The sequence below is a fragment of the Danio aesculapii genome, chromosome 11, assembly GCF_903798145.1.
Source record: "Danio aesculapii chromosome 11, fDanAes4.1, whole genome shotgun sequence".
Taxonomy (NCBI): Eukaryota; Metazoa; Chordata; class Actinopteri; order Cypriniformes; family Danionidae; genus Danio; species Danio aesculapii.
The window spans coordinates 33,724,562-33,977,590 of NC_079445.1; the positions used below are offsets into that span (position 1 = coordinate 33,724,562).

A 253,029-nucleotide genomic window follows, 5' to 3' on the forward strand; every position below is an offset into this window, starting at 1 on the left:
TATCTCTGGTTACGCAACAAACTGCAACTGTAATTTCATGCAGTAAAATTGTGGTGCACACAATGATTGCCAGTTTAAATAATGTGTATTTGAACACCATTTCCACCCTCACAATCCCTCTATTATGTACCGCGGGTTAACAGCTGGTGTGGAGACGGAATTCGTTTAACTTTACATAACCTTTGCTTGCCATGGGTCTTCAGTTTCCTGTAGGGTAAAAGTAAGTGTGAACTTCTCAAGGCTCTGTAGAATGAACTGAAGGGCACCAGGCAAGACAAGCATCCCAGGGGACTCTGGGGGTAATTCAGAGTAAATGAAGAGAAATGAAGCGTACCCTTTAAGCTGCAAACAATCTCTCCTCTCCTTTATTTTTTAGCATAATCTGCCTTCTCATCTCCACTGCCCTTCACTCAATTGCGGACATGGGAATCATTTCCAGTGATGAGGAAATGCCAGAACTCATTTTTTTTAAAGACCCAACACGTTATATATAAGGCAAGTGCAGTTTTATGATGATTTGCATCATTGTCATTTTTTCATATGAACTTTTATGCACATGCATGCATACGTTTATATGTGGAAACTGTACGTTGAATACTATTCAAAACTTTTTTATTGTAAAGAAATTTTTATTTTAGTCTCTTAGTCCATAAATAAATATATAAATAAATATATAAATAAATGAATGAATGAATGAATGAATGAATGAATGAAAGAATATCCCATAAAATAATTAAGCTGTTAATTAAACTGTTTTCAACATTGATAACAGTAAGACATTTTTCTTTAATACCAAAATGGGTGTGTTATTAATATATATATATATATATATATATATATATATATATACACACCAGCCACTTTATTAGGTACACCTTAATACCGGGTTGGACCCCCTTTTTGTTCCATATTGACATAATAGTGGCTGCAGATTTGTTGGCTGCACATCCATGATGCAAATCTCCCGTTCCACCACATCCCAAAGGTGCTCTATTGGATTGAGTTCTGGTGACTGTGGAGGCCATTTAAGTACAGTGAACTCATTGTTATGTTCAAGAAACCAGTCTGAGAAGATTCACGCAATATCCTGCTGAAAGTAGCCATCAGAAGATGGGCCCACTGTGGTCATAAAGGGATGGACATGATCAGCAACAATACTCAGGTAGGCTGTGGCGATGCTCAATTTATCTCTTAAACAACTTCGTTGGAGGCCATTTTCCAGGACTGCCATGCAAAGATTCAGGCTCAAAGAAGGCTTTTCACAAATGAATTGACCATCAATTGACCTGAACCCCTTCAAATGTCTTTGAGATGTGCATGTGCACTCTTTAGAGAGTGGTTTTCCTCAGGGTCAGCATATTTAGCATAGTTTTGACAACCATAGACAATGTCAGAAAGCTTATTACGCTCAAAAGTCACATTCATTTGTGTCTGATATCTTTATTGATATCTGATGCATCCACTGTGCACTCCAGCACATCTCAAAGACTTTCAGTGGGATTCAGGTTAATTGGTGGTTAATTCATATGTGAAAAAAGAAGCTTTCATTCACAGTTTGAGCATGATGAATTTTGCCATTATTATTCTAACACCTTATTTTGCTTGTCCATTTGAATATTAGTAGTTGTCTGCTTAATATCTGTTGATACTGCTGCTTCAACAGACATTTAACTGACTAGAAGAAACTTTGCAAGTACATGTCAACTTACACTAACCCTAACCCCAATCCTAACCCCAACCTAACAGTCTACTTACAATCTAATGAGATTTAGATGGCATGTAGATGCACCGTAACTTAAATTCAACAAACAGACCATCAAAATAAAGTGTGACCTTATTCTACAATGAGAATGATCCACAGAGACATATTGTTTAAGAAAGAAAAGAGCTTGCACTCTATTGGCTAGAGTTAAAATTGCCAAACACATAACAAGCCAGAAACAAAGTAATCACTGCCATAAAGTATTTGTTTACTTAAATCCAAACAGTGACTTTTTGTTGGCTGGACAGTGTATTTTATAATGTACATTGCATTTCAATATGCAATTGTTATGCAAAAATTCATACACTGCAATCAAGTTTGAAGTTTCATCAATTGTATGAATCAATCAACATTAAGTCAAACCATGATGTTTTAGTGTTCACATATTTGTTTACTCCGAACAGAGCTTATAAAACAGGAGTCAAAGAGGACTGCAGTATTGCTACAGTGTTCAAATGCCTACGTAATACAGTAAAGTAAATCGAATAAAGTGCAAAAACAGATTTGAGATATATTGGGGTGAAGAAAGTAGGGCAGAAAATATAACATCTATATATATATATATAATCATATAAATACACATTTATTACTTATAGTATATTGTGTGATAGGAAGCAATAGATTATGTTACACTCTGTCTCATATAAGCGATGGCATTGATGCATTGCTAGATGCTATAGAAGCAAAGGGTCAAGGTTTGGATGGTCATCCTGATGCTCTTTAGCCTCTGCTAGTAATTACTGTAACTAGACTGTCTGCTTCTATAAAAAGCATTTTTGTCAATTTATGGCCTTTTCATTTTTTAATGTTTCAGTGTAAATAACATATATAGGATACAAAGGTGGAAAGAGATTTTCAAGGACAAATAATACAGTTTCAAAACACACACACAAACACTTTCTGGGTGTTACAGTTTTTCTCAGTCGCTTTGGTGCATTTCTCACAACGCTATTTACATTTGCACGACAGTTAATGCATTTCTCTAAACAATTAGTACAAACTGCAAAACCTAGTTGATAACCTGCAAAAGTGTGTCACTTGATCAAAATGGATAGCTCATTCCTCAAAAGCAAGTATTCATGTCAATGAAAGTGTCAGTGTCATCAAGATGAAAAGTCCTGACACCCAGAGCCGATGGGTCCATAGAGGCGACCTAGGCGACAGAATAGAGAGGGTGGCGTCCGCGACGCTTTAAATTGTGTTTCTCACCATAATTTGTCCTGTTTTATTGTATCTTCATCTAAGCAAAAACACCATTTTTACAGCTGACACTCACTAAAATATCATTCAGTGTCATTTATGCTCAGGCAGTGAGTAAAATCACTGTATTTCTGCTCTACACCAAAGGCCCAACATTGCTACATTACAACATTTCCCTAAAATGTCCTAAAACTTAAAATAGAAAACATTTATTTCTGCATTATAGGCCTCTAACGACATCTAAAAGGCAGTTTTTTCTTTCTTTCTGAATTTGGGTTTTTCGAGGTTAAATTACCTGGAAATGCTTTCAGATTAGTAACTTCTGTTAATTTAGAAGTCATCATCAGTGTCAGAAGATTAGAAATAATTTAATATGCTTATTTAAGAATTTGTATTGCTTTTATTTTTGAAAACAGTTGCCGTATGCTACATGTTTCTTTTATAACCAGGGATATAATTGCACTTTTTAAATAACTTAAATTGAATATTGTTTCAGCCTATTCTAATTACTAAAATTATTACTGTAGCGAGTGGGGCGGGACCGAGAGCCGTGAGCGTGCGAGGCATGGTGGCGTGAGTGCTAACTGCTGACAACTGGAACTGCTGCAAACCTGTCTCGAGTCATTGCTCGAGTCTCACAGAGGAGCTCTGGATGATAAAAGGAGGAGAGACGGCAGTGGAAAAAGAGAGAGGACCAGGACTGGACAGTTAAGTTTTACTTTTGCTTTCAGTTTGACGGCAGTTTGTTTTAGTTTTTCATTATTAAAATCAAGTTAGTTTTCCGCCTCCATCTTCTCGATTGCAAAATGTGCAGTGCAAAAAAAAAATCATTGACAGAATCATAGAAACCACTATAAAGTGGAATTAGCTAAACAATACTTTAAATTGATTATTTGTTTCCCATGTCTAATGCTCCATTTGCTTTTGTTCTGTCATGTGAGTCCTTTATTCTGTTTTCCCGCCATTCGTTAGTGTTTATTAGCTCCACCTGTTTCACCCCTGTTTGTAATCAGTTGGATTATATCTTGTGTACCCGAGTTTTGTTCGTTTTTGTATTGTATTCTCATCATCCTTGTTCTTCCTCCTGAGTTCCTATGTTCCTGTTTATAGATGTGAGTGTCCTTAAATGATATAAATGGACAATGTATTTGTGATATGCTACTGTGACACACACACACACACACACACACACACACACACACACACACACATATATATATATATACATATATATATATATATATATATATATATATATATATATATATATGTATATATATATATATATATATATATATATATATATATGTATATATATATACATACACAGTATTTGTTTTGTGTAGCTGTGTAAATTTAATTTACCATATGTATTCAGAGACACACAACACTCATTTTGAGCATATGCCATATTTTAATTAGTAAAGAATCACATTCATTTCTAGAGCAGACCTCAATTACTTCAGATTTTTACCATTTTTGTGTCAAAAACTTATCTTCTTAAGTACACAATTAAACTCAGGCATCTTAACAAATCATCCAAAAAAACTGTACAAAACTGGGTAAATTGTTATTTTTTTTTAAATAAATATTTTCAATAATTGTTCATGTTTACTTTTTAACTGAAAGAAAATGGAATTTGAGGGGAAAAACAGAGGCTCATTGTGGACATGTACCCCAATCTACCTTACTGGAGAGCACGAATTATGTAGCAAGAGGTACGTATAGCTGCATGTCATCTGTAAAATGCACGCTATTGGGGTGGTATGATGCTGACAGCTGCTGACAGCTTCTGTTCCTTTTTAAGCACTACTGGCTGACTGCCTTCCTCCTTATGGAGGTGTTACCAGTTTGCCCAGTAGTTCACTGTGTAGCCAATGGACTTGGGACCTGAGTTGACTGCAGTGACGGGGTTCGATTCCGGTGAAGAATGGTTATAGAAACCAGGTAAAGCAAAAAACAACAACAAAAAAACTGCTATTATTATTAGGTGACACTTGATTAATAAAAGGGACTAAGCTGAAAATAAAATTAATGAATGAATGATTATTGTTTGTAATAATTTAGAAGCTCTATTTCTAGTAATATTTTATTGTAAAATCACTACTATCTAATAGTACTGACAATAGTTGACCGTGATAGTACAATTACAATGTAAAAAAAATAAAATGATAAAGATCTCAGATGCAAAAACCTCTAAATGAAGATCTCCATAGAAAATGAACATTTTCCTCAGCCTCCTTTGTTTTATGGTGAGATATTTCCCTTTAAAGAACATAAAAGGGACTTATTTGCCATAAAAATAATATTACTGAACCTACATACAGAAAACTGATAAAAATGCTAATTGTGGAAGATAATTTCAGACGGAATTTACAAGTTTTTGCATCTGAATCCTTCATATATATACTCCGCCTCGTTTAGAGCATCATTATGGAGGTTTCACGTTATAACTAATGTGGTTCAAACGATGGCTCTGTGACAGAGAAACCACTGCTTTGGGGAAGCACTCATCACTATATCGTTCATTTCCCAAACGATGCATTGTACTATGATAGTTCAACTACTAGTCATGTTGTTGTTTGGTAAACGCACCTCTGGTCGGCTGAAGTGTATATTGCACCCTCTAGTGGATTAATGCAAAAAGAGAACGCGCAGAGAATTTTGAGATCATCAAAAAGCTTACATAATGGCCTATGATGGATTCGCAAAAATAAAAACTGCAAGCACACGTACCTCTAGTTACATATATTGCTGTCCCTAGAAATGTAGACCTGGGTACGTATCCGTAATGAGCCTGGATTGAAAAAATGAAAGTTCCTAAAAATTGCATTTTAGTTTATGAATTAAATTAACTAGACATACTGGCAACTCCTGTTTGCAGTTTTTAAAAGATTGAAAATTAAAATGATTCATTGTTAATGATTAATCAATTATTAATGAATTGGTAATTTCATCAGTGTCACAAGATCCAGTAGAAATCATATTAATATGCGTATCTTGTATGAATCATTTCTTTTCACAACCAAGGATATAATTACTCTTTTTAAACTAATCTTTCCTTGAATATTGTTCCAGTCATTTCTACTTTTTATCTAAACCGCATAACTTCCTCATGGCTTATTTACAGAATGCGTATATTTTCTGTAGTCATGTTGGAAGAGCTGCCATCAACTCTGTGACATCTTAAATGCGTCTCTTTGATGTGATGTGCCTTTGATCTCCTCTCTGCTTTCTTCTTTGAATTGCAGGATATTCACTTTTGATTAGACGCAATACACGAGTTATAGCAAGAGTGCATATGGATTGAAAGGTCACACAGTTGCATATTTATAGACTAAATCATTGTAATTCAATGCTTACTTATTCATAAACCCTTCTAAAGAGCCTGCCAACGCAAGCTGTCAGCCAAAGCAAACTTCTTCATTAGCAGATCCTACAGCAGTTTTCATTTGTATGTCTATTGTTGAATTGGTTTATGCTGGAAAATAGGTATTGACTTCTTACTATGAGTGTTTTTTTTTTCTTGCGATATGCTTTAGAGGTGAACAGACTGTCTGAAGCAGTGAGTATATTCAGCAGGTGAAAAGTGGTCAGTTTAAACAGCAATATAAACAAAAGATAGGCATATAATAAAGACATGAAACAAGCCTTTCATGTGTCATCAGATTTTATCTGCTTCATTTCCTCACTTCGGTTTCTGCAATATTGAAGAGAATTGAACTCCAGCATGGAGTGGATGTCTCATGGCATTTCTCCCACACAGTGAAATCGCCCTCTACTCAAGCTCCACAGCGGGAGATCAGTAGGTCAGAGCCGTTTTAATGAGACGCACAGACAGGTCTATACGCATGTGAGGGAAAAGAAAGAGCGGCAGTGTATTAGAAAGTCATGTTCACATCCTCGTCGCTCTTTATTCTGGAAAGGATCAAACAAACATGTCCTTCAGATATTTACTCGGTCTGAAGCTCGTGTTTTCTCATGACACACACAGGAAATAGTCCCTTGGTTGAGCAAAGTGAATTCAATTCACTTTCAATATCACTCCACGATTCTAGCAACACCTGTTCAACAACAGCAGTGATGTGATATACGTATATGACAAACGAATTAAGAGAGTACTTGAAACTCTTCAATTTATCTGCACTTACTGGATTTAGCTATTGGTTTGAGTACAATGTTATTATTAGTTTAATTATATGATGGTCTGGTTCCATTTTTCTTCCAAATGAAAATATGGTCATGTACATCATTTATTAGTTATTTATAAATGACTGCATATTATGGTTTTATATATATATATATATATATATATATATATATATATATATATATATATATATATATATATATATATATATATATAATATACACACACATACAGATTGATAGATCTGTGCTCGGCATAGAGTACACTCCATTGTGAAAATGAATGTTTTTATCCATTTTTCTGTGAATAAAGGCAATGTATTTTGGTGCATTTGAACAAAACTGATTAATTAAACCGATATTTATTAATTATATTAGTCACCAAACACATTTAGAAACTGAAAGATAAAACAATAAAATTCAAGCAAAATATTGCAAAAAAAATTACAACCTACAAAATTTCAACACTTTTTTCAATTTTAATATTAATTTAATACTTTTTTTCTTATTAATATAATATTAAACAATTTATATTTTTCTATATCATATACATTTGGGTGTACTAGCTTTTGGGCTGTTATTGTAAGTTATTTTGTTAGACAAGCTTCAGATGTGGCTTCAGTACTGACTAATCTAATGTATATGAGAGAGAGAGAGAGAGAGAGAGGAAGCTACACAATATTATATATATATATATATATATATATATATATATATATATATATATATATATATATATATATATATATATATAAATTGAACATAGATAGATTTTTAAGTGGTCACACTCTTTGTCCATATAGTCCTTGTAAGGGGACTTCAGTAATGTTTAAATCTAACATCCGATTTATGATTGATTGCCCTTTAAGTCTAAGGATGCAAGCAAATGTAACCGTTATTAATGATTGTCACAGGTGTCTTTGTTAGGAAAGTTTTGATTGCCTAACATCATCATCCTGGATATGGTCCAGCTTCAGTTTAAGTACTGATCTCAGTAAACCCAAGTAAAATCCACAGGAAATTAGACTACACTTACACTCAGGCCTATGTAAATGAATATAAATCCCATAAAAGGTTTGTATATTGTGATTGAGGTAACATCTTGGGCTAATAAAAATTTAGCTACTGTTTCAAAAAACTGTTTATTTGATTAACTGATATGATGTCATTTTCCAACAATGACTAACCTTGATTTGATAAGATTACTAATTTCAAGAACTTCTTTAATCATAAAGCAATAACCACAAAATTCTTCACTGGGGTGGGGTGCATTGGCAATGATGCCAATATTATGACTTATGTAGACCTAGACCTTTAAATTTTAAATGATTTGTTGTTAATTAATCAATAAATAATGAATTGGTAATTTCGTCAGTGTCACAAGATCCATTAGAAATCATGTTAATATGCTACCTTTACTGATGAAAACAGTTTCTGCATGAAACATTTCTTTTCATAACCAGGGTATATTTGCACTTTTTAAAATAATCTCTCCTTGAATATTGTTCCAGTCATTTTTACTGTTTATTTAAACTGCATAACTTCCTCATGGCTTATTTACAGAATATGCACCTGTACTCATCAATGAGATCTTTAAACTTCTTTGATAATATGGCATATTAAAAATAAAACAATAACCACAAAACTATTTACTGGGGTGGGGTGCATTGGCAATGATGCCAATATATAACGCCTTATGAAGGCTTAGACCAGTAGGTGGCGATAAACGAGTGTCGTTACCAACAAGTCACCGTCAGATTTAGTGGCGGCATCCCAAAACTTCAAAATTCTGCCTTCAAAGAATGCATTTCATTCAAAGTAGGATGACATCAAAGCATATACTAATTTAGTTCTTCTAATCTAGGTTCTTCACTTTAAGTCTGAGATGCCTTAATCTGATCTGTTTTTGAAGGCAGAGCTGCATGTGGTGGTTATTTTGTGCATTTTGAAGTTAGTACTTTAATATTCCCCAAAGCTCTCTCTGTTTTGCTGTACATGATGAATCGTTTAGCTTTTCTGCTGGCATAATCATGCGTAAACGCTGCATCCAATGTTATTGTGGCTAATAGGGAAACCTACGGTGGCCGAGAAATCTTAACGTATTGCAGTTTAAGAAAACGTGCAATTACAAAAAAACGGCAGCAAATTAAAAAAAGATCTTCATTCATTTGACCGCTGAATTTTCATACAACACAAATTAATAAAATGCACTGCATTTTCTCACAATACAAACAATTTACGAAAACGCATTGCATTTTCTGTATTTTTTTATGTATTCCTATGTATAAAAGCCTAAATCAACTTAAATGTGATGATAATTGACGACAAGGACGAGATTTAAAGCAGTCCCCGCTGACGCTGTACTTCACCATTTTTTTTCAACATCTTGAACATGTTATCCAAATATTACAGTTTTTTTCAATAATGCATTTTGTGGACATCCTATTACTTGCTAGCTACTTTTTTTTTTTTTTGAATTTTATTTAACATCCAGACGTGCCATAAGATCAGTGCTCAGACTGCAAATTGAGGCTAATGTTACCGGTCTCATCTTAGAAAAGTTAAGACATTGTTTATGGGAGTTTCAAAACATGGACCCCTAAGCAGATCTAAACGAAAGATTGTCTACATTCCCAGGTCGATTTTTCTCTAAACCTTTCCATAAACGTCCTATACCACTCCCTTGCGGCTTCTTGCGCTGAAAAATAACCCTGGTTCAGGTTATCTGCCTTAACAAGACAGAAAGAAATGCTCAGCTAGACAATATCCTTCATTTGTGGTGCTCTCCGTGGTCCTGAAATCGAGTGTGCGCCACTTATGTCCTCAAGCACATATAGTATCCAAAGAGCGAGTGACTGAGATCAGTTCTGACCCACAGAGAGAGAGAGAGAGAGAGAGAGAGAGAGAGAGAGAGAGAGAGAGAGAGAGAGAGAGAGTCAGAGCCGCAGAAAGAGAGAGCGCGCGCAAGTGTTGGATCAGTCCTTCAGAGGGATCTGAGGAAACGGCGGGAGGCGCGCGCTCATTTGTGGCTGCACCTCATTGTGGCGGGAGTCTCAACGCTTCCTGCACGAGACTAAACGGCTTTTAATCTAACGGTTTTAACGGTCGGAGGTTCCTCAGAAGTGTGAAGCGGAGTACTTTTCCCAAACATGAAATTCCGGAGCAGCATCGGAATGTTCGTCCTCACGACGCTGAGCGCATTAACTTCTGTTTTATCGGCGAGTAACTGTAAGTCCATTTGTTTATATTGTAAAATACCACTGTTAAGCAAAATATCAATCAATTCAACTATAGCTATCTAATGAGGTTTAATAATGAGAGCTGCCCAGTCATGCTGCTCACAGAATTAAGGATCCAGATTGTAAGCCGTCAATAGCTGATCAGAAATGCTGTTTTATAGATGTATTAGTTGTAAATTCCATGTCCACTTTAAATGTTTTCCTTATAACTTAAGACTATTAACAGTTATTATAGAAAATAGTGGATTTTTAATGCGTTTTAGTGCATCCAGTGAAATCTGTCATCAACTGAAATCTGTTATTAACAAGTTAAAATTGTGTATAATTTGTATAGTATAGCTTTTAAAGTTGTTAATGTGTGAGGCAATATTAGTTGAATGTTGTACATATGATATATTTCACATTGTTGTAGTTGTCAGCCTACACCCCCTCGAGAGACTTCAAGTTTGTTTTTCAATAGCCTAAAGAAATTACCACGTCAAAAGAAAAAGAGATACAACTCTTCTGAGAACCTAAAACAAATTCAAAGCGCGTTATAGATGTCATCTTTCATCTTTTGAGTTCTTTCGCGCGCTCCCATTTATATACACGAAGGCGTGCGCGAGCAGAAAAACACTGCTTGAAAAGTCTCGCTCTCATTTACCATGTCATTTCATCTGTTTGGATGCGAGCGCGCGCGATGGGAGGAGTAGCCTACTACTACAAAATAAATAAATAAATAAATAAATAACCATGCTAGCGTTGCTCACGGAGATCTGCCATGATCAAACTGCTTCATATACTTGCATTAAAGGACGCAGTGTTTGTGTCTGGGTCATGAGTTTTCCACAGGAGACTGGATGCGCATACTAAGACGAAACATATTGTCTGAGTAAAAACGCAGAAAGATGTGCATCTGTGGGACATTTCTGGCAGCAGTATAACAGAAGTATGTGCAGCAGTTTTGCTATAGAAATCTTCTAAAATAATGTATACCTGGGCTTGTCATTCTTAGACTAAAAACTTTATTATTATTATTATTAATATTATTCAAAAAATGTCACTAATATCAACAGGTTTGAGTGAAAGAGTTATGCATAGGGTTATGTTGAATATCCTTCATCTCAAATGAGCAAAATGAAAACTAGAGAGTGTTCTAATGTTATCGTTTGGTTTGTGAAAGAGAGATAAGAACTAAAGCAAAACTTTTCATTCCAGGAATTGTAAATCATTTTGATAAGCATGTTAAATGATTTAAGGTATAAAGACATATATCTTTGTGTGAGTAAAGGCATAAAATGTATACACATGAAGGGTCAGGATGCAAACACTTCTAAATGTCATCTTAAATTTTCTTCTAAAATGAGCATTTTTATCAGGCTTCTGTGTGTAGGTTCTGTAATATTATTTTTGGGGCAAATAACAAGTCTTTTATTGTCTTTTAAAGGGGAATATCTCAACATAAACAAAGGAGGCTGAGAAAAAATTTCATTTTCGATGGAAATTTCAGATAGCACTTAGAGGTTTTTTCATCTGAGCTCATTATAATTTGTTTTTATAGTTTTTACATTGTAATTGTACTGCACTATCAACTATCAAGTATTGTCAGTACTATTAGATGTATTTCAGATTGATTTGTGTAGTGATTCTACTAATAACATATGTTTTGAAATAGAAATATTGTATATTTACAGACAATAATAATTGTAAATGATTAAATTTGTTAATTATTACAAATAATAATCGTTCATTTTATTTTATTTTCGGCTTAGCCCCTTTTATTAATCAAGTGTCACCACCTGATTATGCCTCTCCTAAACACAAGGTCATTTTATAAAGGGATATTTTTATATGAAATAATTACAAAGACATACATGTAGATCATATAAATAAAATGCATAAATTAACAGTCGAAGACTAATATGTAGAGAAAATGTACTTTTAAAAAAGGTTTTTTTGCAAGAAATAAGTGAATAACTTTGACAAAATTGCCTTATATGCAATGATGCAAATAAATTGATTTTATTACTAGCATTTTATTTTAACAAAAAGTACAAGTGCTCACAATTTGTCTGTTATAATATCGTATTCCACAGCCAAATCACTCTGCAGCCCATGGCCGGTTACTCACTGAAGCTAAGCAGGGCTGAGCCTGGTCAGTACCTGGATGTAAGACCACATGGGAAAACTAGGTTGCTGTTGGGAGTGGTGTTAGTGAGACTATGTGAGTCCTCATGCCCCAGTAAAAGTGAAGGGGACACTATACTGTCAGTGAGCGGCATCTTTCAGATGAGACGTTAAACCAAGGTCCTGATTCTCTGTGGTCATTAAAAATCCTATTTCTCGTAAAGAGTAGAGGTGTAACCCTGGTGTCCTGGCCCAATTCCCTCCATCGGCTCTTAACCATCATGGCCTCCTAATCATCCTCATCCATCGAATTGGCCGTTTCACTGTCTCTCCACTCCACCAATAGCTGGTATGTGGTGAGCGCACTGGCGCCTTTGTACTGTGGCTGCTGTCTCATCATCCAATTGGATGCTGCACACTGGTGAAGGAGTGGAGACCACGTGCTTCACATGACTGTGAAGTGCTTTGGGTGTATGGCCATACATGATAAATGCGCTATATAAATACACATTACATTACATAAATGAGTTCTTTAGATTATATTCCTCTGAATTGTTCCTCTGGGTTTTGGTGGTGCACTATGCAATGATACCCCTGCAATGAACTGTTCGAGTTTGTTATGGTGCAGTAGAGGTATTGGTCTGATTGCAGAGTGTTTTGGTGTTCAGCCAAGTGTGTGAGTGGGATATTTGGTGTGCAGTAATAGTGGCGCTAGTGTGTGTTGAGGTTTCGTGAAAGACTGCTGTCTATGAGCAATCAGCACCGCCCATGTCAGGCAGAGGTGCTGCAGCTTCTGTAAGACAGAGAAGTGGCGTTTAACTCGCTCCCTGCTGAGAACAAAAGCCCTCTGCGGTTTTCAATCTGTCTCTCACAGACTTCAGCGCCCACGAACAGGTGTGTGAGTGATTGAACTCATGGACTCTCGCCAGGAGAAAATAACTTTCCTTTAAATAAGTTACGCTTTGGAAATAGTGCTCTGAAACAGACAGCGACTGAGAGATCATGATGAAGAACTTTAGACAAACCCCTGGCATAAACACTGCTGATTATACAGGGAGAATAATGCTTTAAACAAAATATCAGACTTTAAATGGCTGACAGAAATGGATTTATTTATTATTGTTTTGGCACATTTTCCTTTTTTAACAGTCTAAATGAAAACGCTATTTTTATATGCAACACTTTTACTTTGTATTGTGACTTTGTTCTTCTGGCATCATAACACAGGAAATCAAACTTCAGTCAATTGCAAGTGACATTGAACCTAAAGGTGTTTGCATACATTTCATTAGGGCCTTGGTGATGTGGAAAGCACAGGCAGAATTATGGAAACCAGTCATAACAATCTATCAGAAAGATTCAGAGGGAAGGTTTACATGGCATTACTATTGATTCTATAAATAAAGAACAGATGGTTGTGAGGTACAGTAATTCATGACTAGTTTATGGAAACCTTTTTTTGGTCTATAGTCAAAATACAGGCCTGGAGATTTGGCTGTTCCTGCCAGAAGATGAAGAGGTGGCTGGAACACCAAACATGGTAGTGATGGTGGGGATGATGTAGGGGAAAGTCTGCATCATCAACTGCAAACACAAAAGCGAAAGATCAGTAATTATCAACATAGGCTCATTCTGAAAACGTACCCCTATATACATTTCTGGAGATCGTGAGTTAAGTAGCTAGAGGAACATATGACTGCGTTTTTTTCTTTTAAATGAATGCTATGGGGAGGTATGATGTTGTTCCTTTTCTCGCTCACCAGCTCACCACTTACCTCTGTATGTCAATCTGTGCTTTTAAAAACAGTGTCTGTTGGGTTTAGGGAAGGAGGAGGGTGGGCCAGTTGATCAGTCGGCCAGTCGACAGCAACCTCTGGTGGATTTGCATGAGAAGAGCAGGCACGAATGGCACTCACAAGCGGTATTTGACATCTCAAAGGCCATACACAGTGGCCTCTGGCAGATTCGCAAAAAAATAAAAATAAATTAGCTCCTGGGACTTATTTTGCTCTCTTGAGAAATGTATGTAGGGGTATGTAATCAGAATGAGCCTGGGTTGGTAATTATATACTCCAGGTATCAGGCGGTAATTGGCCAGTCTTAGCAAGGAGTTAGGTATGAATGAATGATGTGCCATTAGAGCAGAGATGCCGAAACTAGGGTCTGCGGGCAAAAGTTGGCCCTTAGTAACCTTAGATTTGGCCTGCTATCCCATCTTAGAAAAAAGGTAATTTTTTGTGTAGTTTGTTTTATTATTGAGCTATAAAAAAGCTAACTGAAACTAAATGTTGTAAACGAATGAGATAAAAAATACACTGCCACATAGAAGAAAGATGCAGAAGACATCGGCAGAGGCAGGTAAAGGCAGGCTTTTCTAGTGTATTTGGCATTGGTTTCCATTGTGTTAAAGGAATGATGTTTTTATTGTAGTAAGTTAATTATAAAATGTAAAAAAAATATGTTCTGTTTTGTTAAATCCACTTAATTTTCCACCATTGTGTTAACTTTGGTATATTTACCTTTGGCCTATAGCCCTCAATCAAGTTTAGATTTTAGCCCTTCATAGGAAAAAGTTTGGACACCCCGGCGATAGAGTCTTACTTGTAGAACTTGGGCTACAGCTCTCATTTTCCACGGAATTTAGACAATTTTGTATGGATAATTAGATCTGATCAAATTGTTTGTCTGTTTACAATATCGGTCAACATTTGTCTCAGATTCTGAGAGACCAGGGGGAGGGGGTGAGAAAATGGGGTTAAGGGGGTTTACATGACAAAAAAAAAGTAGAGAAGATTGGGTGGATTTGTGGAGTTTAGGGTGATGTGAGTTGTGGTGTCAGTCAGGGTGCTTTTAAACCTGTGGATCGATTCTCTTGTTCTGAAACGGGGATTAAAATTGTTATATTGTTGCACTCTGTTCTTGGTGTGGTTCGCTTTCACACGGCAATGTTTCTAAACGGACCAAAAGAGCTAAAATAAGCCACGTGCGAGTAAACTCTCCTCACATTGGTCAGTTTCAACTGTTTATTTTGCAGAGTCCCACTCAGCTGTCATGCGACCTTATTTTAATTTATGACAATGAGCAATAAGACATCATAAGTGAAAAGCTGCACTTTCATTTTGAATGGTGACACCCACAGACATCGTCACCAAATATAAATCAGAAGTAAGACTTTCTCATACATAGCCGCGTTGGCTTATGCATTATAGGCTTTATAGAGAGAAGTAACAGATAAACCAAGACTGCAGTTTGATCAATTTTCCTCGTTAATAGTTTAGCGTGGTTTCACTTTCGTATTTGATCAGGATTTTTGCAGCCGATACCATGTACAGATTCCTTGTCATGGTGATCAGCCGATACTGAGTACCGATTCTAATGCTTCAAGCTTTATAATGCATTAAGCACATTTTGCTTCTAAATATGTACCTCAAGAGAAAATCGCATCGTACCTAAGAGAATAAATTATGGATGTTGCATATAAAACACGTCTCTTATAAACATTTAGATGTGAACATATTACTTCGGCTTAGTCCCTTATTTAGGGGTTGCCACAGTGAAATGAACCACCACAGAAAATAATATAACACAGATATCAAAATTGCTAAGAAAAATTACAAATAATGCAATTTGTAAACATTGCAAATAATGAAAGGAGAATTCAACATGTCTCAATCAAGAAAAAAGTCCTTTAAATCTAATACTACTTTACTAAAAGGAACTAGTCCTATAAATTACGGTATATTACAATGAGTATATTAGTAATATGTATATATTATATTATAGTAAGTTATATTACTGAATATTCATGTTAAGAAATGTTACGTTTTATATATTTAATAATTCCAGCCAGCTTTAAGTGAACTTGCAATATTGTTAAAAACACAGAACTTTTCTGTTGTTATATGTGAAAAGGCCTAAATACACACTAGACCATTCAAATATTTTGCTCCTTTTCAACTATTGACAGCAGATCTCTCAATGAGAGAGATGGATTTGCACTTGCGATATCTTTACCGCTCTGTTCATTTAACCTAAGAAATGTAATGCTTAGAACATCACTGTGCCTCCCATGATTTGTTTTCTTGCTCGTCACCATGATTTCCAGATATTTTAACTAGAGCTGGGCGATTTGGCCTAAAACCAAAATCTTGATTCATTTTAACTCGATTACGATTAATGAACGATTATTTTATTTATTACATTTTTTTGCCCTCATAGTTCACTGACAAGTTTTGTACTGTAAATATGGTCACATATTACAAGTGAGAGATTTCTGAATGAAGGGTGCAATACTTGACTTTAAAATAACTGAAGGAAACCTACACTATCTACTATCTATGATTATTTATTAACATCAACGTTGAACAACTGAAATAAAACACACATTGCCTAAAACCAATAGTCACTTCTCTCTTATAAAAAAGTGAAAGTAAATAACTTCTATTTTGAAAACAAAATATTTTTTTTCTGTGTTTTTCATATTAAAAGTAGAAAATTGGCAGCATCTCTTTTAAACAAAATAACTTCTGCATATGCTGTAAAGCTTTAAACAGTGCACTTCTTGCATCTTCTGTAAACAAATAATTTAATGTAAATAAATTTATTGTAATGGAAAATATGCTGTCTCAAGGCATCTCTGGTGCAGCTCCCAATCATCATCATTATCAATATCATCAATAATAGTCCAAAATAAGGCTCAAGAATGGGTCCATCACCCTACTTGACCAGAGATTAGCTGTGGCTGCAAAGTGTGGCTAACAGAGCAGAGTCATGTGACTCCACACATGGTAGGGAAAGTAATTGAAAAAATTGACCTGGAAAGATTAGATCAATTATAGGTTCTGAATGTCATTTTCGGTTACTTTTCGATTAATTACCCAGCCCTAATTTAAATTCACTGAGCCAAATGAATATGTTGCAGTCTTACGGAGCATCCAGTAGAAGTCATAAGGTTGAATGAGACACTAGATAGGGGCGATCGCTCGTGCGAGTCGCACCAATAGACTGTAAACAGGTTACCGCATCTCTATGTATTTTAGCTGTTGTGATGTGTGTTGTGGCTCCTGTAGGCTATGCATAATGTACAGGAGGACACATTCCTTCCTCTGCTCGTAAACTCATAAACAAACACCCACGATTGTTCATGAGATTGGTCAGATTGGTGAGTACACTCTAAAAAACGTTGGGTTATTTACTTAACCCAATGGTTGAGTTAAAAATATTTGGTGCTTTGTTGGGTTATTTTAAACCTTTATTGGGTTATTTATTTAATAACTCAACCAGTTGGGTTACAATTTTTGAATTTCAACAGTCAACTGATTGAACTGACACAGAACCGCTGAATCAATATGCGTACGTGATGTTGCTCTTGCGGTATAAAGTTTATGCAAGCTCTAATGCAGTAAATTAGAGCAGAAATGCAGCAAATTGCCTCTTCGTGTCATGTTTTTTATATCTGTTTCACCTGGACTCTTAATTATTGATGATACAAGCGTGCGCGCTTCATAGCCGATCTACATGCGGATAAAAACGCTTTCTCTACCTCCTCGTTCATCTCTACAGTTGTTTTGGAGGAAAGACACACGTATTTGAGATATTCCGCCGTCATTTTTGTCTTTAGGACCCAGCAGAGACATCAAACCGGAGTCGCGTCCAGTCTTGTTGAAGGTATGTTATGTTGTCTTAAAAAACACTGTCCTTTCGCTAGGAAACCATATTGTAACAACTAAATGCTAATATAGACACATTTATGTGCTACATTTTGTTCAGGAAGTTGCTGGTTTTCCCAAGAAGTACGGAATCCGACCATTATATTATTATTGGTTATTATTCGCCGCTAGAGGGCGCTGAATGGATCGCAACGTGAGGACGTTATCCTCCTGAACAAGAGCAGAGCAGAAGCTTGCTACACCATCTTTTACCAGAAGAAGATTCATTATCCATTTTAAGGTACTTGATTATTAACTATTGAAAGGTAAATGTTGTTATTATTAGTATTTGTGTGTACTTTATTGAAGGCCCTGAAAATTGCAGTTTCCCTACATCTTATACTAACCTACATTGATGAAACCACAAGCCTGATAATGTTAGATGCTAATATAAATGTTTAATCGGTTATATATGTCATACAACAATTAAATATAAGCCTAAAAATTATATATATATATATATATATATATATATATATATATATATATATATATATAAGAATTGTAACATCTGCTAGCTTTGTATAATAATAGTAGTAATATATGCTTATAATACAAAGCCCTTAAACATACATGTCCTTGCCCAGTTTTCAATTCAGGTGAGATTTTAGTGATGCTGTAACCACTCAACTGATAAATGTTGACTGTCAGCTCATGTTAATTTGTTGTTTATTTATTTTTTTGTTTGTTTGTTCACTGTAGGTTGCGCTGGATAGAGCGAGTTTTAATCCTCCTTGATAATCTTGTTGATAAAGGTGAGAAAACAACAGCTCTGTATTTTGTAATATGTACATGATGTACAAATGCACAGATACACACACTTCAGCAGTATCATATACTGTAAAAGTGTCTTTACATCACGATATGTCTTAAAATCAAATTATACATTTGTAATTCTTCTGTAAATGCATTTATACTTTTTTGAACAGCACTGGTAGTGTGTAATAACACAAATGCCTCTTTCAAAGGCGTTTCTGTGGCTTATTTGAGTGTGAATTTGGTATTAGACTCTGTATCAGGCATGAGGCCACAGGTGAGTACAGATGACTGATAGAGTCTAAGCACAGTTCAGAACTTCACTCCTGGAACATTTGACCAAGTAAATTGCGATATTACAGACATTAACCTATTTATATTAATTATTGCATTATGAAAATTTACTGACAGGTTCCAGCTATTTCAGTAGAAAATGTTATCAGGAGTTTGACTCTTTTGCAAGTTTCTGAGCATGAGAATTAAGCACACTGATAAACATCAGTGCACAGTTGACCATGTAAAATGGACCTAATTTGCCCACCAAATTTGCAAATGTGATGCACCTTAACAACTTGCATAAAAGACTAATCCTGCAGCTAAAAGTGCACATTTTCATATTTTTTTTTTCTCTTTATCTGTTTAAGGTACCCCTGGAGATGCCCACTTGCAGCCTTCCAGTTATCTTTTCTTCGTTGCTAAACTGGGTAAACACATGATTTTAGTTTTTATTTGGTCCGGCATACATGTACAAATTTAATTTCTGTTTTAAGGTTGGAGCGAACATCATTTGGTATATGGAGGAGGAGGTAACTAAACCATTCTTGGTGTGAAAGTCCATAGCATTTTCTCCTCTGTTCAGTGGGGACTATGAAGTTTTTGATTTGCTTTGTCCTTTAAGTTATCATTTGTGCTCAGCAGAAAAAATAAATAAATCAACAACTTGAGGGTGAGTAAATGATGAATACACCCAAAAATCGGTGAAACACCCATACACTCATTCAGCAGCAGAGGCGAATCCATCATGTCCTGGAGCTGGGTCAGAGGAGCATGTCTCTCACAGTCCAAACGCATGCAGTATAGGTAAATTTAATTAACTAAATTGGCCGTAGTGTATGGGTGTTTCACTGATTTTTGGGTGTATTCATCATTTACTCACCCTCAAGTTGTTGATTTGTTTTTTTATTTATTTCTGCTGACCACAATTGATAACTTTAAAGGACAAAGCAAATCAAAAACTTAATAGTCCCCACTGACTTCAACCGAAGACAAAAATGCTATGGAATTTCACTGTGGACCAAGAATGGTTTAGCTACATGTATTGTTCAAAATATCATGTTTTGTGTTTATCTGAGGAGAGATTTAGAACAAGCGGAGGGTGAATTATTGATGACAGAATTTCCATTTTTGTGTAAAATATCCCTTTAATAAATCCAGTGTACTCTTTGCATGGCGTGGATTTAAGTGCTGTTTTTGTTTATTTTTAGTTTGCTCAGGACGGGTATTTTATACCCACACACCAAAGAAACTTTTTGAGGTTTGGGGAGATGCATCATTGCGGATCCTCTCGTATTGCAAAAAAAGAGAAGAGAGCCTTGGATCTATCAGTTCAAGCAAACATTTCATCTGGTGAGACAATCCTGCATAACAGCTCTGTTTTATTCCCTATTTGTAGCATTTCACCTGTGATATGAGGTTAATTATTATTATTTTTATTTTTTTTTGTTTGATATAAAGACAGCCTTGGAGATCCCACTTTGGAGATGGGGCTTTAACAACTCTGCCAGCTATCCTTTCTCCACTGCCATACAGATTGTGCAGCAAGATGGTTCGGCCCTCATACCAGGAGGCAAAACAAGAATTTGTTGATTTTGCGAATTCTAGGTGCATTATTTATGACAATAAATGTTGGACATTTATTTAATTCATGTATGTATACTTGTATTTCGTTCAGTACTTAAAGGAGGAGCAACAGAGACAGAACCCTCTTGTCCTGCTGCTTGGGGATGAACTAAACTGCTCTCAGGCGTTTGTTATTGTGAAAGGAGTGGTACTAAATTCATGGATTTAAATAAAGCATTGCCAATGTAATAAAAGCGGTGTATTTTTTTATTTACATATAAAGATTACTACTATAATAATAATTTATTACTATATAGTGGTTAAGCCACTTTTTGGCAAAATAACCCAACAAATTAGTTATTTTTTAACCCAAATTGTTGGGTTAACCTTATCAACCCAATGGATTGGGTTAAAATAACCCAACAGAAGGTCGGTGCCAAATTGACCCATCTATGGGTTACCTGTTGGGTTATTATTAACCCAACTGTTTTAAGTGAGTACTGATTGAGTCATGAAGTGTGATTATCGGCCGATATATCGATCGGAGCATCCCTAATTGTAATTGTACAATAATAAATCCAGTAAGTTTTATATTCATTCATTTATTTTCCTTTGGGTTATTCCATGATTTATCAGCGGTCACCACAGAGAATTGAACCACCAACTGTAAGTTTCATAATCACAGATAATTACATTTTTCTGAGGACTATGAAATAGAGTTGACAAAATCTAAACAAATATATGTATTTCATAGAGCTTTAGCAGATACCTCTTACCATTTACACATGTTGGAAGTATAGTCTGAACAGAATGTGCTTCCATATTGTACGCAGACCAATTGCTTTACGAAACAGAAAACATGCTTACATGGGTTTACAGCTGCTGATGTAGATTAAGGAATTTAGCAGCCAAGTGAGGCTGATTTATGCTCTGTCTGTGCGCTTCTGAGTCATGTTTACAGTCTTTCTAGTGAGAGTTGCGTTGCCTTGTGGGTGTTTATTTATGGAGCTGTTGGTTTTCAATACATTCATGAAATGCTGGAGGGACAACTTGCTATATTTATAATCAGTTTTGGGCTCACTCCAAATATTGAAGCTAGATTTTAAATCATGGAGCTTTTCAGCAGTGAAGCTATTTTATTGATTAAGAAGCAGAGTAGAGATGACAAACTGTAGAGCTTTACAGTCCTTTGACAGTATTCAAGAAATCAAGTGCTGTTTTTCTGTTGGCTGTTCAGAGGGGTCTGATGAATGAAAATCGCAAGACCAAGAAGTTCTCAATTTCCGAAGAACATTTTTATTTTTCTTAAAAAATAACAGTCTTTAATGTTATCTGATTGTATGCTGGTTTTGTCTAAGACTTGCTGATCAACCCAGTGAAAAACACCTTAAGGTCATCTTTTTGCACTGCCTGCTGATTGCACATGTACGTGTGTAGACTAATTTTGTTGCGATTTGGTTTTGACAGATATTCAGCTCTCTGCCTCATGTTTTTCTTTACTGTGCAATTTCTGAAAAAAATGGTGGTGTATATTAAAAATGAAATCTATGTTTGAATATTTTTGTAGCAAGTCTGCAATCTGCAAAATGCACACGCAAATAGAAAAACGCACTGCTATCGGTCCAGATTTAAAAGATTTCAAGGCGATGAACTGAAAGAAGTGACTGACCCGTCTGGGATTTGCTTATTGAGTAGTGACTTGCTCAGTAGTTATGTGGGCGCAAATGCCTTGTTGATGCCAGAGGTCAGAGGAGAATGGTCAAACTGTTTTGAGCTCGTTACAATCACATATGCAATAGAGCATCTCTGAATGCACAACATGTCAAACCTTGAGGCTGATGAGCTACAGCAGCAGAAGACCACACTGGGTGCCACTCCTGTCAACTAAGAACAGGAAACTGAGGCTACAATTCGCACAGGCTCACCAAAATTGAACAATAGAAGATTGGAAAAACATTGCCTGGTTTGAGTCAGAATTTGGCGTCAACAACATGAAAGCATGGATCCATCCTGCCTTGTTTTAATAGTTCAGGTTGGTGGTGGTGGTGTAATGGTGTGAGGGATATTTTCTTGGCACACTTTGGGACCATTTGTACCTATTGAGCATTGTGTCAACGCCACAACTTACCTGAGTATTGTTGCTGACCATGTCCATCCCTTCATAACCACAGTGTACCCATCTTCTGATGGCTACTTAGAATAACGCCATGTCATAAAGCGTGAATCATCTCAGACTGGTTTCTTGAACATAATAATGAGTTCACTGTACTCAAATGGCCTCCAGAGTCACCAGATATCAATCCACTAGAGCACCTTTGGGATGTGGTGGAATGACATAGATGTCCGGCCAACAAATCTGCAGCAACTGTGTGATGCCATCACATCAATATGGAGCAAAATCTCTGAGGAATATTTCCATTACCTTGTTGAATCTATTCCACGAAGGATAAAGACAGTTCTGAAGGCAAAAGGGGTCCAACCCGGTACTAATTAAACAGTGACTATTACTCCGTGAAGTTGTAGGTGACAACTTTTTTTTTTTTTTGGTTTATTTTAACACCCTGATTAAACGATTCCTTTGTCTCTTGCATATTATTAGCCTAAATAAATTGAAGTTTAACTGTGAATCATTATTAACTAAGTAAATAGAAGTTCAAGGTTAATGAAAATAAATGCACAGTGCTTCATTGTTAAAATGAGGACAAAATAAATCACAGATAAAATATTAGGCATATTAATTTTCAAATAGTACATATTCATACTTAAAGGCTTCAAATCGGTTCCTCAAAGGAATATATTAGTACCTAAATATTTTAAGAGGTACACTTTTGTACTTGTGGTATTAATAAGGACCCATTAGTAATACCATTAGTACTGGTATTTAGTGGGCAGATTTTCTGCAGATTTTTATCCCATCATTAATTCTGTTTATTTACTTGAGTAAATGTGTGTAAATCTATATTTATTCAGTTTTTAAATGAATTACAGTAATATTTACTAATATAAAAATGTACATAAATCAGATGAACAGTGTAGTTTGTACAGTAATATTTTCTGTCTTTTATTAGATTACATGAGAGACTTGCTTTGATTACCAAATAAAGTACATCTAATTGGATTTGCATTTTAAACATTAAATATAAGTTAAAAAGATATTATTTTTGATTTCAAATATTAAGGTTTTAGTTATGATACTGGCAAAAAAAAACGTCTGCAGATTCTGCCTGGCCCTACCCGTTAGTTACAAATGTAAACCTTTTGAAAGTACTGTACCACACCAGTGATAGCTCTTGTACCTTTATTTCTGATAGTGTAGCTATAATGTTTTCATAATAGTTTTTGTAAATTCATCTCAAGTATTAGTGATGCTTGATTCTTGACCGAATCACTCTTTTGATTCAGGTCTTTACAGTGAACAAGTCAAACTGCTTTGGTTTGCAATATTTAGACAGTTCACTCACCCTCTGAATAGCAGTTTCTCACTCAGTAAAATCTGATTGTAAAATATGAGCATATGCCATAAAGTGATTTAAGTGAACACACACACAGATACAGCCATCTATGAATCCCTTGAGACCGTGCAGAGGTTCTACTCTCCTAATCCTCTATAAGGTATTCAATTAAAAAATGGCTTTCATCGTTAATTCCAGGGCCTGTTTTTTATCCCTTAACAGATCCAGTGTTATGAGCGCATCTGAGAAGTCAGAGCAGAGCTAAAACACACTGGTTCAAATCACTATAGGTTTGAAATACTATCAGAAGTAAAATGTCATGCATGATTTATGACATATTTGTGAGTGGCACAGACATCTATAATAATAAAAATTCAGCTTGCCAGTGTGAGATCAGTGTGATTGTTTTCTGCTGACCCTAATGCTGTGGGTCCAATCAGCACTGAAAATAAAAATTCAAAGATGATTCCATTTACTTAATTTAAAGGTTTTGTTGGTTACACAATTTATGTGGGCTAAATTTTAAACAAACAAATTAAGTTGAACATTACTAAATTTAATGTGTTTGTTTAAATTCAATCCATATAAATAGTTTGCAACAATTTAAAATGTTGTTTTAGTGAGTGTTATTTGCACTCCAGAGGCTTGCTGCTCAAATCTACAATAGAATTGTGGGAAAACTAAATAAACCGGATATAATTTATGTTTTTTTTTATTTTATTTTATTTATTTATTTATTTATTTTTTAACGGCATTCTTTTTTTTAACCATTTACTTTGTTTAATTCAGCTGCTAAGCAAGTAAATAAAAGCGTATATTGTAAATATTAAGTACACTCTCAAAAAATGCTTGGTTGTTTAAGCTCAAATTTGTGTAAAGTATCTTGCATCAGGGTTAAGCTGCGGTCACACTGGGCTTTTCCTCCCATAGACTTCCATTCAAACGCACGTGAATGCGTCAGAACGGAAACGCAGGGTCATGCGTCAAGTTTCGCAAGTTGCTGCGGTGCAAAGTTCAAGCTTGGTGAACTCTGACTTGCAAAATTGCATCACTTGACTGCGTGAGACCAATCGAGGATCAAAACAGGGCCTCTCTGGTCAGAAATTTATAGCATGGAGCAATCGCTCGCTTTTTTTAATCTCTAATCATCTTGTTTAATCCCGCCCCTTTTCGCAGCGCTGTACGACAAAATTTCGCACACACAAAGCCCGGTGTGACCGTAGCTTTAGAAAGTAATATTTTAAATGACATGCAATGCTTGCCCATGAAATTATTCACCTTTTAAAGGGGCTTTTTTATTAACACTTTAATTATGCCTGTGATAACTGTCTTCAATAACAAATAAATTTAACCAGTTATTGCAGTGAGTCATAATACTATACCGATAACTGTTACTAATAACAAACTAAAGCATAAACTTTAGTAAAAGGATATTTTTATTACAGGCGATGCAGTGGCGCAGTAGGTAGTGCTGTTGCCTCACAGCAAGAAGGTCGCTGGGTCAGTTGGCATTTCTGCGTGGAGTTTGCATGTTTCCCTGCGTTCGCGTGGGTTTCCTCCGGGTGCTCCGGTTTCCCCTACAGTCCAAAGACATGCGGTATAGGTGAATTGGATAGGCTAAATTGTCCGACGTGAATTGGTGTGAATGAGTGTGGATGGATGTTTCCCAGAGATGGGTTGCAGCTGGAAGGGCATCCGTTGCATAAAACATGTGCTGGATAAATTGGCGGTTCATTCCACTCTGGTGATCCCGGATTAATAAAGGGACTAAGCCGAAAAGAAAATGAATGAATGAATGAATGTATAAATTTTTATTACAAGGTAGAGCAGGATTATTATGATAAATATGCATATTACATATATGCATATTACAGCTAAGTCATGATATGCCATTAATAATTACTACAAAGGCAAAGCATGACAATAGTAAAGAAAATGCAAAAACTCTGATTGTAAACACTGAATGTGCATGAAAAATATCTTCTTTATATTGTTTGAGCATTATGTTGTCCATATTAGTTTTTTAATGGTGAGGGTAATCTAAACTTCTAGTAATTGCATTCATAAACTAAACATAAACAGTTAAGATGTGCATAATAGGTATACTGCTCAGCTCTGCAAAAATAAAACATTTAATAAATAAAATATTTTAATAGGTTTTAATAGAAATCACTACTTAATTGCTTGTTGCAAATAATATGACTGATGAATCTTGAGAATGACTCTACTGTAGCTACACTAGTTTTCATCAGTAGGAAAATCTCTCTTTTTATTTATTTATTTTATTTTTATAATTTTTTTTAGGACAGGCATGCATCATTTTGAACAGATCAGATTTCTAAAAGCCTATTTTACCCAAATGTGGTGGTGTTCTGTTGCTGTATATTTATTGTAAAATGTTCTGCTTGCGTTCATCCATATTATAGCAGTGAATATTGACCAACTTTAAGCTTTTTAAAAAAATGATGAATAATTATCACAGCGTGGTCCTATGTAATACATGCTGTGTGTTCTGGGTATAAAATAGGAAAAACAAACCTAAATTGAGTGTATTTAATGAAAATTAAGATCTTGGTTGTTGGTTTTCTGTGCTCAACTGAGACTTTTTACACAAGTGCACCATTTTGATACATGAGCAATTCCATGCAAATGTTACCCTTGCCATGAAAAGAATAAGGTTTTCACCTAACAAGCAAAACCCTTTCTAAGTTATTTGTGTAGGCTTGTATTTTACAGTACTGTAAAAAAATACTCCAAAATATCTCTGTCAACGTTAATAATCAATATTATTTAATTTTCCAAAGTCACATAAGAGGGAGATAATGGAGAGATGTCACATCCATAACAAAGCCTTTTCCACATGAATGCAAACATGTCAAATAAAATTAATATTTTTGTTCTATAGAGAGACAAATGTTATCCTTTTTTATTAGTTATTTCTTTTGGGTTGTGCAGTTTAATTCACAAAGCTTCTACGAAGTATTTAATATACTGTAAACTCACATCATTTGATCTCATCTATAACACACGTTTATTTCCCTCATTTAAAATATAAAACATTTACAGATTGATAATTATCTGATCCCTTAACTTTTGTGCTTACTATTTTTGATAAATATAAACAGATATGGGGAGGCATGGTGGCTCAGTGGTTAGCACTGTCGCCTCACAGCAAGAAAGTCACTGGTTCAAGTCCTGACTGGGTCAGTTTGTATTTCTGTGTGGAGTTTGCATGTTCTCCCTGTGTTGGCGCGGGTTTCCTCCGGGTGCTCTGGTTTACCCCAAAAGCCCAAATACATGCGCTATAGGAATTGAATAAATTAAATTGGCCGTAGTGTGTGAATGTGACAGTATATGGGTGTTTCCCAGTACTGGGTTGTAGCTGGAAATGCATCCGCTGTGTAAAACGTATGCTGGATATGTTGGTGGTTCATTCCGCCGTGGAGACCCTTAATGAATAAAGAGACTAAGCTGAAGGAAAATGAATGAATGAATGAACAGATGTTTCAACATACAGTACTGTTAACATATGCTTTCTTTAGGAATTTTATTTTCAATTGGCTTCTGCGAATGTCATATTCATAACATTGCAGATCTAGAATAAGAAAAAAAAAGATCCAGCATTGGAACAACAGCTGGGTGAATAAATATGACTTAAGGTTTATTTTGAGCTGAGCTTTCCTTTTAAGAGTTAATGTAAGTAAGTGAGACAGCCTTGCTAACTAGGGCTTACTCCTTCTTCTTGATGGCTGGATTACCTCTTGATTTCAGTGAAAGTAGCTCAGCCACAGACTGCATATGACAGACTCGCCTCATTCTGTTAGAATGTCAGGATTACTCAAAATGATGGTACAGATTTTCTCAAACTTTTACTCCCAGTAATGCACTAAAGGATAACAGAGTTCTGCTAAAAATTTAATTTTTATAATTAAATCATAAGATAAACATGCATTTGAAGGTGAAACCCATTTGTGTGTTTGTGTGCGTGCATTTCATAGCCTACATTACATGAATAGAGTCAGCATAAACTCCTCACAGTTTGCTCATAAGTTCCCAGTGTATACATATTATCGGTTATTATTTTCTCAAAATACCCTCCAAAATAGGTACAGGAATCTTGTTTTTTCTGAATAAACTCAACTGCCTTCCTTCATAGTGGCTTAAATTGCACTTCACTGTCAATAATATCAGAGCTATGTAGTCTGTGTTTCCCTAATATCCACAGAGTGTTTGTGAACTTTCAGAGGATCAGAAAAGCAAGGTGGTTTGCTGACTGCATATAGAGATGTTTGCTGTCATACTCCTCTCCAGAAATTGCTGATGTTTATTTAAATGCAGTATGGATCCTTCCAGGCTTTTTAGATACTCTGTGTAGTGTCTTTTATAAAAGGTTGCAACACTGTATTTCAGATGCAGTATATGAATGTTCTCACTGTTTTACTGCATCTCAGGATTCATATAATATTTATAACCCTCATAATCTGAATCTATAATCTATTTCTGTTATAATCTACAGTCGTGTGAAAAAGTGTTTGCTCCTCACTGATTTATAATTTTTTTGCATTTTAATGTTTCAAATCATCTAACAAATTTAAATATTGATTAAAGATAACACAAGTAAACCAATCATGCGGCTTTGAAATTAAGGTTTTTATTATTAAGGGAAAACAAAATCAAAGACTACACAGTACGCTTTGAAAAACTGTTTACCCCTAAAACTAATTAATGGTTGGGCCACCCCAAATATCGGCCCACTCATCTTTGCAGAATTGTTGTAATTCAGCCACATTGGAGGGTTTTCAAGCCTGAACCACCTTTTTAAGCTCATGCCACAACATCTTAATTGGGTTCAGGTCAGGACTTTAACTAGGCCACTTTAACGTCTTAATTTAGTTTTTTTTTTCAGAAGTGGACTTACTAGTGTGCTTTGGATCATTGTCCTGCTACAGAACCCAAGTTTACTTCAACTTGAGGTCACTAACAGATGCTTCTCCTTCAGGATATTTTGGTACACAGCAGAATTCATGGTTCTATTAATCACAGCAAGTCTTCCAGGCTGCAAAACAGCCCAAGACCATTACACCACCACCATCACATTTTACTGTTGGTATGGTGTTCTTATGATATGTGGTGTTACTTTTGCTTCACAGATAATGGGGGACACACCTTCTAAAAAGCTCAACTTTTCTCATGAGGTGAGGAGGGGCAAACAGTTTTTCACACAGGGCTATGTAGTTTTGGATTTTGTTTTGGATTAATAATAAATACCTTCATTTTAAAACTGTATGATGCGTGTTTACCAAGTTTGATCTGAAACTTTAAAGTATGATAAAACATACAAAATTAAGAAATCAGTAAGCACTTTTTCACACCACAGTAAATATGTACTCTTCTAACATTCTGCATCCATTTGGGTCTAGAGAATCATTATTTTATGAAACCTTATAAAATACCTATTTGGCTTATAAAATACTTACCTTATTGTTGGACAACAGAATGTGGTTCTTAGTTATTTTTTTTTCTTTCCTAAATTGTATTGCATCAGATAAACAACTTCTCAATAATGACATTTTTAGAATTTACATTTTAGTGCTGATGGAAATATCTATTGAATAAATCAGTATAGGGCAGCACAGTGATGCAGTGGGTGGCACAATCGCCTCACAGCAAGAAGGTTGCTGGTTCGAGGTCGCTCCGGATGGTACGGTTTCCCCCACAAGTCAAAAACATGTAATATAGGTGAATTGGGTAAGCTAAATTGTCCGTAGTGTATGTGTGTGAAGGAGTGTGAATGGATGTTTCCTAGTTATGGGTTGCAGCTGGAAGGGCATATGCTCAAATTTGGCGGTTAATTCCGCTGTGGCGACCCTAGATTAATAAAGGGACTAAGCCAAAAAGAAAATAAATGAATAAATTCGTATATGACATTTGTAAAAAGAAACAATCCTAGAATTATTAACCCCATGAGAATCGATGGAATTTATTTACTTTTGATGAATTTATAATTGATTGCTCATAAACAGTCTACATTTATAAAAATCTACTTATTTATTTAGAACAGGACAACATCAAAAAAACATGAATACAATATTAATTTGAAATGTTTTCTTACTAAGTTAATTAGGCTTGAAGCATTCAGATAAAAAAAGTTATCTATCTTTCATGCACAAGTGGTTTGTCAATAGGCGTACATAACATATTCAAGTTTATTAACAAAAATTGGAAGACATGGGTAAATTATACAAAATATTTTGCATCATGTAAAATTATAGATATTTTGGTTCTCTTTACAAAAGAATTGTTTTAGGAATTTTTCAGTCAAAACAGACTCAAATGCATACTGTACATTATGTAGTGTTCCCACAGTATGGTCCCAATACAGTAGCTTAGTGTCTCATTGATTTTTTTTTCTTTTTTTTTTAATAGGCTATTTTCTTATTATTATTTTCTATTTTTTTTTCTCCATGTTAATAATTTAGCATATTGCTGGGCATATGCAGTTCTTAGTACTACGAGAGTTTTAATGTTGGACAAAACCTTTGAAAGTCCTTGTTACTTGGCATAAACCATCACTGCACCCTAGACCACATATGCTGAGGTTAGAATGAGGTTTATATTAGGACATCATGCTATAGTTTCTATCTCTTGAATTCTTTTGTACATTTATAGGTTGTATGTTCAGGTTACTTGTAGCATAAAATTAACACTGTTCTGTCTGTGGTAAACATTATCACATCCTCACATTTTTATCCTTACCCTATCCAGGATTTTTCACCATTTCTCCCTCGATTTCTTTGAATTTGGAGATTGGAGGTTGCAGACCACTGTGCAATGTTTAATGTTTGTTTATCTTACAACGCTTTGACATCACTTTCTTCACTAAACATCACTATCCTAGTCCACAATTACTATACAGAGAGCTGAATGAGGTTCTTATGAGGACATCGTCTTATACACTCAAAAAAATAATACTTTTTTTTGCTCGTTCAAACTACTTATTTAAAATGAGCTGGAATAACTTCAATTATTGAGATTTAATTGGGACACCTTAATTTTTTGTTCAATCCACATAAATATAAGTGTTTAAGTTAACTTAATCAATTTGTGTTGGGATAACATGGATAAATTGTGTGGAACCCTGCATTTTTTACTGTGTTCACTAAATTATTGTGCACTTACATATGTAGTAGTTCCTATTGTACTTGGTTAGTCACTTTTCTGAAGTTCTCCTATGCAAAAGACATTCCTATAACTGAAATCCTGTTTTCTGTACTGCAAACATATCATGAAAACTTTTGCTTGTGGTTCTTGGAAGTAAGAAGCAATCCTCTATTGCTGACGCCTCTTTGATATTTCTCAATCTCTGTACTGATTATTTATGAAAATTATGGATCAGTTATTATAGGGAAGTGTTCGTGTTTGGGATATTTTGAGAGGACCCTTGTAGTCACACACAAATGGCAAGAGGATCCACCCAGTCACACACAAATGAAGATCAAAGAAGGCAGGCAGGGATTTACAGAGATTAAAGCAAAGTGAAGGACAAACAAAATCCTCCTGAGTTTTGATGAGGGGGAAATTAAGGCCACGGCTGAGCGTCAGATGAATACAAACAAACAGGCGCCTGCCAAATGACGCATTTCAAACAGGAAAATAAATAAATAAATAAATAAATAAATAAATAAATAAATGCACTTACAAATAACATGTTTTTGGTTTCTGTAAGTTTACAGGATGCTGCCTGACAATTTTTTTTTTCAAGGCCAGGAGCTTCATTTGGCTTTTTTTTTCAAGGCAAGGAAGCTTTCTTACTGTATATTAATAATGTATACACACTCACCGGCCACTTTATTAGGTACACCTTACTAATACCGAGTTGGACCCCCTTTTGCCTCAGAACTGTCTTAATCCTTTGTGGCATAGATTTAACAAGGTATCAAAAATGTTCTTCAGAGATTTTGGTCCATATTGACATGATAGCATCACGCAGTTGCTGCAGATTTGTCTGCTGCACATCCATGATGCAAATCTCCTGTTCCACCACATCGCAATGTGGCTCTATTGTATTGAGTCTGGTGACTGTGGAGGCCATTTGAGTACAGTGAACTTATTGTCATGTTCAAGAAACCAGTCTGAGATGATTCATGCTTTATGACATGGCGTGTTATCCTGCTGGAAGTAGCCATCAGAAGATGGGTACACTGTGCTCATAAAGGGATGGACATGGTCAGCAACAATATTCGGGTAGGCTGTGGCGTTGACACGATGCTCAATTGGTACTAATGAGCCCAAAGTGTGTCAAGAAAATATTCCCCCTACACCATTACTCCCCCACCACCAGCCTGAACCGTTGATACAAGGCAGGATGGATCTATGCTTTCATGTTGTTGGTGCCAAGTTCTGACCCTACCATCTGAATGTTGCAACAGAAATCGAGACTCATCAGAGCAGGCAACGGTTTTCCAATCTTCTATTGTCCAATTTTGGTGAGCCTGTGCCAGTTGTAGCCATAGTTTCCTGCTCTTAGCTGACAAGAGTGGCAACTGGTGTGGTCTTTTGCTGCTTCTTATGGTTGGACGTGTTGTGCATTCGTAGATGCTCTTCTGCATACCTTGATTGTAAAGAGTGTACACTCGCGTGTAACGAGTTACCGTTGCCTCCCTATCAGCTCGAACCAGTCTGGCTCAGACCAGACCATCTGACACCAACAACCATGTACGTTTAAAGTCATTTAAATCACCTTTCTTGCCCATTATGATGCTCGGTTTGATCTGCAGCAGATAATTTTGACCATGTGTACATGTACATTGAGTTGCTGCTATGTGATTGGCTGATTTAGAAGTTTGCATTAACGAGCAGTTGTACAGGTATACCTAATAAAGTGGCCAGTGAGTGTACATTAAACATTTCCCAAAATATCATTTTTATGCTGCAATTTTTCATAATTTTGATAAAGATGAAAATTCATGTCCATGTTTTGGATAAATTCACACTAATTTAAAAAATAAAAATAATTTAAAACCAAAGGAAAATGTGTTATTATATCAGATAGTCATAAAAAAGCTGCTCTGATTTACTGTCCTGGTGTGATATGCCAAATTGCATTATAATTATTGTGCACTTTCATTGACATAATTGAGGCTCGGTGAAATGTTTGTACTTTTAAAAAGCCATTTGTGTCACTGCAGGACCGTTAAATTGAACTAGAGTTTGAAAATGAGATTAAAAGTGTTAAAATTGTAATGCTTAAAGTTCATGTCTACACGCCCGCTGCAGTTTTTTAGAAAGAAAATTCAGTCCCTTTTAGTTTGAATCTCTGAGAATTTAATTATAACCAAATCCAAAGGACCAAACAGCGTAATTTATCAGGCAATCTTATCAAAGCTTCTATTTACACTGCAAGTACTGCTGTCATTCTGCTGGGAGATGATTTAAACAATGCCTGGCGGAAACACTCTGGAAACCCGTTAATCTGCCATTAATCTCCTACCTTAATCAGCGCTATCGTGGCGGCCCATCAGATGGGTGATCGATCCCGCAAGCTATAAATAGCTTGGAGCAATGTGCGCTAAACAACTCTTTGACGTGATGTACGTTCATTAGAACTGGATGCTTGAACTGTTTAGCACATCCTGTCCTCTGATAATCATAATCACTTCCTCCTTCATTTTAAACTTTTACTCTTCTTAAAAAAAACTTTGAGCTTTGCAACCTGTTTCACAGAAATTACCTTGTCAGCCTCCAAATTAAGCACAAGATTTACTCACAGCATGTGCAAGTGAAAAGTCATTTTTAGAGTACTACTGCCAGCATTTAAATTTGCAGAAAAACTGTTTTTCTTTTTTTGGCTATTCTTGTTGCATATTTATAATATCTTGTAAAGCACAAAATTGATGGGAGGTGTGCATTTTAGAAGGATCATGAAACAATATTGATGTTTGCTGTAGTCAATTAATTGGTTTTAATGCCTTTATGATTGTTATTTAACACCCATACCAACACTTTATGGTATTTAACAACCATAAAGATTGTCTTATTCAGTGTTTGTTGTTGTTTGACATGCTGTGATAGATAGGAACGCAGAGGGGAAACATTTTATTCCTTTGTGTTCATTCATTATCACATTTTTTTTTTTTTTTTGCATTGCTTTTGGCCGATTGTTTTGGTCATTATGGAAATGAACTGCTTTGCCTGTGTTCTTTTATTTTCACATTGTCAGTAGAATCACCCACAGAACTTTACACATCATACTCATTGAAAATCTAGAGCTAAGTATATAGAATTCAATGCAACATGCTGCGAACCCAAAAGAATTGTGAACAACTTAAATAGTAGAAATATGCACTGCAAACTGCAACAAAAAAACTTCTCTTAAAGGTGCAGTATGTAAGTTTAATACCCATTGGTTGAACTAGATATTGCATCCCTGGTTCAAAACACAGACAAGAACAGGCTGCCAGATTAACAACACCAACAAAGGCTGATTTAAATTGTGTTCTAAATAAAAGCAACGGCACGTTATATAAGGAATATTTTCCATATTAAAAGGAGTTTTTTGTCAAAAACCAACACCTGAAATTTCTATTTTAGAAATGGCTTCTATTTCTTGCATCTGAACAACAGAAAACTATATGACAATGACAACTTCAGGTACACCTCATATGCTTTATTCAATGTTAAATGCTAATGATATATGTTTGAATGAGAATTTATTTGGCATTTATTGACATATACTGAAAGCAGCAGCAGATAGTTCACCTCAGATCTTGAAAATAAAATAAACCATTTGAAATTGAACTTTAGAACTGTGACTCAAAGCCAACACTTATCAGTGATTCAGCGTGTACATTTAATAATGTTAAAGAGGTTTTGATATGTAGTAAATATATTGTAATCCTTACCATTTCATTGGAGTGCAGTAAGTGCACTGTTCAGTGCTTCTGAATGACTATATTTAAGTTTCTGTCATGTTCCGTCTGGTGCAAACAGCCCAATTGCTTATCACTGCAAATCGTAACATGTTGTTAGTATACTGTTACAATGTAACCTGCTCACCTAATGTTTAAGTTCATAATATTTTTTTTTTTTTGCTAATTAATAACCTCATGTGGAACTCTGAATCTGCGTCTCATTTCAGAGGCTGTTACTCTCTACCAGAGGTCGCATTTTCTTTTGCGGACGCATGCTTTGAGTGCCTTCATGACTGAATGAATCACACCAAGGCAACCCGTGGAGCTGAAATATAATTGGATAAACTGGCATTGAGTAGGTTACCGACCAAAACAAAGACAGCGTTCCAGCATGTAATGCACATTTTCAAAGCAGAATATCTGACTTCAGCACTGTTTTTCAGATAAACAAATATGTTCACTTAGCATGTTTCTGAAATATCTGCAAACATATTATGGTATTTATATTCTTTAGAAGAGTCAAAAACTTGCATACAGCACCTTTTAAGCTTCTGAGCCATTTGTTACTTCCCTAAAGTATTTTTTTATGTATTAAATAAAAATTCACATGCTATTACTATTTGACAAGTGGAGAGTTCTGTAAGTTAAGAGACTGACAGCTCTATTCTGTAACTGAATTAACTCTTAAAAAATAGACATGGTGGCAAGGACTTTTTCTGCAAGTATTGGCAGTGTGTAGAGAACCAGACTGAACAACTAGTTGTTTGTGACATATATATGTGTCTCACAGTTGTATCTCTCTTCTTTATGTGCAGTGCAAGAAATCACAGAGAACCGTACTCTCGTTTGTGTTACTAGATGTTCCTATACAAAAAAAAAAAAAAACAGAACAAAAAAGCTTAATATATTGAATGGCTCTAAATGCTTTGTATTGAAAGATGGACTGAAATATTGCATCTTAAACTTACTTAATTAAATAAATCCATAAATTAAATGAATCAAAGTCAAACAACAATCCCAAATATTCTTGCTGTCTGTGTATGTGACAAGTGCAAAGCAATACAAGTAAAGAGAATGCCTCGGTTGATTGTGTTTCAGTAAAAATTGCAAAATATAACAGGCTTTTGGTTCAGGCTCTTTGTATCATTATTTTTGGTCCAAAATAGCAGACACCAAACAAGCAGCTGAATGACGGCTAGAATGTTGCTGTGGTTACCATAGTGATGATCATCATCGTTTTTAGGGGTGAGTCCATACACATACTGAATGAAAATTTAGAGCATTCGCTGCTGTATTTAAGTACAGTTTTCTCTCATGAAATTTGACAATGCATACACATCTATTCACACCTATTCAAAGATTTCAGATAGACTTTTTTATGTAGATGTATACTGCAGTTTAAATTCCTTTATGGAAAATAGGCACTGTAATAGTAACACTATACACTACCTAACACAAGTCTTGTCTCATATCCAAGTTTTAGGAACAACAAATAATAACTTAACTTCTAGTTGGTCATTTGGTACCAGAAGTGGCTTATATAAAAGGCAAAGTCCTCTAGATTATGCTTACTTTACCAAAGTAAAATATGATCATGCCTTGACTTTAAATTATTTAATTAGGACAGTAAGGTTTGACTTTGCTTAGACAAAAATTGTCACTTAACAGAAACAATGTACAGTATAGAATATTAAGTCATGGTACAGTGGAACAATAATTAATATTGTGAATGACTCCCATGAGCTTGGAGAACTGCATCCACACATCTCTGCAATGATAACTTGCAAATGCAAATGATAACTCTCAAATAACTTAATAAAGTCATCTGGAATGGCAAAGAAAGCGTTCTTGCAGGACTTCCAGAGTTTATCGAGATTCTTTAGATTCATCTTCAATGCCTCCTCCATCATCTTACCCCAGACATACTCAATAATGTTCATATCTGGTCACTGGGCTGGCCAATCCTGGAGCACCTTGACCTTCTTTGCTTTCAGACATTTGCTTCAGCTATCCTGCTGAAGATTTTGCCCTCTCCTGTGGTTTGTAATGTAATGGGCAGCACAAATGTCTTGAAACCTCAGGCTGTTGATGTTGCCATCCACTCTGCAGATCTCTTACATGCTCCCATACTGAATGTAACCCCAAACCATGATTTTTCTTCACCAAGCTTGACTAATGTCAATGAGAATCTTTGGTCCATGCGGATTCCAATAGATCTTCTGCAGTATTTGTGATGATTTTTCTAACAAATCATCTACATTCTGCCACTATGATTCAAAATGATCAACTAAAAGTCAAGTTATTATTTGTTGCTCTTACAACTGGGATAAACAACATGTATGGAAAAATATAATCTTTTTATTTATTTATTTTTTTTTTTTTTACAATTTATTATTTAATATGCAAAAAACACAACCCAGGCTCATTCCAAAAACGTAGTCCCGAGGACGTTTCTGGAGACCGCGAAATACGTCCCGGGAGGTACGTATTTTTTAAGTTTTTGGTTTTCGCGAATCCGCGAGAGGCCGCTGTGTGCGCTTTTTGGCTTCTCGGACGTCTCCTGCGAGTGCCGTTCGCGCCTGCGCTGTTCTCCCGTGAACCCACCAGAGGCCGCTGTTGAGCGAATGTCTGTCTGTCCGACTGGCTGAATGATTGACTGGGCGACCGGCCAATCAGCCGGCCGACCCACCCTCCTCCTTCCCCGAACCCAACCAATTTTATGGATTGACCCGCCCGCACTGAACCCAACCAACGATTTACAAAAGCCGTCCGGAAAAAGAAAAGCCCTCGTCCGATTTTTTTATTTTTATTTTTTTTTTACCATGTTTTCGGATTTTACCACATTCTCACCCTGTTATGAACCTCTTCGCTTTATTTCTTGGATTCTGTTTTTGTCTTACCTGATTTCTGGAACCGCTCTTCCCCGGAATCGAACCCGGTCATCGTCGTCAGCTCCTCTCTGCGTATCGTGAGTCCGCCGACGCACAGGACGAGCTAACCGGACAAACTAATTGCACGTTAAAAGGAACGGCGTCATACCGCCCTGCAGCATTCGCTTAAAAAACGAAATGCAGCTATACGTACCTCCGGCTACATAATTCGCGGTCTCCAGAAACATCCTCGGAGCTACATTTTCGGAATGAGCCTGGGTTGAAAAAACAAGTCTAAAATGCGTCTTTACACTATACCATTACTATGGACGCACTGTAAAAAAATCAAATTAACTTTGTCATCTTAATATTTTTGTCAGTTTAACTGATATACTTTAAATTAAACTTTGTATAACTTAAAAGAAATAGTTACAAAAACATTTGTTGTCATGACTTTTTTTCATATAATTTTTTTACAGTGTGCAAGTAAAACCGCGCAGCCCACAGGACAGCAGATCTGTTTCTGGTTTGCGCTGTCTGTGGATTGTGCAAGTAAATGGAATGCATCTCTGCGCTGTTCAGTGGGCCGTGCAAGTAAACAGATCTGCTCTCCAGTGATTTGCTCTGCATGGTTCAGCTTGGCAGTTCAGTTTCGTCCCACTTTTGGAGCGTTTGGCTTCCTGTGCTGCTTTATAACTCAATAAAACAGTCTGTGAGATTAGAAAGAAGCATTGCTGAAAGATTCATGCAGATATGATTGACTTCGGCATTTCTAAAATAAACAACGAAATAAAATTATATGCACAATATTCCTCACTTATCGCTTGCATGCCGATGATTACATCTCCAACTCTACATTTTGTTTTTGTTTTTTTACTCTTTCTTCCCAGCCTCATTTCGTCTCATTTCTCATTGCCAATCTCCGTCTTTTTTATTTCCCTTTGACCATATGATTAAAGCACTCCTGTTCAGGCTACAGTGAGGCAGCACAGCAATAATGCCTGACCTTTTTGAACAATGGCCACGTGGATGCACTCTCAGGCAGGTCAGAATAAAGAGTCGGACCTGCATGCAACGTCACTGACTCAAGCCCACCTTTCTTAGTCCTACAACGCCACATAATGTCTGTCATTCAGTACTTCAAAATGCTGCTGCTCCAGGGGTTATTTTGTGTTGGAAAAATACAATTATGTGCCTGTTGCTAGGCAAACACTTTACTCTGCTGGCTCTGTGGTCTCTGTCATCATTATGTTGGGGTGTGAGAGTTTGTGCATTTGTGTGTGTCTGTACCGTAGGGACCAAATGTCCCCACAAGTATAGCAATATCAGTACATTTTGACCTTGTATTAACTTTTTTTAGTCCCCATGAGGAAATGACTCACACAGAATGAAGTATTTTGAAAATGTAAAAATGCAGAATGTTTCTTGTGAGCTTTGGGTTTAGGTGTAGGGTTTGGTAGGGGTATATAATCTCATTGCATCTACCAGAAGTCCCCATAAAGATAGCTATGTGTGTCTACTAATTTTGGAAGTTTATAATGACAGTTTTTTTTTGTTTTTTTGTATAATAACATGGTTATGATATATTGTACTTTATTAAGGTGGTTTATGAGGACATGCCGTATGTACTTGTAATTCAAAATGCTTAAATCATATTAATGGGGTCTACAATGGGGCTTAACAATTTTCATGTGAGGGTTGGGTTTAGGAGTGGGGTTGGGTAGGGGTATATAATATCATTACATCTATTGGAAGTCTCCATAAAGATAGGTGTGTGTGTGTGTGTGTGTGTGTGTGCGTGCGTGCGTGCGTGCGTGCGTCCTGGTTTTGGTGGTTTACAAGGACAGTTTTCTTTCTGTCTTTTTTTGTATAATAACATGGTTATGATTTTTATACTCTATTTGGACTTGTGGAGCTGCGCATCGATGGATTTTCTCTTTAGTGTTTGGACGCTCAGCAGTGAAAATTAAACCATACTGAACTAAACTGAACTGAAACTCTGAAAACTGGACTGGCACAGTTTTAATTTACTATAATCTTCCATGTTAAGCTGCTTTGACACAATCTACATTGTAAAAGCGCTATAGAAAAAAAATGAATTGAATTGAATATTATGATGGTTTACGAGGACATGACAGATGTCATGTAATTTAAAACACTTCAATATCATATTAACGGGGTCTACAAAGGGACTTAACAAGTTTCCTGTGAGGGTTGGGTATAGGTGGAGGGTTGCTTAGAAGTAAATAATATTATTACATTTATTTGTAGGTCCTACAAAGATAGGTGTGTGTGTGTGTACTGGTTTTGGTGGTTTACAAGGACATTTTTTTTTTGGTATAATAACATAGTTATAACATTTGTGCTCTTACAGTGGTTTACGAGGACATGTCTGATGTCCTTGTGATTCAAAACCCTTCAAAATCATATTATTGGAGTCTACAATGAGGCTTAGCAAGTTTCCTGTGAGGGAAAACAGCGTTTTTTTTTTTCTGTGTAAAATACATTTATGCCTTTGGAGAGTCCCTGTAAGCCACCAATACCAATATGTGTGTGTGTATGTGTATGCATGTAGTCTGTATATGACCAGAAGAGTGTTGAATGAAGTGAAACTGCAAATGTGGTGAATTTTAAAACTGTTGAAAGGTCAATGAGATGCTCTGGCTGTGGGTGAAGAGGATTGAAGAGAGATGCTTTTGTTGCTTTAGCCATGAAGGGCCATAAACCATCTTTTCTGAAAGCTAAAAAGCGCTCATTTTGATTGGGTGATGAGGTGAAAGGGGTCCAGCTGAGGGTACTTATGAAACCACCAACAAAGGTGGACTTACAAAAGTGCATGTGAAGAATATTTCATTGTTCTTTTCAGTATAGCAAGCAGTGTAGAATTGCATGAATTGATGTCACTTAAACCAAATCCATTTAATGTCCTGTTGTCAGATTATCTGTAATGACTGTTGAGGCTATTTTTTAGCCAGGTGGGTCATTAGGTGCATCCCAAATCGCATACTTATACTATTTATACTACAAAATGGAGTTGAATAGTGCATAAGTAGTACCTTCACACTGAAAACTTCTCCTTCGAGAGTGATTATGAATGTGGTTATACTTATGGCAGGTATTATTTGTTACAGTAGTTTTGGTCATTTATTTCACTAATTTGGCAATCGTCAAAAGTCATCAGGGAAACGGTTTAAGTTTCTGCTCAGTAAAAAAAATGTTGTTCCATTTGGGACAATACTACGTTCATATACTATGCTTTTTAGTGTGTAAGTGCATAAGTACATGATGCATAAGTGCATAGTGTACCATTTGGGACGCAGCTATTGTTATCTGTGCTAAACCCACACTGTAAAAATATTAAATGATCAGTTTTCATTATTTTGATATTCATGATTTGATTTTTCCCTGTTTATGATTTTGCATTATGAGACATTGATCTTTCTTTCAACAACTTTTTAACCAAGAAAAGTAAAAAAAGGTGGCTTTTATTAACATTTTTAATAGTTTAAATTAATATATCATCTGTGTTGTTGTTGTATATTACAATGTAAAACGTTGTAATAAACTCCCAGTATTTGTTTCTTGTTTTACAGACCTATTTCTCTAAAAATTGTTTATTATGAATTATATTATTTCAAACTACTAAAATATCAATAAAAGTCACTTTTAAACTGTAGAGTTGACTTTTTCAACATTAAAAGTTGACAGAGTAGAAATCAAGCTCCGATAATGCAATTCAAAACAGTAAAATAAATGTAAAAAAATCAGTAAATCACAAAATATGGAAATATATTTTTCACAATGCAGTCTTGTTCATCTATACCAGCGATGCCCAAAGTAGGGCCTGCAGGCCACATTTGACTCATTGTAACCTTTGATTTGGCCCACCATCCCATCTGAGAGGAGAGTGAATGATGGAGAGGGTTGAGGAGAATGCTTTTAACACAGAGTTCAGAGATCATCACATTTGTTTATTTGTTTTATTTCAATTAAATGTTATAAATGAATCTGAGCAAATCAAGGCAAAAACTATAGCAATTCCGTTATAAATTAATTAGTTTGTTTTAACTGTAATAAGTACATTATAAAATGTTAAAAATACTGTATTAGTTAACATGAAGCCATATTTTCTAGTCATTTTTAAACATTATTAAATAAATTAAGAAATTACCCATGGCAACCATATTTACCTACGGCCCACCAGCCTTGATCAAGTTGGTTTTTGGCCCTTCATAAGAAAAAAGTTTGGGCACCCCTGATCTATACAATCCTCCAATCTTCAGCTCCAAACCTGATAAATTACACACAAATATAATTTACTGTAGCACTTACAGGCAGGTGTGTTCAAGCAGGGTTTGGATTCAAAAGGATGTAGCTTTACAGTGTAAAATAAAAACCATTCAGTTTATATTATACATAGTTGTTACATAAATGTTCTAAAGTCAAAATGAAATTGAAGTCTTACATTGCAGCAGACCTTTCATCCATACTGTGACCATCATCAATAGTATAATTAATTCATTTTCCTTCGGCTTAGTCCCATATTTATCAGGGGTCACCACAGCAGAATGAACCGCCAACTATTCCGGCATATTTTTTACCAAGCAGATGGTCTTCCAATGGCAACCCATTAATTAGAAACAACCATGCCATCTCGCATTCTCTCACACACACACATACTATGGCCAACTTAGTACCAAATTTAGCTATATTGCATGTCTTTGGACTTTGGGGGAACCCGTAGCACCTGGAGGAAACCCCTGCGAACATGGGGAGGGCATGCAAACTCCACTCAAAAATGCCAACTGGCCCAGTTGGGACTTTAACCAGGTGACAGTGCTAACCATTGAGCCACCATGCTGCAATAATAGTATACTGTAATAAAGATAACTTATTATTTAAATGCTCCTGGGTGAAATTTGTTAGAACCAAACAATTAACATGTCAAACACTCAGTAAACAAGGGAACATTTCACTAATTAATGCATCTCTCAGCACTGCCCAATTGATAGCTTGGGATGGAGAAATGAATTCATTTTCATTACCTAAACAGTAACATCATGTTGACTAAGAGTTGTTGAAACACGTGAAATATCCTGCCCACGTTTGCTCCGAGGTTATCTGTCAATACAATGTCTATGAATAGGATTCTGTTTATATAATGTTACATCTTTCTGCTGTACTTGTCCATCTGCATGGTGATAACTGTAGTTAATACCTTCCTTGGAAAGAAAAACAGTACTAACAAGAAAAGTCTGCTTTATAAACGTCAATAATAAAGCACTGTAATCATTGTCTATGGAGATAACAGCCATGTTTTGAAATAAAAATGCAGATCATTTTAAAGGAGTTGCTTGAATGAGGTTAATGTAGAATTAAATATACAGGATATGACAGGATCTGTAAAATATGTATAGAATTTCAACCAATTTTCCTTTTTGAATTCAAGAGGACGTAGCTTTACCATGTAAATTAAAAACTTTTCAGTTTTTTTTACGCATAATTGTTGCATAATTGTCCTAAAGTCAAAATGAAATGGAAGCATTACATTGCAGCAGACCTTTGCGCCATATTGTGACCATCATCTGAGTAAAATGAAAAAAAGGTAAATAATACTATCATTCATTCATTCATTCATTCATTCATTTTCCTTCAACTTTGGCCCTTATTTATATGAATCGCCAACAGCCACAACCCATTACTGGGAAACACCCATACCTTTTAGCATTCACACACTACAGCCATTTTAGTTTACCCAATTCACCTATAGCTATAGTATTGTATCTCTTAGCACTGCCCAATTAATAGCTTTGGATGCAGAAATAAATTCATTTTCATCACCAAAAACAGTAACATCATGTCGACAAAGTTGTTGAAACACGTGACATAGGTTATCGCTGAGGGTATCTATCAATACAATGTCTATGAATAGGATTCTGTTTATATAATGTTACATCTTTCTGCTGTACTTGTCCATCGGCATGGTGATAACTGTATTTGATACCTTCCTTGGAAAGAAAAACAGTACTGACAAGAAAAGTCAGCTTTATTCACATAAACAACTATAATAAAGCACTGTGATCATTGTCTCTGCAGATAACAGCCATGTTTTGAAATATAAAGGCAGATAGTTTTAAAGGAGTTGCTTGAATGAGGTTAATGTAGAATTAAATATACAGGATATGACAGGATCTGTAAAATATGTATAGAATTTCAAACAATATTCCATTTTGAATTCAAGAGGACGTAGCTTTACCATGTAAATTAAAATCTTTTCCGTTTTTATTACACATAATTGTTGCATAATTGTCCTAAAGTCAAAATAAACTGGAAGTATTACATGGCAGCAGATCTTTCCGCCATATTGAAACCATCATCTGAGAAAATTGAAAAAAAAAGGGTAAATAATAGTATCATTCATTCATTCATTCATTCATTTTCCTTCAACTTAGGCCCTTATTTATATGAATCGCCAACAGCCACAACCCATTACTGGGAAACACCCATACCTTTTAGCATTCACACACTACAGCCATTTTAGTTTACCCAATTCACCTATAGCTATAGTATTGTATCTCTTAGCACTGCCCAATTAATAGCTTTGGATGCAGAAATAAATTCATTTTCATCACCAAAAACAGTGACATCATGTCGACAAAGTTGTTGAAACACGTGACATAGGTTATCGCTGAGGGTATCTATCAATACAATGTCTATGAATAGGATTCTGTTTATATAATGTTACATCTTTCTGCTGTACTTGTCCATCTGCATGGTAATAACTGTATTTGATACCTTCCTTGGAAAGAAAAAACAGTACTGACAAGAAAAGTCTGCTTTATTCACATACACAACTATAATAAAGCACTGTGATCATTGTCTCTGGAGAGAACAGCCATGTTTTGAAATATAAAGGCAGATAGTTTTAAAGGAGTTGCTTGAATGAGGTTAATGTAGAATTGAATTTGACAGGATCTGTAAAATATGTATAGAATTTTAAACAATATTCCTTTTCTCAGCTTTTGATTGTAAGTATCTCTCAAAATGGGTCAACAAGCAACTGAAGAAAGACAGCAGGATCGGTTTTCTCGATGTATCATGTCCTATTCTTAGCCCTTGTTGACTCCGCATGTAGCGTTTCAGAATCTTGAGTGGGATTATTAGTCAGTATAAGTCCATCCCTTGTCTGTGCTTATGGTAATTAAACATTAGTCCAATTTTATGTGCCCTTATCATCCATAACATCTTCAGGTCTAGACACTCCATTGGGAAATTAACTTTGTTTAATGAAAAAAATCCTGTTAGAAATATTGCTTTAGTCAACAAGACTTCCAGTGTGTGTGTAAAATCCTGACACGGCCCGTTTATTAATTTTCCCACACAAGAAAGGGCTTGATTAGTTTTCAGGACACGCGGAAGTTTAAAAATATGCGCTTCGGGGAAATGTATGCATGAATTCGGACATGAAATATTCTGTTGTCCCCCATCAAATGATGTCATACCCTTGAGGGTGTCTCATAAACGTCAGGTAGCCCGTTTCCAATCTGCGAGGTTGTATTTCCAGCGCAAACAAATCAACCTCGGATGAACTTTTAGTAGGACACTTTATCACTTTCTCTGAAAAACTTTCTTAAAACGCTACTTATAACTGTAGGAGTGAATCTGATGGGGGGTGCTGTGTGTCATTCGCTCAGCTGAGAGTTAAAGGACGACGCTGCAGCTGTTCTCTCTGATGCAGCGGAGAGCAATGCTGACTCAGATTATGGCTCCCTTATGGTGACAATAACGCATGCGAGCCCCCTCACAATGGCCAGACTTCTTTCTTTTCTCATTAAGTTCAAGAGAAAGTGGGTGGGAGTGCATGTGTGAGATGGAGAGAAATGAGGAAGAGGAGTAGAAACAGAAGATTTAGGAGGAGAGGATAAAAGAGATGGAGAGACGGCTATAGGGAGCGTCAAAGCATGGGAGTCGGCAATTCAATGTCAAATGAGTGATTGTCAGGGAAAATGTTGCCACAAATGCAAAGGCTCTCTAAATAAGGATATATTTTTACCCTGGTCCATGGAGAGTGGCGCAAAGTGCTTACGCTGCTGAAACAGGAGAGAGCTTTAAAATGCTCCCTGGACACAGCTAATGGCTCCCTAACCTGCTGTTCATTGTTTTGTTATTCTGACGATACGTGCATATTTTGGAGGCTCGAGACTAATGTGTTTGGGCTGTCGAGCTGCGGTTCATTAGGGTTCTTTTGATCTGTGCGTTTCCATGGAAAAGGCCATTGAAAGATGGAAGAAAGCGCATTATGCTATGTCATTTTCCTTTAAAATACATACAATCATCTGGTGTGGTCTTAGGTGACCGTGTTTGTAGGGCTGCACGATATTGGAAAAATCTGACAATGCGATATTCTGCGATATACATTGCAATATAAATACAGTTTAACCAGTTGACTTGAATATCCAGCGCTATCTCACGGCAATTCGTAACTTTTTGATTTAGTGGCTAATTCGTATGAATTTGTATGATCTCATTTATACAATTTGGTACAATTTGCTTATCCCCCAATGACGGTAGGGTTGGGTGCCATGCCTCTTTTTTAAAATTGTACATTTTCGTATGATTAAAATCGTACAAATTTGTACGAATTAGCCTCTAAATGGACAAAACGTAAAATAGTTATGTTTCTGAGATCAGGCTGGAATTTCTGGGGCAGCACGGTGGCTGAGTGGTTAGCACCATCACCTCACAGTAAGAAGGTTGCTGGTTCGAGTTCTGGCTGGGACAGTTGACATTTCTCTGTAGAGTTTGCATTTTCTCTACGTCTTTGTGTGGGTTTCCTCTGGGTCCAAAGAAGTGCGGTATACAGTAAAGGAATTGGGTAAACAAAATTGGCCAGAGTGTATGAGTGTGTGTGAATGTGAGCGTGGATATGGGTGTTTTCCAGTACTGGGCTGCGGCTGTAAGGACATCCACTGCATAAAACATGTCAGAATATTTGGTGGTAGGGCTGTGCGATTTAATCGAATTGCAGTCGCAATTTGAAATGTTGTGATAGCTAATCGCAAAAGGCTGCGATATGAAATGTATATGTATTATTTCATTTCTCCCGCCAAAAGGAAATGCATGACTGCTGTCTGTGTGTTATTACCATCGTGCTGTTTTTCTTTTATATTATTTCATCTGTTAGTCTGATTGCTATGTGGAACACCCGCAATAAAAAAAAAAAAAATGGAAAGCGCAGATGAGTGAGATGATGGCATCTGCCGATTCAGATGCATTAACAGACAAATTAATATCAATGAAAAACAGCATGATGGTAATGGGAATATTTTGGTTTCAAAATCACAGACACTGAAAAAAAAACTGTTAATTTGTAAGAGCTGTTGCAGAATTGTTGCCACATTGCGGCTATATGAGTGTCTTGCTAAAAAGTCAACTGACAGTATTGCCAGTGACACTCAATCTAGTAAATGTTTGAGTAAATTAATATCTTTTCAGTTGTTTTTTTTTTTTTACTAACACTGCAGTAAGAAGCTATGATATACAGATTATTGAGCTGAATTTTGACTATAAAATTAAATCGCAAATCTGTCAAAAAAAAAAAAATCACAATTCAATGTTTTCCCCATATCGCACAGCCCTAGTTAGTGGTTCATTCCGCTGTGGCAACCCCTGAAAAATAAGGAACTAAGCTGAAGAAAATGAATAAATTAATTAATTGTATATCTCCGGACAAGCCCCCATATATTACACCTTACGGGAGACGACACAGTGCAATAAAGTTAAACATAATATTTATTCTAAGACAATTGAAAATAACAATCAAAACATGAGTATCAGTAGGTTCAATCAGTGTGACAGGCAAATAAATGGAGGCAGTATGTGTTGTCAGTGCTGGTACATGGATGCAAAACAAAACAATGCCACAAATTGGAGCGCAGCTCTGGCCAACTGCTCAAACAATGAAGGAACAGTGGCCCCGACAAACTCTCGCACTGCGTTTAAAGTAGGAGTGATGACGATCATCAGGTGCACTAAATTCACACCCCAACCTACAACAGACAAAAAGATACAAACACACAAACCAAAACAACTCAGTCTTAACAAAAGCACAATTGCATAAAATATAATAAACAATGACCAGGCATAGATAAATGCAATAAAGTCAAAGATGCAAATAAAATAAACAAGTGTTTTAGTGTTTCCAGAGTATTCGAACAGTATTTGGAAACAGTGATTTTGGACTATGAAGTATTATTTTACATTTCATTAATCAATTAAACAAAAAGTGCTCAGGGGTAGCTTAAATAGTGTCTGTGCACTTTGGGTAAGGGATTCATCAGAATAAACAGCAAAAATCAGTCCAAGGCACTCGAAAATGTGGAAAAAAATATATTAAAAACATAAATTTAATTTTTTCCACATTTTTCGAGTGACTTGGGCTGATTTTTGCTGTTTATTCTGATGAATCCCTATGGAATACTCCATAGTCTTTTGTTTATAATTAATTCAATACAGCTGCAAGGTGGCTCAGTGGTTATCATTGTCACCTCACAGCAAGAAGGGCACTGTTTCGAGTCCCGGCTGTGCCAGTTGGCAAGAGTATTCACAATGATTTCCACCAGGTGCTCCGGTTTTTCCCCACAGTACAAAGATATGCGGTATAAGTGAAACTAATATTGGGTAAATGTAATTGGCCGTAGTGTATGACTGTGTGTGAGATTGTGTATTGGCGTTTTCAATTGTGTATTGGCGTTGGAAAAACATATGCTGGAATAGTTGGCGGTTCATTCCACTGTGGTGACCTTTGATAAATCAGAGACTAAGCCAAGGGAAAATCAATTAATTAATTCAATACAATTAATAGCTATTATAGTAACAAATGGCACATATTCTTATGCCTGGAGGCTTTTAAAATTCTCATACAGTCAAAGGCCTCAAAAACACACATGCAAATGATCCATTATAATCCAGACCCAATATTGCATATCCTGCAATGTGATGATTGCGAATGATCACATTGATGAAACGATATATTGCGCAGTAGTTCTTTGCATTCACTCTTTGTTTTTGCACAAGGTTGCATGCTTTAGCATTTTTACACGATGATACTGTATTTGAAAAGGCAGTTTGTAATTGATTGTAGATGCCGTGCTTTACAGAGTGAAAACCCCAGAAATGCTTTTTCAGTCTTTTTCATCCAAATGGAAAAAAGCCTTGACCTTTAGTAAATGAATATTCTTGTCAAGTACACAGAGGAAAAACTCAAAAGGCTGAAATTACCACTGCTTTGATGAACTGACAAGATTTTGAATGAGCAGTCTGATTCAGCTGGTGCTCTGCCAATATCAGAATTTCTCTCATCTGAACCTTACTTTTTCCAGCTTCGGATCTGACTCCTATTATAATTCTCGATATCTGGGATGAGTATGAAACTCCTGACACTTTCAAAGATGAAACATGCTGAAGTGAATTCTTTAAAAAACAGACTGGGGTCAATGACAGAATGGAACTGACAATGCTGGCAGATGAAAGGCCTACTGTACTGTACGTGTGACAGCTTGCAAGGCTCAAGACTTCAATTAACTCTCACAAACTGGCCGTCTTTACGGAGAGCAGATGTCTTTACATTACATTCTGCACAATACGATTGCATCACTGTAATGAAGAGAGGGTTGTTTTGTTTCAGAATCTCGTTTGATCGCCATTAATGAGCTGGAATTCTCATTTCAGTAAATTGCCTTTCCTAAAAAGATGTCCATGATGATCAGCAGCATAAAGTTTTCAAGCATCAAAACAATAGTAAAATAAATTAGTTTTTTTTTTCTCCTGTACATTAGAATGTGTTGTTTATCATAATTTTTTTTAAACCTAAAAAACATTTTATACATTTTAAGCATGATTTACAGCAGTCTCTCTAATGTTGTTCACTGTAACACACGTGTATACTCCAAATTTAAGAGTACCAAGTTGGAAGTCTTTAGATCTAGAATTATTTGATGACATATTATAATACTGTTTTAAGGCCCATGGTACAGCCCCCAAATACTCACTAGTTGTTGTTAAAAATTATATTTTATTGTGAAAATGATTATATTATATTATATAATTATATTATATAATATAATGATTATATTATAAGTACCAATTAACACATTGTTAATGTGTCTTATTTGTACATAGTAAATATATATATATATATATATATATATATATATATATATATATATATATATATATATATATATATATACAGTATATATATATACAGTATATATATATATACAGTATATATATATATATATATATATATATATATATATATATATATATATATATATATATATATATATATATATATATATATATATATATATATATATTATTCGAAATTAATTTAAATGACAAAGGAATATTATTTCACCCATATTATAACATTTTATTTTCATTTAGTAAATTATGTGAGAGAATCAAATAGATACTTTGCTTGCTTTAAAATGTGATTGTGTATATAAAATCAAATGTACTTTTACACTGCAAAAATGCCTTTTATACTTTTATACTGTATAATTTTTGTTGTCTTGTTTTTAGTCCAAATTTCTACAAATTCATAAACAAAGAAGCATTTTCCAGACAAGCAAAAACAAAGGATCTTCATTCATTTTCTTTTTAGCTTAGTTCCTTTTATTGCCTTCCAGCTGCAACCCATCACTGGGAAAAACACTCACTTACAATTTAGCTTACCCAATTCACCTATACCACATGTTTTTGGACTTGTCGGGGAAACCGGAGAAAACCCACGTGAACACTGGGAGAACATGTAAACTCATGTAAACGGTGACATTCTTGCTGTGAGGCAATTGTGCTACCCACTGGGCCACCGTGCTGCCAACATATGATCTAGTTTTCAAAAATAATATGCCAAAACTAAGTGAGCTTTTCCTTAAAACAAGCAAGAAAATCAGCCAATGGGGTAAGCGAAGTAATCTTGTATTTCCTTTTGAGATAAGATTATTTTTCTAACTCCATTGGCAGATTATTAAGCTTGTTTTAAAGGGCACCTATTTTACCCACTTTTCAATATTTAAGATAAGTCTTTTGTGTCTCCAGAATGTGTCTGTAAAGTTTCAGCATAAAACACTAGAGGTGTGAACCTATACTGGTCTCACGGTTCGGTTCGGTTACGATTATCATGCCTTCGATTCAATTCGATATTCCGGTGCATCACGGTGCATTGATGATGCTTTCCATACACAGTGTTGTACTTTGGGGGGTGGCTATAACAAGCTGTCTGTATAAGCACACATACACACACACACACACACATGGACACAACACCACACTGTCTCTCATTCACACACATACACAAACATAGACAGCACCAAACAAACACGCACACACGCGCACTCACACACACAAACCACGCGTGGTTGCTTGCTCGCTCGCTTGGGAGCGATATTGTGAGACCGCCCACTCCTGTTAAAATTACACCAGAGTTACCGACCGCTCCTGCACTTTATTAGGAAATTTATTCCTGCGCCGCATGAATGCATACATCCGAGAGGAAAAGAGGGGGGAGAAAGTCACGCCAGCAGCCGAGAGGAAGTCACGCCAGTAGGTAAAATGGGCCACAGTGAGAGAGAGAAATGGAGTTCACTTTCATTCCCTCAATCGCAGAGAATTAGGGGCTTCTGCTGTAAGTGCCAGTGAAAGGCTTTTCAGAAAACACACACAAAGTGAATTTTTTAAGTAGTTGGCGCCTGCAGTGTTGTAAATACCCGCACTCGCCTCCCTCGCGACAGAGCGCATATGAGATAAATGACGTCAGTACATAATAACCGGTTATGATTATTTCTGAACCGATACCAAATTGTCCGCGTCTGCATCGCGGTGCACCGAAGAAACAATTAATTTTGACACCCCTACAAAACACCCATCAGATTATTTATTAGACCTTTCAGAATATTGGGATTTTCTACTCTGAACACAGAGTGCCTAATGCTAGTTCTCCCCGCCTACTGTTCCCACGTGCCTATCAGAGTGTGCCTCAAACACAACCTCAGCTGCATCAGCTAAACAGCACAGTGACAGACATGAAGGAAACTGATCTCACATAATGTATTTGAGAAATACTACAGTAAGAACTTCACAACAAATACATCAAAAATTTTTGGGGGGAGTTAATACACACACACACACACACACACACACACACACACAGCACGTGCATTCAACTTTACACTGTTTTTGCACAGCAAATGTGACAGGATACATGTTAATATCCACCGCTGTATGGATATTCGTTATGTTAGTGTACAAAATAAACCTGATTAACTTCCACAAACCAGGATTGAAGTGTCTTCTTTTATAATTGTACTTTTTGATTTAAGAATTTGTAGAATTTGGACTATAAACTAGACAAAAAAATCTAAGAAAAGCAGTTTGTGCAGTGTATAAATTGTATTTTATGCAAACGGGATGTATCATCTTCGACCCTAATTCAATTTATAATTACTTAGTAATAATTACAAATTAAACCATAGCTATTTTTCCTTTTAAATAACAGAACTAAATCACAAACTACAACTAAAGTTGTTAATTAGTTTTGAACCGTTTTTCATTCCATTTTTGTCCAGATTACTGTGAAGAGCCGCTGTTGACATCACTACCCACATCTTCCTTCAAGAACTCATCAAAATACTCTGACAGAAGGTCACCGCACTACGCTAAACTCAACAGGAGAGATGGTATGTGTTCTTGTCTTGTCGTTCTCTGGTTATCAACTGCAATCCAGTTGTCTGTGTTTATGTAACTAGAGATTTAAGCATGAGGGAAATTTGTCCTTGTCAGAAAAAGTGTTGACGCTAAGATTTTTTATTAACACCTAACGTAATGTGATTTAGCTTCCACAAACACTGCAAATTAAGTGCTTGAAGACTTTACACTTTCAGAGGAGGACTATAACAGTATGCTGGTGTCCATGAGCAGTACTGAGGGGAAAAGCTCTGGTGATTAGATGTGCCCGAAGCAAGATTTTAAGATTTTAAAAGTCATTTCTCAAGTGTGACAAGACATAGACAAACATAAATCTCTAATGGCGATATGCAATATGTATAACTTCTTGGAATGCTAATCTGGACTCAAAGGAAAGTAATGTACTGAAAAATATTTTAGAAACACGCTCTTCTGGTTATCAGATGTAATTTGTCATGGGTATTTTTCCTCCCCTAACTCTTGGTATCAATGAATATTCAAATCCATTTGAATAAATTCTTGTTTTTTAAATAAGGGCTTTCAGATTTTTTCAACAGCTATGATTTTTGTTCAGGGCTGCATTTTCCAAAAGCATTGGAAGTCTAAAGTAAATTGTAATGCTTCCACCTGTGGTCTCTTACTTGGGCTTAGGATGCTTTTGGGAGGAACAGCTTCTATTAGTTTTTTGTTTGTTTGTTTGTTTGTTTGTTTGTTTGTTTGTGTCCTAATATGTGACCCTAAACCACAAATCCAATCATAAGTGTATTTTTATTGATATTTATACATCACCTAAAAGCTTAATAAGTAAGATTTCTATTTATGCATGGTTTGGTAAGACAGGACAGTGTCAGGCCAAGATACAGCAATTTCAAATACTAGGGCTCTATTTTAACGATCTAGGCGCAAAAAAGTCTAAAGTGCATGGCGCAAAATCATTAAGGGCGCGTCTGAATCCACTTTTGCTATTTTAAGGACAGAAAAATACGGTTTGAACTGCGGCGCATGGTCTAACAGAGTTGTATTTATTCTCTTAATGAGTTATGGGTATGTTATGAAAATAATGTCCTTAAACCAATCAGAGTCTCATCTCTCATTCCCTTTGAGAGCCAGCTGTTTGGCGCCATGGCGCATTTGCTATTTACATGACAGACTTTGTAAGTGGAAAAACTGAATGCTTCACTATTGAGAAAACAGTTAAACAGACCATCTGCAGTGCGATGATAAAGAACGAGCCTCCTCCGTTCAACCTCCTTTACTTTCCCTTTCCCTTTACTATTACTCTTTACTCCTTTACTTTCGTGGAGTAAGGAAATGGTGTTGTACGCACTGACGACATCCATTAGCCTACATAATTAATTTATATAATAAATTAATTTATAAATAATAAATTAATTTTGTTTGTTAAGCGCAAAAATAAGTTTCAAAACTATTTCTAAATTCAGTTTTAAACTCCAGCAAATGAATAAATGAACAAGAGTTACGAAGTGTGGTCAAGAAACTGAGTTCTATCCAAACACACATCGTATTCTTATGCCCTATATGGTCCAAAACCCGACAGGTGGACAAATCTAAACTTGTGTTTTTAAAATAAATATATAGAAATGCATATAATGAATACTACTACTAATAATAATATTAACATTATACAAATGCAAATTGTCATGAATAAACTGAAAAAAAGCAAAACTGAAAACCGAAACTGAAACACCCCCCACAAAATTTTTTTATTTTTTTGTAATATTTTAATCCTTTAATTATTTTTTTAACTGTAAAGGTATTTGTGTACTGCTGTACATCCTGTGTGTATTAAGCAATGTGTAGGCTGGTCTTTCAGGCGTTCAGCTGGTCTATTGCGCAGTCTATTTTAGTTCCTTAAAATAACAATGCGCCTTAACACGCCTCTTTTCTAGACCAGAACATCCATGAGTCCACAAAGCGGCACAAATGGATTTGCTATTTAAACAATGTGGCGCAAAGCATGAAAATTAGTGTTGCGTTGGTTTGAAAATAGCAACAAATCGGGCCAAACACGTCTTGTGTCTTATTGCGTATAAAAATTATAATATTGAGAAAATTGCCATTTTAAAATGTTTTTTTTTCATGCATCACTCTGCAGTCTTCATAGACAATCTAAATAAATATCATAAACACAAATTAATCTTCCATGTTAATTTATTTGACTAGTAACTTGGTATTCTCATGTGATGACACATTTTTTTTAACATTCAAAACTTCAAGGCATGTTTTTGCACCTGTAAACTTTAACATTATACAGTTGAAGTCAATTTTTGGCCCTGTTAATTTAAAAAAATATTTCCCAATTGATCTTTAACAAACTAAGGACATTTTCACAGTATTTCCTATAAAACAAAATAATAATAATTATTAGTATTATTCTGGAGTCATAATAAGTATTTTAAGTATAAGTATATATAAAAGTTCATATATATATATATATATATATATATATATATATATATACATAAAAGTAGATGTAAAGGATAAGTAGGAAACGTACTATATTTCCTCATGAATCAAGTTCTATACGTAATATCTAATGATTTTATTGGGCATGAAAGAAAAATCAATAAGTTTGACCCACACAACACATTTTTTCCATTGGCAAAAATATACCTAGCTTTTTTGTGATACAGGGTCAAAAATTAATAAAAAGGGAAGTTTACCCAAATTAAAAATATTTGGTTTTCATTTATTCACCCTCAGTGACTACTTTTTTCAGGTGTGAAACATAAAAGATCAGAAATAAAAATCAATGATCACCATAAATGTTTGGTTACAAACATACTTCAAAATATCAGTTTTGTTCTGCAGTCATACAGGCTTAAAACAGCATCAAGTTACGAGATGAAGACATACATTTTTAGAAAACATCACGTTAAATCAGAAATGGCATGTTTTGGGAGCAAATCTGCTGCAAAAACCATCAGGAATCAAACCCAGAAAGAGTATAATGGCTGCTCTTGATTTGCCTAATGATCCTAACACTCACCGACTAAGTATTGTGCCAGACATTGGCAAAGCGTGGGGTATAACAAGAGGACTGTATAAATTATGACTAAGCAAACGTGTTGTGGTTTTTACTTAGGGGAGGTGGGAGAGCAGTTTGATTAATGCAACCTTACAATCAGCAGCTGATTACAGTCTGTAGAAGCACTTGAGAAAACTCCCCAGCCAATTAAGCAGTTAAGCATAGACATGCTATAAATACCAGCTTATGCCAAGGTCCTGTGAGAGCGTCGTTTTGTGCATTGTAAGATGTTTGACCTCGTGGCACAAACGCAGTCCAAGAAATTCCGTATGATGCTTGGTGGTGCTTGCAAACGATCATAATAGCGAATTTGTAGTGTAACTTTTTGGATTAACAGTGCGTTCCAGCAGTAATGAGTGCAACTATGATATGTCGTCTTGCTCCTGTCACCCCCAAGGCACTTCTTTTTTCTGTCATGCCTCTTACTTAGTAACAGCAGGAGGATTTTATTGACTGTGAGAAATGGACAGGCAGCCCATTCCCAGACATTGTCAGACTGTATCAAATTTGATGTGATTTTATTTTGTGCATGTTTACTTTTATGATTACAAAATGCTTACAAATAGAATTTTAAAGTAGATTTACTTTGCACATATATAAAGCTCAGATGTTTGAAGAAGTTAACTAATATATATTAGTTCAGCTAACAATAAGTTCAGCCAAATAAAAATTTGATATATAAGATATGTCAACACATTCAATCCAGATAAGTTAACTTAACTTAAAATGTTATGTTGTAATAACTAATTGGCGCAATTATTATTATTATTATTATTTTTACAGTGTAACGGTTAAGTTGATTAAAATTTTTTATAATTATAAACATAATTCATTTACATAATGATTGTAGGGCAGTAGGTTTACTCACTTTTCAAAGGGCACCTGGGTTACCCCTTTTTTTCAGATTTAATATGAGTCTTTTGTGTCTCCAGAATGTGTCTGTAAAGTTTCAGCTCAAAACACCATCAGCTTTTTTTTTTTTACACATTTTATTAAATTCTATTTCATAAATTTTTGCACCAGGTAGCAGTTTTGGTGTACTGCGCCTTTAAGGCTAGTCCTCCCCGCCCACCGTTTCTATGTGCCTTTCAGCGTGACTTAATCTCCTCCCTCGGCTGCGTCAGATAACAGACAGACATAAAGGAAGCAGATCTCATGTAGCGTTTGTGAGAAATACTACAGTAAGAACTTTACCAATGAGTATTTGTTGTAGAGTTGCTACAATGAGTCACACACAATGTCATTACAAAGTCACAGACACAGCGCGGACACGACACGCGCGCACACACACACAGACACAGCGCGGACACAGTGCGGACACAGTGCGGACACGACACGCACAGACACAGACAGTGCGCGCGTTTCGCTTTGCACTCTTTTTGCATGCAAATGTGACAGGCTGCAGGTTAATCTCCACTGCTGTATGGATATCTGTTATGTTAATGTACAAAATAAACCTGATTTAACATCCACAAACCGAGATTGAAGCATCTTCCTTTATAATTGTTCTAACACGCGGCTGTAGTGATGAAGTAAAGCTAAATTAAATCGCTGTAATTCATTACACACATGCACTGTTGTAAAACATGTTAAACTTGTAAAACTCACTCTTGAACACATTTGATGATGATTGATGATCCTAGCGAACTGAACAGACTTTTATTCCCAGTTGCTTTGCGCACGTCCTCTCTTGTTGATATGATTATACACGTGACTACCGGGACATGTTAATTCACAGCTGTCAATCAATTTGGTGGGTTTTTATGTTGTTAAATTGAAAAAAAAGGACTGGGTATGTTTATATCACCCCAATATGACAGTCTATACACTATACCTACACATATGTCTGTCCAAACAGCTTGAAAAGTAGATTTTTCACCATAGGTGCCCTTTAAGTAAAAACTATTCCTAGAAGTAGCAGCTAAAAAGAGGGCCGTTAAGGGCCAATCCCAACTCTATTTTTGTACCCCTACCCCTTCCCCTTGGCCCTTACAACCGAGGGTTAAGGGGAAGGGCTTCAAAATTCACCCCTAAGAAATGGGACAGCACTACAGCACCTGCACACGTCATCATATGTCCTCACGATTCTTATGCTTCATGTGAGATCAGACAATCGCGACTGCTGTAGTTATTCCAGTAATCTAATGTGGCAATAAGATCGTAACTATACTGTGTATTTACACAGTGGCCATATTCATCTGTGTAAACACTCAAAAAACAACATTAACATTATAGCAGACACCGTAAAAAGCTTATTCTCAGCCACTAGATATTACTGACAGGGTATTCGGGTCATCGAGTGTCAGAATGTTGTGGGACTGCTATACAGGAGTTATTATTATGGATTATAGATTGCGAAATTTAGCTGGGTTTTTTTTTTTTTTTAAAGCATGACGGTAAAACATGAACACGGTTATGAATATATTAAAACATATGTTTGTTTGGCATAAAAATTCGTAATAATGACAAAATATACTAATTTGTGGATCTCCTTCCGGGTTCAGCAATGCTGGCGCTGTGGCTGGTGTATTCTGGGAAATTTTCTTACCCGTTGGTTTCGAGTGTGGTTCTGAAAAATCTTCGTTCTAAGGGCTGTTCACCCCTTCTCCTTAGTCCTATGCCTTCAAGCTAAAGAGAATTGGGACACCATTACCCCTTGGCGTGCAAAACGAGGGGTAAGGGGAAGGGCTAAGGGGTAGAATTGGGATTGGGCTTAAGTCTGTTTGTGAAACTGCAGAAAAAGCCACAAGATGGCTATGGATTAAAAAGGGCTGATCTGTGGGTGATTGCTACTGGGATGAAAACTGCAGTCTAATCAACCTCAGATGGGTCACCTGGGCCCTAACCCTAACACCCAGTGACCCCAGGATACATCACTGACGATACATGCAAGTGTATATCTTTTGTGAGTTCATTATTTGAGATGTAGAACGCATAAAAATTGGCCACATAAGCGGACACTGCAGAGCTGCTGAAGATTGTCGGTGCTTACAGCGATTTGACTGATAAAAATGAATTTGTAGCTAAATTGTTAGCTGTGCCTAACAGTATTTCCCATTGTTTACATCCTTGTTTACATCCTCGCTACAACACACCATTAACGCTAGAAACTGTGCATGTAGTTGATCAATTTTTAACAAATAAAAATACTTGCAGGTTATGGCTCACAATCCACAGCTTCGTCGGTTGGTGGAGTTTTTAGGTGAATCCAGCACTGAACTGGGAGAGATTCTGGAAGCTGTGCTTTGTCAAATGTTATATATATATTTTTATAATTCTCTAGAACATAATTGACATTAAATTGTAAGCAATTCTTTCTTTGTGTTGTGTCCTTTGGAAGCCCAAATACAGAAACAGAAGAAGCTCTGTGGTTATAGCAGCGCTTGGACGGCATTTTAGCTTTCTCTACTATAACATTACAGCACTTCTGGCCACGTCTTGTTGCGGTGCACGGTGTATGTGTGTGGTGAATGCGCGTAACCGAAAGCCCCTGTGATCTCATGAACCTCGATGTATTTTTTTGTATTCCCCAAACTTTGTTCGCTGTAGGCTTTGCTAAGCTAACTCTGTAAAAGCCAATGTCTGCCTTTGTATTGAACTTTGAGAGAATTACATTCAGAGATTCAGTTGTTTATGTTTTCACAGCTACATTACGCATCAACTAAAGTTTAAAATATGATATCGTAGTGGACCACCCTTTTAAGTAACGTCAAGTAATTGCTTAAAAAGCAATAGATTTGCTCATTTAAGCAAAATAATTGTTTGTACTTTTAATGTACTTTTTATATGTATGTGAAGCGCTATAAAAAAAGGTTCACACTCACTCACTCACTACAGTTTAGTCCCTGCTTTATCAGGGGTCGCCACAGCGGAATGAACTGCTAATTACTCTGGCATATGTTTTTATGTGGCAGACCCAATCCAGAGTGTACACTAACTTATAATAAAGTTTATTAGTATTATCATTAAAAGTGTAGAGACATTAAATATTTAGACATCAAACTTCAAACTCATCTGATCCACTGTAATGGTCATTACAGTGTAAGATCTCCATGTTGTAAATGTCGGAGTCTGTTATTTATATCAGTTTTAAATCGATTTGGTGAATTAAATAACATTCTTGTGCTAAAAATATATTATCTGGATGCATTTATTATATGTGAATGTCTTCTCAGCCTTTCATGGAGACTGCAGTAGAATCTAACAAGCCTGTTCATCCTAACCTTTGGTAAAAACCTTCACACATGATATGCACCCAGTCACTGAACTGCACTGATGAAGCATTTATTACCTGACCGGCTTGTTCTGACTTGCCCCGAGGCAACATTGTCCCACATGACCTTGGGGGTTTCCTTTATGTTCACCCTAGCAGTATGTCATTTTTAAAAGCGGCTTTAAATTGATTTAGGGGTGTGTGGAGGAAATAGATAATAATGACAATAATTTGCTCTTTTTTTTATATTTTAGTCATTTTAGCAGACGCTTTTGTCCAAAACGACTTACAATAGAGGAGGTATTCAGCGATTCAACACGACTAAACACACAAGAAGTGCTAGTTATACAAAGTAACTTGTTTGTGCTCAGAGAATTTAGTGCTAGAGTAGGAGTTTTTTTTTTTTTTGAAGTGGGTTTTTAGTTGTCATTTGAAGGATGACAGTGAATCTGCAGGCCGTGTGGGAACGGGAAGATCATTCCACCAGCATGGAACATTGAGTGAAAAGGTTTTGGAAAGTGACATATGGCCTCGCTGTGATGACAACACAAGTTTGGTGCTCACTCCCCGACCGGAGGCTCCTGGAGGGGATGTAGACCTTCAGGAGCAGGTGGAGGTAAGTGGGTGCAGTGCCAGTGGTTGTACTGTAAGCGAACATCAGTGATTTAAACTTGATCCAAGGTTCAACCGGTAACCAATCCAGGGGTTACATGGGCTCTCCTTGGCTCATTGAAGACCAGATGAGCTGCAGCATTCTGGATCATCTGTAGAGACTTGAGAGTGCATGATAGGGGGTTTGATGCCTTTGACAGCTGATTCTTGAAGGTTTTCATATCCCTTATATTATGTGCAACAGTTAGGTGAAAAGAAACAGAAGAAACAGAAATAAACTATTAAAATAATTTCCCCTTTGTCTGGTTTTCAGAGAGTTTTACCTTTTTAAAATGGTAATTTGACATTTTTTTTCCTCTAAATATATATAATTCCACAAATCATGACAACAGATGTTTTTAGGTGTACCTACATCATAGTCACTACACTATATATTATTTTTAATCAAAGGAGACATAGGTGTTACATGTACATGTATTAATGCTAATTACACTTGAGATCAGTTACAAAATAAGAGCTTCTGGCAGGATATATTACACTACTTTTTTGTAAAATATTCCTTGATATGTGGGAGTTTTTGTGAAATTGAAGTTCTATTAAATGTATTTCCAGTTTGCAATTTTATAATTGTGCAGTTTAACCATCGGGTAGTCTAAGGTCATTTTAAACTGAAAAAGTTTGGCTTTTGAATTTAAATAAAATAAAAAATGACAGAATCAACGGAATAGTGTAAAACCTTTTGACTTTGTTGACATTGATATGTGAGGCGATGTGGAACCATGGTTGTAAAAAAATAGTCACACTTGTGGTCTTTACGATCATAGGAAATGTTCACGGCCATAGGAAATAAATGAGAAATAAGCAGATTCAGAAAATATATTGTTTGCAAAAATACAAATCCAACATGATGCTGAAAAAAAGTGCACATCAGTAAAGGGGTGACACTTTAAATCACATGTTTTAGTTTTAAAATGCGTAACTTTGCTACAGTTAGGCCTTCTGTCCACACTACCCGGTAGTTTTTGAGCCCCGAAAATAGAGCGTTTTAAAAACGCTGAAGATGCCATTTTCTTTTTAAAACGTTGCTGCTCTGTGTCAGTGTGGATGGGGGAAAACTGAGACAACCGAGACATCTTAACAATAAAATGAAGACATAAGGAACTGCCTATTTTCATTTTGATATTAACAACTTAACAAATGTTAAAAAATTGTTAAGACATTGTTTAGCTACATAATTATATGACCATCATCTTGACTATGCATTTTTATAACAAAATGAAGCCTATAACATAACTGCCTTTCATTTTGATTGATAAACACGAAACATATCCTGTCTCATTTGCTGAAGATCAGTTTTATAATCAATAATGGCAATCAATAATACAATGTTTATACAACATAGCAAATAAAGGCAAGCAATCAGTCAATTGTGCAGAATCAGTGTACGTGGTTACGCAAATATATTAACTTCTTTGCGCTCAGCCAAAACACATTACCTGAGAACACGTAATAGAATCAAAAGTCTGAATAGTCGTTAGATAAAGACTAGATTAATTAAATATCACGTTTAACAACAATAATGAGATTCAGCCGTAGATCTTTGATGAACTGTCCGACATGTGCTGCTCTCATCTGGGGAGCTGTGCTTAAAGCACCTACTGACTGCCTGGGGCTCAGACATCCACATACATTGCAATGCATGCCATGTGTGTGTGGTCACATGATGTGCGTTTTCAGCGGTGTAGTGTGGACGGAGAGCTTTTCAAAAATGCTAGGTGGAACACCAGTGTGGACATGGATCATTTTCATTCTAAAATGCCATTTTAAAACTAAAACGTATTCGTTTAAACAGGGCCCAAATATATGCATTCACGAGCAAAGCACTGTTACAATGTGTGTAGAACACACAGATGTACTGTAGGACAAACACCATGCATGGTGGAAATTGGCTTAGTGCTTGAAATTGCTTTTTAATTGCATATACAAAACTCTATATCAAGCAATGACTGTACACTCTCAAGGTGTTTGTGGTTTTTGCAAAAGTGATTGACTCAACATTAGATTACACACTGTTAATACAGTAATTACAGTATTTTCATAGAAAAAGTATACTGAACACCCATAATGTGAGGCTCTTTCTTAAACAGTTTGAGACTGTCACATGCAGATACGTTCGCTCCAGCAATTATTTTACAAACCCCAAGCTAATAATGTGGCCAGCAATTTTTTTTATTGTTGTTCCAAGTTGTATTGCATTTCTCTGCTATCCTGCCACTTGCAGAAATCAAACTCTGCTCCTTTAATATACCGCTTGCTCGATTTATAGATCGTCCTCTCTGCCAGCATAATCCTTCCTGCAGGTACCGTTTGCTGGATTCTGGCGAAAAATAAAAAGAGAAGGAGGTGGGTACACAGTAGGTCTGTGTGGGTGGACAAATATTTCCAAGAATTCTGTGAAGTTTTTCTGTGCGTGTGAGTCCTGCTTTTATTTTTACTCCATTCTGAACTAGAGATGCAGGAATCCGTGCAACTAGAAAATACAGTAAGACATACAAGTGTAGAACTGTGCCGCGTAATTTACAAATTGCCTTTTTAATATTATACTACCTTGAGGCCTGTTTGCTGTCCTCTAGAGATGGTTTAGTGATTTCTATCCCAAAAAGAGAGAGGCAAAAGAGAGAGGCTGAGCCACAAAACTGCTGGAACAAGTTTTATTCTTTTTTTTTCCCCTCCTCTCTCTCTGACCGCTAAGCTTCAGTCCTGTCAGCATGATGAACAGGAGTATGAAATCTTAGCGAGTGCCTGAATTGTGAAGAGAATTACCCCCTGAATTCTGTTTCATTCCTCTGCAGTTTTTAAAGCACTGCCTCTTAATCTGTCCCTCTAGGAGGTGGGGGGTGGTCTCCGAGTGGAGAAGACCAGCAACCTTGGCTTCAGCTGGACCTACGAGACAGGTTGAAGGTCACATCCATTGCCACCCAGGGTCGCTGGGGCAGCTCTGACTGGGTGGCCCGATACCAGCTACACTACAGTGACTCTGGACGGACCTGGAGACCGTATAGACAAGAGGACGTGATTTGGGTGAGTCTTATGAATCTGGCTGGAATATATCCATCTTGAGAGACTGCCTAGATGTTTTTAGGCACCGTTTGAATAATGGCACACAAACGGTTAGAAACAGCACAAGTGGGAAATGAAAACCATAGCAACAATTGGAAGAGAACATAACTAAATGGAAGAGACTTACAGATAAATCTTCTGAATTGTACTGTAAATGCTGTTGTAACAGGCTAGTTGGCACTACAGAGAATGCTATGAAATCTGTAGAGCAGTTTTAGGACATCAGAATTGACTTCAAGGGCATCTTTAAGAGTTCTTCCTTCAACGTTTAACTTCTGATATCAAGTAAAGTTTTTTTTTACAGGATCTTTACAGTATTTTCAATGTTACAGTGTAACAACTGCCTCTGAAGCTACATAAAAATTGGAAGTACCACAAAATAACTTTCAGTGGGTCATGTGTATTTAAAAGTGCATATGTCAACAAGGAATAAATAATTCTGAAACACAAGGAATATGACATGACCAGCAGAGTTAACTCATTAAAGATCACTCATCAATAGATATGAGCGCTTGAAAACAGTCTAGCCAAATTAAACCTTTAGAGCAAGCAAAAACAGATACAATCAGTTTCAAGTGAAACACTGAAACATCTGTTTCAGCAAAACAGTTTATCAAGGGATGGCCATGGAATCAGATGAGAAGTGGATGAAAGAGTCTGTAGATATGAAGATGGACTGTCCCTTTTTGTCCAGGTCTTGCTTTGGGGTCTTAAAGTGCATAATACAAAAGCCCTCTGCATATAAACAAACATACAATTAGGGATGGCTGATGTGAAACTGACGTTTCGACACAGTATCGAGATCCCGAAGTGTTTCGAAACACTGCACCGCAGCATAATCCGAAACCAGGTCACGTGACTAAAGTGTTTCGAAACACCAGGTCACGTGACTGAAGCGATTCTAAGCAGCCGTCATTTCTCAAGCGTTTTGAGGTGAATCTGCCTTTGACTGACATGGTCACAAAATACTCTCTCTTGTAGCCTAGTGGACTGTGCATGTGCACAGAGTCACTGTGCTGCAAATGACCTGAGTTCGAATCCCAAATTGTACAAATATTCTAAAATTATGACTTGATGTATTTTAACCATGTTACTTTTTATGACCAAAACAAGACATATTTACTCACAAACTGTTCATTCGGATGTCAGACCACTGTTAAAACAAAACACTTTGCAAGAATAGAGCACTTGAAAACCAATATCTGTAACTGCATCACCCCGGATTCGAACCAATTATCTCTGCATGATAGTCAGGAACTCTCACCTCTCCACTAAATCATCTGACACCTCAACTCTACAACGTGCTTAACTGTTTCTCTACTGAAGCCATTGCAGAGTAATACACAAAAAATGACCACTAGGTCACACTGTGGAGATGGGTTTTGAAACGAAGCTTTGACACATTTACTTTAACCGTTTCAGTGTTTTATGAAGCATCAATCAACACCTTGCTAACCCTGAATAAAACAAAAATATAAAACCAAAATATATACAAATGACAGGCCTACTTTTCAGTATAAGAACAAAATGTTCCTCAAATGAGGGCACCAACAAAGGACAGCAAAGTGAAGAAGCCATTCCATAGGCTGAGCACAATACTTCCGGTCTACTCCTACTTCTCTACCTTCTTTTAATCAGGTTAAAGACTCAATACATATAGCGCCCCCCTGATGGTTGAGCTAGCTACTACAGGTGGAAACTTGTGCAAATTGTGACTGAAAAAACGGTTACAACAGTACAACAGATTAGCAAGACATCACAAAAAATGCTTGTTTTAGTAGTTTTTCATATTTTTTCTTGTGTTATAATCAGTAAGACTATTAAGACAAACATTTTAGAGACTAAGTTATATTGAACAATTCCTAATTACAATTTTATTACCAAAACTACTGGCCTAACAAATGTAAAGTTAAAACAAGGCAAGTGAAAAGTTGCAAATAACCAAATTACAAACAATAGCACAAACAAGTATAGTAAAACAAAAATATAAACAAAAATAAACAGTGCACTACGTTTTCACATTTGTATGGTTTTACAATTACATTGCATAGTTCTCACCATATAAATCAAATATAGATTAATATGTTAGAGTTCCAGCTTACCGACCCTACAGTAGTACACTGGGCCGTTAGTTACAGGAATGTCTAGGGTTTTACACTTGTTAAAGCTACAAAAGTTAATCCTTCAAGAGCAATAATTGATTTTTGAGAGTACTCTCCAATACGACATAATTTAGTATGTATTTTTATATGCATCAAGAGTCCTTCTTTCAATGACTCACTCCTGAGGCTGAGTCAGGTTCTTTTTGTGTTTGTACAGTATGTTTGCAAGAAAGCTTAACATTACAGTGGAGTAGAAAGACACAAAAATGAACTCTTAAAAGAGAGTGCTTTATATCAAAAGAAATGCAAAGTATATCTTATACTGTTTAATACTAGCAGAAGTCAATTTTAAGTATTATTTTTACTGGCCGAGCTGGACCAGTGGTTTGGATTTTTACTTGCCCTGGCAACATTTTCACTGGCTTGGCAACAACAACAACGAACTTGCATTCTAATCAGAATGTTTATTATGACACAGAAATTTTAGATACCAAGTTAATCTCTATTACTAAGCTTATTAAAAAAAAGGTAAACACTATCCAATACAAGTTACTAAAAAGCAAAGAAAAACTGAAAACCCAATTACAGGCAATAGCAAAAATAAAAACAATAAGATTAAATTCAATTTATTTTTCAGAGCTTGAAATTGCGACCGTTTTGGTTACATGCGGCTAAAATTTAATCTATGTGACCTCCATAAAATATATGGGAGCATTTGTGCGACTGCATATAATGGTAGTGCGACCTGTTTTGTGCTTAATCACTCTTCCTTGCCATATAGATCTCAATTGGGTTTATATTAGTTGCCAGTCACTCAATGCTTTCTGCTGTCAGATGACGGAGCTAGCTGTAAATTAGTATGTGGTCAATACACTGATCCAACATAATGACACACATCTGATATTTTTCTCTGCTGTTTACACTCGCCAAGATGACATCACTGTGTATGTGTTTGTCTATTAATGAGCACTCGAGCAAACTAGGTTTGTGTGCTGTCTCAGACGAGGCTGTCTGTGCTTGTACTTTGTGTAAAACTATTCTGAATTGAGTTCTTTAAAGTCATTTTAATTACAAGGATCTGAATGGCGTATGTGGCATTGATGCAATATTCAGCCAAGCACAAGGCGTTATGATGAACTGCGTTCAGTGATGGAATTTTGTTTGGAATATGTTGATAAATTATTCTCCCTGTCTGAGATCAATAAAACACACTTCGGGTCACTTAAGACCTGTCAGTGCATGCGGCACATACAAATGATTCATTAGACTATGTTAATTAATCCTGCAGCTCTCTAGTGGCTTGTTTCGGTGAAGTGATTTTCCTCTGTGAGAAGAGCACACAGAAGATTTAAATGGATCTTCATCTAGTGTACACTTGCATCATCTTATTTTGTGTACATTTCATTTTCCTTCACACTAAAATACGAAGGACAGACTTAAATTTAGTAGAAATGTCAGTCAATCCGATTCTGAGGTCTGTCCTGTATAAAGTAGCGTTAAACCATTCTTTTCTGCCATATAAACTGATGGGAAGCAATATCAATTATGAATGAGTTCTTAAGCATTCAGAGTCCACTGTGACAGTGCCGGTGAAACACCGACTGTAGGATTAATTATCCTGAAGGGCATCTTGCTTATGTGCTTAATTATTTTAGATTATTAATTAATAAGATGGATATTTGTCTACTGGGATGAACTGATAGTTAATTTGAGCAAGAGAATTTGTGCTTTAAGCAAACCCCATAGAGATATGTGCACGTGATGGCGGGTTTTATTTCACTTCAGCAACCTGCTTGACCAAAATTCAGCATAGACATATAAAAAGAATCTGTTCAGCCTCCAGTCTAACCAGCAGGTTTCTTTTCACCTTGAAATAGCATGTCTGTCACCAACTGAGATGGTGTGTCCAAAAGGATGCATGCGAAAGCAGAAACTGAGCTTCTTCTTTCTGTTGGTCGCACACTGGCAGTAGGACCTTGAATTTCACTTGTTTACCCATTCAGAGTAGGAAACCTTCTCACAGAGGTGCCAGTCTGTGCCAAGGTGAGTTGCCACGCCAGCTGGAGCAGATGCCAGTGAGTCAGACAGCCAGACAGACTGAATCCTATGCCATCTGTTTAACGCCAGAATACAGTCACCCTCTTTAGCTAAACCAAAACACGCTGCCCATAGGATAAGGGTCGTCTCATCGCTATTGCCCACCAGCTATTGCTAGCCAACCATCATTGTAAACATGTGAGTCAGTTTAAGTCCATACAGCATTAGGATTATTTATGAAGCCATTCTGAGTGTATATTTGTATGTTATTGCTTTGTTTTGTTTATATATCAGTATTTTTGTGTGAATAGGGTTGGAAATTAACTAGGAATTGAGTCAAAAATACCAGCAGAATGAACACAATCTTTTACTGTATGGTTGTCACAATTAGAAATGTGTGTCTTTAGTTCTGCATTAAACATTGCTATCAATCACACACATTTCTGCTTAGCTTTTGAATGCAGTGGTCAATCAGAGGCTTTTATATTGGTCTAGTTTTTGTTTTGTTTTGTTTTGTTTTGTTTTGTTTTGTTTTGTTTTGTTTTGTTTTGTTTTATTTTTTTGTTTTGTTTTGTTTTGTTTTGTTGAGTGTTTGCCAAGCACACAATTGGTTTCTTTGTGTCACAGTAATTAACAATAATAATTATTGATGTTGGGATGCTCTGAACAGGATTTTTGCAGCCGATACGTTGTCATGGTTACCGGCTGGTACTGAGTACCAGTTTCGATGCTCTAAGCTTTATTTAACTTTATATAGCACGTTTTCCCTCACACCCCTACACATAATTGCAACATAGGTTCATTCTGAAAATGTAGCCCTATATACATTTCTGGAGATACATATATTCTACATATCTACATATATCTACATATATTTTGCAGCCAGTTTAGACCAGTCATTTCATCCTCTTATAGTAAAGTTTTTCTGAGTCATTTAGAAATGAAAAAAGTTTTTCTCACTGTGTGTGCAGTCAGCTGTGAAGCTAAGCGAAAGTAGGCTTAAGTAAAAAGGTAATGCAAAAATGTATATGAGTTTTAGAAATCGAAAGCAAAAACCGAATCATGGACATTTTATGAAATTTAGAACCCAAACTCCCCCCCCCCCCCCCCCCCCCCAAAAAAAAAAAACGTGTCACTAAATATACTTGGGTGGCCGTTAATATGGGTGGCCCGCCCAAGTCTATGTGTGAGAAGGACTGACATGTATCTATAAACAATTGATAAACAGTGTTTATTATTTTTGTGTTCATTTTTTCTGCCCTGAGAACTGTTCAATTTATAGGATTAAATCAAGGAAAAAGGAAAATATAATGTCATTCTGTAAAGAGAGAAAGAAAAAAAAGTCATGGTTCAGTTTTTTTCAGAAAATGCTGCTGAACTTTTCCATCACCATTTATTTTTTGTGACACGGATAGATCCCTCTCTCTCTTTCCCACCATCTGTGTGAGAGCTTTTTGGGGCCTGGAGTACAGCTGAGGTATTATTCCTGCTGGCACAAAGCATTTTATTCTCACCACAGCATGAAGGTGGTACGCTTTGACAATTAAATCCTACATTAGCCACCATCCACTCCACCTGCCTCTCCCCATTCTTTTCAGTGTCTGCACAGGACCTTTCACTCCTTTCCTTTGCTTTAATCTTTATCTATACCTCGACTTTTGGCTCCTGTGTACATGTCAGAGAGAAGAAAGGAGCTGAGAACCATTAGAGATACTACAAACGAAGCATGGGCATAAATGGATTTCAACAGTGTGTGTGTGTGTGTGTATATATATATATATATATATATATATATATATATATATATATATATATATATATATATATATATATATATATATATATATTTTTTTTTTTTTTTTTTTTTTTTTTTTTTTTTTTTTTTTCAAAACTTTTTAATTTACACATACAGTATAATTTTATTCTTAACCTAACTTATAAATTTACTGGTTTGTTTTGTGTGAAGCAGTTGTTACTAATACATAATATTATGTAATATACAAATGCATAATACACACACTGCATAATACACACACACACACACACACACACAACATAAATATGTTGTGTGTTTATTTCTCATACAGCCAAATAAAAGCCATGCAAACCGTTCTTCTCTTTTCATCTTTTTTCAAAATAATGATTATTATATTCAATATGTAACTACTGGTAGGCTCAGAAAGCTGTTATCATCCATCCACATGGTTAATCAGCTATACTAATAGAGAAGGCTACAGATGCAGATCTGTTTTTACTGTAACACCAGCTGTTTGGTTGACAGTTGGGTTTAGGGTAGGGGTCGACATTAGTAAAATACAATTAATACATTAGTAAAATACAATTAATGGCTTCTTCGAACTGTGAACACGGCGGTTTGCTGCCGAGTGTGACGCGGCTGGGTTGAGAATCAGCACCTCCAAGTCCGAGTGCCATGGTGCTCCATCGGAAAAAGGTGGTTTGCCATCTCCAGGTTGGAGGAAAGTCCTCACCCCAGTTCCCTTTAGTCACATTTAAATGCTTATTATACTGGTGTTTGTGCGGTGCAAGAAATCTAAAGCAGCAAACAAAAAGGCCATACTAAACTTAACCCTAATTGCTTTATCTTATAAATAAAATAAATAAATATACCAACATATCATGACCTGCACCTCTTACTTCATTATCTCCATAAACTGTATCACTTAAGCTTAAAAAACACTTAATAAGTAGGCATGGCAACACACAACGTAGCAGCCTTGCAATCTAGACAATACACGACTCCTGAGATAATGATTATTTCAAATCACCAACTATAATGAGTTCTTGGACAATGATAGTATTTATAGCATGAAATGCCAGAACTTTGCTATGGTTACCACAGTTGTCAGTCATCCCATAATACCCAGCTTTCGCTACTTAAACATCATGTATATGGGCGTATTGTGTACTAATTTAATGATTACTTCAATAATCATTGTATATATAAAGTTGAAGTCAGAATTATTAGCTCTCCTGCATTATTAGCCAGTCTGTATATTTTTCCCCCTGAATTTGTTTAATAGAAAGTTTTTTTCAACATTTAAATTTTTTTTTTTCATATTTATAAACAATAGTTTTAATAAATAATTTCTTATAACTGATTTCTTTTATCTTTGGCATGATGACAGTACATAATATTTTACTAGATATTTTTTTAAGATGCTAGTATTCAGCTTAAAATGACATTTTAATGGCTTAGGTGGTCGATCACACCGAATGTGCTTTTCCATTCCAAAAACAGGAGGCGCACCACATAGACTTTTTTTGTTTATAAGATAAAAAGAGTGGTGCACTTTTTTTATATCACTATGCAATGACTGAATCAGCTGTGTATTGTGCGAGAGTGTTGCTATTGATATTTTTATAATTGTAATGTTAAATGTTAAAATACTGTGAGATTAATGTTAAAATATTGTGAGATTGAAGATATGTAAAGTCATTCAGCTCTGGATAACTTGAAACAATGACCGCTGGTCTCTCCTCCATCTTTAAAAGTTTCCTTAGTCATCTTGACAACACTAACACTGCTGTCACCTTGACGGAAACCCCGCCTCTGCTTTCATTTGATTGGAGAAAGAAAAAGAATCAGCAGAGGTAGCATGATTTAATTCCACTCAGGGTTGACTTTTTTCAACTGCGAGCACACAGCGCACAATGACAAAAACTAAGGTGCAGCAGGCGGTTAAAATGCGAAGACCGCAAGGTGCATACACTGTAAAAAATGAAGGGTTCCACACAATTCATTCATGTTGTCCCAACACAAGTTAAATTAACTTAACACTTTTAACAAATTTATTTTGATTGAACTTAAAAAAATAGGTTGTCCCAATGAAATCTCAAGAGTTGTTGTTTCAGCTTATTTTAAATAAGTAGTTTGAACAAGCAAAAAAAGTATTTTTTGAGTGTAAGAAGCACGCAAAATGCTCTTGGCCGTTAGTAAACCATTTAAAAGATGCGTCAAAATAGCATGTTTCTTGTGATAGGCCCCTTAATTAGTTTAATTAGCCAAGTTAGAGTAATTAGGCAAGTCATTGTATGACAACAGTGGTTTGTTCTGTAGAGAATTGAAAAAATTGCTAATAATAATGAATTTAAAATGTTTTTTATTATTATTATTATTATTATTATTATTATTATTATTATTATTATTATTATTATTATTATTATTATTATTATTATTATTTTAAAACTGCTTTTATTCTAGCCAAAATGAAGCAAATAAGATTTTTTCCAGAAGAAAAAAGTACTATCGAACATAATCCAAAATTCCTTGCTCCGTTAAACATCATTTGAGATATATAAAAAAAAATAAATAAACAACACTTGCTCATTCTGTAAACATGTATTCGTGGAGACTGCGAAATATGTAGCCAGAAATACGTATGGATGCATTTCGTCTTTAAAACAAATGCTACGGGACAGTATGACGTCATTCCTGTTCGCACTTACCAGCTGATCACTTACCTCCATGTAGACGGCTTTCCCGCTGTTACCAGTTTGTCCAGTTAGCCAGTTAGTTGGCGGACTTGAGACGCAGAGAGGAGATGACCACGACGATGGGGTTTAAGTCCAGTAAAGAACGGTTCCAGAAAACGGGTAAAACGAAGACAGAAGCCAAAAAATAAAATAAGTAAATAACAGGGTGAGAATGTGGTAAAATCTGAAAATGGAGTAAAAATCAGACAAGGGCTTTTCTTTTTCTGTATTGCTTTTTAAATTTGTTGGTTGAGTTTAGCGAAGTGGGTGGGTGGGCGGGTCAATTGGTGCTTTTGAAACTGCTATTGGTTTAGTGAAGGAGGAGGGTGGGTTAGTCGACAGTGGCCTCTGGTGGATTTCCACAAGAAGAGCAAGTGCGAATGGCACTCGCGAAATAAATTTTAGATCTCAAAAAGCATACGCAGCAGCCTCTGATGGATTCGCAAAAACAAAAACTGCAAAATCATAGCTCCTGGGACGTATTTGGTGCTCTCCAGAAATGTATATAGTGGTATGTTTTCAGAATGGTCCTGGGTGTAAAATTAAATAAATCTGATCTGAATAAATCTAATATTTCTGACTTCCACTGTATATATTATAAAATAATCCGTTTCCAAGGCAACCATGAGTATTGCATACATTTGTGTAATAAATGTAGAATAAAAAGTGTGTTAAAGTTTGCTGGCAAGTTTAAACACAAATACATCCCCAGTTAGTGAAAGATAATGATGACAGAATGTGGAAAACTCTCAAGGACGTACGTGCATGTGTGAGTGTGTGTGCTTTATAACACGCCGCTGATATCTTTGCCAGTGCTGTAGTGTCAGTGTAATGAGGCATGATGTGAAGCAGCGTGACAATACAGGAAAGCACATTCCACTCCATATCTATATTCAATGTCCTCCTCATTCCTTAAGTGCACACACAAAGACACACACACTACATGAGACAGCGGCCGAGATATTACACGCCAGATTCTTCCTGCACTAATGGTCATGTTCAGGCAGGAGAGACTGAAGTGACTGTTTGATGGCCATATCCTGTGCACAGCTGCAGCTGGAGAAGTAAACAGCGCTCTGCTTGGTACACTGTATGTTTGGGCACGCAAGATAAAATGTTTCAGTCCAATGCAGAGGCAACACCTGATGTGTTCCAGTCCAGTATTGTTGAATACAATTTACCGCCTCATTGTTCCAGTGCATGCAGATTTAGTTTGGTTGTTTTTTGCTTTCGTTTTTCTTGGCAAGGTGACACTACATATGTTTGCAGGCTGATATGAATGGTTTCAGATTCAACTACAGGCCTTTGTCTCACAAATGCAATCATTTTGGCATACAACCTTTTTTTTTTCAAACCAGGCTCATTCTGATTATGTACCCTTATATACATTTCTGGAGAGCACCAAATCCGTCCCAGGAGCTACGTTTTTTGCAGTTTTTGTTTTCCCAAATCCGGGAACGTTGTGTACGTTTTTTGAGATCTGAACTTTTTTAATGCTATTCGCGCCTGCTCTTCTCGCACAAATCCACCAGAGGCCGCTGCCGAATGACTAACTGAATGACTGATCGACTGACCCAACCTCCTCCTTTCCTAAACCCAACCAATAGTGTTTTCAAAAGCACAGACTCAGTTTCTTCTTCTTTTTCTTCTACTCTACAAAGAATCGCAATTTTTGAGGGTGTAAACATGCCTGAAAATTCACAAAACTTTGCACACACACCAGAAGTGGTGAAAATTTACGTTTGTTATAGGTTTTGGACGTGGATGTAGTAAAATGACTCGACAGCGCCACCTGTGCACATTTGACAGACTGGTCCCCTAGCTATGATTCGTGCACATGTACGAAAATTGGCACACACATACAGTAAAACATGCCAAAACCAACAAAAAAGTCTCTTGGAGTGAAATCTCAAACCCAACAGGAAGTCAGATATTTTTAACTTCCTCTGCCGAAAATGTGCAGTTTTTGCCATTAGCTTGAGCCCGGGTGCGAGGTCCCTTTCAATTAATTTATTTAATTTTTTGGCTTTTGTTTTTGTCTTACCTCCTTTCTGGAACCGTTCTTCGCCAGACTCAAACCTCGTTGTCACTGTCAACTCCTCTCTGCGTTTCAAGTCTGCCAACGTATGCGGCGAGCCACTGGACAAACTGGTAATAGTGGGAAAGCCATCCATACAGAGTTAAACAATCAGCTGGTAAGCGCGAAAAAGGAACTGTGTCATACCGCCCCGTAGCATTCCTTTTAAAGATGAAACGCAGCCATACGGAATATTTGCTACATAATTCGTAGTCTCCAGAAATGTATATTGGTCATTGTTTTCAGAATGTTTTTTCCTGCTTTCTGTGGATAAAAACATTGGCATAAATATATAGATCACAGATGGGTGTTTATCATGTTCTGGTGGATAAATGACCAGTAGCGTTTAGCTCCATCCCTAATCTATACCTCTAGCTCCATGCCTAAACACACCTGGAAGTCTTCAGAATTGCTTGACATTTACAGACAGGTGTGTTGGATTAGAGACGGAGCTGATGTGCACTTCAAGTGGACTCTGAAATATTGTAATTATGGAATTTGAGCACCTGAATGATCACATTTATAGCTCTGAATTATAGATTATACACAGGTTGTGATGTACTGTTATAAGCCGCATGTCAATGGACCCTTTTTACAGACTGTTTCTGCAGTTATTAACATTGTAAATCTTGCTAAGTTTTTCATGGTTTCTTTTAAAGTTTTTTTTTTTTAAGTTCTACATTTCTAAATGTGCTTTATGACTTGTGAAAGTACAGAAACTGGTTCATTCTGCTCAATGAGTGTTATATAGGCAACAGTTTGAGGGTTGGTTGATCCAAAAATGTATGTTATGTCATCATTTATTCACCTTCATGTCTTTCCAAATACAGACTTTTTTTTCATCTTCAGACCACAAATTAATTTTGATGAAACCCCATTAAAAGTGTTTAGAGATTTAAAATGCTCAGAAAAGCAACATAAAAGAGTCCACTGGTTTAATTCTCACTTTATAAATTGAAATGAATGCTATGTACGCTACGTGACAAAAGTCTTGTCGTTCATCCCAGTTGTAAGAGCAACAAATAACTTGACTTTTAGTTGGAAAAGGAAAAACATAAAAAACAAAAATAAAAAAATGAAATAATTAAATTAAAGCATCATGTTTTATTTTGGTAAAATAAACATAATCTAGATGCATTTGCCTTTAATATAAGCCACTATAAGCCATATAATCTGCTTGTATGTGAAGTTTATTTATAAGCTAATTTCGAGAGGATCACATGCTTATGATTGCTTGCGGCTGGACTCGCTTTATCCAATTTACAATGCACAAATTAGGCTGCGGTCACACTTGACTTTTCTTCCCATAGACTTCCATTCATACGCACGCGAATGCGTCAGACCGGAAACGCTAGGTCATGCGTCAAGTTTCGCATGTTGTTGCGGTGCAAAGTTCAAGCTTGGTGAACTCTGACCTGCGAAATCACATCACTTGACTGCGTGAGACCAATCGAGGATCAAAACACGACCTCTCTGGACAGAAATTTAAAACATGGAGCAAATCGCTCGCTTTTTTAATGTCTAATCATTTTGTTTAACCCCTCCCCTTTTTGCAGCGCTGTACAAATTTCGCACACACAAAGCCCGGTGTGACCGTAGCTTCAGACGATTCCTAAGTTACTATAAATTTACATTTACATTTAGTCATTTTGCAGACGCTTTTATCCAAAGCGACTTACAAATGAGGACAAGGAAGCAATTTACACAACTATAAGAGCAGCAGTGAATAAGTGCTTTAGACAAGTTTCAGGTGAGTAAAGTCTAAGAAGCAAAGCATTAGTAAATTATTATTTTTTTTTTTTTTTGAGAGAGAGTACGGTTAGTGGTATAGCCAGAGAGGCAGTTAAGATTAGGAAGCAAAGTGGAGACTAAACAGTTGAGTTTTTAGTCGTTTCTTGAAGACAGCAAGTGACTCTGCTGTTCTGATGTAGTTAGGGAGTTCATTTCACCAACTGGGCAGATTGAATGTGAGAGTTACATTCAATACCCTAGATACCCTAGATTACGCATCTATCTTCGTTTTGAAGAATCCCCCCTTCCATCCCTACTCCCCCTTCTTCCTAGATGGGTGGCACGGTGGCCTATTGCTTAGCACTGTTGCCTCACAACAAGAATGTCTCTGGTTCTAGTCTTTACTAAGCTAGGCAACGTTTCTGTGCAGAGTTTACACCTTCTTCCCGTGCTCACATGTGTTTCCCCCGGGTCCCCCTGTTTCCTCCTAGCGTCCAAAAACATGCTACTTAAGTTTATTGACTAATCCAAATCAACATCATAGACATGCTCGTATCAAGTACTTATCTCTTTAAAAGGGCAATTACTATCTGCTCCTCAGCCACTATGAGAGGGCAGTTCTCGAGATCTACCTGAGCTCAAACTCCCCTCTCGCCTTGCAACGGGAGGGAGCCCTGGATTCGAGGATCTTATGCCCCTCCTGGGACAGCATGCCAAACTAGCTTTATAATCAATCATCAGCTAAGTGTGAACTCTTGAAATGAGATAAATGAGGGTAAATAACTATAAATATACATATTTTTTATGGCAATATTCATGATATTGTTTTGGTGCTATAGCCTGAATTTGTGACATGCCATAACAAATGGTCAACTGTCAAAGCAAACGTTTGCTAACCTTTTGATAATACGAGCATACGCCGTTAATCTAAGGGACGTTGGCTGCTGTCTAAACAAATGAAAATTCTCTAAAAATGTCAGTATATCACTAAGAAGTGGTACAGAATGTATATTTATTGTAATTTCTTTGTATTGGTATACTGTTTCTCCCACTGTTCCAATAAAAAATGCAGCTTTGAGACATATTACCGGTGGCAGTGTTTTTACTAGTCTAAATGGAAAGGTTTTCTTTTGGATCAGCTTCTCTGGGGTACAGAGATGGGATGATTATAACAAATTGACTGCTTGATTGGGGTTAACCGCTGATGGAGATCACCCACACATGTAGAGATTTTTAATAAACAAAAACACTCACCGGCCACTTTATTAGGTACACCTGTCCAACTGCTCGTTAACGCAAATTTCTAATCAGCCAATCACATGGCAGAAACCGAGCATCAGAATGGGGAAGAAAGGTGATTTAAGTGACTTTGAACATGGCATTGATGTTGGTGCCAGACTGGCTGGTCTGAGTATTTCAGAAACTGCTTATCTATTTGGATTTTTACACACAACCATCTCTAGGGTTTACAGAGAATGGTCAGAAAAGAATAAAATATCCAGTGAGCGGCAGTTCTGTGGGCGTAAATGCCTTGTTGATGCCAGAGGTCCGAGGAGAATGGCCAAACTGGTTCGAGCTGATGGCCAGACTGCCTTTGAGAAAAGCAACATTAACTCAAATAAACCACTTGTTACAATTGAGGTATGCAGAAGAGCATCTCTGAATGTACAACACGTCCAATCTTGAGGTGGATGGGGTACAGCAGCAGAAGACCACAACGGGTGCCACTCCTGTCAGCTAAGAACAGAAAACTGAGGATGCAATTCGCACAGGTTCACCAAAATTAGACAATAAAAGATTGGAAAAACTTTGCCTGGTCTGATGAGTCTTTGTTTCTGCTGCGACATTTGGATGGTAGGGTCAGAATTTGGCATCAATAAAATGAAAGCATGGATTCATCCTGCCTTGAATCAACAGTCTAGGCTGGTGGTGGTGGTGTAATGTTGTGGGGCGCTTTTTCTTGACACTTTGGGCCCATTAGTACCAATTGAGCATCGTGTCAAAGCCACAGCCTACCTGAGTATTGTTGGTTACTTTACTACAGTGCACTCATCTTCTGATGGCTACTTCCAGCAGGACAACGCGCTATGTCATAAAGCACGAATCATTCAGACTGGTTTCTTGAACATGACAATAAGTAAATGGCCTCCTCACCAGATCTCAATCCAATCTAGCACCTTTGGGATGTGGTGAAACGGGAGATTCGCCTCATGGAGGGGCAGCCGACAAATCTGCAGCAACTGCGTGATGCTCTCATGTCAATATGCACCGAAATATCTGAGGAATATTTCCAGTACCTTGTTGAATCTATGCTACAAAGGATTAAGGCAGTTCTGAAGGCAAAATGAGTCCAACCTGGTACTAGTAAGGTGTAACTAATAAAGTGGTTGGTGAGTGTATTTCCAGATATTAAAGCAGCAGTGTTTTATCAACATTTTTAGAAACATTGACCTTTTATGAAATTAGCTTCTCAGTTAAAATAGCTAAAATTAACTTAATTTAGAATTTTAGGGAAAAGGTTCTGAAGGTATTTTCTTTGCAAAAATGAGCCATTAACATTCAAAAACACTAGAATTATACATGCATACATTTACTGATTTATTAACACAATCACACTCATCTGCATTTTACCAAATATTCTTTTATTTTCTGAAATTATTAAACATGCCAATAATTATTGGTAAATCACTTCACTTCAAAGTCTTGCAGGCATTTTTATAACAGTTGATTTTGAAGATTTTTTTTTTTTCCAGTGAAGAATTTTTAGCTTCTCAAATAACCTTTCAGTTGGTATTTCTTAAAATAACCATTTATTTCTTAGTGTGAGGAACATTTTGTTGAACTAAGAACCTTTTCCACTTTATTGAACCTTTTGTGGAATGAAAAGCTCCAATAGATTTTAAAGGCTCTTAAGCACAACCTGTTATATTTAAGACTTTAAAAAAGATCTTTAGAGCTGTTAAACAAGATACATATTCAAAGTGATTTTAAGGTTTACAATATGTATTTTATGCACAAATTGTGGTTCTCATACACACACACACACACACACACACACACACACACACACACACACACACACACACACACACAAACCCACTATTTTCACAAGTTTTTTTTTTATTATTTCATGTCTGGCACCTCAGACCTTTTTCAATCTGATTTCATTATACCAGGAAATGGTTCCACCAGAAAGGAGTTTAACTACAGTCTTAATGGTTTATATTACAGTTATTTGGACTAAATTGCAGGCTAATCATAAAGCATGTTGGAGAAAGTTAAAGCAGGGAGGCATAAAAGAAGCTGTTTATTTCCTGCTGAATGATTGTGTGTTGATTTATGACCAGTTGATGTGGCTCCTGCTCCTTGGGGTTGTGCATTATTTAGAAATACATCAAATGAAAAAGATTTGCTAGTTCATTATTAAATGAAATGCTTTATGTAAAACTGATTTCTCCCCCCAAGAGGAATACGGAGGTCACCTTGTTGTCATTTCATAGAAAATGCAAAACCTGTAATTTATGAAATGTCAAATGATAGAAATTACAGCTGAGAATTGCTAAAACCCGCATTCATACTCTAACGATCTCTATAATTTAGCACCCTTCTTCAGTTCCTCAAATGTAAGGTGAAATGCAAACCAAGAGCGTTTCTTAGTAAAGTGTTTCAGAAATCTCACTTGTCATAATCAAGAAAATATATTAACTAATATATTAAACTCACAGTAGTACTATTGGTGGCATGGTGGCTCAAAGATTAGCACTGTTAGAAGGTCACTGGTTCGAGTCCCGGTTGGGCCAGTTGGCATTTTTGTATGGAGTTTGAATGTTCTTCCCCTGTTCACAGTCCAAAGACAAGCTCTATAGGTGAATTGAATGAAGTAAATTGGTCGTAGTGACTGAGTGTGTATAGGTGTTCCCCAATACTGGGTTGCGGCTGGAAGGGCATCCTCTGTGTATAACAAATGCTGGAATAGTTGGCAATTCGTTCTGCTGTGGCGATCCCTGGTAAATAATGGATTAAGCTAACGGAAAAATGAATGAATAATGTTGCAGACAGCATTCAGATCAAAACAGCACTATATTCTAACAAAATTCATATAAATAAAAAAATTCAATATAAAACCATGATCAGCAATTTGCTTTATAAATTGTAATTAAACCCTGATAAAACTAAAGGGCATATTTATTTTTTGTTAACATTTTAATATGTTTTTATTTTCACTTTTTTTGAGAATACACTAATTATTAATTAAAGCTTTTGTTATTTTGTTAGTCATTTTATGTTTGTGCTTTTAAAAACAGATTATTATTATACTTAATCAGTTATTAAGGCACAAAGTATGTGCTTGTTTGTGTAATTTTTTTTAATGATTTAAAAATAGATATTTATTTATATTCCAAAATGCGAAGCTTTCAAGAATAAAATTTAAAATTGCAGCGCTCACTGCTCACAACTAATGTGTGTATGTCTGAACTCACAGTAAGCCTAAAAGAGTAGTCAAAAATCTAACCAGATTACCTACAACTTCAAGCAAGATACTGAAGATGAAGCTTTGGAGCTAATTCTGGGGCAGCTCTTTGGTTGTCTGTTGTTCCTATATAAAGAATTAAATAAACAAAATGTTGATCTGATGTACACTATACTATCCAATGAGGCCAAATCAGAGGATTTATGAATATCCAACACAATCTTGCACCAATTCGTAACTTTTTGTTTTTGCTTTAGTGGCTAATTCGCATGTATTTGTATGATCTCATTCGATTTGCTCATCCCCCAATGACGGTTGGGTTTAAGAGTGGGGTTGGGTGCCCGCCTCCTTTTTTTATATTTGTACATTTTCATACAACTAAACAGGAATTTGTTTGAATTAGGCACTAAACTGACAAAACGTAAATACTTTAGTTTCCTTGTGAGACCAGGCTGGAATGGCAATATTTGGAAGATCATGTAACACTAACACCATGATGATATATTCACCCGCTTCGAATGTTATCACTCGATTGAATGGGCGTTATCAGTGGTTATCAGCTGATAGATATGGGCCTTACTGGTAGGCTCAGAAGACTGTTTTCATCCATCTACATGGTTAATCAGCTATACTATAAGAGAAGACTCCAGATCTGTTTTTACATTACTGTAATGGTTGGGTTTAGGGTTTGGGTAGCGGTGGACGTTAATAAAATACAATTAAAAGGAAATTTAATAAATAATATAAATAATTCTCGTTAACTTCCAACCGCAGCCATATGTGATCTATAGCTGATTAACCATGTGGATGGATGATAAAAGCCTTCTGAGCCTTCCCCTACTGGCCCATATCTATCAGCTGATAACCACTTTTAACACCCATTCAATCAAGAGAAATCAATAGAATAGGCTGATATATAATGACTATATTTCATCAATGCTACATTCATTCATTTTTTTTTTCAGAGAAAGTCCAAAAAATTGCTAAATAAAAGTAAATAGCTACTCAAGAAAATATGCAATTTTAGTCAAATTAACATCCAGAAAAAAAACTTGCTGAAGTAGTGATGCACAGCAAAGTAATCAGTGTAGCTAACAGCTTATGTTGATGAAAATAATCATTACATGATTTATCTGGTAATCATGTTGATCTGCTATTATGCATTGTATTTGCACGCTGTTTTGAACATGGTGTGATGCAGACTTACCAGAGACAAATCCATTTGTGAAATAACACCCAAAACCAGGGTTTAAACAAGGAATGAGTACATTTGATTCATGTTTTGGAGTTTGCGTTTTCAGAACCCTAAAATCTGCTGGTGACAGATCTCGTTCATTATGGGCAAAACACTCTCTGCAGAGTTATTGGTTGAATTACTACAGTGCCTCCCGTTGACTCTAGTTGTCTCTTGTTTAGTTTAGGCTTATTGTGGCATCTCTGAAATCGATTTCTCAGTCTCTCTCCTCCGCCGATTTGTGTTCACGTGATCCAGCAGGTGTAAAACCCTAGACGTGCAGTTGTGCACAAACCCACACATGTTCGCATCCACAAAAAATCAATATATTTCGTTTTAGAACTATTCTTATCTGCTCCTCAGTGCTCGGATTGGTAAAGCAGATTAACCCAGACTGGTCTGTCAAAATATGAAAGTTCCTTATCTTGTATCATGAAAATCGTCTGTCAGTTTCACATAAACACATCGCTTGATGTCCAGGTTGAGCTTCCATGGTTGAGCTACGAAAATGCTTGTTTGAGTTTGGAAAAAGGTATTAATATTGATGAAATATTTGCTTGATGCATGTTGAATCATTTGTGGTGGTGATGGTGGTGATTAATTTATTAATGGATCTAATTTTTGGGATTGTTTTTCCCCCTCACAATTAAGAGCAGATCTTGATGTTTGGATTGCAAATGTAATCATCAGCCTCATGAAAAGGTCAGAGGAGCTGTGTTGTGTTCTGTGCTTTGTCACTGATCTCCGAGGCTTTTCATAATGTTTCTTTTTTTCATTAAGAGCTTTGATGCCTTTGCTCTGCAAACCGCCCACTTTCAATCCCACATAACAAGATTTTTGTGTCCATTTGAAATCAATGGCAATGACTGGGAGGAGCTTTAGCGTAAGCGGCTAATGTGGTATGGAGGATTCATCACGTTGTGACAGATTCTATTAAACCACTTTAAAAAGGTCAATCAGTTCAGAAACGTGTTTATAGATATTTTCGCCTGGCCTTTCTCTTATGCTACTCTGTCTCTGTCTGGCTCTAAAGTTGTTTGGCTACTGATCAGGTGTGGCCCAACATGTCATTCCAAAGAGCTGAAGGTGACCATGGAAAATATTGATTATGTTGATCTAAAGCTGCTAAAGGATTAATCAGATCATCTTGAGAAATCTGCTCATTGAAAAGGCTGCTGCTTTTCATGTTTTCCCTTTTTTATATATACCCCAGAACTAGAAGTGTTTCTGAAGCATTCAGTGGAAAGTGATGAAGTCTGAATCGACCAGAATCACACACAAAAACAATATACTGTAAACCCAGAAGCGAGACAAGAATTTATAGCTCATACTGCAACTTTCATACCTCGGCTTTCAAACAGGGTTCGATAGATCAGAGTTAATTGACCTCCCGATTGAACTTTAGAAGCTGACCAAATGTCAGCGCTACCTTTAAAATGCAAAATAATAATGATTATAATTTCAAAATCGATACTTGCCGTCTGTGTATTGATTCTATATCGGGATGAAAGAGTGTCACAGTGTTATACTATATTGATTAGCGTCCCCCCTACTTTAGTTCAAAGCATTCAAATGCCATCGCACTGGATAAATAAAGAAACAAGGAAGTCAATAATGCAGTTCTAACATTAACGTCTACAAAAAAAGTTGTATGATCATTTTTGTTTAACTTGCATATAGACTGATTAAAATGATTCTTCGATGAATTCAATACAAAAAAAGATTGAATTTTTACTTTAGATAATTTAGTTTAGGGAAGAATAAAAATAAAAGTAATTATTTTTTTAAAATTAGTATTAGTAAAAATAAAGAATTAATTATTAGTAATTCATTTATTTATTAGTTTTCCCTTTAATCAACAGGGGTTGCCACAGCGGAATGAACTGCCAACTTATCCGGCATATGTTTTACACAGCGTATGCCCTTCCATCTGCAACCCAGTACTGGGAAACATCCATACACTCATTCGTACACATACACTATGGCCAATTTAGTTTATTCAATTCACCTAGCGCATGTCCTTGGAAACGCGGAGGAAACGCACACAAACACAGGGAGAATATGCAAACTCCACACAGAAATGCCAACTGACCCAGCCGGGACTCGAACCAGCGACCCTGTTAGTAATTCAAAAAAATATTCAAATTTTAAGTAAAAGTAAAAAGTATTAATTAAAAAGTAAACCTACTCACATTTATGACACTAGTATAATCATTACATGGTGACAAATACATTAAGTTTATTTTTAAGCTCACATAATTAACCCTCTGGGGTCGAAGACCGCGAACACACGGTTTGAGGTGTCTTCTCCTGATAACGCCAAAAAGAACTTAAATTACACTTTGGATCATACAGATAAGAGCAATATATAAGTCTAATCTGGCGTCTACTTTATTTGTGTACACTCACATTAACATCAAAAGTGTGTGCTTTTGCAAAATAAGAAGAATAAACAGTGTAATGTGTAGACAGGTCATTTCATTTTCAGTAATAAGTTAACGTTACGGGACCACCGTGATCTTATGCTGCTTTATTCAAACTGTGATGCATGTTATAGTGTTATTTATTTTATTTTTATTTATTTTACTGTAGTTGAACAAGTCAAAGTTTGGAAAGAGTTAACTAAGGCTGCAATTATAAACTAGTTGAGTAAATAAAAGCAACTTTCATTTAAAGATAAATTTGCTTGGTTTGAAGTGTGCAAACTTATTGCATTCATTCAATTAAGTAATTTTTAACCTTATTGTATTTAACTTTATTGCATTACGGGGACTCAAAAGGTTGCTGGTTCGAGTCCCAGCAGGTCCAGTTGGCGTTTCTATGCAGAGTTTGCTTGTTCTCTCTGTGTTTGTGTGGGTTTCCTCCAAGTTCTCCAATTTCCCCCCACAGTCCACAGATATGCCCTCTAAGTGAATTGAATAAACTAAGTTGGTCATAGTGTATTAATGTGAGAGAAAATTTGTGTATGGGTGTTTCCCAGTGCTGGGTTGCGGCTGGAAGGGCATCCGCTGCCTAAAACATATGTTGGAATAGTTGGCGGTTCATTCCTCTGTGGTGACCCCTGATAAATAAGGGACTAAGCCGAAGGAAAATTAATGAACTTTATTGTATTAAGAATGAGCGGCATGGTGGTGGCTCAGTGGTTAGTACTGTCGCCTCACAGCAAGAAGGTCACTGATTCGAGTCCCTTCTGGGCCAGTTGGCGTTTCTTTGTGGAGATTGCATGTTCTCCCCGTGTTCATGTGGGTTTCCTCTGGGTGCTCCGGTTTCCCCCACAGTCCAAAGACAAGCTTTATATGTGAATTGAATAAACTAAATTGGCTGTAGTGTATGAGTGTGTGTGTGGATGGGTGTTTCCCATACTGGGTTGTGGCCTGAAGGGCATCCGCTGTGTAAAACAAATGCTGGAATAGTTGCAGGTTCATTCCACTGTGGTGACCCCTGATAAATAATGGACTAAACCGAAGGAAAATGAATGTATTTTTTACTAATATATTACAAATATTCCACGCTTAAATTGAGTCTCATTTACTTAGACAATTTAAGATTTGTTGACTTAACTGGACCTGTAATCTGAGTTAATAGAGTTTACAATTTAACTTTTACAGAAACCTTTATAAATCCCAACATAACACAACTAAAGTCTAAATTATGTCTCCCTATGTTAATCATGTTAAAAAACACACAATAACAATTCAATTGTTTGCATCTATTTTCCAGTCTGACACATGCTAAAAATCTGCATGGATATGTTAACTAATTCTGAGTTCACGTAATTTGTTTCTATTAAGTTCAATGAACTTTTAATAAACATGTAAGTTAAAAGAACTCAATTCATTTAATTAACTACAGTGCACTGTAATTAATGAAATGAAATAAGTTCTTTCACATTTAAAAAAACATGTATGCACTAAAAGAACATACATGTATGCACTTGGGCATTTAGTGTTTTTCACAGTTTTCCAGTTGTATTTACACTCTAAAGTAACTTGCTGTTATGCAATCAAGCTGCATAGTTTTATAATATATTCAAATCAGTTTGCAAAGCCTGCATAAAACAAAAAGAGGGTTGATTTGATTTTCCTTTATACCAACTTGAATGTATTTAATATCCAAAAACCAGCATCGAGTAGATTCAAGTATGCAGACTCTTTGTTGCATGTTAAACGAAGTACCATCATCTTTTTTAATAGCTTAACTCAAGGCTTAAGAATTTAATTTAAATTTCTTGGAGTGATTTTTACAGTGTGTTGCTTTCGTTCTTCCAGCTTTGTGTATCTCACTAACAGATGTCTTTGAAAAGCTATTGTACTTTTCTCTCTCTCTTTCTTTTTTCCTCTTGCTTTACCTACCCTGAATGAATGCATAAAAGCTAAACCTATTGTTCGGTATAGGGATTAAACACCTAGGTCTTCATCCTTGGGTTGAAAAGGTGAATCACTTGTAAATGAAGTTTTCCCGTCATTGTCCATTGGGATGTTGGGGGGAAGTTCAAAAAAGCATTGTATTACTCACTTTTTCTCTGCATTAAACATACATGGAGCATTGCTGAATTATGGATAAAACTTTCACTTTGCACCAGTTTTTTTTTTTTTCATGCTTAGTCTTCCATGTAAATGTGTGAGTACAATGGAGATGAAACTATGGAAGTCATTTGGGAAATATCTACAACTAAATGCATATCCAGTAGCTTATTCAAACACAGTCTTTCAGCATGTAAAATTACAGTAGGGGAAATAAGTATTGAACATGTCACGTTTTTTCTTGGAAATAATATTTCTTAAGAAGCTGTTTACATGGAATTGAACCAAATTTAGGCACAAAAAAAACTATACAGACAAAAATAAAACAAAAAAATCAGATGTTATATGTACTACTGAAATGTATTTAATACTTTATATAAAAGGCTTTTTCTTTGGTGACGGCAGCTTAAAGACGCCTCTCATGTTGAGAACGAAGTCACATGCATTGCTTAGGTGTGAGTTTTCAAAGACTTTAACAGTGTATAAAAATCTTGATGGTTCTGTGGGTCTCGTCTGTCAAATCTGATCTATTAGATTTTCTATTGCATTCAAGTCAGGTGATTGGCTGGGCCATTCTAAAGCTTGGTTTTCTTTCTCTGAAAGCATTTGAGAGATTCCTTGGCTGCGTTTTGGATCATTGTCTTGCTGAAATGTCCACCCTGGTTACATCATCATCCTGATAATGTAGATGTTGGAATGAAGCAGCTAAATTCATTTACAATGAAGGAGGATAGAGGGTTGCTGAAAACTGTAGAGAGATTTCAGCTGCTGTCTGGGCTTTCACTGCCTTTCTACACCTCTCTTTCTTCATGTGTTAAATACTTTTTACCTGTGCTATTTTATTTTATTACACACTGTAAATCCTGCTGTTGTCATTACTAAAGATATTCAGTTAATATAAATTGACATTACTTAAAATACCAAGTTTTGACATCAAAACTTAAACAGTAGTGTTTAACTTACTTATTAGTTGCCCTTGAAATTGTGCCTTGACAACTGCTCTGATTGGTCGATCAATGTTATATGACACAAGGTGGTCATTTTGCTTGTGATGCTGAATTTTGCTGAAGCACAGCAGGACAGAGGTACTTCCTGAACCCATCTGACAAAAGAGAAAAGTTAAGAAAGAAAATTGTTTGCTGTTTATTTAAAAATAGCTAAAGCAACACAATTCTTGAGTTTTTTTTTTGTGTGTGTGAACAACTTAATTGTATTATGTACAATTTACTTGTGTTTGTAAAAACAAATAAGCTAACTTAATTACTACTTGTTGTCCCAACACAAATTGTTTGCGTGGAATCCAGGACTGTCTTTTTCAGAAGCTATTATGAAAAGGTCAAATTTAAGAAAATCACAATAGAAATTTAATGTAGGATTTGAAGAAAATAAATAAGAATTCTTAATAATGCTCTCGTGTGATGATGTCTGGGAGTGATTGTTGGCCGTAATAATGCTGAGAATGGTTGTGCTGTTACATATAAATCATTCCATCTTAGCTTATTTCCCATTTCCTCTTTGTATTCAATGCATTGTGAAGTTTTTGTCCTTGGTTGTTTTCTCATTAAATGAATTATTAATGTCAAGTCCAACAGCCTCAAAGACACCAGACCACAAAGAGATTCAAATCAGTCACATTGTACTTCTAATTAAGTGTTAGAAATATCAAATAAATAAATATATGAGCTATGCTGACTTCACTTTTTTAAGTTACGGCATTATTTATTTTATTTCAGTAATTAAAACTTAATCATTGAATAAGGCCATTCACACTTTTTCTTAATATCCTGCTCTTTTACAACACATTTCACTTGCTCTGGATGATTTTCAACCATTATTAAGAGGTTTATTCATGTTCACAGTTTATATGCAAAAGTCTAAATCTCACTTGCCAATGAGCAAACATTTCAGTCACCCTCTCCTAAGAAAAAAAGGAGACTTCTCCCTCTAAGTTTTTTTCATAGTTTCCAATTGTTTCATCACACCCTTGATCTTTCATCAACTTTAATGATGTAGACAAGATGAAGGAAATGAGTTTATTCTGGTTTGTATGCTGTCGGCATGCGTTAGCTTAGTGAAAGACAAACAGAGCGGTCGCCATATTCCAAAAAATCATTTGGCAACTTCCCCTCGACAAGCTCCAGGAGTGATTTATTTTCAAGAATCCTTTAATAAAAATGACAAAACAAAACAGCCTAGCAGAGATGAATCAGCACACAGTTGAAAGAGCGAGAAGGTCAGAACTCATCAGAAAATCATTTAGTCTCATTTCATCATCGCTGGGGAGCAAAGAAACCAGCTTAGAGAGGGTAATTTGTGGTAATATAATGTTTGCAGCGTACAGAGCGTTGAATGCTAAATGGTGTCTGCAGGGCCTTTTTAGCATGGCAGCTGTTCTTGAAGAGCCTCTAATAAACTTTCATTGAACCATGTTAAAAACACATGTATTTTGCCCAGCATTTTGTTGACAACTTTGTTGGTCAGATAGCGTAATTGAAATTTAGGTTGTAAATTTAGGTTGTAATTGAAACACTATGTTGATGGTCCGTTTCGTTGAATTTAATTTACAATGCATCTACATTCCAACTAATTCTCATTAGATTATAAGTAGACTCTTAGGTTGGGGTTAGGGTTAGTGTAAGATGACAAGTACCTGCGAAGTTTCTTCTTGTCAGTTTAATGTCTGTTGAAGGAGCAGTATCAACAGATTTTAAGCAGACAGTCTACTAATACTCAAAAGGACCATCAAAATAAAGTGTTACCGAAATTTATTGTGGTTCAATCTTCTCCTATACTGTATGGAGGGAAATTAGCAAATTAGTTGTTTGTCAATGAGGGGTGGCACAGTGGCTCAGTGGTTAGCACTGTCAATAATGTAAAATTATTAAGTATGAAGTAAAAATGTTTACTTAATTGAAGTGTGCAAACTTATTGACTTAATTTAAGTAATTTTAACTTTATTGTATTAAGAATGGTGGCATGGTGGCTCAGTGGTTAGCACTGTTGCCTCACAGCAAGAAGGTTGCTAGTTTGAGTCCCAGCTGGGCCAGTTGGCATTTCTGGATGGATGTTTTCCAGTGCTGGGTTGCGGCTGGAAGGGCATCCATTGCGTAAAAACATGTGCTGTATAAGTTGGCTGTTCATTCCGCTGTGGCGACCCCGGATTAATAAAGGAATAAGCTGAAAAGAAAGGCAATGAATGAATGATACAAATGATTTATAAATTAAAATGTCTATGTAACGAAATTGTTTTGTATAGTTTGTTCCTATGTATGTGTGTCTATCACATATACAAAATAAATATATAATACACACAACTATATTTATTTTGGATGCAGTTAATCTTTGGCCAGCACTAATGATAATAATTTTTTTTATAATGTAACAAAATAGTTTAAAAACACGTTCAAATAAGTTTTGAAATATGTTCCTGAATGTCAATTTAGTGCTGTTCATTAAAAGTTCTTTGAATCAAAGAATAAAAAATAAATAAAGCACAGTAATAATTATACTTTTTTTTTTCTTACACACAAAAGAAGAATATAAGATTGATTCCTGAGGTATCGTGTGACATTACTGGGAGTGTTGGCTTCAAAAATGTTAGCATGTATTATATTTTAATTAAATAAATGTGACTCTTAAAAATATATATATTTTTTTTGGCCCACATCTTGTATTGAATAATAAACTGACACAACTCTGATAAATAGTAAAAAGCAATTAAAGTAATAATGATAACCTATGAATAAAAGGTCAACCAGGTGGTTATGATGCCTGTTAAAGGGTTAAAAAAGATTTTAAAATTTCTTACTGACCCCAAACCTAAAATATATCATTTAAGGCCTGTCTGACCAAAATTGTTGTGTGTGTATATTTACAGACATTTACAGGAAACAGTGACACAGACACAGTGGTCCAACACAAACTCCCTCACTCAATCAGAACTCGATATATGCGTCTTCTGCCTATAGAGGGAAGCCCGAGAGGAGGAATGGGTCTACGGCTAGAGGTCTATGGCTGTACATATAGTAAGTGATGTATTGCATTTGAATTTTTTTATTTATATTTTTCTGCTGCTTCTTTTTTTCTGAGCCAGTGTTTCGCTTTGTTTTTATCACATACCTACCGTACATGAACCAAATTGTCAAACATTTTTCCATGCGCTTAAATATTTCAAAGAGATACTTTTACTCAAGCCTCATGCCAGATGTGGGTTGTTTTTTCTTCAGTAAAATATTAAGTATTATGATTTTTCTTAAAAAACATTGTTTTTGGGGGGATTCACCAACAACTACCAGATATTTAAGTAAAAAAGAATATGTTTATTGAAAAAATAAGAATACTCATGGCTCTAGATGATACACTGATGAGCATTACTTTACTGTAAAATCCAAAAAGTTAAGGTAACTCAAACCATTTGAGGAAACTGATTGCAACAAACCATTTAAGTTCAAAAATGAATCCAAATGCGTACTGTGAACTTAATGCATTTGAGTAAAAGATGCAATTTTAACATAGTAAAACCCAATAAATGAAGAGAACTCAAACCTACTGAGTACTGTAAAACTCAATAATTTAAGGCAACTTAAACTGTTTGAGGAAACCAATTGCCACAACCATTTGAGTTAAAAAACTAATCTATATGAGTACTGTGAACTTTTCAAATGAGTAGTTTTTTTACTTTTAGTAAATTTTGAGTTAACTACACTCACTTCATTTGATAAAGTTGACTGTTAGGTTTTAAAGTGAATGTGCGTTCTCAATTGAGAAGACTGACCTAACAGATTTTCAACATTTGATGTCAATAATTCTGCAAAAGGAGGTTTGCTCTCCAGATTGTTGTGAACATTCTCAGAACAGTTTACCAAAATGTGGATTAAAAGTAATAACAGTGTAAATAGTATTAATATTATTGTTAATATTATATTTCTTGCATATATTAATTGTGTTGCTTCATTAGAACTCCTTCTATCTTCAGGAGCCTCAGGTATTAATGCCATTTTGCAAATTTAAGTTTTGATATGACTTCGGTTAATTCAGCTAAACTATTCTTTAATGTTCTGCAGAAGAAAAAAGGATTTATCTATGTCTTGGATTGCCTGAGGTTTTTAATTTTTGGTGAACTACCCCCTTAAGACGTTATGTTGTGTGTTTTTAGTTGTTGTTTTTTTTTATCCTTAACAATATGTGTAAAAAATTGGACGCAGACAAACACCATTTCCGGAATCATATCAAAAATGTATGATCCATTAGTTTGTATTAGGATATTGTATAACATATTTGGATTGATTGTTCACCCATAAATTAAAATTGTCTGATCATTTACTCTCCCTCATGTGATTTTAAACCTTTATACATTTCTTTCTTCTAGTGAACGATAAAGATATTTTGAAAAATGCTGGTTGCTTTCAAAGTAGGTAGAAATACTATGGAAGTCAATGGGCTAGCAGCAAACTCAAATTGGTCTTGAACAAACTAAGGATTTGTAAATAAATACAGAATTTTTGTTTTTGTGTGAACTATCCCTTTAAGATTTGAAGAAGTTAGCTGCCTTTAAATATTCAGCTCCGCTTAATTTTTAAGTCAACAGGAAGTACCAGAGCAGACAGATGTGGGAAGGTCAGAGAAAGTGCACAGAGCGGAGGGTCCTCTCACATTCTCTTTGATCATCTTTCTGTCCTCCTCAGAGTCCGACGTGGCAGACTTTGACGGTCGCAGTGCCTTACTCTACCGGTTCAACCAGAAGTCCACCAGCACAGTGAAAGACGTGATATCCCTGAGATTCAGGAGTCATCAGGCAGAAGGCGTTCTGGTTCATGGAGAGGGACAGAGAGGAGATTTTGTGACTCTGGAGCTTCAGAGAGGAAGACTCATTTTGCATCTCAATTTAGGTGAGTGGAAGAGAAGGGCAGGACATTAGAGAAGCAAGAATAAGAATGAAGTGGATTTATTTTCCCTCCCCCAAGGAGTAGGAAATTCCTCAAGAGTCTCATCTTGTATTATTCGAAATGACCTTTTATCCTTTTATTCATCCTCCTGCACAAATGGATATAGATAGATAGATGTGAAGGCAGTTATGTGTATTAATGGGTGGATGGATGGAAGTACAGTTAGAGGGATGGACAGATATATGGATAGTTTGATCATTAGGTAGATGAATTAACAGAGACTATGATGGATGGATGGATGAACAGATGGATGGATGGATGGATGGATGGATGGATGGATGGATGGATGGATGGATAAATGGATGGATGGATGGAGGGAAGGATGGATGGATGGATGGATGGATAAACAGACAGTTAGAGTGATGGACAATTGAATTATATGGATACTTCAGTATATAGATACTTCAATTGATAGATGGATGAATGGTCAGATAGTGATGAACAAAGGTATGGATGGATGGATGGATGGATAAACAGACAGTTAGAGTGATGGACAATTGAATTATATGGATACTTCAGTATATAGATACTTCAATTGATAGATGGATGAATGGTCAGATAGTGATGAACAAAGGGATGGATGGATGGATGGATGGATGGATGGATGGATGGATGGATAATTAGAGTGATGGACAGATATATGAATACTTCAATTGACAGATGGATGAATGATTGAACAGATAGACAGTGTTGGACAAAGGTAGGTATGGAAGGATGGATGGATTGGTGGAAGGATGGATGGACAGACAGACAGACAGACGGATAGATGGATGGATGGATGGAAGGAAGGATGGACAGATAGACAGTGATTGACTAAGGTATGGATGGATAAATGGAAATGTGGATGGATTAGTGGAAGGATGGATGGATGGACGGACAGACGAACGAACAGATGGAAGTATGGATGAATGGAAGAGTGAATGGACAGATAGACCGTTATGGACTAAGGTATGGATGGATGGATGGACATACAGAGGGATGGACAGGAATGGATGGATTAGTGGATGAATGGATGAATATATGGATGGATGAATGGATGGATGGACAGACAGACAAACAAATGAATGGATAGACAAATGGATGGATGGAAGGATGGATGGATGGATGGACGGATGGACAGACAAATTAACAAACAGACAGATGGATGGATGGATGGATGGATAGGCAGTTTGATGGATGGATGGATGGATGGGCAGATGAATGGATAGTTAGTGATGGACATATATGTGTATTCTTCAATTGATAAATGTATGAATGGACAGATAGACAATGATGGACAAAGGTATGGATGGATGGATGGACAGACGGACAGAGTGATGGACAGATATATGAATACTTCATTTGATAATTGGATGAATAAATGGACAGATAGACAGTGATGGACAAAGATATGGATGGATGGATGGATGGATGGATGGATGGATGGATGGATGGATGGACGGATGGACGGACGGACAGTAAGAGTGATGGACAGATATATGGATACTTAATTTGATAGATGGTGGACAAAGGTATGGATGGATGGATGGATGGACAGACGGACAGAGTGATGGACAGATATATGAATACTTCATTTGATAGATGGATGAATAAATGGACAGATAGACAGTGATGGACAAAGATGTGGATGGATGGATGGATGGATGGATGGATGGATGGATGGATGGATGGATGGATGGATGGATGGATGGATGGATGGATGGATGGACGGACAGTAAGAGTGATGGACAGATATATGGATACTTAATTTGATAGATAGTGGACAAAGGTGTAGATGGATAGATGGACAGATGAAGGAATAGACAGGACAGGATATATGATGCAAATGTCTGCCTTTGCTAAACTGCTTGGCTGTTCTCCAGTCTATGTTTCTAGTGTCTTTCTCTGTACAGATGATGCCAAGCCCCAGTCTGGTGGTCGCTCATCATCTGTCATGTTAGGAAGCCTCCTGGATGACCACCACTGGCACTCTGTTCAGATTGAGCGCTTTAACAAACACGTCAACTTTACCGTAGATGGACACACTCAACACTTCCGTAGTCTAGGACAAGAGGACACCCTGGAGATAGACTATGAGGTGAGATCTGTGTATACATTTCTGTAAATCTGAGTTCGTAATTAATTAGTTTCCATCCCTAAGTTATGTATGTTATTGGTTTAGATAATAGAAAGTATGACTACAAAGAAATGTTTAAAAAGAAATCCTTGTCAAAACAATAAGAAAAAAGAACAAGATCTATTACTGTGACATGCATAAATATATCCCACTCCCTTGTTATCTGAAACCAAGTTTCAAAACATTTTATTCAATCACTGTCACTGCAAACTTATGAAAGCCTGAAACAAAGTACCACAGAGAACAAAGTCAATGATTCCTGTCATCTCATCAACCGTATTGATGTAAACTATAGAAACACACAAAGGCATCAGAAGTTTGTTGGAATCTATAAGGTATTTTTTTTTTGTTGTTTTGTGGTTTTGTTTTTAAAATACATCTCTTATGCTAACAAATTCTGCATTTATTAAATCAAAAACACTGCAAAATCAGCATTACTATTTAAAACAACTGTTTTCTAATAGGGTTGTAGTGATACCAATAATTAATCTTATGATACAGCTAAAGTATGATCCCAGGTAGTATTGCGATACTGTAATTCCTAAGTCAAATTATAAAGAAATTGTCAGAAACTATATTTGTTATAATAAGCCTACTTGAATTTAATTCATAATTCCCTTAAGGCCAAAAAGTATTATTTGCACCTCAGTTTACCTAAAATTTATTCATTCTTTTTGTTTATTTTGTAGATAACTGACTAACAAAAAATACATTCAAATAAAACCGAACAAGAAGAGAACCGATTCAGATGTGCATTCGAACTGCAGTATTTGAAAACATGCAATAGGCTACCATAAAAGACACAAATTCTACACAGTTTGCAACAGAGGGCTCCACAGACTATTCGAATAAAATAATCTATTGTTGCACAAACGTGTGAGCGTTTTAGTGACTTTTTCTACATGCAACATTTTGTATTGTAGATAAACCATTAATGACGATATTACAGTTTACAAACTACAGTGGCACAGCCTGTAAATTTGAGCCATAGTATCGCAATACTACCGTAGTACCCATAAACTGTGCAACCCTATTTTGTAATATATTATAAGATGTACTTTATTGCTGTGATTCAAAGCTGAATTTTCAGCAGGAATTACTCCAGTGCTTCAACGTCACGTAATATTCTCACAATGTTTTTATAAACTAGTCTAAAATGTTTTTTTTTTTGCATATTTATTGTTATCAATGTTAAAGTTATTTTTTGTTCTGTAATGCATATTTTAGAACAAATTTTGAGGAAAAAAATTCAACATTTTTCTTTCATTTAAAAAATAAATCATTTTAATGCAGTATTGTTTATAGGCCTTTCCCAGAGATGGGTTGCGGCTGGAAGGGCATGCGCTGCGTAAAACGTGCTGGATAAGTTGGCGGTTCATTCCACTGTGGTGACCCCGGATTAATAAAGGGACTAAGCCGAAAAGAAAATGAATGAATGAATGAATGAATGTTTATAGGCCTGTCACAATAATCAATATATCGAATTATTACACAACACATGGCCATGACCTCAATCATTTTTGGTGTTGCAATACATATCATCCATACAAAAAAAATGGTTAAAAAACACTATAGTATTTATTATAATTTACTGTAGTATATTTTCATGCCAGATCTGTTACTTTTTTCAGTTGTTTTTACGTTTTACTTTTTGGTTAACATTATTATTTTTATTGGTTTAGTAGATACATTTTCACATTCTGATTCCAATGCCTAATTAAATTGTTAAAATGACTATAATTAAATGTTTTTGAGAATAAAAGATTATATGTTCTTTGGAAGTGTACTTGCATTATTATGCTATTAACGCAATACATTTTGGTGCAATCTATTGTACGACATAAAATAGATATATCGTGACTGGTCTAATTGTTTGTTTTTAAAAATAGATTCATAGACGCATTCACTAACAGTCCAAACACTTTTTTTGTCTAATTTTCTTACAAAACCCTCGTAACCCATTTTTCTTTCTCTTTTCACCTTCAGTTCTTTATTTCTTTAACCTCCACTATTCCCCCATTTATTCGTTTGTGTGTATAAGTGATTATTTCAAACATGAGAATGCACATCCTCTGTTCTTTTTGGTCTTTTTACTCATTCCCGCTTAAATGATTAATGGCTTCAATACTCAAGGAAAATTGATACCATTTATTATAGATTAACCTCTTTGCAAACAGCTGAAATATTTACCACTTCTCTTCCTTTCCTTTTTTCTATCCCTTGTTTTTTTTTTTTTTTTTTTTTTTAATCTTCCAATCTTGACAAGGGCAGCAAAATATACAATTTTCTCATGGAGATTGTGAGTGCCCATTTGATACTTTGTACCATTAGTGTCTGGGTGCAGCACTCAAAATAACTAGGGAAAGTGCACCAATATCACTATTAAAACTCGGATAGACAATTGCTTCAAATGCTCTCAGTATTTACACAATAAATAGTTGTAATTCATGAATAAAAACAGGTCAAAGTAGTCTCTTGTCTGCTATACAAACAGTATTGTTACTGATCTCTGGGATATGTGTTTGCTTTGTGTGTTTGTTTGCGTGTGTGTGTGTTTCTGTGTTTGCATGGCCTTATTCAAGCTCAGTTTCGGGGGAATACCTTTGCCTGGCAAACCTGGGACTTTTCTTCATGAAAATTTCCATGGCTGCATAGAGAACCTCAACTACAACGGCGTCAATGTCATCGACATGGCAAAGAGACGAAAGCCACAGATTTATACCGTGGTAAGTTAGAAGAACAATCACAATCGCAATTACAAGTGAAACCGTAAATAACACTTTTCAACATGCCCGTCTATTGTAAGAATCAAACGGCACCTTAGCTTGTTTGTTTAAAGACCATCAAATCCCACTCACTGTCAAAGTTGTGATTTGAAATCTTGCTTTTCACAAGTCAATGTGAGACCACGCTTTGTTGACGTTTTTGTAGTGTTGCCACTTAAACAACTTCATTCGCACAACATGCATTTATATCCGGTGCAATTTACAACCATGTCACTTGGCAAATTACAGTAGCTCAGTGTGTATTGCAGTTGTGTGAAGTTGTGTGCATCGCACCATAAAAGAGCTCTCTTTCTCTAATTAACAGGCTGTGAAGTCTCTCGTCTTGTCCATTTCTCTCGCGCGCTCTCCGGGTGGTTTAATACACTTATCACAGACAGGAAAATAAGGAAGAGCAATGTCACATAGTGATCTTCATTTTGTTTTTCCCTCCCTCTTGTCAGAGGCATTTTAAGATAAAGATCCTCTTTTCTCTACAGCACATGCTGAATAAGAAGCTCCACATGTTACCGAATGAATGATGTTCATGGGGAGCTGGAGCTACTTTTTATTGAATGAATTGTTGCAGAACAATGTAATTTAAGCCTGCAGGACTCCCTTGATATTATAATCATCATTGTTAATTCTAATTAACAGACTGCAGATTAAAATACATGTTTTTTTGTGCAGCAACTATAAGCTATTTTATTGTAGGTTACACTTTTAAAACATCACACTGGTCAACAAAACAGCACACCTTCATTTGTGCCAACAATCGGCTTTAATGCTTGTGTTAGAAATAGGAAATGTACATGTATCAGACAACATAGGCTCATTTTGAAAATGTAGCCCTATATACATTTCTGTAGATTGTGAATTATGTAGCCAGGTGTACGTATGGCAGCATTTTATTTTAAAACTAATACTACAGTGCGGTAGAACTCAGTTCCCTTTCGCGCTTACCAGCTTCGCGCTTACCTCCCTATGGACTGCTTTCTCGCTGTTACCAGTTAGTCCAGTTAGCTCGCCATGTATGTTGGCAAATTTGAGATGCAGACAGGAGTTGACCATGATGATGGGGTTCGAGTCTGGTGAAGAACAGTTCCAGAAAGCGGGTAAAACAAAAACAGAAGCCAAATATAAATAAACAAGTAAATAGCAGGGTGAGAATGTGGTAAAATCTGAAAATGTGGTAAAAATCAGGCGAAGGCTTTTCCTTTTCTGGATTGCTTTTTTAAAACTGTCAGTTGGATTTAGGGAAGTGGGTGGGTGGGTCAATCATGCTTTTGAAAACAGTATTGGTTAAGATTAGGGAAGGAGGAGGGTGGGTCAGTCAGTTGGTAGACACCGGCCTCTGGTGGATTTACGCAGGAAGAGCATCCGCGAATGGCGAGATCTGAATGAGATCTGAAAAAGCTTAAACAGCGGCCTCTGGTGGATTCGCGAAAACAAAAACTGAACTTAGTTCCTGGGTCGTATTTGCCACTTTCCAGAAATGTATATAGCGGTATGTTTTCAGAATTAGTCTGGGTTGGTATCAGCACTAAAATTGAGAGGTATTGATTTATACTTGGATGTTGTAAAATCGTGGATCTTTTAGATCCGTTTAAAGCACTTGAAGGTCACGAAAGTAGCGAATATTTTAAATAATACAAGCTGAACTTCTTGTTATAAAAGGTTTTCAATTTGGACAGAAACTTAATGCTGCTTAATTTTTTTTTCACCTTATGTAAAAAAAATTTGTTTTGGATTATTATTGGTATTCTGGTTATACAGTAAACTGGCATTGGTATCAGACTTATTTTTCACAACTATGAAGACCAGATTAACATTTTTCAAGTTCAATATAGACTAGTTTTGGTACAATATTCTGTTATTTTCAAATATAATACTTATTAACATATACTTGTTATACACTAATACATTTAAATATAATCTAGCTTTAATGAATTATTTGTAAAAATGAGTTTTAAACTCGCATTTAATTGTTTTTTAGATAAATGTTTCTGTATGAGTAAAATAGTCTGAGATTGGAACAGAGGGACGATGACATTGGAGTTGGGGATCCACATGCAATTTATTAAACAGAAAATGGTCTATAAACGGGTACATACAAGGAAATCCAGAAGCGTAGTCAGGTCACAGGCAATGGGTTGATACAGGTGGCAGACAACCTAAACAAGAAAACAGGGCAAAGGTCAAACACGGAGAGACTAAACCAGGAAAATGCTTTGCAATGTTTCATGGTATGACCCAAACAGACTCAGCAATGTGTGTGACAATGTGATCAGTCAAAGTCTGAGTAATATTTCCTTGAGCAGCTCCCAGCTGTGTGTGTGTGCACAATCAATGAAGAACTGGAACAGGTGTGTGTGTAGTGCCTGAAGGGAGTTGTAGTTCATATGGTGTCAGAATTATAGCCCGAGTGATAATGCATGTTTTCCAGTGATCTGCAAAGCCTGAATCATTGGTGATAGTGACAGAAATAAATTACATGATTTTTTTTTCTTGTGTGGACATTTGTACCTGGCTTAACTATTTCAAAACATGTTCTCAAAACAGCTTCTAAGGCATGGTCTAAGGGTGTTAAATTTCTTTATTAAAGAAAAATGCTTACAGAACCTTACAGAGCCTCTGGAAAATTGGTTTATTGTCTGCAGTTTTATTTAATTTTTTTAAATGACGTTTTTGTTAACGATTTCTTTGGCAAAAACCATTTGAGACACCTTCAGGGGTCTACAGTCCCCAGTTTGAGAAATGCTGAATTTATATAGTGTAAGCTAAGGTAAAAGCTATTACTCCACCAGCTATTACTTCAATAATTCACTTACTGTGTTCATCTTTTTTTCCTCAGTTTTGCTTTTCATTGTCCTTTCATTTTTCAATTCTGCACTCCAAGACACTCTTTTATTGTTTCCTTCCCTCTCTTTTCTTTATTAAGGGCAACGTGACGTTCTCCTGCTCGGAGTCCTCCTCAGTCGCAGTGACGTTCCTCAGTTCCACAGACAGTTTCCTGGCGCTCCCTGCAGATTACAGTACAGAGAGTCTTTCTGTTCGCCTTCAGTTTCGCACATGGAATCAGGAAGGGCTGCTGTTTTCAGTCGCGCTCTCACATGACCCAGACCCCATTAACCTGCTCCTGCGGCTCAGCCAGGCCCGGCTGCTCCTCTTGCTCTCTGGAGGACCACAAAACTCTGCTCAGGTTTACAGCGGTGAGATTTGTAGGAGCTATAGCATTTCATTCGTGAATACATTTTTGGATATGTACATTGATTAAGTGTCAGTGTAGATAAATAAAGGGGCTATATGTAAGACTTTTCATTCATTTCTTTTTTTATAGCCAAAGCTTTAAGACCTTTGCCAAAAAACCTTTACTGAATTCCTTGTGAAAGTATGTGGACTGATTTTTATATGAAGGACTCTGGCCTGTTTTTGATGTACATGATGTCTTTTAAAGGTTTAGTTATTAATTAAGGCTGTTCTGTTGCTTTTGATTGGTTCTATTGGTTGAATTAGCACAAAAGGACACATAATAGAACATGTTTTTGTTCTTTTTATTAGGCTTTATGCAGGCTGTGAATTATACATTGACTATCAGGGGGTTCAACTTTTTCGTAATGTTATTTGGTGTAATACAAGTTACAGTTAATCAGTTAATCAAATTAAATAACATTAATTTATCAATGCAACATATTTACCGTAGGTACAGACTATGCATCGCATTTTACTTTACTTTTAGGCTATATGTAGAAACAAAGAAGAAAAGTGAACAGTAACACTTTATTTTGATGGTCCATTTGAGTATTAGTAGACTGTCTGGTTCATATCTGTTGATACTGCTCCTTCAACAGACATTTAAATGACTACAAGAAACTTTACAAGCACATGTCAACTTACACTAACCCTAACCCCAACCTAACAGTCTACTTATAATTCAATGTGAATTAGTTGGCATGTAGATGCATTGTAACTTAATTCAACAAACGGACCATCAAAGTAAAGTGTGACCAAGTGTAATGTCTATCAGCTTAGATTAATTGACGCGATTATGCATTCACAATGGTACAATCTATTACAGGGGTGGTTGTGTATATTCATATTAGCTATTATATAATGAGTAATATTAGTATTTAGGATGCAGATCAGAGCAAACTATTTCTTACTATTTGGAGTACTGACTGTTTTTCTGAGGGATTATAAGATGCCAGTGTTATTTTCTTGTCATAGCTCTGCAAATATTCTATTTCAAAAACAGTATCTTATCTATTCAATTAATTGTTCAGAACACTCAGAACTATATCTCAAAGTGAAAAGACATGCTAAAGTCGGGTTTTGTGGTGGCTGTTCTTTAAAATTAAATGATCATAACTGTAAATTAAGTGAGAAAATGTTTTGAAAGCCTGGCAGTAGCCTGTGTTCAGTTCTACTGTAAGGTTTCTAATGAAAATAATTATCAGTTTAAAACATTTGTGAGAGATAAATCAACAAGTGATCAATTGTAATCAGTTACATTACTTAATGAAGTCAATTTAAGTAGGGTAACTTGTAATCTGTAACCTATATTTAAAGTAACCTACCCAATGAGTTCATTTACATGGACACCAACAGTGATCTAAAGTAACAAATTCGTTTTTGTTAAAAAGTACTCAAATTACTGTAATTTTTCTCAGAAATGTTAATTTACTAAGTAGTTTTAAAAATATGTACTTTTACTTTCCCTTAAGTACATTTTTAGTGCTGTACTGGTACTTTTACTCCATTACGTTCCTTCAACCTGCAGTCACTACTTTTATTTTTTCTTGTCTATGGGGATTATAAAAATCAGTCCTGTGATTCCTGTCCAATCAAATCCACATAGAAAGGTAAATCGAGTCAGTGCAATAGCCTAGTGGTTAGCGCACTGACACATGGTGCAGTAGCACTTCAGGGCGTCCCAAGTTCGAATCCCGGCTTGTGGACATTTCCCGTCCCTACCCCCTCTCTCTCTCTCACTTCGCTTCCTGTCTGTAAAACTGTACTATCCGCTTAATAAAGGCAAAAAGACCAAAAATAAAAATCTAAAAAAAAAAAAAAGAAAGGTAAATCGCATAATAATTAACTACCTTAAGACATGGACGATTTATAATTGCAGCAAACTGTTCTGAAGCATTGAAAGGATCCAAGAAAATCCAATATAATCCAAAATATTTACACGCAATGACTAAGAGACTGTTCAGATGCATGTTACTGATGAGAAGATGACTAATGTTTACTGTGTGATTATCAAAATGGCATCATGACGTCAGATTGGCGTTGTACCCCAAAGTCGTCATTTTATTTGGAAATGAAAATTGGGTTGACATCAGAACCCAACGTAAGGCCAACCTCAATGTCTAACATCCAACCTAAAATCAACCAAATATCAACATCTAATGATGTTACAGCTTGACGTTGTGTGGACGTTACCACTATGACATCTATCAGATGTTGGATTTTGGTTGCCATACAGAATAAACGTCAGTATTTGATGTCAATATAACGTTGGTTTAAGATGTTGGCTCAATGTTGGATTTTGGTCACTTTCCAACACAACCTAAAATTAACCAAATATCAACATCGTTTGATGTTGCTATTAGACAGAAAAAAAATGTCAATGAAGGACTACAGACACCTACATCGTGAAATGCAGAGGGTTTTTTTTTGCCCATATGGGGTGCGATATCAAATTCATTAAAACAACACTTTTCCAGCAGTTCGTACTCGCATCCAATACCTCGTTTGTCACGGCGGGCATGTATGAAATGTTATTAAATGAAAGTGAAAGTGCCAAACTGCAGTAAAAATTAAACACCTGAAATTACATGAAACTCCAGAGGAAACGTGGATAGAGTGGTGACACAATGACGTTAATCGGAGTATGTGCTATAACTTGTAAAACGGGATCATGAAAGGAATATTCAAAAAGCATCTCATGTAAACACCTTAATCATATTATACTCATTCAGATTAAGGCAAATAATTTGATTACTTATTGTGTATCAGTTATAATCAGTGTATTATCAGTGTATAACTTGTTTTCAAATAAATGAAAATTAACTTAACATGAGTCTCTTGTACATTACATAGACATGAACAGTACATTGCTAACTACTAATTCACTTAGTGGCCTCTGGTGTCACTGCTAAAGTGCAATAACTCCCCTTAGCCCTACAACTTCAAGCTAAAGAGTGTTGGGACACCCCTACCCCTTCACGTGAACGCGCAAAACGAGGGGTAAGGCTAAGGGGTAGAATTGAGTTTGGGCCTAAGTAATATATTTACTTTCATTAAACCTTATACACCCTGACTCTTTGTGTTACAGGTCAGACTTTAAATGATGGACAGTGGCACTCCATATCGGTTGAGGTCAAAGGTGAGAAGGTGTCTTTAACAGTCAACAACCAAAAGCCTGTCACCATGGAACTCACTGGACGTAGCCAAACCCCACAGAGAACAACCATCTACATTGGAGGTACAGCATTAGAAATGCAAAAAGACAGTTTATTCTTACTAGCTGTATTCAAACTCAGGGATAGTAACTTATTTTGATCTATTATCTACAAAGCTCAGTTCTGAACTAGCCTAATAGCTGCGGGCAAAGAGCAGTTATTATCCGAAACATTTTCCTGAATGCAAGGGACAATTTTCTTCTACATTATTAACTCTAACCTCCATCAACCAAACGTTCCTCATATTCCTGAGTAAAATACAGGCTTGACAAGCTGAGAGCATTCTTAGAGTCTATTCATTTCACACGTACAGCTGTTATTCCCAAATGCCCTTCTTTTTTCTGGCTTTTTTAGTTCATTCTGGCAGCTTTAACCACATTCAATTACTGTAGAGGATAAATGCGTTTTCTTTAAAGCTGTTGCTGAAATCTCCGACTCAAAACTTCCAATGTCTTAACTAAGACCACTAAATCTCTCATTTTGCTTGCTTCTGGGACAATGCTGAGTCCTGCTGAGATTTTATAAGCTGCTTTGCATGAATTCCTCAGAACAGAGATTTGTCTTTGTGCGACTTGGTATTAGTTGTGGATGTTGTTTTTGATTTAAAAGACAGTAAGTTGGAATTTTCCATTATTTTAGGCTGCCCTTTATTCCAGAGCAATTTCAACTGTGAGAACCCCAGCAGAGGATACCAAGGCTGCTTTCGTCTCCTTTTCATCAACAACCATCCGGTCAACTTCCTTCAGATCCAACAGGAAAACATGGGCAACTTTAGCCAGATTAGCTTTGATGTTTGCAACATACAAGACAGGTGAGTTTCCCTGTTCATTGCTTGTGATTTGTATTTTTTTCCTGTGTTTTTTAAATGTGAATAATTCTGAATGAAATGTGCAGCTCTGTTTCTGTTAGGGCTCTGTGAAATTAACAAAATTGTACACTTGCCGGCCACTTTATTAGGTACATCTAATTAGGTACATCTGTCCAACTGCTCTTTAACGCAATTTCTAATCAGCCAATAACATGGCAGCAACTCTATGCATTTAGGCATGTAGACATGGTCAAGATGATCTGCTGCAGTTCAAACCAAGCATCAGTATGGGGAAGAAAGGGGATTTAAGTGACTTTGAATGTGGCATGGTTGTTGGTGCCAGACGGGCTGGTCTGAGTATTTCAGAAACTGCTGATCAACTGGGATTTTTACACACAACCATCACTAGGGTTTACAGAGAATGGTCCAAACAAAGGAAAATATCCAGTGAGCGGCAGTTCTGTGGCCGTAAATGCCTTGTTGATGTCAGAGGTCAGAGGAGAATGGCCAGACTGGTTAGAGCTGATAGAAAGGCAACAGTAACTCAAATAGTTATTCGTTACAACTGAGGTATGCAAAAGAGCATCTCTGAATGCACAACACGTCTAACCTTGAAGAGGATGTGCTACAGCAGCAGAAGACCACACCGGGTGCCCCTCCTGTCAGCTAAAAACTGGAAACTGAGGCTACAATTCACACAGGCTCACCAGAATTGACAAAAGAAGATTGGAAAAATGTTGCCTGATCTGATGAGTCTTGATTTCTGCTACGATATTCAGATGGTAGGGTCAGAATTTGGTGTCAACAACATGGATCCATCCTGCCTTGTATTAACAGTTCATGGTGGTGGTGGTGGTGGTGTAATGGTTTGGGGGATATTTCCATCCCTTTATGAGCACAGTGTACCCATCTTCTGATGGCTACTTCCAGTGTGATAATGTGACATGTCATGAAGCTTGAGTCATCTCAGACTGGTTTCTTGAACATGACAATGAGTTCACTGTACTCAAATGGCCTCCACAGTCACCAGAGCTCAATCCAATAGAGCACTATTGGGATGTGGGGAAACGGGAGCAGCAACTGTGGGATAGGAATTTGCCGCAACTGTGTGATGCTATAATGTCAATGTGGACCAACATCTCTGAGGAATATTTCCAGTACCTTGTTAAATCTATGCCACAAAGGACTAAAGCAGTTCTAAAGGCAAATTGGGCTCCAACCCGGTACTAGTAAGGTATACCTAATAAAGTGAGTGTGAGTGTATATTTATGCTTTAGACAGGTATTTTTCACCTAATTATATATATTTTTAATAATTTGATGTGTTTTTGTGCTGGTACCTTAGAATAAATGACACTAAAACCACCAATACAAGTCACTAAAACAAAAACACATACATGGATATTTATTATTATTAAAATGATTAAATTAAGGCCATTCTAACTGCGTCATGTAGTGAATTCTTAAGTTTTTTTTTTTTTTTTTTTAAATGAGAATGAGAAATGAGAAACAAATAATATCACCTTATCATATATTATCAATATTATCATAAATGATCATTATTGCACACTCCTTCTATTATAAAAAGTTGAGATGAGTTTGAGCAATAATAGATAATAATAATTATAATAATACTACTAATAATAATAATAATAATAATAATAATAATAATAATAATAATAATAATAATAATAATAATAATGTGTAATGTTCTTCAACTTTAAATGACCGTGTTCAACCCAACAGGTGTTTGCCCAATCTGTGTGAACATGGTGGTCAATGCATCCAGTCTTGGGACCAGTTTGACTGTAACTGTTCTGGAACAGGATACACAGGAGCCACCTGCCATAACTGTGAGTTATGCAAAACAGCCTAGGTCTGCTCGATTACTCAGATGCAGGCTGCTGATAATGTACAGTATGTGCTATTCAGCTAACACCCATGCAGTGTCAGATTTATTATTTCATTGAAAAGCTTAATTATAAACATGTAAATTAACTATAAACAATCACAACGTGTGCAGACGTTTTAATTGTGATTTACAGGTGCCACATCGTGTGGGAGAAAGTAGCCTATTAAATTTTACAATCAGATCTCAAATTAACTTTAGCTTTAATTAATTGGGTATTAAATTTCAGTTAATTTGGAGAGGTCTGACTTTGTTTTATTATTTCCTTTTTGTTGCTCATATAAAATGCATTTGTTTACTAAACAAAATTCATTACAATGGGCAAATACTGATTACATTGTATCTTTAAATACTGATTCCATTTTATCACTAACATAAATTATGGTATGCACAATGCATCACTTGATAACTGCAAGTGTGCAATCTTAATGATGGTGGATGTAATTAAGTTGGCATCTGTGTCTATGATAGTATATACTATATTTAGAATTGAATAAGATGGAATTATTTAATTATTTATACCATATATAAATATATATATATAAATATATATATATATATATATATATATATATATATATATATATATATATATATATATATATATATATATATATATCCTTTATTTATTTATTATCAAATTTGTTGAATCAATATGTTCTAATCTGCCGCCACATGCACCGCTTCATCATACACTCCTGACTGTATGTGTTCTCTGGAGGAGAGATGCTCCACAATGCCATCTGTTAGATTTACCGCATTAAAAGACCAAGAAAAATGAGATTTCCTTTTTTTTTTTTTTTTTACAAGACCTGCTGTGTGAGATTCACCATCAGCAAAACAACACGTGCAACAAATTAGCTCACTCTAGCGCACCGACGACTTCTCCGTCATGACGAACAGGTCCCAAGTAAACAATAATTACCTCTGCTTGTTAAATGAACTGTACGAATTGTGCTATTTGGTTATGTCATTGTTAGGAAAGTTAATTTAATAGAAGTGAAAGAAGGCTTGTTTGCATGTAAACACTAATTTAACTGCTATCTGCACTTTTTTGGCAAAGCAGAGCGCTCTGGCTTGAATGATTGCGAAAGTTGACACATGTAATTGTTCTTATATAATTACACCTTAAACCGTCAGGCAGGTTCTTGATCTCACTTTTGTGTTTTTACTTCCCACAGGCTCAGTATCCCATGCTGATGCGCCAAAAATCCAAGCATTCTGTAATTAAGCACGACATAAAAACAGCAGCAGATTTATTTCCGTCATTTCTATGATTCATCATTTTCAGCAATATATGAGCGATCCTGCGAGGCCTTCAGGAAAACAGGAAGCCAGTCGAGTGTGTTTACAATCGACCTTGATGGGAGCGGACTTCTAGACCACGCTCAAGTCAACTGCACCGTGGCAGGTGACTGACCTAATTATGCATAGTCAGCTTCGCACAGTTCTAGACGCATTATACACTGATGTTCATCATCTTTCACATTATTGAATGATGGAGCTCAGAGCTCAGCAGTTCTCATTTACAAACCTGATTCAGTTTATGGACAGGTGTGACCTCAGCATGTGTGGGAGACTGCCTAGAGAAATCACACATCTCATTAAGTGAGTTCAGCATCTCATGCGGCTGTCTAGTTCAGCAGGTTGGATCAGGGTTGGCCAACCTTCCTCCCAGGGAGCCTCCAGTGAGGCAGATTTTTCGCTCAAGCACCACACAAACAGCCCTGATTCAGCTAGACTGGATCCAACGAAGCAGTTGATGAGTGTTACCAAGACATCAAGGTGGCATAATATTGCTGAAGTTCAGGCTGTGAAGGAAATCACTCATTTGCGCACACTGATCATAATTATTTCCACTGGTATATATAACTGATTATAACTTTAGCATAATTTCAGCAATCACTACATCCAATGTTGATAGAAAAGTGCTTTTTGCTGGTTTGTTGGTGGTTAGTGAGGACCGCACTGGAATACAGATTGCAGGAGGGCTGCAAATGTTTAATGAACTTGACCCTACAGTGTGTGTGCTACTTTTTTTGGAACACTAAAAAATATATCATTTGGTCGAATGCATTTGAACAGCAACAAAACAGCACCTACCCTCTGCCTACAGACCTAAAAGGTGAAAAAGTGCACTAAAACAAGTTGTTCACTGCGAGAACAAGAAAGCACAGGGATTACGATCGGAATCCAAGTTACAGTTTGCAGGCTAGTCACTTGCTTTCCCACTCATGTAGCAAAGGATCGTTGATTCAGATTGTTGATTCATAGGATTGTTGATTCAGAAGTACTCATAGGTTAAACTAATGTCTCCCGAAAAATGTATGTAAAAGATGTCAAAATGAGAGGAAATGGTCACACAAGCAATCACAAGACACTGATTTGAAAGCATATTTAAAATCACTTAAACATTCTGTTAATAGGTGGAAATTTAGGCTATATTGAAGTCTTCTTGTAAATGAGCTCAGTCCTCCTTGTTCCTAGCCTTATAAGAGATTCAAAGATGAAATCCTATTGTAATTATTAGGATTTTTTAAATATCCTTATGCTTCCCTAAATTAAGTTAATTTGTAAACTAATTTTGAGAGGATTACATGTTTATGATTGATCACGACTGGTCCCGCATTAGCTAACACATAATTCACCAATTGGATGATTCTTAACTCACTGTAAATAGCCAGAGTTTCTTCCCTCAGTTATCTTAGTCTTGAAGAATCCCCCCTTCCACCCCTACTCCTCCCTTTTTCTTGATAGGGCAGCACAGTGGCCCAGTGGTTAGCACTGTTGTCTCACAGCTAGAATATCACTGGTTCAAGTCCTTACCAGGCCAGTTGACGTTTCTGTGTGGAGTGTTCTGTGTACATTCCGTGGGTTTTCCCCGGTTTCCTCCCACCATCCAAAGACATGCGATTTAAGTTAATTGACTAATCCAAATTAGCACCATAGATGTGCTCCTAGTCATCAGTTATCTCTTCATAGCAAATCCTATTTGGTCATTAGCACAAATTAGTAGGGGGAGTTCGAGACCTACCTGACCTCAAACTCCCAGTGCCCTGCAAACAGGAAGGAGCCCCGAGCTCAAGGATTCTATGAGCTCATGGCTCACTCTCGGGACAACATGCCAAACACACTTTAAAAATCAATCATCAGCAGAATGTGAACTCTTGAAAAGTGATCAGGCAGACCAAACTGTAAGTCATAGAGAACGGTAGTACACATGCACCCCCATCTAAACCATCAAAATGATTGGACTGATGGTGATGCAAGTGTTCAAAAACATAACATTTGCATTTAATTCCTAACCTGCACACCGTAGACTTGTTTATGTGTAATTTTCAAGTATCTTGTGTTTATCAAAAATCCACTTTTGCCAACTAGTCTTCAGTTCTACTGTTTGTGACAGGGCACCAAAACATTAAAAAGGGCAAATTTTACTAACCTACTTTATAACTCTTAAAGGGTACGAGACATCAAAATTAAAACCTGTACAGTCAGAAAAAAATGTAGTCTGTAGTAAACTAAGAAATTAGCATCTTAGTGGCTAAATTGAGTCTTGTGCCTCAAGTAGTGTTTCACACAAACAATACATATATTTTACACTATAAATCTCCTTATTCTGAACCACTTTCCCTCAACAATCACAGCTGTAAATCAAAACATACTTTTGCTATTATTTATAAAAACTGCTTTTGCAAAGTCAAACTTTATTATTATTTTTATTTTTATTTTTGCTGAAACCCAACAAAATCATTGTTGTCTAATTTTTAAGAACATTTAAAAAGCTGAACAAAACAGATTTGGACAGCAAGCATTTTTTTGTTTTTTAAAGATGTCTAAAAAATGTCTAATAAACATCTAAACATAGTTGTCTTGGCCAAAACAAGACTAAATTTGGGCTGTCAGTGAATCTAATAGATGTATAGGAATATGCCAAAACTAGACTAGTCATCAAATAAACCGAAATGAATGACTACACATAAAATTGGTCTAATATCTCTATTTGACGACTAGTCTAGTTTTGGGCTATTCTTAGATGTCTATTAGATGTTCACTGACAGCCCAAGTTTAGCTTGATTTTAGCCAGACTACATTTAGATGTCTATTAGACATCTATTAAACAAAAAAATTGTTTCCTGGGGTGCTTATTCTGATTAGGATATAACAAGATATGGAAAAACCGGCACCTCACCAGTACATGTTGGGGCAAGCAGGTGCATCCCCTGCCACAGAGAATGATGTGTTTTCTCACGTCTCCTGTCAGGTTTCATCACCAATTTCGCCGACCTTGGTTTTTGGCCTCTAACATTACTCTTCGCTGCATCAGATGCTAGGCTGATTTGTCTCTGTGATAAGACTGTAATACATTATATCATCATGCAGGGAAATTCAAGCCCCATTATGTCAGCAGCGGGGAGGAGCGCAGGTGAAAGAAGGAAAAGTCAAGGAGCATGTCTGCCTGCAGAGACCGGCAGCACGGGCAAGCTAAGACTGATAGCTTCATTTTTCTTAGTTTCATAGGCAACAGGCTTTGGCTCTGAGGTTATTGGAGCTGCAAGCCGAGCTGAGAAAAGTAAGCACCGGGAAGCTGTCATACGCTGTGACCACCAGCTGCACATTGGCACAGCTAAGCTGGCTTTCATTTATACAAAGTTAGCTTTCATTGAGCTTTAGTCAGATTGCAAAGTTAGCTTTGCCACGCTGAATGCATTAAAAGATCTCGAGTTCCAATACAAATAGACCTTTTTCTCTGAGGCGACGCCAACAAGCACTGGCAAGAAAATCGTTCAAAACTGACCTCAATTACAGGAGCTATTAGCCATGCTAATTCAGCAAGACACCGCAAACTGGCACCTTTAGACATCACACAGAGCAGTTTCAATTTGCATAGGGAAAGGTGCTAGTGTAGACTAGCGTACTCTCATCATTTCACACCCTCCTGAATGACTGACCTTCTGTTCTCTGCTTAATATTCATCAGGTATTTGCATACGACTCCATCACTTCGTTAATCTCCCATTTTCATTCACGAGCACATGCAGTCGATTGAGAGCAGACTTGAGAGGGTTCATACATGATGGGAGTCAATGGGGATTTCAGTCTGCACTAGTTTTTCAAGCATACTGTGTGTGTGTGTGTGTGTGTTTTCTGCAACAGAAGATAAAGTTTGGACGGTGGTGGGCCACGATCACATGAGACCCATTGACATTCGAGGATCCACTCCACGCAGCCCTTTCGTTCTCATCTTCAACTACACCATCTCTCCGTACCATCTCCGCTCGCTCGTCACCTCCTCTGAACACTGCCAACAGGAAGTGATATATCGCTGCAGGAAGTCTCGGCTTTTCGACACTTGGGGTTGGTCTTGCTTTTTTTACTCATACTATTTTTGTGTACTGTAGCACAGAAATGTTGTCGTTCTAATTAACTTTGTGATTTATGTTACCTCAGGAATTGTAATCCTCTAAATTCGGCTAATATGTTCTAAAGGAACAAAAAAGCACCTCACAGCTAAAAGATTCACAACAGCAGGTTATTACCACAGATATTAAAGGGGCTCAAGTGTGACATGACGACGATGCACGGTGAATGATGATGTTCACTTAAAAAGTGGTTAGAATGTAATTCTTGTCATGCAGGGGTGGTTATGGGACGTGATGAGAGCATTTGAATCGCAAAGGCATGCATAAAGCCTTAAAACGATTAGGAGCTAAATTATTCCATATGTTTTTTTTTTCATGCTAACTGCTTTAATACTGTCGACTTTGCAGGGTTGCTCTGCTCAGGAGTTGGAGTTAACTTATCCTCAAACACTTTTTGAAATCGTTTTGATTCGCCGGTATGAGATCCAATGTAGCCTTTAAGCAAAAGATCAACCTTTGATCAGGCGGTGAACCTCCAGCACTAGACATCCTGCATATCTGATTGCCATTTGTCATTGGATAAGCTCTCGGCCAGATCTCTGCACCGCTGTGATAGCAGATGTCTGGTCACGCACATTGTAATGCTACTATAACAGCTACTTGACTGACAGGAGCCTCAGAGGCTATTACTGACCAGCAGGGGCAGGAGACCAGATGCCATCACGCATGACTAAATTACATTAGACTCCAAACAGCGTTGTGATTATTTGCATAATTATTTACTGGCCGAAAAGTCAAAATATGCTTTTCCTTGGGGCATTTTGTCCATTTTTCAGATGGAACTCCTCTGTCGTGGTGGCTGGATAGAGATGGAGTGAAGCGAACATATTGGGGTGGATTTCTGCCTGGGGTCCAGCAGTGCTCTTGTAGCTTGGATGGCAACTGCAGGGATATGAATTATTTCTGCAACTGTGATGCAGACCAAGACACCTGGTAAATAGTCTTTTTCAGTTATTCATGGTTTACAGATAAGCATGATTGTCCATATTTTGATCATCTTTGATGGCTGGCTGGAGAATATGGGGCAAACAAAACAATTCTGTCATTTCACATGCTACTTATCATACTATGCTCAGGTGTTAATTTTTTCTAATGACATTTGCTTTTAGTTAGTTAAGTGAGGCATCTGTGATTGACTCAAGTACATTTTGGCTTCATTTTTTCAAATATCTGAAATTTGGCATAAGTATAGGTAGGGATGTAACGATTCACCTGACTCACGATTTGATACGATTCACGATATTAATCTCATGATTGACGATTTAGTCACATTTTTTAAACACAATTATTTTTAAACAAATTTAAGGTGATTTTATTTATTTTTTTATTTTTTTATTTTTTTAATTGCTGCACATTTTTTAAAAAATGTATACATTTTCTGCCAAAACCAAATTGCTATGTTAAAAACCAAAATTAATAATACAAACTCATCAATATCAATATAAATTGTCATCAATATAAATGAACTAAAACTGTGGCTGTGCTGGGATTTACATTTTTAAAAAGAAATATCAGCATATCTATGTTTTCTGTCCTATGGTGGGTACATTTACATTATCCCCTGCTGAAAAACTCTTTCATTGGGGATTGAGATGACGGTGATGAGGTAAGCCTTTCCTAAACCAGAGAGCAATGTCTATAGAGGTGGTCAATAGGCCAGGGGACTGGCCACTGGCATAAAAAACTGATTATAAAATTACTAATTATATAGTAATATAGAGACAGGAGCTGAAAATGATTATGAAGGTGAATAATTAATATTACTTTAATGATTAATTAGTATAAGTATCAGTGTGATACAGGGCATCACGTGGCACAGTGGGTAGCACGATCGGCTCACAGCAAGAAGGTTGCTGGTTCGAGCCTCAGCTGAGTCAGTTGGCGTTTCTGTGTGGAGTTTGCATGTTCTCCCCGTGTTCATGTGGGTTCCTCTGGGTGCTCCAGTTTCCCCCACAAGTCCAAAAGAACATGTGGTTTAGCTAAATTGGGTAGACTAAATCGTCCGTAGTGTGTGTGAATGAGTGTGTATGGATGTTTCCCAGTAATGGGTTGCAGCTGGAAGGGCATCCACTGCATGAAACATATGCTGGATAAGTTGGTGGTTCATTCCGCTGTGGCGACCCCAGATTAATGAAGGGACTAAGCCGAAAAGAAAAATCAGTGTGATACACTTAAGAAGAGATAATCTTGAACATTTTTAAATATTCATTAATAATAATAAGCTAATTATCAAGATATGCATAAACTAATTTGAAAAGGAGAGGGTAAAAATGATCTAATATCTGGTTCTGTAACGGACCAACTTTCTCTTTCAATCTGAAAAACATCTTCACACTTTCGCTATGAAAACACTGATGTAAGCGAAGCTACGAGGTTTGGCTTATTAATATATATATTTTTTTTTGCATATAGACGTCTGTGACAGTAGTTTTTCACGGTGCTGATGGTTTATGTGCATCATATCTGTTGTTATGTTAGTGTAAATAAGCGTCTTTTTGCAGTATTTGCACACAGTTTGTGTTTGTTTGGGGCACCTCATCGCTGTCATTTTACTCTGCTGCCCCACCTCTTGCTCACTGCTGATGTGCAGGTAAAGCGAGCTTGCTCCTGTAAACCCAGTCATCATTTCTGATGTGTTCTGATTTGCTCATCTTTTCTACCAGTTTGAATCGTCACATATTTAAATAGATTTTCAACCAGCTCATGGTAAATCGTTTCATCTCTAAGTATAGGTATAAAGTTATGCGCTGTACACAATTTAAACTTAAACATCACTATTTACAGTAGTACACTCTATAAATGAAATTAAGAAAGTATTTACAAAGTTTCTAACAAATTTTTAGACTGTAGTTAGTTATTATACAGTAAATGAGCTTAAAAGGCTCCCAATAAGTTTTCCTCCCTAACAAAACTTATCATCTTTCACAGTTGTATTGTTGGTAGAATATAAAATATTTCAATATAATCATTTCTTTCAAATATAATATATGCAGTATGTCAAACCTTTAACCCTCAATAAAAAGATCCCCCTACATCAGTTAAAAGTAGCCCCACTTGGCAGCCCTGCGGTGAACGAGCCGTATTTTCCTGTTCTGTGAGATAATAGGATTGCTATTTTTCATAGAGCCAAAGAAATCTGAGGTAGACTGGAGAGTTTTAGTCAATTAAAATGCTATATTGGAACAGCATTTTAAAACCCTTCATTAGTTTCTCCTGTTAAAGTGACCGAGACAATATAGCAAAGCTTAATGCTCGCTATAGGGCAAGTATTACCGTTTTTTTAAGCAACAAGTGAAGCATATACACTCCTCGGAGGGCAATCGTCTACCTCAGAGAGAGATTAAAAAGACTTTCTCCCAGCCTCTCGCTCATTACTTCTCCTCTTGCACATTCTCTCATTCACTTTCTCCTCCTGCAGGGCAAATGATACTGGTGTGCTGTCTTACAAAGACCATTTACCCCTCAGTGAGATCGCCATTGGAGACACAAACCGGACAAACTCACAGGCCGAGCTCAAAATTGGACCGCTGCGTTGTTATGGCAACCGTGGGTGTTTTGTTTATCAAATTTAAAAGGGGAATGGGGGGGTAATATGACTCTCTGCTGAATACATTTTCATATTTCAAAATGCAGAAGAGAAGGACTTTTTTTTATTCAATCCAGGGCACAAATTGTTTCCCAACACACAGTGTGCTTTCTTCACTGTCCCTCTGCTGCAGGATTTTTCTGGAACTCTGCATCTTTTTACCAGGAGTCCTCCTATCTGCATTTCCCAACCCTCCAAGCCGAACTGAGCATCGATATTTCACTCTTTTTCAAAACCAGCGCTTTCTCTGGAGTATTCTTGGAGAATCTGGGTGTCAGAGACTTCGTAAGGCTGGAACTTAGTTGTGAGTTCTTAATCAAATATATATATATTTTTTTTACAATTTTCCTACAATATATAAAAATTATTGATACATTTACAAAAATGCAGAAGAAAGATAACATTTTATAGTTCCTCCAGGATTTTTAAGGACATTTTTTTATTAAAATACCTAAAATGATTTTGCAACAATATTTGAAACCTTTTTTGTGTTGTAATATGTCATAAAATATGTTGACCACAAGAACCATTGGACTCTCTATATATAACGGAAACTCTGAGAGAAGCAAAGAGAGGTAAGTTTTTACCTCCTAACCCTATAAAGCCTACTATATCCTGCACATATACTGTAGGACTGTAAATGGACAAAAGAAACAAGATTTAGCTGAAAAATCTTCTACTAAAAGCCTGCTAAAATATCCAATTATAAATTAGCAAATACCTGAATTTGTTTATGCAGAGCTTTCATCACTTAAGTGGCATCTTACTAAAGGCAGATTATTAGGAGATTTAGAGCATTATATGTAGCCTGCTATACTTTTGTGGCCATAAATAACAACTGCACCAAATTTCCCACTGAGTCTCTAAGTCAAACTAATGCTGAGTTCAGACTGCATGATTTTAGCCCAGATTTTGACTCACCGACAGGTTTTAGAAATCATCAACAAATGTCTGAAATCACAAGCAAATCTTTGCTCGTTCACATGAATAACAATCACACAGTGTGAACTATTAAAGATGCGATCTGACAGAATCGTCGATAAACCCTCGTTAAATCATGCTAATTTTCTGGACTTGTCGGCTTGAAATGGGTTCTGACTGAAAAAAACATCAGCGATTACTTTCAGCCAATGAGAGGACAGCATCCAGGCCAGCGGGAAGTTGGGGAAGGAGTTACGAAGCTATTGACCACAATATCAACAAGCATGGCTTTTTTGGTCTATTTAGACCCCAGAAATGGCTGAAAAAATATTGTAAATTTGGTAGGAGCACCCGTGTCTGTTTGACGTGTCATTTGAGCAATACCACAACCGGATCAAAAAAGAAAAAGATACATAGAAATTGCTCATTTCTACCCCATGTACATTTTCTACTCCACTAAAAGCATCTTTCTCATTATGTCGTTCATAACAAAAAACTTAGACATAGTTTGCGGACCAAAACAAAGTTGTCAGCGATTCTTATTATTGTGAAGTAATTTAGTGTCGCTGATCCATCTTGCAGTGTGAACACATCAGTGACGGAATGCTACCACAGATAGTCATGCAGTGTGAAAACTGTGTGACTCAATGAAAATCGTGCATTCTGAACTTGGCATAAACTGTTATTTTTTTCTTTTGTATTCTCACTATATTGGTATCAACATGGGCCATTGAATGCCTGATGTGTCAACTGGTATAATAAAGTATGATTAATTTAACCCACATAACATACTTCAAGTGGGCTTTGGCTGAATGCAAATTGCATCTATGGCTGCCCAAAATTGGCAGAAATTTAAAAAAAGGGCAAAGTCTCTCTTTGTATTTTGCATAATGTCCTCAATTTTGGTTTAACTCTGTTAAAGCAGAATTACAAAATCCTGGAGAGACAGATTTTCAGGCATAATGTTATTCAGTATGTTTCTCTTAAATTTCCTCTTCTAATTTTAAAAGAAAAAGCACTTCTTTGAAAAAAGATCAACTGCACTGTGGTAATTTCGACACTTTTCTGTGTGATTCTCAGCTCCCTCTACCATGAACTTCACCTTTGACCTAGGAGATGGACCAGTGACTATTACTGTTCGGTCACCTGTAGCCTTGAATGACCGTCAGTGGCATTATATCCGTGCTGAGAGAAATGTGAAAGAAGCTTCTTTACAGGTCGACTCGCTGCCGCTGGAACTAACAGAAGCGCCGCCTGAAAGACCCTACCGGCTTCAGCTCAGCAGTCAACTCTTTGTAGGTGCGCAGACATGCAATCAAGCAAATGACACTTATAATGTTTAAATAAAATTGAGTTTACTTTAACTGTGGCTAAGAATAATCATGTGACCAGAGAAGATTGAGTTAATTTCATTAAAAGGAATCTGTGATCATATTTACAAGTCAGTAATCATAACATGTTTAAATGCTTTAGGTTTGAATATCAATGTGAAGTGTGATGGTTTCAGTCATATTTGTGTTTAAAATTAGATATGTGTGAACTATAGAAAGAGATCTTTAGTAATGGAAAGCTAATTGTTAATACCACCTAGCTTTTGATCTCCTTCATCTTCAGTGAAAAGCTAGAGTAATAGAGACATGTTGGGCTCTATTTTAGCAATCTAGGTGCAAAGTTTAAAGCGCATGGCGCAAAAGCATTAAGGGCGTGTCCGAATCCACATTTGCTATTTTAAGGACAGTTTGCACCCTGGAGCATGGTCTAACAGGGTGTGTTTATTCTCTTAATGAGTTATGGATGTGTTTTGAGCATAACGTGCATTAAACCAATCAGAGTCTCATCTGCTATTCTCGTTAAGAGTCAGTTTCATTGTGCCATGGCGCATTCACTGCTTACATGGAGGACTTTGTAAGTGGAAAAGCTGAACGAGAAAACGGCTAGCGAGAAAACAGTTAAAGAAACCATTTGCAGCGAGGATAAAGAATGAGCCTCCTCCATTCTACCTCTTTACTTTCCCTTTACTTTACTTTTACTCTTTATTTTACTCCTTTACTTTCACGGAGTAGGGAAACGGTGGAAACTTACTCCATTGAAGACATCCATTAGCCTGCATATTTAATTGTGTTTAAACGCAAAGATTTGTTTCAAAACTATTTCCAAATTCAGTTCTAATTTCCAACAAACGAATAAATAAATAATAATAATTTAAGCAATAATATTAAGCAATGTATAAGCATTTTAAACAGCATAGGCGCATAACTAATACTGTACTTTAGTCGAGCTTTTAGTTGGTCAATGGCATGAAATGGTCTATTTCAGTTCCTCAAAATAGCAATGTGCCAACAATGCGCCTTAACACGCCTCCTTTTCAAACCAGCACACCCATGAGTCCACAAAGTGGCGCAAATGGATTTGCTATTTAAACAATGTGCCGCAAAATGTTAAAATTACTGTTGCTCTGATCTGAAAATAGCAACAAATCGCGCCAAACATGTCTTGTGCCTCAATGTGCCAGCTGTATGATAGGGCCCTTTAAGTTTTGGTGTATTTGAGGATTGTTGATAATTAATGCTTCTGTATGCTGAAAATTGTCATGGATATTATTTTGTTTAATCAGTAAACTGCATATGACATTGAATTTGAATAAAAATTGTTGCATGATTATTAACGAATCAATGAGAAATTATGTAATTTGCTCCAAGAAAACAATGCGTTCTTAAGTCACAAAAAGCTAACAATTATTTCAAAAGTTTAACAGAACAGTTTAAATACTAATATGATAAAAAAAAATTATTCATTGGATTTACAAAATTTGTAACAATTTTTAATGGGCTGAATTTAAACAAACAATTAAATTAAGTTAAATTCAACTTAAATTTTCTTGTTTAAATTCAGGCCAAATAATTAGTTTGCAACCACTTACCTTTGAAAAAAAGTAAATCCAATGAACCATTTTTAGTATACAGTATGTTAATGTAAATAAAAGCAACATGACAAATACCTATATAACTTGTAAAAGTATAACAGTGACAAATAGTAAAATGTAAATCAGTTAACATTAGCCAGAATTTTAATAAAACATTTCCCTCTAATTTATCCTTTACTGTTTACTCTAAACTGTCAAATAATGTCAAAAGTTGGTTAATTATGTCAGTAGATTGGGCACACATAGCACACAAATGGCATCGTTTCCTGAGAATGACACTATTATCGACTTCTAAGGGCTCGGCTTTGTAAATTGCCAAGACAATTAATCATTGTAATCTCCCCATTAGGAGGAACAGCTTCAAGGCAGAGGGGCTTTGTGGGCTGCTTACGCGCTCTCACCATTAATGGGGTTACCCTTGACCTTTTCGAGCGTGCAAAGACCACCCCGGGGGTGAATTCAGGCTGCCCGGGTCACTGCACCAGTGACAGCGTCTGCCATAACGGGGGACGATGTGTTGAAGAGCGCAGCAGTTATGCCTGTGACTGCACACAAACAGCCTTCGATGGGCCACACTGCAGAAAAGGTGAGGTTACAAAGGCTTCTGGGCAAATTTGGCTTTCTTAGGCCTTAATGCACCAATTAAAATAAGCTGAATGAGATCACTATGGATTAAAGCATGACTGTTTCTTAATTCCAAGAACGCAGAGAATGGACTCACGTTCTCACAGTCTTGCCAAGTTACCTCGGAAGAACAAACTCGGGGGCTAATCATGTTAACTTCAACTGTATATATACAGTAACTTGCACAAAATCCTTACAAATATACTTTGCACAATACAAATATGTCTACTCTTACTGTGTTTATGACTGTAAGATTTTCATGCTAATGTTTACTTTCACCATCTAATTTAGGCAAACTCTTGAGCTAAGTTATATCTCTAAACTCTAATAATAAACAGGTATGCCGTGCTTCCCACCTCATTTAGCCACAATGACTTTTGGGAGTACCGCACTCAATCTTGCATCGATGCGTCCATTATATCAAGAACACATCCGGGTCCTTTCATGTGTTCTCCGTTCTTGTAGTCTTGAGTTTTGGAACTGAACTTTGGCGGTTGATGATAACGTTACATGAGAACACAAGGACGCAAGATCGCTTACAGTAATATTGAGAAACAGCCTATTGCTGCATCCGAAATCGCATACTTCCCTACTATATAGTACGTTAAACAGTATGCAAGCTGAGTAGTATGTCCAAATTAATAGAATTCGAAAAACAGTATGCGAGAATTACCCAGATGACCTACTACTTCCGGCGAGATTCTGAAGTGAGTGAATGAACGTGACCACATGCAGTGCTGCAGTACTGCGTGGCACAGCACAAAATGGTCTAACATAAGAAAGACATGAGCAGCAGCAGGCAGTTATGTAACATAGTGAACATACTGAACTGATGCACTGTAGCAGCCAGAGCATGTGAGCGGAGCTGAGTGGTGTGATGCTTCGCTAAGCATTCAGGTCCATGGTTGTGCGCTCTATTGTCGCCAACTGGCCAAAGTAAGCGCATTAACCTTCTACTCACGCTTGCCAGTAAAACAATACCATTCAGATCCTGCTCCGAATTCCGAATACAAATTCGCTTCACGACCACGCATTATCATTATTACGGTCGTGTAGTAAATTTAAATGTAGTACCTACTGAGTAGTAGGCAATTTCAGACACAGCCCATGTTTTAGATGCTTGAAGTTGTCAAACGCTGGCATTCTTGATGCCAGAAATGCTTTTATAGCATTTACACTGTAAAATCACACAATTAGATCAAAGCCCACAAAGAGAAATTAAATCAGGACTCTATAGGACATGATTTAATATATGTTTAACCCAGGGCTTGTGGTGAACTGTTGGATATGGTGTGATTCTCACAAGAAATGTGCATGAAAGTCACTCACTATTGAAATATGGATCACAAATTCAACTTTTTTTTTAGACAACGTTTTCCATTAGTGTCCAGGAGTGTCGGCCTACCGGTGAATGAGAATGCGCCCTTGATGGCGTGTTCACCTTGAATTCATTGAGGCTGGGCTGACAGGCTTTGGCAGAAAAGCTTTAACTGACAAATGGAATTTAATTACAGCGTCCATCCCTCTGCCTCAAACCCATCCAGGAGCCTGTCAGTCAGATTACCGATGTAATGGCTTTGTTTCTTTACAATGTGATGTCACAACGTCTGCTCCAGCCACGGTGGGTTACTGCTAACTAGAATAGATGACCAGAAAATGAGAAGAGACAGAGAAAATCAGGAGGACAGCGGTCTCAGCTGTGGCTGGGGTGGAAGTAATGCTAATGTTGTTTTTTTTATAGCTCTAATAATGAAAAATGAGATGTTAGAGTTCATTGGTGTGCTAAATTTGCATAGAGATTATGATGATGATGATGTTTGCAGTGGAGTTCACCAAGGATTGCTTTGTCTCTCAATGTCCATCACAGCTCTAGCAGCTTCTTTTGAAAGTGGGTCTTCAGTCCTGTATACTCTCCAGGAGCCATTTTCTGGGATACTAAACGAAGAAGCCAGAAGATCCCCGGCTGGTTTCCATGATGCAGAAGTTGCCAAGTCTCAAGAGAAAGTGTCATTTGGGTTCTTGACGCGTCACGTGCCAGCCTTGATCCTGACGGCTCACACTTTGGACCAGCACTACATGGCTGTTATGCTCACAACAAACGGTACTAAATCAATAGTTATTAAAAAACTAATAAACCAATAAAAAAAGCAAAATCAAAGAACCGTCACAATAGAGATTTTTCACTGTATGATTATACGGCTTGAAGAATTCACGGTAACAGCCAGTGTTAGCTAAGTTACTTCAAGTAATAGAAAACAAGTTACTGATTACTACCCTGTGCGCACCGTTCCCAATATGAGTGTGCAAGCTGCACGCCTCCATTGGAAATAACAAACTTGTATGCACTAAAGACATGATATGTGAAAGGCCCCATAAGCAGCTATGCTTTTCTTCGCATTTTCAGATGTTACCTTCACTCCCGATCCTGCAAAAAAATCCAGTTTAGTCTGTGTAGGCTGAGTTGGGCTGCTGTGTTTTTGGCCACCGGTTAGGGTTAAGCACCTCCTTGGTGCCGAGTATTGTCTTAGAATGCTTTCTGTTCAGGTTGCTAGTCAAGTTCTTTAGTTAAAAGTTCTTTGGAGACTTTAGTAACTGTAATCAAATTACACAAGTATTACTGCGTTCCCCAAAAATGTAATTAGAATACAGTACGTGTTGTTGTGGAAGGCGTTCCACCCAACTCTGGTAACAACATAATGCAACAATTTTGCTCTATAAATAGTGGCACAAATTTTTATTTTCTTTGCTTTTTTTATATTATGGTTTTTGCAATACCAATAAATTGTGATGACGCAAATTAACGTGATAAACTAATTAACTCAATATTCAAATTTACCATTATGAATTCTAAATAGGTCATTATAATGATCCATTTAGATCTGGTGAGCTTTTTGAAGATTAGAGTGAAATTAGTAGACTGTTAAAAAATGATCTGACAACAAGTCATGACTACAAATGTTTAATTTTGTTTTTTAATTTGTTAATTGTTACTTTAATTTAAATAAGTTAATCAGGTGGGTGTCACGGTGGCGCAGTGGGTAGCATGATCGCCTCACAGCAAGAAGGTCGCTGGTTCGAGCCCCGGCTGGGTCAGTTGGCATTTCTGTGTGGAGTTTGCATGTTCTTCCTGTGTTGGCATTGGTTTCTCTGGGTGCTCCAGTCCAAAGACATGAGGTATAGGTGAATTGAATAAATTAAATTGGCCATAGTGTATATTTGTGAATGAAAGAGTGTATGGGTATTTCCCAGTGTTGGGTTGCAGCTGGAAGGGCATCTGCTGCATAAAACAAGTTGGCGGTGTGGCGACACCTTATTAATAAAGGGACTAAGCCGAAAAGAAAATGAATGAATAAAGTTAATTACGTATAAACTGGATTTTTAAAATTTAAATTAACTTAATGTTTTTAGTCCGTTTGATTGATGTAAGTTAAAGTAACTAGGAAAGTTAATTTGATTAAACTAAAAAAAAATAAGGCACCAATAATTCTTTACAGCATACTTACAGTATCTTTCATATTACTAGATATAAACTATAGTGTTATTCTGGCAATGTTTATGTAATATGTGCAGATTTAATACACAGTCATCTCATTAGTTGATATGAACATTTAATGTAGGATGTGTATGCCTTTTGAATGTTTGCTTCAGTTATGTTAAGGTTTAGTAAAAACACTTTAATGCATAAAAATTTGGCATTTCAGTAACTGACTAATAACCTTTTCATTGCCAAGTTTTTAATTAAAGTAAAAATACTGAACCTAAACATAAGAGCCTTTAAAAATGCCTAATAAAACAAAAAATTGTGAAATAGACAGAGGTGAAGGATTTACTTTGAATTTAAATCTTTTGTAACATTGTCTTGAATGCTACATTTAAAACTTTTAATACATTCTTGCTGGAAAAAATATATATTAATTTACTTAATCCAGTCCATAGCTTTTACTAAGAAGCCAAAGATCAACATCTTTCTATTAGTTGTAAAAGTAATCAAGGAAAGAAGCTGTTTTTAATTCACACCCTGCACTGTTCTTACTGCCATAAAGCCTTATAACCTGCCACCTTTTGAAATTCAAACATACTCATTAAATACACATGCATGCAGGCTTTTTTCTCTCTCATTGCACCTTTACCTAAGAATTACATGGCATCTTAATTAAAGACTCTTGCAACAATTATCTCTAATTACAATTTACAGAACTTTCACGCCTCTTTTTTTTTTTCAGTTAACAAAAAATAAAATTTCTCAACATTTAATTTGACTTGCATGTCTTCCACAGCTGATAATGGTGCACATCAAGCAAAAGAGGGAGAAAAAAGTGGTAAAAGAAGCAGAAGGCGGATATGCAATACCGAACAATGGCAGTCTGCTTAAGAAAAAGACCGAACACGCAAATCAGTGAATTAAAGACGGACGCAAGCAAGAGCTATATTTAATGAGAGTTAGTGGATGGAGTTAGTCATGTTACACCTACAAGGGGAATGATGATTCACATGAGAACTTTTCAAGTGCAGAGGTGATCTCAAGACTTGCTTGGTCCTGTTATCCCAAATGACTGTTAAGCATGTTCAAGCATTCTGCATTCACAAATTGCTAATTGCAGTGAAATGACAATTAATTAACTTACAAAGAATAGTCTGTTTATTTGTCTATTTTTGAAAATGCAGGTGCACTCAGTAGGGATTTAATGGCACACACCAATGACAGTTCGGTAATTTTAATGTCTTACAGCAGAGGTACAAAATGCTTAAAAAATAAACAAATATTTTCTGAACAAACTATGGCTTTGTCTTCTAATGAATCCAATTAAATATATATAAAAAATAAAAAATTTTAGCTAATGTTGTAATCTACACTCACCGGCCACTTTATTAGGTACACATGTCTAACTGCTTGTTAACGCAAGTTTCTTATCAGCCAATCACATGGCAGCAACCCAATGTATTTAGGCATGTAGACATGGTCAAGATGCAGTTCAAACTGAGCATCAGAATGGGGAAGAAAGGTGATTTAATTGACTTTGAATGTGGCATGGTTGTTGGTGCCAGACAGGCTGGTCTGAGTATTTCAGAAACTGCTGATCTACTGGGATTTTCACACACAACCATCTCTAGGGTTTATAGTGAATGGTCCGAAAAAGAGAAAATGGTAACACTTTATTTTGATGGTTCATTTGAGTATTAGTAAACTGTCTACTTAATATCTGTTGATACTGCTCCTTCAACAGACATTTAGCTGACTACAAGTACATGTCAAGTACATGTAAACTTACACTAACCCCAACCTAACCATCTACTTATAATCTAATGAGAATTAGTTGGCATGTAGATGCAATGTAACTTAAATTCAAAAACGGACCATCAAAATAAAGTGTGATCGAGAAAATATCAAGTGAGCATCATAGACAGCCGACAAATCTGCAGCAACTGCCTGATATCATGTCAATATGTGCCACGATAGATTAAGGCAGTTCTGAAGGCAAAAGGGCGTCCAACCTGGTACTAGTAAGGTGTACCTAATAAAGTGGCCAGTGAGTGTATTGAAAGACCCGTACTGTTTGTGCATCACTATGATATTACAGGTAATAGTTTACAGGTAATAACAGACCATTGACTATTACAATAAAATGCTATTAAAGATATAGAACCCCAAATCATAATAAGTTGGGACAGCATGGAAAATGCAAATAAAAAAAGAATGTAATGATTTATAAATTTACTTTGACTTGTCTTTCATTGCAGATAATACAACAAACATTATTTAATTATGTTCCTCGTGATTTTTATTTTTCAATTTTCGATTGTTTTACAAAATATAAATATCAAAAATAATATAAATATTAAAATTTTAGTTCTTGCTACACATTTCAAAAAAGTTGGAAGAGTAAAACATTTACCACTTTGTAATTTTGGAAACACTTAAAATATGTTTAGGGATTAAAGACACTAAGTGATAAAGTATTTTAGGTTTAATTTTATGCCATTCTTTATGCAAACAAGTCTTAAGGTGGGCAAAACACCCATTTCTCCCAAAAAATACCTTAAAATACAGATTCATCTGACCACGGTACACATTTCCACTGTGTGATAGTCCATCCCAGATGCCTCCATGCCCAGAGAAGTCGATGGCACTGTCGATGGACACTGTTAACATAGGGCTGCAATGTCAAGTCAAAGTAAAAATAGAATCACTACTTTCCTTTTTTTATTTGCGTTTTCCATAATGTCCCAACTTTTTTGATTTGTGGTTGTAATAGTAAACGGTCACACTTTATTTTGATGGTCCATTTGTTGAATTTAAGTTACATTGCATCTACATGCCAACTAATTCTCATTAGATTATAAGTAGACTGTTAGGTTGGGGTTGGGGTTAGTGTAACGTGACATGTACTTGACGTACTTATAGTCAGTTAAATATCTGTTGAAGGAGCAGTATCAACCGATATTAAGCAGACAGTTTTCTAATACTCAAATGAGACATCAAAATTAAGTGCTATCTTATAAGCGCTCAAAACAAAAAGCTAAACACAGTCTGTGCATTGAGTGGATCCTTGTCTCAATTTTGTGCATTTAAGTCATTTGATACCCATAAATAATTGCTACGATTTAGCCATGCAAAAGGATCTCATTATCACAAAAGCCTTAACGTAGAAACAAAAACACTTTACATGAGGGTCCTGTTGGAGCTTGAAATGCAAAACATTAGTTCATGCCATGTCGCATTCATCGTATCAAACACATATCTTATTTAAAGTCAATAACTTTTCTCTGATTTCCCAGGCAGCCTGCAAATACGATACTTGATGAATAAAGAAAAAAGGACTGAGATGTTCAGCCCAAAGTCAGGCAGTCTAGCAGACGGACGCTTCCACTGGGTTAAAATCAATCGAAAAGGACAGGAGCTCCTTGTTCAGGTGAGCCTTTCTCTCCATAGCAACAGATGTTAACACAATGGCCAGTATCTGATTTCTAAAGGGCTTTAAAGTACTTTACTTTCCACATGCTCATCTGATAACTTACCTGAGATTTTAAAGGTCTTGTAATATATAAATAATGCTCATATAAAAGCATGTTATAGTAATTTGAGATGTACAGTATTTGCCATGATTCAATTGAAAGGTTGGTATCAGTTTTTTTTTTTCCGAAGTTATCTGTCATATCTAAAGCAGTTTTCAGTGACTGCTGATACTTGATTTCTACAAGCTTATCTGATAACTTATCTGAGATTTTAAAGGTGTTGTCACATAAATGAGGCTCCTAAATCCATGTCATAGTTACCAGGGATGCATTTTCCATGCCTGATTCCAATTTGTATGTTTCCAAGTTATCTGTCATCATATCTAAAGGGGTTTTGAAATATCTCCAATACTTGACTATTAACTTAATAACTTATCTTAGGTTTTAGTTGTAATATACAAATAATGTTTCTAAAATCATGTCATAGTGACCCGAGATGTATTTTCTATGGGTGATTCAATATTGGTATCACTTTTTTCTAAGTTATCTGCCATTATACTGTATCAAAAGGTTGTCAGTGACTACCGATACTTGACTTTCTACAAGCTTGTTCGATAGCTTATCTGAAGCTTCAAATGTCTTGATGCTCCTAATGTCATAGTGACCTTATATGTCATGCATGCCTCATTCAAATGCAATATTTGTATCAGTTTTTGTAAGTTACCTGCCATTATATCAAAAGGAGCTCCGACTCTTGACTTTCTGCATGCTTTTCCAATATCATATTTGAGATTTTAAAGGTCTTGTAGCATTAATGATGCTGCTAAATCCATGTTATAGTAAGCTGAGATGTATCTTTTTGTATTAAGATGTCTTTTCCAAGTTATCTGCCATTATATAGAAAGGGGTTTTAAGTTAGCTCCAATACATGGCTTTCTGCACAAATGTCCAACAAATCTGAGATTTTAAAGGTCTTGTAACACAAAAGATGCTCCTAAAAGCAATGTCATACTGACCCGAAATCCATTTTCCATGCTGGATTCAAATACTATATTTAAATTGACAACACAATAAACCAACAGTACAGCCTGTCTTGTATCAAAAGTGGTTTTGAGTTACCCCCAATACATGGCTTTCTGCACAAATGTCCAACAAATCTGAGATTTTAAAGGTCTTGTAACTTACAAATGATGCTTCTAGAATCATGTCGTAGTTAGCTGAGATGTATTTACCATGGATGATTCAAACACAATATTGGTATACATTTTTATACCTAGTTATCTGCCATAATTATACTGTATCTAAAGGGGATTTCAGCCAATACTTGACTTTGTACACACTGTTAAATTTTCTGAGATTCTAAAGGTCTTGTAACACAAAAGATGCTCCTAAAAGCAATGTCATACTGACCCGAAGGTCTTGTAACATACAAATTATGTTTCTGGAATCATTTTATGGTAAGCTTAGATATTCTACATGGTTGATTTAAATGCAATATTGGTATAAGTTTTTTATATCTAGTTATCTGCCATAATACTGTGTCTAAAGGGAGTTTCAGTGACAATATTTAACTTTGTACACACTTGTCTGATAACTTTTATTTTTAATCCCTGATTCAAATACAATCTTGCTGTCAGTATTTTCGGAGTAATCTGCCATCAAATCTGTGCTCTTGTAGATTGAAAACACAATAACCCAGTAGTACAGTATAATCTTGTCAGTATAGTCTTGTATCAAAAGGCGTTTTGAGTTACCTCCAATACATGACTGCATGCATGTCCAGTAACATATCTGAGATTTTAAAGGTCTTGTAACTTACAAATGATGCTTCTATAATCATATCATAAAAGCTGAGATTTATTTCCAATGGCTGATTGAAATGCAATATTGGTATCTGCCATTAGGTGAAGTTTATTTATAAACTAATTTCGAGAGGATCACATGCTTATCATTGACCACAGCTGGTCCCAAATTAGCAACGCATGATTCACCAATCGGATGATTTTTAACTCACTATAAATAACCAGAGTTTCCACTCCTACTCCCCCTCCTTTTTGTCACTGGTTCAAGTCCTTACTTGGCCAGTAGACGTTTCTGTGCCGAATTTACATTTTCTCCACGTTCTCGCATTGGTTTCCCCTGGTTCCCAGGTTTTCTCCCACAGTCCAAAGACATGCGAACTAGGTGAATTGACTAAACCAAATTGGCATCATTGATGAGCTCTTAATTAGCATCCCTAATTGCCTCTAGCTATAAATAAACGGGGGAGTTCTCGAGACCTACCTGAGCTCAAACTCCCCTCTCGCCCTGCAAACGGGAGGAAGCCTGGGGCTTGAGGATCTTATGAGCTCAGGCTCTCTAACGGGACAGAATGCCAAACACGCTCTATAATCAATCATCAGCAAAGTGTGAACTCTTGAAACTATATTTATAGGGGTTTTACTTGACTTAATACATATTTGTCTGAAAACTTTTTATTTTTGAAGGCCTCCTAAAAGCATGTCATATTGACCCGAGACCCATTTTGCAAGCCTGATTCAAATGCAATATTGGCGTCAGTATTTTCCGAGTAATCTGCCATCATTTCTGTGCTCTTGTAGATTGACAACACAATAACCCAGCAGTACAGCCTGTCTCCTGGCTCTGCTCTCAGCCCGGTGAGGTCGGTGATTTTGGGAAGAATCCAAGGTGAGTTTCTGACAGGCTTTTGAAGAGGACTCTATTCCTTCATGTTCCTTGTGTGCCGTTTCACACATTTCTATTTCATTGATGTGGCGTCAGGTGTTTGAATTTAGGCAGGTTAAGATGAGGGGGGGTTGGTTGTCTGGGTTTGGGAGGAAGAGGTACATTGTACAGACTTTTGACAGCACCGTCACAGGTGAATTGCCAAGTGAAAGCCAAATGCAATTTCTCAGTGTTGCCTGGGAGACTGTTTCTTTTTTACCTGGTAAGAAATGAGGAGGGTTTATAAGTGGCACGAAGTTCAGTGCTTTGATTGAGGGGAGAGAACATTTAAGACAAATTAGCAATAAAGCACTCTGCACAACTTGCAACAACGCCTTTTAAGCTCATTAGTCATTACGGACGCCTAGTAGAAAAGGAACCAGCACTGAATGTGTTTGATTTATTCAGTTTAAGAAAGGCTTTTAGACACTCAATGCTAGACTTGTGAAATATAATAATGAAGTTTGTTAAAAGGTTATTAAGGAGATTAGAGGTTACTTGTGTGATTCTGTCTGGGTTTTTTTTTTTTTTTTTGGTTTTATAAACAGTCTAACGGTTGACTTTGAATTCAGTAAAGGTGAAATAATTGAATTTATATGCCTCTGACATCACTAAATGTAATTGCTACAAAAATAAAAGACTCTCCGTGTCTCCTATTAAAAGCAGATTTATACTTCTGTGGCGCAGCACTTCACGTGGTTGCACAGCCCTTTCCGTGGCTGTCACGGACGCTGACGCGCACCTCTCAAAAAATGTAACTACATGTCGCAACTATGCGTAGCGCAAACTCTGCCATTGGTCGGCTTGGTAGTGCTGACGAGTGTAGGCGGGACCGAGAGCCCTGCAAACCCATTGAAGTGAGTGTTTACAAATGTCGAGTTGCGTGAAGTAGCTCTAGATGTTTTGATGTTTTGGCTTCACCTTATGATTAAAGTTGTTGCACGTTCCGCCGGTGCTCGCTTCAAAATGAGCAAGTTTGAGCCACTTGTACAATAAGGTAGCCTTCAGAAAAAACAAAACACTAGCAAAGAAACTCGTCACAGAGGAACAACAAAAACTTTACTGCCAGCTAGTGTTTCAGAAGTGTTATTGCAGAGCAACACAAACAGCGTGCAGAAGTATAAATGCACAGCAACGCACAAGGCATCCGCCATGGATTACGCTTTTCACTCTACACAGAAGTATAAACCAGGCTTAAGGCTGATTTATACTTCTGCGTCAAGCGCACGTGTATGGTCCAGCACAGCCTTCGCGTGGTCGCATAGCCCTCACCATGGCTGAAGCGCACCTTTTGAAAAATGTAACTACACGTCGCAACGATGCGTAGCGCAAGCTCTGTGATTGATCAGCTTGGTAACTGTGATGAGTGAGGGTGGTGCTGATAACCTTGAGCCCGATAGAGTGAGCGTTTACAAGTGTCGAGTCACATAAAGGAGCTCTTGATGGAAACTTTTGTTTTGTGTTTACCTGTTTACCTGATTAAAGTTGTTGCACGTCCCCTGGTTCCCACCTCTGAATGAGTGAGTTTTAGTTACTTGTTCATTAAGGTAGCGTTCAGAAAGAACAAAACACCCGTGAAGAAACTTTACACAGAGAAACAGTACATAACCTACAGCCAGCTAGCGTTTCGAAAGTGTTATTGCAGAGCAACAAAAACAGCGTATAAATGCACAGCTACACGCAAGGCAGGCGCCGTGGGTCACGCCGATCACTCGATGCAGAAGTATAAACCAGCCTTTAGTCAGACGAAGAGTTCCAGAGTTTTTTAGCTACAGTTTTTCATGAGAAGCAACCAAGAAATGGCTTAATAATACACTTTCATTACAGAGTTTGGGATCAGTTAGTTGTTGTTGTTGGTGGTGGTGTTATTCATTCTTTTATTCAACAGGGACTTGTTAACTTAAACACAAGTTTTCCACTGCATACAAATCTGTTTGTTTGTTTTTACTTTTTATTCATCCTAAGAGTCCTAAACCAAATATACTAAAACATGAAAAACCTTTTGAACCCTTATATATATTTAGATAAAATTAATATGTAGATAACAAAACTGTTGACAGTAACCATTGCCCATTAAAGATAGTGGTTGCCGTCATCAGACTAGTTCCCCTTCGGATGGGGAACTCCAATGCTATGTGGAAACTTCCACTATGGGGATTTCGTCAGAATCCAATCATCTGAAAGAGTATAAAAACGGGCCAATGAAATGCCAATGAGTTGGCAGCGTCAGCGTGCACAGCTGGCGTCAATGACAATCAGTCATGCTATAAAGACGCAGCCAGTGCCATGCTCGACATCCTTTCGCTTTCAGAGCCTTTCACGAAGCTTCTGAGAGAGTCTTTGAGGGTATCTCCAACCTGTGTCTACAGAGAGAGATCGAGAAGCAGCTTCTCCCGGTCCAGAGCGCGTATACGCAGTGGCAGATGGTCGAGCTGGGTATTTCTCCCTTGCCTGGCGTCCTTTGGGTCCGGTCCTCCAAGAGCGGTTTGTATATAGGAAAAAAGCTTTCCTAAAAGAGCAACACGGTCGTGCAGCGCGTCTTTTTCAAGACGTCACTCCGACCGTGCGTTTCTGGATGCGGTGGTTTCCTATCCCCGGATGATGGGCACGAGCACAGCGTTTCATGTCTGGGGGTCCAGCATGTTAATGCGGTGCTCGCGGGCAGTGCATGCCATCACTGATGTCATGTCTGTTGCGCAGTTAAGATCGCGGCTCGCTCTTGCAAAAGAGCCACCCACCCCAGTTGTCCCCCGCACTGCGGTTGGCACTCGGGCAGATCTGAGGGTTTCAGTGAGAGTAAATCCGCCGCCCCCGGGCCGTGGACCTCTCGCTCCTCCACGCGCTCCATCCAAGCTTCAGGTGAAGAGAAGCGCTCCGTCCTTGGATGGTCGCTCTCTCACCTGATGACACCGGGGGTCAGATGTCCATCGCTGCATCGGAGGATGGGCTGTCATTGTCTGATGAGGATGCGAGCCCGCTCGCTCCCTCCCTCCGGGGTGGAGAGCGCGGCGTTAGCATCTAAAAAGCAGACATGATGGCCGTGCTTTCTCGGGCTGCTTCGGCCGTGGGTCTGGTGATGGTTTATCCCCCAGCCCCGCGGCCGGACCGACTAGATGGGTGTATGTGGAGGATATAAGGAGGCAAGACCTTCAAAGCCTCCCGTCCCCTTCTTCCCGGAAGTGCACAGTAAAATCACGCTGTCCTGAGGGCACTTTTTTCTGCCCGATCTGCGTGCGCTTCCATCCTCACCATCCTTGGAGGTTGGGCTGTCAAGGTCTGACGAGGATTCGAACCCGCTCGCTCCCTCCGGGACTTTGAGCGCGGCGTCGAATCCAGAAGCAGACTTTGCGGCTGTGCTTCCCCAGGCTGCTTCGGCCGTGGCTCTGGAGATGGTTTATCCCCCAGCTCCGCGGCCGGACCGATTAGAGGGGTGTGATGTGGAGGATGAAGGCGAGACCTTCTAAGCCTCCCCATCCCCTTCTTCCTGGTTGGGCACAGTAGGCTCACGCAGTGTGCTGCGTGCGCCTTCCCCCTCACCATGCACGCTATGGCCACCTACCAGCGCTACCAAGCGCAGGCGCTGGCCCGGCTGCGCGAGGATGGTTCTGACCCAGGACTGAGCATGCGCTCCGCACCGCAACCGACTATGCTCTTACAAAAAAAAAAAAAAAAAAAAAGTCGGCTGTGTGTGCCCTGGGAAGGACGATGATCACATCCGTGATCCAGGAATGCCACCTCAGGCTAAACCTGGTGATGTGCGTGACGTTGACAAAGTTCGCTTTCTTAACTCACCCATTTCCCAGGCTGGCCTGTTCGGCGACACTGGCAGTGAATTCGCCCAGGAATTCACGCCGGTGAAAGAGCAGTCGGAGGCGATGGGCGAGGTCTCTATCGGCGGGATTGTATGACCGCTCCCCCCCGCCGAGCCATCCACATCCGCTGCTTTTTCGCCGAGGACGCCCACCCGCAGCTTTGCTTCGCCGCCCCGCCTGCACCTCCGGCCACGCGGCTGCGCCGAGCATCGCGCAGGCAACCAGCGTCCCCCGCCCAGGGCGCCGCTAAGTTCGGTAAAACGGACCGCGAAGCGTCCCTGAGGCGGGCCATCTGGGGAGGAGGGAATTTGCTCTTTCCCCGCTGGAGGGCGGGGCACGTTATTTAAAGGCGTAAAAAAAAAAAAAAAAAAAACGCCATCAAAATCCTCAGTGAAAGAGCACTTTTCCCCTCCTCCGGATGTGACAGCCCGAACACTGCCAGTCTGGGACGCTATGCCTGCCAGCTCGCAGGATCGGTGCATTTCGCCAATGGCTCATGGAGCACGAGAGAACGGTCTCCTTTCTCTCCACTCCCAGCCCCTCTCCTGGAGTTTGAGTGCGAGACGAGAACATCTCCTCTCCTGCTCTCCTGTGGGACCCCAGCGCTCCCCGGATGAGCCCACTCACTCCACGCTGCCCCGCCGCTGGCACGTCAGCGATCGTGCGGATGGGACCATTTGCGGGGGCTCTGCCTGCCTGGTTAGCGCGGGCCAGCCCATCGCAATGGCTCATCCATACGACCAGACTCGGCTATGCGATTCAGTTCGCTAAACGGCCTCCCAGGTTCACGGGCGACCAGGGTCAGTCCTGCGTCCGCCCCTGTCTTGCGAGAGGAGATTGCTGTCCTCCTGGCGAAGGATGCAATCGAGCCGGCCCTCCAGCCGAGATGGAGCGCGGGTTTTACAGCCCGCACTTCATCGTGCCCCCCCAAAAAAAAAAAAAAAAAAAAAAAAGCGGTGGGCTATGGCCAATCCTATATCTGCACATTTTGAACCGCTGCCTTCACTGGCTGCGCTCCGAAATGCTTACGCAGATGCGCATCACGCGATGCGTTCGTCCTCAGGATTGGTTTGCAGCAATAGATCTGAAGGACGCGTATTTTCATATCTCCACACTTCCACGCCACCGGCAGTTTCTGCGGTTTGCGTTTGAAGGTCGAGCGTGGCAATACAAGGTCCTCCCCTTCGGGCTCTCTCTGTCTCCGCGAGTTTTCACCAAGCTCGCGAAGGGTGCCCTCGCGCCCCTTCGGCTCGCCGGCATCCGCACGCTCAATTATTTCGATGACTGGTTGATTTTTAGCCCACTCTCGGGAGCAATTGATTATGCACAGAGACAAGGTGCTCCGGCACCTCCGCCCGTTGGGGTTTCAGGTCAACCGAGAAAAGAGCAAGCTCGCCTCCGTGCAGAGCATCTCCTTTCTCTGGTTGGAGCTGGACTCGATCACTGTGGAGGCGCGCCTCTCACGAGAGCGCGCCGAGGTAATGCTGAACTGTCTGAGAGAGTTTGACAGGAAAAAAAAGTGGTCCCCCTGAAATTATTTCAGAGGCTCCTGGGGCATATGGCATCCGTAGCCGCGGCCACGCCGCTCGGATTGCTCCATATGAGACCACTACAGCATTGGCTTCACGATCGGGTCCCCAGAGGCGCATGGCACGCGGGCACACACCGAGTGACTGTCACTGCGCTGTGTCACCGCACCCGCACCCCCTGGAAAGGACCCCTTCTTCCTACGGGCCAGTGTGTCCCTAGGTCAGGCGTCCAGGCAGGCTGTCGTTTCGGCAGATGCCTCCAGTATGGGGTGGGGGGCCGTGTGTAGCGGGCATGCTGCTGCGGACCTGTGGAGGGGAACCCAGCTGCATTGGCATATCAACTGCCTAGAGCTGTTGGCAATGTTTCTCGCTCTGCGCCGCTTTTTACCGGTGCTGAGGGAGCAACACGTGCTGGTCAGGACGGACAGCACGGCCGCGGTAGCGTGTTCCATCCGGATGGGGGTATACGCTCCCGCTGCATGTCTCAGCTCGCTCGCCGTCTGCTCCTCTGGAGTCATACGCGGCTGAAGTCGCTGCTTGCTATTCACACCCCGGATGGGCTCAACCGTGCGGCCAACAGGCTCTCACGGCAGCTCCTTCCCCGGGAGAATGGCGACTCCACCCCGAGTCATGCGTAAGTATGCACTCCCCCCAGTGAGCCTACTCGCGCAGTTTCTGTGCAAGGTCAGGGAGGACGAGGGGCAGGTCTTGCTAGTTGCGCCCTTGGCCCAACCGGACCTGGATATCAGAACTCTCCCTCCTCGCGACGCCCCCCCTGGCGAGTCCCTTTGAGAGAGAACCTACTCTCTCAGGGACAGGGCACCATCTGGCACCCTCGCTTAGTTCTGTGGAACCTCCACGTGGGGTCCATAAGACGCGACGAGGAAGACTTAGGTAACCTACCGGTGGCGGTGGTTAATACCATCACTCAGGCTAGTGCACCCTCTACGAGGCATGCCTACGCCCTGGAGTGGAGTCTATTCACTGAGTGGTGCGCTTCTCGCCGAGAAGACCCCCGATCTTGCCAGATCAGTGTTGTGCTTTCTTTCCTTCAGGACAGGTGGAGCGAAGGCTGTCGCGCTCCACACTGAGGGTTTACGTGGCCGCCATCTCCGCTCATCATGATGCGTGGATGGCGGCACCGTGGGGAGGCATAACCTCATCATCCAGTTCCTCAGAGGTGCTAGGCGGATGTTTCCACCCCGCCCCCCCTCTCATACCCTCTTGAGATCTCGCGGTAGTGCTACGAGCCTACGTGGGGATCCCTTCGAACCACTCGACTCAGTATCCTTGAGATTTCTGTCCTTGAAGACAGCTCTGCTGGTCGTGTTGGCATCGGTTAAGAGGGTTAGGTACCTGGAGGCATTTTCGGTCAGTGACTCGTGCCTAGAATTCGGGCCGGCCTACTCTCACGTTGTCCTGAGACCCCGGCCCGGCTATGTGCCCAAGGTTCCTACCACGCCGTTTAACAATCAGGTAGTGAGCCTGCAAGCGCTGCCCGCGGAGGAGGCAGACCCAGCCCTTTCATTGTTGTGTCCTGATTCGCGCTTGCAAATATATGGGGACCACACTCAGAGCCTTAGATCCTCTGACCAGCTCTTTGTCCATTACAGTGGTCGGCAGATGGGAAGTGCCGTATCTAAACAGAGGTTGGCCCACTGGATAGTGGATGCCATCTCCCTCGCCTTTGGGCCAGGGTGAGCCGTGTCCCCCGGGGGTGAGAGCGCACTCCACTACGAAGCATCGAATCCTCCTGTGCGTTAGCACGCGGCGCCTCTCTGACAGACATTTGTAGAGCTACGGGTTGGGTGACACCCAATACATTTGCAATTTTACAATCTGCGAGTGGAGCCGGTTTCCTCAAGGGTATTAGGCAACCCTTGGTGATTGAGGAAACGATTCGGTTGAGGTGTCGAAACACGCTTGCTGCGCCACTCTCCCTAACCCGGAGATACGTGCGCTTTTTCAGCTTTGTCAGTTTAGTTCCCCATTTCTTTGGCGAACCCTGCAGAGTTCCTCCGAGGCCCCCAGCACCTGACTCAGCGGAGGAGTCAGGTGTTGGCCCGTTACGTTGTCGGCATGCCCGCTGGTCAGCCCGCGTTCTGGGTATAGGTGCCTGCTATGTGTGATCCCCGCTGGCGATCCCATACGTTCACTCAGCCACGGTATAGTCCCCCCTTCTAGGGCAGGCTCGTGTCTTCCCTCCCCGCTAACCATCCTTATGCAAGGACTCCCCATCTCTGGGCTAGTCCATAGGTTGTCACCAGGTCTCCCCTCTGGGTAACAGGTGAGCTCCGCAGCGTCCTCCCTATCGGGACTGAACGCTTTCCCAACGTACTGTCGTATCAAAACCTATTTTACTGGGTTATTGCGACTCCCCGAAAAACATAACTGTTCTGAACAGGTAAGTGAGGGCCAGGGGACACGTTGGAAGACTGTGTCTCGGGGCGTTGTAGGTGCGCTCGCTCTACTGCGTGGCACACCCTTCGCCAGGGACGCAGTAAGGTTCTTTCGTTGTGGCGTTTTCCATAGATTTCCCCATAGTGGAAGTTTCCACATAGCATTGGAGTTCCCCATCCGAAGGGGAACGCTACGGTTACTAAAGTAACCCTTCGTTCCCCGAGGGGGGGAACGGAAATGCTATGTTCCTTCGCCACAACGATTGTCCCTTAGCTGTTGAGCGTGAAAGTCTCTTCAGCTAGAAAAGGATGTCGAGCATGGCACTGGCTGCGTCTTTATAGCATGACTGATTGTCATTGACGCCAGCTGTGCACGCTGACGCTGACAACTCATTGGCATTTCATTGGCCCGTTTTTATACTCTTTCAGATGATTGGATTCTGACGAAATCCCCATAGTGGAAGTTTCCACATAGCATTTCCGTTCCCCCCCTCGGGGAACGAAGGGTTACTTTAGTAACCGTAGCGTTAACAACATTCTTCAGATTATCTTCTTTTGTGAAAAAATAAGAATGTTATAATTACAAATTTGGGCGACACGATGGTTCAGTGGTTAGCACTGTTGCCTCACACAAAGAAGATAGCTGGTTCAAGTCTTGGCTGGGCCAGTTAGCATTTCTGTGTGAAGTTTGCATGTTTTTGTTTGGTGGGTTTCCCCCACAGTCCAAAGATATGCACTTTAGGTGAATTGAATAAACTAAATTTGCAAGTAATTTTGTAATACTTTAAATTTGACTCGGTAACTTAAATTTTAAAACTTAAAAGATTTTAAAAACACAAGCCAGTGAACAAGTTTTTGCACGGCATTTTACCAGCGTTACCCTGACAGCTCAGTAGTTCAATTGCAAGAAGCAAGACCACGCATGCTACATACAAATGTTATGTCAGCGTGTTATTTGAGCGAACTTTGTTTTCAGATGACCATGTTCAGTTCATGTTTAGATATGTACATATATGTGTACATAAGCAAAATATCCACAGGGAAGCATATAGAGCTACCTTGAAATTTGACCATGCCGTGCCTGCAGGCTAGTCAACAGCACACTTGCTCTTTGGCAAAAAAAAAAAAAAAAAAAAAAAAACGCACTTGCGTTGCTCAAGCTATTAAAATTAATGGGTTTCACATCACAGTAATTTCCGGTATGAAATCAGCTTTGCAGTTTATAATTTCGCCAACCTGATTTCGCCAACAGTTTATAATTTCACCAACCTGATTTCACCAAGTAGGACATTTTTCTGGATTAACATCTATGTTGATTCAGGAACAACATTCCAATCAGCCAATCAGAATTAAGGTATATGTTTACCATTTATGTTAAGGTTAGGCTTACAGTTTATGCACTTCTACATGATTGTTATCCAACTGTTATTCCTCTTTGACTTTGGGAATAATTTACAGTTATGGTTGAGCTTAGGGGTAGGGAATAGCTATGGATTATGTTTTCGAACAAAAACGATGTTCCAGGATCAGCATAGATGTTAATCCAGGATCGCATCATACTTGGCAAAATCATGCCAAATTTCTCTTTCAGACAGAAACAAAATGGCATTTTTGGACCAAGTATTTTTGCCACCTGAACATTTGATGCATCCCTGGGTTTAACATGTATTTCACTTATCAGATCAGTTGCTTACATATTTTTTCATGTTTCAGGTAGTGACATCACTGATAAGGAACTGGTCCATGCTGGATTGAGAGGGTTTATTGGCTGCTTGTCCTCTGTTCAGTTTAATCAGGCAACCCCTCTGAAGGCAGCCCTGCAAAACAGCCCTTTAGTTACTGTTATCGGCCGTCTGGAGGCATCAAGTTGTGGAACGATATCCAGCCCAAACACTTTGAGCAATACACACATACGCTCAGGTAAATCATCCTTTAAAGTTTCCACTCTGTAAAAAGACTAACGGATAAAGACAGCATAGATTCATCTGGCTGAGAAGAATCACAAAAGCAGTTCATTGTCTTCCTCTTGTTCTCTTTTCTGCTTACAGATGACTCTGCAAAATCCGACAGAGGCAAAGACCCACTGAAAAAGGCAGATCAGAATGACTTGGCACTAATCGGAGGTATAGATCCCCATGATAATGTGCTCTGGGAAAAACTTTTCAAAACAATACTCAGATCTGACAAGTAATAGAGCATCCTCGGAGATGAAACTGTACAGCCTCATACATCTTTAGCGTTTATGTCAGAAGGTTTATTTCATGCTGTTTCTGCTGCATTGTAAAGCAGTCACTATTTTAATACATCTTCCATTTATTCTCAAGATAGATTCATGCAGGGCCTAAAACTAACATTTTGCCAAACTTGCAGTGGTCGATGACTTGAGAAAATGTACCGCCATGAAACTGTACGTGCATTTAAAGGGCACCTATTTTACCCATTTTTCAAAATTTAAGCTAAGTATTTTGTGTCTCCAGAATGTGTCTGTAAAGTTTCAGCCAAAACACACATTAGATAATTTATTAGACCTTTCAGAATATTAGAATTTTCTGCTCTGAAGACAAGGTAGCTGTTTTTGTTGCTAGTTCTCCCTGCCCACCGTTCCCACGTGCCTGCCAGAGTGTGCCTCAATCTTCACCTCAGTTGCGTCAGATAAACAGCACAGTGACTGACATGAAGGAAGCAGATTTCATGTAACATTTGTGAGAAATACTACAGTAAGAACTTTCCCGATGATTATTCGATGTATTTGTTGTAGAGTTAATTCAAGCCTTTCGATGAATCACACAAAATGTCGTTACAAAGTTCACGCACACACACAAACACAGCATGTGCGTTTAACTTTACACAGTTTTTGCGCTGCAAATGTGACAGGATACACGTTAATATCCACTGCTGTATGGATATCTGTTATGTTAATGTACAAAATAAACGTGATTTAATGTCCACAAACCGGGATTGAAGCGTCTTTTATAATTGTACTGACACGCGGCTGTGGTGATAAAGCAAAGACGGTAAAATTGCTGTAATTCACTGTTTGAAAAACGTTTTAAACTTCTAAAACTCATTCTTGATCACATATGATAATGATTGATGATCACAGCGAGCTGAACAGATCTTTTAATCCCAGTTGCTTTACCACACATGCTGTTTTGTTGATATGATTATACGTGTTAATATGGAGATATTAATTTGCAGCTGTCTATCTATTCGGTGTGCGGGGAAACCGCACTATTACATCTGTTGCGGTGGGCCTCAAAATGGGAGGGATTTGGATCCTATTTTAACGTGAGGAAATTTAAAAAACAAGACATATTGTCTTTATTTCACTCCAGTGGGACTGTGGACTCACTATACCTACACACAGTTCTGTCCAAACAGCTTACAAAAGATGATTTTCATCATAGGTGCCCTTTAAATTAAAAATAAGCATTTTTGGGGAAATCCGTTTAATTACAGTTTGTATTATTATTATTATTATTATTAGTAGTAGTAGTAGTAGTAGTGTCTAATCAAATAAAAAACTTAAATTAGAAAATATGCATTCTTAAATTCATTTACTTTTAAACAGTGTTCTCAAAGACACTGAAAATACTTTTCACATGAGCTGCTCATGTGGAAAAAAAAATCCTTATTCCCTAGCAAGCACAGGATGTCACCATGACGTCAGATTGACGTTCTACCCCAAAGTCATAGAACGTTGCATTTTGTTTGGAAATAAAAATTGGGTTGACGTCAATGTTCAATTTCAAACAGATGTTGCATTTTGGTTGCTTTGCAACGCAACCTAAAAATAACAAAATATCAACATCTAATGATGTTACAGCTTGACGTTGTGTGGACGTTACCAATATGACATCAATCAGACGTCTATCAAATTTTGGTTGCCAAACCTGACGAATAAATGTCAGTATTTTATGTCAATAATGATGTTGGTTAAAGATTTTGGCTCGACGCTGCATTTTGGTCACTTTCCAACACAACCTAAAATCAACAAAATATCAGCGTCATTTCACGTCATTATTGGACGTAAAAATCACATTGTCCTTAGATGCTAGTGACCTAAATCTAACCTGATATTAATGTCTTATGACGTTGTGCATCTGGTGGGACTGCACATACGATTACATATTTATATAAGTACAGCCAAGTATTTGCATTATAAAAATTGCAATATATCATACAGGATTCTAGGGCATTAGAATTAATAAAAAAGCAACCATCTGACTGATGAATAACAGTTTCATATGCAGTTTCCAACAGCCGTCAATTTTAGATGCTGTATTCATGATATACAAATCCACACCATTTCATCCAAACCACATTTTAAGAAAATAATCTGTATGTGTATTTTTTATATAGCATGCTTTGATTTTAAAGGAATCACGTGCCGCACTAATTTCCACATCTTGATCTATTTAATAACCAGGAGTAGTGGCCGCAGTGGTGTTCATCACACTCTGTGCACTGGCCTTCATCATCCGCTTCCTTTACCGACACAGACGGACTCCAGCACCTTCCGGGATCACCGGAAAGACGCATCGGCCCAGCATTGAGCCTCCACCTTATCGAGCTGCACTGGACCTGCACAAACCCCACCACGACAGCAAAGAATACTACATCTGACCTCTCCATGTCGAGCTTGGCCTTTAATCGAGCAGCCTGTCGCCAGTGTACATGCTAACAACCCCACCGCACTGTATTACCTACACTGCAGGCTGAGCAGCCAATCAGAGGCCGGCAATGACTCCACGGTCTGGGGCACAGGAAACTACAACTCGAGACGTTTTGTTTATTTGCTTATTTTCTACAAAGAGGGTAAAGCTTACATGAAAGTTCTGTGTGCCAGGCATCTGGAAGATGACAGAGCTGTATATTGTTATTTTACGGGCATAATAATAGGTTATACATGCACAGCACACACACTTTCCAGGCAAACAACGCAGCAGGAGGCCTGAAGCATCACTGAATTGTCTTTATCCAGTGTGCCTGCTCAAACCTGTCTGTCTCAGAGCCCGGGCTTAAGCTAATGGACTGAAACCCCAGCGGATTGGATTCTGAGAGAATGCTTTTTGTGGCAGGGCGGTGGACCTTCCCAGACATTGTTTTTAAAGGATCGATCATCGCTCAACATGTCCACAAAAACAAAAGATTAAAGACATCCGCATCCGACAGCCTCACATTTGATGTTGAAACTATTGACTGGTGCAGAGGCTGGGATTAATCACCAAAGGACCATAAGAATATATCAGCAGCGGCTGAGGGATTGAATATGAGTCATTTGTGTGTATCCAGATTCCCATGGGCCGGCCAGATTCAGGCAGTTTAATTCTCTTTCCCATCGTAATCGAGCCGGTCTCGCAACTGGAGCGAAATCTGTCCTTACTGAAGTGCATTATATCTCGTGACTAGATCAACAACAAACTTGCTTTCTATTGAGAATGAATTGTATGGCTGTTTTTCTTTTCTATATGAATACTGTAAATGAACGGTGTACATACATTTCATAATTATATTTAATAAATGGAGCTTTCTCAGAGCTTATGAGTGCAGATGACCTATAAACTGGTTTTGGCATATTTAATGGCAATGTATGGAATCTTCTCACAACTTTAAGAAAATCTCAGTGTTTATTTAAGGTGGTTATGCAGGTGGGATGTGCACTCTACATTGTGCTCCAGTCTGATTGACCTTCAATTTCCTGTGTGTCAGATACACTGCTAGTAATATAAGCCAAGATGGAGAAGGAGGAAGAGAGAGGCAATCGATTGAGAACCCTTAGGATACAGCGGTAATGAAACAACTTCTCTTGGCCATCTGCTGTAACAGGTATGCTGTAGACAAAGCCAAACAACACCTCTCATGGCAGGATGCACCTGAGTGTCTGACAATCCCATTGATCACACCTTCAAAACAACTTCTGTTATAGGCGGCTTCATACAGTATGTGTAGACACGCTTGGCTGAATTTAGACACTGTTGAGTGGTTTTGGATTCCTCATGATCTTAATGACCCTTTGGATGTACTGGCTAACTACAGTCTCTGCTGCCATCACTTCGCCTAAGAGGTCAAACTTCCCCTGCAGAAAACACCTCCCAAGCCATGACACTGCACCTGCACCTTTCATTGACTACACTTTAGGTTTAATCTTTCCTCAGTTTGACAACAAACATAATGATCCGACCCAAATTAAACTGGCTTTCATCATTAAAGTGAACTTTGGACCAGGTCTCTGTCCATACAACATGCTCCTCTGCAATCGACATTCGATTCGTTTGGTCTCTGCAGGGGAATATGCAGAGATATAGATCCTTACGCCCCTTTTGCACAGGGCATTGATGCTAAGGCTTAACACAGGGCGTGTATGAAGCTTTACTTTTATGTGATCATAATAGAGATAACAGCCAATCACATGCAGCTTGGAACACGACACAAAAAAGGCACAGAATTACGGCTGATTTATACTACTGCTTCAAGCGTATGCGTCAAGCATAAGCACAGCCTTCATGTGGTTGCATAGCCTTCTTCGTAAATGTAACTACACATCGCAACCACGTGTAGCGCAAGCTTTGTGATTGGTCTGTTTAATAGCGTTGACTAGCGCAGGTGGTGCTGAGAGCCGCAAGCTTGATTGAGTACTTTTTTACAAGAGTTAAGTCCCGTAAAGGGACACACACCCCCCAATTTGGCCAATTTCACTCACATGCCATGTGTGCGCAATAAGCCTGAGCCATAGCATACTTGCTATCGATGTATGTACATACGGAAAATGTTGCTTCGCAAAGCCAAGATCGCAGAGCCCTGACAGTGTGGTTGAGTCGAACACTGAGTACATATACTTGGGACACTATTACTTTAATAGATTGTAATACAATTAAGACCGAACTCTGAGTCTAGCATGTAAACAGTGATTTTTTTATTACCTTAATCCGGCTAAAGTCATAACTGAACTAAACAGCCATTAAAGCCATTACAGAAATTAAGTTAAGATGTGGAGTATGCATATATTAGTGGCATTATTGAAGTAAACATTGAAATCATACTATTACCATCATGTAGGACTTTTCGCCATATTTTTCAACAAGATCCACAGATGCGGCAGTTTGTAAAGGACCGCAGACACGCACATCATGCAATACAGAAGTTTTTCTTTACATTCGACGTGCGGTATTAAATTTCATTAAAACATCACTCTTCAACCAGTCCGTCCTTCTTATTTGCATCCAATACCTCAGTTTGTTACGGGGGCATGAATGAAATGTTCATGAGTGAAACTTGGCGAACTGCAAAGTCACCCAAAATTACGTGAAACTCTGCAGGAAATAACTAGATTACTGATGTCCATGTAAACGTAGTCAGTAGTGTCTTCAAAGTAAGTGAAAGATCCAGAAGGGCATCCTACTGATTTGATTCAGAAGGGCACTTTTTTTGTCAGACGGCTCACCGGTTTTACTTTTTCATCATCATTCATTTTAAAAAGCACCGGGTCCTTTTTTTCTGTATATATTTTACTCTAGGAACGCATTAACTCTGCACATGCTTGACAGTTAGATGTGGAGCTAACAATAATTATATTCACTCTAGTGAACACATAAAAATCGCCTCAAATTCTCGCGCCCCCCTTAATAGGTGCTGCCCCCCCTGGTGGTGGTGCGCCACACAGTTTGAAAACCCCTGCCGTAAAGGAGCTCCAGATGGAAAGTTTTGTTTTGTGTTTACCTTATGATTAAAGTTGTTGCACATCTACTGCTTCCCGCCTCTGATTTAGAGATGCAGAAGTATAAATGAACACTACACGCAAGGCTTCCGAGGCCGAGGAGTCATGCCAATTACTCAACACTCGATTTATTGAGAGGTATATATCAGCCTTTAGTAGTAGTAGTTGTGTATAAAGATGTATATCAAGACTGATATAAAGCCCTGGTTGATTACTAACTGTGATAAGCTTTTTCCCTATTTTGACATACTGCTACTTTCTGGCTTCTTCAGCATCTGCAGTAGTATTTGATTAAAGCAATCTGATTTGACACTTGCGTTGGTGCCTGAAAGTTGATAGTTTGTCAACTTCTGCTATGAGAAATTGAGCCAATGTGTCTCAACGGACCCACGATTTAGTTCAGCAACTCTTGACGTCACTCCATTAAAAGGAAACGATTATCATTGTCATTTTCACACATTAAAAAATTTGTTCAACCTTAAGTTGTTAATCGCATTTATACACTGCCTCCAAAACTCGTGTCTGTCATATAATTCTAATTGGGTTAAAAATAATAATAATTGTTTGCGTCCTTAGCAAGCATTTTGAGAGATGTATTGACATTTCATTGCCACCATACAAGTAAAAGCTGAAGTCTGGATGTTTCTAGAAGGAACACCGCTGCAGAAGGAAGTTAACGAGAATCATGTATATTATTTATTAAATTACCCATTAATTGTAGTTTATTAACGTCGACCTCTATCCCAAACCTCACAGTGCTGTAAAAAAACAATCATTACTGTTGTGCAGTGGCGCACAACGATTATGCTATACTTATGTATCCGCAGCTGTATCCCATCTAGAGTTCACCCCAAAGTCTAGAATGGTGTCTGATAAATGAACCCACTTCATCATGCAACACAGAGCACATTATGACAAAGTGCTGAATATAAGACATATTGTGTATAATATTGTGTAGCTATAGCCTACTGTATACTGTATGTGTGTGTGTTTCCATACTGTTGACATAATGCCAATCTTTGTTCAGAATTCATTCAATTCAATAGACACTGTCTTTTCTGAAGAGGGAGGAGAACACAAGCATCCCTGCGTGAAGATTACTTTTTGTATTGTTTTTTTTTCAGCAATAGATTCATTAATATGTATTGAACTCAGTGTACAAGGTTTATGAGCATGACTAATTTTTAGGGGGATTAAAATGAAAAAACATGAAAAATTCAGACTACTGTAAGTGTGCAAATACTTTTACTGTGCTTCAGAATATATATAACTCATGAAATATGGATACCGTCAAACAGAACTAGGTAGTGACTTCAAATTTTAGGAAATTGTAGGCTGCTCCGCTGTATGTGTGAATATGTTTTATATGCAAATGTAAACTGTGCCTTTATGGCCACACTCACAGTGGTCTGTCTTGTATCTGAACCATTCACATGGTTACATTTTTGATAAGTATGAAACTTGAGTTGCTGCCATTTTTAGTAATTTTCCAGAATATGTCACTTTTGGAATCTAAAACATGCTAGAATATGCACTCACCGGCCACTTTATTAGGTACTCCTTACTAGTACCGGGTTGGACCCCCTTTTGCCTTCACAACTGCCTCAATCCTTCGTGGCATAGATTCAACAAGGTACTGGAAATATTCCTCAGAGATTTTTGTCCATATTGACATGATAGCATCACGCAGTTGCTGCAGATTTGCCGGCTGCACATTCATGATACGAATCTCCCGATCCACCACATCCCAAAGGTACTCTATTGAATTATGATCTAGTGACTGTGGAGGCCATTTGAGTACAGTGAACTCATTGTCATGTTCAAGAAACCAGATTGAGATGGTTCACGCTTTATGACATGGTGCGTTATCCTTCTGAGAGTAGCCATCAGAAGATGAGTACACTGTGGTCATAAAGGGATGGACATGGTCTGCAACAATACTCAGGTATAGGCTGTGGCGTTGACACGATGGTCAATTGGTACTAATGAAGAAAATATACCTACTACACCATTACACCACCACCACCACCATCCTGAACCATTGATAGAAGGCAGAATGGATCCATGCTTTCTTGTTGTTGATGCCAGATTCTGACCCTACCATCCAAATGCCGCAGCAGAAATCGAGACTCATTAGACCTGGCAACGTTTTCCAATCTTCTATTGTTCAATTTCGGTAAGCCTGTGCGAATTGTAGCCTCAGTTTTCTGTTTTTAGCTGACAGGAGTGGCACCCTGTGTGGTCTTCAGCTGCTGTAGCACATCCGCTTTAAGGTTGGACGTATTGTGCATTCAGAGGCGCTCTTCTGCATACCTCAGTTGTAACAAGTGGTTATTTGAGTTACTGTTGTCTTTCTATCAGCTGGAACCAGTCTGGCCATTCTCCTCTGGCATCACCAAGGCATTTGTGTCCACAGAACTGCCGTTTACTGGATATTTTCTCTTTTTCGGACCATTCTCTGTAAACCCCAGAGATGGTTGTGTGTGAAAATCCCAGTAGATCAGCAGTTTCTGAAATACTCAGACCAGCCTGTCTAGCACCAACACCCTTGACATGTTTAAAGTCTTAAATCACCTTTCTTCCCCATTCTGATGCTCGAATCAACTGCAGCAGATCATCTCGATCATGTCTACATGCCCGAATGCATTGAGTTGGTGATTGGCTGATTAGAATTTTGCATTTACGAGCAGTTGGACAGGTGTACCTAATAAAGTGGCCGCTGAGTGTATGATAATGCGAAGTGAGTAAAGCTAAATGTTTACAAATTTTTTGTTTTTTGTGCTACCAATAGCCTGTTTTACATTACTTCTGAGTATTTCTCTCAACAATGTGTTTTTAATACTTTGCATAAAATACGATTGAATTAATCACATAAGCATGTAGGGACAAAAGAAAAATGTGTGGACAAAGCATCTCTACAGAGGCTAATGTTTCGAATGAGTAACTTACAATTTTCACTGAGCCATAATAAAAAAGGAAAAAAGAAAACAACACAAAGATTGAATTGTCAATGAGCCCAAATTCAATTCTCCCTAAAATACGAGTAAATATTTTGAGAAAAGTCTGAATCTGAAAATGCAGCATGCAAAAAAATGCACCTAAGAAGTGGGGTTTTTTTTTCAGCCTTTTTTTTAAATCAACGAGTTCCCTTAAAGCAGAAAGAAAAGGGGAAAAGATAGTCAAAGGGAGATAAAGCAAAATAAATTGCTCCCTCTCTCTCATCTCTGCATGTTTTTTTAGCTTGAAAAGAAGCTGCGAGATAGACAGAATACCTAAACCTAAATGAATTTCTACTAGAGAACCAATAAAGCAGTTCAATTGTGTGTCATATTCATTTTCATGCATTCACGATTGCATTGTGCCAAAAGTACAATCTAGCCATTATAGGTAAGGTGGATGAAAGCTTTGGGCAAGTCTCAGTCTGTTGACCGAATATCTGTGAACCTCCCAATTACTATAAAATACAATTATAGTCTGCATTGATTTTAATTGGATGCGCAGTGGACAGTCGAACGCCAGAAGCAGAGACTAAATCACTGGTGGTGACTAAATCTTTTTTACTTAATGCCTTGATTAAACCCATCACCCTCTGCACTTAACAAAAGCAAAACAATTTTGATAGCGTCGATCAGCCTCTGGGGAGGCCAGAGAAGCCAATTAACCTTGGCTGCCATTTACTTTGGGATGAGATCTGAGGGAACTCTCACCCGGTGTGTCATCTGTTATCTGCTACGTGATCTCACGGGGGGAAAAAGCTGGCATAAACCTCGTAATTAATTTTTTCGTGGAGCTGGCAGCGTTTTTAAAAAAGTCAGCTGGACCGCTGGACTGTCGGATGGCTGCTATGAGTTCTGGCCGGCAGGTCACGAAGCTCAGGAACTTCAAGCATACTTGTGTGTGTTTTAACTAGATTAATTGGTGGAGTTGGCGGCTTCGTCTGCATCGCTTTGGAAGAGTGGTCCAAGTGAAGCTTTAATGACATTGCAGGATCACATCACTCACATATGGGGTGAAGAAAGTTAAGTGCAAACTCCAGAAATTGGATAAAGTCTGTATGAAATATCTACATAGAGGAAATTCTGGGGTGAATAGATTGAAAGTTTTCCAGACATTTATTTGGTCTTTTGAGTTTTGTTTTGATATAATATCTGCACAACATAATACATTTCTTACTGTATATGTTGTTAAACATTAAATAGTATTATGAATTTGTAAGAGTGCAAATTATCATATGCATTTGTTTATATGGCAAAACATGTCTTCTTCATATGGGGGGGGGGTTACGATGTGGTCACATGTTGATTGGTCAGTTTGTATGTCTCAGTATTTGGACTTAGGTCACATGGACAAGAAAGATACAAAATAACTGGTAAACTTTGCTCTGTCTTTTTCCTGTTCTGCTCCTCTCCTGCTCTGGAGTCTATCTTCTCTGGCTTTACTGCTATCAGGCTTTCTTTGAGGCTTACTCTCTGGTCTTTGTCTCTCTCTCCATCCCTCTGTCTCTTTCCCACTCTCTTTCTCTCTGGTAACATTAATTACATAAGCTGGGTACAATTAATATTATATGTTTTTACGTTTCATGTTTTATCCGTTTAAAGTTATTTTGTAACTAATTCAGTTATTGTCAATAACTCATTTCATTTCCAAGTATTTGTGCATTACTTTTGATTTAACAAACACTTTGGTCCATATTGCAATACAATAATCACATAATAACAATGCTCTCCCACATTTTTAGCTATTAATGCTGCCCTTAAGCCTCCTTTCCACTGCACACGACAAGCGACAGACCAGAAGTCATTCATTTCCAATGGAGAGTAGTCCGGGAGCTGCGTGGAGTTCCAGCCTGATCTCACGAGAAAACGTAAGTATTTTACGTTTTGACAGTTTAGTGGCTAATTCGTTCAGAATTACGAAATGGTACGATTTTAAAAAGGAGGCGTGGCACTTAACCCCACCCCTAAACCCAACCGTCATTGGAGGATGAGCAAATCGTACTAAATTGTACGAATTAGATCGTACGAATTCGTATGAATTAGCCACTAAAAAAAAAGTTACGAATTGCCGTGAGATTGTGTTGGGAGTTCCGATCATCTCCTTATGCGGAAAATTCGCATACGAACTGAGTTGCGATCCGTTGAAATATTTGAACTCCTGCGACTAGACCGTATGCGACCGGCCGATCGGATGTGATGTATTCCAGTGTTGTACAAGCAGGTCCGTGCGTGCAAGATGAGAAATACAATTTTTTTGGTTATTTTTTTTTTATTAGAAAAAGTCTATATTAACAAAAAAAACACTTCTGTTCATAAATGTAAGTAATAAAAATATATTTTTTTAATGTTGTCTATTCTGCTGAACACACACAAAAAAAACGGTATTTTGAAGAAAGCTGAAAAACTGCGTCCATTAATATCCACAGTAGGAAAAACAAATATTACTTTATGGAACAAATGATTCCAGGATTCCAGCATTCTTCAAAATACCTTCTTCTGTTTGAGTACTAATGCCCTAGTATAGTGAAGGGGACACTGTCAGTAATCTGCGTTTTTTGGATGAGACGTTAAACTGAGGTCCTGACTCTTTGTGGTCATTAAAAATCCCATGGCACTTCTTGTAAAGAGTAGGGGTGTAACCCCAGTGTCCTAGCCAAATTCCCTCCATCGGCCCTTACCATCAGGGCCTCCCAGTCATCCCCACCCACCGAATTGGCTTTATCACTGTCTCTTCACTCCACCTATAGCTGGTGTGTGGTGAGCACACTGGCGCTGTTGTCCTGTGGCTGCCGTTGCATCATCCAAGTGAATGCTGCACACTGGTGGTGGTGTGGAAAAACCCCCTTCATGATTGTGAAGCTCTTTGGGTGTATGGCCATACATGATAAATGCGCTATATACTTACACATAACATTACATTCTCTCTATAAGTTTTCTCCGATTTTTGGGTCAGTACGACTTAATTTTTATAAGGATCATTTGACATTGACAGCTGGTGTAAATGGTGCTGAAAATACATTTGCCAATGTATATAAATATGAGATTATGATTATATTGTAGCAATATTTGTTAATAGTTCTGTTTATTTTTTTCTGGCATGAATGTCGTCTTCAGTAATTCTACTGAGCTATTCTTTTGTTGTTAATGTGTCTACATTAATTGAATAGGACCCAATGAGTCTCCAGCACCACATGATCACATGTGCGTTTGTTTGAACTCATGACAGTGTTTGGTATTCTCAAGGCTGCTAGTAAATCTCAAATTGCAGCAATATTACCTGAGCCTCTGTTCGCTTCAATCTGCGAACTTGGCAGGGTTTGGGAAATGAGCTCCACTGTAGCGCAGAGGGGTACAGTCACACCTGTTCACACACACACACACACACACACTTTACATCTGGCGGCCATCTCTTTCTTTCTGCCAGCCATGAGAGTCATTGATTACTCATGCAGGATAATTGTGTAAATTTACTGCAAAATTGCCTCTTCCTGTGCAGTTGAGTTACTGGAGCTTGCTGTATTTTTTTAACATTGTTGCTGACAAGCTATAAGCTCATCTCTGAAACGGCTGGATGTGCCGGGCAACATCTTTTCCCATCAGGCATTCCTGCTGATCAGCCCCGCAGGCGTACATAGATGAACCCATCCGCAATGTGTTTTTTCCAGCATCGCTGTGCGGGGAAGCGTATTTATCATTCACGTTCCTGAGCGCAGACTTTTGGGTGTAAATATTCATGATCTGCAATATCACAGTGTTGCTGAGAGCAAGCCGCCATCAGGGAGGTCAAATGCGTTCTGCCGTTGTGGAGTTTGTTGTTGTTTGTGCCAATGCTTCAGGTTCAGGTTAAGCATAATCGACAGTATTTGGTGCACATTTTCAAATACCGCAGAAAAATAACTTCTGTTTTGACCTTTTAAAGCCTGACATATGTTCAGGTCTTATATAAGAGAGTTTTCTCCTTCTACAGTTGATCTGGAGAGCTTTCTATATTGCTTTAAACTTTGGGATATCTTCACTCTAAACCACACTTTTGACCGTAGATAAAGGCATAGTTCATTATGAAATGGCATATATAATGGCTCATTATGAAAACGTACCGCTATGTACATTTCTGGAGAGCGCCACATACGTCCCAGGAGCTACATTTTTTTTGCTGTTTTTGTGAATCCACCAGAGGCCTCTGTACACTTTTTAAGATCTCAAATTTCTCTCGCGAGTGCTAATCGCGCCTGCTAATCTCACGTAAATCCACCAGAGGCAGCTGTGAACTGACTGATTGAATGACTGACAGATCGACTGACCTACCTTTATCCTTCCCTAAACCCAAGCACGGATTGACTCGCCCACCCACTTCTCTTAACCCAACCGACAGTTTTAAAGAACTGATTTTTACCACGTTTTCAGATTTAAAAACATTTTCACCCTGTTAATTACTTTTCCATTTAATTTTTTTGCTTCTGTTTTTGTGCTTTCTGGAACCATTCTTCACTGGACTTGAACCCCGTCAATGTGGTCAACTCCTCTCTTTTCAAATACCGCAGAAAATAACTTCTATTTTGACCTCTTAAAGCCTGACATATGTTCAGGTCTTGTATAAGAGTTTTCTCCTTCTACAGTTGATCTGGAGAGCTTTCTACATTGCTCTAAACTTTGAGATATCTTCACTCTAAACCACACTTTTGACCGTAGATAAAGGAATAGTTCATACAAAATTCAACCCAGGCTCATTATGAAAATGTACCACTTTATACATTTCTGGAGAGCACCAAATCTGTCCCAGGAGCTACGTTTTTTTTTTTGTTTGTTTTTTTTTTTTGCTGCTGCTGCTTTTGTTTTTACGAATCCACCAGAGGCCTCTGTACACTTTTTAAGATCTCAAATTTCTCTCGCGAGTGCCATTCGCGCCTGCTGTTCTCATGTAAATCCACCAGAGGCAGCTGTGAACTGACTGACTGAATGACTGACCGATCGACTGACCTACCTTCCTCCTTCCCTTTCTGGAACCGTTCTTAGCTGGACTCAAACCCTGTTGATGAGGTAAATTCTTTTTGCATCTCAAGTTCGCCGGCGTACATGGCAAGCCACTGGACAAACTGGTAACAGCGAGAAAGCCGTCCTTATGGTAAGAAGCGGCATCCTACCGTCCCATAACGTTTGTATTAAAGACGAAATGCAGCCATACGTACTTCTGGCTACATAATTCACAATGTCCAGAAGTGTTTATAGGGCTACGTTTTCAGAATGAGCCTATATGTTTACTAAATTAGTGGGTTATCACCTTTTTTTCCATTTCTCTCATTGCTGTTAAATATATACTGATAAATTCAGTGTCATACGGTTACAGCTTAGTCAATTAAAATTATAAGTAGGCTTGCGAATTGATTACCATTTTTAATCAAGTTGTTTAGACTATATGGCAATTAATGAATCAAATTAGTTGCAGATTAACTGCATTTTGCTAGGGCAATACACTCCAGGCTTTTTTTATGCAGTTGTCAATTTTGAGATCATTATTATTGGCTTTTTATGAAGTGTCTTCTAGGCTAATGTAAAGATGATATCCAAAATATACTTTTAAGTGTTTTATATATAGCACTTCATCAATTTCATTCAGTCATACATTCTTTAGGCTTAGTCCCTTTAATCGTCAGGGGTCGCCACAGCGGAAGGACCTGCTAACTTATCCAGCATATGTTTTACACAGCAGATGCCCTTGCAGCCGCAACCCAGTACTGGGAAACACCCATACACACGCAGTCACACACATACACTATGGACAATTTAGTTTATTCAGTTCACCTAGTGCATGTCTTTTGACTGTGGGGGAAACCCACACGAACAAAGGGAGAACATGCAAACTCCACACAGAAATGCCAACTGACCCAGCTGGGACTCGAACCAGCGATCTTCTTGCTGTGAGGCGACAGTGCTTACCACTGAGCCACCGTGTCGCCCCCTTAATTTATTTGTATCTGTAGATTTCAATTACAATACACAGAAAGGTTGCTTTCTCAGAAATTTTTCCAGCAATGAGCCATAAATCACCAGTTCAGCAGAACTTAAATACACCAAACTTCACAGTGGTGTTCATATTTATATTATGAAGGTGTAGAGGATATGTTTGTGCATAATTTACAGTAATTATACAGTATACAGCGTTTTATAAAAATAAGTTGTGCATTAACTGTTAAAAATGTTAATGCAGTATGTTTTTTATAACTGAATTAAAGTGCTTTTGCACCTCATACAGTTAACAGCAAAAGCAGTGCTGACCCTGCTATGGTGCTGGGTTTTTAATAGAAATAACCCAGGCTTATGGAGCACATTCTCAAGAAAATGTACTGCAGTTTCTGAAATTATGTAAATGTATGGACTTTATTCATAAGCACTTCATTTAGATTAGTTGACATGTTAAATGGAGTTTTGGAGCAGAAATATCAGCAACCAATGTATTTCCGTGCAAGTGCTTTGACTTGCATTCAATTTAACGTTCATCATGTCCATCAGAACTGCAACTTGGCCAAACTAAACATATATTCTGCCTTAACATACAATGCAATACGTCTTTATTTATGCTACATTAAAAAAACAACTGGTGTCGACCAAAGTGCTTAACAGAAACACATAAAGGCAGCTTGACAGAAAAGATAAAACAGTAGAAGAGGAAAAAAAGAGACATATCATCACTCTTCAAAGGCAAATAAATGTGTGTCATCAGCATACAAATGATAAGAAACACCATGCCTATTTAAAACAGCAGACAAGGACAACATAGAAAGATTAAATAATATCGGACCAAGAACAGATCCCTGAGGGACACCAGAACTTAAACGAATAACAGAAGAGGATTGAAGGATAGCAGAATAGCTCCTATTGGTCAAATACGAGTGAAACCATTTTAGTTGCCCCGATAACCAACACAAGCTTCTAGCTGAGAAAAAAAAACACATATATATTGTGATCAATCAATCCAAATCCAGAGCTAAGGTCTAACTCATTCAAAATGCAGATTCTGTACTATAGCGAGCTTTAACATTCACCGTTAGAGTTTGTTGTCTTCAGGTTCTATTTTCTGCTGAGCTTTAGTTTCCAAAACTTGACATTCTGCAGAAGTTTCTAGTTTAAAACAGAAGGTCTAGAAAATTCCTTTAACTGTAAGGCAGTGTAAACTTCCACTATGATACACAGTCGTTCAAAAGTTTACAACAAGATTTTAAAAAAAATAAATACATTAATTTAACACTAAAACTAAAGTGACTGTAGTAACATTTCTAATATCACATGTTTTTATATGTTTCAAATCTGTTTTAAACTTTAAGAGTCCTGATAATATGTCTCACTTTCCACAAGAAATATTAAGAAGCACAACTGTGTGTGTAAAAATAAATGTTTCTTGAGCAGAAAATCAGCATATTAGAATGATTTCTGAATGATCATGTGACGCTGATGACTAGAAAAGTGACTGTTCTTCCAGAAAGACCAGGGAGATAAATATGAGGTAACACTTTATTTTGATGGTATATTTGAGTATTAGTAGATGTCTGCTTAACATCTGCTGATGCTGCTCTTTCAACAGACGTTTAACTGAATATAAGAAACTTTGCAAGTACATGTCAACTTATACTAACCCCAACCCTAACAGTCTACTTATAATCTAATGAGAATTAGTTGGCATGTAGATGTAATGTAACTTAAACTCCACCAACAGACCATCAAAAGAAAGTGTGACCAATAGGATATTAAATTACATTTATTTGACAGAAGTATCATTTAACAAAACAGAATTTCATTGCCACGGAGGCCCCGTCCGTAGCTTGAATTGGAAGCTTTTAGATCCAGCTCTGACTGCCGAAGATGAAGGCAGGGGCGTATAGACCAAATGAATGAATGGACAGCTTCTGTCTCTTGGCTATTGGTTGGAACTGATTTGTGATGAGTGACATGACATTAGGTAATCCTTGTGTCTCGTGGCTATTGGTTGGAACTGACTGTGATGAGCGACGTGACATTAGGGCTGTTTCTCAATATGTGTTTTTCAGCGATCTTGTGTTCTTGTGTAATATCATCGTCAACCGCCAAATTCAGTTCCAAAAGTCATTCCAGAAGTCATTGCGACTGGAAGTGGGAAGCGCAGCATTTTATATAGATTTCGTATTTAAGGTTTAAGCTACGGTCACACTGGGCTTTGTGTGTGCGAAATTCTGTCGTACGGCGCTGCGAAAAGGGGCGGGATTAAACATGATGATTAGACATTTAAAAAAGCCAGCCATCGGTCCATGTTTTAAATTTCTGTCCAGAGAGGTGCTGTTTTGATCCTCGATTGGTCTCACGCAGTCAAGTGGCGAGATTTCGCAGGTCAGAGTTCACCAAGCTTGAACTTTGCACTGCTGCAACCTGCGAAACTCGACGCATGACCCTGCGTTTCCGGTCTGACGCATTCGCGTGCGTATGAATGGAAGTCTATGGAAGGAAAAGTCAAGTGTGACCGCACCTTTAGAGATAAAAACCAGCCTGATCTCACTAGAAAACGTGAGTATTTTACGTTTTGTCAGTTTAGTGGCTAATTCGTACGAATTTGTACGATTTTTAAAAGGAGGCGGGGCACCTAACCCCACCCCTAACCGTCATTGGGGGATGAGCAAATCGTACGAATTAGATCGTACGAATTCATACGAAAAAAGCTGCTGTCACACTGGGCTTTGTGTGTGCGAAATTCTGTCGTACGGCGCTGCAAAAAGGGGCGGCATTAAACCAGATGTTTAAACATCTTGTAAAGCCAGCGATTTGCTCCATGTTTTAAATTTCTGTCCAGAGAGGTCCTGTTTTAATCCTCGATTGGTCTCACGCAGTCAAGTGATGCGATTTTGCAGGTCAGAGTTCACCAAGCTTGAACTTTGCACCGCAGCGAACTGCGAAACTTAACGCATGACCCTGCGTTTCGGGTCTGACGCATTCGCTTGCATATGAATGGAAGTTTATGAGAGGAAAAGCCCAGTGTGGCCGCAGCTAAAGCCCAGTGTGACCGCAGCTTTAAGGTGCGGTCACATTTGACTTTTCCTTCCATAGAATTTCGCACACACAAAGCCTGGTGTGACCGTAGCTTAAGCCACTAAATCAAAAAGTTACGAATTGCCACGAGATTGTCTTAGGAGTTTCCCTAAATGAGACGGTGAAAGTAAACATTACCATGGATATCTTAATTAACACATTAAGGGTGTTTATTTGCTTAAATTCGTAACAAAATCTGTTTTATTTGTATTGTGCAATGTATATTTGTTAGGCTTTTATGCATTGTATATATTGAGAAAAGGGGATAAACAACAAATTGTTGTATGAATGCTGTAACGTTTAAATAATTTTCCATTATAAACACATGAAGGTCATGTGACCACCAGGAAGAACCAGGAAAGAATCTCATTCCTCACAGGACAAGTTCTCTATTCTCGTGGTCACCTGAGTTCGTTCTTCCAAGGTAACTTGGCAAGACCGGTCTCCACAAAAATGCAAGTCCTTTCTCAGTGTTCTTGGAATTGAGAAACAGCCGAAGTCTTCCTGGTAGAACTAGAACTAAAATTTACATTGACATTTCAGCTTTGCATAACAGGAATAAATAGCATTTTAAACCCAGCCTTGGTGAATATAAAAGTCTTTTTAAACACCAACCCCAAACCTTTAAACAGAGGTGTTTGTGATAAGAAGCAAACTTTTGAACGAGGACACTCTGATTAATTTCTTTCAACACAGCAGAATCTGCTTAACGCACACCTGATTTTATCCTATTAATTGAAACACCTGACTCCATTTACCTCTTTAAATGAAGTGCTAATCTAGAAAGGAGAGAACTGTTTGGTCTTTTGCTGATCCAAAACAACATTCAAACAACCTCCAGCTCCCAAGTCCTGTGTGAAAGTCACTAAGTTTAATATTATGACTTCGTTTGGCCTTGGCATCATGCTAAAATTGAAAGATTGGATTAAAGTTTGATAAGGTTAGTGAAAGATTGTTTCATTCTTATCATGGTAACATATATTTATACTTTGTGGCCATATTCAGGTTTAGTTAAAAGGGTGGTTTGTCCAAAAATTAAATTTGTTCCCCATTTACTCACCTTCAAGTATAAAAAAAATCCACAGTATGAAAAACTACAATGGAAGTCAATGTTGCTAGTCACCAACATTCCTCAAAATATCTTCTTTTGTGTTCAACAGAAACTCAACTTGGTTTAAAACAATAGGAGCAAATGATGACAATTTTTATTTTTGCGTGAACTATCCCTTTAAGGTGTATGTAGCAAAATGCTAGTTGGTTATTTAAGATTTAAAGCTTTATTTATTCAAACTGCTACATTTATTGTTTCAAAATCAAACCAGTGGCGAGGTTTTTATTTTTTTTGGAGGCTCAGTCCTGTTAGAAGTGAAAAAATATACACTTCATAGTCCATTTAACAAAGGCATCAGCGGGAGGTCTAATATTGCTTTCACACAGAATCGCGTTTCCAGACGCTTCTCAGCTGGAGGTGTTCCCAGAATGCACTGCCAGCATCATTCTTTATTGTAAAAAGCCAAAAACAAAGCAGGACCATAATAGAACATGTATTGAGTGGCGTGACAATTATAGGTATTTTGAAACCAATTTGATGTGGAAAAATGTAGTACACCTACACCTTTGGAGTGGATTTCTCTTGGAAGTAATTGGGTGCAAATCCAAACTGGTTTTGCTGTTGGAAGATATTATATTTTGAATTATTTTTGTGGATGAAAATTCAATAAGATTAGTAAATGATTGTTTCATTCTCATCATGGTGACATACTGTACATATTTATTCTTTTTGTGACCATATTAAGGTTTAGTTAAAGGTGGTTCGCTCACCCTCAAGTATTAAAAACATTCCATAGTATGAAAAAATACAGTAAGTCAATGCTGCCAATCACCAAGTGTTCATTTGACCAAAAATACAGAAATACCTACAAATGTTTTTAACAATTTACAATGACTCTTTTCTATGTTAATATTTTCTAAAATGTCATTTATTAATGTGCTGAAAAAAAATTATTATTATTATTATTATTATTATTATCATCATCATCATCATCATCAACATGAGTATATTATAGTAACATTTGTCTGTCCACTTGATCTTTCAATCGTATTATTATTATTATTATTATTATTATTATTATTATTATTATTATTATTATTATTATTATTATCATCATCATCATCATCAACATGAGTATATTATAGTAACATTTGTCTGTCCACTTCTTGATCTTTCAATCATTATTATAATAATAATAATTCATTATTATTATTAGTAGTAGTAGTATTGTAAGGTTTTTTTTCTTGTTGTTCTCATTAATATTATTTTTACTTTGTCTTATTTGTATTCTATCATTATTATTGTAATGTTTTTTTCTTGTTGTTATTGTCTGCTGCACCTTCTTTTCTTCTTTTTCTCCTTTTTTTTTTCTCCATCTATTTTTTTCCTGTTTGTCTTCCCTTATTCTATTTCTTCTTCTACTTATTATTATTATTATTATTATTATTATTATTGTCATCATTATTATCATCATTATTTGTCCTCTTCCTGATTTCCCAACCTCCCCTCCTCACTATTATCATTAATATTATTACTTCTACTTTTGTTATCATTATTATTTTTACTGTTCTGAATTGTCCTCCTGTTATCTCATTATTAGTAGTAGTATTTCTGCCATTGGTTGTTGTTGTTGTAGACGTAGTTGTGAATGTTGAAGTAGTAGTTGTTGTTGTTGTAGTAGTAGTAGTATCAGTTGTAGTAGTCGTAGTGCTAAAAAAAATAAATAAATAATTTCTTTAGCAGCCAAACAATCATTCAATATTCATTACATTTATTTGTGACTCTGAATATGTTTCATATTTGAAATTCATATCATATTTCATACTGAAACAATGCAAAAAAATCTTACTTTTTTTGTCTTGTTTCTAGTCTAAATTTCTAACAGTTCTTAAAATTGAGCATTTTTATCTAGACAAGTAAAAATTTGTCTTGTTTTCAGAAATCATAAAGTAAAAACTGAGTTTTTTGTTTTGTTCTTTCCCCAAGCAAACAAAATCCAACCCAGACTCATTCTGAAACCTACCACTATATACATTTCTATAGTGTCCTAAATACGTCCCAGGAGCTAGAGTTTTGTTTTTTTGTTTTTTTTTTTAGAGCTTTTGTTTTCACCTATCCACCAGAGGCCGCTGTGTATGCTTTGAGATCTCAAACTTCTTTCACGAGTGCCATTCACACCTGCTTTTCTCGCGTAAATCCACCAGAGGCTGCTGTTGACTGACTGACTGACCGATCGACTGACCCACCCTCCTCCTTCCCCAAACCCAACAAATAGTGTTTTCAAAAGCACCGATTGACCTGCCCATCCACTTCCCTAATCCCAATTTTCAAAAGCAATCCAGAAAAAGAAAAGCCCTTGTCTGATTTTTACCACGTTTTCAGATTTTACCACAATCTCACCCTGTTATTTACTTGTTTATTTTATTTTTTGCTTCTGTTTTTGTCTTACCTGCTTCTGGAACTGTTCTTTGTCAGACTTGAACCCCCGTCATCGTGGTCAGCTCCTCTCTGCCACTCAAGTCCACGACATACATGGCGAGCTACTGGACAAACTGGTAACAGCAGGAAAGCTACCTACACCGAGGTAAGCAGTCAGCTGGTAAACGTGAAAACGAACAGCCTCATACCACCCTGTGGCATTCGTTTAAAAGACGAGATGCAGCCATACGTACTTCTTGCTACATGATTCGCGATCTGCAGAAATGTATATAGGGCTATGTATTCAGAATGAGCCTAGGTTGACAATCTGTCAATGAGGTAACTAAATTAATCTTATTTCTGGTCAAACAGGATTATTTTACTTAGACCATTTGCTGATTATTTTGCTTGTTTTAAGAGAACTTTTTTCTGAGAATAAGACAATATTTTTTTGTTAGTCTAGAAAATTCTTGATTTAAGAACTTTTATATATTTGGACCAGAAACGTGGCACTTTTTGATTATAATATATAATCATTTGTAACAATAATTTAACAATTTTTGTTTGACGTTAAGTAAATTTATGGAAACCGTGGCACTTTTTGCTATAATATATAAAAATTTGTATAATCAACCATTATTGGTCGACATGTTGAGTAATTTTTTTTTACTTTAGTGCTATGGAACACAAACTTCTGCATATATAAACTTTATTAACTACACTAACTCGCTCTGCCGCAAAAGTAAAAGTGCAGCTCTGATTTTGATCACTCTGTTCCCTTGATCAAAGACTCATGAAAATATAATGGCTGAGGTGCAGAGAGAAACGTCTGAGAGATAGACCATGCAGGCTCTGGTATTAGAGACATTTATGCATTTACATTTATTAATTTAGCAGAGGCTTTTATGCATGTGTCAAGAGCAGACAGTTCCTTCAGGAAATTTCACATTGTATGTATTAAACTTTAGCGGTGTGTGACTCTGCTTGAGCTACAGACGTGATACTGTAACTCATATTGTGGAGTGGATGTGTGTATTTTTAGAAGTAGTAAAGCTTGTGAACTGAACATATATGGAAGGCAATAACGGACAAATGTGTAAAATTGTCAACATGCGAATGTTGCTTTAGTATGCGCAGTATAACCATGTTGTGAGGAGTTTTTATGTAAGGTGATAATATCAGGACGTGTATGTCATATCATTACGACATCCATTATGAATAACATGACATCTGTTGTCATATATCATGTATCCCAATTTACCATCACATTAAATATGCAAATGTTATTCCAAATACAGCAATTTCATTAGCCAGTGTGGTTACAAAATAATAATACCTGATGCATATGTATATGCTAGTATGCTTACAGTAGTATACACTTCACAAGGAAATCTTGATTGCTATATATGTAACAGAAGTTCGACAATAAAACTGAAACGCCTAATTTTAGACCACAATTATTCATTAGTATGGCGTAGGGCAGGGGTCACCAATCTCTTACCTGGAGGTCCGGTGCCCTGCAGGGTTTAGCTCCAACTTGCCTCAACACACCTGCTTGGGTGTTTCAAGTATACCTAGTAAGACCTTGATTAGCTTGTTCAGGTGTGTTTGATTAGAGTTGGAGCTAAAATCTGCAGGACACCGGCCCTCCAGGAGTTTGGTGATCCCTGGTGTGGGGCATCCTTTTGCGGCCAATACAGCATCAATTCATCATGGAAATGACAGATACAAGTCCTGCACCTTGGCCAGAGGGATTTTGGGCCATTCTTATTGCAGAATATAGACCAAGTCCACTCTTAAGTGGCTCAATAATATTTAGGTCTGGTGACTGTGTTGGCCATGGGAGATGTTCAACTTTCATGTTTATCAAACCACTCTGTCACCAGTCTTGCTGTGTGTATTAATGCATTATCATCTTGATACACGACACCACCTTAAGGATAAAATGTTTGAACCACTGGGTGCACATGGTTCTTCAGAATGATTTGGTAGTCCTTAGCAGTGATGTGCATATCTAGTACAAGTATTGGGCTTAGGGAATGCTATGATATTTCAGCCTAAACCATCACTGATTCACCTCCATGCTTCACTCTGAGCATGCAACAGTATGGGTGGTATGCTTCTTTGGGGTTTCTCCACACCGTAACTCTCCAGGATGTGGGAAAGACAGTGAAGGTGGACTAGTCAGAGAACAATACATGTTTCACATTGCCCACAGGGTTGGCATACAGCAGTATTTGTTTAAAGACTGTTTGGCCCTCAGCCTTCCATTCTAGCATGCACAAAAATCTGAAGTTTTTGTTAGGCTTGCGTTAGACTAGCATTGAAAATTAGTATGCAAACACCAAAACAGCAAGAAGACTTTTTTTTTTTTTTTTAATTTACAAAAGAATTAATAAAAGGATAATAAATATAGTTATAATTTTCAACAAAAACAAAAAAAGCATTTTAAATTGACAATTAAAGCATTACCAAATGTCTTTTCTCCACTGAAAGCATAAGCAGGTACAAAGTGTGTTTCTTTTCTTAATCGTCAGTAAAAGCTGAATGGACCACATAAAAAAAACAACTTATAATTACAACTCAAAGTTAATACTTGTCAGAATTGCTCAAAATCAGCCACTTAGTCTTTTTGATGGGGTCTCCACATCTCTGTAAACTGCTGATTGGCTGTCTCTACGGCTTGTGCTTGACATAATGGGTTTCTGGGAATTTAGGCCATTTCAAAAGCTTGGTTATGCCTCTGGGGAAATAGAATCAATACCGAATTAAAGTATTACAGGAAATGAAAACTCAAAGTGTTCTTTAAACCTGAAGCTGCAAGATTTAATATTATTTTATTTTTTAAATGTCCAGGAACGTGTGGTTTTGGCAGGTTATGTATATGTCACTCGCCTTGTCCTGGTTAACACCATCACTTCACCATCTACAGTACCTCTTAGTATAACAGGGGCATTAAATGTTAAATTAATGTTAACTTACAAATACAAAACTTTTTTTATAGTTGTAGTAGCAGTAACTCAAACAGTAGAAAGGTGTGTGTGCACTGTCAAGATAATGTGTTTAATTGCCAAGAAAAGCATGACATCATTTCTATCCAACTAAAATTGCTATACAAGATTAATGCAACTAAAGTCACTTTGGATTATTTTTATTTTGCTAAATGCATAACTGGAAATGCATTATCAAATGTTTGTTTACTTTATAGTCTTGAATGCCTTTAAATACATTTCTGTCTGTTGTACCAAGACAAATAATTCCCTCTGTAGCTTTTGTCACATTGAAGCTTGATTATGCTACCAACTTATTTACCAATTAGTGAATACATATTTTACATTATTGATTTGATTAAAGGTGCAGTAGGTGACCTGCCAAAATGCTAGCATTAGCTTTGTAAACACAGTCCCTCCCCTGCCCTGAAATCACAAATGCGCATCTTGAAGATGACAGTAGACAACCCACTAGATCATGTCATTCGCCAGTGAGAAAACTTTATAGTACTACAATTCTGGAGGAAAAACTGTATTATATCAAGTACATTTTTAGTTGTGTAGCAAGCAAAACTTGTCATAAGGTGCAATATTTCATGTATTCGAGGATCGCTGGTCTCAACCTCTCTCATAAGCTGTGTCCTAAAGTGATTCTGCTTGGTGCTTGTCTAGCAGGGTGCAGGAATTACACTTATTATTAAGCCATATTTACATGCTATTTCAGAGCGAATATTCAAAGTAGCACGGTGAACAATATAGGGGCCGCGTCACAGGTTGTCATTGTTCAAAAATTAACCAATGTGAATATAAAACCAACTTATTACTGTTTACTAATGTTTTGTTATTAAACTAAATAAAAATCGAGATTATTGATGCTGCAAAAGGTCCCTTATGAAATTGAAAATAGTCACATCAGTCTTTAGTTGGAAAACTTCAGTGGCTGAACAACACTTCCATGCATATAACCCATTCATAAAACACAGACAGCTTTGCATGACTAAAAGAGCTTTAAAACCTAACATTACCTGTCTAAAAAACATTCTTCAGCCACGGTGTCATCCTTCCTCCAGGATGCAAAAGTAACTTTAATATTGATTCAGGATTCTCAAAAGTTTTGATTCAACATTTGTTTCTACCGCAGTCACTCTCTCATGTGCATGTGCAAATGGCAGATCTGCTTGAACAGCTGTGCAGGTGCACAAATCTACATTTCGTTACCTTGGAATTATAAGGTTCTATCTGCGTTCTGAATGATTTTGAGATATTGAGCTTCAAATTTTTGCATTATATAGCAGACGTGTTTAACATTTATTTATTTATTTTTAAATAAAAAGTCCAAAAATGTAAACAACTTATAAAAAAAAATCCCATAATGTAAATAAGTTAAATAAGAATATGAAATGTAAGATTGAATAAGATTGAATAAATAATTTTTAATAGGAATATGTCTAACTCAGTTTTGACAAAAAAAAATGTGAGATAGAACTTTACTATAGAACCTTAAATAATTCTAAGGTGACAATTTGTTGACAGACAGTTTGGACTACTTATAAATTATAGGAATTGTCGGCCAGTCAAATTGTAATTGGATGAACATTTTTTTTAGTCTTATGCCTCATCCAGAATATAAAAATACATATAAATACATTTAGATCATTTACTTTAATTAGTACTATTGAATGTGAAGAGAACCAGCACAACAACAAAAAAATGTGTATGAAGACAATCACCTACTGCACGTTTAATTTACATGTATTGCTCTACAACTCAACAGAATCTCTCTTATGTGATGTGAGTGAGTGATTATGCTGCCTCTTATTGGTGAATATTGTACTCTTGACTATTGGGAAGTTTGGTCAGTTATTTCACTAATTTGGCAACTGTTAAATGTCATCTGGAAAACGATTTGATTTTCCTCTTAATAAAAAACGCTAGTGCTCCATTTGGGAGGACACTAAACTCATACACTACACGGTTGAGTGTGTATAAGTGTAAAGTGTGCCATTTAGGATGTAACTTTTGACTTTTTTCACAATAAAAAAAGTATGTCTAAAATATTCTTGGAAAAAAAAACTAATTTCAGTGTTCAAAGTAAGACAAAAAGTCCCAAAAGTTTGTAACGACACAAGAGCAAGGAAATAAATAATGAGCAAATTTTCATTTGAGGTGAACATCTTTGTTTTCAATGAGGATGCCATTCCTTTTCACACATGATTGTTGCTTTAAATCTGCTATAGGAACAGATGCTACTCGTATAAGAGCTATTTTATTAAAGATCTAGTCATTTAATGCCCATTCAGCTTAAATATAGCTCTTCGTCTGATGTGCTGTTTGTGTGAGTGAACGTGTGTAGCATGAAGACAAACTAGCCACCCTCCACTACCTGAAACGCCTGTAACCTCTCATCACGACACCATTAAACCTTCAATCAACACTTTCAAATAACCTTCAACCTCTTCTATGGAAACGCGCTCTGTAGAGTATTGTGCTACTGCTGCTGCAAATGCTCCATGCACAACGAGCTCATTTCCGGTAAACATTTTTCTAAATGGCTATGGTTTAATAGCCAGTTCACAGGTCACACAGATTTGGGACTGAACCTCAAAACATTTGTGTGATCGTTCTGGATATTACAGCCATTGTGCAACTAGCGCATCCACTAATGTGCAAATTATCATAAGACAGAAGAATCATAGCTAAATATGTTTAACCTTTAGAAAGGGCAAGCAGAATTTGTAGATACTCAGATTTTGTAAACACTCACCAAAGTGACTTTGGTAGGAAACAATGACTAATTAAATCACATTAGATTAATGACAATTCCCTAGATGGAGAGTCAAATGCCAGAGAGACGCATACATTTCTTTGATAACAAACCGAAGTATAAACACACATTAAAAGGATAATTCAGCCAAAACGTAACATTTGTTGATCCTTTACTCACAGTTCACTTGTTCCAAACTGTTTTTTTTCTTCTGTTGAACACAAAAGGAGATATTTTGAATAATGTTGGTAACCATTAGGAGTGTTTTCATCCACCTGTCGCATAAAACCATGCTTATGGAAAGTGTGCATGACAAAACCAACCCAGGCTAATTCTAAAAACGTAGCTCTATATACATTTCTGTAAACCATGAAATATGTCCCAGGAGGTACGTTTTTAGTAGTTTTTGTTTTCACAAATCCACCAGAGGCTGCTGTGTATGCTTTTTGAGATCTCAAATTTCTTTTAAGAGTGCCATTTGCGTCTGCTGTTCTCGCGTAAACCCACCAGAGGCCGCTGTTGACTGACTGTTGGAATGACTCACTGACTGACCGATCGACTGACCCACCCTCCTCCTTTCCTAAACCCAACCAACCTTATGTATTGACCCAGCTACCCACTTCCCTAAACCCAACCAACAATTTTCAAAAGCAATCCAGAAAAAGAAAATCCCTTGTTGGATTTTTACCACGTTTTCAGATTTATCTCACCCTGTTATTTACTCGTTTATTTTAGTTTTCGGATTTTGTTTTTGTCTTAACCGCTTTCTGAAACCGTTCTTCACTGGACTAGAACCCCGTCATTGTGGTCAACTCCTCTCTGCGTCTCAAGTCTGCCAACGTACATGGCGAGCTAACGGGACAAACCGGTAGCAGCAGGAAAACCGCCCATATGGAGGAAAGTGGTCAGCTGTTAAGCACGTAAAGGAACGTTTTCATTTTAAAAATGAAGAGCTGCCATACGTTCCTCTGGCCACATAATTCGCAATCTCCAGAAACGTATATAGGGCTATGTTTTCAGAATGAGCATATGCTGAAAAAAACATAAGCGCACAACGGAGCATAATTTTATTTTATTTAAAAAAAAAAGCACATAACCTACAATGAAAACGCTTTTAGTGAATAAATTCCAGCATGTAGATCAAATGCTAGTGATGGGATGGCAATAATTAATTCAGCAGACCACAACATCTGAATACTGAAAAAAAAATGCTTTTCATAATAGTTTCAAATCTTCTAGACCAAATATCTAAAAATACTTAAATCAAGAAGCATTGACTAGACAAGCAAAATTATTGCCTTGTTTTCAGAATAAAAAAAAAATCCTTTTAAAACAAGCTTAATAATCTGTCTTTGGGGTAAGCAAAATAGTCTTATGTCAAAAGGGAAAAACAAGATTATTTTGCTTATTTTAAGGAAAAACGCATAATTTTGGCATATTTCTTAACTAGAATATTGTTGTTGTTGTTTTTTTTTTTTGTTGTTTTTTTTTCTATTTTGTTTTGCACAGTTTTAGTTATTCTAAAATGCCTAAGCCAAAGTCTGTCATCAAAAAAAATCATTATTATTATTATTATTATTATTATTATTATTATTATTGTATTACCTCCCAGAACTGTCTTGTGAAAGTGTCTGTGTTCTCAAAGAGTGTCTTTCGTGTGTTCATTGCATTTCGTTTTCATCTTCTGAGGTGCAAGTAATTTATTATATAAGAAATTTTGCCCACTGTGTCTCCTACCGTAGCAAATTCCATTCTTCTTTTTGGTATTTGGCACCAGTTTTATTGGCTCCTTAGATTGCAATTTGCAAATGTTGTATGTGACATTTTTGTATGTGCCTAGAATCGCTGCCAATTTATAGCATTCTTCAAAACAACTGTTGTGAACATAAATGTTTGGAATCATTTAAGGGAGAGTAAATTTCCATATCTGTGTGAACTATCCCTTTAACTCTACTTTAAATTGTGTAGTTAGTAGTTTTAAAAGTTTCCCAACACTGACCAAAGCAAATCAGCCAGTAACATTCTTTAAATAATCAATTACAAGAAGCAGAGTTATCTGAAGACCGCTAAAGGCTCTTTAAAAAGTCAGATGTGTTGATTTTATAAGGGAGAAGAAAAAAAAAGAATTACGAATTAGCCGTGTAAGTTTGGGCCGAGAGTTAGATGTACTTCTGAAGACATTTACTTTAGAAATAAGCAGCACGTCTATTAACTTCTCCAGCTAATTAGCAGGAAATTAAGTGACAGCCCAGAGGCAATATGGGTGTAAACACGTCTTTGTTCAGAGCGAGTCAAACTATAAATGGCCAAAGTTTTCAAAGGTTCTTCTAATGAGGACATTCTTACAAATTTTTTGTCTTTACAACCTATGCATAGGTATGCATAGTATAATTACTTAAATACTGTATGTATTCATGTCCCCACACATGTATATATACACACACACACACACATGCACACACATCTAAAAGAAAGTCAATATATTTGTGCATTTCTTTGTGGAGTTTGCATGTTCTCCCAGTGTTTGCGTGGGTTTCCTCCAGGTGCTCTAGTTTCCCTCACAGTCCAAAGACATGCACTATAGGTAAATTGAATAAACTAAATTGGAAGTAGTGTATGCGTGTGAACGAAAGAGTACAGGGGCGCTGCAGGCTAGTGCTGGCCCTAGGACAACATTTTGATGGTGTCGCGGTGGAAAGTAAAGAGCGGGGGAAGGAGGGGTTTTTTGTCGCAGACATAAGTGAAGAGCAAAGGGATGGCGGGGGGGGTGCAATGTTGATTATGTTAAGAACGATATTGAATGGGGGGGAGGGGGTTGGTGGTTGATGTGTCGTGGGCGAAAGTGAAGAGTGGGGGTGGGGGGAGAAACAGTGTGTATATGTGTCGCGGACGAAATTGAAGAGCTGGGAGTAGATTTGTTGATGTGTGATGTCGCAGACAAAATTGAAGGGGGGTGGGGGTATTGGAGGGTTGGGCGGGTAGGTGGGGGGGCCTCAGCGGCACCACTGCAAGAGTGTATGGGTGTTTCCCAGTAATGGGTTGCGGCTGGAAGGGCATCTACTGTGTAAAACCTATACTGGATAAGTTGGCGGTTTATTTCACTGTGATCACCCCTGATTAATAAAGGGACTAAGCCGAAGGAAAATGAATGACTGAATGCATTTAAGTGGATTTAACATAAAACAATTTAATTGTCCCCTTAAATTTCAAGAATTGTTGAGCTCAGTAGTTTGAACAAGCAGCTAAAATCATGTTTGAGTGTATCAATCATATTTTCACATTTGTGTTTTTACATTTTCATTCTTGGCTTTTATTTTTATCATAAGCCATGTTTTCCACATGGGTTCTGTTGGCTTGATCTGTCAATGCTGATGATTTCAGATTTTAATATTATTGTGGCGACATTTGTTCCCCAAAACAAGGCAAAAACCAGACCCAAACATGCACTCTTGCTGATTATTTTGGCTGCGTTCTCTGTGAAATTCATTTGAAAATGATCAAAGCATCCAAACACAGGAAATAAAGGCCAAATATCCTGGACTGGTTTAAATATAGCTCTTATTACCCAGCCTTTGGGTTAACTAAAATGCCTTGTATTGGCTGAGGCCAGAAGGGAGCGGGATCTCATTTGGTATTCTCGTCGATTCCCCTGTATATTTGTCTGGAACAATCAGGTGATTACGGCAGCAGAGCTGGATGGCAAATCAATAGCATGCCTTTCTCTGTTGTTTCTTTTCTCAACATCTCATCATGAAGGCCAGAGTCAGTTCAGACACACCGAACATACAATGCTGCGTGCGAAAGGTTAACGGAGCACAGGTCAACATTAATCAGATTGTTTGAAAATGTCAGCAGAGGGCAGATAGTTAAAACTGCAGAAGCGCATTACTCATCCAAAAATGACAATTATGTCATTCACTCGACCATTGTAGTGATTTATAAAAACAGTAGATCTAAATAGAGTTGCCCAGATCGATTTTCAATCTTTTGAAGCAGGGTATAGATCATGTTGTGTGAAAAAACAGACTAAAAAAAGTGTGCTGAGAAAATAAAACCGAAGTTCTAATGGTTTCTTCTACAAATACCATTTAAAAACAACACGAACCATCATTTTCTACTGTGACCCATTCCATTAGGATTTCACATACCACCATTAGAAGGCAAAACTGACCAGTAGACACCGAAAAGTCCATTAAAGTTTCAGTTGTGACCATTGAAATTATTACAAATTCTGCTTTTTTTTAACTCTCTCAACAGTTTAGTCCATTGCAGTTCAAATACGACACCTGACAGTTAACATTTGTTAGGTTGGAGAGCTCCTAAATGCCCTATCTTTCTCCAATATTTTATAATGTGTTCATTTTACCTGTTTTCATTGTGTATCTCTCCCTGCTGTTGAATATGACATAGCAAATGAGTTTTCAATGATATGACTGTTAAAAATGTGAGTTTGCAGCTTATAATGGACGTGATGCATTAAAAGAGTGTTTACCACAAACAAAGGTAAAAGCATATTTACAGTAAATTGAGCTGTCCTTATTGTATACACCCAAAAGCAACTGGTGACTGGTGGTGTTATTACCAAAGGACTAGAATAATCCTAATAAATAAAATATTATAGGAATGAGCATTATATTGTGTATATATATTTACAACTCTTCATTAATAAATTACACTACATAATGTAGTATCATTAGTAACTACCAGGAACTAATAGTAATTAATAATTAATACTAATAGTAGAGGTCATGGGCCGAAAGCTGGTCTAAAGTCCAGTGCAGAGCACGTTAGTTGTGCACCTTAAACGCCTACACATTGCTTAATACACAAAGGATGTAGAGCAATACACAAATATCTTTACAAATGAAAAAGATTTAAAGGATTAAAATATTACAAAAATGATTTTTTTTCTACATCAATATAAAAACCACTACCTCCTTCACCTCGGGGGGCTTTTTATCAGTTTATTTATGACAACTTGTACTTGTATAATGTTGTTGTTATTATTGCTAGTATTAGTATTATTATTAGTATTATTAGCAGTATTTATTATATGCATATTTATACTTGTTTTAATAAAAACAAGTTTAGATTTGTCCACCATTTGGGTTTTGGACCGTATGGGGCATTAGAAAAGGATGTGTGTGTTTGGATGGAACTCATTTTTTTTCACCACACTTATTATTGTCATTATTGATCATTTATTCATTTGCTGAAAATTAGGACTGAATTTAGAAATGGTTTTGAAACAAATCTGTGCGCTTAACAAACTAATTAAATATGTAGGCTGGTGATTGTCTTCAGTGGAGTGTGTACAACACTGTTTCCTTATCCATGAAAGTGAAGAAGAGTAAAAGTGAAGAGAAAGAGGTTGAATGGAGGAGGCTCGTTCTTTATCCTCATGCTGCAGATGGTCTGTTTAACCATTTTCTCGCTAGTGAAGCTTTTTTCCACTTACAAAGTCTGCCATGTAAATAGCAAATGCGCCATGGCGCAACACAGCTGACTCTTAAAGGGAATGGGAGATAAGTCTCTATTGGTTTAATGCATGCAATTCTTAAAACACAATCATAACGCATTAAGAGAATAAGCACAACCCTGTTTGACCATGTGCCAGGGTGCAAACCTTATTTTTCCATCCTTAAAATAGCAAAAGTGGATTTGGACACTTACGCCATGCTCTTTAGACTTTGCGCCTAGATCGTTAAAATAGAGCCCCATGTGTTAATTGGGGTAGCCGAGCTCCCACTAGCTCCTCTATAGTGTACATGTCTATATACTGCATGGACATTTCCTTTTTTTGGATTTCGATATTAGCTGGAAATGGGGTTTTGTCTAGTAAATGCATTTGAATGGGCTCTTTAAAAAAAGGCGAGGGTCTGTATACGTTCAACTTCGTTTTTCACTTCAAAGCCATAACCTAACGCCTGCTAATATACCAAGACATTACGTAAATGGCAGACTAGAGATGTTTAATAACTTCATCTGAATACAGCGAGCCAGGGAGTCTTCAATCAGCAGGCCAGCGCTGACATTTAAACAGGCACCTGAGCAAATTAAACCCGGAGAAGGTTAAGCTCTGTTAACACCATCGCAATGTCAAAAAATCCCGCATAAAGTTACTTTCCCATGCCTCCTTTATTTGAGGTGGGATTGAGTGTGATGGCTCCCAAAGCCAGGAGAGCTCTCATACTGTGCTCTGTCTGAAACGAATTATCTACTTTTAGCTTAGCTGGATTTGTAGACAGAGAGAACAGCAAGAGAAATGGGATACTGTCAGCGTGACCCCTTGGGGAGGGTTGTGAATTTGGTGCACTGTCGTCCCTTTATGTTCCTCAGAAGGCCTGGATGCGATGAAGACTTTACTTTATAGGCGTTTCTGACAAGGTAATGGTGCAGGAAAGTTATCCCATCTAGATGGCGTGAAGTTATAGGTTGTTTTAGCTAGAGCACCGCTGTCAGGTCTTTTCTAAGCAAAGCGTTCACATGTGAAATTGATAATTCCGGGTTATCATTTTTAACCCTGGGTTATCTTGTTCCTTGCACATTTTAGGGATCTGGCAAATGCATTAAGGTGGCTTCAGGCTATTTTGTTCTTCCTCTGAAATCAAACCAAAGTTGAGTTTTGTTGTTGGTGACACAAGCTACCAGTTGAGCTGTGTGCATGTCCATATATGGTCCATACTTGGGTTATTAATCCTGGTTTTGAAATGTCATGTTGATAGGCTTAGCATTTATATTTGCTTTGCATATTGACTATATTTATAGTTTTGATTTTACAAATACAGCACAACACAAGCATGCAATTTGTGTAAATAACTCCATCTGTGTTGCCACAAAAATACAACATTATCTGCTTTTTATTTATTTATTTATTTATTTAAATAAAATAATATCATTGTCATTATTGTTTATCATAAACGTTAAACTTTTTTTGTGAAGATTTAAAAAAAAAAATTCACAGAAAGACTTGTTGTTTCATATATTAATAAAAGGAATTGGTGTGCAATATTCAAAGACACCTTTTTGCTAAATTAAAGGAAATCTAAATAATTGTGTTACTGGTATTTTACTCAGATGTCAAAAACTAAAACGACACATTACGAGTTAATACATTATTTGTTGTTTGGTATCCAGGAAATGAGTGTGTTGTCTTCAATTCAACTACTCATATAGTGGTTTTTACAATGCATGTTGTGTCAAAGCAGCAATTCTAGTAAATTAAATATGCAGATAATCAAAGTATAATTGAATGCAATGTTTGTTTGTTTTTCTTTTTGTTTTTAGAAATAATGTATAACCTTTATAACATTCTGGAAATGAATGTTTCCATACTGTCTTGCAAAAGCCTTATAAGTGTGAAATGTTACATAACCCATGGCTTCAATTCTGGGATGAAAAGTGCAACTATCAAAGTGCACCATTCACTGAAAACTGTGAGGCCATGCTCATTTAGATTACATGTTCAGTCTATAGCAGGGGTGCGCCAACTTTTTCCTATAAAGGGCCAAAAACCAAACTTGGCTGTGGGCCAACTATATACCAAACCGTATTACATTAAATTTACTAAGGGGAATTTCTTCATTTATTCAAATATACTATTTAATAAAACGCTAGAAAATGTTGCTTTTAAAACATATTTAATATCTAATACAGTACCATTTGTAACATTTTTAAAATGAACTTATTACAGTAAAAGTATAAACAATTCCATCTATACCACAATAGAGTTCAATGTTGAATACACCAGTGGAGATGCACCTGCCTCTACTTTGATATGCTTGCAGATGTCAAATGTACGTCAGGTGACAGTATTTACATTTTAAATGTCTGATTCATTTACAACATTTAATCGAATAATTTAATTTCAGTTGCCTTTTTTGTAGCTCAGCAATAAAACTAAGAAACAAAAGATTACGTTAAATTCAAAATTCATATTGATTAATTCTGTCAAAGGCATTAGCACCAGCCACCAACATTCTCCATCTCTTGCTAAATAAGATGGCAGGTCAAATCAAAGGTTACCGTGAGCCAACTTTGGGCATCTCTGATCCATAGAGATGCACAAGTACTTGACACCCAAAACAATAATGCCAGACTAGAAGACAGCATGTTGTGTGCTTTCCATCCTAATGTGTAGTGAATCTCTTCAGTGAAAGGTTTGTTGCCATCAAGTTGTTAGAGCAGCTGACTAGGGTATTGGTAGGCTGGTAACAAACAGTAAGCAATGCAAACATAGTCACGTGGGTGTTTATATATGATATATGAGCAATATCAAATGAGTAGCAGTGCGAGTATAAAATAGAAAATCAAACACAGAGTCTAAAAACCCTTATGTATTAGAAACTACTTCCACCATTCCTTCACAACTGCAGCTGACGTCAAAACCGCAGAAGCGCTTACAAATTCACCAACGTCACTTTAGCGCTAGTATGTGAATGATTCTCTAGCGTAATGTCTAATGTGATGAAAAAACTGCTGATTTTGCTGACATTTTAAGATTATAAGGCTGAACGGTATGAAATGCCATCCGTCTACAGAGGTATCTCCTTACAGTCTATTACAATCTACAGTATTTCTCGGTTGCAATCAACATATCACAATAATTAACCCCAAAAAAGCAACGCAATAACTACCAGATTGATGTTGTGTTTGCCATAAGGAAACACGCTAAACGGATGCAGCCATTTCTTCTTTCTTTTTGCCAACACAACACCCATTCCTGATATTCGAGTCCCATCTCACAATACTCTGTCACCATCTTGTTGATGGACAACATCAACTGTCTTTGCTTAGCATGACAGAGAGGGGTCTGGATGCAGACCTCATGCAGTGCAATCTGTGCTGCATCTAATGCTTTTGAACGGGCTCAACTAACCCCACCCCTAACCCTACCCCTCACAGTGGCGTCACTCGCTCCATTGAGTGCATTGTGTCTGACATTGCATCGCTGAGTGATGCAATCTCAGCTTGCATCATAAAGGCTGGCCTCTCAGAAATTGTAAATGTTTAAAATAGGCACATATATCCTCCTGAGACCCAAAGAAAATGTTTTTTTTTTTGGATTTCCTACATCCTCTGGGATAAAAAAAGAATTCTACAATTTAGATTTTACATTTTGTTTTTAATTTTACAGCATCTCCACTGTAGTGGACCACAGGACTATTTTAGTTCAAAACGACCGCCACTCAAGATGACAAAACTGTACAGGATAGGGCTGTAAAGGAATATTAATCCAATATTAATGTAGCAAAAGCTAAAGCCATTTTTTTCCTTTTGTATTGAAATTCCTGAAAGAGAAAGAGTCTGAAAGCGAGTCGAACTCAAAAAAAAATGTTTATCCATAAGAAATTTAACATAAAAGCGATTTTTAAAACTAATTGTCATTCTCTAATTGTCTCTAATTCTCTAATTGTCTGATTGTCAGACTCTAAATCAGAGTCTCCCTCAATTATCTTATAAAGAATCCTCTCTGCTTCAGTTCTGCCCCCTACAACATGCAGTCATTAATTACATTAAGATGGTCCTGGTGTCCACTATAGTGGACATTTTAAAAAAGGATGATATTTGGAAACACAAACAAGTTAACAGCTTTGAAAGCTAAATGTATTGTTCCTGACACTTTAATAAACAAATATATGTAGAAATAATAATGGTAAAAAAAAAACATTTAAAAAGCAAAATTCTACATGCCACTATCCATCCCATAAAATTTGCTTTTTTTTGTATGTCGGCCATTTTGGATGCAGTGTAAGAAGTGGTTCCTAGCATGCCAGCCAATCAAATGACATATCACTAGAAAGCCCAGGATGCACAGTACAACAGGACTTGACAGAGTAGCTCAAATTCAAAGAAAATTCATGAAAACACTGTGCACTACAGAGGACACCAGTCAATGGGCGGGGTCTCATGAGGATATTATCCTTATAAATAAAAACTGCATAGTTGCAATATAACATTTTCGACTAAAAAAAATCCCCAAAAGTACAGTATGTAGCCCAACAGCTGCAATATTTGTCAAACGGTAGAGTGTCCTATGCTTGTTGCTGTATGTGGGCGGAGTAATACACAAGGGTGAAGGGTTAAGAGGCGGTACAAGGGCTGTTACTGGCAAAATATTGCACGGTTATCAACCAGACAGAACTGTTGTAAAAGATAATATAACAGTTTATTTTGCAAATGCATTTCCATCTGCCATTTGCACAACTATTTAAAAATTTGTGATTTCTAACAGTCGTTTCTCATGCGTTTTTTTTTTTTTTTTTTTTTTTTTTTTTGTAAATGCCCATTAACACAGATTGGATAGGATACCCAGCTATAGTGTTGTTTTACAGGATGCTTTCTGCAGGAATTTTTGTCATTTGTACACAATGTATTCAGTGTATCAATGTTGTGTAAATGTACACAATTAACCCTCAGATGACTCAGTGGTATAAGAAACTGCTGGTTGAAAATTGAAAAGACAGAGAAAAATATATTAAGCAACATAATTTCCTTTTGTGTCCACAAAACTGATGCATTACCACAGAAACATAAACGTAATTTGCCCAAAACTGAGCAAAACGTATACTGTCACGCTGATGAATGATGCAATTAAACATTGGCATCTCAAACTCACAACATCCAATTCACCCCCTGCATCTCAGAGGTTCATTACATGCTGTAGATTTAATGCCATTCTTAACTAAGATATCCACGCAAGCATTTTCTTCCGGCCGTGTTCTTAAATCGTAAGAAAATGAGCCAGAAAAATCAATAGGTGAAGTAATTTCACTTTAGTGACTTCCAATCAAACACCAACCCAAACAAAAACACTCAAGCACACACCCCCAACCCACGAGCCATGATATCACTTGTCTCCTGAATAAAACATGCGTCCCATTTAGATTCACTTGGCTTCATCTCGGGGAGAGGGAAATCAGGCCCGGTGGGACAGAGAAAAGCAGCGACGTCTAGAAATAGTGTTGGCACAAAGAATTGACTTATTCGTGGATAATTATGTCAATTATACATCACTGCTTCCTCTTTAGCTCAATAGCTGGCGATGAAGACGTCGGGGCTGAATCCGAAAGTCTCCACTTGAGAAAGTTAAGTTCAGACTCACGAACCACAGCACCTGCCATGACGGCACTCCTCTCAATATGCTAATTAAGGAGACAAAAAGTTCAGATTTGACAAGTAGAGCACTTCTCGGTCACATATGCTGGAGGATATATAGAAGAGACTATTAATGCAAGCACACACATCCTGGCTGTACTTGCCCAGACGTGTCCCTCTCTCTAAACTTTTAGAGAAGCAACTTTGATATCAGCCGTGTTTATATCGGGTGAGTGGGCTACCGTAATTTTCCTGGCCGGATCAATAATATTAATCAAAAAAAATGAAGCGGGCTATGTTTGGACAACCAGAAACCCGATAAGCACGGCTGCACCTGTGTTTCCGCACACAGATCCTTGGCTCTGCGCTTGTCGCTTTCCTTTATCCACCCGGAAGGTTTTCTGTGTGTGACGCGTATTGACGTTTCCCCATGCATACTGTCACCATGATAGATTTTCAGTCCTTTGCCATAACTCCCCGCAGTCTTGAACCTCCCTGTTTCCATCAGTCCGTCTTTCTTTCTTTCACACACACACATGGATTGATCCGACACGTGTAAGAGTAGCGAATGTCTACGGTAGTCAATCAATGCATCCTATCATTGAATAACAAAGTCTAGCAAGTACGACTATTCCCACTCAGCATGAATAATTAATAATGGCTACTCTTATGGACACAAGCTTTATATTTTCTTTCTTTATACTATATTCGCAGTAGGATCGGCCCCTGGGCACAGCAGGATTTTTTTTTAACACACACCGCCATCAACAAACCAAATGCACTACAGGCTCCAGAACAAATATCTTGTTTGATGTAAATCCTTAATTAGCAGACACTATACAGTTCTTGCTTCCAGCTAGCTGTATCACAGGCTATATTTCAAAAAAGCTGTTAAGGTTTTTTTATTATGCTGCTTTCATAAAGGCACAGTATTATCAATGAGTAGAGAGCGTATCGGCCCAATGCATCTAGAAGAAATTGAAGATGCTTATTTAAAGGTTGCTCAGTGAAGGGAAACGCTCCTTCAGAGTTATGCAAGTATGTGGCCACAATCATAATTGAAGGGGATCTAACGTAAATATTTGGGTAATGTGAAATCAAAATTAATACAAATACGTTAATGCGTTAATAAATTAGGGATGCTATGATCGATTGGCCGAAGATCGGTTTTGGCCGATAATCACATTTCATGACTGGATCAGTACTCATGATCTCAGGAACCGATCGCAGGTGTTTGTTTGAGTTTACAAGCACATGCAGTCCCGTTTATTATATATGGCCCACAGCAGCCACAACACGTGAGGAGGTAAATGATGCGTGGGGGCATGAGCAATCGATGCGCTCGCGTCACAACAGCTAAAATATATACAGACACTGTGTGACCTGTTTATACAGTCTATTGGCGTGTCTCGCGTGAGTGATGGTCTTGCAGCCAATGCATATCCAGTGTTTTGAGCTGCTGTGACAGAAGCAGAGCGGATTGCCCCTGTCTAGTGTCTCATCCGTAAGTCTCGCGCATATTCATACCAGCTCTGTGATCCCCAAAAATTTGTTAAAATACCTGGAAATCAAGGCAACGAGAGTGAATGAGCAAGATAACAGATCGCAATGAAGCATTAGAATCGGTACTCTGGACGATCACCAGGGCAAGGAATCGGTGCTCCATATCGGCTGCAAAGATCCTGATTGGAGCATCCCTAATGCAGTAACTAAACAGCCGATCGCATGGCAGCAACTTTAGGCATGTGGTCATGGTCAAGAATCTGAGCATTAGAATGGGGAAGAAAGGTGATTTTGAACATGGTTCAGTTGTTGGATGTTTGAACGTGGCTGTGTTCCTGTATTTATATGTACAGTAGCTAATAATTTCCAAGAATGCATTGTACAGCAGTGGTCCCCATCGTTTTTAACACCGCGGACCGGTTAACACTTGACAATTTTACTGCGAGCCGGCAGAAGGGGGTGGGTATACGTAATTGTATTGCTGCAACTCTGATACAAGTTTTATTTATGAAGAAATTCACAAAGCACAGCAGTGTTTGGGTGTTTTGTGTTTGTCTGATATAATTAGTCTATCAACGTGTATATTTCATACAAGGTATGAAGCTGATCGGTCAGTTCTTGTCACATGACTTGCGGTGCCCTCGTGGCAATTGAGATGTTTTCAACTGGGTGTGTGCTCCCAATATGTGTGCAAACTTCTTGCCTCTCTATTGGATATAACAAAGTTGCGCATATAAAAGTCGCAAAATGTGAACAGCCCCTCAGGCTGCCGTCAACTGCGATCTCCAGCAGTTGGATTCACCTGATTTGTTGACAAATGGGTTGCAAATCCATTTCTTGGCAGTTCTTGTGTCTTTCACTGAGCCTTTTCCCCTTCACAAAGATGTCAGTTTCTTACTCATTTTGCTGCTTGTGGGTTAAATTTTGATGGTCAAGTGTCCGGGATGTAACTGAGAGAATACAGTATTTTTTCTAAATAAAAGATTATTCAGACTCGAATAATAAACAAAACGGAAATAATTATTTATTGTGCGGCCTGGTACCAATTGATCCACAGACTTTTCTTGGGGGTTAAGGACCACTGTTGTACGGTAAATGGTAAAATACAGCAAACTGTAACAGTAAATACCCAGTACAGAATTTTTTGAATGTACTGTAATAATACAGTGACCATGAAGAGACATCATATCAATCAAAGGTACACTTTGGGTTACCACAAGGCTCAGTTCTTGGTCCCTTGCTTTTTACATTTACAGTACATATGCTACTGCTAGAGGGAGTTAGTTTCCACTTATGCCAATGATATACAACTCTATCTTCTCACAACTTGATAATTTGCACATTCACAAAACTAACAGATTGTATAGCTTATCTTAAAAAGTGGATGACTAATAACTTTCTATTACCCAAGTCAGAAAAAAAAGAATTTACAGGAATAAAATAACTCTTGCAAAATTTCAAGATGGCAAACTCTGTCCATCCCTGGCCTAACCTTTTAATAGATGTTTTTTTAAGCCCTCATCATCAGTCAACAATTTTAGGTGAAATTTAATATCAACCTGTCATTTGAATGCCACATTTTAAGCAGCTGAAAATATGTACAGTAGGGTAACATATTGTATGCAGATTATACAGCATGAAAGTTCTGCTAAAGAGCATCTCACAAGAACACTAAATGCATCAAGCCTTCAAGTAAATGAGCTAGAGTAGCAGAAATGGCTACTCCTACAGTCTAATTACAGAAAACTGAGGCAACATTTTACTCGTGCTCACCAACACTGTACATTAAAAGACTTGAAACCGCCTTCCCAGTCTGATGAGTCTCAAATCGAATGCTATATGGTCAGAATTTGGTGTAAAATGTGAAAGCATGGATCCATTCTTTGTTGTATCAGTAGTTCAAGCTGAATTGGGGATGTTTTGCTGTGTGAAGGATATTTTCTTGGCTCACTTTGGGCCCATAGTGCAGCTGAGCATTATTAAACAATTTTACTGTTGCAGAATTGCACTGCTGCTGACCATGTCCATCTCTTTATGAGCACAGTCACAGTGTACTCTTCTTGTGAAGGCTACTTCCAGCAGGATAACACAGCATGCCACAAATCTCAAATCATCTCAAACTTTCTTCCTGAGCATGACAGCGAGTTCACTAAACTTTAGTGGCCTACACAGTTACCAGATCTCAATACGACAGTACCTTTCGTATGTAATGGAATGGGAGAGTCACATGATGGATATGCAGCCCAAAAACTTAATCAGCATTAAAGTGTAAGTTCACCCGAAAAAAAAAAATTGTTATTACCAGTCCTTCTGTCATTCCAAACCCCTGAGACCTGCATTAATATTCAGAGCACAAACCAAGATCTTTCAGGTTAAATCTGAGAGCTCCCTCATCCTTCATAGACCGTAAATTTCCAGACTTGTTCAAAGTACCAAAAAAATCATCACAAAAAAAATAACTTTATTCACAGTGTCTTCTCCTGTGATTAGTATAGGGTCTGTATACGCTTGGCCGCACCAGTGCTTTGTTTCAAACAGAAGATATTGTATGTGAGCAACCGGGGTATACATCAGTGCACAGTGCTCATGGATATGCACCCTATACTGACACTGGGAAGAAAAAAAAACTGTTTAAAGTCATTATTCTCATTTGTAGCTTGATAATATTTCAATTGAGCCAATGAAGACATCTTGGTCTGTTTCGAAGATGCTTTGCTGTCTTTTACACCTAAAATTCCTTAATGTATGCTCCTAGACGGGGTTTTGAACAAGAGGGTGATTAATTAATAACAGAATTTTCATTTTTGGCTTTAAAGGCACCTATTTTACCCCTTTTTCAAGATTTAGGACAAGTCTTTTGTGTCTCCAGAATGTGTCTGTAAAGTTCTAAACACCCATCAAATTATTTATTATACTTTTTAAGAAGTTTATAATTTTCAGCTGACCATCTTGTAGCTGTTTTTGTTGCCTGTGCCTTTAATGCTGGTTCTTCCCGCTCACCGTTCCCATGTGTCTGTCAGAGAGTGTCGTCTCCTGCATCAGATAAACAGCACAGTGACAGACATGAGGAAGCAGAGCTCGCATAACGTTTCTGAGAAATACTACAGTAAGAACTTTCCCAATTATTATTTGATTAATTTGTTGTGGAGTTAATTCAAGCCTTTCTGCAATGAGTCACACACAATGTCGTTGCAAAGTTCACGCACATGCACAGACACACACACACAGCGGACACACAAACACAGCAGGCGCAATTAACTGTGCACTGTTTTTGCATGGCAAATGTGACAGGATACATGTTAATATACACCGCTGTATTGATATCCGTTATGTTAATGTACAAAATAAACCTGATTTAACGTCCACAAACCAGGATTGAAGTGTCTTCTTTCCTAATTGTACTGACATGCGGCTGTGATGATAAAGAGGGTGAAATCGCTGTAATTTATTCCAAACATGCACTGTTTTAAATGTTTTAAACTTGTAAAACTCATTGATCACATTTGATGATGACTGACACAGCGAACTGAATAAGTCTTTTATGTATTTTATGATATGATTATGCACGTTACTAAGGAGACATGTTAATACGTGGCTGTCAATCAATTCAGCGGGGGGGAAACCACACTCCTACGTTACGTTGCGGTGTGCCGAAAATGGGAGAGATTTGGACAGGGTCGTGCAAGGGGGTGCCCCGGCCCTTCCAAGTCTTCACTTCGCGCTCTCCATCACAAACCCCACCCCCCCCCCCCCCCCCCCTTCTTTTTCGTGGGTCACTTTAGCATGATTCCCATGACTGTCACAACCCCCTAGGGCTGGACAATAATTCGATATCAATATATATCGCGGTAGATTTATTTATATATTTTTTCAATAACGGTGATATAAGTTTTAAACCCATTTCCGGTATTTCGATATAAATTTCCATATATACAGGGCTCGAAATCGCCCCTATTTTGGTTGCATATGCGACCAAAACGTGTTGAATCGGTCTTCCCTGCCGCTATATTGGTTAATAATATTAGCTGTCAATCACTCAAGGCTTTCCGCGGTCAGATGACAGGGAGCTTTTCTGACTGCGGGAAATGCAAACGCCTGAAGAGTGAGGAGTACACAGGTTTACAAACCCCACCTAAAGTTACAAATAATGGTGCAGATGAGAGCAATCATGACGTGGTGAATGTTGATCCGCCAGCTGAGATCGAGTGTTTTCGGAGAAGGTGCCTGAATCTTGATACGTTGCATTCACTGCGTGTTCAGCCCAAATGTCCACTTAATGTAAAATCTAATACTGTACACATCATTGCCAAAGAAGCTCGCCTTTACTAAGTTTACACTGAAACTGCGGCTCATAACAAAGAGCGGTATTGCGCCGGTGGTCTTCACGAGAATCCTGCTCTGTCTGCTCATAAATTAATGCGGCTGACTCGCCTGCTTTCCACAAACACCGAAAAATGAAGATAAGCTCGTCACGAGACTGAGCCTTTAAAATGAGACGGACCGAAATAAAAACTTTTAAAGAGTGAAAGTGAGACTTTACTTTCTTTTGTCCGTTCTTTCTTGATGTATATTATTTTTCTATTTAGTTACTGATGACTGTTTTGCAGCTTTCAGCATTGAATTGAATGATTTATTATAGTCTTTTGTTTGTTTTGTAGCAGAAATATTATTTATTAAATTAACATGCATATAAAAATAGGGCAAAATAAATTTCTTACTGCAATGCTTCATTTTTGTTTGATGCAAACCATACATTTATTTTTCATGAAGTAACAGACTTTTTATAGCTGATAACTTGCATTCAAGGCAGCATCCTAATGAGAAATGTAATTCATTGTTACTATTATTGTCATTTTCATCATCATTAATATTCTGTAATTATTAGACATAGATTTTGGAATTATTGCACACAAATATCAATGTCATCTCAGCATTAGTTAGATAGTAGTTTCTGGTTTTTGTTAGTCCTAATTGATGTTGTTTTAAAATACAATAAATCCCTTAAAATACAATTTGCAATGTTGCTCATTCATTTCTGGTGGGTGCTCCTAAATTTGTTCTAGTGCTCCTAATTTATTTTTGGTGCTGCTAAATATTTGTAGTTGTGAGCACCGTTGCTACCAAGTAAAAAAGTTAATTTCGAGCCCTGATATATATATATATATATATATATATATATATATATATATATATATATATATATATATATATATATATATATATATATATATATATATATATATATATATATATATATATATATTTGTATAATAACATATATTATCATTTGTTGCTAAATGACGTTCAGTGCTCAGTCGTCAGAAAGAGCGAGATGTACATCACAGACACGCGCTGCCAACGCTCAGTAGTTGGTTAAGCTCCATAGCAGAAAGTTTTAGCTACAAAATTAGTGCCCTGAATACAAATGTGAATGAACAAGCCTCCACAAGTAAGAATGCAGACGAAATAGTTGATGAGTGAGAAAAGACTAATGCAATGGTGTGGAAGTGGTTCGGCTTTTTAAGTTCCGATAAATGTTTTGTTTCGGTGCTCTGCAAAATGTGCCGGAGAGTAATATATACATCTCGATCCTTGCATAAACACCCAAATTAACACTTACATTATACACAAACTCGCTGCATGCTGGCATATAGCACTCGCCCAAACGTACAAAATAAAATTCACAAACATGTCATGAATCAGGTTATTGTAAAGCTTATGAAATAGAAAGAATGTGATGAATAGAGGTATTAAATCTGTTAAATGTGTTATATAAAATATTAGTCTATATATATAAATACAAATAAAAAGTAAACATACATTTTTTGTACTGTTTTTATATTTTTAAAAAATCAGTTTGCAGACATTTGTGGGTACAGACATCCATTGTGCGCGGTCTTGCAAGTTTTTCCTGGCTTTTTAATATTGTCCATATCGATATCGAAATTAGGCCTATCGTATCTACCGAAATTGAGAAATATATCGTGATATAAATTTTTGCCATATCTTCCAGCCCTACAACAGCCATTACATCCTTTCCAATGAAGAACTGAATCAGTTCTGAAGACGAAGGTGGTCCAACCTGGTTTGTGAAAGATGGCTATTGAACGTAAAAAGTGGCATACAGAGGGGACATTAATGACCCACAAAAAGCTCACATGAAACACGTTGACAACAATCAGTTATTAATATTTAACTGGTTCTCCCTTGTATTTAATTAGCAGCCATCCCCGTGGGCATATAAATGTACAATTAGCAATTGAAAACTTACCGGTTGAATTTGCGGCGTAGGAGGATCGAGTCTAGTGAGGTTACGGCCCCGCAGTGACGTCAAGCTTTGTTGAAGGATTTCTCCGAGGATTCTAGTCAAATCCAGCCTCCTCAGCTGCTCTTTGAGAACTTTCTGAATGCGTCTTATTGTTCTCTGTCATTTCCTTCGCTGGTTTCATTTTGAAAAGACTCCACACAGAGGAAGAGCAGCTCGCGGTGAAATGACGAATTGCCGCGGCCCTCGAGAGCACAGAAATTAGCGGCGCTGAATGTAAATTACCGCCATTGTAAATGATGACAGAGGCGAGGCGACACCCAGATAATATTTTTCTACTGTTCTCACTTCAGCTATTGAGACGAAATAATGGAATCAGAGGTATTGTTTCGCTGGTGCTTAGAAGCACAGCTTTAGTCTGTTCATCAGCTCAGTGATATTGAGAACTTGTTTGTTCAATCCACCTCAGAGGAGTGTGTTACTTCTCTTTTCTTTTCCAACTCTTTTGAATGAAACAATAAGGCCTATCCACGTTGCAGCTCAAAGTTATTCTGAGGAATACTAGTGAATTGAAAACGTTTCAGTTGGATGTATGTATAGTCTCTCTTCTGCAAATGAAAAGCATTTTTCATTGACGTTCAGCTGTGAGATTCTGTCCTATGCAACAGCGCCACCTGGTGGCATTTTATATTTTGCTTATTAAAGCGTCGCCTTTTTCCCCTCCTATAATGTCATTTCAAACCATTATGAATGATGTATCGGACAGATTTATTTGAAATTTTGTATTGCATACGTGCTTTTTCCAGGTAATAGGCCTACATAGTTTGCTCCGTACAGGGACGGGTTTAGTGATTTGCAATTCCAATTCCATCGGGCTCGTATGTTCTAAAATGCACTTTTTGTACTTTGATTTATTTAGCTGTTTTATTCTTGCATAACTCAATCTCCTTTTCTACATTTGGTCTTAATCCAAAATAATAATAACAGCATGTAGAGCATCTTGTAAAACGTTTTAAATGATTTGTTTTCTTAAAATGGATTCACAACTAAAAGTGATATATATTAACTATTTCGTTTTTAAAACTAAATCTTTATCCAATTTGACTGCTCCATGATTGAGGGTGTGGGACACATTTGCGATGTAATAAACATTAAACTCGTTTTTTTAGACCCTCATAATACAAAATATGATAGACAATGATGTTATATATAATGTAAAGGTATAATTTATACTTCTAGGTATTTATTTATCATTGATTCTGTTTATTTACTTGTGTAAATGTGTGTAAATTTATATTTATTCAATTTTTAAATTACAGTAATATTGACTAACATGAATATATCCGTATGATTTATTTACAATACAGTTTGTAAAGTAATATTTTCTGTCTTTTAGCAGGTATATTATATGAGAGACTTGCTTTATTTACCAAATAAAGTGGATCTAATTAGATTTGCATTGTAAACATTAAATAAAAGTTAAATAGGTATTTTTTTTATTTAATTCAAATATTAAGTTTTTAGTTATGATGCTCCCAAAATAATTCTGCATAAATTTAACAAAATTCTGCGCAGAAATAGCAAACAATGTCAGCAGAGTCCATCTGGCCCTAATTCGTCCCTGACTCACACACACACACACACACACACACACGCACACACACGCACACACACACACACACACACACACACACACACACACACACACACACACACACACTCTCTCTCACACTCTCTCACTCTCTCTCACTCTCTCTCTCTCCTTATAAATATATATATATATATATATATATATATATATATATATATATATATATATATATATATATATATATATATATATATATATATATATATATATATATATATATATATATAAAAAAAGCCTTTTATGGTTAATTCTAGAAGATACAGCTGTGGATAGGGGAGAGTGGGGACGGTTGCAGCAATAAGCTAGAGTGGTGCTATTCATACTACATATTCTTAGTTAGACTCTTCTTCATTCTGGGAGAAATCAGCCATATGTGACCATTCCTTTAGTATAAAACTCATTTTTAGGTAAAGCTATCAAGTGTAACCGCTATTGTATCTCCCTAGCATAGGCAGTTAAATTAGGGTTGACCGAGTTTTGCAAATTCATTTGAAAGGTTGCCATATTAACGTATATGTATATGATGTATAATTTAAATTAAATTAATAAACAATATAAATGATTCTTGTTATAATTACCGTTTTTACATTACTGAGGGTTGGGTTTAGCCAGAGTTGAAATAGATGTTAATAAAATACAATTAATTGGTAATTTAATAAATCATATAAATATCTCATTAACTTCCAGCTGCAGATGTTTCCTTTTAGCAATAACCACTTTTTACCTAATTTGAATGTCAAACTTAGTAAAGGTTTTAGCAATTCCAAATAAATAAATTTAAATAAGGTCCTTAGGGGGGAACAAAGTAAAAAATGACTACTTTGGGTGAAAAAATCTTTTCTAATAAGCTTAAAAAAAAAAAAAAAACATTTGTATTTTAACACCCAAGTCAGAAATTAAGGGCTCTATTTTAACGATCTAGGTGCAAAGTCTAAAGCGCAAAAGCATTAAGGGCGTGTCCGAATCCACCTTTGCTATTTTAAGGATGAATAATACACTGCGCCCTGGTGCATGGTCTAACTGGGTTTTGCTTAATCTCTTAATGAGTTATGGATGTGTTTTGAGCATTAAACCAATCAGAGTATCATCTCCTATTCCCTTTAAGAGTCAGTTGCGTCGCGCCATGGCACATTTGCTATTTACATGATAGACTTTGTAAGTGGAAAAACTGAATGCTTCTGGCAAAAAAAAAAAAAACAGTTAAACAGACCATCTGCATGAGGCTAAAGAACGAGCCTCCTCCATTCAGCCGCTTTACTTTCTCTTTACTTTTACTCTATACTTTACTCCTTTACTTTCGTGGAGTAAAGAAACAGTGCTTAGTTAAGCACAAAGATTAGTTTCAAACAATTTTTCAGTTCAGTTCTAATTCCCAGCAAACGGATAAATGAACAATAATAATGTAGCGTGGTCAAAGTTATATCCAAACACACGTCCTATTCTTATGCCGCATATGGCGATGCATACGTCTCCAAAACCCGACAGGTGGACAAATGTAAATTTGGTGTTCATATAACAATATTTGTGTGTTGCTGTACATCTCGTGTGTATTAGGTAATGTGTGAGTAGGCGCATAACTAAAGCACTCTGCGCTGAACTTTAGACAAGCTTTCAGTTGGTCAATAGCACGGTCTATTTCAAATCCTCAAAATAGCAACGTGCCAACAATGCACCTTAACACACCTCCTTTATAGACAAGCACACCCATGAGTCCACACAGTCGCACCAATTGATTTGCGATTTTAAACAACGTGGTGCAAAACGTTAAAATTAGGGTTGGTCTGAATATAACAACAAATCCCACCATACACGACTTGCGACTGATTGCGCCGGGTGCATGATAGGGCCAGGTTCATGCTCGGTGGTTAACATGTCATGAATAGATTGTTTTAACAGAAGGTACTGCCATGAAAAAATATCCTAAAAATACCAAATTTAAAAATACAGAACCTAAATTTAGCTCATTTGATTTTCAAATTTAATAAACACACAAAGGAAATAGTGCATACTTTATTGATATACTTTGATATTCCATACAGAACATGGTGAAATGTATTATTTAAAAGCTGCCAGCAAGCCTGTCAATACATATTTTGCTGAAATGCATCGTTCAGTGAATACAGACAGTGATGGGAGACAAGTACAAAGCAGTTTTGCTGTTGCTCAATATTGCTGACCGTAACGGTAAAAAGACATTTCATAAACAGCACATGGCTAAATATTTAATCAAAGATAAAAAAAAAAAACTTAAGCATATAAAGTAGAAACGTAGTGAGGTTAAATCTTAATAATAGTCTTTTAATTAAAATAGTCTTTCAGACTTCAGTCAATCGTTTCATAAATCATCAAAAGTAATGCAGATAACAAAACAAGGCACAAGTTCATTATATTTCAAGGCATTTTCTCAGTCATAACAAAAGGCAGGTGGGTCATAACAACTAAGCTTTAAATCGAAATAGAAAAAGACAAGGGTGTTATGACGCAAGACTGGCAACAGTTCATAAAGCTCTCAGAAGTAATATAAGCGGTGTAATTTATTGCATATTTGGAGAACACAGCGAGGGCTTTAATAAAGCTGGATAATTTAAGCTGAGGAGGAGATTAAACAGCCTGAGCACTTTGTTCAGCGGAGCGAAGACTTTGCTTTAGAGGTTGTCTTGTTCCTCCAGGCTCATTACATCATGCATTAACTTTTGATCCTCTTTCTGACAGAAAAACACAAGGCCTGAGCATACATTAAATATCAAAAACATCTCTCGGATCGATGCTTCAAAGCCAGGCCCGTGGTCAGACACACCACAAGTCTCTGCCTTCAGGAAAAGAGCAAAAACATGCTGAATAATCCGTCTGAACGCTGCCAATACAAATGTTATCTTTATAAACATGCAAGTACGTTTATACTGCTGAGTAAATTTATATGAAGGGGGCGGGGGAAATAGGCCACTATTATTTGAGGATTTAGTAGGCAAGGGTTTGAGTGAAGTGTTAATATTGGTTTTATTCTATGAAGGTTTAATAATGTCTTCCAAATATCAAATAGAGAGAGAATTATTATTATTTTTTACCAGAAAAATATAATTTGTCTAAAATGAAATGGTTTTTTTATTATAAAAAAAAAATCAGGGTTGTTTCATTAAATGCTGTTTTCTTGGCAATCAAAACTAAATTAATTTAAACATGTCAGTAACACTTTAGGTCACAATTTGTCTCTGAAATTATGAGAGACTGGGGTTGGGATGGGGGTTTGAAAGTTGGTGTATTGCTGTGGGTTTATACAGTTGAAAACCAGGGGGATTTTTGTGGTGTTAGTAACTGTACCATGAACCATGTTTCGGCGGGTGCGGTGATTGGATAATATACCAAAGTTGACCTGCAGGGAGTGTTAAAGACTGTACCAAAAGATGAGAAACGGGGATGGGGTGAAATTACGAAAATGTTCTAAGATGTCCTCGCTGCAGCCCCCAGCTTGCTGACGTAGGCGATCGTCAACTACGTAGCAGGCCTTGTACCGCCCTCTAAGGTAACGTTCATGCTACTGCGATGGTTGGGTTCAGGGTAGGGGGAGGTGTAGGCGATCGTCAACTACATAGCGGACTACATCATCAAGCTGCGTTCTGCAGCGAGGACTCTTAAGTTTTCTGGGAGAAGTAACAAAATGGGAGGGTGGCGGGAGATGGGTCTGAAACATGGGAGACTCCTGGAAAAAAAGTGTTGGCAGGTATGATTTCATTCTGTATTGTTCTATAAAGGTTTATTAATGTCTTCCAAATATCAAATATAGAGATTTATTTTTTTTCCAGAAAGTTACAATTTGTCTAAAATGAAGCAATGTTTTTAATTTTAAAAATCAGGGTTATTTTATTAAATGCTGTTTTCTTGGCACTTAAAACTAAATTAATTTAAACATGTCGGTAACACTTTAGTTTAGGTCACAATTCATGTAATTAATATCTGGCTTATTACCTGTCTTTTATCAAGATATGATCAAATCAAAAGTAATAAAGTATAATCTAATTCTACATCCCTAATCCTACTCAACCTAAACCCAACTACCACATTACTAACTATTAATAAACTGCTAATTAGTAGCTTATGAAGCTAGTAGTGTTAGTTAAAGGTTTGTTAATACTGTGACTTGTGACCTAAACTAAAGTGTTACCAACATTTCTAACAAAAATATGGCACCTATATTATTATATTCAAAAAAGAACCTAATTTAATGATAATATAGACATGTGTTTAAATTAAGTTAGTTTAGTTATATTCATACCTGCCAACATTTGTCTCTGAAATTCCGAGAGACCGGTGTTGGAGTGTGGGTATATACAGTTGAAAACCGGGGCAGGGGATGAGGGGGGTGATTGTAGTGTTAGTAACTGTACCATGGACCGTGTTTCGGGCGGTTGTGGCGATTGGATACTATACCAAAGGGGTTGTTACAGACTGTACCAAAAGATGAGAACCAGGGGTGGGGTGGAATTACACAAGTTTTCCAGGAGAAGTAACAAAATGGGAGGGTGGTAGGAGATGGGTCTGAAATATGAGAGACTCCCGGGAAAAACAGGAGTGTTGGCAGGTATGATTTTATTCTGTAAATGTCTGATTACATTTATTTCAATTTTTAAGTTAAAAAGTTTTGCATAAAATAACTAAATGCCATCTTTTCAGCCACGTTTATACGTTTATTTTTAGACCACAAAATAAAAAATTTTTTCTAACCAATAGCTAATTGCCAAGTTTAAAAAAAAAATTAGTTTAATAAGAAAGTTTAAACATTTAAAAGGCAATATTATCAGATATCCTTTATTGAATAAAACACATAACATTTTACTCAAACCCTTTCTCAGTTTCTCTAGATTTATTAGTCTCTTTTTTTTTTCCCAGCAGTATATTTATCATTAACAATATAAAACAAACGGTTTGGTTAGTTTGCAGGTTTTTTTAAGACACAATTCTCATCTTTTAGCGTGAAACCAGCACAAATCTGCTTTCAATACTTTCTCTGGTCGAAAAGCACATTTAAAGTTTAAGTAAGATAAAGTAAGACAACTAATCCAAGATGATCTGCGCTTTGGTTTGGTCTGTTGATTTAAGGAGCACAGATGATGATTACCATGAGTTTTACTTGCGGCCCAGAGTCTCGGCCAGCTTCTTCAGCCTCTTCTTCAGCTCCAGAGGAAACTTCTCATAACATTTCTTACACACCGGCTTCATGTCAAACTCCACAAACTTGTTCCTAAAACACAAGATGTGCTTTTTAGAAGTGTGCTTTCTCATGCATTTAGGCCAAACACATGAGTTATGCAAGTAATGCAATTCATTCTATCTACTAACAGTTTTCTGTTAAATGTTTATTAATATTTATTTCTTTAAAAAAATGAAAAAGGCAGAAACAATACAAGCAGAAAACAAGCAAAACAAGCAGAAAAAAATTGCAACTGATTGAAATGCGAGTATTAAAATTATTAAAACAAAAAAAAAAACGCTTAAAAATATATTAAAATCTAAAAACAAATTAAATGCCATAATATGAATAAAAGGTAAAAAATAAATTATTAAAATTATAAATGTTTGAAACTAAGGGGAAAATAAAGTACAAAAATGACAATAATTAAAAATTAAAGCAAAATATGAATATTAAAACTGATTACAATTTCAAAAGAATTATTTTAATTACAACTCAAATGATTTAAATAGAAGGTAATTCAAAATATGAAAATACATTATAAATAATTAAAATAAAGACTAATAAAGCATTACTTAAACTAAAATAATAAAAATAAACAAAAATAAAAAATACTTTATATACAGACCCCCTAGTTTTTCATGATTTTTCTTTCTTTCTTGCGATTTTTAAAAATTACTGATTTTTGTGGTGATAATTTTTCTTTTATTTATATATATATATATATATATATATATATATATATATATATATATATATATATATATATATATATATATATATATATATATATATATATATATATATATATATATATATATATATATTTTACTGCACAGGCTGCAAAACAAATTTCCCCACTGCCATGTAATGTAATGTATTGTGCGGGCGCAGGCGAGACGTCATTTTTTGAGAGACACTCAAATACATCACGTGCGATGCGTATGCAATGTCTATAAATCATGTAAAAACAATTCATCGCAAACCGAAATAAATCTAATTTGATTTTATGGTTTGGAATTGGATGTTTTATGAGATTTATTTATGGGTTTTTTTGGATTATTTTGCGTTTAATTAAGAATTTTGCAGGATCGCAAAAATTTACAACTTTTTGTTGACTTTGCGTTGGATTCAGCAATCGTGAAATTGTGAAAAACTAGGGGGTCTGTATAAAAAACAAACACTTATAATATGAATTTAAGATATTATAAATTGCATAGATACTAGTAATTGGTTTTAGTCTTTATAAATATATATTTATTTTATTATATGCACTTTTTTTAAATAAAAAAATTGCAGTTGGTGCAGTGCATTGAGTGTATGAGTAACCAATAAAAAATAATAAGAAAAAAGAAAATTGATAACACATCAAGAATATGATCATATTTACCTGACAAATGAACACTGGAAAGTGAGAATATAATTGATGTAATATGAAATGAGTATGCACAATTAAATATTCAATATTTCTCGATACCGAATTTTGAAAATATCTATGCAGAATGAGCTGAAAATCATATATCTTCTCTATATATAGCCACAATAAACAAAACAACACATAGAATGAGTGGTGAGTCTGAAAACACTAACCACTAATAATGAGCGAGTGACGCAGATGAGCATGAATGAAGGAAAAACAGAGAAAAGGGTTACAGACAGACGGCGATGGCTTTCTTTCTGCGCTCGCGAGAGTCGCGTTCACGTTTGGCCAATCGGCGTTTCAGCTCTTCCGGCAGACGTTCATAACAGTGTTTACAGACAGGCTTCAGGTCCACCTCCACAAACCTGTCCCTGCAGGGCCACCGTCCCCACAAAATCCCCAGAAACACACCAAACCAGCAGAAAAGACGGAAAGAAATGAAAGGAGAAGGGAAAGGTTTAAAGCAAGACAGACGGGACAAGAAATTAATGGAGAGAATAGAAAGAGACAGAAATCGAGAACACGAGTTAGCAAGAGCAAAAGATTAGTGAAGATCTGAAGAACATCAGAGCGGCCCAGACTCAATCTAAAAACATTTCTGCATAGATTTACACACAGCCACTCAAAGTCACTAAGGGTGTACTCGCACTATGCATGATTGACTTGAACAGGGCATGATTGTCCCCACAGGCTGCGTGCAAAATCGCCTACTACTAGAGCATGTACTACATTTGAATTTACTACACAAAGTATGTTCTATATAAAAGGAATGAGAGTAGTACGAATGGAATTTGAACATACTACATCCGAAATTTGCTGCTTTACTCGCATTCATGAATCTCACGTGTGGCATCATGGGATAGCATAGTGTCCATTAGATGCGCACTTTCATAATATTTCCAGAAGTATTAGGTCGTCTGGGTACTTCTCGCATACGGTTTTTCCAATGCTATTAATTAGGACATGCTACTCAGCTCGCATACTGATTTGAATGAATTATATTTTAGGGAAGTAAGGGATTTCGGATGCAGCCTCATATTGCATTTTTTTACCTTCCAAGCCCGAGCACAGCAAAATTCATCCCGCCACGGCTACATTACAGCTTCTCATTTAAAACAGTCAGTTGCTTTTTTAATAGCGGGTTATAATCGCACCAAAACATATTAAAAGGTAAGTGAATTATAACAGCGGGAACTTTTCTGTAACCGTAGTAGTGCTGTTTGCTATTTGTTTAACCCTTAAAGAGCCCATATTATGGGTTTTTGAAAATGCCCTTCCATGTAGTGTGTAACACAGCTCTAAGTGAAGTGAAATATCCAGCTAAGGCTTAAATCTGTAAGTGTACAGTGTTTAAAACTATTGATTCATCTATAAAAGAGTCGACTCATAGTGCTTCAAACGAGTCGCCTTGATAACGAGTCATTAGGTGTTTCGCGATGACGCAGCCACGAAACACAAGCCTCGCCAGTAGTTACGCGCGCAAACCAGGGAGATTTGAAACCTGCGGCCCCGCCCACTAACACAGAAAAAACACTAGACACACACACACAGACGCCGCCGGTCGAATGAAGTCACGCTGTGCTCAGATGGATAATATTGACAGTCTCTACCCAAAGATGAGTTGTTAACCTGGTACAGTACACGCGGTTACTCTTTATATTCTCTTATCACATGTAAGCCACGTTAAAAACGCGACGCGTGCCGCTTTGTTTACGGATTTAACCTTAAAGGCTTTTGTGAGCTCGCGTTCCACTGCCGTTTGTCGTTGCTATGGCGATCGATCGTAAGCTAGGAGACCGGAGACTTGTGTCACTTTCCCTAGTTCTTCTGAGGAGCGTTGTGTGTGTGTGTGTGTGTGTGTGTGTGTGTGTGAGAGAGAGAGAGAGAGAGAGAGAGAGAGAGAGAGAGACTCGCGTCGCTTTCCCTAGTTCTTCTGAGGAGCGTTGTGTGTGTGTGTGAGAGAGAGAGAGAGACTCGCGTCGCTTTCCCTAGTTTTTCTGAGGAGCGTTGTGTGTGTGTGTGAGAGAGAGAGAGAGAGAGAGAGAGAGAGAGAGAGAGAGAGACTCGCGTCGCTTTCCCTAGTTCTTCTGAGGAGCGTTGTGTGTGTGTGTGAGAGGGAGAGAGGGAGAGGGAGAGAGAGAGAGACTCGCGTCGATCTCCCCAGTTCTTCTGAGGAGGGTTGTGTGTGTGTGTGAAAAAAGCCTTACACTATGAAGCGCGTGTGCACTGTGACTAATTTTATAGTGTTGATTACCAGCTGGGCATTTCACTCTGTCTCGTGCTGAAGCCTGTCACTGTCGACCAATCGCAGCAGGCTGTCATCGGTCCAATCAGCGCAGATTAGCTTCGCGCTGAGGAGGGGGTTGGGAACAAATGAATCGCTGAACGATTCATATGGGAGTCGTTGGGATAATTAGGTAAAAATAAATGCAGGTTATAAGACCATCAAAGTGTTTTATGACCTTGCATGCATATTAGACTGTTGTTGGAGACCCTTACAACCTAAATATGACCGTATTTCATGTATAATATGGGCTCTTTAAAGGTTACATGCTGACTGACTGACAGATGTGTGAGGCTAGCAAACACGACGTAGCTTTCAGTTATGATGAACAGTTTCTATAATTATACTTTATAGATAACGGTCTGTGGTTCTGCATACGATGACTTTATCTTGCTGGAGTTTGTAGCCGTTTCACTTTACTTCAGGACGCATTAATACCGCTCTGTAGGTCTATTGGAGACATTCATAAATATTCCTAGCAAATCTAACAAATGCTGGAGACAAACTACTCACTACACAAACGCGCTAAATCGCACTTCAGCAGCGTTTATTTGAGAGCGCACAAGAAGATCTGCACTTGAGCACCGTATATTTGAGGGGGCATGCAAGAAGATTTGTGCACGAACAGAGGAAATCGTCATGCAAGCAAAGAGATTCACATGCTCGTATTAATGTAATGTAATGTGTATTTTTATATAGCGCATTTATTGTGTATTACATGAATGCGATCTCAAATTTTAATACTGCGCTCACGACATTTGTTATAGAAGTAACGCCATGGGTAATTGGTAGATCTGTGTAAAAAAAGGCCTGCTGCCATGGCTGGAAAAAATCCTAGAGGAAACACTGTGGAGATTGCTTTACTTTCCAAACCACTCAAAATACAAAACAATAACTAGTCACGCATGGCTGAATATTTTGCTGAACAGATTCAACACTTTTGATGCTCAAGTTTTCAGAAAAGTACAAGAATAATTAATGAAATTTTCCATTGAATGATTTAGTTCAATAGGTGGAGACCTGCAGAATGTTTCCTGTGAGGGTTGGGTTTTAGGGTAGGGTTGGCGTAAGGGGGTAGAACATACAGTCTGTACAGTATAAAAATCATTGCATGTGTAAAATCACTTACTTAAGGGTGAGTTTGGTGTTACAGGTTGAGCACGAGAAGCAGTTCACACACCAGGCCTTATTCAAAGCCGAAACCACTAAAGAAAAAAGAAAAAAGATTATTAATTCGCAATTGCAGTCACTGGAGACATAACAACAACAACAACAACAAAACTTCAATGCTTTATTATTATTATTATTATTATTATTATTATTATTATTATTATTATTATTATTATTATTATTATTATAGAGTGGAGAAACTATGACATCACCTTGTAGGCAAATTGGCTGCTAGCATATTTTTTTATTTTTTTGTCACGAAGTACAGCGAAAAGCAGCCTATACAGTCACATGCTATACATTTTAAGGAGGAGTGTAAATACTACAGTTATGACAGAGTTAAATGTGTTCAGATGAAGGAAAAAAAACAACAAGAAATGTATTGATCAGGTTAAAATGACAGTTAATATGTATGCATTTCTTACACTTTTATTCACTCGTTTGCATTACATGACAGCAGTAGTCCCATTTAGCAACTTGATAGCAACAGTCTTTTTAAAGAAGCGTAACCGATTTAAAAAGTCAAGAGTGTGATGTAACTGATGTGTTCAGTCATAGAATAAAACGTGAAAGTATCTTGAGTTTGTGTTGGCAACAGACCTTATTTAAGCAATTTCACTGAAATCCCATTGAAAAAACCCATTGACTTTGGAACGAGGGAACCGGAACTGCTAAAATGCTAACTCGCTTCCGGGTTTTTGCATACAAATTGACGTCATAGTTCCTCCACTCTATTATCAGCTGTTATTTAAAAAATAAATCTTCAATGTGAGACATTACAGGCTTTTTATTGTGGTTTTGTCAGTATAATCAGGGTATATGCAGGAATCCTAAGGGTAATTTTAATACCTTTTTAAGACTTTTTAAAGACCTTCTCAGAATATTTTAACACCTCATCGCCACTTCAAGTTCTAATCGGTAACAAACCTTTAACTTAATAGACAGTTGTTATAAAACAGTTGTTAATAGAGGTATGAACTTACACTGGTCTTACGGTTTGGTTACGATTATCATGCCATCGATTCGGTTGGTTCAATTCAATATCACGGTGCATTGACGATGCTTACCATACACAATTTTATATTTTACTTCACAGCACAAGAATTCTTGTCTTTAAATGGTAAATATATTTATATATTATTTGTAAAACTATTTTTCCTTTTTAAAACAAGCAGTCAGATATATGAACTGTACCTTTAAAAACTTAAGTACATGCACAGAACAACATGAGCATTTATAAGAAATAAACAAACGTAAATATTATCCCGCTCTCTTTCTGAGCCTTGTCTAGCGAGTTTTTACACCTCTTTGATTGGTCACACGCTCAACAGAAAGGGCTGCGATTGGCTCTAATGCTCTAGCGCTGTTTACCAATGAGTGACACTGATAAATGTCAGCGGCGATCACAGCTGATCCATGATAGACGCGGAGGAGAAAACTCGCTCTGCAGACACACGCTCGTAAGAAACAAAGCTTGAAAGAGTAAATTATGCGGTTTTCAGCGACACTGTTTAAACTCATCTTTCTCCAACAAGGAGTACGCAAACTTACATTTTGCCATCTGTTTCGCTACATGTGGAGAGCGTCACATCACTGTCGCAAATTACATTACATCACCCGGATCAAGGAGCTGTGGATCGAGCACGCCGTTGTTAATATTAGGAAGAGAATAATTATATTTATGCTTTTTTGGAGTCAGATACTTTGGACAATGCTCTAACAAAATTTAAGACCTTGTACAAACACGACTTTTAGCGACTCTTTAAGATTTTTTAATACCTTTTAAGACCCAGCGTACACCCTGAAAATGTAAAGAAAACATCTAAAATATACCTCTTAGCATTTTTTCCCTCACTTTATTAATTTGTAGATTACTATAAATATTTTTTAAGATTTCCTGAATGTATTCAGCCATTGCATTGAGCCATAAATCTCCAATTTAGCAGCTCTTACATACACCAAACATTTTCTCTAAAATGTAATAAGATTTATTAAATGTATGCATATTGCCACATATTGAATTTAATGATGGATCCTTAGCTTATTTAAACATAACATTTTAGAAATCTTGTAATACAATTACCAAGTTATCAACATTACTTGCCCTAAAGGCTGAAAATTAAAAGTCAAAATCATGTTTAAGATAACAAAATTACCGTCTCCTTCGATCACACGGTTGCAGTGGTAACAAACATCGCCAAAGAGCTGCAAAAAAGTATAAAAGTAGCTTTAGTCTCACTAGATAACGGTTTTATTATTTACAGAAGGTTGTTTCCTCGTTATTTATGAAGGTTGAAGGCCTGCATCACCTGGTTGTAGTGAGTCTCGCAGTAAGCAAGACCTTTCCTCTCATAATGACGGTGTCCCAGGAAAGGCTTCTCACATTTGGCACAGACAAAATGCTGCAAACACACACAAACACACAAGCTGTCAATATCTTCAATATTACCATTTAAAAAGTTTAGGGTCAATTAATTTTAAGTTTTTGAAAAGCTTACGCTCACCACGGCTGCATTTGATTAAAAAAAGTTTAATAAAATAGTAATATTGTGAAATGTCATTACATTTTTATATGAAAAAATACAATATGTTTCCTATAATAAAATATCTTACAATTACATTTTAGCTGAATATTAATTCAGTCTTCGTTGTCATACAGTCTTTCAGAATTCAGTCTGATGTACTGAGATTTGGTGTTGAAGAAACTTGTGAAAACAGGTGCTGATATATTCTTAATAGAAAGTTTAAAAGAACAATATTTATTTGAAGAAAAATAAATCTATATTCAGGCATGTGATCAGCTGAGGACAAAAAAGAAGGAAGATGAGACCCCGCTCCGCATATTTGTGTGCATTTTTAAATAATAATTAATAGAAATAGTAATTATAAAAATAATAATGAATATTATTCTTATTATTCTTATATAAATATTTGTTATTGGCCACAGAATTTAAGTTTTTTTGGTTTTATAAGTTTAAATCGTTTAAGCAGTTTAATAGCGACCCAAGTAATATTATTATTTAATAGGTTTATACTTTGTACGTCAATGTCAGGAAACATCCACACACACCACCGCTAGATGGCGCCACTAATTCTGTGAATTCTCTTGTCCACAGTATAAATTACTCTGTAACTTTTTATTCCAACATGATAAACTACTAGTCAGTCAAAAATTTGAACTGTAAAAATATAAAGTCCAGTTTAATTGAGTAACCTAATATACTTTAACTTTCCACCCTGTAAAAAATAATCATACATTGCCAATAAGAATTTATCACTTTCCCTTTCCTTCGGCTGAGTCCCCGTTTTTAATTAATTATAAAATATATTTTTATAAATGTGTAATATCATCTAAACTTATGACACTTTCAGGTATTAAGTTTGAGGTGCTAGGCTGTAGCACTGAATTAATGAAGACATGAGGACAGATGACTTGCAGAGAATAATAACAAATGTGCATCCTGCAGCTGTATTTATAATGTACAGAGAGCGCATGTGGTCGTGACATGCAAATGTGAGCGCGGAAAAAGTCAGCCCAGCCATACACGCATTCAAAGCGATTTTTAAAGTATATCTTGCATTCACTGTCAGCAGCTTTGCCACATTATAGGACTACACAATATCGTTATTATCATTTACTGAGTAGCCTACACTTACATCACTGAAAGACGTCCGGAATGAAGCAGGTCGTCTGCTTTAACGATGGAGACCCCCCTTTTTTATATGAAAAAAATACAATGTTTCCTAAAATAAAATATCTTACAATTACATTTTAGCTGAATAATAGTTCAGTCTTCATTGTCATACAGTCTTTCAGAATTCAGTCTAATGTACTGAGATTTGGTGTTAGGGTTAGGGTTTGGGATATATTCTTAATAGAAAGTTTAAAAGAACAATATTTATTTGAAGAAAAATAAATCTATATTCAGGCATGTGATCAGCCGAGGACAAAAAAGAAGGAAGATGAGACCCCGCTCCGCATATTTGCGTGCGTTTTTAAATAATAAATAATAGAAATGGTAATTCTAAAAACAATAATAAATAATATTCTTTATATAAATATTTGTTATTGTTATCATTATTATTATATACAGAGTAACAAATTATATTATTATATGAGATTTACACAAATTACAGGGGTCTACCAATTGAGCTCAGAAAATACAGAAGAATCACATCTCTATTTTAAATGCACTTTGTGGATTTAATATTATTTCTATCAATTTTATGCATTCTGCTGAATAAAAGTGCTCATTTCATAAAAAAAAGGGGGGATTTTTTTTTTTTTTATTCGTAATAAATATTATTAATTTCATTGGGCTTGCATTAATGTTAGGTAAACAAGATTAACAAATGAAGTGTGACAACATGAAGCCTTAATATATCGCCATTATTACATCTTATTTATTTTCTTATGACGATTTTCAAGTGACCACTAATTAAATTTAAATACCAGCAAGAAATATCAATAATTTAAATAAAACTAAAAGAAAATGTAATATTAATAAGACTAGTTGCAGTTTTACGGTGGATGGTTTATTAATGTAGGCCAGCTGAGATCAGAGAATACTTCTCCTCCTTTTATTTAATTTGATTAAATCAATATCATTAAGAATGTGTTAATACCAAACCTACCTGTGGACACTAGAAATCTGAGGTGCAATAATATTAAAATTCTGGTTCACATTGAAAACCTGGTAATTATGATCGTAAGCCAATAAACTTTCATTATTTTTTATTTTATGTAAATGATTTACATTATAAGCATCCATTTACATATACTTAAAATATTTAGAGATGGTGTTTGCATTAATTCCTTCTCAAAGTGAGCTCTTTGACAACAAACCTTTTATTTTTATTACTTTTAAATTTTAGATATGTTCTATTAATCATACAAACCTCCACGTGCCACTGTTTGCCCATGGCATTGACCACTCGGCCCTCGATTGGCCGTCTGCAGGCTCCACAGATTGGCACACCCATTTTATCATGGCAGGGCAGACAGTAGAGCTCCCCTTTCAGCTCACGGGCATCAGCGGTCAGCTCTTTACTGTAAAACACACACAAGCTCAATCACAGCTCTGCAGTAATGTGGCAGCAGACATGCGCAGAGCTGATCTACTGACCCGCAGTTGCTGCAGTTGAAGTGGTCCGGGTGATAGGGGTCATTTTTGAAAATCAGGGGCTGCTCCTCGATGATCGCATGACACTTCTGACAGATGTACTTCCCTAGACCTCGAGCTTTCTCGCGGTTGTGACACGGACGGCAGAGATGGCTGCAAAACACAAATGTGCGCATGAGCCAATCAGAACACAGAGATGGAGACTCATTTCCTGTTTATTTGTAATTGGCGTTATACATTTGGCTTTTCATGCAATAAGTTGAGCTAAAACATTATTCCGGGTTAGGCATGGGCCGCTATAAGATTCTGACAGCATGATAACCTTAGATAAAAATATCTAAAAATTCCACAATATTGTGATCACAGCTCTAAAATATGTTTTAAATACCTGGGTAAAAACAAAACAACAACTTTTATTCACTGTTAAACACAATATATTTTATTTTAAGAAACATTTGAAATATTTAGGAACAGTAAACATTTCAGGCCAAAAAATTAATATAAAACATTGACCTCTGCCAGCTTCATTGGTTTGAAAAACACAGATTTCTCTAAAACTTTGGATATGTCTTATTGGATAAAAAGTAAAGCCACTGTACTGTTCAGGTCTAGAGCATGTTTGGATATAAGCTTTCGATGTGGATGCTCCTGGAGATACTATTGCCCTAAAAAACTAAATACAGTATTTGTAAAAACATGTAATTAAAAAAATAAAAAAACACCTAACATATACCTTAGAAACTGTTTAACAGAACATGTTAGCGGTTTTAAAACCTTGACTTTTCCAATCGTGGTAAACTTTGAAACCGGTTATTGTCCCATGCCTATTTAGGGTAGGACTTATTTATAAAAAATATATTTAAGGATCAGAATTGTTTGTGTGAAAAGGCACCGATACAGCATAATTAGCCATTTTGACATAAAATCTGACATCAATATTTATTAAGGGCTGGAAGGGGAAAAAATTTGATTCATCAATGCATTATGACTAGAGCCAGACGGAATCCACGGAAACTTTTTGCTATTTCTGCGCAGAATTTTGTTAAAAATCTGCGGATTTATGCGGAATGATTTTGGGAGTATCATAACTAAAACCCTAATATATGAGCTAAAAAGTAATCCCTTTTTAACTTTTATTTAATGTTTACAATGCAAATTTAATTAGATCCACTTTTTTTGGTAAACAAATCAAGTCTTCTATATAATATATCTACTAAAAGACAAAAACTTCTTGCAAAACAGATGCTTTATACACATAAATACTTGTGTATAAATGTTCATTATTAACCTTTCTATGAACATGATTTGATTATAACTGCAGATCAATGATAGTGCGAAATAGCTTCTCCTTTGTTTTTTTGTGCTTCACTCTAACGTTTGTTTGGACCAGATGCCAGAAGCACTTCAATAATCAAGCACGCGTTATTATCATGAGCTCAAGAAGTTTGTTATTTCAAATATAGACGCGCGGCGAGCACACACGAAAAAGTGAAACTGCTTTAGACAGCATTTTAAACAACTACGGGGCACAGGGTAGAATCTGCTCTACTTGGCTTTGTGGCTGTTGTTTAAGCTCGGATCAACCATGGCTCGTTAATATATATTACGGTGTAATGTCTCGGCTGTGCATTTAAAAATGGTGCTGCCTTTGTTTTCATTCTCCTAGCTTGTGCACAAGCAAGTGACGTATCTCTCCAAACCAATAGCGTTCAGTTGTCCGCCATGTTCCGCAGTTTGGTTCCATTTTGTTATGCTAGGTACCCTTTCAAAAGGGTACCCAAAAAGTGGTACGGTTCGCTTTTTGGTATCTTTTGACAGTGGAAATGGCCATAAAAACAAAGTAAAACCCCTTGTCATCATAGACGTTAAAACTTCTTGCTTTTAAAGCAGTCTATTATATAATGTGTTATATAAATATACATGATCAGACACTTTCCTAACTGTTGTTGTCTTCTTAGCTATGTTTCTGACCAAAGATGCCAATTAAACTTTTGAGCAAAATTGAAATATTGCATAAAGCATTAGCAAATAAAGCCTCGTTTCCATCCAATGAGTCAAAGTAACTTCCTGATGAACTAAACAGTAACTTCCTGATGAACTCAAGACAGTTGTGGGAGAAAATAATACAGAACAATTTTGATGACGGACCTAGTTAAGGCATTTTAAAATGACCAAATCAACATTTCGGATGTTTTACAATGTGGTTGGCCTGCTGGTTTGCCCATTAATGCGTCCCATTGCACACATTTATTAAAAAACAATCACTACTTTCTTGATGTGAATTCTGGAAATTATTTGGTAAATGTGTTTCCAACGTGGTTTATGCACATTTTATTTTTATTTGATAAAAGTCTCTTCTAATCATTCTCAAAATGTATGCCCAATTTAGTGTTTCCATCAAGCATTTATGCTTTAATTCAAAATGCGCATAAAAATAGGTGAAACATACCAACTGTTGTCATTTTGTCTCATGAGCTTATTAACAGGAAAGCGTGCAGCACTTACAATAGCATGGACATTGCTGAAATGTTTGCTGATAGTATATCGACATATTATTTCATTAATGAATTGGTTTACGCTTCAAACCAAACATACGCAGCCTGTCAGTCACGATTCTACGGTCACCGCTCGGTTGGCCACAAACTCACCGGCCGGCGTTCTTGACGAATCCAACATCGGCAAGCACCGCTTGGCAGATATCACAGCAGAAACAGTCCGGGTGCCAGCTGTTATTCATGGCCTTAATCACACGCCCAATTATAAACTCTCCTGAGGGATTAAGAGGAACACAATTCACAGTCAGCACAGGCTCTAACATCACCTGTTTGTGTGTTTATCCATGTGCATCTCTTACCACACTGGTGACAACAGGGAGCAAACAACATCTGGAAATCATGCTCACAGTACTTCCTTCCCTCAAACTATGGACAGAAGAGTGGAAAAATCAAAAATAACATTTTGGCTCCAGTGGGAATATGTTTCAAAGTCAATCCATTGCAAATTATTAACAAAGAGCAGAGAACACGCATTGAAATTAACCCCCACACCCACAAAAGCTACTCAAATGTTATTCAGAGGTAAATTTAAACTTAAGTTATAGAATAGATGTTCTCAGTTTCATTAATTTACATATTTATATACATTAAAAATAGTTAAGTCAATCAATGGCATATTGTTAACACCGTGCAGAGAACATGTATTAAAATATACATTACCAGTCAAAAGTTTGGGTCCGTTTATTTTTATTTATTTTTTTTCATCAATATCAATTTTATTTATCAAGGTGGCATTTATTAAATGTAAAAAAAATCATTTAAGTAAATATTTAATATATATTTAATAATAATAATTAATATTGGAGTAATTCCTGAAGGATCATGTGACTCTGAAGACTGGAGTAATGAAGCTGAAAATTCATCTGGAAGAAATTATTAAATTAAATTATAATCTACTTTTGAACAGTTATTTTATAGTGCAATACCATTTCACAATTGATGTAATAAGTGCAGCCTTGGTGAGCAGGAGAAGCTTATTTCAAAGCATTTAAGAATCCTACTGACCCTAAACTTTTCACCGGTGGTGTGTATATATACAGTATAAAATATAATTGTTGTTATAATAATGATAATAATAATAATAATAATAATAATAATAATAATAATAATAATAATAATAATAATAATAATAAAACAAATTACAAAAATATTTAAAATGTTTGTTATAGTTATACTTTTTATTTTAAGTTACAGAATATATAATTGTTAATATAATAATATTAATAATAATAATAGTAATAATAAAACATTTCATTAAGTTACAGAATTATGTTTCATTAATTTACATATTTATACATTAAAAGTTTCAAAATAAAAAATTGCATATTAACACATAGCAGAGAACATGTATTGAAATTAAAATATACATATACGCTATGTAATTGTTAATATATTAATGATGATGATGATGATGATAATAATAATAATAATAATAATAATAATAATACAAATTACAAAAAATAGTTTAAATGTTAATTATAGTTATGTTTCAAAGTCAACCAATTGCATATCACAGAGCAGAGAAAATGTATTGGAAGAAACTTTTTTTTTTTCAGTATTATTAGCCCCCCATTTGAATTTTTTCTTTTTTTAATATTTCACAAATGATGTTAAACAGAGCAAGGAAATTTTCACAGTATGTCTGATAATATTTTTTTTTTCTTTTGGAGAAAGTCTTATTTCTTTTATTTCAGCTAGATTAAAAGCAGTTTTTAACTTATGAACCATTTTAAGGTCAAAATTATTAGCCCCTCTAGGCAAATTTTTTTTTCGACTGTCTACAGAACAAACCATCATTATACAATAACTTGCCTAGTGAACCTTATTAACCTATTTAAGCCTGTAAATGTCACTTTAAGCTCTATAAAAGTGTCTTGAAAAATATCTAGCCAAATATTATTTACTGTCATCATGGCAAAGATAAAATAAATCAGTTATTGGAAAACTGTATTGGCGTTACCAAAATTATTATGTTTAGAAATGTTGACAAAAATCTTATCTCTGTAAAAAAGAAATAAGGGGGAATAAATGAATAAATAAATAAATAAACAAACAAATAAATATATAAATATTTACACACAAACACACACACACACACACACACACACACACACACACACAGCTGAAGTCTGAATTATTAGCCCCTCTGTTTATTCCGCCAACCCCCCAACACTCAATTTATTTTTAAGGAGAGAGGATTTTTTTTTGACACATTTCTAAACATAATAGTTTTAATAACTCATTTCTAATAACTGAATTTTCTTTTTGCTGTGACGACAGTAAATAATATTTCACTAGATATTTTTCAAGACACTTCTATACAGCTTAAGTGAGGTTAGGGTAATTAGGCAAGTTATTGTATAATGATGGTTTGTTCTGTAGACTATCGTAAAAAAATATATAGATTAAAAGGGCTAATAATTTTGACCTCAAAATGGGTTTTAAATTAAAAACTGCTTTTATACTAGAAATAAAACAAATAAGACTTTCTCCAGAAAAAATATTATCAGACATACTGTGAAAATTTCCTTGCTCTGTTAAACACAGATGAATATTCAAAAAAGAAAAAAAAACTTCAAAGGGGGGCTAATAATTCTGACTTAAACTGTATGTATATGTATGCATATGTTTTATTTATATATATATATATATATATATATATATATATATATATATATATATATATATATATATATATATATATATATATATATATATAAAATGTTAAAATAATAATAAAAAAGATACAAAAAATATTTTATTTATTACTTTTATATTTTATTTTAATAATAGAAATAGTCTAATTATAAATATGAATTTGACCATTTATTTTATTATTTTTGCAATTTTTTTATGAAATTACATGGTGTGTGTGTGTGTATACATTTTAAAAAGCTTTACATTTCAGGAATAAAAAAGAAACAACATTTGATGTAATCTATAAACCTCATCCAATTTAGAAATAGACGTTTCAGATGCAATGAAACTTTCCTAACAAAAAAAGGAGAAAATGGAGAAGAAAAAAGAAAATAAACACATGCCATCACCCCTTTAACCACTAGGCATCAAAATTAAATGCTACATGACCGGTTTAATGCAAGTACCTCATAAAAGAGCCCTTCAGGAAACTGCTGGAAACACTGGGCACAGACGAAGCACTGCTCATGATACAGCTCACCATTACTGTTGACGATCTTTTCCGCCGGGGCAAACCCGCTTTTACACCGTTCACATGAGGCGTTTGCCAGGGCATTGGCCATGTTACTGTCAGGAGAATCAATAAATCAATATCAGGAGAAACGAACAGCAGAAACCATCAGCTTACAGATCTAAAACAGCAAAGCTAGTCAGACTCGATTGCTTTCCTATGCTACAAAACAAATGTAGACGCAATTAGCAAATTAGATTGCCAAGGATCATGTGACACAGAAGACTAAAGTTATGGCTGTTGAAAAATCTTATTGGTCAACACAAAAACAAATAACATTTTAAAATGGGAAACACTTCTTTTAAATTTATAATAATATTATTCACAAATGTTTTTTATGTCAAGGATCATGTGACTGAAGACTGAAGTAGTGGCTGTTGGAAATTGTCATTAGTTAACACTAAAAGCTGCAGTTATTAAAAAAACCCACAATAAATGTAATTAATATTGTGCAATATTTGTATATTTTAAAATGCTATTTATTTTAAAGGCAGGATTCATACACATCTTTACTAAAATTCCATGACTTTTCCTTTTCCAAAACTTTCTGGTAAATATTCATGACCTAAGGTTTCATGTAATGTCTACGTACATGTGGTAACCAAGAAAAAGTATGAATGTTCAAATGTATTACAGCATATCAAAAAAATGTGGCAATCTGTGTAGTTTATAGTTCTTTTATATGCGTAAAATAGTTTTTAAAGTCTTTTGCTGTCTGGGTGAAAACTTTAGAAAGGTTGGCTTGTGTTTTCAAGACGTAGGGCCAGACAGAATCTGCGGACATATTTTGCTATTTCTGTGAAGAATTTTGCAAAAAATATGTGGATTTATGTGGAATTAGTGGAATTTATGTGGAAGTTTTGTAACAAAAAAATTTTATATGAAATAAAAAAAGTTCCTTTTCAATTTTTATTTAATGTTTACAATGCACATTCAATTAGATCCACTATTTTGGTAAACAAAGCAAGTCTCTCATATAATTTATCTACTAAAAGACAGAAAATCTTCACAAACTGAATCATAAATAAATCATATGAACATTTGCACATTTAATCAATAATATAACTGAAATTAATAAAAAAAAGTGAATAAATATAAAAGTACATAGATTTGTATAAGTAAATACATAGAATCTGCACACACAGAAATCTGCAGATTTTCAGCCCATCATTAAGTCTGTGTGGGTCTACTGATAAGAATAGTACCAATTAACCTTTAGCAACTACAGTATCTTCCCTCTGTATTGAGATTGTTTCTGAACACGGCGCTCAAAATGTTTCTTGAATTAAGGTGAAAGAGGCGAAGCTGAAAATGTGTGTTGCTTTTCTACCCCACGCAGAGACCTCACTTAAAGGGACAGGAAACACAATTGTATTTAAAATTTACTCAATACTATCATTTCATATATATTCAAGTACACAGACTATGCATGGGCTGGTATAAGATTCTGACGGTATGATAACCTTGGATAAAAATATAACTGTTTCATGGTATTATGATAACTGCTCTAAAATAAGTTATTTTGAAATGTCTCTGTAAAAAACAAAAACTTTTTCCACTTTGAACACAATATATTTTATTTTGAGAAACTTTTAAAATATTTTGTGGCAGTAAACATGTCAGGCTAAATAATTCAAATTAATCTTTGACTTCTGCTGTTCTCGTTAGTTAGTATTCACTAAACACAGATTTCTTTACTATTTAAAGTGGCATCTCTGGATATATTTTCTGCTGGAGGTACTGTTGTCCAAAAATACTAAACAAAAAAATAAATAAATGCATAAATAAATAAAAAAATCCTACACATACCTTAGGAATGGTACAGCAGAATATGTTGGCGGTTTTAAAACCTTGACTTTTGCAAACAGTGGTATACCTTGAAAACAGTAAAATAGACGCAAACCGTGGTATACCTTGAAAACAGTTATCGTCCCATGTCTAACACAGACATATAACATGATTCTAGGACTTTTCCTAATCATTTGCTTGCAAAATGTCTTGTCAAAATTACATTTTTTGATTTACATTTATCTACTTTTTACATTTTTTTTCAATTACATTACATTGACTTTTCCAGGACCGTGTGAATCCTGCAGAACACAGGTTTTAAACTCAGTTCCTGGAGGGCCACAGCTCTGCACAGTTTAGTTCCAACCCTAATTAAACACATCATATCATACTAATTAAGTCCTTCAGGCTTGTTTGAAACCTACAGGTAACAGTGTTGGAGCAGGGTTGCAACTAAACGGTGCAGGGCTGCGGCCCTCCAAGAACTGATTTTGACACCCTTGCTGTAGAAGAAAAAAAATCTTACTGACTTTGAATGGTTTAACCAAAAAAAAAAAAATGGAATCCGTCCACATTTATTTACCTAGTTACTTTCTACTGTTGAAAACACAATATATTTTAAAGAACGTTGGAAACTAGTCACTATAAACTTCCAAAGTGTTTTTTTCCTACTATTAATGTCCATGGCAAACAGCGTCCACAATCATCTAAATGGACACTGTTTTCGTATGTGCGAAAACTGATAAAAGTCTGAATCCACTTTATTATTATTTTGGTCTAATTAAAAACTGTAAAACTAACCCTAATTCAATTTCATCAATTTAGAATGCTCCTCATTTCATATTATTCAATTGCATTACATCACTATAATCCTGCTTTTGAGAGTGATTCAAGATGATCTTTGTCTACCCCCCTAAAAAAAAAAAAAAAAAAAAAAAAAACTTCTATACAGCCCATCTGGCACTTTACAAGATATTAAGTGTCTCCATTTCAGTGACCTGGCAAGAGAGCAACCAATGTTTACATCACACACAAACAGAATTAGCGCTGGAGTGACTCAGTGTGATTCCCTGAACAGACATTTCTCCAGCGACGAGGCTGTGAGAGGGTGGATGCTCTTTACTTCCCCTCATTCCCTTCACTGGAGTCATGGTGTTAAAGCAGACCGTTCCAATGCTGCCTTCCCTAATATGGCAGACTGTAAGATCTGCTTGAGAACTAACATACTGTAAATCTATAAATAGATCATTTGTGTGTTTAAGAGATGTTGATGACAGTCTTGACATAGAACATGTTCCATATGCAAGAGCTCACAGAATAACAGTCGAGGTCTAACACTGCTGTGTAAAGAAAAGCCATCTGTGTGTGTGTGTGTGTTTGTATGTGTTTAAAGTTTGCTTGTGTCTGAAACACTGTTAGACTGGCTGTAAGTTGGTTGACTCTCTTACTACAAACTTATCCTTATCCAACATAATATATATTTAACGGGATAAAAAAACTTTGAAACCTAGATCAAAACTAAATAACTTTTAACATTAATAACTGATTAATCGTCTAAATATGTTCATTAAAATATAATCACCACAATAACTGTGCAATATACATTTTAAATAAGAGAAATTAAATGTCAACTGAGCATCAACACGCATAATGCTTGAAAAAACTGCTCAATTTTACGGTCAATATTCATGTCATTCAAGATTCTTGGGCTGCGTCCGAAACCACCATCTACTCAGTAGGTATACAGCATTTGAATTCAAAGGTACTACTCGACTGTTAGGAAAGTACGTTTTATACGGTATGAATGTAAGCAGTATGAATGGAATTCGGACGTACTAGATTTTGTTATGGTTACGTGACCTACTGCGTCACTTCACTCCCATTCATTAATTCTCTCGCTGGGCATCATGGGATAGCGCAGCCTGCATGGGATGCGCACTTCAGAATCTTGCCGGAAGTAGTAGGTCATCCGGCTACTTCTCGCATAAGGTTTCTCGAATTCTATGAATACTGATTCGCATACTGATTTTAGCGTACTATGTAGTATGGAAGTATGCGGTTTCGGATGCAGCATTAGTCTTTAAAGCTTCACAGATATTTATTGACATGAGATGAAAAGACGCTTTTTTTATTGCTGTAAAGTACAAAACCGTTAAACAAGGTAAATGCAGAACATCTTTTATAGGGACTGAGTCTTCTATACAATGAATCGCAAATTTTTTATTTATTTTTTTTTTTTGAGGGTCTAAACATGTCCGAAAACTCACAAAACTTTGCACACACCAGAACTGGCGAAAATGTACGTTTGTTATAGGTTTCGGAAGTGATTGTGGTATAAAAAAAAATCAACAGCGCCACCTAAACACTTTGACGAACTAGCACTCAAGCTACGATTCACGCACACTTACAAAAAACTTACAAAAAAAGTCCCGGAGCGAAATCTCAAACCCAACAGGAAGTCAGATATTTTTAACTTCCTGTGGTAAAAAAAAGTGTTGTATTTTAATGAACTATTAGGAATTTTATCAGATCAACACCAAAATTAGGCATTGTCATCTAAAGGCCTTGGTGATGTTAATTTGCGAAGATCCAGAGTTTTCGTCGAATGGCGTGTCTGTGGCGGCCTCACAAAGTGTGATGATTCGCCACGAAACAGGAAGTCGTTATAACTAAGACATACATTGTCTAATCTGCTTCAAAATCCACTTTGATAACAGTCCTGACCCGAACACGTTTACATGCTAATATCCAGTTACAGCTATAATGCCACCTGCTGGCAACAGGAAGTGAAATGTTTTACAGTGTAACAAATTCCATCAACAAATTTTATCGTATCAGCACCAATTGTGTGTGGTGTTTGCAATGATATATTGCAAAAACCTAGAGTTTTCATCAAAAGGCATGTCTGTGGCGGCCTGACAAACCTCACTGTTTCACCATGGAAAAGCAAGCTGTTATAACTCTGGCTTACTATGTCCAGTTTGCCCCAAATTCCACACCTTTGATTGTAGTTTTATACTGAAGATATCTACATGTGAATATTCATTCACTGTCATAGCACCACCAGCTGACAAATGTATGAATGACACAAATAGCTAGCATTGTCAGATTTCTTATAAATTTATTAGCTTAAATTATTATTGTCCATTGTGCTCTGTCATCTTAAGGCCACTGAGTGGTGGTGAGCCTGGGTGCAAGGTCCCTTACATCGCTGCTTGCAGCTTTAATTCGATATTATTTTGACACAATTATGATCCCATGAAAAAAAGGACATTCTAATTTATATATAGAAAGAAATTGGAGACAGTAATATTTTTTTGTCTCTTCTGCTTCCTAAACCTGCATTTATTCTACCAAAATGTATATAATAAATAATTGTATTTATAAATATTTAAATACCGTAAACAACAATATAGTGAAATATTTATATGTGTGTGTATATACACATATATTTTTATAATGTTAGTATTTGAATACATCTTAATGTATTTATTTACTATTTACGTGGTCCTTCAGAAATATTTCTAATATGCAGATTTGGTTCTGGAGAATATGCGCTGTGTTGTGGTTCAATATTTTCGATTAAACATTTTTAATGGATTCTTTTTAAAAAGTTCAAAAGAGATTTTATTAGAAACTGCAACATTTTCATATACTCAAGTCTTTCCCATCAGAATCACTTTTGACATCCAAATGTAATGTGTTATTGCTGCTGACTGCACATTTTTCGACTGTAGAGAGTATCTGACACCATCAGTAAAAAGGTGTAGGTTGGTGCCTTCAGGTTCTAAATGTTTCAGCAGAATAAAAAATACCTGAATTAATCTTGATCATCCCTGTATAGGCATGATAATTGTCAGTTTACAGAAGCTTCATATCTCAGGAAGTAGATTATATCGGTTTTCCCTGAGGATCAGACTGTCAGTGGGAGAGTCCAGCTCAGGAATGTTTCGGAATTTGGTCCCACAACAAACAAAACACCAAGCAGAGACAAACACGAAACCTCTGAGAATGAATTAAAAGTACATAATTTAATTGAAATAAAGTTTGTTTTAGATGTTAGAATCAGTATGTTGGTATTAAGGATATATATAAGCTAATATGCTCCAAAACAGTGACAAAATTCACATTTAGAAAGATCTAAACCTGATATAAACATTCAAAGATGGCAGTTTGTCACTTCTGCCACCTCATACTTCAGTTTCTCATCAAATCTTCACCAATGAAATGCTCTTTGGTATTCAACATGCCCATAATGTAACATTTTTTTTCCAGAAATGCACTTAAATTAAATAACTGCATTAGAAAAAATTAATACTTATTTAGGTCAAGTGTTATAGACGGTTAATTACAGTATGACAGGGCTTATCTTAACACTTGTGGTGTTTTGAATATCTCTCCAGCTTTGTGTGTGTGTGTCCCAGGAAAACTCTACTTGGGTGGCTAACTAGCTTAGCATCCGCCCTCATCTAGCAATTTATGAAACTCTGCATTTAATCTCTCAGTAATGAACACAAATATAACGCCATCAGTTTAACGGTGAACAAAAAGAGAAGATGGAAAAAAGAAAGAGACCAGAAGCAGCAAAGCAACGAATAAAAAAGTAACGAAAAGACTGTTGCATCTCTGACTGGAAATTAGCCAGAACATATTACATTTTTTTAAATCAGAAATTATTTTAAAATGACGTACCTGCCCGTCATCTCTGACACCCCCAGCATCCCCTTCAACACGACTAATCCTGAAAAACGACTCAGATGTTTTTCGACAACATAGGACGCCCCTCCGATCTGTTGCTTTTCCACTTTTTCCCCTTCTCTCTCGGAGACAAAGATGTTTTTCTAAAGAACGCAGTCCACTCTGCTTGAGCTTCCGAGGTGGGTCACGTGCTGCTCAGCTGGGCTTATGATTGGTTTCACTAATCAGCACCACGCCCCATGTGTGCAGAACTTTGAAACTTCTTTAGTAATATAATATAATATAATATAATATAATATAATATAATATAATATAATATAAAACGTTTGTAAACTTTGTAATATTACTACCACTGATCTTTAGTAGTCATTCTATATAGATTAGTGATACCCTAAAAGTCTCCTTTAAAACCTACATGAATTGATGTGTATGTATATTCGTAATATAAATGCACAATAACGTGTTTTATGTAAAAATATTTTATTTGGTATCATATCATATTCTGGACTGAAACAGTGATGAGCGACTGATTTATTTATTCAACTTTTGTTCCTCCACTTACAAAGCTCATTTTAAAGCATGTTAATTTAACCATTATGTTAATTTATAAATTATTAAGACTATGTTGACAATGACAAGAGAGGGCAAAGATTTTTAAGACAAAGACAACAAGATGAAGACAAATACGAGTATGACAAAAAAGACACATGGATATATGCCAACTATAAGCCATTTTTGCCTCTGTGTATTTAAAGTCCATTAAAAAAAATGTAAAGCTATAAAAATCTTTAATCTATTTAAAAAATATAATACTAATAATTGTTGATTTATATTATTTTGTTTGTTTGTTTCTTCATTCATTTTCTTTTCGGCTTAGTCCCTTAATTAATCCGGGATTGCCACAGCGGAATGAACCGCCAATTTATCCAGCATATGTTTCACGCAGCGGATGCCCTTCCAGTCGCAACCCATCTCTGGGAAACACCCATACACACTTATTCACACACATACATTACTGACAATTTAGCCTTCTCAATTCACCTGTACCGCATGTCATTGTACTGTGGGGGAAACCGGAGCACCTGGAGGAAACCCACCCGAAGGGGCAACATGCAAACTCCACACAGAAACGCAAACTGACCCAGCCGAGGCTCAAACCAGCGACCTTCTTGCTGTGAGGTGACAGCACTTCCCACTGCGCCACTGTGTCACCCTTGTTTGTTTCTTTGCTATTGTAATTTTACTTATAATTGTGCTCTGAACTTTTATTCAGGTTTGTTCTCTAAACTTTCTTCTGTTTTTACTTTTTTGTAATTTGTATTTTCTAAATAAAAATAAAAAGTTGTTCTTGCGCCATCTTGTGAAGGTTGCCCGCTATTACTGTTCAGAGTGGATACGCTAGAATCAAGACCAGAAATGACTATTCTCTTCCTCTGACGTCAGCGCCGTTTAGCGGACTTCTATCAAACAGAGACTTATATGGCATTGGCGCGGGACAGTCATAAAATCCACTTATTTAGCGTGATAATCTCCCGTCAGTGAAGTAATTCCATCTAATTTAAAGCGAAGGATGGTTTACTTTGTGAAGGACACAGAGACTTGTTGCGTCAACAAGCACTGTAAAAGAAAAAAACGTCTGAAAATGTTTGGTTAAAGCTCTACATATCAACCACACGAGGACGCTGTTGCAAAAATGAAGACAAAAATAACTCAGGTGAGCTAAAACATTCATCCATATTTTTCAACAAAATAATTACATCAATGCCGGGAAAAATTAAGATCACTTGAAAATATTCTTTATTAGGGATAGATTTATAGGTTTGAGTCAAATGTTAATATTTGTCTGATTATAAAAGCTGTTATAACATTACTACCAACATTAAAAGTACAAATATGGTAATTTAGAGCTTTTTTTTTTTTTTTTTTGAAAATCACAGTCGATATTAGCCCATTCCAATGAATAAATAAATGTATTTCTTATCTTAAGGTGAAAACATAAAAAATAAATAAAAATGGCTAAATTAAAAATCATCTAAATGGAAATTATAGTCATGTTTTAAGGGTAATGTAATTTCTATTTTATTCCTAACCCTTTAACTACCCCACCAAGAAAAATATGTTTGGATTGCATTTCTTAACTCCTAATGTCGCTAGTTAACACACTCAATGCATTTTTTTTAACACATCCCATAATTTCTAAAATATCAACCTCTACCAAATGGTAGATATGTCAGTTTATGGTAAAAGTACTGGCATTAATACATATACTATGAAAAATATGAATTGTAAGACCAATTTATTTTAAAAAATTGAAAAAAAAATACTACTAAATTATCTTTATTTTTTTGAAGTATGCAATTAAATATTTCAGATTCTCATTTAACATGCTTTCTTGTTTTTGTTTTTTTTCACAGTTAAACCAATATCAAGTGTAGTAGTGCAACAGGATTATGTTTGTTAGATTTACTCTGTAAACCAACAATGCTGTTTGTGTAAGCCATTATTTAAAACAGTCATTCTTTAAATTACTATAACTGTCATTATTTAAAACCATAAAAACATGGTCAACCATTTGGTAGAGCGGCAGTCAAAGGGTTAAACTACCGATGACGTTTCAAATCAAAAATTAAAATATTGTTATTTTGAGCCGTCTTTCAATAGCTGTATGAAAATGAACAAGATTAAATTGATGGATGTTATAATTACATATAACAGGGACATATACACGCTAGTAAAGTGTCTACCTTGATGTTTAAAAGTTTGTGAAAAATTGCAATATACCATTTTATTAAATTTTTATATATATTTTATTATTTACGAAACAACAGCCAGTGCAGTAGCACTGTTGCTTCACAGCAAGAAGGTCGCTGGTTTGAGCCTCGGTTGGTATTTCTGTGTGGAGTTTGCATGTTCTCCCCATGTTCGGGTTTCCTCCGGGTGCTCCGGTTTTCTCTACAGTCCAAAGACATGCAATATAGGTGAATTGGGTAAGCTAAAAAAATTGTCTGTAGTGTATGTGTGTGAATGAGTGTGTATGGATTTCTTCCAGTGCTGGGCTGCAGCTGGAAGGGCATCCGCTGCGTAAAACATATGCTGGATAAGTTGACGGTTCATTCCACTGTGGTGACCCCAGCTTAATTAAGGGACTAAGCCGAAAAGAAAATGATTGAATGTTATTTACGAAACAAGGACTATTATTTATTTATTTATTTATTTATTTGTTTGTTTGTTTGTTTGTTTGTTTATTTATTTATTTGTTTATTTATTTATTTGTTTAATTATTTATTTATTTATTTATTTACATTTTATTAGTTATATATCTTTTAATAATTATATAAAATACTTTCATTGTGCTTCTAAAATGTATTAAAGTATTGGGACTGCACTGTGACTTGTGTATATAATGTAAAAGTAGTAAAGTTCTAGGAATTTGAATACTTTTATATTTAGCACTGCCGTATAATTTACAGCTAGCGCTCTAAACAAAGCCTTAAACGTGAATCCTGAAGATGACATTTGCATTTTAAGAACTCTAAGCACAAAAAGACTTGTCATTTGCATCTTCAGCAACAGTCAGTCAAGGTGATAAACAGAAACAGCAGTCAACGGGCTTTTTTCAGACTGAAAAAGAGAGCGTCTGTTTATTAATGTGCCTGGATAAAGAGCAGCCGTGTCTAATCTATCTGAGAGCAATAATCTCGTAAACAAAAAGCTGTTACAGGATTTCATATGTCTGGTTTTTATATTATCTTTTTAATTTTGTTTATTTTTTGACCTCTCTTGCCCTTAAAACTGAATTCATCACAATTCATCTCATGCACAAAGGTCCATCTGAAGTTCTGGGTCAGAGAAATGCACTGATTAACATTTAGAGTTACGTAAAGACGGTATAATCACCAGCAGGCCTGTGGCTGATCAAACATGACGCTTTGATATGAGATAAACAGATTCATAACACTGTTCGTCTTAAGGTCATCTCTGCTTTATAGAAGAGTGTTGAGAGACAATCATTCATCAAGTGGAATTACAAACCAAAGTTAAGCGATAACATTCATCTTGCCATAAGTTCATGCAAATAACGCAGTTTTGGGATTCTTTGATTTGTTTGTGCTTGAGAACCTATGAGATTTTAATGAAATAAGCAACTGTGTTGTGCCATGTGTGCGATACGTTGCTCACAGATGGGTTTCACACATCACATGGCAGTGAGAAGAAAGCTTGTAGTACATAATATAAATATGATACTGATGATACTTTTTTTTTGGCATTTTTAAAGCCAAATCTAGGAGTGTATCATAAAATATAACATGACAAAGAAGCTTTAATGCAATTATTACTTAAAAAATCTGTTATACTTATACGAATACATGATAGATTACACTTTTAGTTCACATCCAAAATATGACTAATAGAAAAACTAATGATAAAGAAAAGTTGTTGGACCTGTGTTTGTAAGATCTGGTGTATTGATTCTGTTAATGTCATTTTATGGTGTGATTTGTCCCTCCAGTTTTTAACATGTTTGTGAAAAATAGTTATGAGTCATACCAACATATTATTATCAAATTGAACCAATTGAAGGGAGTATGATTCATCAGCTTTTTAAAAAAGAATAATAAAGGTGAATCCTTGTGAAAGCAAGTATTTACATGCCAATTCTTCAAGTACATGTTTTCTGTGCTTGCATAAAAATACAAAAGGAATGGATGGGTGGACAAACATCACAGTAAAATCAACAGATAGATGATGAATGGATGGATAATACACAATATGATGATGGATGGATAATAAACAATATGATGGAAATGGAGAGATAGATGGATGGATAGATAATATACAATTGGATGGATGGATGGATGCATGGGTGTATAGTCATACAGGGGATGGATGGATGTATAGATGGATAAATAGAGAGTGGGATAGAAAGATGGTTGGGTGTCTGGGTGTACTGAACTGTAGATAAATATACAGATGGATGGAAGGATGTCTGGGTGTTTCGATAGATAGATAGATGGATCAGATGGCTAAATAGCACAGTGGATAGATACATGTATAAACAACTGGATGAAAGGATGGATGCATGGATGGATGATTGGAAGGTAATTGAATGGATCGATGAAACAATGAATGTAGAGGTGTATAGACAAACAGATAAATAGACATTAAGATGGATGGGTGAATGCATGAATAGATAAACATACGGATGGATGGATGGATGGATGAATGGATGGATGTTTTGGTGTACTGAAACTATAAATAAATGATGAAAGGATGGATGTCTGGGTGTATAGATGGATAAATGGAGTATGGATGAATGGATAATAAACAATAAGATGGAAATGGAGGGATAGATTGATAGATATATAATAGACAATTGGATGGAGATGGATTGATGGATGCATGGGTATATAGTCATACAGGGGATGGGTGGATGTATAGATGGATAAATGGAGAGTGGGATAGAAAGATGGTTGGATGTCTGGGTGTACTGAACGGTAGATAAATATACAGATGGATGGAAGGATGTCTGGGTGATTGGATGGATAAATAGATTATGGATGGATGGATGGATGGATAAATATCATAGTGGATGTATTTGTGTATAGACAACTGGATGGATAGATGATTGGAAGATAATTGAATGGATGGATAAAACAATGAATGTTGAGGTGTATAGACAAACGGATAAATAGACATTAAGATGGATGGGTGAATGCATAAATAGATAAATATATGAAGGATGGATGTATATCTGGATGGATGGATGTCTGGGAGTATTGCATGTTCTCCCTGCTTTTGCATGGGTTTCCTCCGGGAGCTCCGGTTTCCCCGATAGTCCAAAGACATGCGGTACAGGTGAATTGGGTAAGCTAAATTGTCCGTAGTGTACGAGTGTGAATGAGTGTGTATGGATGTTTCCCAGAGATAGGTTGCAGCTGGAAGGGCATCCGCTTCGTTGAACACGTGCTGGATGGGTTGGCGGTTCATTCCACTGTTGCGACCCCAGATTAATAAAGGGACTAAGCTGAAAAGAATATGAATGAATGAATATATACAGTTGGGTGGAATAAATGAATGAATGAATGAATAAACGAATGAACAGACATGCTGATGAAAGTTAAATGGGTGGATGGATGGATAAATGGAAGAATGAGTGGATAAACCGTGCGATAGATTGATATTTAAATCTATGGATGGGATTAATAAACCGATGGATGAGGGATGTCGGATAGAAAGAGATGTCTATCTAAACTTTCCAGTGCACTAGTTCTTCAGAGGGATCTTGCCTGTGTTCTCATCCTCTCCTCCCGTTGCCATGTGAACAGCACAGCTCATAAACGTAACAAGAGCCATGAAAACACAGAGTCTGCTGTGTAAACGTGGATCTAGACATCTGTGTGTGTAAATGAAGGACAAACTTTTATAGAGTACTCCACATCTCTTTCAATGAATGATTTCTAAGAGTCACAGAGGTCTGAGCCATCCACAGTACAGCCATCTCCAGCCATTATGAGTGCTGTAATACACACTTCTATTCATGCCTTTAGAGTCATATTTCTTTACACCTTTCATCTGTAATGTGAAATGTCATAAATATGGAAATCCCTTTTAGTTTCTACATGGAAACATTTGCACTTTTGTTTCAAAAAGATAAACGAGTGAACAAGAACTAAATTTATACCTTATATTAAGAAAATGCTGAGGTTGTCAGTGGAAACTTATACTGGAGAGTTGGGTTTGTTTTTCAAGATGTACATTTATTCATATAGCAGACATTTTTATTCAAAACAACAAATATAAGAGATGAGTTTTGATTGGTGTTGATGGTTGTTACTGAAACTCAACCAATTGAATCAGAATTGTGAGTTATTTCAAGTAATAATACTATTCAAGGTGAAGTTTCTGCATGCTAAATAGTTTGAAAACCTATTGCATTACAGCACATGTTTTTACTTAAGGTGAAACTAAACAGCCTTAGTTGAATTAACATAGAACTACAGTATTACCTTAATTTCCATGTTATTCAACCAGGGCTGTTTGCTGCATAAAGTCGACATGAAACGGAAGTGAAAATTTTCAATTTATTATCCATGAAATCATGTACATCCAATTGAAATGGTGCTGAAATGAGAACCAAATGTAGGGAACACTGAAAACATTGATTCAAAGATGATTCCTTGGATTGACTCAATTTTTTACCTTAGTAAGTGGTTGTAAACAATTTATTTGGGCTGAATTTAATCAAACACATGAAGTTGAACATTACTAAATTAAATTTGTTTAAATTCAACCCATATAAAGGGTTTGCAACAATTTTGCAGAAATCATTTTTTTCAGTGTAGTGCATAATTTATCCGTTCTTTGGGATCTGATTGGAACGTCCGGAGAAAGGAGTTGCTAACATAATGGAAGAAGATTGATGAATGGACAAAAGCAGGGCTAGACTTGTCTAATAGAGTAAAGCTGCGGTCACACTGGACTTTTCTCCCCATAGACTTCCATTCATACGCACACGAATACGTCAGACGCAAGTTCATGCGAGAGGGGTCTGGATGCAGACCTGGTGCAGTGCAATCTGAGTTGCATCCAATGCTTTTTAATGGGCTCACCTAACCTTTCCCCTAACCCTACCTCTCACAGTGACGTCACTCGCTCCATTTAAGTGCATTGTGTCTGAGATTGCATCGCTGAGTGATGCAATCTCAGCTTGCATCATAAAGGCTGCATCCAGATACTATTGGCTCATGCACCACTTTCACGTTTCATTCTTAGCATTCAGTTTAATTAAACATGTTTAACTGCTTATGCTGAAATCATTTCTGCAATCAAAAACGAGTAATGTGTATGATTCAGCATAGCGTGAACTTACCTGATATCACATGAGAACTGCAGAGTCCAGAATTTCTAATTAGGTCGTCACTTCATTCAGCTCCCTTTTAGCCAAAGACATATGCAGTTAGTTTTAAAGCAGTGTGGTGTATGGTAAAAGTTAAGTTTTTGAATTTGGCATCCTACCGCACAACACCACATCTTTACTATTTTAGAGGACTTTAAAGGATTAAAAAGTTACAAATTTTTTTTTTACATAAATATAAAAACCACTGCCTCCGTGCCTTCACCTTTTTTCAGTTTATTCATGACAATCTGCATTTGTATAATGTTGTTGGTATTATTATTATTATTATTATTATTATAAGCAGTATTATTTATTATATGCATATTTATATTTGTTTTGATTAAAAACTATTTTAGATTTGTTGGAGACGTACTGTATGCATCACTATATGGGGCATAAGAATCAGATGTGTGTTTGGATACAACTACTTTTTTGACCACACTGTTATTATTGTTTATTTATTAGTTTGCTGGAAATTAGAACTGAATTTAGAAATAGTTTTGAAACAAACAAAGTGCTATATGTAGGCTAATGGATGTCTTCAGTGGAGTGAGTTACCACTGTTTAAAGTAAATAAGTATAGAGTAAAAGTAAAGTTAAGAGAAAGAGGCCTAATGCAGGAGGCTCATTCTTTATCTTCGTGCTGCAGAGGATTTGTTTAACTGTTTTCTCACTAGTGACGCAGTCAGTTTTTCCACTTACAAAGTCCGTCATGTAAATAGCAAACAGCCAGGGCGCAGACTGTATATTTCCATCCTTAAAATAGCAAAAGTGGATTCGGACACGCGGCGACGCAGTAGCCCAGTAGGTAGTGCGGTTGCCTCACAGCAAGAAGGTCGCTGGTTCAAGCCTCGGCTGGGTCAGTTGGCGTTTCTGTGTGGAGTTTGCTTGTTCTCCCTGCGTTCGCATGTGTTTCCTCCGGGTGTTCCCCCACAGTCCAAAGACATGCAGTATAGGTGAATTGGGTAAGCTAAATTGTTCGAAGTGTATGAGTGTGTGTGGATGTTTCCCAGAGATGGGTTGCGGCTGGAAGGGCATCCGCTGCGTAAAAACGTGCTGGATAAGTTGGCGGTTCATTCTGCTGTGGTGACTCCAGATTAATAAAGGGACTAAGCCGAAAAGAAAATGAATAAATGAAGGATTCAGACACACCCTTAATGCTTTTGCACCATGTGCTTTAGATTTTGCGCTTAGATCACTTAAAGCCCTACATAGTTTAATAGAGTAGTTTGAACACGCAGCAGAAATCATGTCTTCAGTGTGTAAAAGGGGTCATACAGTGCAATTTTGTGAGTGTTTTTTTTCCCCTACTTGCTCTTAAATGTCTACATCCAGTAGTGTTGCCTCATAATATTATCACGGAAATGCACAAAATCATTTTCCAGAACCTTCACATTCATCGTTTCTGTCTGGTGGAATGGTTTTGCCAATCACATAAGGAATCCAGCTATAAAAAATAGCAAGCTAAAAAAACACTTAACTGAAAAGAGACTTGGTTGTGTTGTGTACAAGTCACTATATTACTCCTTTTTTAGCTTCAGTTTTTGCTCTTTAAAGTAGCAAGTGTATCATTAGAACCTGTGTGATTTAGCTGACTGATGAACTGCTTGTATTGTTTGTAAGTCACTTTAGATGAAAGCACCAGCTAAATGAATGAATAGAAATTACTAAAACCTCCGCATAAACGTTAATGGATGATTAAGGTAAATACTTGTAGGCTACACTTAAGCACCCTCAGTCTAGTAAAGCTTGACTTGAAAAGCACAACCAACGATGCAAGCAGTCACCCACCTCCAAAAACAAACATTATTAAAGCAAAGAAGATTAGATATTTCCTCCACAATTTCAAACACAAAATGTTCGTGATCTGATTAAATGTATGAGATTATCACAGGGTTAAACTCTTTAGAGCCTGGTCTGATTTGCTTTAAATGCCGATCCATTATTTGACAATGAGATAGAGGAAGGGGTGGAGGGGGAGTTGAGTGTTGGCAGAGTGACGGAGAGAGAGAGAGAGAGAGAGAGAGAGAGAGAGAGATAGTGCTGCCAGTGTCCGTACACCACACACTCACAATCCCAGCTCTCCGTCTCTCTGCCACTTTATCTTCAGCAAGGGCTGCCCACTGGGATAATATTCTCTATCTGTCTTTCACGCGCATTAATCAGTCATTCTCTCTCTTTCTCCTCCTCATTATTTGACACTTTTTCTCCATCCTTCTTTCAGCCATCCTCTTTCTTCACCTCCCTGTCCTCCTCCTTTATCACTTCCATTCTGCCGCTCTCTTCTTCTTCACCGGCTGGAGAACTCACAGGACGCTGGACCACAGACTGGTAAGCAGCTGAGAGTTAAAAGACTAGATGAATATTTGACATTTTTGATGGCTGAAAATCTGATAGTCATCTTTTCAGTCATACTTAATTGTGTTCTGTACTTACAAGTCTGTGTATTTACTCATTTGTCTGGTTCAGTTTTGATTCTTGGAAGTAGCAAGTTTGCACTTAGTGTTTGTTTTCAAATGTTTTGAAAGGAAAGCTCATCCAAAACTGATAATTCTGTCACCATTTACTCACTCTTTACTTGTCTCAAACCATTATGAGTTTTGTTAAACACAAAAGAAGATATTTTGAAGCAATGCTTACTGTGATTTTCTTACTATGGATGCCAGTGCTACAGGTTTTCAGCATTTTACAACATTTCTTTATTTTTTTTAGCTTGAAATCACTTGAGAGATTAAACGGTGCAAAAATGTAGCTTTTTTCGTGAACTATCCCTTCAAGGCATTTGAGACACACACAAATGAGACCATTTTGATAGAGTTATGATATTAATAGCTCAGATAACTTGCTTTTGATAGCTGAATTCAAACATTATCAAATTCTGACACATTGGCTCAATGGTTAGCACTGTCGCCACACAGCAAGAATGTCGCTGGTTTCAGTCCCGGCTGGGTCAGCTGGCATTTCTGTGTGGAGTTTGCATGCTCTCCCTGTGTTGGCGGGGGTTTCCTCCAGGTGCATGCACTATAGGTAAATTGGGTAAGTTAAATTGTCTGTAGTGTACAGTATGTGTATGTCCTGGTCCTCCAGGTTGAGTATTGGGGTAACGACCCGCCTCATAAAAATTAGATGTTATGAAACACCAACATGTTTCCAACAAATAACTTTGATATAAATGGCCCTGGAAGTAAGTAAATAAGTATTCCTTTAAGGGTTTCAAGACACACAAATGAGACCATTGTGGTAGAGTTATGATATTAATAGCTCAGATAACTTCCTCTTGATGGATTCTAATGAGAATGGTGGAGTTCAAAGTGAGATCTCTGACTTTTTCTGACGTTACATTGTGGCAAATGTGAGAAAATCTGTGATATTGAGATGTTTCTTCTGAAATGAGACATTTGAGAGATTAAAAACTACAAAGGAGAAATGTGTCATTGAAATAATTGACAAAATAGGATGTGAAAATCACCATGAACTCAATTTTCATAGTTTATTTCAAATGATTAATCTGCTTTTTCTTTTAAATCTTCAATTGCAATGACAAAATGTGTCTTCTCTTCTCTGATGATGTTCCTAGTGTGAGGATGGGAAAATAGGCGGGGGAAAAAGTGTCAATCTTATAGGATTAACCAATACCAAGCAAGAAGAATTAAATGATCCAGTCAAGTCCTGTCCTACTTTTTTTATTCACTCAGATTTATGTCACAATAGGGAAGATAACACTAACAACTTTCATTTTATTCATTCATTCATTTTCCTACGGCTTAGTCCCTTATTTATCAGGGGTTGCCACTGTGGAATGAACCACCAATTATTCCGGCATATCTTTTACACAGCGGATGCCCTTCCAGCCGCAACTTATTACTGGGAAGAACCCATACACTCTCACATTTGCACACACAGACTACGGCCAATTTATTTGATCCAATTTACCTATACCACATGTCTTTGGAATCCGAAGCACCCGGTGGAATCCCACACGGGGTGAACATAACATTTCTCTTCTGATGATGTTTCCTAGTGTGAGGGTGGAAAAATAAGCAGGAAAAAGTGTCATTTTTATAGGATTAATCCATCTCAAATGACACGAATCTAATGATCCAATCAAGTCCTGCCCTACTTTTATTTACTCAGATTTACGTCACAATAGGGAAGATAACACTACAACAACTTCCATTTCATTCATTCATTCATTTTCATACAACTTAGTCCCTTATTTATCAGGGATCGCCACACCAGAATTAACCACCAACTATTCTGGCATATGTATTACACAGTGGATGCCCTTCCAACCATAACCCATTACTAGGAAACACCCATACACTCTCACATTCACACACACACTCATTCACTATGGCCAGTTTGTTTATCCAGTTCACCTTTACCGCATGTCTTTTGAACTGTGGGGGAATCCGAAGCACCTGGTGGAAACCCACACAGGGTGACCATGCAAACGCCATACAGAAATGACAACTGGTCCAGACTCGATTTGAACCAGCGACTTCCTTGCTGTGAGGCAACAGTGTTAACCACTGAGCCACCGTGATGGCCGCCAACTTCCATTTCTTGTTGACTAAAACAATATATTTATATTTGTTGACTTATGACATACGGCAAGAGTGTCACACTTTATTTTGATGGTCCGTTTGTTGAATTTAAGTTACATTGCATTTACATGCCAACTAATTCCCATTAGATTATAAATAGACTGTTAGGTTAGGGTTAGTGTTAGTTGACATGTACTTGCAAAGTTTCTTATAGTCAGTTAAATGTCTGTTGAAGGAGCAGTAGCAACAAATATATAGTAGACAGTTTACTAATACACAACTGGACAAAGTATATAAGTGTTGCCGAGTGTTCACATTATTTTTTTTCTTTACACTTCTAATGCTGTTGGCTCACACTTCACATTTAAAGAAAGGCTATATTTGTCTCAAGGCTGTCTTGGAGATATAAAAGAGAATTTCAGAATCTCCTTTGTCCTATTTTTATTTATAGCTTTATTTTTAAACTCTGTCTGTCTTTTAAATGTTGTTTTAGGCAGTCAGGAAGTTTCTCTCAAGCTCATCAGACAGTCAATAGACTAATTTAGTGAGCCGATAAATCCCCCCTCCTTTGAGACCAGAGTAGAAAGTGATGATAACAACAGGCAGATAGATAGATGCTTCTATACACGACTGAAGACATTTATGGCAGTCTACGTGGGCAGTGTGACCTTGATGGCAGTCCGCCCATGTCTGTTCGTGTTGTTTAATTTTGAAATAAAAGCGAAAAGCAGGTGTTTTTGTTTCAGGAGTTGGTGGTGTGTCGGGCGAGCTGTGAATTCATTCTGAATTGTAAAGTGAACTCATTTGAGCGTGAGACATATGGCTGCTGTCTCTTCCTGCTCCACTTTTAATTGAATTTCCACTAAGGTTGAGGCAGGCAAAGGCTTACCTGTGGACTTCACAGATGGGCTGCTAATGGCTCTAATTTTGTGTGTCACCTCCCTCCAACCAAATTTGTATCTATCTATCTATCTATCCGTCCGTCCGTCTGTCTGTCTTTTCATCTACCTTTTTGATGATCTATCTGTCTGTCTGTTTAACTATTTCCATGTACTCTTCTGTTGATCGATCTGTCTGTCTGCCAAACTGTATTTCCATTTACCTTTCTGTTTATCGATCTATCTGTTTGTCTGTCTGTCGAGCTGTCTATTTTAACTACTTGTCAATTTAGCTTTTGATCTAACTTTATCTATCTACCTAATAGACGAATTACCGGTTTGTAAACATTCAGAAAAAACTGGAGTGCTAGCATTTACAGTGAGGGAATGACATCCGATGTGGTTTGTTGTTGTCTTAGAAATAAGTTATATTGATTACATATTATTTACATAATGCTCTCAGCGTATAATAACAGCTTGTCACCCAGTGATAAGCTCAGTTATTCGGCAAAATTGACGTTAAAGTGAGCGGTGTTCGTCTGACAGGTCCATTTGCGATAGCACCCTCCCAAACGTTTCCAGCCCGAAATATACAACTATCTCATTGAAACTCCAAGTGATTTTACAAGAGAGAAATTAAAGGCCTACAAGTCTTTGGATGCCTACAATTTTGTTCTGGACGGTCAAATAATGCTCCATGATTAGCAGATAAAAGATGGAGCTATACAAGGCCTGGGTAATCATCAACAAGCAAAACAACTGCATTCTGAGAGCGAACTGCACCTGTACGGCAGGGTATGTGAACTTAGATTGTTACATTTCATTCTAGGCATTCAGTGTCCGCAGTTTAATTCACCATATTTAATTGTTTTTGCTGAAATCATAAAATAAAATGAGAACTGCAGAGTCGAGCATTTTTAATTAGGTCCTCACTCCATTCAGCTCTTATGATGGCTGTTAGCCAAAGGTGTCTGCGGTTGGCATTAAAAGCAGTGTGGGTAGATGGTGTACAGTAAAATGTAAGTTTTCTATTTTTGGACTATTTTGGCATCTTACCGCACAACACGACATGTTTGCAATTGCAACCCGTCTTTTTTTGCAACCGGTATGCGTGGTTGAACCCGTGTGACATCATGTGTGATGTAAGTTGGTGATTCCCCTATACGCTGTCTATCTATCTACATATATAAATTATTGGTTGTTACAACCCAACGTTGGGTCAAAAATGGGCAAACCCAATATTTGGATAAATTTTCATTCACTCATTTTCCTTTGCCTTAGTCCCTTATTTATCACGGATCATCCCAGTTGAATGAACCGCCCACTTTTCCGGGATATGTTTTATGCAGCGGATGCCCTTTCAGCAGCCACCCAGTTTTGGGAAACACCCATACACTCACATTCACACATGCACTCATATACTAGGGCCAATTTAGTTTATTCAATTCACTTACACCACATGACTTTATACTGTGGGGGAAAACCCGGAGAAAACCTTTGCAAACACGGAGAACATGCAAACTCCATACAGAAATGCCAACTGGCCCAGCTGGGTCTCCAACCAGCAACTTTCTTGCTGTAAGGCGACAGTGCAAACCACTGAGCCACCATGCCGCCAATTTTCCAATAAAATTAAAATTATGCCTTTTAACCCAGTGGTTGGGTTTGTCCATATTTGATCCAACAACCCAGCTTGTTTGTAGTGTAACTAAAATATCCTTCCTTCTACCACCTATTCAACATGTTTTTAGTTTTGATCTGATGGTTTAGTTTTCATCTTCTGTAACATTTCCCTCACAGTCCTTTTTTCCCTCTCTCCAAATCTCCCTTTTATGCTCTTATCCTCTTGCCTTTCTCTTCACACCAGCTGAAATCTTGCTGTCAGGTTGACAGATCTGTGTTGTGATGGATTTGCGTGTGTATCCATCTATACCGCCATAAAATATTTGTGCATCCATTTTATAGCTCAAAGGGTCATGAATTTGGAATTGGCCCATCGGTGCTTTGTTCAGATCCATTGTGAGAGAGAAATGCAGTGTGCATGTGCGCCTTGAACATGTGATTCCTGTGTTACAAGTGCACATTAGTGACAGAAGATTGAATGAGTGTGCGCTGTGAACTGGAGTGTGATGTGAATGTTTAAAGCCCATTGTGCGATTCATAATTAATGATATTGTTTTCATAATTTATATGAATGGATACAGTAGTTGGGGGCACTTAGTAATCAAGGTTTGGCTTGGGGAAATTACCATAATTGCTTTGAAAAAAGGTTCTCCACACCACCTACTGTAACATAAGCACGTAACGTATTATGAGAGTTTAAACGTGCAGTTAAATTTAATTGTAGTATTTGAGGGAGTATTCATGCTGTTATTATTTCAGTTGCATTAAACACTGAATATTTTGCCATCTTGTAAACACCACTGCCTCCTCGCTTGGGTGATTCCATTCAGTAATTAAGGGAAATAATTATAATTATGGATAATTGTCAGAGACTTTCCCAAACATCGGATCTCCAGTAGGAATAGCATTGATTGAAAGTAGAAAGAAGATTCAGATGAAGTTTTGAAGGAAAGGAAAGTAAATTCCCACTTGAAGTAGGTGAAAGAGAGACCAAAGAGTCTGCAGCGGTTTTTTTTTTTTCTTTTCTTTTTTTTTTTTGTGAGAGCGAGCGCAACTGTGTTGTTTCCTCTCTGCGGAAATCAATCCAAACATGGAGTGCCGGAGTGCTCATTGCTATTCACGCGAGCGTCTGTCTGTATCATATCTTTAAATCTGCTAATTAACCTCATTACGACGCTCAGCCTGCAGGGGATCCAGTGTAAACCGAGGCATACGCTCATACACATATACACACACACACAGATTTGATATGAAACCTCCACAAACTCAAAGCAGACTGTTTCGCCAGTTTAATTATAAAAAACCCATGATTGAATAATTAATACTGTTGGGTCACCCTCAGCATCTCACTAAGCAGAGGCCAAGTGGTCATTGTGGTCCAAATAGACACGCTCTAAATAATCCAAACAGACACAGACCTCGGTTAACTGTCGCCTGCCAAAAACATGACCCTGCTACTAAGATTATACCCTTCACCACACAAACACACAATACAAGCCTTCTGCAGATTTACACAGACCCGGAACAGTGAACATTACGAAAACAGAGCTCACAAGCTCTAACAACACAAAATCTGCTCTTGTAAACATGTTTTCTGCAAGGCAAAATGATGGTGGTCTTACAGCTTTGGCAGTTTTGTAAACAGTCATTTTAAATGACTGAAAATTGCATTCATCTTGAATAGAGGCTTGAATGATTCTGCGGATGAGAACATTTTAATAACAGGCTGTTAGGCCATCAAAGTCAGTCAGAAGATAGCATTTAAAGTACATGGATATAGACTCCAAGGTCTTGTTTACACCTAGTATTAATATGTACTTTCAGCGATCTGATCACAAGCTGTCAGCAAAAACACGTAACTTTCAATCTGGATTTAAATACAACCTGTAACCGCTTGTGTTCTGATTTCATTAAGACCCTTCGCCCCTAATTACGCCTCTACATCACTTATGTAGGTGACCTGCTAAGCAAGTGGGAAAGCAAATAAATAATAACAAAAAAATTGCAATTACAATTGTAATCCTTATCTGTATGTTACAATTTAATGAAGTATAGATACGTTGTTTTATTGAGCTTCCCCAAAGTAGGTTCCATATACTAATGTTAATAAAGTTAATAAAAAGAATCTCTTTAATGGCTGTTTGAAAGCATTTACCCACATGATTGTTTACGCAACAAAAACAATCTGAAACGATAGACAAGCTTTAAAAGACTTTACACCATGTTTGCGCTTTTATTTAGTATCATCAACATAAGATTAAAACAGGCCTAAATGACACTTTTATGGCATACAATATTTTCTGGAAAAAATCACTAGCCTGTCAGTCAAAATGTAATTGTTCAGAGAGAGAGAGGAAAATGTAAAGAAGGCTAATGGCAGCCCTAAATAAAATACTACAAACAAAAACATGCATTTGGCTGTCTTCTACTTTAAATGTAACTATCCTAAACAAACAAAGAAAAAAAACTGGAAAGATTACATGAAAGTATACCATTTATTCATTCATTCATTTTTCTTTCAGCTTAGTCCCTTTATTAATCTGGGGTCGCCACAGCGGAATGAACCACCAATTTATCTGGCATATGTTTTACACAGCTGATTCCCTTCCAGCTGCAACCCATCACTGCGAAATATCCATACACACTCATTCACACACATACACTACGGTCAATTTATCTTGCCCAATTCACCTACTGTATAGCGCATGTCTTTGGACTTTGTGGGGAGGAACCCATGCAAACACGGGGAGAACATGCAAACTCCACACAGAAATGCTAACTGGCCCAGCCGACCTTCTTGCTGTGAGGCAATCGTACCTACTGCTCCACCGTGACGCCCAGTATACCATACAGTACATATAAAATAAGGTGGCATTCTTCAATATAACAAATATTCATACCAAACATCAAGCTAAAATTATTTTATTAAAAGCAAAACTGAAATTACCAACATTTGAGAATGCTATGTCAGGAGACCTCACATGACTATATCTCATTTAACATTAGCTTGAATTCAAAACCGGGGTAGAGTTGGTTTTAAATTTGCACGTTTGAACTTCCACATTGAACTACTGCGTTAATCAACCTTCCCATGGGCTTGTTTCAGTTATTTACCATTGTGGACTACTATAAGCACAAACTTAAACACATTTTAAGGCACAACTCTGCATTAGAAAAGAGTTGATAAAAGCGTTTACCTGCATGGAGGGTCGTGATGTCATGCCTTACCTGAGGAACCATCTCCAAATTACATGTCTTAATTACGGCAGCCTCAGACCCAGCGATACGGAGGGGAGGGTAGGGGCGGATTTTTTATTTTTTTTTACCAAAAACTATGTCAAATCAAAAAGCATTTAAATTATGAATATTGATTTCATAACTGAAAAATTGTCCAGAGATATGATCCCCGTGTCAGATCAAGGTGCGCTTGTAGTAAGGGAGCAGGCTGCGCATTGTAATAGCAGAGAAGGTTAGAATACAAAGTCATATGTGATTATATTTTTTGTTTATTTGTTTGTTTGTTTGTTTGTTTGTTTTTTGGTGCACAAAAGTTTTCTTGGAGCTTCTTACTATTGCACTTGATTTAACATGGAATGTAAAACATGTGTGAATGTGCAAATATAAAACCAACTTTACTCTAGTAAATTTACATGTGTGTGCGCAACCTAGTTGTTTTGCTTAACGTTATGTCAAATACCTTACAGGCTATTTAAAAATATATTTAGAAAATACAGTAATTAAATTCCCCATTGCAGTAAATGACAAACTAAAAAAAAAAATAGCGAATTTCTGACCAACTACAAATAGCACCGTAAAACGATTTTACGTCCTGTAGCATTTTGATTGGCATTCTTGATTCTCTGAATAAAGCATATTGAATGTACTGTCACTTTCATTATAGGCAACATAGCTTCTTCACGGGAGAAAGTATGACACACGTGTTAAAAAAAAACATCTGCGTTTGCTGTGAATCTCATAGGTGAGTGTGATGGAAGTTAGTCCTTTCTTGGTTTCTTGTGTTTGATTTGTAGCACACTTGAAGTTTTCTGGTATTTGGAATGAGAGAGTCTCAGCATCTGCTTGCAAAAAAGAGAAAAATTTTGGTGAGTGAAAGTTATTTATCAGGTATTTTTGAAGTGGGCACAGTGTGTATGACATTTCTGTTTTGTTCCTCACCACAACCAATGATTTGAGGATTTTTTTTATGGTCCTGCATCTACACAGAGTTGAAGTCAGAAATATTAGTCTGCTTGAATTATTAGCACCCTTGTATATATATTTTTTCCACTTCCAAGAAGATTCGTTCAACACATTTCTAAACATAAACAGTTTTAATTACTCATTTCTAATAATTGATTTATTTTATCTTTGCCATGATGACCACACAAAATATTTTACTAGATATTTTTCAAGATACTAGTATTCAGCTTAAAGTGACATTTAAATGCTTAACTAGGTTAATTAGGTTACAGTAATTTGGCAAGTCAGGTAATGGGTTGGACGATGTCGACCAATGTGGCATTGTATGATGTCTAATGTGAAACATTGCGATGAACGATGACATTGTCGTTGTAGATGGCAGCGAATTAATTATTTATGAACAATTAAATAATTCATAATGGATTAATTATTTGTAGCCTACCGTTTCAACTACCTGACCCGCATGGTCTTTGTTTTACCCATAACCAAATCATAAATGAATAAAGATAGTTATACACAATTACCACCTGTCAATCACATTTTCCGCAGGACTCTGGCATGAATAGGCAGAGTGACCTGTGTCGTTATAATGGCGTCAACAAACTTGGTTGGTAAAAAGGTGCACAACCAACAAGAACCAGCCAACAGTGTCTGAGGTGTTCGCTAAAATTACTAAGTACAAGCGTGACAGCAAAAGATTGAAGCAGTGTACTAACACTGACCGAAGAGTCTTTAGATAGAGACAAGATTAATTAAATTTCACGTTTAACAACTAGTGAGATGCGATCCAGCTGTACATTCTTGATAAACTGTCTGATGTGCACTGCTCTCTGGGATTTTGTGCTCAAAGCACCCACTGACTGCCTGGAGCTCAGATGTGCACATATAGAGCACACGACAGAGTATGTGTCTGTGTGTGTGGTCACGGTATGTGCATTTTCAGTGGTATAGTGCGGAAGGAGGGCTTTTCAGAAATGCTAGGTGAAACACCAGTGTGGACGTTGATCGTTTTCGTTCTAAAATGCCATTTTAAAACTAAGATGTACTAGTGTAAACGGGGCCTAAGTGTGTATTTTTCACGAGCAGGTTGCTGCTGCAACGGGGGCAGGGCATCGTCTATCGACCCAACCCTACAGGGTAATTAGACAAATCATTGTTTAAAGATTCTTTGTTCTGTAGACAATTAAAATATATTGCTTTAGGGAGCTAATAATATTGACCTTAAAATAGTTTTAAAAAAATTTTAAACTATTCTAGCCAAAATAAAACAAATGAACTTTCTCCAGAAGAAAAAATATTATAGGAAATACGGTTTAAAAAAAAAAAAAGAGGGGGGGGGGGGGGGTATTTGGGAAATATTTGAAAAAGGAAAAGAGAATTTACAGGAGGGCTAATAATTTAATTGAATTTTGGCTGTATATTAACGTATTATATTATATTTATATTTTTTGTAATTATTGGTTGCTATCAGGATGTTAACATATTATCATCCAGTTTGTTTCTGAAAAAAAAAGTCCAGCTTTAATTTTTATTTTACTCTTTTCTTTTCGTTTTCCTGGCAAAAAAAAAAGTCAAGTGTAGGATGCATCAGTGGTGGACTGTAATGCACTGGTAATGCACTTTTAAGGCAGTTCTTTAAAAGAAAAACACTTAAACATAGCAAAGTGAATCTGAAATAATTGTTCAACACAATTACTGTTTGAAAGCTGTGAAAATAAAGTGCTTCTGTTTTTAATTGCTCCATAAGTGTGGAAATTGTCCCTTTCTGTTGCATATTAGCACCTTAAGGTGGTTTTTTTTATATGTTTTATATGTTTTTTATGTATATGTTTATGTTTATTAGTTTTTTTGGACCAATGCTATCTGCATGCAGTGTCTATTGTATAGCCTATACTGAGCTATTTAAAGGATATATAAAGATTTCTTGATTGTAATTGAATTTGCTTGCAATCACTTAGTGTGAAGACTGCTACCATATTACAGCAATAATATGCACTTTTAGAGGAAGATTGTTCCTTTCATTGTAGAGGTAGAGTGGTAGAGTGTTGTATATTTTGGTGTTCACTTTAAGAAAAATCCACATGAAAAATCTTTTCTTCTATAACTTCTAATTGAATGTTACGAACCAGAATATACTGTAGGATTGTGCTGTTTGATCTGAAAACACTGCTGTGGAGCTTTAGGTAGAGCGGTCCAGGACTTTGTGAAGCTACTGGAGTTGTGCTTGAGTTCGAGAAGTTCAGAGAAGATCCTGCTGTGATGATATGGAGACATGAAAGGGCAGAGAGCAGCTGCTCATGTCCAGCCCTTCAAAGCTTATCAAGCATCTGAATTTTGACAGGGATAGCATTTCCTCACCGCCACTCAGGGTTTGTAGAAGCTTGTGTTTGTATTAGTGGAGATTATTTTACACTACATGAACCGCTTTGCTATGTTATGTTATGTTTGTTTTGTTTTTTGCTTTGCTTTGTGTTTTCTTTGGTTGTGTTGTGTTTTGTTTTGTTTTGGTTTGTTTAGTTTTTTTGATTTGCTTTGCTTTGTGTTTTCTTTTGTTGTGGTGTTTTGTGTTTTGCTTTGCTTTGCTTTGCTTTGCTTTGCGTGGCTTTACTTTGCTTGTTTTGCCTTGCGTTGCATTGTGTTTTTCTTTGCTTTTTGTTTTGCTTTGCTTTGCATTCTTTTTTGGTTTTGTTGGTTTTTTTTTGCTATGCTTTGTGTTCTTTTGTTGTGTTTTGATAGGTTGTTTTATCTTTGCTTTGTTTTGTTTTGTTGTGTTTTCTTTTGCTTTGCTTTTCTTTTGTCTTTGTCTTTTGTCTTTTGTTTTTTGCTTTACTTTGATTTCTTTTATTATGTTTTGTTTTGCTTTCTTTTGTTGTATTGTTTTCTTTTCTTTTGTTGTGTTGCTTTATTTTCTTTTGTTGTGTTGCTTTGCTTTCTGTTGTGTTTTGTTTTGCTTTGCATTTTTGTTGTTGTTTTGCATTTTGCTTAGCATTTTTTGTTTTGTTTGATTTTGTTTTGCTTTGCCGTGTTTTGTTTTCTTTTCTTTTGCTGTGTTTTGCTTTGCTTTGCTATTGTGTTTTGTTTTTTGTTTTGCGTTGCATTTTGTTTTGCTTCGCTTTGCATGTTGTTTTCTTGTTTCCTTTTTTGCTTTGCTTTGTGTTTTATATTGTTGTTTTGCTTTGTTTTGTGCGTTGATTTACTTTGCGTCTTGTCTTGTTTTGTTTTTTGTTTTGTTTTGTTTTTCTATGCTTAGTTTTTTGTTTACTTGTTGTTTTGCTTTGATTTCTTTTGTTGTGTTTTGCTTTGTTTTGTTGTTTTTCTTTTGTTGTGTTGTTGTGTTGTTTTGCTTTGCGTTTTTTGTTTTGTTTGATTTTGCTTTGCGTTTTGTTTTCTTTTGTGTTTTGTTGATTTGCTTTGCTTTGTTTTGCTTTGCGTTTTTTGTTTTGTTTGATTTTGCTTTGCAAATTATTATTTTTTTATTTAAAATTAATATTTTTACTATATAGAAATAAAATTGGTTTACATGACAGAATCTTTTGTGTATATATATATATATATGTGTGTATATGTGTGGTTTCATTTGACAAAATAAGAAAATTTAGATGCTTAGATTTGTAGTGTGTATTTTTTTTCTTTTTTAGAATCCCCAAATCTCTTTTTTTTTATTATTATTTAATTTTTAATTGTTTATTTCAAATTTGTATTTTTTTCATTTATAAGGTTTTTCATTCATATAGACTCTTTTCTGTCTTTTTTATTTGACAAAATCATGAAAATTAAGATCTGTTAAAATTTTTAGTTAAGAATCCCAAAATCTAGAATTTTATAAAAAAAAATACATTTTAATTAACTTTTATTTGCATGACAGAATGATTTCTGTATTTCATTTATTTATTTTTTCATTTCACATTTTCATTTGACAATCATCTTTACTTCTTATATCATTATTTTATAAATTCCTTAATTTATTTCGTTTTTATTAGATAAATCCAGATGTGTATATTTATGTATAGGTATGGATACTGTATTTATTTCTATATTTTTATTAATTTTATTTAATTTATATGTTTTTTATTTCTATATTTTTTTTATTGAATTTCCTAAAATCCTAGCCACCCTACTTGCATCCGTGTAATCCTGTTCCTGTCAGTATGATCAGAAGAAGCGCTTCCTGATCTATCAGTTCTAACTCACAAGTCTAATCTTCCACAAGCCTGCAGCGTTCACAGATAAAACAAGAAAGCTTTATAAAAACAAGGTTAAAGTGTCTGCACTTGTCAGAGCGTTTCTCTATGTTGTTTCAAATGAGAGTCGAGACAGTCAGTGACTTCAGCTCTCAAAGATCCTGAGCCCAGTTTTCAGGCCTCGCGGCAAAGAATCACAATGGGACCGAGAAGAACAGATGAAAGAAAAGACAATCAAAGACAACTCCAAAACATGTGGAGTTTTGCTTTAAGTGGATCACTTTGAAAGCCACTACCGCTCTGTTTTTAATGCAGAAGCTCTCATTAGTGCGGCACACATGAAAACAAAAGTATTTCAATCTGTCTGAAAATTAGCTCAAAGACTAATAGTTTCTCATGGTCTCTTCAGTTCTGTTGGAAGTCTTTGCTGTTTGTCAGATGTTGAGTTATTCAATGACTGATGCTCTTTATTTTATAGATTTTTTTATCATTTGCATTTTTATTCATTTTGTTTATTCATTCATTCATTCATTCATTCATTTTCTTTTCGGATTTGTCCCTTTATTAATCTGGGGTCGCCAAAGCGGAATAAACCGCCAACATATCCAGCACATGTTTTTTACGCAGCGGATGCCCTTCTAGCCATCCCTGGGAAATACCCATACACTCTTGCGCACACACACATACACTACGGCCAATTTAGCTTATTCAATTCACCTATACCGCTTGGACTGTGGGGGAAACCGGAGCACCTGGAGGAAACCCACACTAACACGGGAAGAACATGCAAGCTCCACTCAGAAATGCCAACTGACTTAGCCGGTTCATGAACCAGCGACCTTCTTGCTGGCGATTGTGCTACCCACTGTGCCACCATGCTGCCCTCAGAATTTATTTTTAAAAGTTATTAATTTTAATGACAGCATTTTGGATTTTTATTTATTTATTTTATTTTTATTAGTTTATTTAATTAATTTATTTATTCATTCATCTATTTATTTATTATTCGTTTATTTATTTATTTATTTTATTTGGGTGGGTTATTGAATGACTGATGCTCTATATTTTATCAATTTTGTTATTCAGATTTTTTTTTAAGTTATTGATTCCAGTGACTCGCGAGGGTTTCCTCCGGTTGCTCCTGTTTCCCCCACAAGTTCAAAGACATGCGCTATAGGTGAATTGGGTAAGCTAAATTGTTCATAGTGTATGAGTGTGTATAGATATTTCCCAGTGATGGGTTGCAGCTGGAAGGGCATCCGCTGTGTAAAACATATGCTGGATAAGTTGGTGGTTCATTCCACTGTGGCCCAGGTTAATAAAGGGACTAAACTGAAAAGAAAATGAATGATTTCAGTGACCGACACCATTTTGGATATTTATTCATTTATTTATTTATTTATTTATTTATTTATTTATTTATTTGGATTGTATATATTTGTTTGTTCATTCATTTTCTTTTCGGCTTAATCCCTTTATTAATAAGGGGTCGCCACAGCGAAATGAACCACCAACACATCCAGCCTATGTTTTACACAGCGGATGCCCTTCCAGCTGCAACCCATCACTGGGAAACACCCATACGCTCTCATTCACACACATACACTATTACCTAATTCACCTATAACACATGTCTTTGAACTTGTGGGGGAAACCAAAGCCCTTGGAGGAAACCCACACAAACACAGGGAGAACATGCAAACTCCACACTGAAAAACCAACAGACCCAGCCGAGACTCGAACCAGCAACCTTCTTGCTGTGAGGCAACAGTGCTACCCACTGCTCCTCCGCACTGCCCTTATTTGTTTGTTGGGTTATTTAATAACTGATGCTCAAAAGTCCTTTTACATTTATTTTGTTGCGCTATTGAATGACTGATGACCAACATTTATTTTAATTTAATTAATATTTTATATTTATTTTGTTGAGTTATGGGTGTCATGGTGGTGCAGTGGGTAGCATGATTGCCTCACAGCAAGAAGATTGCTGGTTTGGTTAGGTTCAGTCCGGCTGGGTCAGTTGGCATTTCTGTGTGGAGTTTGCATTTTCTCCCCATCTTGGCGTGAGTTTCCTCTGGGTGCTCCGGTTTCCCTCACAGTCCAAAGACATGCGATGCAGGTGAACTGGGTAGGCTAAATTGGCCGTAGTGTATGAGTGTGTATGGATGTTTCCCAGTGATGGGTTGCAGCTGGAAGGGTATCCGCTGCGTAAAGCATATGCTAGATAAGTTAGCAGTTCATTCCGCTGTGTTGACCACAGATTAATAAAGGGACTAAGCCGAAAAGAAAATGAATGAATGAATGTTGAGTTATTTGATGACTGATTTTTTTTTTTTTAAGTTTATTTAAATTTTTAATTTGTATTTATTTTGTTGCAGCAGAGGATCTGTTCATTTTTTGTGTGTGTCAAGCCCTTATTTTCATTAATGAAATGAACACCACTACTAGAATGATTACAAACACATTATTTGAGCCTCACCAAAATTTGAATCCACCAAAGATGATTGAATTTGATGACTGAACACTTGTCAATGCAAATCTTACTGTACTGAATCTTAAAATTCAATTTGAAAGCCTTTGCACAAACCCATAATGGCACTCTCTCCATTTTTCATACACTTTACCAATTAAAGCTCTGCACCTACTATTTAAGTCTCCAGTCACCGAGGAAAATGACCAGAGCAGATGTTCAATCCAGAAGCTGCTCTCGGCTCTCATTTAAACCCTATAGAAACTACATTTTTATTGATTCTTTCATTTCCACTCAACCTCTGCGAGCTTGTCCTGCTGAGCCAGAGTGTGGTTTTTTGTTTTTTTTTTGTCCATCTACAGCTGGCGTATGCGGTGCTGGTTTGCTCAGCAGGCTCTGTGTCCTAATTGAACTGTAATTGACTGAGCAGCAGGAAGGTCAGTTTGTCGGCGAGCGCTGCGTACAGTCTGTTACCTGATCCGTTCTGTAATGACTCATGCCACGGCCTCAGGGAGATGCTTTTTACAAGATACAACTGGAAATTGATGCGCATATATTTCCGAACGTTCGCACAGAAGCGCATATCAAGTATACTCTTGAGAAAACAGACGCAATGAGCGACATGTGGATTAACGTTGACACTGAAGCAGTTATCTAATCTAGTGGACGCTGCTGATTCTCGGGTGTCTGTGTTGAACATAGCAGTTGAGGTCAGCGGGGAGTTCGGTGTCCTCACTACAGGAGATGAGTAGCTGTAAAAGTAGTTTGTTGGCTCATAATCATAGGTTATCATTGAACAAGATTTATATAGCACCTATCTATTTTATCAAATGGTGTTATTTAGAATCATAAAAGGGTCTGATATGTTACTCCACTATCTATATGGCAAGATTTATGGTTTTCTGAGGTAAAAAAGAAATCTTGTTTGGAGACCCAGGAATACTCTAGGGCCCCTATATATAAGCCCTATTAAAGTTTAAAGGCTTAAATGACTATGTTAATTAGTCAAGTCACTGGAAAACAGTGGTTTGTTCTGTAATAACAAAAACAATTCCTTAAGAAATAGGAGTTACTGTAAAAAATGTATTGGATTGGTTAAACATCACATGGAAAAAATATTAAACAAGAAATTAGATTGCAGAGGAGTGCTAATAATTTTGTCTTAATTTTATTTATTTATATATATATATATATATATATATATATATATATATATATATATATATATATATATATATATATATATATATATATATATATATATATATATATATATATATATATATATATATAGCCTTGTCATTTATAAGGGATTTATAAAGCATAAATAGTCCTCACTTTAGATTAGGTCACAAAACTGGATGAAATTGAGTTAATAAAGCATTTATTAACATACAAATTAACTATTAATATATGCCTGAATAATAACATATATAAATGTTCATTTGAATAGCTTATTAAGCATTTATTAACTCATTCGAAATGATCTTAAAAAAACACCAACTATTCTTAAACAAATGGTTTGTAAATAATGCAATACTTTAGTAATGAAAAATAAATCATTAACAAAGTAGGAAAGTACAAGTATTAAGCACATTATAAATGGGTTGTAAGTCAAGAACACAGTATTTGTAGCTGCAGTTATAAACTGCTTACTAACGTTTATTAATGTAGAGTTAGTGCTTAACAGATAATGAATTCACTATTTGCTAATGCTTAATAAATGATTCATAGTGTGTAGTTATTATAAAGTGTTACCATAATATTTGACTAGATATTTTTCAAGACACTTCTAAACAGCTTAAAGTGACATTTAAAGGCTTAACTAGGTTAACTAGGCAGGTTAGGGTAATTAGGCAATTTTTCATTATTGTATAACGATGTTTTGTTCTGGAGACTATCAAGAAAAAATATAGCTTAAAGGGGCTAATAATATTGACCTTAAAATTGATTTTTTTTTACATTTAAAAAAGGAAAATAAATGAAAAGGGGGGCTAATAATTCTGATTTTAACTGTATAAATCTCTTAATTTTTTAAAATAAAAATATAACGATAAATATAAATATATTAAATATATTCTCAATATTTTGTTACAATATTTGTTTTTATTGTACTTTTCCTAAATTAAAGATTACAGTAATGAACACTGTAAAAATCTTGCTTTAAAAATGTAGTTAAATCCAACTCACTTTTCTCGTCAATTTTCATCAGTCAGACTGACTAAAACTATAGACATTGTATAACTTAAATTTAGTTACACAAGCTTTTGCTGCTTGTTTAAACTATTTGTTCAAAATGAGCTGAAATTTTTTTAGGACAACTTAATTGTTTTATGTTCAATCCACTTAAAATTGTTAACTTAATCAATTTTTGTTGGGACAACATGAATTAATTGTGTGGAACCCCACATTTTTTACAGTGTAAGTAACATAAAAACATGTGTTGTCATTACTCTTTTTCATCTATTTTTTGCTAGTGCACAAAAACAGCACCTTTAAAAACAAAGTATCTAGTTTGGAGTGTTTGCTCCAAACTAAAACCCAGCATCATTTACCATGTGCTTCAGTCTCTTCCTTTTCACCCTGCAAATTCAATACGCAGTCAATATGTTTGCACTATATAAAGAGCGTTGTTAAATGCCAGCCGATCGCCACTTGAAAGCGTAGCCCTGTTTGAAGTCTCTCGCTCTTCATCAATGTAACCTGTGCGTTTGCATGTTAATTATCCTGATAGAGAAAATAAGATCTCAGATTCATGAATAGACAACATCTGCAAGAGCAGCCGCTGTAATAACGCTAGATTAGCTCAGTTTGTCCTCTGGGTTAATTACTACAATGCTGCTGAAGTAAAGGTTAAACAAAGGTGAGTCATGTTGGCATTTAAACTTGGAGATGCGAGTCTCTCCACACCTGAAGCGTGAAAACTCCAGTCAACTCTGAAGCTCAGGCGTGGGTGACGATATGAAGGAAGGGTGAATTTCAACACGCGAGTTAAATGTTTTAAACGAGAAGGCTTTCCGAGACTGGCATTATGAAAATGTCATTGCACTTCTAGTGGGTGAAAAGTGATTTCCAGGGGTGAAACGTCCTGCAAACATGACTGAAAATTGCCATGGAAATTAATGTGCATGTTATTGCTATATGATTAAAGCTGCAAAATGCCTTCTAAATGCATTTATGTGGAAATGGCTTGGATTGAAAGGGGCTGAGTGGACCTCTTACATTAGGAAGGAGGTGTTTGGGAGGATTTAGATCATTATTTGCATTATTGATGATCACTGGATTACATTGCATGCATCACAATTACATTCATTTCAATGCAGTTATTTACATTGTCATTTAGCAGACACATTTGTCCAAAGTGACTTACAATTGTGGACGCATTCAGAGATTCAACAAGAAGAGGCAAACCTCACAAGTAGCTCAAGTTATACAGAGGAACTGGTTGCGCTCAGAGAATTCAGTTTTAGAGTAAGGAGTAGGGAGGGTTTTTTTGAGAGAGACAAGAGTATTTCTACAGGTGGTTTTTCTACAGGCGCATTAGGTAGTGCTGTCGCCTCACAGCAAGAAGGTTGCTGGTTCATGCCTTGGCTGGGTCAGTTGGCTTTTCTATGTGGAGTTTGCATGTTCTCCCCGCGTTGGTGTGGATTTCCTCCGGGTGCTCAGGTTTCCCCCCCAGTCCAAAGACATGTGGTACAAGTGAATTGGGTAGGGTAAATTGCCCGTAGTGTATGGATGTTTCCCAGAGATGGGTTGAAGCTGGAAGGGCATCCGCTGCATAAAACGTGCTGGATAAGTTGGCGGTTCATTCTGCTGTGGCGACCCCGTATTAATAAAGGGACTGAGCCGAAAAGAAAATGAATGTTATCTTTTTGTAATTTCTAACATTTTAATTGACATTTGTAATGTTCCCAAACATTGCATTTAAAAGTTTTATAATTGCTATTTCATAAAATTATTGCTGTTTTCTTTATTATTTTACATTCATCAACGAAACGTCATAGTGATAATACTGTAAAATATATCATTGAATTTAAAAATGAAACAAATTTTAAAAATGTAATTAATTCCTGTTCATGATTAATATAGTTAGCTAAAACTAAAAACTAAAATTCAAATAGAAAAAATGCTACCTGAAAAATAAGAATATATAAATAAAAACTTTATAAACAAATAAAATATTATAAACATTGCACTAATGTTCATTCATTCATTTTCCTTCGGTTTAGTCACTGTGTCGCCCCTAATTGTTATTTCATAAAAAAGTGTTGCTGTTTTATTTAAAAATAAATTTGAAATTAAAAATAAATCAAATTTAAAGACAAATTCCTTGTCATGATTAATATAGTTAACTAAATCTAATAAAAAATAAATAAAAAAAATGAGAAATAAGTATATAGAAAACTAAAAAATAAGCACATTGAAGAAACTTACACTGCTTTATTTTAGCTAAAACTAAATTTTGTATATACCAAAGCTAGTATATAGCGAGTAAAATTTAATTAACATGCTACTAACATAAACAGTTGAAGTCATAATTATTATGGGCCCCATCCATCATTTGTCCAAATGATGTTTAACAGAGCAAGGAAGTTTTCACAGTTTGTCTGATAATATTGTTTCTTCTGGAGAAAGTCTTATTTGTTTTATTTCGGCTTGAGTAAAAGCAGTTTTTTATTTTTAAACACCCTTTTAAGGTCAAAATTAGCCCATTTAAGCTATATTTGTTTTCGATAGTCTACAGAACAAATCATCCTTATACAATAACTTGCCTAATTACCCTAACCTGCCTAGTTAACCTAATTAACCTAGTTAAGCCTTTAAATGTCACTTTAAGCTGTATAGAAGTGTCTTGAAAATTATGTAGTAAAATATTATTTACTGTCATCATGACAAAGATAAAATAAATCAGTTATTAGAAATGAGTTATTAATACTATTATGTTTAGAAATGTGTTGAAAAAAATCTTCACTCCTTTAAACAGAAATTGGGGAAAAAAATAAACAGTGGGGCTAATATTTCAGGGGGGCTAATAATTCTGACTTCAACTGTACATAATGAAATGCGGAGAATGGTCAGGCAAGCAACAGTCAACACAGGAGCAAACAGATGTATATGGGCAATCCAGAGTTGTGTAAATAACGTAAACAAACAAGGCGAGGGTCAGAAACAAGGCAAGGAGAACGCATCGTAATGCCACACACAGTTAAACGAGACTCAGCAAAGAGGTGTGTGCGTGTGCTGTGTATATAGACCATGTAATCAGTTCATGAGCAGCTCCCAGCCGTGAGTGTGTGTAATCTACTGAATAAGGAACAGGTGCGTGTGGGCAGTGCATGACTGGAACTTGTAATTCTTTTGCTGGCAGATTTGTAGTTCTCCAGCAATCTGCATCGGCTAGGTGACTGTGACACATAACAAACAAAAATTGTAAAAGCATAAAACAAAATTAGAAACGTTTTCTAAAATGAAAACGAAACTTTAAATTTTAATAATTTTTTTAAAGCCAATAGGCGGTAAGTGATATCAAGTAAATATTAAGCAGCACAACAATTTTCAACACTGATAATAATAAGAAATATTTTTTAACAAAAAACATAAATACTAAAAAACATAAATACTATAGATCAAACATGGAAGCTTTCAATTTGTCAATCACAAATTTAATTTAAACAAGTGAAGTTCTTGTGCACGTAAATGATGTTCATTTAATCACAGAATACAATATTTAATAAAAAGCATTTATTTAAACCCAAATGCAGTTAAACAATAGCGTTGCAGTTGCTAAATAATAAATAAAATTGAGGTTTTCACAAATTCCAAAACTAAACATCACAACAATTTTGACCTTTTGTTTAATTACAAAATACTTACAAAAAAAAATGACTGCCTTAATTCATAATGTGTTAGGATGTTTTTATTGTTTTGGAGTGAGGAAAGCCTCTCATACTTGTTATGGAAGCAGACGAACAAACAGGGTGAGTAAATATTAAACGGTATTTATTTTAACAGCAGAGCAACAGCAGGAGGACAATGGGAAAGTGAATGAAGTTCTGGTTGATAGTATATTCCTTCTCTGAAGCAGGACGGATGACAGACACTGAGGAAGACCGAATGCACACACCAGATGGATTGTGGGGAAGACAGACTGACGAAACACTCAACTCTGACAGGACACGGGGAACGCTGGACAAACTGGAAGTAAACAGAGAACAGGTAAGTATCAAATGCTGAGTAAGAGGATAGTGAATACCAGGAGGGTACTCTCTATGAGTCCGCTTCGTAGAAACGAGACCGGACAATGACTGAAGTGAGGTGTGTGCTTATATAGTGTGTTTGAGTGATTGGGTGCAGCTGTGCATGATTAGAACTCCGGTGATGATGGGCGCTGTGTGGAATTGGTGGAAGAGCCTGGCCAATCCGTGACATTACCCCCCTCCCCAGGGCCCGCTCCTGAGGGCCTAAACCTCCGGCGCCGTGGTGGTCTACCTCGTCCGCGAGGTGCTGGGAACTCGGGGTGATTGGAGTGGAACTCCTCCATAAGTGCGGGATCTAAGATGTCGGATCTGGGGACCCACGACCTCTCCTCTGGTCCATATCCCTCCCAGTCAACGAGGTATTCTAGTTGACCACCACGACGCCGGGACCGTAGAATGTCCTTGACTGTGTAGACGGAACCCTCTTCCAACATCAGTGGGGGAGGGGGTTCCTCTTCGTGGCCAGGCTCTGTGGAGGGAATCAGAGGGTTGTGATAGGGTTTAAGTAGTGATACGTGGAATGTAGGATGGATTCTGTACTGAGGTGGTAGTTGTAGCTTGTAGGTGACGGGGTTGACCTGTTCCAGGATGGTGAAGGGACCAACAAATCTGGGACTAAGTTTTTTGGAGGGCAGTCGTAAGCGGATGTCCCTGGTGGAGAGCCAAACCTTCTGCCCGGGATTATAGACAGGCCCTGTAATCCTCCTCCTGTCTGACACTTCCTTAGCTCTACGAACTGCCCTCTGAAGGTGGTGATGTGACTCGTCCCAGACCCTCTCGCTTTCCCGAAACCAGTGATCCACTGCTGGTACATCTGAGGGTTCGCCATCCCAGGGAAAGAGTGGAGGTTGAAATCCTAGGATACACTGGAATGGCGTTAGTCCTGTGGTGGGTTGTCGCAATGAATTCTGGGCGTATTCTGCCCAGCCCAGAAACTGGTTCCAGGAATTCTGGTGACCGTGACAGAAGGTCCTGAGGAACCGTCCCACTTCCTGAATCTTCCTCTCCGTCTGGCCGTTGGTTTGAGGATGATATCCAGACGAGAGGCTGACAGTCACACCTAGGAGTTTGAAGAATGCTTTCCATAGTCTGGAAATAAATTGAGGACCTCGGTCCGAGACTATATCTTCTGGGAGTCCAAAACATCGAAAGACATGGTTAAAAGATTTTCTGCTGTTTCTAGGGCCGTGGGAAGACCTTTCAGGGGAATCAGACGACAGAATTTTGAGAATCGATCTACTATGACCAGGATGCAGGTATTACCATCGGAGGAAGGAAGGTCCGTCATAAAATCTACTCCTAGGTGTGACCAGGGACGGTTCGGGATGGGCAAGGGATGGAGTTTTCCTGCAGGTAGATGTCGAGGACTCTTCGATATGGCACATTCTCTGCAGCCTTGTACATACCTTCTCACATCCCTAGCCATGTCCGGCCACCAAAAGCGTTGGGATAGCAGCGAGAGGGTATTGTTGGCCCCGGGATGTCCAGTGCCCAGAGATGTGTGACTAGAATGGATGAGATCTACCCGTTGATTTTCAGGGACAAATCGCCGATTAGGGGGACAGCCCGGCGGAGGTATGGGGTCAGGAGTGGCGATGGCTGGAGGAGCAGACCATTGGATGGGGCAGATTTCAATGTGTTCTGGAAGGATCTTGGCCGGGATTTCAGTGGTTTCTTGCTGATCATGAATTCTGGAAAGTGCGTCTGCTCTGATATTTTTTGATCCTGGTCGATAGGATATTGAAAAATGAAATCTGGAAAAGAACAATGACCAACGGGCCTGACGAGGACAGAGTCTTTTAGCATCTTTGAGATATTGTAGGTTTTTATGGTCTGTGATCACCTGGAAGGGATGTTTGGCCCCCTCCAACCAGTGTCGCCACTCCTCCAAGGCGAGCTTGATGGCGAGAAGTTCTCGGTTCCCGATGTCATAATTCCTTTCCGCCGGGCTAAGCTTCCGGGAGAAATAGGCACATGGATGGAGTAACTTGGGAGTACCGTGGGACTGTGAAAGGATGGCTCCCACTCCAGTGGTTGATGCATCCACTTCAACCACGAAAGGCAGGTCAGGATCTGGGTGAGTCAGGAGTGGAGCTTGAGTGAAGGAATCTTTGAGACTTTGGAAGGCTGCGGCGGCTTCAGGAGGCCAGGATAATTTCTTGGGTTTAGCTTTGAGGAGGTTGGTGAGAGGAGCGGTAATGATACTGTAGTTCTGAATGAAACGTCGATAGAAATTTGCAAACCCTAGGAATCGTTGAAGTTCTTTTATGGTCTTGGGTTCTGGCCAGGAGATAACTGAAGTGACCTTCCTCTCGTCCATACGAACCCCTTCTTGATCTATTATGTATCCCAGAAACTGCACAGATGGTAAGTGGAATGAGCATTTTTCAGCTTTGAGATATAATTTGTGTTTCCGGAGGGTTTGCAGGACCTCCGCAACATGGTGGCGATGTTCGGCCTCACTCCGGGAGTAAATCAGGATATCATCTATGTAGACAATGACGAAGAGATGGAGGAACTCCCGGAGGACTTCATGGATGAAATTTTGGAATACGGAGGGGGCGTTGACCAGACCATAGGGCATGACCAGATACTCGTAGTGCCCAGTAGGGGTCACAAACCCCGTCTTCCATTCGTCCCCCTCGCGTATTCGTACCAGGTTGTATGCGCTGCGGAGGTCCAACTTGGTGAATATCCGGGCCGATCGGAGTTGTTCCAGGGCCGCAGGGACGAGAGGAAGTGGGTACCTGAATTTGACTGTTCCTTGGTTGAGCGTTCGGTAATCGATGCATGGCCGCAAACCTCCATCCTTCTTAGCCACAAAGAAAAAACTTGATGCCGCAGGTGAGGTGGAAGGGCGGATATACCCCTGACTCAGAGCCTCCTGAATGTACTCCTCCATGGCCTTAGTCTCCGGAAGGGACAACGGATAGATCCTACCTCTGGGCATTGGAGCATCAGGAATCAGGTCTATGGCGCAGTCCCATGGCCGATGTGGAGGTAGCTGGGAAGCTCTCTTGGGGCAAAATACGTCCTCGTATGAGGAGTAGATCTTCGGGATCTGAATGGATCGTTTCTCGACTGGACTTTCGACAGAGGTGACGTAGACCGGAAGGGGTCGTTGAGGTTGTAAAGGTAGATCGGGAAAACAGCTTGACATACATTCTTTACCCCATTTCTTTATTTCTCCGGTACCCCAAGAGAGGATGGGATCGTGCTTCACCAGCCACGGGCGCCCTAGGATGATGTCCATGGTGGCACCCTCCAGAACCAGGAATTGAATCTCCTCCTTGTGAAGCAATCCAACTTGGAGATTGATGGATTCACATTTACGATGTATACGTGCCTGGGAAGTGATATCGTTGGTTATGGGTTGAATCTGGTAGATGTGCTTCGAGGCTTCGGTGCGGAGCTGGAGGTGGCGACAGAGGGCGTACGAGATGAAGTTTCCAGCTGAACCGGAGTCGATAAGGGCCGTAGCTGCAACAGAGAGAGAGTGGGTAGTTAACTGAACATTGGTGGTGAGGGGGTGCATTTTCTCAATGGTAGAACTGAACACACTCACCAAGGAGCGAATGGGACGGATGGGACAGTTCAGTCTGGCATGTCCTTCGGCACCACAGTACATACACAGACCCCGGTTCAGCCTCCTCTGTCGCTCAGTGGTTGTGAGTCTACCAGATTCAATAATCATGGGTTCTGGTTCGGGAGGGGCCACGGGCTCTGACGGACGGAGGAGTGCTTGAGGGACTGGTTCAGGATCATGTTGGTAGATTTTCAAACGATCAGAACATCGAAGAGAACGTTGGATAAATTTTTCCAAACCCATAGTATCGTCTAAGGCTGCTAACTGTATTCGAAGGTGGGGTGCCAATCCGAACCGGTAAGTAGTAAGGAGAGATCGCTCATTCCAGCCGCTAGCAGCAGCCAGAGTACGAAATTGGAGGGCATAGTCCTGTGTGGACATGGCTCCTTGTTTTAGGTGGTATAATTGCTCTCCAGCTGCCACTTCTCCATCCTCACGACCAAAGACCTCTTTAAAATACTTCGTGAATGTATGAATGGAATTCGTTACCGGTCCAGCTTGCTGCCAGATGGTCTCAGCCCACCGGAGAGCGGATCCAGAGAGAAGGGAGATAATGAAAGCAATCTTCGACCGATCTGTGGGATATAAATCAGGTTGCATAGTGAATACAAGAGAACATTGTAAAAGGAATCCATTGCACTCCTCCGCGCCGCCAGAGTAGGGCGCTGGTCGAGCCATGGGACTGGATGAGTGGGTGGACGGCGAAGAAGTGCTCGGTGCTGGTGGTGCTTCGGGAAGTGGTGCAGATGGTAGAAGGACTCTCTTCAGCGAGTCCACCAACTCCTGAATGGGATCGTGAGTGCTCATGCTGTTGATTGTAGTGGGTCCGGTCTTCTGTTATGGAAGCAGACGAACAAACAGGGTGAGTAAATATTAAACGGTATTTATTTTAACAGCAGAGCAACAGCAGGAGGACAATGGGAAAGTGAATGAAGTTCTGGTTGATAGTATATTCCTTCTCTGAAGCAGGACGGATGACAGACACTGAGGAAGACCGAATGCACACACCAGATGGATTGTGGGGAAGACAGACTGACGAAACACTCAACTCTGACAGGACACGGGGAACGCTGGACAAACTGGAAGTAAACAGAGAACAGGTAAGTATCAAATGCTGAGTAAGAGGATAGTGAATACCAGGAGGGTACTCTCTATGAGTCCGCTTCGTAGAAACGAGACCGGACAATGACTGAAGTGAGGTGTGTGCTTATATAGTGTGTTTGAGTGATTGGGTGCAGCTGTGCATGATTAGAACTCCGGTGATGATGGGCGCTGTGTGGAATTGGTGGAAGAGCCTGGCCAATCCGTGACAATACTAAAGCAGCATTTATTTAATATAAATGATTTAATATAAAAAGTATTACATTTTTGCTTAATTAAATGAAAAGCATATTGTTACCTCAGAAATATTAACAGGCTAAATAATTTTTCATCATAGAAAATAATGTAAAAGTGTTTCATATTAGAATCCTGTCTGAAGGACCATTTGATTATAAGAGGTGACACGTCCTACAAACCCATGAAAATTACCATTGAAATGAATGTGCTTGTTATTGCTACAATTAAAGCTGAAAAAGGTCTATCTGCATGCATTTAATATATGAAAATTCTGAAACAGCCTTCCTAGAATAGAGCTCTTATATCAGGAAGGGTCTGTGTGTTTCCTGTGGGCTTAATGACGCCTGTATGCTGGAGATTAAGACAGATTTGTTCATTATTCTTCTCTTCACACCCTCTCGACCCTCAAAACAGAGCTGAAGATTTCTAGGCCTAATGAAAAAGATGCGCTCGTTTTAATCAGCCAAACAAACTATTTAATTAAACTTTTCGGTGAATACTTGAGCCCCGCAATTCCTCAAATCAATCCGCCCTTCTTGAGAAATGAGTGTTTTAATCAGGCAGCCATTTGTAGATCTCAATTTCTGCTTTGTGTGTGTGTTTGTGTGTGTGTGTGTGTACTGGTTTTTGGTGGTTTACAAGGACAGTTTTTTTGTATAATGACATGGTTATGACCTAGTTGTACTTTTTTAAGGTGGTTTATGAGGACATGTCTGATGTCTAATTTATTCATTCATTCCTTTTTCTTTTCGACTTAGTCCCTTTATTAGTCTTGGGTCACCACAGCGGAATGAACCGTCAACTTTTCCAGCATATGTTTTTGCAGCGGATGCCCTTCCAGCTGCAACCCATCTGGGAAACATCCATACACACTCATTCACACACATATACTACAGACAATTAGCCTACCCAATTCACCTATACCACATGTTTTTGGACATACTGTATGGGGGAAACCTGAGCACCCAGAGGAAACCCACAGAAACACTGGGAGAACATGCAAACTCCACACAGAAACATCAACTGACCCAGCCGAGGCTCGAACCAGCGACCTTCTTGGTGTGAGGCGAATGTGCCACCATGCAGCCCCCTTTGTAATTTAAAATGCTTAAAATCATACATAAAAGGGTATCTGGCTGCAGACTTGCACATGAAAGACTTGCACAGCCAGACCCTTCTCAAAATTTTCCATAGGTTTTCTGTGAGGGTTGGGTTTCAGGGTAGGGGTTGAGGAGGGCCACATAATTAGCGGGTTTTCAAATACTCATTTATTCATTCATATATTTAATTTTCTTCGACATAGTCGATTGGCGGTTCATTCTGCTGTGGTGAACCCGGATAAATAAGGGAGTAAGCTGAAGGAAATGAATGAATGTTAATTCAGCAGGAACAAAACAATAAAAGCTTACATGTTCTGTTTTCAACTCAAAATGGACAACTAAAATAAACCAAAGAGTAGTAAAACTGTGCATTTATTCATTTTTTGGATGATACACACACCTTTTTCCCCACCCTTAATTCAACATGCTCAAATCTGATAAATAATAGTCACATATTTTGCAATTAAATGTAAAAGTGCTTATCTAAAGTCCTCCACAGTTTCACACAGCAAAAAGTGCTTAAGTGTGATTATCCACGGGCCTAATTCACTTCCAGCCACAGATCCAGATGTCTTTCATCACCTGGATGCTGGTTTGAATATCCCCGCATACAAGTTTCAGCACAATCAATCAAAGCAAGTGTGAAATACGGGATCTGCCAGGGAAGAAGAAGCAGAAGAAAACCTCCCTGAAGACACAGAACACATTTACACGAA

The 253,029-nt window shown here is 37.1% G+C and overlaps 2 protein-coding genes and 1 long non-coding RNA gene across 4 annotated transcripts; 2 read left to right on the forward strand and 1 right to left on the reverse strand.

Annotated features, from left to right (window-relative positions):
* The first annotated feature begins 10,114 nt into the window (after positions 1 to 10,114).
* On the forward strand, positions 10,115 to 142,844 carry cntnap5l (contactin associated protein family member 5 like). The gene is made up of 24 exons (XM_056468417.1): positions 10,115 to 10,339; positions 52,625 to 52,735; positions 63,504 to 63,697; positions 90,283 to 90,430; positions 92,090 to 92,293; positions 94,243 to 94,427; positions 97,049 to 97,192; positions 100,170 to 100,440; positions 103,569 to 103,718; positions 104,335 to 104,506; positions 106,249 to 106,355; positions 107,703 to 107,822; positions 111,568 to 111,768; positions 112,610 to 112,766; positions 115,252 to 115,379; positions 115,553 to 115,723; positions 117,421 to 117,639; positions 119,613 to 119,849; positions 121,755 to 121,988; positions 126,665 to 126,798; positions 129,442 to 129,529; positions 139,019 to 139,225; positions 139,354 to 139,428; positions 141,735 to 142,844. Exons 1-24 carry the CDS (start codon positions 10,261 to 10,263, stop codon positions 141,929 to 141,931), a joined length of 3,933 nt encoding a protein of 1,310 aa, XP_056324392.1. The 5' UTR covers positions 10,115 to 10,260; the 3' UTR covers positions 141,932 to 142,844.
* LOC130237472 (uncharacterized) lies at positions 18,326 to 20,905 on the forward strand. The gene is made up of 5 exons (XR_008838546.1): positions 18,326 to 18,405; positions 18,867 to 18,919; positions 19,565 to 19,624; positions 20,405 to 20,546; positions 20,655 to 20,905. It is a non-coding gene; the product is annotated as an uncharacterized LOC130237472 (long non-coding RNA).
* A 45,957-nt stretch (positions 142,845 to 188,801) lies between the features above and the next one.
* On the reverse strand, positions 188,802 to 214,375 carry lims1 (LIM and senescent cell antigen-like domains 1). Of its 2 annotated transcripts, none has more exons than XM_056467936.1 (10): positions 214,231 to 214,375; positions 207,647 to 207,806; positions 204,842 to 204,908; positions 204,636 to 204,756; positions 201,991 to 202,140; positions 201,764 to 201,914; positions 199,174 to 199,266; positions 199,021 to 199,069; positions 196,824 to 196,899; positions 188,802 to 192,041 (listed from the first exon to the last, which is right to left on the reverse strand). In XM_056467936.1, the coding sequence occupies exons 1-10, from the start codon at positions 214,257 to 214,259 to the stop codon at positions 191,927 to 191,929; spliced, it is 1,011 nt and encodes a 336-aa protein (XP_056323911.1). In that variant the 5' UTR covers positions 214,260 to 214,375; the 3' UTR covers positions 188,802 to 191,926. The 2 variants fall into 2 exon arrangements, with proteins under 2 accessions (XP_056323911.1, XP_056323912.1); XM_056467937.1 differs by lacking the exon at positions 188,802 to 192,041 and adding an exon at positions 193,593 to 193,781.
* Positions 214,376 to 253,029: the final 38,654 nt, after the last annotated feature.

Coding starts and splice junctions, on each gene's coding strand:
- cntnap5l (XM_056468417.1), top strand. CDS start 10,261: ATGAAATTCCGGAGCAGCATCGGAATGTTCGTCCTCACGACGCTGAGC. Junction 90,431..92,089: donor GGTCTATGGCTGTACATATA/GTAAGTGATGTA, acceptor TGTCCTCCTCAG/AGTCCGACGTGGCAGACTTT. Junction 92,294..94,242: donor CATTTTGCATCTCAATTTAG/GTGAGTGGAAGA, acceptor TTCTCTGTACAG/ATGATGCCAAGCCCCAGTCT.
- lims1 (XM_056467937.1), bottom strand. CDS start 214,259: ATGCTGGGGGTGTCAGAGATGACGGGCAG. Junction 204,909..207,646: donor CTGAAGGGCTCTTTTATGAG/GTACTTGCATTA, acceptor TTCTGTCCATAG/TTTGAGGGAAGGAAGTACTG. Junction 202,141..204,635: donor TTCGTCAAGAACGCCGGCCG/GTGAGTTTGTGG, acceptor TGTGTTTTGCAG/CCATCTCTGCCGTCCGTGTC.